The sequence below is a fragment of the Mus musculus genome, chromosome 7 (genome assembly GCF_000001635.26).
Source record: "Mus musculus strain C57BL/6J chromosome 7, GRCm38.p6 C57BL/6J".
NCBI lineage: Eukaryota > Metazoa > Chordata > Mammalia > Rodentia > Muridae > Mus > Mus musculus.
In genome coordinates this window covers 99,380,045-99,663,044 of record NC_000073.6, presented here as the reverse complement: position 1 = coordinate 99,663,044, position 283,000 = coordinate 99,380,045, and the positions used below count along the sequence as shown (strand labels likewise).

The 283,000-nt window shown below is 49.8% G+C and overlaps 6 protein-coding genes, 3 long non-coding RNA genes and 5 other non-coding genes across 43 annotated transcripts in view; 8 read left to right on the top strand and 6 right to left on the bottom strand.

Moving 5' to 3' along the window:
- Slco2b1 (solute carrier organic anion transporter family, member 2b1) overlaps positions 1–5,241 on the top strand; it is a 53,537-nt gene extending 48,296 nt beyond the window's left edge. For 5 of the 8 annotated variants that reach the window (XM_011241641.3, XM_011241640.3, XM_011241638.3 and 2 more), the window contains 4 exons: positions 435–598; positions 1,463–1,527; positions 1,821–1,941; positions 2,869–4,640. In XM_011241641.3, coding sequence (XP_011239943.1) covers positions 435–598; positions 1,463–1,527; positions 1,821–1,941; positions 2,869–3,004 — 486 coding nt within the window. In that variant the 3' untranslated portion in view covers positions 3,005–4,640. Of the gene's footprint in view, positions 1–434; positions 599–1,462; positions 1,528–1,820; positions 1,942–2,868 lie in introns of all 8 variants that reach the window. The other 3 variants (NM_175316.3, NM_001252530.1, NM_001252531.1) reach the window with 1 other exon arrangement.
- Positions 5,242–9,226: 3,985 nt separating this feature from the next.
- Gm25409 lies at positions 9,227–9,357 on the top strand. Its single transcript, XR_003947155.1, has one exon. It is a non-coding gene; the product is annotated as a small nucleolar RNA SNORA41 (small nucleolar RNA).
- Positions 9,358–35,941: 26,584 nt separating this feature from the next.
- Tpbgl (trophoblast glycoprotein-like) lies at positions 35,942–38,978 on the top strand. The gene has a single exon (NM_001195529.1). It carries the CDS (start codon positions 36,397–36,399, stop codon positions 37,549–37,551), a length of 1,155 nt encoding a protein of 384 aa, NP_001182458.1. The 5' UTR covers positions 35,942–36,396; the 3' UTR covers positions 37,552–38,978.
- A 17,294-nt stretch (positions 38,979–56,272) lies between these two features.
- Arrb1 (arrestin, beta 1) lies at positions 56,273–127,898 on the bottom strand. 11 transcript variants are annotated; one of them, XR_003946373.1, is made up of 17 exons: positions 127,247–127,898; positions 80,754–80,784; positions 79,325–79,385; positions 75,786–75,830; positions 74,851–75,047; positions 74,091–74,150; positions 73,327–73,394; positions 71,647–71,782; positions 70,457–70,541; positions 69,983–70,055; positions 68,287–68,424; positions 66,939–67,022; positions 65,986–66,009; positions 64,484–64,554; positions 63,193–63,244; positions 62,690–63,041; positions 61,860–61,947 (listed from the first exon to the last, which is right to left on the bottom strand). XR_003946373.1 is itself a non-coding variant. In XM_006507198.4 (16 exons), the coding sequence occupies exons 1-16, from the start codon at positions 123,294–123,296 to the stop codon at positions 61,836–61,838; spliced, it is 1,368 nt and encodes a 455-aa protein (XP_006507261.1). In that variant the 5' UTR covers positions 123,297–123,455; the 3' UTR covers positions 56,273–61,835. The 11 variants fall into 11 exon arrangements, 6 of the variants coding, with proteins under 6 accessions (XP_006507261.1, XP_006507263.1, XP_011239946.1 ...); XR_378207.4 differs by lacking the exon at positions 127,247–127,898 and adding an exon at positions 123,166–123,461; XR_003946372.1 differs by lacking the exon at positions 127,247–127,898 and adding an exon at positions 83,188–83,462.
- Positions 110,682–110,776, bottom strand: Mir326 (microRNA 326). The gene has a single exon (NR_029760.1). It is a non-coding gene; the product is annotated as a microRNA 326 (primary transcript).
- Positions 119,074–119,145, top strand: n-TEctc3. The gene has a single exon. It is a non-coding gene; the product is annotated as a tRNA-Glu (tRNA).
- A 5,572-nt stretch (positions 127,899–133,470) lies between the features above and the next one.
- Gm34172 lies at positions 133,471–146,516 on the top strand. Its single transcript, XR_869822.2, has 3 exons — positions 133,471–133,646; positions 145,741–145,957; positions 146,318–146,516. It is a non-coding gene; the product is annotated as a predicted gene, 34172 (long non-coding RNA).
- Positions 145,892–150,800, bottom strand: Gm40450. Its single transcript, XR_869823.2, has 3 exons — positions 150,680–150,800; positions 147,144–147,243; positions 145,892–146,445 (listed from the first exon to the last, which is right to left on the bottom strand). It is a non-coding gene; the product is annotated as a predicted gene, 40450 (long non-coding RNA).
- Positions 150,801–157,099: 6,299 nt separating this feature from the next.
- Gm39056 lies at positions 157,100–162,581 on the bottom strand. The gene is made up of 4 exons (XR_869821.1): positions 162,495–162,581; positions 161,745–161,806; positions 159,690–159,752; positions 157,100–157,237 (listed from the first exon to the last, which is right to left on the bottom strand). It is a non-coding gene; the product is annotated as a predicted gene, 39056 (long non-coding RNA).
- A 16,754-nt stretch (positions 162,582–179,335) lies between these two features.
- Positions 179,336–185,149, top strand: Rps3 (ribosomal protein S3). Its single transcript, NM_012052.2, has 7 exons — positions 179,336–179,453; positions 180,345–180,475; positions 180,691–180,784; positions 181,254–181,348; positions 182,982–183,169; positions 183,575–183,771; positions 184,094–185,149. The coding sequence occupies exons 1-6, from the start codon at positions 179,424–179,426 to the stop codon at positions 183,766–183,768; spliced, it is 732 nt and encodes a 243-aa protein (NP_036182.1). The 5' UTR covers positions 179,336–179,423; the 3' UTR covers positions 183,769–183,771; positions 184,094–185,149.
- On the top strand, positions 180,113–180,260 carry Snord15a (small nucleolar RNA, C/D box 15A). Its single transcript, NR_002172.1, has one exon. It is a non-coding gene; the product is annotated as a small nucleolar RNA, C/D box 15A (small nucleolar RNA).
- Positions 183,338–183,482, top strand: Snord15b (small nucleolar RNA, C/D box 14B). The gene has a single exon (NR_002173.1). It is a non-coding gene; the product is annotated as a small nucleolar RNA, C/D box 14B (small nucleolar RNA).
- Positions 185,150–189,022: 3,873 nt separating the features above from the next.
- Klhl35 (kelch-like 35) lies at positions 189,023–199,924 on the bottom strand. 2 transcript variants are annotated; one of them, NM_028145.1, is made up of 7 exons: positions 196,941–197,041; positions 193,941–194,795; positions 192,697–192,881; positions 191,970–192,088; positions 191,172–191,360; positions 190,115–190,303; positions 189,023–189,338 (listed from the first exon to the last, which is right to left on the bottom strand). In NM_028145.1, exons 2-7 carry the CDS (start codon positions 194,792–194,794, stop codon positions 189,150–189,152), a joined length of 1,725 nt encoding a protein of 574 aa, NP_082421.1. In that variant the 5' UTR covers position 194,795; positions 196,941–197,041; the 3' UTR covers positions 189,023–189,149. The 2 variants fall into 2 exon arrangements, with proteins under 2 accessions (NP_082421.1, XP_006508283.1); XM_006508220.4 differs by lacking the exon at positions 189,023–189,338 and adding an exon at positions 189,440–189,849 and having other exon boundaries at positions 196,941–199,924.
- Positions 199,925–201,169: 1,245 nt separating this feature from the next.
- Gdpd5 (glycerophosphodiester phosphodiesterase domain containing 5) lies at positions 201,170–281,582 on the bottom strand. Of its 12 annotated transcripts, XM_011241738.2 has the most exons (21): positions 280,837–281,193; positions 275,857–275,941; positions 258,392–258,541; positions 257,846–257,953; positions 252,554–252,636; positions 238,816–238,992; positions 224,694–224,797; positions 221,780–221,873; positions 221,098–221,157; positions 214,825–214,923; positions 214,479–214,572; positions 213,958–214,103; positions 211,249–211,331; positions 209,902–210,052; positions 209,043–209,261; positions 208,413–208,570; positions 207,986–208,133; positions 206,511–206,593; positions 206,034–206,048; positions 204,159–204,271; positions 202,061–203,086 (listed from the first exon to the last, which is right to left on the bottom strand). In XM_011241738.2, the coding sequence occupies exons 6-21, from the start codon at positions 238,930–238,932 to the stop codon at positions 202,932–202,934; spliced, it is 1,839 nt and encodes a 612-aa protein (XP_011240040.1). In that variant the 5' UTR covers positions 238,933–238,992; positions 252,554–252,636; positions 257,846–257,953; positions 258,392–258,541; positions 275,857–275,941; positions 280,837–281,193; the 3' UTR covers positions 202,061–202,931. The 12 variants fall into 12 exon arrangements, with proteins under 12 accessions (NP_001349095.1, NP_001349096.1, NP_958740.2 ...); XM_006507633.2 differs by lacking the exon at positions 258,392–258,541 and having other exon boundaries at positions 280,837–281,535; XM_006507634.2 differs by lacking the exon at positions 257,846–257,953.
- Between the last annotated feature and the right edge of the window lie 1,418 nt (positions 281,583–283,000).

Genomic DNA, 283,000 nt, shown 5'->3' with positions numbered 1-283,000 from the left:
CACACACACACAAATAAATAAACAAACACATAGACACTTTGAACAATAGGAAAGGGAAAAAAAGCCCAGCTTGCTGGACTCACTCAGGACAGCTACCTAAGGACAGTGGTGGTAAGACCACCTATTAGTTGATCCCTGGCTGGAAGTTCTGCAGGCTACCATCAAACACACTAGTACTGGCAGAGAGACAGTGTCTGCCTCACAGCTGTGCCTCAGTCAGACTGTCTCAGTGTGTGAGCACAGTCAGACTGTCTCCAGGCACCTTACTTGACTCAAATGATCACAGATCAACCAATGGTCAGAGTCTGGGGCTCCAGCCAGCTCTGCCTTACTGGCTGTAGAAACTTGGGAGCTCTCAGGCCTTAGGCCCAGGCCCTTGGCTGGCTACTACCCTTGGAGGCCCCTGAAGGCTCTTCTCCTTTTCCTCACCCCAGGTCTTCTACACCAACTGCAGCTGTGTGGCAGGGAATGGCACTGTTCCTGCAGGTTCCTGTGAGTCAGCCTGCAGCCGCCTGGTGCTGCCCTTCATTGTCCTGTTCAGCCTGGGGGCGGGACTGGCCAGCATCACCCACACACCTTCCTTCATGCTCATCCTGAGGTGACAGCAGAGCAGGCAGGGTGGGTGGGTACAAGGAGCCCCTACCAACAGCCAGGGTGGGACATTCAAGGGAAGAGGTGAAGGAATGAGGTCATTAAAGTGTCCTAGGTCCCCAAGACAGCTGGAACTACACAGAAAGATCTTGTGTCAGGAAAAAAGAAGAAGAAGAAGAAGGAGGAAGAAAAGAAAAGAATAAAATAAAATAAAATAAAATAAAATAAAATAAAAGAGAAAGGAAGAAGGAAAGAATATTAGAAGTTAGAAGATGGCAATCAATAAATCAGGCTGGCATGAGAGAGAATGTGGAAGGAGCAGATGCCTGCAGGGAATTGAGCGTGCGGCTGTCGTGACTTGAGTCCTCAACACTTGCCAGTCCCCTTATCTGCAGAATAGGCCTGGCGACATGCCCACCTCCCAGGCGTGAAGTGAGCTGAGCACAGGACTGACTTACAGGGAGCAACCCCTAAGTGCCAGTCATAGGCACTGTTGAGAAGCCAGTCGTTGCTGGATATCCCAGGTCACAGCGTTACAGTGCTAGGGAAACTGGACCTGGTGCATGCCTCCAGGTCCCAGTGTTGGGCCTCTCCAAGTGTACGACCTAGAGAATTCAGTGGGATTACAGGATGTGGGGCAGGCAGCGTCTGCGACACTAGTAGTTAGTATGTGGGCCTAGGATGCAGGTAACTGGGCTCTGTCGGCTGTGGAGTGACAGATGTAGGCTCTGAGACTTCCCCACGCCCCTGACCTGCAGTCTGGGAGAGATTGGCACAGAGGGTGGAACCCACCTATTGAGACCCTGCTGCTGCTTGGCGCTGGGGCTGAGTCTCTCAGTCCATCCTCATACAACCGTGTCTTTCCTGGCAGAGGTGTGAAGAAAGAAGATAAAACCCTGGCAGTGGGGATGCAGTTCATGCTCCTGAGAGTGCTGGGTAAACTGCTTGCCCAGGGACCTCGGTGGTGGTGGTGGTGGTGGTGGTGATGGGCATCCAGATGTCTTCCGTGTGCCTGGGATACACAGACATGAGTGGGATCTTAGGGCTTCCAAGTGGGTGGGGTAACAAGCCCTAGCCTTGTGTTTGGAGGTGGTGTACCTGCCTAGGCCACCCATGATGCAGGTACCCTCCAAGAGACCCAGCGCCTTGGTGTGGTGGCTTGCATGTGCTGAGGGTGGGGAGTGGGGAGTGGTGACTCTCTGCTATCCCCTGCGCCTCTCCTTCCCTAGCCTGGATGCCCAGCCCTGTGATCCATGGCAGTGCCATCGATACCACCTGTGTTCACTGGGCCCTGACCTGTGGGCGGAGAGCTGTCTGCCGCTACTACGACCATGACCTGCTCCGAAACCGGTAAGCACCAGGGTGGGAAGTTCATGTCAGAGCACACCCATCCTGCAAGTTAGAGACTGCCTCTAGAGAGCTCTCATCTAGCTGGTCTGGAATTCACCGTATAACTGAAGCTGGCCTTGAATTCCCAACCTTCCTGCCTCTGCCTCTCAATCACTGGGATTACAGGCGTGTGCCACTAAACCCTGGATACTTTCTTTTTTTTTTTGAGTCATGACCTCATTTTATGCCCATGCTGTTCTTGATCTCACTAGAGCAGCCAGGCTGACCTTGAACCCACAACAGTCCTCCCACCTCAGCCTTTTAAGTGCTGGGATTTCCCACATACGCATCCATGCTGGATAGCTCCCCAATGAGGAAAATGACAGTTAAAGAAAGAGACCCCAGGCTCTTATAAATGACAGAGCCATATCTCTCCTCTAAGCTATCAGTCAGCAGACAGTCCTTACCCTCCCCCTGGGGCTCAGTCTTCCTATCTGTACAATGGAGAGCTCAGAGGAGCTCAAAGGCAGGAATGGATAACATAGGCTAGGTAGATGTAGAAGGACTTGAAACAAGACAAGAGCCAGCTGGGGAGTGGCTGCCTCTGTCTCTGAGCCACAGGACACAGTTCCTGCAGTCTGGGACTGTCTAGGGAGGCTTCTCTGCAAAGGAAAAGCCAAACAGGGGTCTTCAGGAGTTAGGTGGGAAAGGGGAATCCTGCTTTTAGGATATGTAGGGCTAGCCTGGGTCATCCTTCTGTCAGTGACAAAGTAAGAGGGATGTTTAATCTCTCCCCGACACACCCCAGGGTCCCTGCAGAGCTTCCCCCCTCTCCAGGCCTCAGTACATAGTTGCACCCGGTCTACTGACTCTACCATCCCCACGCTGAGGCTAACAAGTACCTGAGGCGTGGGCTCCTGAGTTCAAGGTTTCTCGTTCTTCCCTCAGATTCATAGGCCTCCAGTTCTTCTTCAAAAGTGGATCCCTGGTGTGCTTTACCTTAGTTTTGGCCATCTTGAGGCAACAGAGCAGAGAGGCCAGCACCAGGACCACTGTAAAGAGCTCGGAACTACAACAGCTATAAGCATCAGGACCAGAGAAGAAGCCTAAGGATTCCAGGAGGTTGACGGTCCCAGCCCCACCCTGACCAGGAGTGGCATCCTCTGAGCGTTTGCCAACAATGGGCAAATCAGCACCCACGGTATCGGAAGCACCACCGTCCAGTGCCTGAGGGTCCTCTACTAAACTGTGAAGTGACTTTGAACACACTTCTGGCCTTGCTTGCTCTTTGGCACCAAGGAGTCACTGTGTTGGCCATTTCTCAAGCAAGAGGGCCATCCCCATTCCTCCCCCAGCCAGATGGCCAACCTGGAACCTAGCTTCAGTGGTGGGGAGGAGCTATACGGCACCTCTCTCCCCTGATTCTAGAACAGGGAGTTAGACAGACTAGACCATGCTGTGCTCCACCCAGTGCCTCAGCCCGGCTCTGCCACTTGTGGAGACCCTCTCCATGCTCTCTCTTAGGCTCCAGCTGTGCACATCTGTGCAGTCAAGGCCTCCTCCCCAAGCCCCAGCGGCCTTCAAGTAGTGTCTATTTGGCGCCCCCTGGAGGCAGAGTTCAGAGATGAGATTAAGGAGATTTCCAAATGCAGGAGGGAGGACACTATTTGATTGACGTGTGTGGGTGGGAATTTTAGCTGGAGCAGGCGAGGGATTCTTTGATTCAGAATGTCGCAGCTTTTGTCATCAGGGAGCCACAGTTGGGAAATGGAGGTTTATCCTTTCTTTCAGAGACCTTTTAACTTCAGAGACCACTTTATATCGGGACCTGCTCCTACTAAATGTATATTGTCAAGATCTCGCACGTTTGACCAGGGACCATCAAAGTCACTGTAGCTTTTGGGAATAGAAACCTAGTCCATATCCCCAGGACTTTGTAACTAATACCTGATACTGTCGTAGCCAAGTCAGGGGTGCCGTCTGGTTCTGTGAGGTCTCTGGACCGATGTGAGGTCTCAGGGCAGAGAAGAGCAAAGCCAAGCTCTGCATCGTGCAGCATCCTTGGATCAGATCCCTGGAACCCCCAATTCTTTTCCAAGTCAGGCCTTGTCCTGCTTTCTGGCTAGGCTCATCTGACCCAGTTGCTTCCAGGCAGTAGAAGAGAAAGCCCTGATCTACTCCCAGCCTGGCCTGGTAATGCTACACGCCCCACCTGTGTGGCTAGGAAGGGAGGTAAGGAGCTACCAGCAGCCTCCCTACCTGTGTGCCAGCTCTTAGCCTTAGCTGGGGTACTTGTTCCCAGTGCAAAAGAAGGGACTATAGAAGTCTCATTCCTGTCAGGCATGGTGGCACGCATCTGTGACCTAGCATTTAGAGACTAGATCAGAAGTTCAATACAATGTATTTTTCACTCAGCTCCATAGTGAGTTTGAGTCTAACCTGGACTACATGTGAATGTCTCAACAAAGAATAGAGAGAAGGAAAGAGGAGAAGAGGAGGAGGACAAAGAGATGAGCCTGGTTGCTGAATTTCCCACAGTTGAGTGTTTAACCAGTGCCTGAGCCTACACTAATCAGTGCCAAGAATTTTGAAGTCACTTTCACCAAGACAAGTCTGTTAGCGGGTTTCCATTCTGTCTATTTTCCTGTTTCCCAGTTTGTACAGGAATAGCCTGGCTGTATACATACAGCTGATTATTAAATTTGTCTCTGCATAATGACTCTTCCACGACAAAAATTTATCCTTCTAAACTGCATTAGAGGTTTGCGTCAGCCACATCGCTTCCAGTTATTTAGACTTCAGCCTCACCGGGTTAATCTACCCTGGCATCCTGCATTGTCTCCTGCCTTTATATTCCAGTCTAATTTTCCCTCTGACTAGCTTATTTCCTCTAGTAATGGTTTCAAAAATGGAATGCAGTCACGGGGCTGTCCGAGTCCTCACCTGTCTTAGTTGTCACTCAGGTTTTACAGAAGAGAAACTGCCTCAGAAAGGTTGAGTGGCTTGCTTGGGACTATGATAATACTATACATAACTATATATGTATACACACATGCACACATACCCACACACTCAATGGTGGGACCAGAGCTGGATCTAGATCTGTGGAAAACGAAGCTAACATATCTCACCAGTTCTCTTTATGAAAAACAAGTAGAGAATATTGAGTGCAGGTTAAATATGTAAACCACTTTCATCAAAATGCCTGAGACCAGAGTATTTTGGACTTGAGATATTTTCATATTTTGAGGTATTTGTATCATAATCATGATTTCTCTCGGGGATGAGACTCTAATCTAAATACAAATTCACCTGGGTTTCATACACACCTTATCCACACAGCCTGAAAGTTACTGCATGCAATGTGTTTAGTGCTCCTGTGTATGCTGAGGTCCTGACACCTGACATCAGGTCTGAAATATCCCATGCATGTTACATTAGCACTCAGGAAGCTTGCGTGTTAGCACCTTTCAGATAGTGGGTTTCTTATTAGGCATAGTCAGCCTTTACAGAATTAAATAAAGTAAACACCTAGAATGAGAAAAACCCACTCCATCTAGAAAAATGGCATATTTTTAAAAATTAAATAATTGCCCTGCATACCTGTAATTCATCCACACACACCTACCTTTATGATTGGAATTTTCCAGACTTGCTTCTGGCTCCGTACACATTCATATTTCTCTACTTCCTCCTCCACTCCCTTTGTTTCCAGGGCCACACGCCACAAACAGAAACCATTACCTTGGTGTTTGGCTCTTGGACGTCATAATGCCAAATGAGGTGGGCTGTGGCTGGGAGGTTCCGGAAGCCATTCTTTACAAGAGATGGCTACAGTGACTTTCCTGTGCTTAGCAGTACATGACGGGGACTCCCAATTCCTCCCTGACCAAGCTCTAGAAGCCAGAAGCCACTTGCTGAGCCACAAAGGAAGCTGCAGAGGGAAGACGTGACTCAAGTGTCTTCCCTTTGCAGACTTCCCACTCAGAACAGGTAACATTTGTGGAGAGCCTCATTTGGGCCCGAGGAGAGGCCAAGATGCCTGCCAAGCACCCACCTCAGTGAGAGCTGGATTCTCAGGGAACTGAGGGAGAAGACAAAGCCTTCACTCCACTCTGAGACCTGGCCCTGGGGGAAGCTGAGAGCTAGAATCCACGCCTTTGTCTGTGAGTGAACGCTTTGCACCAGTCAGGTGAAGAGGCTTAAGCATCCCTGCAAGAGCGATGTACAGCCACACGCCCAGAGCGTAAGAAAGGTTTCTCTAGACTGTGAGAGAAAATGCAAAACACACAAACACATGGTTATAAACACACATGCATGCATACACATGATACAGACATGTATATGCTCACAAATACATGCATACATATTAATACATGCAGGTACATACTTCCTAACACACGTGCATATGTATGCACAGACACATAAAAACTCATACAAGCGCCTTTGCATCCATTTATATGCATGCATAATAATTAACATGATCATGTGCACATAAGCTCACATGCACATTTACATATTCACATATGTCAGACACAGATTCTCACACATATGCATACACTCACAAAACACAAACATGAACATACACAGAAGCTACACATTCTCACACACATGTTTACATGCACACACATGCACTCACATACTCCATACACTCACCTGCACTCTTGCAAACACAGAATCTTGTATATACATACAAACATATTTACACACTCACACCCATGCACACACCAGCTCACACTTAGAGTAAAAATGCATACACATTCACGCACACATGCAGGCACTATGTATAACAGGCACACACAAAAATGTGTACTCACACATTCACATGACCACATACACACATATGCAGGTACACAGGCGTGCATACAAATCCACACACATGTATACACAGGCACACCCACAGACTCATGCACAGAAAAGCAAATAAACACATAAACACACACCTAGTCTCCTGTCAATGAAGAGCCATGAGCATCTGTGTCCGCCAGCCACTGTCTCTACCCTGCACCAGGCTCTACCCTGCATCACCGCTGGTGAGAGCAGCAGCAGATGGGACCAGCACCAGAAATAGCATCTCAGTGTCTGGCCTTCCATTCCTTTTGCTGGAGAAGCTGGAAAGCTCCGGGGTCGCCAGATGCCCCTTGGGACCTGGCTCCAGGAGCCACGGTCAGCACACTACAGGCTCACATTCATGACCTGCACGTGCAGAACATCTCCCCTGATACACCCAGCTGCCTGCCTTGTCCTGTCTCTCCACACCTCTTCTTTAAGTTCCATCTTCTATCAAGGTCCAGTTTAAAAGTCACGGCCTCCAGGAAGCAGAACGACCTACCAAGGGCCTCTCCTCCCATTGATGCCAGATAAGCCTCTACCTCCAGGAAACAAGTTGGGGAAGTTGCTTCATTAAAGACATAGACACCATTTAAATAAAGTTATAAGCCAAGCCAGGCGTGAGGTGCATACCTGTAATGCTATCACTTGGGAGACAGAAGCAGGAAGATGATGAGTTTGAGGGTATCCTGGGCTACATAGCGAAACCTTGTCTCAAAATCCAAAATAAATAAATTAGATTCAACTCCACTCATTTCCTCACACACATACAAAGATACACAGTTGTGTGTGTGTGTGTGTGTGTGTGTGTGTGTGTGTGATTTGGAGATAGGGAGCCCTCTAAAGCACCATACAATCTTCCTAAGAGGCCAACATCTCAGGTCTTTAAAGTCTTCTATATTGGAGCTACAGAGACATCAGACTTAAGTTCAAAATAGAGTCTGCTGTGTATTGACAGTGTGTCCCTGAACATTTGACCATATCCCTCAGCTCCTGGCTCCTTACCTGTAAGGCAGGTAGATTCACCCTGTCTCATCTCCCACGATTGTGGAGACTGGTAAGATAGCACCCTGGGCTCACAGGCTCAGCACCTGATGATCTATAGTTTCCTTCCCTTCTCCTGTCTGAAAGGATTTAATAAGCACCTGGAGCAGAGAGCAGGAGGGGCCGAGGGGACAGACAAGGCTCACCCCTGTGCACTGCCCTGGCTGCAGCTCCCTTGCCTTCTAATCTCTTCCCCCGCTGTCAGCGAGGGTTCAGCTGGCCCAGCCTTATCTCTCCCCACAGCCAGCTTGGGACAGCTTTTCACCTCCAGATTTACATTTTTATTGATTTTCTTCTCCCGTCAGAGCTGCCCTTCCCTTCTGCCTCCTGTTTGGCTATAAAATGGGTCTACTATGGGAAATAACAGTTCTGGGGCCAAGCAGAACTGTGTGATGGCCTCGTTCACCTACTCAAATCACCCACCCACCCAACCAACCAACCAATCTATCCCGCAGGCATCTGGGGACAGGGCCTCAAGTCCAAGGCAGTCTGCTCTCAGGAGAACGCCCCAAAGGCACCATGGGTGCAGGGCAGTCAGAAGGCTTTGGATGCCTTCCTGGAGGGCAAGGATGAGCCCTTGAAACATTGATTGATGGATTATTCCATTGACTGGTTATTTTAAGCAGAGAAAAACAAAATGTATATTTTAGAAAGGGCGGGGGGCTGCACCGTGGGGCTTCAGGATGGGAAAGAGAGAGACGCTAAGGTACAGAGCTCAGGCAAGAGGCTAGAGTTGTAACCAGGAGAAGGCCTCGAGTCACGTCAGAAGCAGCGCTCCAGAAGTGGGACAGCCAGGCTGGGTTTTGAAAGATGAGCAGGGACCGGATAGAGCTGGGAAGGGTGCTGGCCGGAAGAGGCTGCAGAGATAAGAGGAAGGTCGGGAGAAAGCACCTGATGGGCTGAGGAAATTTCCACTCGTTCTGAAGGCTCAGCATGACCTAAAAGGGCACGGTGAGGGGAAGAGGCTGAAAAAGTGGGTCAGGGCCCTCATCCTCTCATGCTCACTGTCCCCTGAGCCCGAACACAGAGGAAGCTGGGCTAGGCTCTTGAGTCTCAAATTGGGGTTTTCCTTCCTCAAAACAAACCTTCCCTGCCCACAACACTGCACATTTTGTAGAAAGGACTGTAGGAATGGGTTGCTCTTTTCATGGAATAGTTAAAGGAACTGAGGCCCCGGGAGGACACTGAGTCGTCAAACCGAGCTCCGTTACACATGCCTGTTTATCCCTGCAAGAAGAAGGTAAAGGCAGGAGGAGCCAAGGTTCAAGATCGCTCTCTGCTATGGAGATTTTTGTGGCCAGCCTGAGCCTAGATGAGATCCTGTCTCCGAATATACAAGCAAGCAAATATACAAGCAAGCAAACAAACAAAACCCACGAGAGGGGCGGGGAGAGAGAGAGAGAGAGAGAGAGATCAGCTGCTTGCTACTTTCTTCCTCAGCTACTGGTCTGCAGCTGTCCTCATGGTAGCAGTTGTAGCATTCCTCTATGGGAAAGAAAATGTTACACCATTTAATGCCTCTTTCTTGGCCACACAAAAGAAGAATATGCTTGACAGACACAAGGTGAACAGAAAGAAAGAAAGAAAGAAAGAAAGAAAGAAAGAAAGAAAGAAAGAAAGAAAGAAAGAAAGAAAGAAAGAAAGAAAAAGAAGGCTTGCTACTCTTCCAGAGGACCCAAGTTCTGTGCCCAACATATACGCTGGGTGGCTCACAACTGCCTTTAAGTCACGCTCCAGGGAATCTGACGCCCTCTTATGGCCTCCTTGGGCACTTACACACACACACACACACACACACACACACATATAAATAAAAATAAAACCAAAAGGTTTTAAAGAAAGGAAGTGGAGTGGTTTGTCCCAGGCCATTCAAGGGCCCGGGCACCCATTTTTAAATACCCATGCATGTTTCTAAATCACCGCACACACAGTAAGTGGGGTGGGAAAGGCAGAGGCAAGAAAACCACATCAAACAGAGTTGGGGGGTTTGTTTTTTTTCATTTCTTAGTTTTGTTTTTATGTCCCCATTTCTTCTTCCACTTTCATAGTGGATAGGAGAAAACATAGCTATGTGACCTCTGTGCTTTGGAGAGCATCTCCCAGCCCTGTCACTAGATGAGCCAAGCCACCACACACAACTGTGTCTTGTTTTCCCCCACCTTGTGAATAATAAACTCCAATCCTCAAAACAATTGAAGAGGGAATGCTAAAGTGTAGCAGTGTAGTGCTTATATCTGTTACCAAGTAATAAGTGGCACCAAAACTTACCAGCTTAAAGCAACAAGTACTTTTTCTTATCCAGTTTTAGACATCAAGATTAGTGAGTTAAGTGGAAGCTGCAGCTCAGGGCCCTCACTGACACTGTAGACAAGTGTCAGTCAGCAAAGACTCACTGAGGGGCAAGCACTTCTGTGCATTCTGTGATCTCAGCCATGAGGAGGCAAAGGCAGAAAGACTACCACAAGTCGGAGGCTACAGAGCCAGAGCCTTCCTCAAAAATAAATATAGAGAACAGGTTTTGGTAGCACACATCTTGGAGAACAGCTCTTAGGAGGCAGAGACACAGGCTAGCCAGAGCTACATAGTGAGAGAGAGAGAGGGGGGGGGGGGGAGGAAGGGAGGGAGGGAGGGAGGGAGGGAGGGAGGGAGGGAGGGAGGGAGGGAGGGAGGGAGAGAGGAAGGAAGGAAGGAAGGAGGGAGGGAGGGAGGGAGAGAGGAAGGAAGGAAGGAAGGAAGGAAGGAAAGAAGCCAGTAAAGTTGCTCAGCAGATAAAGACGCTTGCTGCCATGCCTGATGACGTCAATAGCATCCCTGGGGTCCACGTGGTGGAAGAAGAGAAATTTTTCTGGCAACTCATCCTCTGACCTCTGTATATATGAGCCATGGCAAGTGTGTGCCCACATACATGTGCACACAAGACAAACAAACAGACAGACTCAACTGAGGCTGGACGATTTGTTTTAAACCCAGAAGTTGGCTAAAGGCTTCTGTTCTTTGTAAATGGCCCTCTCTCCTGAAGGTGCTCACCCCACATAAGCCACGTAAGCTGTCCCTAGAACAAATGAGACTGTGTGCTATCAAGGGGGAAGCCTTGGTGCTCTGGATGTGACATACTACAGCCTTTGCCATATTCTTTTGACTGCCAGACTAATCTCACTACAATGTAGGAGGAGAATGCAAAAATATAGGACTACCAGGAGGTGTGTGTAAGCTTCTGGGGCCATTTGAAAGGTGTCACCCAAGTGCCCAGAATGACAGATGGCATGCAGTAGGTGTTTATTCCTTAGAAGCTCCTATTCCTTTCACCGTTGTCACATTTGGACTGAGAGGACAAGCTTGGATGTGAGAAAGGAGAAAGCAGGGGCAGTGGGAAACGCTCTCTAATTAGACCATGCTCAATTGCAGTTAGAAAGAATGTCTAAATGAAGGGGTGCGACTGGGGAGACTCCCCAGCACAGGTAAAGAGCAGTCCTGAGAGAAGACAGGTGAGCATGACAGGTCTGTTGCCACCTGCCATGGCTCAGGTGTGAAACCCTCTCCCACACACAGCCCATGTGTGTGGATTCTTTGTCCTGTATGGTGGCACTGTTTTAAAGAGCCTGTGGAATTTGTGAGGAGTGGGACCTCTTAGAGAATTCAGCCCACTGGAGGCTGAGCTTTGAGCTTTAGAGCCCAGCTCCAGTTCCACATGGAGTTCTCTGCTTCTTGATGGCTGATGTGATGTGGATTTTTAAACTTCCTGCCACAGCTATGAGCCACTTCTGCCTCCATGTCTTCCCCACCATAGTGGACTAGATCCCTTTAAACTGTGAGCCAAACAAATGCTCTCCTCTCTTTAGTTGCTTCTTCTCAGGTCCTTGGTCTCAGTGATGAGGAAAGTGACTGACCCCCCAGTCCACCGTCAGTCTCCTCCTCTTTGGTCCAGTAGCAAGGTGCCCAGCCCCACAGGGATGACCCAGGTCCTCAGTGAACACACCTTCCTCTCTGCCAGAGCGGGAGGTCATGCGACTCACTTTGATGGACAAGATGAAAGAATGGCCTGGTGGGAAGTCTGTGTTCCTGGATGAGAGATTGGGTGGGATAGGAGACTACCTTCCTTACCACCATACTCTTCCTCTGGTTGATGCCACATCAGGCATTTGTGACCACAGGGGATGGGAGCTCCCACACGGGTCAGAAGGGGAAAAGCCTAAGTCATCAGAGAGGTGATTCAATCACCAGGCCAAGCCCAGGACCACTTCCCTCTGGGCTCCTTGTTACATAAACAGGCTTGGGAGGGGGGGGGCGGTCAGGTTCTTCCACTCCTAACTGATCCTGCCTCCCTCTGGGCTTTTCTTTTTCTGGGACAGATAGAGAGAGGAGTGGGGCAGTGAAAAGCCCTGTACCGGGAGACAGAAGTCCTTGGTCTAACCCCAGCTCTGCGTCTGAGGTGCTCTGCAATCCTGAGTAAGTCCCTACCCCCACTGGGCCTCCAATAATTATAGCTAATATTTATCGACTGCCTGCTGTGTGCCAAGCACTCTGCTAAGAGCTCCCCGTGCATTATCCTGCTCACCCCCACCCCTCCATCAGCTCTTACGCTCACATTGCTGTTTATCCCGTGGATAAGGAGACGGGAGGCTGAGACCTGAGGCTGCACAGCAAGCTCATGGCAGGTGTCTGGGTTTCAAATCCAGGTTTGCCTCCCTGAAACATCAGGCTCCCAGCCATACACACTAGGCTTCCTAGCAGCAAAAGGACATCCATGGTCAAGGTGACCTCTGAGGGACTTTCCGGACCAGATATCATTTGCTTCGTTGTGCCATTTGTAGCTAGACAATCAACAACCCCGCTTAGCCTAGCAGAGAGGAGAGAAATAAGGGCTGTCTTTAACCATCCCAACAGCTGTCATATGAGGGGGATTAGATTTGCTCAGTGTGGATCAGAGGACGTGAACAGGGCCAGTGTGGCACAGAGGGTGCAGCTCACATACAGGGAATCTCTCCAGTAGCCCTTTGGCAATGGCTAGAGCTGTACCCAGAGGTAATGGCTCCCCTGTCAAGGAAGTTTTACGAAGCTTTGTCAGAAGTCTAGCATGGCATAGAGATAGAAGTGAATGACTTAGGGTTTATGGGAATTAAGCAGGATAGCATGCTCCCAACACCAAGTATGTAAAGTTAAAAAGGATGGGGTTCAGTGAACTGAGTGGTTTCTTCTTTTGACGCTGAAACTCTTACACTTTAAGATTCTCTAGTATTTTTTTTTTCTGGTTATGGCTCAAACACTCTGTAGTTCTGCGATTTTTTAAATGCCCTAGTTCTTCCCTCTGAGATGCTATGGATTTTAATACTTTAGCCTGCTGTGACTGGGACTCAAAAAGCTGAGAAGCCTGTGATTTTTTGATTTAATAGCCTCTAGCTTTAACGATTCATTAAAGTGCCTCTCGTCAGTTCCAGACACTAGAGGGAATTGCTCCAGATGCTGTGTTTTGGCAGGCTGGACACGGGCTGAGCTGCTCTTCACCACCCACCCTATCACCCCCACCCCAGCCTCAGCTCTCCCTCCCAACCAAGCATTGGGCTCCCCAGTCCCTGCCCCCATCTTTACTCTGCTGCTGTGTCATATTTGACCAGATGGGCACTTCACTCTCTTCATTCTGGATGGCTTGTTAGACAGAACCCTTCACTGAAAACAAGCTTGTTGCTAGTTATTCCAAAGGGGACTAAAGAGAACAAGAAGAGTTAGCACCATAACCCAAATTAGGAGTGTGAAGCTCCATCCTCCTTGAATAGTTGCTGGGCACGCAGGACTTTTGTCTGTCTGTTCTGTCTCCGTGTCTATACATGAGATTTCTCTCTGAGTCCTCGGCTAGGTTGGGAACTTATCTTCCTATCAGAATGGAGCCTCCAGATAGACACAGCTGCACCTCCCTTATATTACGCCTCAACTCTAGTGAATGGTTGAATCCTTTCACTATAGTGAAAGGTTCTTCCCCCAGTTCAATAGATTTCCAAAGGCAAGTTTGTCTCTGTCGTTGAACTGTGTAAAATTAGAAAGCATGGGTCCCTTTAAGACAAGGAAGTCCCCAAGGTCAAGGGCTGTGTCTCCACCCTCATACTGCACCAGAAGTCTAACTGACAACAGGAAATCTAGGCTCTTCCACTCTATATATTCCTTCCATCTCAGCCCAGGACTGGACACAAGAAGGGATGTTTTTCTTAAAGCAAACAGACATAATTTTTTAAAATGAAGATTTAGGAAGTGGTATGGGAACTCCACCCCTTTAGACCCTCTCTAGGGTCTATTCTGCACTCTCTTTTCTAGAAGCTGGGGTAGTCCTCTCCCAACTCCTCCCAGGAACTCAGAGCGAGTGAGATGTCAGCACGTTGGACAGCGCCCAACCCATTCCAGGCCTCTGAGCCAGAGGAAGCAGAGCTCTCCAACTCCCTCCGCCTGTGGGTGATGGATTTCCTCATTCCTCAATTTGATTAAAGCCCAGTAGATAACCAGAGCGCCTTGTTCCTTTCTCTTCTCCCTTCCTGATGAACATAATTAACTCCGTTAGGCTGGGGATACTTGCTCTCAAACACTGCCTCCCAGCCCCCTCCCAGAATGAATCAGTAGGACACAGTCAGGACACTTGAAAGATTCACAGGGTTCTTCTTGGGCAGTCAAAGTGGAAGAGGAAGCTTGCCTGAAGATATACAGAAGCTGCATACAGACACTGGAATGCGGTGATTGGATAAAGGTGCCCCTAAACAGGAGGTCTGAAAATTAGGGGTTTAGCCCTGACTTTATCACAAATCTAGCTAGGGCTAGCCATGTGTCTTTTCTTTCTAAGTCTGGTCTTATATTGACAGGAAGAAGACATTGGGCTAGACAACATGAAATGTTACATTTGATGCTAAGATGCTATGAGAGGAAACCTTTAAAATAGAAAGAAAAGGGCTCGTCCAAGGTCACACTCAAGGCAAAACTGGACTTGAATTCATGGCTTCTGATTTCTTTCTACCTCAACAGAATTTCTCATGAACAGAATTCATCCCTTTATCTGCATCACAGACTTCCTTTCCAGGGAATGGAAGCTTAGGAAGTTGAAGATGGGTAAGATTCTATTAATTAGTGTTGGCAAAAGAAAGCAATATTTAAGATGTATAGAAATGCTAATGTCTCTAAAGAGAACAGAGTATCAACAGATCATTAAGATTGGGAAGAAATGCTCACCTGAGGTTCAGACATTCAACCTTAGGTGCATATCAACCCAGAAGTGTTTGGGATTTGCCAAGATCATCCAGAGAGGCAACTGTAGACTATAGAGTTCTCTCCCTTCTTCTTTCCTCATTCTTCTTCCTCCTCCTCCTCCTCTTCCTCCTTCTTCTATCCCTCCCTCCCTCTTTATCTCCCTCTTTATTTTCTTCTCTCTGTTTTATTCAGGGTCTAACATATCCCAGGCTAGCTGCAAACTGATTCTGTAAACAAAGGATTGAATTTCTGATTCTCCTGCCTCCACCTCCAGCATGCTGGTCTACAGATACACATCATTGCTCCCTGTTTATATAGTGCTGAGGGCCAAAGCCAGGACTTCAAGAATACTAGGAAAGCCCTATCAAGCCAGCCATTTCTCATCCCCCTGTAGAAAGCTCTACAGAAAGTTAAAGAATTATCCTAATCAAGCATCAGGATTCCCCATCAGAAAAAAAAAATGGGAGAAGATATAAGCCAATCTGCAAATACAGTTTAGGGACTGTGCCCAACTCCTTGGCTGACAGGCATAGAAAGGATGATACATAACTCATGCTCTCTAAGGACACATCTTAAATGTGTCTCTTCTGCTTAGAATTATACTCAGTGCACCAATGAATCTAAACTGCTGTCCTATCAAGGCCAAAACCAAACGTCTTCTGCCAGGAAGGAATCCACAGCCTGATTCTGATGGTTCTTCCTCCTCTGATTCTCCAAAGCCCTTTGTTTCTGTTTTACTATTCAGCACCATTTCCATTATCTGCTTCTACCTACTTCAAAAATAGTGATGAGAAGGAGAGAGAGAGAGAGATTAAGAATGCCTTTTATTCAACTTTGAATTCCTCTGAATCCTCAGCACAGTATTTGGCATGTAGTGGGATCTCAATAAGAACAGGATGGAAGGAGAATGGATAGAAAGCTAAAGTATGGGTAGATAGATGATGGGTGGACAGATAGATGATTGATGGATAGATATAATGTATGGGCAATGGATAGATAAACAGAAGGTAATTGTGCACATAGATAATGAATGGATAGGTAATGTATAGGCAGATAGAGGATGAATGATAGATAATGTATGGACAGATAGATGATGGGTGGATGGGCAATGTAAGGGCAATGGATAGATGAACAGAAGGTAATGTGTGGGCAGATAGATGATCAATGTGTGTGCGGCAGATGGATCAGTAGGTAGATGGATGATGAATACACAGGACACTGGAAAGTAGAGACACAGAAGATAAATATGTGGATTGTATGAGTGTGTATTTGAATAGGCTTGTGGGTGAATAGACAGGTAGGTAATTGGACAACATGGAAAATGGATCAAGAGTAAACTGATTGGTAGATGGTTGGTAGAAAGATGACTGACATTTGAGCGAGTCTGTGGATAGACTGAGAGAAGGATATGCATACAGCAGATGGAAAGGCTGCTGTGCTGGTTGGGTTTTGTCAACTTGGCACAAATCTAGACATAGCTAGGACTAGGAAACTTCAGTTAAGGAATTGCCTCTATCAAATTAGCCTGTGGGCAAGTCTGTGATTAATAATTGATGTGAGAGAACCCATCCTAGTATGGATTCTTTTTGTGGTTGGTTGGTTGGTTTGTTTGTTTGTTTGTTTTTCGAGACAGGGTTTCTCTGTATAGCCCTGGCTATCCTGGAGATCACTTTGTAGATCAGGCTGGCCTCGAACTCAGAAATCTGCCTGCCTCTGCCTCCCGGGTGCTGGGATTAAAGGCGTGTGCCACCACACCCGGCCTAGTATGGATTCTTTTCTCTTGGGCTGGTGGTCCTGGGTGGCAAAAGAAAGCAAACTGAGCAAGCCATGGAGAGCAAGCCAGTAAACAGCACTCCCCCATGGTTCCTGCCTCCTCTCCTGCTTTGAGTTCCTGCCCTGTCTTCCCTCAAAGATGGAGTGTGACTGAAATTTATAAGCCAAATAAGTCCTTCCTCCCCCAACTTGGTTTTATCACAATAACAGAAACTTAACTAGGATAGCTATTAAATAGATGGAGTCATATATAGTTGGGTGAGTAAGTAGATATATAATCACATTACTACATAAGAAGATAAATGCCAGGGGAGGTGGAAAGTTTTATCTGGAAAAAAACATATAGATATATTTAATATCACAAAGGTCTTTTATTACATTGAGAGAGAGAGAGAGAGAGAGAGAGAGAGAGAGAGTGTGTTCCTAGAAATCAAACTTAGGTAGTCAGGTTTGGTGGCAATCATTTTGACAACCCACAGGGGCCTTTTTCCTGGAGACTTTCCTTTGGTAGTTTCAGAATAATGACAGGAGTTTCTGACTCTTTGCTGAGTTAGGAGTAGAAAGTGCTCGGGTACCAACGGTCTCAGGCTGTATCAATGGGAATATAATAACAAGATTAAAAAAAAAATCAGATGGTCCTGCCATGCCCTGAACTGTTCACACTGCCCTAGAGTGCTTTGTGACATCCATAGCTTATGCATATAGGAGAGACAGAAGGGAGTAACCAAAAAAGACTACTAACTGGAGAGCTGATGAATGAGCCAGGAGTGTTTATCCCGGGGGGGGGGGGGGGGGGAACAAACTCAGAAGAGACAATGACCTTGACCCAGGCTCTGACTTCCCTAGGACTCATGGGTGTGCCCTGTGTCTTCAGAGGTGGAGTTAATGATGTCTCTGCCATGTATGAGAAAGAACTTTTCCCAGGTGGCGTTCCCACATAGAGAAGGATTGTCCTAGGCGTGAGCTTCCCATCTCTGAAAGCATCCAAGCAGGTCTGAACATCCTCTTTCAAAGAAGCCACAGAGTGCAGATGGTAAATCAAGGTCTCCACCCCTCCCCCGCACCCACTAAATTAAACATCTGTTCATCTCTTCATTCCCTAACAAATTAGGTTTCTCTGTATCCTGTGCTCAGAGTGGAATGCAGGGAGTTTCTGTCCAGGACTGGAGGAGATCTAAGAGGCAGACAAGTGTCTTATGGGATTCACGGCTTCTTTCCATGGAAGCCTGGGACTTGAGGAAAGAGGAGTCATTGAAAATGCCCTTTCGTGCACCCCAGATGACTTGAGAGGAGGATCAGAGCCACTAAGAGCCAATCCATGACCCAGTTTCCCTGTAATGAATGTGCCCACGTCACTGACGTGTTGGCTCCTGATCAGCGCCATCTCTTCCACCCTGGCCTCGCTCTCTGTATGAGGAGATTAAATCAATTAGAAGGAGATCTGGCTGGCTCTGGTTAGGGACAGAGGATAATTCACTTACATAACAGGGGATTGAGGTTTGGACTTGGCACTTGAGGGGAGGGGTGGGGACCTCAGACACCATGCCTTCGCTGGGGCAACTTCTGGACCTGAGAACCAATGCAGATGGGAGAAGACCAGGGAAAGGGGAGTGGTGAGTCCACACCCACCTCCATCTTCCTTCTGGGATGGAACCTTCCATTCCCTGAGTTAGAAGAGAGCCATTGAAAGGCCACTGTCTTGTCCCCACATGAGGGTATCTCAGTCTATGCCATCTACACACGCTTCTCTCTTTAGCCATGTATCAAAGCCCTGTGACCTCTCCAGATGCATCTTCTGCCTCTGTGACTTAGGGTGGACAGAGAAGCAGGCACCATGGCCTGGTACCCTCTGTGTCAAGTGGTGTAATGGAGTTTTTTGTGGGTAGAACACAGAGCAAGCAACAAACCAGGAAGTCTCTGGGGCCAATTCTGGAAGGTTCTCCAGAGGAGGCAGTGAACAAGCTCACTAAGCTGGAAAGAAAAGGTGGATTAGTGAGAGATAACCAGGTTGACCCGGTGGAGAGGGGACTTCCGGTGGAGGAAACAGAATGTATGGTGAATGGAGCCTCAAGCAAGGCAGGAAAGGGGGAGATGAAGCAGGAGGCCTTGCTGGGTCCAGGTCTGACTTGGATAGCATGTCAAGATAAGACTAGGGCAGGGACCCCAGTGTCTCAGATCAGTCACTACTTCTTGAGCACAGACAGCATCCTGGAATCAGGGGTATGAACTGAACAGAGATGAGTCTGACTAGAGTTTTGACTGCAGGAGTTTTGAAAAGGGTTAAACAAGCATATTCCCTTGAACAGAGCTGGTTAACTCTAGTTAACTCAAAGTGAGACTGGGTGCTTCTGTAGCTCCCATTGGCTGGGTCTGCCTGAAGCCCTTTGCCAAAAGCCTGAGATGCCCAACAGTTAGCAGACTTGCTGATCAAGAAGAGCTGACCACCACTGGGAGGAGGTGAACAAGGGGCTCTGAACAGACGAGACAGGCACAGGACAGAGTGGCGCCCTCCCAGTGGGAAGGGAAAGGTGTTTAGGTGTGCACTTACCAGGGTCTACCTATGAGTATGGAAGAGAAAGCCGGGCGGCACCATGGGCGATAGTTGGGGCTTTATCTTGGGTTCTGCTATCCCTAGAAAGCACCACGGGATAGCAAGGATGAGAGATGTTTCTAGCTGTTTGGATCCTGGGATGAATCAGCTGAGGCCTGCAAGCCTGAGTTTAACTAGCCCACCCAGAAGCTGAGACACACTGCTCATCCCCAGGCCCTATTTTACTCCGGAGTCTCTTTCATTCTTTCCTTTGGCTGCTATCTCTGAAACCCTCCCTTCAGGCTAGGTCGGTGGAGCAGGGAGGCAGGCACTTGAGGGCTGTCCTGCTCGTTGTCCAGTGGCCCAGCACCAAACACAGTACATCCGGGGTTCTTCTGCACAAACGCTCGAGCTGGGGACTGAGTCACATGCTTCCAATTTATTCTCTTGTTGAGAAGATTTCAGAACTAACCTTTGTGGCTGCAACGGCTGGCTCCAGAGCTGGGAAGAGACAGGAAGGGGAGGAGAGGGGAGGAGAGGGGAGGGGAGGGGAGGGGAGGGGAGGGGAGGGGAGGGGAGGGGAGGGGAGGGGAGGGGAGGGGAGGGGAGGGGAGGGGAGGGGAGGGGAAGGGTGTGAAACACAGAAAATTGTTCAAGTAACTATTCCAATGTTTTCACATGCTGATTGGTAGGATAAAGAAACAGAGGGTAATATTTCCTTTGTTTTGTCTTATCTTTCTGTACTTTCTCTGTTTGAAACATAAGGCGTAGAAAACAAAGCCAAACAGTTAAAAAAAACAAAACAAAACAAAAAAAGCAGCATTAGCACAATTAAGAGATAAAGACAACTAAGGGAAAAGACTAGACGGAAATTAGACAAACAAATGTGGTTCTATTGCCTTCTAATTCTATTTTTCAAGTTGTTCATGGTGAACATACTCTAAAAACCATATATTTAAAAAAACAAGCGTACAGTGGAACAGACCTTTAGTCCCAGCACTTAGAGAGCAAAGGCAGGGGGATTACTGTGAATCTGTAGCCTGAAGTTGTAAACCAACCAGGGCTACATAATGAGATCCTGTCTCAAAAAAAAAAGAAGAAGAAGAAGAAGGAGGAGGAGGAGGAGGAGGGAAGGAAGGAAGGAAGGAAAGAAAAAAAGAAAGAAAGGAGGGAGGGAGGGAAGGAAGGAAGGAAGGAAGAAAATAAAAAAAACAATAAAATTAACAAGAGGCTTGGTTCTCTGTTTTGCTGGAGCAGTCCTCAGGATGCAAAGGCAACTGGGAGTTTTCTGGGCAGCCTGGCAGCTCTGAGCTGTGGGCCAGAGGCAGAGCTGATGCAGCCTCAGCCCATCCTAGTTACCAACCTTATCTCAGGCCGGTCACTGAGCCTGGGTGGGAACAACCCAGAGCTCCCACATCTTATAAGTATGTGTATATTATCAGCCTGGTCTGCGCTGGGAGGATCCCAGCTCTGAGGAGGGGCTGGACTTCCCGATGCAGGCTTTATCTCCCATTTCCCAGGCTTTGAGACTTAACCTCCCTCTCCAAGTGGGGCAGGGCTGCTCCATTGTCAGATTTGGGCCCCTCTGAGGCTCTTCTGTGTTTCTCTTATCTGAGTTGTAAGCTCCAACCCCTGGCCTCCCACTTACTCTGTTCTGCCAGTCCATTTACTCAGATAGACGGGTGATAGAGATTGGGGCCGACCTGCAGCCTCCCAGGACCCCAGGCTAATGGGAAAGCTATTCCCTATCCTACAGATTCCCTAATCAGATGGAAGAAGGCAGGACTCCTCCATGGCAGGAGGCCTAATATGTACAGAAAAGTCCAACTCAACCAGGTTGGGCTGCCCAAACCAAGCTGGGGACCTCAGGCCTCCCTACTCTCTCTTGTGGCATCCTCAGGACCCTTCTCCTTTCCAACCTTTCCAAAGTACAAGGAGTCCTCTTTGAGTGCTGTGCATCCTCTAGTGATTTGCTTCCCCTCTCTGTGCCTTGGTGTATTTCCTCAGAAAATCTATAAAACTGACTAACCTGGAGGTCTTGCAGCCCAATAAGGACATTCTATGTCTCTTTTGCCTCTTCCCCGACTCCCCTTCCTCCTCCTTCTAAGGATACCACCAATCTGTGTGCCCCTAGACTCTCCTGACTGGACCACTGGATGCCCTAAGGCTGAGAGCTGCAGAGAGCTGCAGCTGAGTGGGGGCTGTCGGGAGGAGGCAGGCCCAGGCCAAGGCTGGGTTGAGGAGGCTGGGCAGGGCAGCCAGCCAGCTTAGCAGTCCATGCCAGCACTACCTCAGCAGCTTCTGCTAAACTCTGGTCCAGCATCTACACTTGGGTGGCAGCCGCAGGGCTGGAGAGGCTGGGTGGGGCTGGTATCCTGCTGAGGTCAGCAGCCTCCGGAATCCTCTCTGCAGGAGGAGGAGGCTGCAGAGAGCCAGGGACCAAGCCTGGACTCAGGAATAGTTAGGAAGAATGCTTCTACTACTCCCTAGGGGTGGGTGACTCAGGTCACCTAAACTCTAGGCATGGGCAGGACCCCAAAGGATATCTAATGAATATAGGCATCTCTAGCAAGCTGAGGATATAGCTCAGTGGTAGGGCTCTTGCTTAGTATGTATGGGGGTCTTGGATTCTTTTCCAGCACTCATTCTCACAAAAAAAGAAGAAGGAGGAGGAGGAGGAGGAGGAGGAGGAGGAGGAGGAGGAGGAGATTTTTTTTCTTGTTTCCCTGGCAGCCTTTCCAAAAGTTCAAGTGTCAGTTGCCAGGGTCTTAAATATCCAGTTACTTAGTATGTCTTGCTTCATCAGGGCCAAGTTAAGTTCACCCTCCCTGTTCACCAGATACTCTCACCTTGTTTCTCCACAAATGTCCTGCCATTCACAAACCAAGAACCAAGGCCGCAGGCTCTGACTTTGTGTGTGCAATCTGTCTCCTATCCCCAGCACACACACCCCATTTCTCTGCATCCCCACACCACTCCCCTGCCCCAGCGTCCCTGTCTTCCATTCCCCCCTGCTTGTCCAAGCTTTGAGTTTGTCTTGCACCTTGTTCCTTCAATCAAGCTGTGAAAGTGGTCTTTACAAAGTGCAATAAACTGGCAGCCCCTCTCAGCCCAAATGCCTTCCTCAGTTCTTTCTCACCTCTGGGATAAGGGTCAACTTCTTTGGGGGGAAGGGGTAAGTTGGGGGAATCAGGGTCTCATGTAGTCTAGGTCGGCCTTGAACCTGATGTGCAGACAAGACTGGTTTGGGACACCTGATCCTCCTGCCTCCCCCTCACATATGCTGAGATTACAAGTTTGTACACACTGTTAGGCCAAGGTCAGCATATTTAAGAAGGCCTTTGTCTGAGCAGGGTATGCGTCAACAACTGCATATAAATGCGCGCACGCACACACACATGCACACAAGCCACCTCTTTCCAGTTTCCAACCCACTGGGCCTTGTCTCCCACCTTAGAAACCTTTGTGGGTGTTTCACCTTTTCTCCCTTGAGGCCCCAAAGCTTGGGCTGGTCTCCTTTTTTGCTCCAAATGACTCCTAGGACATCTGTTCCTCAAATATCCCCTGCCCCTGAACATGAGTCCCCAGCCCACTCCACCTGCAGGAACAGCTGCAGAACTCTGCAGGAGAGTTACAAAGGAAAAGTCTTCCCAGCCAAAGCCCTGAGGCCACCTACTGCACCAAAGGGCACAACCTCCACTGATTCCCAAGGGCCTTCCAGGACTCCCACCACCCACTGCTATCATCTCCCATTTATGAAAAGGGGACAAAGTGGGGGACCTGGCAAGTCTCCTCTCAAGGTCTGCTCCTCCTGGGGCTTTACTGTGAACCTCAGTGCCCCTGAACACTGGGGAGCAGAAGGGAGGTGTCAGGACTGGTCTACCTCTGCCCGCCTGGACTCCTAGCCAAGCCTACGGACATAGGTGCTCAGGCCAAGAACGGCTTCAGGGAGTCTGAAACCCTGGCTTCCTCTAGGTCCCTCAGCATCCTGTGCCCCCTACCCCCGGCACTGTCACATTCATCTCTTGCAGTATGGGGTCAAAGTCGGGGTTGGGTTCTCCTCTCAGACCGGAAGCTCAGCTTGCCCCCAGGGCTTGGAGTTTTTCGTGTCAGCATCCCAAGCTTGGCTCAAAGACAGGCTCAGAAAAGAAGCCAGAAAAGGCTCCTTCTACTCATTCAGGAATTGTAGCACTGACACAAGCTTTCTTGTTTTCTTTTCTAACAAATTGTATTGAGTGCTGTTTCCTATGTCCAGAACTTTCCATGAAGAAATGAAGAATCTGCCCAAGAATATGATGAGCCTATATTTAAAAACACAAACACACACACACCGCCACCACCACCTCCAACAACAACAAAAAAGGACAAACAAAACAAGCAAAACAAATGGGGACATCTCACTATGTCACTCTGGCTGACCTTGAACTCACAGAGATCCACCTGCTTCTGTGTCGAGTGCCAGGGTTAAAGGTGTGCAGCACCACACCCTGCAGAACCTGAATTCTGATATAAGCTCCGTCCATCTTTTGTTTGCTTAGGGTTTTCACAACTAAGCGAGCTATTGAGAATGGTGCTTCCTTCTCATCTCCTCACCCCAACCTCGAGTCCTAATGGAAACTTGAAATTTACCACCATGCCTTTGATCCCGTGGCCATTCCCCATAGACCACTTTGAAAGTCTGTGCTTCCATCCAGTGTCACCACTCTCCCACCACAGGCCCGATGCGTGTGCTTTATTGGACCTTATCCAAATCCCTCAAAATGCATCTGACAGAGAGAGAGAGCATGAGGCTCTGCACCACTGGTCCAGTTGTCACTGGCTCTTGATACTGTCCAAGTGGCAAGGCAGTCCCACGTATCACAGCTTGGTCCAGCATCCGGACTATTTTAAAGGACCGTGTCTGAGATACAAAGGTCTTTTGCAAAGGTTCAAGATTCTATCATCACGGTTGAGGAGAGGCTAGCTTGATTGCATTTTCTTTTCTGAAGATAAGGTCTTTTGCAGCCCAGGTTAGCCCCTAACACCCATTTTGCCAAAAGCAGTCTTAACTTTCTTGGAGAGGAGGTACATGTCTGCATCTAGTGTGGTACATGTGTGTGTATGTGGACACATGCACATACATGTGTGCCTGTGTTTGCACACATGTGTTCTCATGTGATGTCTTTAGCACTCTCCCATTTATTCTCTCAGGACAGGGTCTCTAACTGAGCCTCAAGTTTCCTCATTGGCTAGGCTGGCTCACCAATGATCCTCAGGTATCCACCCATCTCCACTCCCCAACACTGGTGTTATAAGCATGCATAGCTATGCTGAGCTTTTACAGGATGCTGAGGGTTCATACCCAGCTCCTTACGCTTGCCCAAGTGAGCTTACACAGAGAGCCATCTGCCCCAGCCCAACCTTAGTCTTCCTGGCTCTACTTCCCAAGTCCCAAGATCATAAGCACATGCTACCATGCCCAGTTTATGCCTTGTTTTTCTGCAGTCTTTGTTAATGGTACTAAATCTGAAAACTCATCAGTGATCAGTGAAGAGCCACACCCACAAAGGTGGCTGCCAACACACTACTTGCCTACAATTGACAGCCATTGCCTGGAGGCAAGTTAAAACAGGAGTGAACCACTTCCACCACAAGATTGTTTTGTTTTGGTTTTGGTTTTTGATTTTTGGTTTTTGGTTTTTGGTTTTTGGTTTTTTGGTTTTTTAAGGCATGCTTTCTCAGTGTATCCCTGGCTGTCCTGGAACTTGATCTGTAAACTAGGCTGGCCTCAAACTCAGAGATCCACCTGCCTCTGCCTCTTAAGTGCTGGGATAAAAGGTGTGCGCCATCACTACCCAGCTGGGAAATCTACTTTTTAAATGAGCAGATCTTTGAGATCTGTTCTGCTCTGTGTCACTGTGCTTGGGGAGTGGCGAAATTCAAGTAGTTGCTGCCCTGTATTAATAACACTGCATCAGGCATTCACTTGACAATGCTGTGTCTTAATAAAAGCTTGGCTGCCTATTTTTAAGACCTAGAAAATAAACTTAGCTGACCACAGCTCTCTGATTTTCGTATGATTATTGAGAACACAGAAAGCCAGCACAGGAGGAAGCTTAATGGAATCCAGCAGGAGTATTTTGTGATTAGAAACCCCTACGCAACATCTCAGCCAAGGATGGTGGTGATCCATCTTAAGTGTACACGTGTCCCATGCTGGGCGCTGAAGAGTCTAATCAGACACACTTCACTGGCATTTTTCACAATACCAAGGGGCCCCTAATTGCCAGTGGGTGTGGAGACCTGGGCTTCTTGCTGTGACTTTGGAGTGATCATAAGGATGAAGAGGCTGAGTCAACTGCCCGGTGGTGTGACCCCAGCTTCTCGGAACCTCAGTGGCATCTCTACCTCCAGTTCTCCATCTTTATGATGTCTCAGCTTATTTTGACTTTGTAGTCAGGGTCTCATAATATAGCCCAGGGAGGCTTCGAATTCAAAATGACCTTGCCTTTGCCTCTAGTGTGCTGGGATTACAAGACTGCCCTACAACCTGAGTTAGTTTTCTTGTCTTTAACCAGGGTTGACACCTTTCAGGGTAGTGTTGGTTTGATTTTTGTTTTATTTGTTTTGGGTCTCATGCATCTGAGGCTGGTGTCGAATTCACTACATAGTCCACCATGGCTCTGAATTCCTGATCTTCCTGAATCTATGTCCTGACTGCTGGGATTACAGGCATACACTACCACGCTCAGTATCCAAAGAACTGGAAAAGAGAACCCCTAGGCTTTGCAAATTCAAGGCAAGCAGTCTACCTACTGAGCTACATCTCTGGCCTGTGGTATTTGTGAAGATTAAACCAGCTCTGTTCACCAGCCTGGCCCTCAACATGTCTGTCTTATTCCCCCATTGCTACTTCAGGGAGCCCACAGGCAGGGACAGCTGGGGGTCTGCTTTTCTATGCCTTACATCTTTATTGTGGCCATGTTTCTCTGCCAGAAGATCCAGCCTATGTGGAGAGACATGGTGACCACAGTGGCTCTTCCTGGAGCCCAGTATACCCTCTGCTCCTGGTGTCCATCACCCAACCTGAATCACATGTCAACTCTGAGTGCCTGGCCTGCTGGTGATATGCTTAGCTCCGGCTAGGGAGGTTTGTCTCGGCAAGGGTTAAACATTCTTCATTTGGTTTGGTCTTCTGTTGCAATTTAACCATCTTGGAAGATGAGGATTGGTAAAGAGAGGAAGACAAATGATCTATTCCATGTTTATCTCCCCAGCTCCATCTTCCTGCCCTGTGTCTGGGCAATAGCTATGCTCAGGCACTGCTGTGGGCTCCTGGGATTCACTGCATGGCACCCCGTGGGCTGCAGAGACCCCTCTCCATCTGAGCACATCCACCATTTCCCTATCTGCTCCCTCTTTCTGTCCTTTCCTGGTTCAGCGTCTCCCGCCCATGAAACTCAGCAGCTCTTCTCAGTACTCACCACATACCTGACCCTTCCTGGAGTGATCACTGGGGATACTAGGGTGCCACAGGCCACTGTTCTGTCCTCCAAGTGTTCTAATCTCAGCACCCAAAGCAGGTGACAAGCCTGAGCCCCTCTCCTCTGCTGGGCATCTTTCAATCTCCTTGGTCTTAAATCAACCACTTCACCTGAGTGGCCATCTCTAAGTTTAAAAACCCCGGGCACAATCTATGTTTTAGAGGCACTGGGAGATGTAAATTTGATCACATGTAATGTTCTCCGTGCACTGTGGCCGAGCACACACAGTGAATCCATACACAGTGAAGTTAGCCTGCCCTCCTTCTTCCCTTCAGCCAGCTGCCTCCTCTGAAGAAGATTCAGCAGGGTCTGTGGGTGGCTGTGGAGCCCAGAATCCCACATCAGGTGGGCACTGGGGCCAAGGCCTGGGCCAGGCAATGTGAAGAGTGGGGAACAGCTGAGCCCTGCCTGCTAAGTGCTTTCTTTGCAAAGGATCCTCAGCCCTCTGACCTCCTTTTCCTTTCTTGAAGTGGCTAATTAGTGCCCATTGTGGGCTCCTTTTTAGCCTTTCCTTTTCTGAATTTCCAATTGGCCCCTTTTCCTTCCCCTGCCCTCTGAGAAGCAGGGCTGGGATACATTGGTTGAGCCAAGCTAAAGCAGCCCAGGGCCTGGGCTAAGCATGGGGAGAGCTCCTTATCTCCCTGCATCACGGGAACTCTGAGGACTCGAGGAAGAAGGGGTTACCCCACAGGGAGCTCTTTGTCTGCTCTCTACCACCCACCCACCTGTCATCTGGGGCTGTCTGTTCTAAGCCCAGAAATTATATATATATATATATATATATATATATATATATATATATATATATATATATATTATAATTATATATATATATATATATACATATATATATATATATACACACACACACACACACACACACACACACACACACACACACACACACACACACTCACACACACAGGGCAACCAGAATCAATGTTTTGGTCAAAGTTCAAGGTCTTCCTGCCCTTTCACAGCCTTCAGGGTACCATGATCACAGAGAGATCACCAGGGATACCCCAGGGAGGAAAGAGGAACACAATCCAACCTTACCTGGGGGTGACCACTTTCTTTATCACTGTGGGACACAACCCAGGAAGTTCAGGAACCTAGACTCACTGGAGTAAGCAAGCAATAGAGCATGTTGGTGACCGGTGGCCAACACAAGGCAGGGAGGGTAGAAGAGCACCTATCATGAGCTACCCAGTGATGCAGGGAAAGAGGACCTATCATGAGCTACCCAGTGATGCAGGGAGTATAGTGGTGAGTCATGGCGATGAAGATCAGCAGTATCATGAGGTACCGAGACATGCACCCACCCTAACCACTGGGGAGGGACTCCAGCTACTTGCAATGGAACTGGTTCAGCTGAGTGGAGAGAGGAGGGCTGTGAATCCAGGCAAAGCTGCCGATTACAAAGGAGCATGGGTAATAGGTCAGTCTGGCTCACAGAAGCTCTGAGCCTCAGCTGAAAAAGAGCCACCAGGGCCAGTGGAAGCTTCCTAAAGAGGAATGTCACTGGGAAGGCTGGGAGACCTTGTATCGAAGGTTTGGGACAACTGAGGAGGGATCGCCAGTGCTTCAATGATTGGGAGCTCAGGCCTGCACCGTGCTCTGCATTCCTGACTGGAGCTGGGGAAAGACACTGGAGTCGCTCTGAGCCAAGGTGTCCTCAGGCACCACTGCCAGTGAGTGGGGAGACCGCCACATGTTCCCAGCCTGCCTTCTCACCTGGTGCCGGAGCTGCTGCTAATGGCTTCCAGGTGTGTCCTTGGGCCCCTGAGGGGGAGACTTCCTGGAGGACACACCTGCTTCTTTGGTCACCTTTATCCACAGAGCCTGATGCAGTCTCCGGTGCATAGCATGAACTACAGTGTTCATGCAGATGATACCCTGGGGCATCAAAGGTCAGACTTCCTCCTTATTTGGTTGGCTTCTTACCCCAGAGCACTCCACAGCTGTCATTTCTATTTCCAGTGTGTGGGAGGTCACATGAAAGCTGCCCTTTGGAATAAGATGGCTGGGTGGCAGGCCTCCCTAGGGAGCAAGCTTGCCAAGGACATTCTTGTGCAACAAGTGTTGCCTGGCCTGTGGAGTCTGTGACCATGGTCTGCTTCTGCCTGTACCCATAACTCTTTCTGCTCATCTGTCTTTGTAATGATGTCCCTCTATTTCTGAAGTGCCCGTGTGTTTCTCTGAATTTCACAGCAAAGTTTTCCTTGCCCATAACAGCAAATTCCATCTGTGTTTATTATCTAATAAATGTTACTCCAGTGTTGCCCTTCCTGCTTGACCTTTCAAAGGCCCAGAGTCTCCGTTCCTGTGTTATTTGCAGCCTGATTAGGGTTCATCTGACTCACGCTGTTGTTGGGGTGGCCAGTTATTACACATCTCTATCACTGAATATCATTTTGCATTGAGCAGTCCAGGCCAGTGATCTCTCTAAGAAGTCGGGTGGCAGGGACACTAAGATATGGTAGGATCCCACCCATAAGGAGTAGCCTCGTTCTAAACAATCATTAGGAAAATAAATAGTAGAGGATGGTGGTGAGGATGTGGGGAAAGAGGGCTGCCTATTTTCTGCTAACAGGGATGTAAATGGTACACCCACTATGGAAGTGAGTGTGAGGTTCCTCAAAAAACAAGGGAAAGAACTAACATGATCCAATTGTAACAGCCCTGAGGGTCTACCCAGAGGACTCTAAGTCAGAATATCACAGACATATGTGTTCATTCGTGCTCACAGGGAGGCATTCACAGCAGCCAGGTAAAGTATCTAGCCTAGATGTCCATCTACTCATGAACTGATAAGGACCATATAATAAAAATTCACAGTGACATTTATTCAGCTCTAAAGAAGAGTCAATGATGACAGTCACAGAAAACTAGATGTAATTGGAGATCACTGTTAAGTGAAATAAGCCAGATTCAGACAGACAAATATCACATGATCGTTTTTCATATAGGTGTGGGGGTGGGGTGTGCATGTGTGTGCACATGCACTTGTTCAGGTGCCCAAGGAAGCCAAAGGCATTAGCATCCCTGGAACTGGAGTTATAAGAAGCTCTGTGAGCTGTTGGGTGGGGATGCTGGGGACTGAACTCCAGTGTTCTGCTACAGCGGTACTTGTTCCTAAACCTCTGAGCCATCCGTTTCAGCCCCAGAAGTCACATTTAAACACACAAACAAAACTGGACATAGTAGCATCTGCTGGTAACCCCAATGTTGGGGAAGTAGAAACAGGTGGACTCCCAGGGCTGGCTGGCCAGCCAGTTTGGAATCCTTGGTGAGTTCCAGGCCAGCAAGAGACAATGTCTCTAAAAATGAGTGGACAGTGTCTGAGGAATGAAACTTCAAGTTGTTCTCTGGGTTTCACATGCACATGTACACACACACACACAAACACAGAGAGAGACAGTGAGACACAGAGAGACACAGAGAGAGACGGAGAGGGGGGAAGGAGGGAGAAGAGGGAGGGAGAGGGAGATGGAGACAGGCAGTCAAATGCACACAGAGATACAGAGAGAGGAGAGAGAGAGAGAGAGAGAGGTAAGAGAAAGAGAGGTGAGAGAGAGAGAGGAAGAGGGAGAGAGACAGGGAGAGAGAGAATATACCCTTCACATTTGCACGTACACTCACAATAGAGACAGAAAAAAGAGCAATAATCAGGATGAAGGAATTTAGTACCATGGACAGATCAACAGTCTGCGCTGGAGGACAGCTCCTTGAAAGATCCCTTTGAATTACTGCTGGGTAGCGTGTTACAGCTGAGGTCCCGTGAGCATCTGCAGTTGGGTATATTACCTAGGATCTGATTGGTCTCAGGGGATTCAGCTGAGGTGGCTCACTTCTGATCCCAGCTCTGCGTTTTTACACATAGCAAATCCAGGGAAATCAGCGGGCTGGAGGCTAAGCATTTGCTAACTCTCCTGCTTGCACCACAGTTACTGACGTGCCATTATCCCAAAGAAGTAAAGTGGTCAAACCAAAGTCATGTGAGAAGGCACAACATGGGAGCGTAGACCAGAGTGGTAGGATGCATTTGGGGAACTGGGAACGGCCTCCCACAGCCTTGCTGTGGTTAGCTCCCATCATCCCTAACTAACACCACAAAAGTCTGTGCTCTGCTTCCCAGACACTGTACCCTACGGCTCTCCAAGGCTGCGGTTCTAAGAACTCAGCGTTTTGATATCAAGACTCTATGGTTTTGAAAATAGGAAGACAATAGAGCTGAGGAAGCGCGCAAAGGCCGAACAGAGGCTAAGGAAGTCCTGCAAAGGGGGGCCCCACCCAGACCTTTGCCCCATCTCCTGTCTGGATCATGTAAATGGCACCAACAACATGTCTAGAATTAGAAAACCTGGAATGTAGCCCCTGGAGCATGGAAATGTAGTCCTTGGGTCATGACTCGTCTGAGATGACCCCAAGCATAACTTTCAAATAAAAACCATGTATGTGTGGGAAGGGACAGGCACGTGAATGCAGATACTCCAAGAACATCATTTTTATTTGTGATTTTTTTTTCTCAAAGCTGAAAGTTGAATCCAGGTGTGTGCCTGGTGTGTGCCTGGTGTGTGCTAGGCAACACCCACACTCCCAGTCACTCACACAGAGCTCTAAACCAGCCAGTGCTCTCTCACTGACAGCAGTTACCAAGCCCTGCTTTCTGAGTGACACAGATGATCAGCAAAGCCAGAACTGAGCCCACTGGTTTCCGTAACTGGGATCCTGGCCCCCTGTGGCTGAGGAAGAGGGGTTGATGTCAGCTCCTCCAGCTGCACCCATAGCTGCTGAGACCCTGCTTGAGTTCCAATAGAACCAAGGCTCAAATGGACTCCTGCTCTCAGCCTTCACTTTTACCTGGAAAAAAAGAAAAGAAAAGAAAAGAAAAGAAAAGAAAAGAAAAGAAAAGAAAAGAAAAGAGGGTAGAGGAGGGGAAGGAAAAGAAGGGTCTCATCTCTGTACTTCCTCTTTCCCACCCTCTCCTGACTCTGACTCAATGGTGCCCTGCACCAACCACTGCCTGTGCCTGAGGGTCAGTGGTCCTGCCCCCTAGCTCTTCCCAGAAGAGTGATGGAGAAATATGGGGTCTCTACAAGGAAAGGAGGCCTGAAGCAGCACGGAAACCCATGGCATCCTACCGCTGTAGAGGGACTAGTTGCAACCCACTAGCCAAACCACCTTGTAGCACAGGAGAGGAACTGAGAGACAGTGGCCTGCTCAGTCATAGCCCAGCAGTATACCATAACCAAATCCCTACCCTTTGCTAAACATATGGGCTCAAAAGCCAGCCTGAAGTGCCTGTGTAGGCCACCAAATCCCGGACAGAGGGGTAGCAGAATCATCTTTGTCAGTGGAGCACGGGTGGAAGAGGGAGGAGGGAGAAGAGCTCTTCCTCTTCCCCAAGACTCAGCCCACTCATTTATATTAGCCTTCCCCAGAGGCAGGCCACAGAGTGGAGGAGGGTATTAAATATCAGAGAGTTATTTAAAAGCCAATTGCCTGCCCCTCCCAAGCAGAGTATGGATGGCCTCTGCTGACTCAACGGAGAAAATGAATCTCGGGCCTATGGATTTTCCTGTGTCTCCTGGCAGTGGGGGAGGAGGGAGGCTGTGATCACAGAGTGATGGATGGGGGAGGGCCACAGTGAAGTTTCCCATCCAGGGCAGCACAAGGAGAGGACCTGGGCCTCCCCACTGTCATCACACCAGGCTGCTGGGTTGCACCTTCATCTGCCTCAAAGAAAGATAGACAGAGAGTCACCTGAAAAGGACTCCTCCAAACACACACACACACACATACACACACAAATGCACACACGCACACAGAGACAGGGAGACAGAGAGAGAGAGAGAGAGAGAGAGAGAGAGAGAGAGAGAGAGAGAGAGAGAGCAAGAGCATTTATAGTTGCTTTCACTGTATGACTGAGCAAGTTAAGGCCTTAACTGCCATGGAGTCAAGTTCAAGGCCACATATAAAGGTGGCGGCACAGATAGGAATGAGTTATATCTTATTTTCATGCCTAAGTATCTAAAAAGTCTAGGACTAAGAGGCCCTCTATCCATATACACTCTTCTTTCTTTTTTCAGATAGGAAAACTGAGGTCTGAAAACAGAGCCTTGCTCAAGAATTTCAGTGATCTTTAAGCATCTCTGAGGAGCTGGTGCCTGCTGAGTGAGGGGATACTGTTGGGTGACCCCAAAGAAGTTACCAACCTCCCTGTGTGCCAAGGTGCAATGGAGTGTAGAGTAAGCAGGGTCTTTTCAAGAAGAAAAAAGGCCTAAGTGAAAACTCTGAGCACAGGAAGGAGAATCATCTTGCAAGGCTCAGAGAGTGGCCCTGAGATCTAGTAGGATATGAATCTCAAGAACAGAAATCCAAGCTAGGCATAATGGTACTCTCCTTTAATCCTAGAACTTGAGAGGCAGAGACCAGCAGATCTCTGTGGGTTCACGGCCAGCCTGGTCTACATAGTGAGTTCCAGGCCAGCCATAGCTATATAGCAACACCGTGTCTCAAAACAGAAACAAACAAACCAAAACCCTGAAGCATGGTCCAGGCACACAGCAGCCAGTTAGTCTGCCTGGATGTGATGCAGTGCCTGCCTAGCTCTCAGCTCATGGAAAGGGCCAGCTCACCACCCACAGGCTCCCAGTCACACTGCTGAGGGAGGAATCCTGGGGCCCAGAGGACTATTATGGCAAAGAATCTTTGGAAACCTGAGCTCCAAACCTGGCTGGGAGGAAGCACTTAACCATCCAAGTGAGGGGCTCCGGGTACAGTTATAGATGAAGGATCCTCCGCAAGCTGGCCTCAAGCCAGACTTTCAGGGAAGGTTCATTCCCTGGCTCCTTCTCCATGCTGGGCCCTGAGTTGTGTCCTGACAACACAGGCATCAGATTGATCCAGAGTCCCCAGTACTAATGGTTAAAAAGCCCAAGAGAGTTGTAGTACGCTGGTCATTAAACGGAGCTCCAAACAAAGACAGGAAAACACCATTGCAAAGGAGACAAATAGTCAAAGAGCAGATACTTCCATTGACTGAGTCAGGGAGCAAACACAGCCTCAGCATCAAACAGACAGACATTTATTGAAATACCTACTGGACATAATACACTGGCAACTCCCGAAGGGAGAGAGCCCTTCTTCCAGAGAACACAACAATTCCCTCATTCATACAACACAGAGAACACGACTCCCCTTGCCTAATGATGTCCGTTCTTCTTAAGCTTCTCTTCCCCAGCTGAGGTGTTTAACACCAGTCAATGAAAGCTGCCTGCAACTATGTAACCCCTCTCCCTCGGAGAAGGCAGTCAGCAGCAATGAGAAGGCAGCCACCATGAAAACCGGAGAGGGAGTTTTGGCCTTGGCAGTGGTCTACACTTCCGTAGGGACTGGAGGCAGGTCTCCATGCAGTTAAGTGGGGGAAGCAGGCTGTTCTGGTCACTCATGATTTGAGCACTTGTGCTGTATGAGAAAAGGTACCTGTGACCTCCAAAGGCCAAGGACATAGTCCAGAGCAGGAGAGGGCCCCGTCTGTACGCATTCACTTTCACAAGAGTCTGCAAGCTGCCCCTCTAAGGCTGCAGTTGAACCTGTGTTGGCCCAGTGAGTGAACACTCAAGCACTTTGGTATGCTTCTGACTCTATGGACACATACCAGGTTACACTCAAAGCCGCTATGTACACAGGCACGAATGTGCCTGCATGTGTCTATGTGAGACACATTTGTTTGGAACTGCTGTGTGCAAGCCTCCCGTGCACATGCATGCACATCCAAGTAAGAATAAATTTGATAGACCACACATGGGCATGTGTAAGTCTGTTTGTGTAAAGTTTGCCTTTTTGTGTAGAGGCACACGTGTGTAAACTCAGGTGGCCATGTATACAGACATGTCCAGCTCTAAAAGCTACTACTGTCATCTGCTAGCATCTGGAGGTTATCATGGAGACAGGACTAGGTCAATATGAGCTGAGGGAGTCCAGCAAGATCACCAGCCTGGTCCTTAGTGTTGGTATTTGCCTGAGACCCAGGGAATGCAGGATATGCCTCAGAAAGTGGTTTCAATTTGCTGGTCGATCTTCTAAATGCAACTTCAGGGAAGAAACCAACCAGTAGTCTTCAGTTCAGGAGAAAGAGACTGACTGATGCTTATGGGGAGGAGGGGAGCCTCTATCCCAACCAGCTCTGCCAAGTAAGATACTCGAATGGCCTGCAGATCAAATGTCAGCTTCTCCAACCTGAATAATTCATGCCAAGACCAGGAATGCTCCCTCCTCTGGAGTCTGTCTCTTTAAATCAGGTCTTGAGCTTCTCAATTCTGGAGGAAAAAAAAAGTAAATAAGTAAAACCCAGAAAGAAAGAAAAACAAAACAAAACAAAACAAGCCTATTAACAGCTCAGCCCCCACCTCAGCCCTGGATTTTACCACACCCCCACCCTCCACTACAAAATCAGTTCCTGATTTTCCTGCTCCTAGAGCCCTCTCCCCAACCGGCACACCACTCAATATTGACTGGTAGGGCAATTTGGAGGGGAAGGGGCACAGTATCCTGGCAGTACTCAGTGCTGGGGCGGGGTGGGCAAGCAAAGAGCTGAATCACTCCACCCACCGCTCCCTGAGCCTAGGAGGGGCCCAGCCTGAAAGGTGGAACCAATGGGAGTGGTCTTGGCAGAGGCAGAGCAGCCTGAATTAGGGCGCGGGAGATGTGGGGACAGAGGGTGTTTTAGAACATAGAAGAGGGTCGATAAAAGACTGGACACACAGGACCTGCAGAGTTTTAGACACAGCCTAAGGGAACTGGGTTCGCAAAGGAGACATCCAAGGCTAGGGATTTTCCAGGCTCGCTCCCTTAGCACAGCTCCTTTCCTTGACTACAAGAAGAGTAACTTTGTCAGCCCACCCCTCAGCCCTGCCTCCTTTTCTAGGGACAGCTCTAAACTCTCCCACCTTCTCTGGGTGCACAGATCCACCTGCCAGGTCAGCCCTGAGGGCCCCGCCCCACGTGTGCTTCGGAGGGAGGAGGAAAGAAGCTGCCTAAACGAAGGGGGTGGGGAAAGAAGCAAGTCAGAGCTTGGGGAGCCAAACTTCTCAGCAGCTCGTGAACTAGAGAGCAGGGGAGCAAGAGAGCGCAGCGGCCCTAAGCCTGCATCTCCGGAGCCTCCCACCCCGCCTCCCTTGCGAGGAGGTGCGGAGACTCCGCTGGGGGCGGAGGAGGCGGCCAGGAGGCGGGGAGGGGGAGGCAAACCCTGCCCACTCGGCTCGGAGCCCGGAACAGCCGCGGAAGTCGGAGGCCGGAGCGCAGGGCGACGAGGGCAGCGAGGGCGGGGGGCTCCGCTCCCCGCCTGACCCCTGTAGCCCCCAGCCATCAAAGTGAAGGCTCCTCGGACTTTACAAGCTGGAGGACGGACCGGTCGGAACTGTCAGCTGCTCCGGGTCAAGGTCTAGCCCACAGCCACCTTCCCGTGCCACCCCCATCCCATCATCTCCAAACGCTCCCAATTCACTGGTGAGCGCTGCGGGCCGGGGGCTGGATGCGGGGACGGCCGCGATGGCCCCGCGCGCGGGACAGCGGGGGCTCTGGAGCCCGCTGCCAGGGCTGCTGCTCTTGGCGGCGGCGCTGAGCCGGCCCGCCGCGCCCTGTCCCTTCCAGTGTTACTGCTTCGGCAGCCCCCGGTTAATGTTGCGCTGCGCGTCGGGCGCGGAGCTCCGGCAGCCGCCCCGGGACGTGCCACCCGACGCGCGCAACCTCACCATCGTGGGCGCCAACCTGACCGTGCTGCGCGCCGCAGCCTTCGCGGGAGGGGGCGAGGGGGCGACGGACGGCGTGCGCCTACCGCTCCTTACCGCGCTGCGCCTCACACACAACAACATCGAGGTAGTAGAGGACGGTGCCTTCGACGGGTTGCCCAGCCTGGCGGCACTCGACCTAAGCCACAACCCGCTACGCGCCCTGGGCTACCGCGCCTTTCGCGGGCTGCCTGCGCTGCGCTCACTACAGCTCAATCACGCGCTGGCTCGAGGCAGCCCCGGGATGCTGGATGCACTGGACGCCGCTCTGGCCCCCCTGGCCGAGCTTCGCCTGCTGGGCTTGGTAGGCAACGCGCTGAGCCGCCTGCCACTCGCCGCGCTGCGCCTGCCCCGCCTGGAGCAGCTGGATGCGCGTGTCAACGCGCTGGCCGGCCTGGGCCCGGACGAGCTGAGCGCGCTTGAGCGCGATGGCGACCTGCCCCAGCCGCGCCTGCTGCTGGCGGACAACCCACTGAGCTGTGGGTGCACCTCGCGCCCCCTGCTGGCCTGGCTGCACAACGCCACCGAGCGCGTACCCGACGCGCGCCGCCTGCGCTGCGCTTCCCCGCGCGTACTGTTGGACCGGCCTCTGATAGACCTGGACGAGGCGCGACTAGGTTGCTCCGACGGCGATGCACACGAGAGCGGGGAAGGGATAGACGTCGCCGGCCCGGAGTTGGAAGCCTCTTACGTCTTCTTCGGGCTGGTGCTGGCACTCATCGGCCTCATCTTCCTCATGGTGCTCTACCTAAACCGCCGCGGCATCCAACGCTGGATGCACAATTTGCGCGAGGCCTGCAGAGATCAGATGGAGGGCTACCACTACCGCTACGAGCAGGATGCAGACCCACGCCGCGCGCCTGCTCCGGCCGCCCCTGCCGGCTCCCGGGCCACTTCTCCAGGCTCGGGTCTCTGAGCATCACCTCCCTAGTGGGAGGCTGTTCCTATCAGCTGATGACTTTACTTGGGCCATGCAGCCTTTCTCTGCCTGGCCTGGGCCCCGGAGATAACACACTTACGAGTTTGGATCTCTGAGACCTTTGGATCAATCGTAGTATCTCTCCCATACAGAAATTCCAAGGTGTACTCTTTCCCTGGCCTTAGAGTTTCCAGATCAAAAACCCAGAAATCTGTTTTCAGAAACAAATCCTGCCTGCCGGTCCTTACTGGACCATTGAAATTGAAATTCCTTCTCCCTGTCCAGGCTCACCCAAAGATCCTGCTCTTCCATTTTGAAATCTCTAGCACTTTCTCCACCTTTCTATATGCTTTAAGCCAGACACCCTGGCTAGATTGCACTGACCCCTGCTCCAGGGTAGAAGACCTCAGTCCCTTTCTCAGAGTTCTGGGGGGAGGGGGGGTCTACCCTTCTGGTCTCTTTGGAAGGTTTTTATGAAGTTTGAGCTTTTTGTCCCACCTCAGAACTCTGGGCTCTCCATCATGTAACCCAAATCTGAAGGCTTTCAGTGGTCTCCTCTAATCTGATTTGCTTCATACCCTGGTTCTAGCTCAGGCCCTTCCATTCCTTGCTCTTGGCTGGGTTTCAGCTCCGGCCTTGTCTCTTTCATGCCAGGGGCAAGGAAGGCTTGGTGTAGAATCCAAGCCTTAGCCTTTCTGTTGCGGCTCTAATGTCCCAACAGAGTTTGTCCTCCATCTAAAAGTCAGCTCTTCACCCCAGTCACTTTCATGCCCTGGCCCAAGTCTTAGGCTCTCAGTCCCCTTGACATCCATCGCTGGCACTTTTACCATTCATTGACCAGGGGCCAGAGAGGGCTCTTCCCCCATGGTGGGGTGCTACCCACTGCCCTCCTAGGAGATGTTCTCCCATCCTGCAGGACAAGTAAAAGCACCCCCATAGCATATAGGCAGACTTGAGGGAGGAAGGGAGCAGGTGGGGTGAGCAGGGTCTCCAATCCAGGGCCACTGGTCTGTCTGGAAACGTGAGGCTTGGAGCTGCTGCCCATCTGTGCTCTGTGCTTCACCATCCACACGGTCCTCCCCTGGGAACTCCTTGCTACCACCTCTCATGCCTTCTGGAAGGGGATGGAGTCTGACCTCTTGTCTCAGTCTCAGTGGAAAGCTTTCCTGGTCAAGGTCATGGCCTCAGTGCCCTGCCTTCTGCATGATCCCAAAGCACAATGGTGAGTGAGGGGGAACTGCCTCCCTGCCTCTCACCCTAAGTCAGGCAGAATGGCAGGCCTGTGCTGCCTCTGCACAGGAAGGTCTTCCTCCTCTGTATATCGGCTTGAGGCCCGCTGTCCCCATCCTCAACTGAGAAATCTGGACCTCCCTTGGGCTGTTTTCTATAAAGTCTGCAATAATCTCCGATGCTCTCTGCTCTTGTAAGTGGTTCTGTGTTTGTCCTACTGACCTTGGGGCATTGGTGGGCGTGAAAGGTGACAAGAGGTGGCCATTTGGGGCAGTGGCCCTTATGCACTCTCTGGAGATGTGGGAAAAAGAAACAGGCTGTGAGTACACATAGCAAGACTGAGGCTAGACACAGGGGGTGGGGGTGCTCTCCGTCATTCTCCAGCCTGCTTTTTAATGGTCTGAAACGGGCTTATCCACAGCCAGCATGAGATCTTATGCTTGCTTTACACCCTCTATCCTTTATGTGGGGTGGGTCACTGAAAGGGAGAAAGAAAGACTGACGAACCTAGCCTCAGATGAGCCTCTTGGGAAGGAGGACAGCTATAAAGGAGAGGCATTTTATTGGGGTGAAACTGTCTAAGGGGCCATTGGCTGCTGTGGACCTATCTGCTTGCTAGTGCCTCCTGTGCCAGGCTGTGCATTTTTGTTTTGTTTTGTTTGGGTTTTTGTGTTTGTTTGTTTGTTTGTTTTTGCCAGAGTGGGGCAGGGGCAGTGGCCCCCTAATAAAGGTGATTTGGGGAGACAGGCTTTAGGCTGAAGGATGGTGCTCACCTTTGACCTCGGTATTCCTAGTGTTGGTTGCTGAGGGTCTCAGAGCCCTAGAACCATGGGGCAGAATTCCGGCATGTGTTTTAGAAGTTCAGAGTCACATATGTCTAGAATGTGTGGCTTCTAACCACTGAAAGGGCCGTCCTAGTGCCATGGAAAGCCTCTGTTGTCTTCAGTGGGACACAGTGAGCTGTCTCCTTGCCTTCCCCTCCCGAGTAGATGCTGTATCTGTTCTCCACCCCCACCATTTTTCGTGAGCATCTGTCAGTGACCATCAGCATGTACCCTGTCCATCCTCTAGGAGAGAATGGTGATGGTCTTATGCAGGTTAGAAAACTACCTCTCAACAGATCACAGTACTAAAAGAGTAGCCTCTAATTACGTAGTCTCTGACTGCAGTGAATTCTGACAAATAAAACGTGCTGCTGGCTGTGGGGTCACTACCAGCAAACAAGTGGACCTTTTATGTACTGCTACTTTTGATTCTCTGCAAAGTCCTAAGAACTTAGTTTTACTGAGCCACAAAATATCAACAGATTTTTAAAAAAAAATCAATTGAAGGCCTACAGTATATGAAGTGGGGTTTTGCCTTTGTGACTTTTATGGACAGCATTAGAACCTAGCTCTGGTCTGCTATGCAATCTTCCAGTCCATATCCGCAGTCTTCCTCCTCTGCAAATCTAGCCGTTCATTTAGCCTATACTTAATACAGCTCTGCCAGTCCCAAGGAGGCTAATGACCCAGAGCGGAGACATTTGATCAAGGTCTAGGAAAAAAGAGATCGCAGGAAACTTTGAGAGCCAGAGAAAGAGCCCCTGACCTAGCCTAAAAGGATTGCATAGATGAAGTAGCATTTGAGCTGAGTTGGGGTTTATTCTATTTGGTTTCTGCAATCCTGGAGGGTCAAATCCAGATACTTACAATTACTGTACCACTGAGCTACATCCTCAAGCCCTTGGTTTGTGTTTTGTTTGGTTGGTTTTCATACAGGGTCTTGCTATGTAGCCCAAACTGCCCTTGAATTTAAGACCCTACAGTCTTATCCTCCCTAGTACTGTAACTCCAGGAATGGGCCACCTTGACCTGATACCATTCACTGAGCCTAAAGCCTCTCCCAGAAGCTGCTATGAGTGAGGAGTGGGCAGAGGCCCAGGGTATGGGGACAGCACGGATGGAGTGATAGGGAAGAAGCCATCTCTGGGATGTCCCTTTACAGAGTAGGTAGGGCAGTGAGCAGGCAGGGATGGGGGAATGTGGGTGTAACTGTCAGAGTGTGGTAGACATGAACCCGCTGCGCACTTGGAGAGACGTGGCAGCCTTCCCAGGCTGCTGTGACCCGTAAGCAGTGCGAAATTGCCTTTCAAAAAGTTCTCTATGAGAAGCCTTTCGTGTCGGTGACCCTGAGCCTACGGGTGCCCTCAGATCTGGAATGAGAGCCGGAGACGGCCAGGCATGAGCCTGAGGACAGAGTCTGAGGACTCTGAATCCGAACTAAGCACTTCTCTTCCCGGTCACTTGAACCCTTGGACCAAAATATTGGGTGAGTTTTCACTGTGCCGAGAATGCTGCTGACCTGACCGCTCTCTTTCTAGCCCAGGCTGACACTGTCCGGTAGACTCCCTTGCTTCTCTGCAGCTTCATCTTCCTTCCATTGAGGCCGAGCTGGCCTTTGATCTCTGAAGACGTGCACTCACTGAAGCCCATCTCCGTCTTTCATTAAACCAGCCTGGCAGATGCTTAGCCCTAATTTACTGGCCTGGACTTCCCCAGGCCCTGAGAAGTGCGTGGGGGGGGGGGGTGTGGGGGGGAGTTAACAATGCTGTGCTCTGAACTCCTCCTCCCTCCTCCGTGAGTCCACCCGTTTCCTTCAGCATCCTACTGGGCAGCTTTTCCAGGGGGTACTGATAAGTGGCTTGCAACTCTCTCTTCCTTGGATGGGTGTGGAGATGGAAGCTCAGTTTACTCGAGTGGAGCCTAACCCATTCAGGTTCCAGACTACACCACAGCTACCCTGTCGCTGGTCTGCCCTGAGTGTGGGTACTTGCCAGGATCATCATCTCTGAACTCAGCATCCTCTTATTCCTACGATACTGGTTCCGGAAGCCAAGCTGAACCATGAAGGCCTAGAGAGGAAAAAAGAAAGCCCATGGTTGGAGCGGGGGTAGGGCCAGGAGAAGGACGCGGAACACACACACACACCACCTGCAGCAGCTTCAAATAAGTTGCTGGAGTTCTGACCTGGTTTCTTGGAGGTAGCAGCTGTGCTGGGGGCTATGTCTTCCATGAGAGAAGCAGGGGGCTGATTCTGGACGCCTGAGCTCAAGGCCCCGACTTTCCTTCCACCCTCCTGCATCTGCTCTGCTGGCACCCGCTGAGCACAGGGCTCATATGAAAAAACCAAATCTTATTGCTGTCCCAAGTCCAGATGGTGCCATACAGGGTCACTGTGATTGTAGCCATTCGTGCACATAATGTTAGGGAAGGTCCTGAGTTGACCATTTAAACTGGGAAAGTTTGATGTAAAAGGACTCACTATCAAATAATCACAAGGGAGAAATTAAAAATAATAACAGTTATATGGAAATCCAGGCACGGTGGCACACGCCTGTAACCCTGGCTATTGGGAGACAAAGCAAGAGAACTACCACAAGTTTGAGGACATCCTAGGCCAGAATGAGACCTCAAACAACCACAACAGTGGGGGCTGGAGAGGTGGCTCCGTAGCTGAGCTCATTTGCTGCTCTTGTAGAGAACCAGAGTTTGTATCCCAGCACCCAGGGCAGGTGCTCACGACAGTTCCAAGGACCTAGCACCCTTGTGTGACTCCTCAGACACCCACATATTCATGCATATGCATGCAAATGGGCACAGCAGACATATAAATAACATTCAAAAAGTTTTCCAATTAAATCTCAAAGGAAGAGGAGGAAGAGGGAGAGGGAGAGGAGGAGGAAGAGGAGGAAGAGGAGGCTGAAGAAATGACTCGAGGGTTAAGAGCACTTACTGTTCTTCCAGTGATACCAGTTTGGTTCCCAGAACCTACATTGGGGTCACAACTGCCTATAACTCCAGATCCAGGGGATCTGACACCATCTTCTGGTCTCAAAACCTCCTGTACATACACATACAGACAAACACAAAAATAAAAACTTAAAATGTTTATTTCATTTTTTAAATAAGCAGGCTAAATAGGTAGAGTGCTTTTCCTAGCATGCACAAAGCCCTGGCTTTGGTCCCCCAAACTGCATAAGTGGGACAGAGCAGTACATGCCTAGAAGTCCAGTGTTTGAGAGATGGAGGAAAAAAGATCAGAAATTCAAGTAGGAAGTAGGAGGTTCAAGGTCACCCTGGGGTACATGTAACCCTGGTTTTAAAATAGATTATACAGACACAAGTGTGTGTGTGTGTGTGTGTGTGTGTGTGTGTGTGTGTGTGTGTGTGTGTTTGTGTGTGTGTGTGTGTGTGTGTGTGTGTGTGTGTGTGTGTGAGAGAGAGAGAGAGAGAGAGAGAGAGAGAGAGAGAGAGAGAGGACTGTGTAGGCTCAGGCTTCCGACCCAGTGACTTTTGACAAGGTATCAGGAGGGAGGGAAAGTGCTGAGTGCTGGTCTGGACCAGATAGTCTCCAAGAGCTGAATAACCAGTGCCCTCCCTTTCTTGATCTCTGGCCATGACAGCTCCTCCTCACATCTTAGTGATGCTGCCAGTTGTCCCCCTCCAATAGCAAAGCACCATCTTCCCAGCATAGCACTGGGATTGTCCCAGTGATGTGCATCTGGACCCTCACCTGTACTGGCCACTTTTCTTGCCCTTGTCAACATCAGAACAGGGGCAGAACTGTCTGCCTTTCAGGTCTGCATCCTAGTACATAGAAAATATTTTCAAAACTCCCCTGATCTCAGTCCTACCCCCACAGATACACAAATTCAGAGGGAAAGGTATCACACAGGGCACTCTGACCTCCCTTTCTGTGCTTCTCTAGACTCCCAAAACCTCCCACCTCATTAAACTGCAATTGCAGTGATATAAGATGCCTGGGTGGCCGGTTCCTCCCTACTCTTCCTCAAAGTGAATAAACTTGGTGCAGATGCCTGTGGTTCTGGCTCCTAGGAGGCAGAGGTAGGAGGATCAGGAGTTCAAGGCCAACCTCAGCTATTCCAAGACCAACCTGAGCAACAGAAGACCCTGACTCTAAACCAAACTTTTAGAATGTGACCCTGCAAGACATAATTTAGACTTGACTTCTTCATGTCATCTTTTCAGTATGGTTTAGTTTTCTGGCCCTATTTTGAATGCTTTTTCAGGGTCCTGTCTAGACAGAGCCTTCCCTAGCTTTGCAGCGTGAGTTCTTCATTTGGACCTGCCAATGCACCCATTGGCAGAGGTGTAGCAGAGGTACCCGCTTTCTCCTTTCTTTGCATGCAGGCGCCATCTGCTGGTGGAGATAGCACAATTTTTCTTTTCTTTTCTTTTCTTTTCTTTTCTTTTCTTTTCTTTTCTTTTCTTTTCTTTTTCCAGTCCATGTCTATCCATGGGTGTATTGAGGCACCCAGTAAGTGTGGGAAGCTAAGGGTACTCTTTTAAGTAAAACAGAGGAAATAAGATGTGGTGTCCTTTAACCTGTTACCTTGATGGCAGTTCTATGGCACAGATACTATCCCTGCCTCACAGATAGGGAGCCGAGGTCACAAAGAGATGAATAGCATGCCCAAGGTCCTATGGCCAATGAGCTTAGGACCCAGACAGTGAGCTGCCTGGACTGTAATCAAGATGCTTCTTAGGAGAGAAGTAAGGAATAGAGAATGGCATCCTTTGAATGACATAGCCACAGAAGGACCTTCTGAACAACCAGCTGAGAAAGACCAACCCAGGAAGAAGCAGCCAGTGCCAAGGGACCCAGACCAAAATTTCCAGTATCCACTGGAGGCAAATCCTGGCCTAAGCACCTCTCCAGTATGTCCTCTTCACCACCACTGCCCCTAACTTTGCATGGCTCAATGGGATCTTGCCCTGCCTCCCTCCCGACCTCCTGCCTGCAGCGCCCCCTCTGTTCCATGCTTCACACTACAGCCAGACTGATGGGAACACACTAACAGGATCCTTCCCACTCCACTACAGCTAACCAACTCTCTTCTGAATGGAGACCACACTCTTTGGATTGATTGCCTGTAACACTCTAGTCCAATTCTCTGCCAGCTCTCCCAGCTTACAGGTCCAGGTTGTATCACTCTGAGCATCCTCCTGATGTCCCAGGAATACCCACAACCCCTCCACACACATCTACCCACTTCCTATCCTTCAACACTCAGACTTCCCTTCCTCCTGGAAGCCTGTCTGATCCATGTCTCAGCCACCTCAGCAGAGCATGAAAACCTTCCTTAGCTTGGCATGCTTAATAAATGTCAAAGCCAGCAGCAGCAAGTCTAAACTTTGGTCCGATCCCCTGTGAATGTATGAGCAATTGGAGGAGGAAGCCTAGCACAAGCCCAGCAGTTAGTGTAGACCAATAAACTATTGTTTGTAGTAATTAACTACTAATTATTCTGCCTGCCTACCTTTTCTCCTCCTCCTCCTCCTCCTCCTCCTCCTCCTCCTCCTCCTCCTCCTCCTCCTCCTCCTCCTCTATTGTTCTTTTGGAGGCAGGATTTCCCTATGCAACCAAGACTAGACTTTTCTGTCCTGGTCTCCTGAGTACCAAGATTATGAGCGTGTGTACTGCTGTGCCTGGCTTCTTTTATTTTTCTTTCATGTTGAAATTTAGACAGTTAAAAATCCACCCTTTGGGGGCATATGGGTTCTTGAAGAGATATGGAACAGGTCACGATCTACTAAAAGTCACCCTCCTGACACCTCCTCACAGTCAGCTTTCACACAGTTCCAGCAAGCACTGGTCCTGTTTCCCTCTCCACCGAGGCCCATTTACCCACATGCTTAAGCAGAACATAGATAGGCCCTTTTAAACTTACTTTGTCCATAATTCATCAGAGATGCCATTGTTGTGAGCATTGTAGGTAGAAGGTTCATTTATATTAAGAAGTAGTATTCCACTGAGTACGACGGTACTCTCATTTGGTAGCTGAAAAACATACTTCTTTCTAGTTTATATTTCCTTTTTGTTTTATTTTGTGACAAAAATCTCACTATGTAGCCTAGGCTGACCCTAAACTGCAGTCTCCTGTGTCTTCATTCTTGTTTTTGACAACTGTGAACATAGCCCTGTGGACATCTATGCTAAGATCTTTGTGAAACTGCCTGTTTTCATGTCTCTTGTGGAGTGAAAATGCTGAGTTTAAATATAAGAAACTTCCAGAACTGCCCTGTGTACAGTATTTCCAGTCCCCTCCAGCAGTGTGTGAGCATTCAGGTTCCGTATCTTCACCAGCAGTTTGTTGAAATGACTGTTGAATTGTGTGCTGGCTGGTTTTCTGTCAACTTGACACAAGCTAGAATCATCAGAGAGGAAAGAGCCTCAGTTAAGGAAATGCCTCCATGAGATCCAGTTTGTGGTGGTTTGAATATGCTTAGCACATGGGAAATGGTGCTATTTTGGACTAGGTGTGGCCTTGTTGGAAGAAGTGCATCACTGTGAGGGTGGGCTTTGAAGCTCTGCCCAGTGCAGAAGAGAGTTTTTCTCCTGGCTACTTTCAGATCAAGATGTAGCACTCTTGGCTCTTCCAGCACCATGCCTGCCTCGAAATTACTGTGCTTTCTGCCTTGATGATAATGGACTGAATCTCTGAACCTGTAACCTAGTCCCAATCAAATGTTGTCCCTTATAAGAGTTGCCTTGGTTCAGGGCTGAAATCAGCCAAGTAGAAACAAAAAGAACTACCAGGAGCTGGTTCTTTGCGAAAATCAACAAGATAGATAAACCATTAGCCAGACTAACCAGAGGGCACAGAGACAGTATCCAAATTAACAAAATCAGAATGAAAAGGAAGATATAACAACAGAAACCGAGAAAATTTTAAAAACCATCATATCCTACTACAAAAGCGTATATTCAACAAAACTGGAAAATCTGGGTGAAATGGATAATTTTCTAGACAGATACCTAATTTAAATCAGGATCAGATAAACCATCTAAACAGCCCCATAGCCCCTAAAAAAATAGACACAGTCATTAAAAGTCTCCCAACCAAAAGAAGTCCAGGACCAGATGGGTTTAGTGAAGAATTCTCAGACCTTCAAAGAAGATCTAATACCAATACTCTTCAAACTATTCCACAAAATAGAAACAGAAGGACCACTACCCAATTCATCCTATGAAGCCACAGTTATGCTGTGTATTCTCCCTTGGAGACGAAACGGTTTCTGTTTAATCAGGAACTTGTCACAATTTCCTTTCATAGAGGACTTCATAAGAGATTTTTTCTACTTCTATCATGTTGTTTAATGTTCCAAATAGATTTTTAAAAACTGGTTGAATGCATATTACTTTTAGCTTCAGAAGATACCATGTATATTTAAGAGGCATTTAACTATTACAAATTATTTTGATGACTTAAAAAAATGTCAGGGACTGGAGAGATAGCTCAGCAGTTAAGAGCACTGACTGCTCTTTCAAAGGTCCTGAGTTCAATTCCCGGCAACCACATGGTAGCTCACAACCATCTATAATAGGATCTGATGCCCTCTTCAGGTGTGTCTTAAGACAGCTGCAATGTATTCATATAAATAAATAAATCTTTTTAAAATGTTGATACTAAGTTGTATATTTTTAAATAATTTTTATTAGTTTAATTTAAAAAAAAGAAACTTGAAAAAAAAAAGAGTTGCCTTGGTCATGGTGTCTCTTCTCAGCAATGGAAATTCTAACTAAGATAAAGCAGTAAGGCATTTTCTTGATTAGTGACCAATGGGAGACAACCCAGCTCATTGTGGGCAGTGCCATCCTTGGGCTGGTGGCTCTGGGTTCTATAAGAAAGCAGGCTGGGCAAGCCATGGGGAGCAAGCCAGTAAGCAGCACCCCTCCATGGCCTCTGCATCACCTCCTACCTCCAATTTCTTGCCTTGTTTGAGTTCCTGTCCTGACTCCCTTTAGTGATAAACAGCAATGTGGAAGTGTAAGCCTAATAAAGCCTTTCCTCCCAACTTGCTTTTGTCAGGGTGTTTTGTCCCAGCAATAGAAATCCTAAGACAAATTACCCCTCTCATTTGTTTAACATCATATGGTTCTGTATACATACAGCCATTTCTGCATTCCCACTCTGCTCTTAACCTTTCATCGTTGACTGCCACAGTCTCCATTGCTATAGCTTCATAGTGAGTATTAGTGTTAGCTAACAGATGCCGCCAACGTCATTCGTTTGCTTTCCTATTCCATTTTTCCATGTGTGTTGTGTATGTGTGTACACGTTTTTATATGTGTCGTGGTACACATGGGTGTGGAAACCCAAGACTGATGTTGGCAGTCCTCCTGAATCTCAAACCCAGAGCTTGCAGATGTGGCTAGTCTTGCCAGCCAGCTCGCTCTGGGAAACCCTGTATCTGTATCCTAAAGCTGGAATTGCAGGCAGCCGCTGTGCCTACCTAGAATTTATGTGGTTCTGAGGATCTGAACTTTGGGCTTGACCACTGAGCCATCTTCCAACCCCAACCTTCTTAGTTTTTTAATCGCTGTTCTATTTTCATTCCTTCACCTTGCCATATGGATTTTAGAGTTGGTGTGTCTACATGTGCCAAAAAGTCCTTCCAAGGTCTTAATTTGGATTTCGTTGGCTTGTCAGTTTGCAGAGGATTGTTATATAATACTTATGATCTTTTTTATGTCTTGCTGTGTTACTCAGGCTGACCTTGAACTCCCGGGCTCAGTGATCCCCATTTCAGCCTCTGGAGTAATCAGACTTCAGGCAAGCACCCGGTGCTATCAAGTCTTCTGATCTCTAAACAGTTTGGTTCTCATTTTATTTTATTTTTTTTAAAGATTTATTTAAGTACACTGTAGCTGTCTTCAGACACACCAGAAGAGGGCGTCAGATCTCACTATAGATGGTTGTGAGCCACCATGTGGTTGCTGGGATTTGAACTCAGGACCTCTGAAAGGGCAGTCAGTGCTCTTAACCACTGAGTCATCTCTCCAGCCCTCTCATTTTATTTATATCTACTTCAATTTCTTTCATCAATATTTTTTAATTTTCTGCATAGAGTTCACGTACTTATTCTATTGTGTTTTAACTAAGTATTTCAGATTTAAATAATATTATCTTTTAAATTCCGATGTCAGAGACAGCGAGATGGCTTAGCAGAAAAGACGTTTTCTGCACAAGTCTGATGACCTGAATTTTATCTTTGGAGCCCACGTGAATGTGGGAAAGGAGGGAATGGACTCTGCAGAGTTGCCCTTTGACCTCCATGCGCGTGCTACGACATGCCTCCTCTACACACGTCATGCACACATGATAAAATGGATAAATTGAAATTCAAATTCAAATTTCGAGCCCAGAATGCTCTAAGCCCAGCATTCAAGAGGCAGAGTCTCTGTGAGTTAGGGGCCAGCATGGTCTACAGAGCGAGTTCCAAGACAGCCAGAGATACATAGAGAGACTCTGTCTCAAGAAAAAAAAAATAATTTCAATTCAGTTCAGTGTTGAAGTACAAATGCTATAGTGTGCTGACGGTGTTCCTCTACTCGACTAAATCTCCTTAATATCTCTCCCCCTTTTGGTAGGTTTCATGAAGATTTTAATGATATAATCAAGTTGTCTGTGCGTAGTAGCACTTTGTTTTATCCTCTATGAATGGTGGTCCTCTTTATACCTTTTCCTTGCCTTGTTGTACTGACTAGGACCTATGTAAGGATAAGTAGGAGTCGAGAGAACATTTTTCCTTGCCTAGTCCCAATTTTAAAGAACATTTAGTCTCCCAGCATTAAATACACACACACACACACACACACACACACACACACACACACACACAGTTGGTTCTGTCCTTCCACCAAATGGGATCAGAGTGTTGGTCTAAAAGTGCCTTTTCTGAGCCATCTCACTGGCCCAGCTGAGTTCTTATAGATCTCCCTTATTGGTTTTAGATTTTCTAAGTCTGGAAAGATGGCTCAAGGGTAAAGACAAAACACACACACACACACACACACACACACACACACACACACCAGACAAAGAAACAATAAATAAGTGTAATTTTATTCCATAAGTGTGATATTTTACCTGAATAGATGTCTTTGTACCACATCCAGGCCTGGTGTGCAAAGAGGGTGTTGGATCCCCTGGGACTGCCCTTACAGATGGTTGTGAACTGCTGAGGTGGTGTCAGGAACTGAACCCAGGACCTTAACTGCTGAGCCATCTCTCCATCCCGTAGGTATAATTTCTTAAGTTTTTCTAAGAGTTTTTTGGTTTAAAGTCATAAGTGGCAGGGATGTAACTCAGTTGGCAGAGTGCTTGCCAGCACATTTGAAGCCCTGGGCTCAGTCACATAAACACAGCGGTGCGTGCCTGTAATGTCAGCATCTGCAGGTGAAGCAGAGGAATCCGGAGTCCAAGGTCATCTTAGCTCTATCAAGGTCATCTTAGCTCTGTAAGAGAGGCCAGCCCAAGATCACTGAACAAATGAAAAAAAATTAAAAACAGAACAAAACAAATCATAAATGGATATTGTATTTTCAAATGCTTTTTCTGAATCTACTGAGATAATCACATTTTAACTCTATCTCATGAATTTAAATATTTGTTTCTATTTTCATTTTCTGTCCTGAAATTAAAGGGGGTTTTGGTGGTGGTGGTGGTGGTTGTTATTGTTGTTGTTAATTGTTGTCTTGCATTGGGCCATTTCCATGCAAGCATTTGCGTGCAGCCTGAGCACACCTTCGTACTCCGCTACCCTCCCTCTCTCAGTCCTTCTTGTTGAATTCTGTATTTGTTCAGAACAATATTTTCTCTCCTTCCTTGTGGGTTCTTTGTTGAGCCCTTTAGAGGTATTGTTTGATTTCCAAATACCTGCAAATTTCCCAGATACTTTTTTTTTTAGTGTTAATTTCCAGTTTATTCCTGTGATGGTCAGAGAAAATATTTTTATGACATAAAAATTTTAAGTTTATTAAGAATGTCTTTAGACAGAGAAAACATAAACTACGTACTTGGGGAGAATGCACATGTCTTGTTTGGGAGTAAAATATTCTATGATGTCTTTTCCGCCAAGCTAATGGATATTGTTGTTTGGATCTTCTGTGTCCTCACGGTGCCTTCTGCCTCAGTCGGCCACAGAGGGGGGGTATAGGTTCCCACAGCCATCCTTTCTTTTCCCCTTGTTGCCTTGTGTACATGGACACACACTGATCAGGTGCATTGAACATTGAGGATTATCGTGTCTTGATAAGTTGACACTTTTATTACTACACATTTTAACCCCTCCTTAACCCTGCTAACACTTCTTGTTCTGAAGCCTACTTTACCAGTTATTAATATTGTACTTTTTATTATTGTTTGCATGGCATAGCTTTCCCAACCTTTGAGGGACTGTTTTGTTTTCTTTTATTTTGTTTTGAAGTTGGTGTCTCGTGCAGCCCAGGTGGGTCTAGAGCTCACTTCAGAGGTAAAGCTATCCTGATGTTACCGCCTCACTGTCCTTCACATTTGAACATATCACCCAGGTGGTGGCTCACACATTTAATCCCAGCACACAGAGGCAGGTGGATCTCTGTGCATTTGAGGCCAGCCTGGTCTACATAGTGAGTTCCAGGATAGTCAGAGCTGCATAGTGAGACCCTGTCTTGAAACAACAACAAAAATAACTAAAAGAATATAAATTTTAACATGTCTCTCTGTCTTTGTATTTGAAACGAGTTTCTTAAGACAGAATTTAGTTAGATGACAAACCCGGTCTGGCAATCTCTGCCTTTCAGTTGTTGTATTTAGTCCATTTTCATTTATTACAGTATTGGTATGACTGGTTTCAGGCTTCCCACTTTAAATTTTCTCTTTTTTGTGGTTGTTTTACATTTCCTGCCTTCTTTTGTAACATCTGCATGGATTTTTAGTAAATTATCATTTCTACTTTCACTCATGGGCTATTCTATTTCCAGTTGTTGCTTCAGGGGTCATGATATACACACATTTTCTGGTTTATTTGGGGCTTTTCTTTCATCATTTCAAGTATAATACGTATATTTACATCTTTCTTATTACATGTATGTATGTATGTGTGTATGTTCGTGCACATGTGTATGTAGCTATGCATACACAACATACTGTGGTGGCCAGATGACAGCATGTAGGGGTAGATTCCCTCCACCCCATGGTTCTGCAGATCAAATTTGGGTTATCAGAATTGGTGGTAGCACCTTTCCCAACTGAGCCATCTTGACAGCCCTCAAATACAGAAGAGGTGTGGACAGAAGCTTCTTTCTCTTCCTTCACTAATGGACATTGTAGATGTCTAATGTAGTCCAACTGTCAGTGCTGACATATCCATCAGTGATACTGTCTTCTTTCACTGCAGTATTCTTAAAGAACTTAAGTCAACAGAGCCTTACACATTTACCTGAATCATTACCATGCCTGCCTCTTTTAATTCCTGAAAATCTAGGCTTGTCTCTGTTATAATTTTCCTTCAACCTAAATATATTTTTTTCAATAAGTGTGGAGGTAATGTGGGTTTTTAAAAAATCTTATTTACATTAGTATTCTGGCTCCATGTGTGGAAGTATGAGGGTGTCAGATCCCCTGGAACTAGAATTACAGACAGTTGTGAATGGCCATGTGGGTGCTGGGATTTGAATATTGGTCCTTTGGAAGAACAGCCAATGTTCTTAATCACTGAGCCATCCCTTCAGCCCTGTGACGTGTTCTTTTGATCTTTCTTCATCTGAGAATCAGTTTTACAAAGATTCTCAAAGGGTGTTTTCTTGTCAGGTATAAAATTCTGAGTCCACATTTCTGTTAGCCCTTTTAAATCTATTTTGTGCTCTTTTGGCTCCCATGCTTTCTCCTGAAAAAATCTGCGTTCAGACAGTAACTCTTTAAACGGAAGAATATTCCAGAATACATCATGTCTCCAGTGGCTTTCAAAAGGTTTAACTTTAAGTTGCAGTAGTTTGGTGATAAGTGTCTGCGTGTGGATTTTCTTTTACTCGCGATGATGGTGATCTTAATAGCCAACTCCACGGGAGCTAGAATCACCCAGGAGACAGGCCTCTGGGCGGGCATGTCTGTGGCAGTGTTTCCAGAGAGGATGACTGAGAGGTGGAAGGAATCCACCCTCAGCATCTCCTAATATACCACATCCAAGGAGGACCCAGTGCCGCCTGCCTCCATAGTGCCTGCGTAAGTGTCCATCACAGCGGCCGCCTGGATGTTGCTGCCCCCTCGACCCCCACTGACGTCAGACTCCAGTTTCTTCAGTTTTCCAATGTGGCCTGGGTGCTGCCAACACTCTAGGAATCCTCCAGAACTTCTACCAGACTGGAGCTCCTGAGGCATCCAGGTTTGTAGGTAGAATGGCTACGACTTTCTCTGCCTCTCCAGTAAGCAGCCAGCCATTTTGGGCTACCCAACACGTATCAGAATGTAAACACACACACACACACACACACACACACACATACACACACACACACCACACACACACCAAGGTTCCCATCCTGCAGAGATTCCTGCCTAATTCTCTTGGTTATGTTAATGTGTGCTTTTCAACAAACTGAAGTGGGGAGTGTTAGTGGCCATTGTTTCCTCAAATATATATATATATTGTCTGCACCAATGTCTTTCTGTGCTCTGAGACTCAGATGACAGGAATACTCTGTAATCACACCCCACACATTGTGACACACCATGGGACACCAAGGTTCTGTTAGCTTTAAAAACGATTCCCCCCACCTTTTCAGAGAGAATAATGCTGTTTTTATTTTCAAGCTCAGCAACTTTTTTGTCACTTCCCTTATGTGAACCCAGCTAGTGAGCATTTCCCTTGATATATGTTTAATTCTAAAATCTTCATTTTGTTATTTTTCCTATAGTTTCTATATCTCTGCTTTGAACAACTGCCTTTCTGGCCATTTAAATGACAACTGTCACCTCTGATAATAATCTCAGTGTGTAAGTCTTCTTGGAGGTGGCATCTGATTGTATTTTTTAACTTAAGTGTTGGTCAATGTGTGTGTGTTCAGCAGTTTTAGATTGTGCTCCGGATAGTGAGTGTCACCCTGTGTAAACGATGGTTCCGTCTATGGGATGCTAATGTTGTCAGTGTTGTCTCAAGAGACAACCAATGTCTGGTGAGTCTATTCGGTGTGTAAACGCATCTGGTGGCCTCAATTTGAGCCCCCATGCTCACGCAAAAGCAGATGGAGGGAACCAACTCCACAAGGTTGTCTTCCAACTTCCACATGTATGTACAAGTGACCCATGACCCACGACACCCCCCCTCTGGGGTGAGGGTAGGGGTGGGGTTGTTGCTTGCTTGTTTTGTTTATTGAGACAAGGTCTCCTTACAAGGCTGATGCTGGCCTAGAACTTGCAATGGTGTCCTCAATCTTGTAGCAAGCCTCCAGCCTCTGCCTTCTATGTGCTGATATTACAGGTGTAAATAAGTAATTATTTACATTTTGGGGAGATAAGAACTGATCTGGCCTCAACGCTAATCTTCGCCTTCTTGTTCTGTATTACCAGGCGCCTGCAGTAGCAAACTGTTTGCCAAAATTCCTTGGAGGTCGACTTAGAATTGAGTTCAGCCAAGAACAGGCACTGGCATGAAACCAGGGCTCCCAGCAATGGCCGTGGGAGAGCCCATTTTCATTGCTGTTACAAAATGCTTGAATACATAAAGTGGAGGATTTATTGGCTCACGGTTTCAGAGGTGTGGCAGGAGATTGTAGCAGAGGAATTGTGGCAGTCAGAAAAAGAGAAAGAGAGACAGAGAGAGACACAGAGAGAGAGCCTACAGTAGCAGGCTTCTTCCTGCCTTCATTCCATCTAAGCCCCTAGCCTATGTCACCTGTGTCACCACCTTTGGAGCAGATCTTCTTTTATTAAGCCTGTCTGGAGACAGGCTGTCCGGAGAAGCCCTCTCAGAGGCATCCAGAGATGTATCTATTAATCCTGCAGGCCCTTCTTAGCCCAAACAAGCTAACAGTCAAGATTAAGCATCTGGGCTGGGGCACTGGCTCAGGCAGACAATGCTTACCAAATAGGCATGAAGACCTGAGTTCAGATCTTCCCCACATATCCATATGAGATCAGTGGGGCACCTATGATCCAGTGCCCCATGCTGGAAAGGCAGAAACAGGAGGTCCCTTGGGAGTTTGTTGGCCAGTCAATCTAGCCAAATCAGTGAGCTGCAGGTCCAGGGAGAGACCCTGTCTCAGATAGATAGATAGATAGATAGATAGATAGATAGATAGATAGATAGATAGATAGATAGATAGATAGATAGATAATGTGAAGGACTGAGGGAAACATGAGCCTGTGGCATCTTCACTTGTGTGTGCACACGTCATGCACGCATACACTAGAACAAACACAACTCAGAACTTCGGCTGTGACAGCCTGTGCTTCTTCAGTGTTCTTCCTTCTTAGGATGCTTTGTCCCTCCCAGTCCCTTCTGGGTCACCCCAGCTCTTCAGCTGGAGCAGTCCCACCCCCCCCCCTCCCAAACCCTCTACCCTGGAAAGGTGAAGACTTCCTCTCTGACCACTGGGTTTTTCTCACACCCCACTTCCCCTTTCATCTCCAACAATTTAGTATCAAATTTCCTGGGGCTGGAGAGGTGACTCGGGGTTAAGAGCTCTGGCTGCTCTTGCAGAGGACCAGGGATTCAGATCCCAGGACCCACATGGTGGCTCACAGTAGTCTCTAACCCCAGTTCCAGGGCACCTGTAGGGCTTCCTGACTTCCCTGAACACCAGGCATGCACATGGTACATACACACATGCTGGCAAAACACCCCTAAGCATAAAATAGAATAGACTTAAACATCAACAGAAAAAAATCGAAATGCCCGTGTTTTCCTCCTGCCCTGCCTTGTCTGTAAGAGAACAGTGGGACAACCTACCAGTGGCTACCCAGGAGGGCAAAGCTTCAATGCAAATTGGCACAATGTTTGTAGGAATATAAAAAAATAAATCTCCATCACGTAATCAATTTTATAAAAAAAAAATTGATCATATTCATGGGCATCTCTCTTTTTCTTTTTAACGGTCTTACTATGTAGCCCAGGCAGACCCAGAACTTACTATGTAGACCAGGTTAGCCTAAAACTCAGAGATCTGCCTGCCTCTGTCTCGAGAGCTGGGATTAAAGGTGTGCACTACCTTGTCCAGCAGGCCTCTTCTTTTTATTGAAAATAAGACATAATCTATTAGGATGCTGGCTGCTCTATTAGATGTTATCCCAGGAGCAGGTAAAGCTTGGGAAGCTGAAGTCATTTCAGTAAGACCTGGCAGAGCAGGCTATGGAATTTGGACAGAGCCAAAATCAGGGCCAGGCTAAGCTGAGGGGACAGTGACTGGCAGGGGCTCCAACTCAGCTGCAAAGCAGGGCTCATGGAATCCAGACAGTTTTTGAGAGATGAAAGGCTTGGCAGCTTCCCCTGAAGGCCACAAGGCTAGACAGTTGAAAGACAGAACAGAGAAATCCTCAGGGGATCTTCTGGAGGGAGGGCACAGCGGAGGCACAAAACCCATAGCTGGGCAGGGCAGGAGGGCGCTTCAGCTCTCTCTTCCTGTCGGGGTGGGCATGTTAGACAAGAAATGAAAACACAGCCAGTGTCCTCCATCACAAAAGGCCTTTAATGACCTCTCGTTCAAGGTTCTTTTGCTCATTTGTCCTGTTGCAGCTGAATAAACTATAATGACTTCACGGGACAAGGGCAGCCACAGGTACGACAGGTTGACCTGGACGTGGTCCAGGAATGAATGTGCCACACAAATCATCACTTCACAGAGGGTCACAGGCCTGAGGGCGCCCCAGCCACCCCTCGACACCACACCCAGGACACACATCAACTCCCACCGGTCGGAAGAGGCAGCCCCGCAGCACCTATGACTGGACCTAACACTGCGCAGAGATACCCACGTAAGACAGGATATCCTGCACTGTCATTTGTTGTGGGCTATGTGGGTCAGCAACTCAGGCTAAGACCCTATCCCCTCACACAGGCTGCTGCCTCATCCGGCCTCTCTTCACCCTCATATCCCTTTCAGTAGTCCCTGTGATTGGGGCAGAGCCTGGTACTAGCCCTTCACACATGGGGAACCTGAGGCCAGTGGGGTCTCCCAGGCCACACTTGGACTGAATAAAACACTAGTTGGCATTCTTTTCCCCTGTGCCATGATTGACAATGCCCTGAGCTTCAGCTCCTCACCTAGAATGCCCTAGGAGGTGAGCCCAGGCAGGACTTTTTGCCAAAGGCTAGCCCAAATCTCACCAATGAGTTGTCCTGCAAGTGAATGCCCATGGCAGTGCAGGCCAGCAGAGAGAAGCTGTGTGGACTGCAGAAGGGGGATCAGTCTCTCTTTAGGCATAAAAGCCTGCTGTTGTGCACATGGACATCCACAGGGGTGGAAGTGGAATCTTAGGAGATTCACTGGAGGAAGGAAGACTTGCTTCAAATGCCTGAGGAATCCTGCCTCGTAAAAGCCCTCCCTGGTGGTGCATCTCTTACATGACCCTGGCTCCCCACCCCTTAGCTGTGCATAGGGAGCCAGCCCTGGGTTCTCCTCCCATTGCCCTGAGAATGTGTCCCGAGTGGACACTGGGCCTGGCTCCTCACTCCGTGGTCTCCACGAAGCACACGTACTATCGGGACCAAGCCCCGAGCAGCAGACCCAGCCCACATCAAATTCATTCCCAAGGTGCAGGGTGGTCAACTAGAAAACCAGTGTATGTGTGCTCTAATGCTTGGACCAGATGACCTGAGTCCCAACAAGTGTCTCTGTGCCAGGATGCTGGAGTCACCCCAACACATAAAAACCAAAAGAGAACCTGTGCTTGCTGGTCTAAGACCAAACCACAAAATGGTGGTTTGAAGTTATTCTTCAAAGAGTTTAAAAGTGAAACCTCAATAGACAAGAGAGTTAAAAGCAGTTACTCTGGAGAAAGTAGGAATGGGGGGAGGGCTGGAGACTCACCCTCCTCTCCCCTTTCCTCAGTTTCCCCTGGCAGCAGCCCCCAGCCAGGCTGTGTGGAACACTGAGAGGTGTGCCTGGTCTGCAGACAGTGGGTCCCAGGGACCTGTGCTTCAACTTTGACCTCCCTTTAGGGGTAACAAGTTGGTGATATTGAGGGAGGTGCTAGTGTGCATGGATTGGGGTGGCCAAGATGTGGATCTGCCCCCATCACTAGGCTGCTTCAGGCCAGGAGCGGGGAGGGCAGAAGTTATGGAGCTGCCTGGACCAGGCCCAAGACAGGCTGTTCGGATAAAAATCAGAGAAGTCTCATTTGGTCCTTAAGTTTAAAAAGAGTAAATATCAGAAGAGACACAAGTTTGTGTCCTGGGAGATAAAGGCTGGAGACCAGCCCTTCACTGAGGGTTGGGAGCCACACATACAGGCCTTAGCCATTGGTGGGAAGGAGCTGCCCCAGGACATGAAGCGTCTGTGAGTGGGTCAGCTAGGGCTCAGCTCTCAGTGCAAGAGGGCTGGACATTGCCAAAGGTCTCCAAGGAGCTGTGGTGGTTCTTCTGACCCAAGATGGGACCGTATACTTAGAAGAGGCAACAGCTATTTCCTCTTGCCCTCGGATGTCTTGGGTGATCACAGTACTGAGCTCAGCTCCCTGACCTGTGGTCAGAGCCCAGTTTTCCTCACTTCTGTGGGCTTCTGGGAGGTGAGTCGAGGCTCAAATGCTCCTCCCTGCCCCCCAGTCACTGACAACATCCAAGCCTTCCGTGTCCTGGTTGCCACGGGACCCATCCTAGGACAATAGCACCTACACTTCTTCCCCAGTGTGATCAGCAAAGCCACAAAGCCACGATGATAATCATGGCTGATATCTAACCTGGGACACAGGGACAAAGACTGGTAAACAGAGGGCTCATTCCACAGCAAGCTTCCTGTGTGACCTCGGGCCTCCTCCCTGCAGCAACAGGGCCACACCTGTGCAGCCAGTTGGCCTACATCTCACTTCAAACCCACAGCAAGCCCTCAAATAAAGCAGACAAAGGCTATTGTTCCAGTGAGGAGAGACTGAGAGGTGGCCTTGGGGACTTTCAGGACTTTCACTGCATCAGATGGGAATCAGCTACCCTCCAGGGGGATGCCAGTTGCGCTTTGAAGCTGAAGTGGCCATGGGGTCCAGCCAAGCATCTCAATTCTTATGTTTCTAGGAGACAAATTCTTCTCTTGGCTGGGGTACTGGGCAAGTCCAGTCGTCCTCAATTGATGAGCTTTTACAAAGCATGCTCTTCTTGCCCAGATTGGCATTAACATGTGCCCTTTGGTCTACTGGAAAGTCCCAATGTGGGCTGTTTGGTGGCCCAAGTCCCAATCTGTCAGCACAAGAAAACCCAATCTCACTGGATGGTGCCTGGAAACCTCCGCCTCCAGTTTCACTCCCAAGTGCTGCCTGGCCAGGAAAACTCCAGAACAAAAAAGAGCCCTACAGAGAAGTACTGGGTTATGTCATGTGATGGGGGTGGGGCACGACAAGAAAAGAAGAGGCCAAAGAAATACGTGAGCCTGTGTATCTCACCCAGTATGGCAGCATAAGACTGTGGAGTAGGGACAAATGACACCAAATTCCAGCCCCTTACAGTGTCATTTCCAGGGTTTGAATCCACCTAGGAAGGACACTGTATTCAAACTCACATCAAGGCACTGTGTGGACTAGCTGTAGCCAGAACCGTCAATGCGGTCTTCTAGATTTCCCCTGGCCAGAAGGTTTCTAGAGACAGGGATTCTAGGGTGAGATCCATCTTAGTAGTATACAGCATAAAAGAACAAAGCTATCATCAAAGGATGGTTTGGCTAGACTCTAACTTGATCATTGCCCTTATGCAGGCGTAGCTCAAAACACAAAGAGGCAGCCAGGGCTCTGATGCTCCCCTGCAGGTAGATCTGTGGGATAAACGGAAAGAATGTGGATGCTGACGTGTAGGAAGCCTGAGAAACCAGATTGGGAGACCTTTTGCTCGTATCAGTTAAGGATGGGGGACAGGAGAGGTTAGTCCAAATGCTAAAGGGTCTGGTATCAGCTCCAGAGGTTTTAATGGAAGCCAGTTGGAGGGCACATGCTTGCCTTACACTGTTCAAGGTTTTAATCAATTCTATAGGTGCAAAAGTATCCAGCTAGCTCTGGCAGGGGCTAGATGTCAGGGGAGCTTGCAGTTATGATCTGAGCTGGCCAGGCAATGTGGCTGCCCCAAGACGGCTGTCCTAACCTGGGAAGAGGTTCCTTGAGTTGACTGCTTATGAAATGTAGGAGGTTCAGAGCAGTGGGCCTGGACCATCTCACCAGAAGAAATAACAACAAACACTGGGCATGATGGACTAAGAATGGCTGGGATCTAATCTGTACAATAAAGCATGGCGCCAGCAGTGGCAGGGGCATGCCTGCAATCCCAGCACTTGAAACAATAGGATCAGGAATTCAAAGTCATTCGCGGCTATGTAGTGAATTCATGGCTAGCCTACACCTCATGATACGCTGTCTCAAAACCAAACACAAGCTGTGGCCTCCCTTCTCCGGCAAGTGTGGAACTAAGAGAGAGGAACAGAAACGGAGATGAGATCCTCTTGCCCTAACAAGCAATTATGTTTGATAAACCCAAGGTTGTTCCCACACTTCTCATGCAAGTCTCCACACACAGAAGCTCTGGGATAGAGAAGTCCACAAAAGCTCTGGCCACAACCTGATATCAGATAAGCTGACTAGGTCCAAGAGCAGCCCTGCCTCGGCAGGAAGGTACACTCAGTGATCTGCTCTGTCCTGGGTCCTCACCATGAACCTCTTCTGAAGGCAGACGGAGCAGTTAGCAGCCCCAGCTCCAACTGGAAGATCAGAAGCTCTTGAGAGCCACAAACTTACAGAAACTTGAACAAGAAACTCTCGGAATCATCTGGTCGACCTCCTGGCTTTTCCAACAAGAAACTGAGGCCCAAAGAGGGGAAGGAACTGGCCCAAGGTCACACAACAAGCTAGCATCGAAGACCAAACAAGGATATCTTTGAGCATTTTCTGTTTTACCACTTGTATGCCCTGTTACCCTGAGATTCACCCTGGTCAAGTCATACTAACACCACCTGGTGGAAACCGGGTACCCATGACTCTGGGTACTAATAAAACCAACTCCTTTAGGAGAGGAGCTGCCTTCGTCCTGGGAGTACATCTGGATGGATGGATGCCACCTTCTGGGAACGGGATCCCTTAGCAGTGGAAATAATGGCCTCAGGCACCTCTGTCTCTTTCTCTCTCCTACCTTACAGGGCCAGTCACTGGAGAAGAACTAGAGGAAGCTGGGAGATACAGGTGGCTCCAGCTGCCTATGTCCCTCCATCCTTGTTTCCCTAAGGACTATCCACTACAAAAGAGGATGGATGCCTCCCTACCCGGCCCTATCACTTAAACTCCCCTCAGACAACATCCTCAGTAGCTTTGGCTCACTGCTAGGGGCTGGTGTTTGTTAAACACCCACTTCCCCTCTCTGTGCCAGCACACAAAAATGCAATGAAGCTATGATATCTCAGTCTATCAGTTCTGACATATGTGGCCTGCTTCAATCTAGGTGTCATCTGGTTAGAAAGTCAGTCCACTGCTCTTCATTCCTGGGGTCTATGTGCCTCCCCCATGAGACATAGGGGCATGGACCAAGGATGAGGATGGAGGGGGAGGAGTCTCTAGTGGCCCTGGACCACACACACACACAAAAAAGCATTGAGAATCTATTCACAGTCCTGCCCTCTCCCACCTTCAATCTGGTCATCATTTAGCTGCCAAAACTGTCACCTACTGGGACTACAGACATCTTCTTGTGTGTCTTGAGCCATCTTGCCCACCCCCTCCACATCTTCACACCCATCATCATTGTGCCTTCAGGCCCCACCCTCCCCTTTCTGCTCCCCATCTCAAGCCAAATCCCAAGGCCAGGCAGTGTGGCCTTCCTGGGAATGAGCATGAGAAGGAGGTGGGCAGGTGATTGCAGAGAGATGGCTGAGGACGTGGTCCTGCTGGCGTGGTGATGCGAGAGGCCCATCACCGAGACTTGGAAGACCACTGGGGCCCCTTGGTAGAAACTGGAAGAACAAAAGGAAGAACCAGAATGGGAAGGAGACGAGAAAGCATCCGAGTGCGAGAGTGAACCTGGAGCTGCCGGGCTGAGGCCGGCCCTAGTCTATCTGTTGTTGAGGTGCGGAGAGCCGGTGCCGTCATCCTCTTCGTCCTTGTCATCCTTCATGCCTTTCAGCCGCTGGCGAGCAAAGTCCTCAAATACAATGTCGTCATCACTAGTGGGAGAGACAAGGAAAATGCCGTGTGTTTGCAGAGGTAGACGACAGGCAGATCCAGAGGCCTGGCCAAACGATGGGAGGACTCAAGAGAGAACCCCTGATCTCCAGGGTCTCTGGGATGACCTCAGGCAGAAAGGCGTGCCTGGCTGGCCCATTTACAAGCCCACTGATGGCTGTGGGGGTTCTCACAAATAAACTGCAAAAAGCTTGCCTCTCAGTGCATAAGGGCTAGAAAAGCAACCCTGTTCCTGGGGAGATGGAGAAGGTAAGTAGGGGGAGCAATGTGGCTCTGCGTCGGAATCCCCAAAGAACAAGCCCAAGAAACCCTATTTCACCCCTCCAAATCAAACTACCAAGACTGCTTTAGGGAGGGTAACTGTTTCAACCAGGAAGTTGGTGTTGGGTTCTAAGGAAGGAGAACAGGTCTTTCTCCTAGAAGATCTAACCCACATCCCCGGAGTCCTAGGTTGGAGAGGGACTTTGGAACGGGGCTTGGAAGATGGTGAGGATATGAGGACAGAGTGATGGGGAAAGGTGCCTGGTTTAAGGTTGCAGGACTAAGGACTGTTTCTTTCTTTCCACCATGACCCTTTGGCCCAGGCAGAGGCAGAAGTCCCTGGCCCCCATTGAATTCAGTCAGCTGAATGGGTTTCCTCAGGGCAACATCAAACCTCTGTTTCTCAGATCTCACCAAAGAATCAAGGAAAGGAGGTTTGGGAAGCTGGAAGGAGAAAGCCACCTGGCCCCAGAGGCGATTCAAGCCATTGAACCAGGTCCTCTTCCTCTGGCCATTGTTTGGTGCCCCATGGCCTTCCACCGCAGGGGAGTCCGAATCGGTTGGTCCTCAGGCCGCAAGAGTGACAGCACCCAGACACCTTCTCCACCCCACAGGCAGCCTCCAACTGGCTTGGTCGGGTAAGAGAGGGGAGCCCCAGAGTCTGAACCAGCCCCGTGTCAGCCAGCTGGGTGGGTGCTGCAGACGGACGGACTGACTGACTGACGGACGTACAAGGAAGACAGACCCCACCAATGCAGGAGGAAGAGGAACAGGCATGGAGGGTCCTTCAAGTCACATGCAGGCAAGCAGGTTGCTGAAGAGGTGAGCAGAGGTGGCTCTCAGCAGACAGGTTAGACCAGCTGCTCCTCAGAGGTTGATTAACATTTATGCAAATGACCCCTCCACCTCTCCCGTCCCACCTCCAGCCCCTCCCCAGACAGCACAGGCAGGAAGGTTCAGCTTACTTGGTGTCAAGCTCTATGAGATTGGTGTCTACTGGAGTCTCGCTCTCTGGAACTGAAAATATACAAGGCTTGTGAGGTACCCAGGGGTAAGTGGGGTGTGGGATGAGAGGTGAGGGATGGGACAGGGACCACACGCACATACACACACACACACACACACACACACACACACACACACACACTCCTCAGACTCTCTAGATAAGATGGGGAGGGCAAGGAAGGAAGGTGAGTGAGAAGCCTCCCAGGTCAAAAACCAGCAGATGTGGGAGGGAGGCATCCATGCCCAATGAACACCCTGCAGGAAGCAGGTCTCCAACGTGAGACACATTCACTTTTTGCTTCCCTGAGTTCCATTTACCCTAAGATCATTTTGCAGCCCTGGCTGGCCTCAAACGTGATCCTCCTACCTCACACACTTCCCTCTGCTGAGATTATGGGCATGTGTTATCACACTGCCCTGTTTTTGTTTTTGTTTTTTTTTTCACACTGTAACCTCTCTGAATTCAGAGTGCCATCTGCGGCATCTCACCGACTACTCATAGGCAGACTCCATTTGTGAGAGGGACTGTAACATCCCTTGCAATGGAATGTAGTCAATCTGTTACCTCCTTAAAAACTCAACTAATGCCGGGTGTGGTGGTGCACACCTTTAATCCCAGCACTTGGGAGGCAGAGGCAGGCGGATTTCTGAGTTCAAGGCCAGCCTGGTCTACAAAGTGAGTTCCAGGACAGTCAGGGCTATACAGAGAAACCCTGTCTCAACAACAACAACAACAAAAACCAAACCAAAAAAAACCCTCAACTAATATGGGGACTGAGCATGGTTCCGCAGTTAAGAGTACTGGGTCTTCTGGTTGTGGGTTCAGTTCCCAGTACCCACAGGATGTCTAACAACCATCTGTAACTCCAGTCGCAGTGGATCTGACGCCCTCTTCTGGCCTCTGAAGGTACTGCATGTATATAGTACACAGGCATACATGCAGGCAAAATACCCATACACATAAAATAAAAATAAATATTTTTAAATCATAATAATTTTTAAAATTAAAATCCACCAGTGTGGCTTGTCCTCCACTCCGAACCTCCCTGTCCCATGGAGAATAGCAGTCAGGGCTCTCTGCCCCCCTAGTTGGGTCAAAAGCAAATAATAGTTGTGTTGTAGGCCCTGCAGAAGACTGGGAGCTGGGGAAAGGATGACTCTGGGCTGGAGGTTAACCCAGAAAGAAGCAGAGCAGTGGGGTAACAGGGAGGCTGGTAAACCCCACCCCAGTGGCCCACAGGTCCTACTCACCTTCCCGATGTGGGGGCTCCTCCTTAGGCTTGGGGTGCATTAGGGTAAAAGGCAGCTCCACGGCCACATCACTGAAACACACACCCCGTCCAGCGAGCTCGGTGAGTGCCTCAGAGAGAAAGACCTGCTGCCCTGTCCGTCTGAGGCCTGGGGAGACCATGGGCTGGGCACCATGCCCGCTGGGGACTCACACCATGGTCAGTGGGTAACCAAAGTGGCCTGGGGCTCTGCCCATCTCAAATCATCATGGCCTCTTGACACCACCCTTTCCAATTTTCTCCCAGTCCTGCCCACCCGCCTCTCTGCCACCCACAGGTTTCAGGAGCTGTCCACACCATAGGCAGACGCTGACACCTCCTGTGTGTGCCTGTGAAAGAGCTGGTCACCAGTCATTGTTGGTGACCAGGCCTTCCCTGACACTGTCCCTGGTACACAGGTTGAGGACAAGAACGGGCATTTGCATGATACAGAGTGTACCAAGCCCCTCCTTAGAACAACTCCTGCGATCCTCTTCACTACAGCCCTATTATTAAGATGCCCTAGGTTTAGGCACTCAGAGATTAGCCTCTTGCCTCAGGCTGCACAGCTATTGGCAGTAAGTGCAGAAAGACTCTGGCTCAATCACCCATCCCCTTAGCCACTGGATGATAAACAGAATTAAAAGACTGATTAAACGTAGCCCTGAAGGCTCCTCACTGCTAAGGGTGGCATATCTTAGCAGAGCCTCCCTAAAATTATGAGTGTCTCCAGAAAACACAACCACATCTTACTGGTCATGTTGCCAGCTGTGAAGTGGGAAGGGCCTGGGTGTGATGGACTGGTACAAGCCAGATACAGTCAGCCTTCCATGAAGCCATACTGGATGTGGCTGGAAGGACCTGGGACTCAGCCTTGCTAGGCTGTGACTAGTAAGGACACTACTGTCTCCCTGCTGGGACTCCAGTATACTGCACAAGCCTGGCCACAAGTCTGGACTCAAACTCTTTGCTGTTGGACACTGAAGAGATGGAATTGTCTCTTGATTCACTCAGATCTCATAGGATGAGTGACACAGTCATTGTGTGACAACAGGAGATCACACAATCATGTCTGAGACACACCCACCCCTACGTGTGGTCTGGGAGCAAGGGTAATTGACCACAGTTAGCCATGAATTCTCAGTGGAGTAGATGTCTGAAAGTCACGAAGGATGCATCTCTCGAACATCCTAGGACTCAGGTCAGTAATGCCGATGCCCCTACTAGGGGCCACTGCCTGTATCTCTGTTGTCTGCAAAGGTCCTGTCACTTGAGTGGGACGGAAAGCAGTCGAGGTGTTCTGCTAGAAGCCACATCCCCCAGCCTGTCCTGGCAGAGTTCCTGTTGCAACACATCCCCAGACTGAAATCTGAAATAACCCTAGATCCCTCCTTCCCTCTGGGTACCCTGTGGTTCTGATCAGCTGGGTCTATGACCCCAGGGCCTCCAGGAAGGTAGACAAAGCAGACAAAGGAGGGGCTTTACCTGGATGCAAGGTCTCCCAAGAGGCTGAGTGGACCAGAGGAGGCAGAAGAAGCGGTCAGGACAGAGTGCAGAGCGGGAGAAAAGAGAAAGGACATTCATTCACTGCTCCGCCACCCCGCCAAAGGACACGCTCCCAACCCCTGGGCAGCTGCCATCTCTTCTAGGGCACAGAGGGATGGGCTTGCAGAGCCCCTGGACCCCAGGATCTTCATCTGTAAAAACTAGTCTCCCTGCTTCCAGGCTATCTAATAGCAGAAGGAAGACTTTGGGGAGGTCAGTAGAAAGTGAGAAGACTGTGGGTCCTGCAAAGTCACAGAACACAAGACTGTCCACGGGGCTTAGAATTGTTCTGTTATATAAAGTCAGTATTAACACTGCCAGCCGCAGAGACAATATTCTTTGTCAGTCCACCTCAAACTCACTATGCTGCCAAGAATGGCCTTGAATGCCCGCTCTCCTGCCTCTCCCTCCCAAGGGCTATGACCACCTTGCACCATCCTTGGCTTGGAGGCATTGCCCTAACTAACGCTACTTAGTCTGTCAGCAGAACTATTTAGGCTTCATTTTTCCCCATCTATAAAATGGGAAAGTTAGCCAATTAGGAACCCCCCCCCCAATTCAGCTCTGGGTTTTTCGATCTCCGAGAGCCGTGTGTGCACACTGTGTCCTGAGATGTGAGGAAGTCCTTGTAGCCCGAGAGTCACGGCACAGTCTGAGGACACCCAGATTCATATAGGCTGTACCCAGTCCCCAGAGCCAGACTCGGGCCTAGGCTAAGGAGCAGGAGAGAGGGATAGAGATGGAGGAGAGGAGGCGCTCCAGCCAGTGGAGAAGAAATCAGAGGAGGGGAGAGAAAAGCAAGTCCTTAAGTCTCGCCTCCTCAATGAGAAGATGCAGCTAAAGGCCAAGCAAGCAGGTGGGACGAGCAGGGGTTCTGGGACAGCTGGACTTACCCGCCCCGGGACACCACCAGTTTCACCTTGACTTTGTAGGAAACGATGATGCCCAGGATTTCACGGTTGGCACCTTCCCGCAACCTGCAGGAAGACGGGGAAGCTGGACCTTGGGGCTCCTTGGTGGGCGGAATGTGGTAGGCATTGGCATATGTTGGGAGGCACCACTGTCCATCCATCTCCTGAGCCTCCAGGTCCAACAGTTAGGAAAGGGAGCTGAGCCCAGTGCACTGGCACTTGTAGGCCTGGATTCTGTTTATGTCCCTCTTTGTGGTACTGGAGATTAAATCCACAGTCTCATGCCTGATGGGCAAGCGCTCTACCACTGAGCTATGACCCTAGTTCCTTGGGTTCCACATCTAGCGATAAGATGTCCTTGTTCTGTAGCCCTAGTGGACTCTCCTCCCTGCCTCACCAGTGCCACACAGTGCCGTGAGAACAGGCCCTAACCGCCCTCCCACCACTTACTTCTCTCACACTGCTTATGCTCGGTAACCCACAAGCAGAAAGAGCCACACTGAGAGCTGAGAAGCCAAGGGTAGCTGGGAGTCAGGGTAACATGGGAAGGATATGCTAAGTAGATACCTGGTGGTGGGGTGTTGAGGGCAGATCAGGTACAAGTCAGAGTAAAAGGAGGACAAAGAGCTTGTTGGTAAATGGGAGGCCTATGAGGGGTGATAATGTGATTGTCTAGCCTGAGCCAAGTCTGAGAGTGGGGAGCGTGGTCTCGGAATCAACAGACAAAGACCAAATCCCTTGCAGAGAGCCAGATATCATCAGAGGGAATGAAAGTCCCCCCACAACTGTCTGAACTCTTCTAGGGTGGGACAACCCTGAAGGCTCAGTGATGCCCATGGACCAAATGGCCTAATGGTGCCTCATGTGGAAGGACCCCCATATCTATACCCAGTTCCCCTCTTTTCCCCAGCCTCTCCAAGCCCCCATTTATCTCCTTCCAGTACTCTTCTAGAAGCGATTCTCTCCCCTCCAACCCTGACAGCATCAGGGACACACCCCAGTCTGTATTCAGGACTTTGGGCTAAGAGCTGCCAATTCTTAAAGAAAGCTTTTCTGGTTGTGTCCCCCAGAGGCAAATGATGGGACCCGGTAGTCTTTGGCTGGGTGGGTAGGAGTAGAAAGAGATCCTCCCTGGGTAGCCACACTCCAGGGGACTGGCCCTAGTCAAGACTTGGGCAAGAGCCTAAACCTCATCCTCATGGTGGTGGGCCAAGAGGGTGGGGCCCCGTCGTGGAGAGGGCACCGGGGGGCCTGGGACTCACAGCATCTGGGTCTTAGGGGCGGGCTCTCACTCATAGCATCTGGGTCTTAGGGGCGGGCTCTCACTCACAGCGTGCTGGAAGCCAGATTCGTGTCCTCATGCTTGAGCTTCCCGTCGAGGGCGAGTCCCCGCTTCTCTCGGTTGTTGGCCAGGAAGGGAGTCAGCGTATAGACCTTGCAGAATGTTGAGCTGGGTGCCACATTGTCACTGGGAAGTAGAGAGGCAGCATGAAGATGACTCTTATCACAGCCAGCCCTAACCCAGCCAAGACGCCTGGACTGGCCCTGTTCCACAACGCCCTCTGCCAGCAACCCTTATCTCCCAGATGCAGGCAACCACTTGGGCTGAGCCCAGCTCAAGCAGCAAGCCCACTGCCATGGGAAAGAGGAGAGGCCCACCACACACAAGCAGGACTAATCCTAAACTAGGCATGGTCACCATGCACACTTAAATAGCACACTTTTAAAAAAGATTATTTATTTTATGTATATGAGTACACTGTCCCTATCTTCAGACATACAAGAAAAGGGCATTGGATCCCATTCCATGGTCATGAGTCACCATGTGGTTGCTGGGAACTGAAATCAGGACCTCTGGAAGAGCAGTCGGTGTTCTTAACCACTGAGCCATCTCTCTAGCCCACACATTTATTTTTAGTTTTTATTTAATGATTAAGTTTTTAATTTGTGTGTGTGTGTGTGTGTGTGTGTGTGTGCCTCCATGACTGTCTGTGCACCACTCACATGCAAGTGCCCTCATTGGCCAGAAGAGCGCATCATATCCCCTAGAACTAGACTTACAAGCTGCTGTGAGCAGCCTGGTGTGGGTACTGGAAAATGAACCCTGGTCCTTTGGAGGAAGAACAGCACGTGCTCCTAACTGCTCAGCCATCTCTCCAGCCCACGTTTATGTTCAAAAGTGGGCATACAAACCATGAGTAAATGCCTGGAAGCCCCCACCTAGGTTCTACCATTGAAACTTTACTTGCTGCAATGTGTATCTATCAGTCATGCACAGGAACCTCTGTTGTTCCCTTTGGCTGGTGCTATTTTATCCCCCATCTCCCTTCTCAAAGATGAGGCAGATGCGTGCACCTGACACTGGGACAGTCCTGGAATAAGACCTAAATTTGCCTCTTGAAGGGAGCAGAGCCGGCCACATCTCAACCCCAAGCCCAACCCCACAGGAATGCTTACTGGAAGCCCAGGCAGCTACCCTTTCTCCAGACTGCAGATGCAAATATGTGACAGACTATGGCTATGACTATGTTCCACTTGGGGTTAAATGCTCTCCTGGCTCTGGGTCATTCAACGTACCCCCCAACACTCACCAGAAGTCTATGTCTCATGGCTGTAGGTTTTATTCTTAATCAACAGTGAATTTGAGAATATCCAATAATGCAAGAATATTTGGTTTAGTAATAACAGCTCCATCTCTAGAATATTAGAAACCATGTCAAAGTGGCAGGTGCAGTTGCTCACACCTATAACGTCAGCGCTTGGAAGGCTAAAGTAGAAGGATTGCCCTGATTCCAAGTAAGCTCAGGCTCTGAGTTTCAGGCCAGCCTGGTCTCAAAGTGAGACCTGGACTCAAAGACCGAAACAGAAGCCAGTGAGGCTACTCAGCACATAAAGGCACATGCCACATGAGTCCTACCCCAGGACATCTCTCTGCAGGTTGAGAAGAGATGCCTGGGCCTGGACTCAGAGCTCCCCTTTGTCCTGTCTAGTCCCACCTGTCCAAAGTCGGCTTCAGACACACTTACTCAGCCTCCTCCATGGCCACTGGGCACTTGTACTGAGCTGTGTTGAAGAGACAGATGTCTGCATACTGGCGCACTGGGGAAAGAGGGAGCAGGGGAGGTGGGTACATGAGTCAGGGGGTACCTCTCAAGATAGCCCTCAAGTTCCCTGTAGTAGGTGTGCTTGCTTAGATTGAGACAACGACCAGCATTTATCAGAGGCCACCACCCCAGACTCCACCCACACAGAAAACCCCATCAAAACCCAGTCCCTTCCATGACCAAATCTTTCCTCCCAGAACAGCTTGTCCAGGGCCCAGAAAGCCTATGAAGGGGCATGCAAAGCGGTAAACCCACTGCCCCAAGTGCCTACAGCTTTGAAGCCACTGTAGGCTGACAGCAGACCCAAGCTTCCAAAGCTACTAATGGTATCATCTCAGGCTTTTAACAAAGGCCACACCTGCAGCTATCCCAACCCTCGGTAGGATCCCCAGCTACCCGAGATCTTGATCTTCTTCACAGTCTTGTTGGTGTTGTTGGTGACGTGGACATTAACGCTGATGGGTTCTCCGTGGTAATAGATCTGTGAGGCAGATGACAGGAGAGCATGGACAGGGACACTGAACTCTGCCCCCAGCTCACCAGCCACTTCCCACTGAGATAAAAGTGTCACAAAACTACCAAGCATATGGACCTTCAGTACCACTGTGGGACCTTTCAAAGATATCTGTATTAGAAGATGACATTCCTGAACTCGGGGGACTGCTCTGCCAGTCAAGTACTTGTGTTGCAAACACGAGGACCTGAGTTTGATCTTGTAATCCCAGCACTAGGGAGGCAGAGACAAGAGGATCCCTGAGGCTCGGTGCCCACAGAGTCTAGCCGAGTTAGTAAGCTCCAGGCCAATGAGAGACTGCCTCAAAGGAGGGGGATGGCACTCCTGAGAATAATACCTCCAAGGCTGTCCTCCAGATGTACACACACACCCACCCACCCATGCACACTCACACATACACACATAGGAAAATGAAGCTGACATCTTCGGCTCCAGTCTCATTCTGACCACCAGCTAAGACAGCAATAATAGCAATGATGGTGACAACCATTGCATAACCTTGGACAGGTTAAGTGAGATGCTGTTTCTCCTTTATCCTATGTGCAGGCTTGAACAGAGTAAGGTCTCAAGTTCCTGTGGGCTCTGATGGTCTGGGTTCACAGACACATTAAACTCTAGAAGACTCAGAGAAAGAGAGGAAAGGCTAACCAGCTACTGGAGGACCTGCTCGGAATTCTCAGGGACCACCTTGTCCAGGCTCTTGTCTTTAGCTACCCCAAGAAGGAGGGACATACCCATACCCCAGTCAGCTGGCTCAGAGTCACCTGACTTCAAGAACTTTTCACCTTCTAGCTCACTGATAAGGGTAATAGCAAGGAGACCCTGAGTCCTGTTCCCCATCACCACCCTGCTGATTAGCTGGGGTTCTCCCTCCAGTTTGAAACAGGCAATTATAAGAGTGTAAGGAGGAATGGCCAGGACCCTTCCATTGCTCCTGTTCCATAGGTGCACATGCCCACCTCTGCCAGTCCTTTGGACCCCAACAGGATTCCCCAAACCCTCAAGGACAGTCCAGAGACACTGGGACCTGAGGGATAGTAGAGCTGAGGACAGTGGTGTCTGGGCCTCTTACCTCCTTATCCAGTGATGCCTCAAGGTGTAGGGGCTTGTCTGACATAAGGAACTGTCTGGTAGTCTCAGCCGTGGGCTGAGGGCCAGGTCTCTCAGGGGCATACTGAACCTTCCGGATGACTAGCCGCACAGAGTTCCTAAGGAAGATGCATGGGGAGAAAGACAGAGTCACCAGCCTCCACTCTCTTCTCTGTAATACCTAGACCCCTCTCCTGTTCAAGAGTCTACTGTAGCTCCCCATTGCCCACTGATCACAGAGGTTGAGCAGGAGGGTTTGTCACCATGTGACTCAGCCCCAGCCTCCTCAATTCTGTCCCTGAGCCACCCGACAACAGCACTTCATTTGGGTCTGCGTGTCCCAGTCCCCAGCATGATGGTAAGAAAGGGCCTATTTTTTACTTTGTGTTCCCCGTGTCTCCTAATAGTGTAAGCCGCTGGAGGATGGGAACTTCTTGCCCAGCTGGTTCACTACCACGGTCTCAGCACACGGGCCAGTACCTGCTGCCTGGCAGCCTTATCTGCTATGTGGAAGCATGCAGAACTGACAGGCCCTTGTGGGAGGTGGAGGTGGGGGGGTCATTATGGGATGTTGATTCAGCCAAGAGGTGCAGGAGAGTGAAGAGGTGACTCAGTGAGACTCACAAGTGAGAGGGGTTCAGTGGAGGTCACAAGGCTTAGGGTAGAAGCAAAGACGGACTGAGCTGGTGAGTATGACCTGGGGAAATTACCTCCCTGTGCATCAGTTTTCTCATTTGTGAAACAATGACAACAGCACTTAGCCCTCAGGACCCCGGGGAAGGTTAAACCACATCTGTCCATTACTGTGAACATGACCGGAACTAACTAAGCCTTTGAGAACTGACAGCTATTGTATCATTATGACTAGTGAATCTTGGGAGTAGACTTAAGATGCCCCATTGGGAGAGGGTGAGGGTGGTGACTCTCAGTGTTTCCTGCTGTTCATTATTCTGCTCAAAATCCCTCTCATATCCCATAACGCCATTAGGTCTCCTTTGTCACAGATCTTAAGGGGACAGACACAAGAGAGAAGAGTCTTTCTTGTCTCCCCCATACAAGAACAACCACACAACAGATGAAAATGCTTGTGATACTCCTAGTCGCCACCAGGTGGCAAAGTCATCCCTAAAGAGCTGGTGAGCACCCCTCAGCGGCTGACTTAGGATGCAAGGGCATCATAGCCAGGTGAAGGCCAGGAGGCAGGAGGTCTGAATCCCAGGACCCCCAGGAAGGGCAGCCATGAGAAGTCAGGACCAGAAGCTTTGTCCCCCCTGTCTGCCAAGCACTATGGGAAAATGTTGGCTCTCTGAGCCATGCTGAGCACACTCTGAGCCACACTGAGTCCCCTCTATGTTCACCTTCCTCCACTTCTGTCCCCTGTTCAGATCTGTCCACAAACACAGGCTTCACTCCTGCTGAGGGCCTCCCAACTACCCACTGTTGAAAGTTAACTGAAGTTGGGGGTCTTTCTAATATCAACAGGCTGCAGGGGTAAGGCAGAGAGAGGTAGGGATGTGAGAGAAGCCTGGCTCACCTCCTCCAGGAAGCTCGCCATCACCTGACAGACTTCTAGACCCTTCTCACAGCAAAGCCTCTCCTCACTGCGACTCCTTCGACTCCCCTCATTGTCCTTCCTCCCTTCTCCCACCAGTATCCTGCCTACCTTTTGTGGATCTTCTCCTCCAGGTTCTCAGCACAGAAGGCTTTGACTTCATAATCCACACCACAGGCCTGTGGAGAAGGACATGCTGACCCCATGGCATTGGGGAGGCAAGGTCCCCAACCACCCTCCCACCTTACAAATTAGAATTCTGGGTGAAAACACAAGCTTCTCCCACCTGAGGACTCCTTGTCATGAATCTGAAACCCTGGTACCCAATGTTCACTTTGTCTCCACGCTGCCCCTGGCCCAGCTCCTTCCACTGGAGGGCTCCTGTGAGCCCACCAGCCAACCCCAATCCCATTTGAGACTCCAGCTTCAGTCTGGGTGGTTGTTCTCAAGACAGCCACCAGCAACATGACGACCCTGTGCTGAGTGTCACAGAACCCCCCTAACTCTCTAACAACGTGAAGGCGTATGCTCATTGCCTCTGCTTTGCAGATGAGAGAGTGGAGTCTGGGGGCTGGGACCTGCTCCTTCCACCCCTTTCTAAGCTTCAGCTATGCCCTCTGTAAAATTCAAAGTTACCAGGGCCTGTGTGAGGCCATGTGTAGGTGCTCAGAATTTGCTGGTCTTGTGCAGTCAACACCAGAGCCAGAAAAAGTGACTTGAGGGAGCCTGTGAATGATTGCTTATCCAAGGAACATCAGCCAGGCAGCTTCCACAGGAAAGGGAGTTTGAACTGTCCACCACCCCATGGGGGGGAAAACCAGGATTCTGGGGACATGAGAGTCTGGACCCGAGATGGCCTTCTTGGAGTGACCTACCTTTCCTGTGTCCTCAGGCCCAGGCTGCAGAGTGACTGAGCATGGAAGGTTTGGCGGGATCTGTTCAGGAGACAAATAACATGAGCTAACCTTTCACCTCTGCTTTGTCTCTCCCGACACACCTCTGTCGCTACTATACACCCATCAGACCAGACCCCGTGAGGACAGACCATCTCTCCTCCATCAGACCAAGTCCTCTGAAAACAAGCTATATCTTTTCCATCAGACAAGGAGCCCCTGAAAGAGACTGGTTCTCTCCTGGCCAAGCCATATCACACTATGCCCCACAGAAAATCAGGGCAGGCTATGGAAGATGAGAATTCAAATGCTCTTCACCTAGGTTCTCTACTCAGCCTTGTCCTGCGGTCATGGAGCCTCAGAAACAGGAAGATGTGGACTCCAGAAGCATGGGGTCTTGAAATGGTAAGGAGGCATGACAGTGGATGAGCGGGGCATATAAGCAGCCTGTCTGAAGGGACGTACACAGGGATCCAGGGCCAGGCAGGAGTCTTTCCTTCGCTGCAACCATCCCTGGCCCTTCCTTTTTCTAGTAACTTAAATGCAGGAGGGCCAGAGGAGTAACCTAGAGGTTAAGGTGGCATGTCCACAGTGGGCAGAGGTAAGGCACTTAACAGGTAATGTACAGGACAGCGCCTGGGTCCCAGCTGGGTGAGCTAAAGCAGCTGCCCTCCTGGGTTCCCCATGTACCGGCCCTGAGAGCATCCCAGAATGCTCCTGGAATGCAGGAAGGCGTGCTGACCTCAAAGGTGAAGGGGCAGGCATGCTCGCCCAGCTTCTTGATGAGTCGCTCCTGTAGCCGTGTCAGTGGCTTCTTGTCCTCGGGGGCCGGTGGGAAGGACTGCACATTGGCCACAAACAGGTCTTTCCGAAAAGTCAGACCCAAGACATCCAGGTCTTCCCGGCCATACCGGAAGGCGCAGGTCAGTGTCACGTAGACTGTGAGGAGCAGGGGAACTGAGGAGGGGCCTGGGAGGGTAGCATACAAACCCCCTCTCCCAGAGCTCCAGCTGTAGCCCTGGGGTTTGCATACTAGAGGTACAAGCCCATCCCAGGTTTAAATAGAATGAGTACATTGCCTTCTAATGCAAGGTGACTTCAAGGGCAGCCTTGATATGGTCTCTTAGGAAGGAGCCTCATGATGGCCCTCCCTCGCTCACCCCAGTCCAGGAGTATGGAGGAGCAAGAAGGATGGTTAAGCAGTCAGACAGCCATGGTAATTGGATTACATTGGTGGACTGGGGAGCAGGGCAGAGAAACAGCCTAGAGGGAGGCCCACAGAAGGATGGGTCTAAAAGGCGGGGGAACCTCAGCCCAGCCTAACCCTAAGCTTGTACACAGACCTTTCACCTTTACCATCTATAAAATGAGACCCTCTCTCCTGTTCCGCTGTCATCCTCCCTCCCCCAAGCCTTGCTGTGTTATTGATGGGCCTGGGCTTGGGGCGTAAGCTTTCATATGGTGAGCAAGAAGCAGGAGACCTCTGCATCAGAGGAAACCAAAGTTCTTAGTGCGGTAAATGCACTGGTTCATTTAAGGAAACAGGAGAATGGACAGGGAGGTGCCATGGGATTCGCTGAGAGGCTGCTTAAGCATCAAGGCAGCATGCTGATGTCACTGGAGAGCAGAGGATGTGGAGGCTACAGGCATGCTGGGAGTCGGAGGACCACAGCTTACCTCGCCTTTCTTTGAGATACTCAGGATCCACCAGGACCACACCATCTGGGGGAGACAATGAACAGAGTCCCCCTGCGTGACCTTCTCAACCTGAGCCCCGACCATCCACTCAAACCAAATCCCAAAGGCAATCAGGCTCACTGTCCATTGGGGCATGGCCCTCTGCAGGGTGTGTACCTACTATCAGAGCCGTTGACAGCTCTATAGGAAAACACAGCTACAGTCTCAGCCTATAGAACAGGGTTTCAAAGAGTGGTATATATGAGGTGGTCCCCTGAGTGCATACTGCCTAGGGACATCATGGTGATTTTAGATTGTGTAAGCACACTATGTCCTCCACACAGTGACAAAACCACATGAGGACATTTCTCAGAATTGCCATCATTAAATGACTAATCTCGCCAAGAGGCTACTAACTATGGTAAATGGCCTTGAGTCATGTTAGGCCAGCTTTGTAATAAACAGACTCTGCACCAGGCTTAGGATCAGCGAGATTTTCAAAGCTTCCTGAATTGGGGGGGGGGGTGAGAGGGGTCTATGAATCAGGGGTTCTGGTCAGTCTCTCAGGGCTCATGTCACATCCGATGGGCAGCGTGTGCCAACGTGCACATGGGTAAATTCTGTCACACACAGAAGTATTTGGACAGCCCCTGGCATGTGTGAGCCCGAATGTTACGGTTTGCATCTTAAATGTCCTCCAAAGGCTGATGTATTGAAAGCTGGTCTCCAAAGCAACAGTGTCTGCCTTGGGAAATGATGGCTCACAGGGCTCTACCCCAGCAGGGAAGTCACAGCTTAATGGGTTGCTGGGAGGTGGTGGGCACCGTAGGAGATGGGGCCTGGTTGGAGGAAGAATGTCAACACGCCTTGAGGGGTGTGTTTGGTTCTCAGTCCCTTCTTCCTTCTCTGTTTCCCGGTCATTGTGAAGGACACAGCTTGCTTCCTCCACATGCTCCCAGTCATGACGTTCTACCCCACTGCAGTGCCACAACACTGAGCAACTGTGGGCTGAGACCTCTAAAGCCATTGCCCAAATAAGTGAACATCTTGTCACAGCAATAAAAATGACTCACCCACAGTGGAGACAATGCCTCTCACAAGGGCTGTCCTTGGGAGCAGAGCATCTGGCAGGACACAAAGAGTCCCATCTCAGCTGAGCACCCCAGGAGGCAGGAGCACTGTCCCAAGGACCATTGCTGTCACCCACGTGCGCGCGCGCGCACACACACACACATGTCCCCACTCTAACACATAACCCACCCCTACAACTGACTACTCAGAGTATCTTAAGAAACAGACAGTGAGGGGGCTGGAGAGATGGCTCAGCAGTTAAAAACACTGGCTGCTCTTCCAGAGATCATGAGTTCAATTCCCAGCAACCACATGGTGGCTCACAACCATCTGTAATGCGATCGGATGCCCTCTTCTGGTGCGTCTGAAGACAGCTATAGTGTACTCATATACATAAAATAAATAAATAAATCCCAAAGAGGGGGAAAAATGAAAAGAAAAAAACAGACAGTGAGTGTCTTGGCCCAGGTTATAGGGATATTCCAGTCCACCCTCGGGGTCACCCACCCCTCCAGCATGCTTTTCCATTCATGATGGGCATCACCTATATGCCATGTCCTGTACTGACCGGGCACCAGGAGCTCAGCTGAGGGTAAATACAATGTCCCAGTGAAGACACATGACCCTCCAGCAGTGTTTCCTCAATAGGGTCAAAGGGGATGACTTGGAGCCTGGCCCCACAGAACGAGGCAGGGTTAGATGACCAAGAGACATGTCAAGAAAGCTGGAAGGGAAAGTTCAGCTCAGTGGCCAGAGAGGAGGAGAGGATTCCCAGAGCTGGTGCAAATATTCCATCAGCTGGGTGCTGGGCCCTGGGCTAGCACCAGGTCCCTGCCCCAGATGGGATGGCGGAGAGAAGGGAAGACAGGATCAGTTCAGAGAGGCAGTGTCACAGGCAGAAGGCTTCTTACTGAGGCAAATGAGCAAGCCTGGACCATGCCCTAAGAATTCATTGGGTCGGGGCTGGTGAGATGGCTCAGTGGGTAAGAGCACCCAACTGCTCTTCCGAAGGTCAGGAGTTCAAATCCCAGCAACCACATGGTGGCTCACAACCACCCATAACAAGATCTGACTCCCTCTTCTGGAGTGTATGAAGACAGCTACAGTGTACTTACATATAATCAATAAATAAATCTTTAAAAAAAAAAAGAATTCATTGGGTCCTCAGGTCCTGCAGGGAATCTGGCATGGATAAGGACCCTCCAGTGCCAATGTGTGTACTGGAGATCTAGTTCTCTTCTCCTCTCAGCTGTCCACAGCCTCTGCTGTACTCGGGTTATGTTCAACACTGGCCCACAGAGAACTCTCAGAAACCTCTGCCTGAAACCGAACACAGGTGAACCCAGGGCCCAGGGCCTCGGAAAAGTCAGTTCTGGAGAAGATGTAAATAGTGGGACATCAGAAGGCCTACAAGCAAGGCTGGAGAGGTCAACTAGGTGGTTCTGTTCCAGGTCCTAAAGGAAGGGGCCTGGATCTTCAGCTTGTAGCCCTGTCAACACCCGTAGGCTCAGGGCCCGAGGCTTCTGCTTATATTCACAAAGCTCTTTTCTCTATGAGCTGAAATCTGCTGCTATGCTTTGCCTTCTGGACTCTGGCACAGCAAGGGTCCCTCAGCCCAAGGACGGTGCACAAGAGCACAGCATCATCTCTGAGACGATTTCTGAGGCCAGTTTCTTCACCAGGCCTCAGTTTGAATCACTGTGACACCCACCTCCCTTTTTCATGGTCATCTTTTTTTAAAAAATAACAATCTGGGCTCAGTGCTTCCATTTGTAAATCGGATGACTCTGAGCCTCCCCATACAACAAGAAAAGAGCCTGTGAGACCAACGACTTTCTACAGAAGCAGCTGTTGTGAGCATGGGCAATTTACTCCCACGGAGTCATTTAGCACATTGTCCTAACTGTGGTGGTGGTAGGGGTAGTTCTTGTATCTAATGGGCAGGGACCAGGGACGCTGGCAAACATCCTGCAATGTCCAGGCAGACGTATGCTACCAACTGAGAATAATACAAACCAAGATGGCAACATTTCCAAGAGACAGAAACCCTGAACTCAGCCAAGCCCTTGGGAGCCAATCTCAGCTGTGACACAGCATCTCCGGCAGAGTCCCGTCTAGGTAAGAACACTCCCTGTTTCAGAAATCCTAAGAAAGATTTCCCTAGGAGACAGCAGAGACGGAGGCTAGAATTTTGACTCAGCAGCTTTGTGACCTGGAACAAGTTGCTAAGCCTCTCTGTGCCTCATTCTGTCCAGAAAGCAGGAGTTATCACTGCTGCACAGCAGGCCTTATGTAAGATGTGGCTGCTGCTGTTCTGCTCCTAGCCTTGGAGCAGTCAGAGGCCTCTGTCTTGAATAGGGAGGAGCTGTCCAGAAGCCTGCTTCCTGAAGCAGGAAGCCATGCCTACCCATTCTGTGTGTCAGAGCTCTGGAGATAGGGCTCTCCCTAGCCCACCGACCAGCACTCACCCACGGGGTCCACGAGGTCAATGTGGTCCACAAAGTCCCGCTTTCCCAGGTAGACAGTGAGCTAGGGAGGAGAGGCACAAGAGCATTAGTGGCTGTGGAACAGCAGAACACAGGACCCTACCCTGAAGCCAACGCTGGCACCTACACACATTCCTAACCCTTAGTGGAACCACAGCAAGATACGACTCCTTGCCCCAAACCTAATATTAACAATAATAAACCTTTGAAAAGTTTTAAACACCTCTGCCTCCCAAAGCCCTAGGAAAGAGTTGTTATTCTTCCCATTTTAGAGATAAACACATTGAGGCCTAGGGTGTTCTTCAAACCAAACACCACTGAGCAGTTGGGGGCAAAGCTGCAGGGGCAAAGCAGAACACAACAGGAAAGTGAGGTAACCTGGGGAGGTTTGGGGGGACAGGCAGACAAGCCAAGTGCTCCCTGCAAGTGCTGACGCTGTCTCTGGGCTCTTCAGCTATCTCCCTGCACCAGGCAGGATGTTGTCTCTGGGGCACTGAGGAGTTGGGGAGCTAGCTTCCCTAGCCAGTCAGCGGCCAGAGAACAAGGGCTCCGAGCCAGACCTAGCTCCACTGAGCTGGGAGCACCATCCTAAATGTCCCCTGGTCCTCGGCCTTGCCTCAGTCCTGACCCCTGCATTCCGTCCTGTTTCTCAAGGGTGACTGAACCACTCAGCCCTTTTGACATTAGGCAGCCTCCAGCTGGGACTGTTCACACAGTCCTTAGCTTAGCCACCCCAAAATGCAAACCTAACAGCTGTGCCTTCTGAAAACCTTTTAGCCATTCCTCTGTGCCTGGGGGGGGGGGGAGGTAAGGATGACAAATGGATTTCATTCTAAGTACCAAATCTAATTGACTGGGGCCCTGGATTGCCAAGGCATCCAAGATAGGATGGATCTCCGCTCAGCAGGAAAGGCTAAAAGATGATTAGTGATGTCTGCTATGGACACCAAATGGAGACATGGAAGCCCCCATGGCAACCCAGTATGAGTAAGCTGCTATGCCCAGACACAGGACGCTCACTAGCCTGGGATGCCCCGCACTTCCTTGAATTAAAAAAAAAAAAAAAAAAAAAAGAAGTAGAAGCCCAGACCCTGAGAGCCCCTGGAGAAAAAGGAACGAGGTGACACCATGACATCTCGACACCAGGGGACTCAGTGTCATCCCTGTGGCCAGCTTGCCCCTGTTTCTCACACTCACACTAATGTCCAACCCATCTCTCCCCAGCTGGGGCTCCCTGAAGCCCACACAGCAAGTTTCCGGCTCAGCCCTTTCCCTTCCCATTAGGATGGAGGGCTCCTGAGGACAGAGCTGTGTCAGTCAGCCCCAGACAGCTAGCCATTCCCCAGGGAGGTTCCACAGAGGAGCCGGGAACATGGGGACAGTGAGGAGTCCGCACACAGCACAGACTCACCTTTCCATTGGGGCTTGCCTTCTTGAACACTCTATGGAGAGAAAGAGAGGTGAAGCCAGGGTTAATGGAGTCAGCCCAGCCAATCTCCTGCCTTGACTGCCCTACAGGCAACCCAGGGTGCTGCCCGCAGGTCTCCTTCAGTCCTTCAGAGCAGACTGGGGGAATCTCACAAGTCCACCCGGCTCACACACAGGAAAACCCCCGAATGCCTGGAAGGTGCTGGGGATCCAGCCTCACCTTTTCCTGTGTCACCTCCCACCACTCTTCCCTAATCATCTACCTCACTGCTCTTCAGTCCCTCTGTTTCTTGCTGCTCCTTCCTCCACCAGGCAATTCCTACACAAGGCCTTTGCTCTCAAAGTTTTCTTATCCTACTCTCTCCTACCCTGGATGTTCTTCCCAAATAGCCACTGCCTTCAACACCCCCCGCCCCCCGCTACCCCAAGTCCCCAAGTCCTTCTCCTGATTCCTTCTTTTCTTCCCAGCCCTCCCCCACCTGCCTCTAATCTCTACTTCATGCCTCCTCTGCCACCATGCCCACCCCACAGAATGGACGAGTCCCAAACACACCCAAGAGCACACACCTCACTGCTGTAGGTGTTAATAAATAGGTGTTAAATGATAACAGGTGGCAAAGAGCTCAATAAATGTTCGTTGAACAGATAAGTACATTGCACAAGAAAGCTGGGGAAGACACCCCGTGCTCACACAGTGGAGCACTGGGTGTGAGGTCAGATATCAATGGAATCCCTGCATCTTGAAGAGTGCAACTTGCCTTCCACAACAACCATGCTGCCCTCCCAAGAGCTGTATCCGGGTGACTGAGACTCCCTCACCGTCACCCAGCCCGTCCAGGGAAAGATAGAGACCAAGGGATGAGGAAATGTATTGAAAGGAGGAGGGTGAGTGGGAAGAGAGGAGAGGGAGAAACAGGTATAAAAATAAAAGATGAACAAGAGACGGAGGAAAGAGAGCCAGGAAACAGAAAAGATGGGACAGACCTGGAAAGAACAGGCTACTCCAGGGCAGCAGGGTAGCCCCCAATTCTTCCCAGTTGCTCATCTGCAGGCACTGTGACTCGGTGGGATCTCCACAGCCTTGAGCCTGCCTCACCCTCCCTCCTGGGGCCCAGGGAATATAGATGGGTCTGAGCATTGCCTGCAAAGGAGAGCTTGGCCCATCATTCCCTCCAGCTCTCCCCTAGGGGCCCTGGCGCCTCTTCTCCTCATTAATATTTATCAGGGTTGGGAGTATGAAGATGCCACAAATTGGCTGGGGTGTGATCATTGTTAAGGTAGGGGGAACTGCAGACCACCTAGTCTGAAGCAGCAACTCCTCCAAGCTAGGAGCTAGGAGCTCCATGCTTCTCCTGTGGGGTCCGAGCTTTGCTCGCCTCCAGGCCTTGGTGGCCCAGGCTCTGAAGGAGAGGGAAAGCCATTCCAGTGGCTGCTGGAGGATGAGGCACACCTAGGGCCAGGAGGAACACTATCCACCAAGCAGAAAGAGAGGGAAGGAGGAGGGGGAGGGGAAGGTTTAATGAGCAGCTAATGTATCTAGTAGAATAGATACATTCTAACTCCCACTTCCCAGGGCGAAGCTCTTAACTGGGAACTCCTTCTGATGCATTAACTTGCCCAGGAGCACGGCAAACAAGGGGCTAGGTCAGAATCCAGACTGGCTTTTGACTGGGCCCCCCTCCTGGGTCTGGTGCTTTAATCCAACCCACTGTTTCCTATAACCGGCAAGGGCAGGAAGAACAGACAAGAGGGGAGGGGAAGAGGAAAAAAGGAAAGGTGGCTGGGGTAAGAGGCGGGGTTCAGGAAGTACAGCCATCAGTGGGGAACGTCCTGCTACCACCTTAGTCAGCACCAGGGACCACCTCCTTCAGGAAGCCAGGGCTCTTGTCGCTTCCTCAAACAACAGCAGCTGCCCCGCTCTCTGAGTGTTTTGTTATTCCCCACTCATTCCTGTAAGCACATTTCCCAGGGCAGTGCTGCTCCTGGACAATCCCATTTCAAAGATGCAGACACTGAGGCTCGAAGAGGTCACCCTAGTCCACGACGCTCAGCCGGACCATCCCAGTAGCCAAGCACCACCACTCAAAACTCCACCCACTTCTTGCCCCTAACAGTCGGAAAAGAGACTCTGGCATATTTCAGTTTCCAAGACCCCACCTTTGCAACTCCGCACAGACCTCTTCTTGTGGCAGGCATCAATTTAACCTAAGCCCACAATCCCAGCCAGCCTTGCAGGTATGAACAGCTGCATCTGGCTCACCCCCCAGTCTTGCCCGAGCCCCACAACCTGAGTCTCAGTCACACAGCTAGATGCCCCCAAAACAGGAAGGCCAGCAGCGCCTCTTTGAGTTAAGGCTCAGGATAGCTCAAGACAAAGAAGGGGAGGGGGGGTCGTAATAAGGAGGCCAAAATCTCACGGGAAAGATGAGCAGGCAGGATGAGCTGGGGCCGGAGCGGGAAATGGGGACGCCATTGGAGCCTCAAGCTGTAGCTCCCTGTCTCCACCGCTCCTTCTGGGGCTGCAGGTCCTCCTGGCTGCGAGGCTGTCTGTGCGGCTGCTCCATTGTCTCTGTGGACCAGCTCGCTCCGCTTACTCAGGGATTTTTCTGCTCCTCCATCCTTTGGGCTCGCATGTGACTCACACTCCAACCCTGTTTCTACCCTGCCTCTCTCAGCTTCCCGCTGCTAACTGACTGAATGGCCTAATTCCAAATTCCCAGGAGAGGAATCTGATTGGTCAACTTTGATTAGGTATCCCACCCCCTGGTCCAATCACCTATGTCCGGGATGTAACCTGTGGTCCATGAAGCAGAAGCAAAAGAGGCTTGGGTGATAGTTACTGCCCAAGCCAGAGGTTGCAACTCACTAGTTAGTTATTTAGGAAGTCTATTTCAGATAGTATGGGACGGGGAGATGGCCCGGTGGATGGATTTCCTGCCTCACAAGCATAAAGGCTCCAGTTTGGATCCTCAGTACCACATCAAAGATGAATATGACAGCGTGTACCTGTAACCCCAGCACTGGAGAGGAATCCTGGGGGATTCTCTGGCCACACAGTCTGACCTACGTAGAGAGCTCTAGGTTCAGAGAAAGCCCCATGTTGAGCGAGGACCTTGTTTCAAAAAATAAGGTGAGGAATGAAAAGAAAGACACCCACAGTTGACTTCCAGCCTCCACATTCAAACATGCACACACGGGTGCACACATGTGTGCACAAACACACATACACTACACACATGCACAGAGGTCTTGATTTGATTTGTTTTAGTTTTTTGGTTTTGGAGTTTAGGGGGTGTTGTTTTGTTTTGTTTTCTTGAGGCAAGGTATTACTATATAGCCCTGTCTGGGCTGGAACTCACAACGGAGACCAGGCAAACCTTCAAACTCACAATGGTTCTCCTGCCTCTGCTGAGATTAAAGGCATATGCCCCTATGCCTGACTATCTGGGGAATTGGTGGTTTGTTTGTTTGTTTGTTTGTTTGTTTGTTTTTCAAGACAGGGTTTCACTATGTAGCTCTAGCTGTCTTGAAACTCCCTATGTAGATTAGGCTGGCCTTGAACTCACAGAGGTTAGCCTCTCTGTCCTCCAGCACTGTGATTAAAGGCATGTGCCACTACACCTGGCTTTATTTATTTATTTATTTATTTATTTATTTATGGCTTTTAAAGAACTGGAATGGACCAGATCATAGAAAAAATTGCTGCAGGCAACAAAGACATAATAGATAAGTCTTATGGGCACCAGTGTTGATTCCCTGTGGGTACCAAGCATCCTGTAGAGTTAAGCACCCAGGGCTTGTTCTGACGGATAAGATGGGAGTACAAATGACACATGACACATGCACGGAAGAAGCTGCACATGAGTCCCCAAGCTCTTCAGACTCGTTCTCTGTGGCTGCTATTACAGAGTTCCACAAAGCCAATGGCTTCAAACAACACAAATTTATTTATAGTTCAATGCTCCAGAAGTCCAAGGTGGGCCCCCTTGGGCTTAAAATTAAGACCCTTGGCTCCTCCTGCAGGTTCTAGGGTCAAATCTGCTTCCTCCCCTCTCTGGCTTCCAGAAGGTTCCTTCACTGTCTCACAGCCTCCTGACTCCACCTTCAAAGCCAGCAGGAGAAGTCAGACTTCTCACTACAGTGCCTAACTCAGAGTCGCTCTCACCCTCCTTATAAAGACCAGTCAGGTGACACTGGGCCCATCTGCATAATCCACAATGATCTCTCTACTATAAGGTCAGCAGATTAGGAGCTTAAAGTCCACCTATAACCATGATTCACAGGCGCCAAGGGTTAGGGCCCAGACATCCTGGGGAAGCATTGCTTTGCCTACCACTGTCTTGCTTCTGTAGCTAAACTCAGAAGTGATCTAGATTTTCTGCCACATGATAGCAGAGACAGAGAGCCTGAGGTCTTGTCAGATAGACAATTTTAAAATTCGGAATCCTGAGGTGTGTGTTCCTGCAGCAGACCCCGCTGGAACCTAGCAAGGGGATGCCTGCGTTGAGCAGGTCCTGAGACTCACATGGGGGATCTGAGGGGACAGAATGGCCAAAATAACCTTGAAAAGAATAGGACAGAATTGGAAAGCTTGGACTGCCCAATTTCAAAACTTACTGCAAAGATACAGTGATTAAGAGGGCTGGGGAGATGGCTCAGTGGTTAAAAGCACATACTGCTCTTCCAGAGGTCCTGAGTTCAAATCATAGCACCTACATCATGCGGCTCCCAGCTGCCTGTAAGTCCAGCTCCAGGACTATCTGACATGTCTGGCCTCTCCAAGCACCCGTGCACACACACTCAGACAAACACATAATTAAAAACAATAAACCTTGGAAAAGGTAGAGTGATTATGGTTGTATGGTATTGACATATAGACATATAACTCAATAGAAGGTCATTAACAGTACAGAAACAAACCCATTTATTTGTGGTGATTTATATTGATATATATTCAAATTACGGCATTATATTTATGCCTTTTTTGACAAGAGCTAAGACAGGGAAGTGAAGAAAAATAACAATCTTCCTTCCTTCCTTCTTCCCTCCCTTCTTTCCTCCCTCCCTCCCTCCCTTCCTTTTTTCCTTCCTTCCTTCCTTCTTTTCTATGTATCTCAAGCTGGTCTCAAACTCCAGGTCCTCATACCCCGGCCTCTCAAGTTCTTGCATTGTAGGTGTGAGCCAACACACCTGCTAAAATATTCTTTTCAACAAATGACAGAGGGACTAGATATCTACATGCAAGAGAAAGAGGTTAGACCCCTACATCACGCCATACACAAAAGAGACCCAAAATGAACCCAAGACCCAAGCATAAAAGCTACTGCCGTGAAACTATTAAAGAACTATTAAGTGTGTAAATCTTCATGACCTTGAGTTAGGCAATGATTTTTGTTATTGTTGTTTTCTGTTTTTGTTTTTGTTAACTAAGACGGGGTTTCTCTGTGTAGCCCTGGCTGTCCTGGAACTCACTCTGTAGACCAGGCTGCCCTCAAACTCAGAAATCCGCCTGCCTCTGCCTCCTGAGTGCTAGGATTAAAGGCATGGGCCACTGCCACCCAGCAGGCAATGATTTCCTAAATCTGGCACCAAACATACAAGCAACTAAAGGAAGGAAAAATAAAATAAATATCTGCGCTAAAAGAGTTACTATCAAGAAAATGAGTCAGGCAGTGATGGTGCACACCTTTAGTCCCAGCACTTGGGAGGCAGAGGCAGGCGGATCTCTGAGTTCAAGGCCAGCCTGGTCTACAGAGTGAGTTCCAGGACAGCCAGGGCTACACAGAGAAACCCTGTCTCAAAAAAACCAAAAAAAAAAAAAAAAAAAAAAAAAAAAAAAAAAAAAAAAGAAAGAAAGAAAGAAAGAAAGAAAAGAAAAGAAAGAAAAGAAAAGAAAAGGGGAGGGGGAGGGGAGGGGAGGAAAAGGAAAGGGAAGGGAAGGGAAGGGAAGGGAAGGGAAGGGAAGGGAAGGGAAGGGAAGGGAAGGGAAGGGAAGGGAAGGAAAGGAAAGGAAAGGAAAGGAAAGGAAAGGAAAGGAAAGGAAAGGAAAGGAAAGGAAAGGAAAGGAAAGGAAAGGAAAGGAAAGGAAAGGAAAGGAGAGATCAAGAGGTGGATCAGTGGTTAAGAACACTTGCTGATCTTGCATAAGACCTGAATTTGGCCCAAACACCTAGTTTGGCAGCTCGCAATCATCTATAACTTCAACCACAAGGAATCTAATACCCAATTCCAGCCTTCAGGACTACATGTGTGTGCACACATATACCCATACACTCCAGTCAATCCATCAGTCAGCCAATCAATTAACCAATGCTACTCTCATACCCACAAATTTGGCTTTAATAAAGAAGGACAATATAACTTCAGCAACAAGAGCCTGGAGAAAAAGAAAGGGTTGTGTTGTTGGGAACAATGCAGCAGACAGATACAATGGGATATTATTTTGCCACAAAATGGGGAGAAATACTAATCTATGCTACAACATAATGAAGCCTGAAAGCATTATGCTCAGTTGATGAAGAAGCCGCCTACTGTATGATTCCACCTACCTGAAATGTCCAGATTAAGCCAATTTATAGAGGTAGAAAGTAGACTTGTGGGGGCTGGGGGCTGGGTGTCCTGAGCTAAGGATTAGAGAGGAAGGGAGACTGGTGCCCATGGGCTCAGAGTTTCTTCAGGAAGTAATAACAACATTCTAGACTTAGACAGTAGCAAGTGACACAACCCTATGAATACACTAAAAAGGAAACCTTTCTCCCTCATATTTTCCTATGTATGCTGAGCATAAACGAGTTCACTGACGCCTCCCCAGCCCAAATGTTAACCTGTGAATGCTGGCAGATCACAGTCTCTGTGGGGGGCAATCCTGCTCCACACTTCACTGATTCTTCTGAGCCCTTTCTGGCTACAATGTTGCCATTGCAATTGCTGTCTCCAGAAAGCCTTCCCTGACTTGCCAGCTTTCCATCAACAGGTCCCAGCTCACTGCAATCTAACAGTCTGGTGGCTTGACTTTTGTAAGAGAAATAAGAGTGGGACTCCTATGAGTACTATGACCAAGGGGGCCCTCGGCCACAGTGTTTTGCCTAGGGCAGAGCCATGCTCAGTAAATCAATAAGAATGAAGGCTGTTGGATGGATGTCATAGGATGGATAAGGCAAGCACAGGGATGCAGGTGGTACAGCCACTCAGCACAGGGGAGTAGGTTCTATTTGAGCTCTGCCTGTTGCTGGGGCCAATAGACGTTGGACTTAGAAAACACTTCATGGGGCAGGACACAGTCACCAAGGTGAGTCTCAATCACAGCTGATATCCCAAACATGCCTCTAACCAGCTCTAACCAAGAATCTCTCATCTATTACTCGATCACCCAGTCCTTCCCATGCCAGGTTGCAAGCCACTCACACAGCCAGCACATGGTCCCTGCCAATGAGAGACCTACTAAGAACAATGGCCACCATCCACGCTGCTTTCCTGCATGCCCAGGCTGTGCTGAGTAAGACACACAGGAAATGTTATTCCAACTTCAAGAGAGACTCCAGCCTCAGAGACCCCAGAAACATGCCAAAGCCTCCACAAGGCAGTATTAGAAATGTACAGATCCATCTGTGGGAAGTCACTGACACAGAACAGATCTTACTCCATATCCGAAACCCCTTCTCAAAGACTAGTAGTTAACATGGGTCCTCTGTAGGAGTCAGAAAAGCAATAGGAACAATATGTTCCTTTGCGGGTATTGGGGAAAAATTCTACTGACCCAGTGAATGTGAGAAGCCCTTTAGATAGTCATTCTTCTGCTGGTATCAGAACTCTACAACAGAACCCACGTGGTACATCACAAACATCAACAGAACCCACGTGGTACATCACAAACATCAACAGAACCCACGTGGTACATCACAAACATCAACAGAACCCACGTGGTACATCACAAACATCAACTCCTGTGTTCCACCCACAGTCCTGTAGGGAGTAGCACTATATTCTTATTTATACAAGAGGAATCTAAAACAGAGACACAACAATGTCCCACAAGCCACACAATAAGAAATGGCAGACCTAGGGGATGGAGAGATGGCTTACTCTTCTAGGGGACCTGGGATCAATTCCTAGCACCCATATGGTGGCTCACAGTGATCTGTAACTCCAGTTTCAGAGGGTGTGATGCCTCTTCCGGTCTCCTTGGGTATCAGCCACTCATGTGGCTCACAGACAAACATGCAAGCAAATTATGCATACATATAAAATATAATTTTTTAAAAAAAAATTTGATAATGATGTTTAGACATTTCAGGGCAGATCTCATGTAGTGAGAAGGATCCTGATCAAATTTCTGATTCTCCTGCCTCTGCCTCCCAAGGTTTAGGATGACAGACATGTGGCATCAAAAGTCCTGACACCATGATTTTAACTACTCCCAGTACTGGAAGGTTACATTGCTGTCTCAGGTTACATTGGTGTCTCAGGGAAAAGGCTTCAGGAGGGAGATGACAATGTGTGTGTGGTGAGGGAGAAGCCAGGGGTCAGTCTCCAGGCATAAAGATGAAGGTGGGTGAGCTCCCTAGGTTTTTGAAAGATTCAGAGCAGCTGGGTGTAGCTGGAGAGTGTCTGTGGTGCCTGGGAAGACCCCAGAAGGGCAGGCTGAGCTAGAGGACAGTTCATCTCTATATACAATGGAGTCTTAACACAGCAGGTAGATAGCGGTGAAGGGCCTCCAGTGCCCGCCCAAGACACTTGGAACACATCCAGAAGGCAGTGGAGAGTCTCAAGCCACGGGCAGTGAGAGAGTGGGAGGATGGTGAATGAGAGCTGAATTCTGGGCACAGACACACCTTTGAACTCACAGCTTTTCCCCTGACCCCACCCTCACCCCTACCTCTTTCCCCCTCCTCCCCGCAGCCCACCCCCTGCCCCCTGCCCCTGTGGCTCAGATGGGTGGGGTAGGGATCATGCAAGGGGGCATTACTTCTCAGCTGCAGTCGCCCTACATTCTGACCCACTTTCCTGGGTGTGAGAACAGCCATCAGGGAGCAGGGAGGCGTGAGGAGCAGGTGGCAGCGGCAGCGGAGACTCTGAGGACCTTACCATATTCTCCCTGGGCGGAGTTGTTTGTGCTGGGCTTGTCTGCCTGTCTGCTGGGAGGAAGCAGCAGAATGCAATGCCTCACGTGCTCAGCCCACCTGCTTCTCAGGTCGGCCCAGGAGGGGAGACAGGAAATGTCACCTCGACTCACAGACCTCCCCCACTATTGGAGGGTGGGGGCTGCGAGATCACAGTACTGCCCTGGCAGAGAAACCAATGCCTGGGGGAAGAGGCCACTTGCACTGCAGCCAGAAGATCGGCTCAGGCTTGCCACTGTGTCTCAGTCAGCCTGGATTGAGCACCCTGGGCTTCTGCCACCCTGGCTTCTGTCGAGGGCCTTCTTAAAACTTCACAAGAATGCCCTTGGGCCTGACACAGAGTGATGTCCACTAGGCCTGAGGGCTGGGGCCATGGATTCCTGGGATCCTGTAAGACTTCCCTGAGATTATCCAGGCAGACAATCCTCCAGCTCTTCTTTGTCCAAGGGACAGAGTCTAGCCCATCTTCTGGAAATCTATGTCCCTGGAGAATGAAAAACCAAAGACTAAAGCAAATGTTACTAAGCTAGCTGGCATCTGAACACAGTGGCGCCCACAGACAGCCCTGGGCCTGCCCAGCTTTCCCGAAGGTTAGGTAAAGGCAGAACGGAAAGGCGACAAAAGAGAGTCTGGAAATTCAGACAGGTAGAACTCACCTGACTCCTGTGTTTTCCACACTGAGGCTCCTCTCCCTGTATCTAGAGTCCAGAGGACCATTCACCCCACAACTAGGAATAACATGGAGCCTTAACACTTATTATAGAGTCCATAAAAGGAGTGGGCATTGCAGGCAGTATACTTCCTATGTATGGCTGGAATCTTACCCTGGTTGCACCAACACCCTCGGATGAGAAGGTAACCATCCAATCAGGACAGAAGACTATTAGAAGGACTCTTATGCCAGCAGGCCACTGTAACAATGGGCCCCCTTCAGAGAACAAACCCAGGTGCAGTGTTGGGTGTTACCCTAAGTGAAGGAGATCCCCCTCTATGCCAGTGCAGGAAGGTACCAAAACCCAGCAGCTAGAACATAGTCATATGCACAAACTCCAAACTCCAACACACACACACACACACACTCCACTATGTACCTAAACACCTGCCTGCAAACGCTATATATGTGTGCGTATACACATATACATACATACATACATACATACATACATACATACATACACACACACAAACTACAGATGCACCTAACCACCTATAGACACTATACACAAAACACACACACATAACCAGGCGTGGTGGCGCACACCTTTAATCTCAGCACTTGGGAGGCAGAGGCAGGCTGATTTCTGAGTTCGAGGCCAGCCTGGTCTACAAAGTGAGTTCCAGGACAGCCAGGGCTACAGAGAAACCCTGTCTCGAAACCCCCCCCCCCAAAAAAAACCACACACACAAATTGAAATCTCCCCCTAGAACCTTTTTCTTCCAACAGGTCAGTAATCCTTAGGGCAACACTGGGTGTTGGACAATGTTTGTGTGTGTGTGTGCGCGCGTGTGCGTGCAAACAGCAGACACTCCAATGCATCCATACAAGCACACCACATAACACATTAACTATACCAGGCACACATTACAGATTGCTACCACACACATGCCTCACACCACAGGAGCCCCAGACACTTAAGCATAACACAACACATACACACACACACACACACACACACACACACCAGCATAGACAGAAACAAACACTAAGCACCTATGCATAAACACGTACATTACTCACTCACCCATGCCATCCTTCCCATTGAGCATCATTCCATCCACACAACACAGAAGCACACATACACTCCCACAGTGGCCCTCACCCTGCAAAGGAGTGACTGCAACAATGCAACAATGTCAGAGCCCAAAACAGGACAATCCTCTCGATGTCCCTTCCCCTTCTGGATGTCCCTCACATCATCCTTCACGGTCCACCCATCTCCACCCCTCACACCAGCTACCCCATGAAAATTTCTCACCCCCTCCTTCAGGAAGCCTCAATCTCAGCTGTTCCCTCAGTGTCCCTGGAGGCACTGTCCAGGCCATTGGTCAGTGCTGCCTTAACCCAGCTCTGAGGTGCTCTGCAGCTGAACTGACCTCTGCCTTTCCTAGAACCCACAGCCATGAGCAGCCTGCAGAACTCTATCAGCTGGGGCACCTCAGCTGCCACAGACACAACTAATCCCAAGTCTTTCTCTCCAACCAGACCCTCCCACACATGCCCGCAATCCTCCAGTCACTTCTACTAGTGCTCTCGGGCAAGTCTCAAACAACTCCTCCCATGATGCTCTCTCTTCCCCTGTGCACTCTGCCTGCCCTGCCCAGCGCAGCCCAGAAGTGGCACAGAGGACATGCTCTGTGCACCTCTCAGGGATCAAGGAATAGCTGATGCAAATCCACAAAGGAAAACAGCTGCTTCCCGGCCAGGCAGAAGAGAAGAAGTCTTACCCCATTTTGCAGCCACAAGCCTCAGCGGTGCCACAGTGCAAGCCCAGGAAAGAGCAGAACAGAGGCTGGGCCCCTCGGCACGAGCCAGAGTTGGGGGCTGAAGGCAGTAGCAGCCAGGCCAGCCCTGCATCTGCTCTCCCCAGCCCCAAATGAGGGTCAGTTACAAAGAAGAGGAAAAGGCGTTCCTGATATGCGTCCTGTTTCCTCTCCTCCTCTGGGCTTCTTGTGCTAAAGAAGCGGATGTCTCCAGGCTGGCAAGACTTGACCTGCTCGCAGCCAGCCAGGGGTGAGGGTCTCTCCGAGCCTTCCCCCACCTCAGAAGCACAGGCAACTCAGAGATGCGGGGATGCATTTCTTGAATGACCCGTCCTCAGTGCAGGGAGCCTCTGCATTTTAATCCTTTGAGAGAGAAGTCATAGGCAGCACCTGACTCTACCATAAAGGCACCTCCACCAGGAAGCCTTCCATCCCACTCTCGATTGCTGCAGGAATCCCTCTACAGTCTCCTGACTTCGATTCTGTACCCATCTGCCCAATTCAGTCTTTACCTGCTCTCCGTGGGAGCTGGACTCTCTAGGAGTCAGGCAAAGTGGAAATGACAAAGTCAGAGCTCATCTAATGCATGGGGTTTCTTGGATATGAGGACAAACTGTGCCTGCTCTATCGTATAGGAGTCCTTCCTGAGGGAGAAGGTCAGGCTCAAACCAGCATCTCCCTGAGGGGAGTGGCCATGACTCCTCTATCAGACTGGATGCTCCTAAAGGACAAAGGTCATGCGTCTATCCTTGGACAAGAGGACTACTGCACTTGTAGGTAATAGAGAGTTCCAAGGAGCTGAATTGTCCCATCACACCAGAATTCCTCTCCAGACAGACAGGGTGTGCCTCCTCCTCCTCCATCAGACCAACAGCTCTGAGAGGACATGGTCTCCACATATAGCCTCCACAGCAGCTCCAGAACAGACCGGTTCAGACTAAGACAGAGGTAGACTCCCTTCTAGGGAAGAAGTGGAAGGAATCTTGCCCAACTTCACATGGCAACTTCTAACCCGCTCCTCAACTGAACTGAAACTGCCATGTGATACTTAAGACAGCCAGTCAAAAGTCTGGGCAGAGGCTATCAACTGTCAATCAGGATTATCAACTTCTGAGGGGATGGTGGCAGTGGTGGGAGGTGTCCCTGAAAAAAGGGGGTGCCATCCTAGACTCCTCTTTGAAAGCAACACTGGCCTTCCCTGAGTGATGCCCCTGCCTCTGATTCAAACAGCCTTCATGTTCTCTTCCCTAACTCCACCAGTTCCAGGGGTTGCTATGAACCAACATTAGTTCACAGAGTGATTGCAGTACCTCTTATGAACTCAGCCTTGTGTATCCCAAGAGCAAGAGGTAGAAGCAAAGGCCAAGGACCCCAGGCTACGGGTAGACTCGGGAAGCTGAAGGTCTGAAACCAGACCTCAAGATCACGGCCCAAGCAGCCCAGAGGCAGCAGGACTGAATGTCAGCTGAATGCACGTTCAGCAAGGTGGCCGGACTCCGGTGATAATCTGAGCCTTCTCTTGCTCAGAAATTATTACAAACAGATGCCTCACCATTTACTACAAGTTGGCACTATTCTAAATACCACATTAGCTCATCTAACGCGCACCGAGAAGCCTGCACTGTGATTATGACCCTCCTACAAACACCACTTGATATTCTTACTGTCTCCAACTGGAAACTAACACATGGGTTGAAGAGTTCACCCCAAGTAACGGACAACGTAAGTAAATGAACAACGTAAGCAGTTTGAACAAATTCAAAAGTCAAAAGGAGGGCCTAGGAGATGGCTCAGAGGGGCGGGGGTGCTTGTTGCCGAGGCTGGGACCAACGTGGATGAAAGAAAAGCCTGACCCCCCTCCATGTAATTCAATCCCTCCCCCCCCCCATACTAAATAAATGTGAAAGCTGGAAGGTGGTGGATGCTCAGCTCAGCGGCAGAGCTCCTGTCTGGCACATGGATCCCCCGTACCGCTAGCCCAAAACTAAAACCTGATTCAGTGCTTCTGAATAGGACAAGGATTGAATACTTCTAAAAGACACAACTCATCCCATTTCTGTTCCGATCTATACACTTCCTCATGGACACAGAATGGTACAGCTCAGGGTGTGATGGGGTCTCTAAAAGAACAGCACAGAAATGCAAAGCACGATGCTTCCCAGACATCTTAAGCCATGGGTAACCTCTTCAAAGTGTTTGTCTTTTTAACTATGTAGCCCGGGATGACCTTGAAGTTCTCATCTGCCTGGGTCTATCTGTCAAGTGCTTACAGCTGTGGTTCATCACATCCAGTTTATGTGATGCTGGGGACAAACTCAGCTTTGTGCATGCTCAGCCAACAGTCTAACAACTGAGCCACATCCCTGCCTTATCGTTTATTATCTACTTATCTATTTATTTACTTATTAACATGGTCTACTTATAGAGCCCAGGCTGGACTTGAACTCAAGACCCTCCTCCTGTCTCTGCCTTCTGAGTGCTAGGGTTACAGGCTTGAGTCACCACACCCAGCTCTTTGGAAACTTTGAGTGATTTTTATTAAAATTTAAAGAACAAACCCCTTGTGATAATTATTTTAAGAGTTTCTAGTAATTAATGGGTCAGGTGTTGAGTACTTCAAATGGTTTTCAGGTTTCATCTTTTGGAAAACTGAGGAAAATACACTATTCTCATTTTTTATAGAAGGAGAAGCTGGAGCCAGAGATGGGAAGATAAAGCCACCACAGTCCCTCAGGTGGTTGAAGACAGGTCCAGCCTGCCAGACTCCAACCTCTGTTCCTCCCCTTGCTGGCTATACTGTTCACTGTACTCTCAGAAGGAGACTGGGGAGTCCAGAGGACCTGGAGGGGACAGCTTGTCCCTCTGTAGGGAGCATTGACTCCTGGGTGCTTGAGGGCCTCCAAGTGTGGCACATGCCCACACTTCCCTGTAGGCATGATCCCGTTGCCTGGTTACCTCCATCCGTGGGAGCATCTTGAAGCTACATGCTCATCTTATTTGTTTGTTGCTTTGTTTGTTTGTTTGTTGACCACAGTTTCCTTAGGTAGCCCTCCTTTCTCATGATGAGCACAGGTAGGATGTCTAAGAGGGCTATGCCATCAAAGTCCTGCTATTCAGCTGCCCAGAATGTGACATGAGCCTCAAGCTGGGCTCTATAGGTGACCATAAAACCAACAGTTCCATAGCAAACAGACTTGCCAGGTGGTCTTGGGCAGGTCCAAGTTCCTCTTGGCTTCAGCTGGATAGGGTGGAGGTGGGGGCTCTCATGGAGTCACATGACCTCCAAGAAGCATGGGCAAGCTGATGAGATAATAGAAATGATATGTTCTGGGGAGACTATCAAAGGCCCCAGAACCAAAGAACCTAAGGAGAACATGGCTGAATTGCCAAGGCCTTTTAAGAAGTGCTTTCCATTACTGCTAAGAACACAGAGGCCTGGAGTGAGGTGGGTACCACCGAGCTGGACAACAATATGGCTTCATGAGCCCCGTGGGGCAGTGAGCAGGGAGGAGCATTCAGAAACAACCTCCAACGCTTCTCTCCAGACTTGGTAATAAGCATTCCCACATCCTCTGTAAACCTTCAATCTACTCCTCAGTTTTCCTCCTTTGGTCCCCAGAGGGGTGGTGAGAAGCCAGCCAGGAGGAGACACACTGACCCCCCCTCAACCACTAGTCTGTTCAAAGTAGCACCTCCCCACCCCCCCAGAACGAGCTCTACCACCCCAGCCTCAGGACACACCATTTGACTTCAAGACCTCAGAGAGCTGCAGAGGGGTGTTGAGTACTTCAAATGGTTTTCAAATGGTGTCGACGAATGTAGAAGAAACTAGGGGAAAGGCTGAAATCTCTGCCCTGACACTGCCTCACATGGCACCTCACCTCACCAGTCCTCATCTGGGTCACGGGAATAAGTGAACGGATGTCTTCATGTCATGGGCAATAATGCATGGTGGTTCTGTGCACAGAAGAACAAAGCTTTGGGTAACAGGGCCCTCAGGGATGCCAGTCAAGTGGGGGAAACTGATGCAAAGAATCTTACATGAGAACAGCAGCCAGGCAGTGGGTGGTAGTGGCTCCCACCTTTAACACCAGTACTCAGGAGGCAGAGTCGGGCAAAGCTCAGAGTTCAAGGCCGGCCTGGTCTACAGAGTGAGTTTCAGGACAGCCAGGGCTACACAGAGAAACTCTGACTCAAAAAAATAAGCAGGCAAACAAACGACAACAAAAGAATAGCATCCAGGAATACCCACTGTCCCCAGTACTGACTGGGAACTCCTGTGTGTCCAGTTATCCCCTGGCTTGTACTTGTATGCACTGGTTCAGCCCATGGAGGACTGCTTATGGCTAAAGAATAGTCTGCTGCTATGTGGTTTCAATGTCACAGACATTGCCAAACCCCAGGGTCCCAACTCCCCAGTACCTTTGACAAACTTTCTCTGCTCTGCTTCAATTATGTCAGCACTGAGAAGCAGAGGGGTCTTTTAGACACTATCCGTATGTGATGGGGAAGGAAAGTCAGTCCAGCCACTAGCCCCACAAAGGCACCAACGAAGGGTTGCCAAGAGGAAGGCGGTAATTCCAGAGTGACATGGGGATGGACGGGGCTGCCTAAAGTTACAGAGGACAAGCTGCACCTAACCTGGGAGTCATTGCAAGGCAGAGTTGGAAGAGAGGACATTAAGGCAGATGCCTGTGCAATTGACACCCCTGATAGGACAGAAGACATATCCACAACCCATTCAAAGTCCCTCTTGTTCCATTCTCTCTCGACCCATAATGATGTTAATACGCACATGCACACTCATGCATAAACATAGATGAATGAGAGAAATGAGGCTCCGTGACAGCAGATAAGAAGGCCAGCCAGAGCGAGCCAAGAATGGTTTCTAGGCAGAGGGAGGTGAGCTGGAACCCAGCTGAGATTCAGTCTGTTATGGGAGGCAGGGGGTTGTGTGTTCTTCTTTATGCTCCCCACTTTCAGTCCTGCTGGTCTCTGGTCCTCCTCTCCCCCTTTGCCACAACCCATGCACATAAGTACACTCAGCCAGGCCCTGGGGCCTATCAGAAGGGACCCACCCTAGGAGGGCGGCCAGCCGAGCCAAGCTGCACGTCTGTGCAAGAGGCAAGGATGAATCCTCACTCCGGGCCTCTGAGTTCTGATAACCTCGACCTCCTCCCTGTAATGTAAATCTGCTCACCCATCAACTGCGTAGGGCCCCACCAGCCTCTCCCACCTCCTTCCTCTGCCCCTCACCCTCCCCAGGGTGCAGTTAGCTCAGCCTTTCCCATCAGTGGTTCAGGAATGATGGGAAGTGCTTCTGGCCAGGAACTGAGAGGAGGCTGCTCCAGGGAGGAGGGAGAGGGGGCATCCTTGGGGCCAAGGATCAAGTCTGTGTTTCCTGAGTCCCAGGCAGCCAGGAGCACGGAGGCCTGGGCTCAAGACCATGGGAGTGGTGGGCTCTCACTTTACAGATGGAGAGAGAAAAACTCAGAGAGAAGAGAAAAGAGGAGTATCTGGAATTGGCATGTCAGAGGTACAACTACCTTGCAAGATAAGTATAGCAGGCTGAACAAAGTATCATATCTTAATCCCGAGGTGTGATGGAGAGACTCTGCACATGTGGTCTGATTAGTTAAAAATCCTGCATAGGGAAAACCTCTGGAATTATGTGGGTGGCCCTACAGCAATCACTAGGTCAGAGAGAAATGACAGGTTTAGAGTCACTGGAAGATCCTCGGCAGCTGGCAATGAACATGGAGGATAGCCCCAGGAGCCATGTAATGCAGGCAGGGTCTAGAAGCCAGTGAAGACAAGAGATAACATTTTCCCCTGGGGTCTCCAGCAGGGACAAAATCCTGACGACCCATCTTAAGGACTTTGACCTCTAGAACCATAGAAAAGAAGTCTTTGCACTGCTAAAGAGGCTACTCAGTGTGTTTTAGATGAGGCAACACCAAGGCTCAGAGGTCCTTGTGCATTACACACCACACTGGCCTGGGAACTCTTGCCACCACACAGACATTGTCTTTGGGTTAGTGAGGGCCATGCTCCACAGTGGGGAGTCAGCGAGGGAGGGACAGTGCGGGGGTGATCTGAGAGGTGCTGAGTGCTGGGAGCTGGGTGCTGCACACGCTGCTGAAGCAGTAGGCTCTGTCTGCTTTTTCTTTTCTTATCTTGCAAGGTAGTTGTACCTCTGACATGCCAATTTATTCCATATACTTCCCTTTTCTCTTCTCTCTGAGTTTCTGTCTCTCCATCTGTAAAGTGAGACCCCACCACTCCCATGGTCTTGAGCCCAGGTCTCCGTGCTCCTGGCTGCCTGGGACTCAGGAAACACAGACTCTCAGGTCCTGTGCATCACATACCACACTGGCTGCTGGGAATTCTCATTCAGGGCACAAGCTGACCTAGCCATCCTCCGAGCTTCTCCTGGAAGTCTGGATAGAATCCACTTCCCTTCTGGAGCAATGTGGTCAAGGGCATTTGGGAAGGAAGGGACCCAGACCAGGACGGTGAGTCTCTGACCACACCTCAGTCTCCATAGTTCATCTTCCCTTCTCCCAATCCCTTGTCCCACTTCAGCCTCTCTCAAGATTTGTCATCAATGATTGAAAATTACAAAAGAAAAAAGCAGACAGCGAGCCTACTGCTTCAGCAGCGTGTGCAGCACCCAGCTCCCAGCACCCAGCTCTCCCAGCACCCGACTCCCGCCGTCCCATCTTGTACCATTGCTCATTCAGAATCCTCAGGGAGCCACCGGTGACTCCTCAGATCCTACATCCAGGCCCTAGCTATGCCTGTCCTTCCCCTCGGATCACCCCCCCCACTGTCCCTCCCCCACTGTCCCTCCCTCGCTGTCTCCCCAACTGTGAAGCATGGCCCTCACTAACCCAAAGACAATGTCTGTGTGTGTGTGTGGGGTGGGGGGGGGGGGAGTTCCCAGTCACCTCACGCTGGCTTGTGCTAGCTCAATACCAAAGGCTGTACTAGTCGCGTGAACCGGCACACTAGCTTCAGAACCTATGGGCCCCATGCAAATGAAAAGGAGGACTTGACATCCTCGTGAAGGGGCCAAGACATAATCAGCAGGATTAGAGCCCTGGGGAACCCTTCCCACTACAGATCCTGGGCAGCTCCTGATGGAAGTGCCAGAGACTACAGCACAAAAGCCAGAACCCAGCTGAAGAGGCCAATGCCAGTGGCCTTCTGACGGTTCAGGGCGCCATCACCAGGCCGGAGCTGTCTCTGGAGCACATCTAGAGCCCTGAGCCTCCCTCCTGCCGCTGAGGTAGGAATAGTGCAGGCACTATTCCTTGCATAGGCTGCCCGGGCTGTGCTGATGGCATGGGAGCCCCTTCCCACCTGGCCAACTCTTCCGAACCCTTCAAAAGCCATGCTAGCTCTACCTCCACTGGCAAGAGCCCCTGAGGCCCATGGGCCCTCACCAGCTCAGCTTCCCTGGCGGCTTCTCGGCCATATTTACTAAGTAGCTGCACTCCCTTGGCACAGTGCAAGGTGCCGAGGAGCCAAGGCTGAGCCTCGGCTCTATCGGGCCAGGGTGCATGTCTGTTTATCCGTGTGAAGGACTGAACCCAGACAGAGCCAGTGAGGGTCCCCAGGGAGACCTGGGCTGAGAATCAGCCCCTACTCAGGCCGGGAGTAGAGGTGCTGGGTGAGGCATATCCAATCGATTACCAGATAAGAACAAGGCCTTTAGGAGCATTTCCAGAAAACAGAGGCCCCAGAGGGAAAGGATGCACCCGGAGTTCGCCCAGAGCAGCCCTGGAACAATTGGTGGCCTCCTCAGCAGGAGTGGGTTTCATGCTGAAGAGAGAGCAAGCAGGTGGCTTGCCCCACCCCGAGGGACTTGCTCCTTAGGTCCCTCCAAATGGCCAAAGGCATCAAAGTCCACTAGGAAAAGCCACAGCCCACAGAAGCTCCAAGCAAGAGGATGGCTGCTATTGCCTGAGGTGGACTCAGGCTGGAGTGAAGCCAGGCTGGCAGAGGAAACATCTTGAGCGACACTGGGAGGAAGGGGGGAGGAGTGAGAGGGAGGAAAGAGCCAGACACGCAAACTCCTCCACTTTGCCTCCCTCCAACCAAAACAGAATTCCCGGCAAGCCGAGACCTGTGAGCAAGGAGATGGGGGAAGAATCTAGGATCTCAGGGGCCATGGTGAGACAGTAGCCCTGGGGCTGAAGCCTCTGGAAGCCATTAAATCCTATTAAACACCTCACTCATGTACCTAATACTTCTCTAAGCCCCAGACCCAAGGTCTGGGCTGAGCAACAACTCAGTGGAATTAGCACAAGATCAAAAACATCATGGTGCAAAACTATTCTGATCAGGGGGAAATGAAGGCCTAGCCTCTGGGGAAGCCCCAAGCCACTGAAAATCCAAGGAGCCCAAAGGAGGGAGTGCAGGCTGAGACAATTTGGGGCTCCAGACTAGCAGAAACTGGTCTATGCCTCAGGTTAGGGATAAGGCAGGCATGAGGCTGTTACCTAGTGGGACAACAGGCTGGAATTAAGAGACCAGAGGAGGCAGAGGGACTGAGGCAGAGGGGGGCATCATTTTGGCCAATGCCCTTCACACTGATACACACAGAGACACACACACAGAGGCAGAGACACAAGGACATACAGGCGCACAGTCGCTGGGTCTGAAAGGTTTCTTGGGACCAGGTTCTTTGGCACTGTTGGTGAGTTACAGAATGGAGGAGTCCTTGTGCATGCTGTTTATTCTTAGAACCAGATGTCCTAGTTCATCACCATACCAGAACCACCAGCCACCACCACCACCACCACCACCACCACCACCACCACCACCACCACCACCACCACCACAGTAGTTGGCAGGCCTCCCTCTCACAGCCCATGTCTTTAGGAATACCTTGGCACAGATCACAGATGAACTGTGGGAAAGAACCACAATCCCTCTCCTGCAAGCAGGAAGCACAGTCCTGCAGGACTGACACTCAACCAGGGAGCACAGGTGACTTTCGCAACTGTTCCAAAGGGCCGGGAATCTCAGTGGTTAGCCCAGTGAGCCAGGAAAGACTTCCCCAAAGGAGTCATGCACTCCAAAGGGGGACAGAGCTGGGAATGCCTCCTGGTGAGCGTTCAACTCACAGTGAGGCCAGAGAGATGGCTCTGCAGGCAAAGGTGCTTGCCACCAAGCCTGGTGACCTGAGTCTGATAGCTGGACTCCCAAATAGCAGCAGGTGAGAACTGACTCCTATACACCGGCCTCCTCCCACCAGCAATAAGGGAAGCCACTGAACAGGAAATAAGCTCCATCTTACAGTGTCTAATCCCAAGTGTGTTGAGTGCATGGGAACAGGCTAGAGACACAGAACTGAGAGCTCACACCAAGACTCGTAAGCCTTCCTTCTGAATAGTGGGATCATGGGTGACTGTCATTTTCCTTGTCTGAGAAGGGCCGCTGCTGCTGCTGCTGCTGAATTACTGAGTGACCACATTAATGCCTTCAGCTGTGCCCTCAGAACTGGGGCCATGCCACCCCACACCCATGTCTAAGAGAACTCTGTATCAGTGCGCTAGCTTTGGGATAGTATCCCTGAGCCATCTTGTTCACTGTTAGTGCCCTGATGTCAGGACTGCACCCTGCAAATAAAGGCACGCATGGGCACTTGCTGAGTGAATGAATGACAGTGTCAAGTGAAAATGTGGTCTGCCCCATGTTCTCCTGGTACCAAGGTGCTACCAAAGGCCTGTGGATGAAAAAAAAGGCTCAGTAAATGGAGACCCTACCCAAAAAACCCTCCCTGGCCCCAGGATACCAAGTTCCTGAGGCATGGGGTCGATGATAGGAGGGTGTGCACAGGGGAGGGTGTGGTCAGGTGTGCTAGAATACTGAAAGCTTGATCCACCCAGAGCCTGATTCCTGCTTCCTCAGGTCCCTTCTCTTTCCTCTGTGACTCGGTCCATTAGGAGCACCCAAGACCACAGAAGACAACAAGCTCTGGTAGGGCCCAGCTGCTGTCCTCACTCCAGACATAGTTTCCTTGATTTTGTTTGGTTTTATTCTATTTTGTGATGGGCTCTTACTGTGGAGCCCTAAGCAGCCTGGAATTTGCTATATAGACCACTATGGCCTCATACTGGTTATCCTCCTGCCTGTCTCCCAAGTGTTGGAATTAGAGATGTGCATCACCGCACCTAGCTCACTTACCGTTTGCATATTTTTGTTTTGAGACAAGGTCTCAAGTAGCCCAGGCTGACTTTGATCTCCTTACTGCCATGCCTACAACCCCCGAGAGCTCACTCAGGTGATGGCCATACACCCCTAACCCACACCCACTGTGCTACACGGAGCAGGTTTTGGAAGGGGAAGAGCGCAAGCCCTTCTTAGCATGCTTCTTTTGAATGTGGTAAGGACAGTCCCTGGTACCACTGGAAGGAAGCCAGTGGGTGCACCCTGAGGTGGGCAGGAGGCAGGGGAGATACAGGGCCTTAGAACCACTCAGAATCCTGGGTGGGGAGATGTGAGGACACCTGAAGAAGACTTTGCAGCCAGGTGACTCTGTGTCAGTTTTCACCACTGAGGGTAAACAAGGGTTGGCAACTGAAGTTGCAGGAAGAGAAGCCCAAACAGAAATCTTCAGGAGTGGACAGAGCACGGAGCAAGATTGTTCTGTCCTACAGAGCTAATGTCCCACTGAGCCTCAGTGACTGTGGACCAGCATAGGGAAGTGAGACAGGAACAGCCTCACCTGAGGAAGACAGGGACCCTGTTCTCCATCGCTGCTGGCCAGGCAGAAACTACATTCTTCACCCCAATTCTTACCCTGGCTGCCAAAGGGCAGTCCCCAAAGCAGTTCACTTCTTATCAATCAAGTCTCAATAGGCATGAGAGCTCAGGTCTTCCCGGCTCAGGAAATGGAAGCGGTTGACCCTGCAGCCCTGCTAAGGACGGGGGTGGCTGGGTGGCACCCGAGCCCTTCCCCCTCTAAGCTTGCTGCTCTCTTCCTCAACAACATCAAGTGCTTCTCAGGACCTCTAGCGACGACCCCTGACACCCTGTGAACCTCAAGTCTCTGCACTCTCTAGTCAGCCCCGGCCAGGGCTCATAACAGCAGCAAAAGCCCCAGGCCCAACTCCTCTCTGTGCTGTTGCAAGGGCGGGAAGATCGAGAACTGCTGAGACCAGTCTGAACTGTCCATACAAGGCAAAGAAACCAACGCTCAGGTTTTGCTGCAGGCCTCCTCGCGCAGGCCTCCCCCACCCTCCCCCGCCAGGTCCCCAGCTCCCTAGCCTAGTACATTTCAAAGCCATTGAGAAGTCCTGCTGTGTCCCAAGGGAGGCGCCTGCTTAGCCAGAGCTGGAGAAGCAAAGGACAAGGGCTTTTCATCAATAGCCGAAGCTGCAGGTGCAGCGGCTGACTCTTCTCAGGATGCAAGGCGTTCCGAGAGCCGGCTCTGAGTCACGCATGCAGCTGTCTCTCCAGAACCCTGCCTGCCCCAGCCCTGGCTCCCTGTGGGTGCCCAGCAAATGAACAAGCAAATAAAACCATGAATGAGTGATAATAACAGCTCCTGATGTGGCATCCTTTCAAATATTAACTCATTTATTCCTCAGGAAAGTGTTAAGATTCTCATAATAGAAGACTCAAATTTCCATAATAAAAACTATATTATTCCCACTTTCTAGGCAGAGAAACTAAAACAAATACATGATAAGAAACCCAAACCAGGATGACAAGGCTTTGTCTAAAACTATTAAGGTTTTTATTTTTATTTATTGCTTTAAAGACTTATTTATTTTATGGATATGAGTACACTGTAGCTGTCTTCAGACACACCAGAATAGGGCATCGGATCCCATTACAGATGGTTGTGAGCCACCATGTGGTTGCTGGGAATTGAACTCAGTACCTCTGGAAGAGTAGTCGGTGCTCTTAACCGCTGAGCATCCCTCCAGCCCGTGGTTTTTATTTTTAAGATTTAAAAAATCTTATTTATGGCTGGGCAATGGTGGCACATGCCTTTAATCCCAAAACTCAGCAGACAGAGGAAGAGGCAGATCTCTCTGAGCTCGAAACCAGCTTGATCTACAGGGTAAGTTCCAGGACAGCCAAGGCTACACAGAGAAACCCTGTCTCTAAAACAGAACATATCTTGTTTATGTGTCTGTACGTACATGTCTGTGTGAGTGTATTGCGCATGTGTGTGCAGGTGTCCGAGGGGCATCAGATCCCTGGGGGCTAGAGTTACAGAACTCTGTGAGCCAACCAACTCCAGTTCTCATGGCTGAACAGCAAGTACTCTTGACCACTGAGCCATTTTTCCAGCCCCTGAGAATTGTTATGGTTTGGACATGACTTGAGCATTTCCCCCTAGCACCCAGGTCCTGAGGCCTGTTCCTAGTGTGCTGGCATCGAGAGGTGATTGACCTTTAAGAGGTGGAGCTGGCTGGGAGTATAGCTCAGTGGTAGAATATTTGCCTTGCATACATGAAGCCTAGGCTCAAGCAAAAGGAAGGTAGGGAAAGAAAGAAGCCAGCAGAAGTCAGCTAAGCGGCTGGGGGAACTGCCCTCCGGAGGGAATAAGGCAGATATCATAGGTCCGTTCTTGAAAGAGTGAGGTGTGGGCTATGGAGACAGCCCAGTCAGCTGGGAAAGCAGACAGACCCATGTGAAAAAGGTCTGCAGTGGTCCGGCACTGTAGGTTCAGACAGATAGTTCCCTAGAGCTCACTGGTAGCACCCCTGAGCTAGTAGGTAAGCTCTAGGCCAGGAAGAGACTCTATCTCACAAAACAAAACAATCAAACTAAAAAACAAGGTAGGAGGCTCTGAGGAATGCTCAGAATGACAGCTCTGGCCCCCACACACGTGAGCAGGGGCACCCACACTTTCATGTGTACCCACATGAACACGCACACACTATCACAATGAGGGTCAGACGTTAGGATAAGTAAGGCAGACCCGAGAGGCTCTCTGGTTCTCAGGCTCACCTTGAGATCTTGCAGGCACAGATCCACCTGCCATGACGTCATCTGCCATGAGGCCTTCACCAGCACCTAGCCCAGACCAGTGTTACACCGCGGAATCTCCAGAACTGAGAGCTAGCTACGCCTCGGGGATTCTACTACAGCAACAGAAAACACACTGATACCAAGAACTTTGCTCTTAACCACTGCCAAACAGCTCGCCCTGGGCTCTGAACCTACCACGGCCTCTTAGACCTAAGCTTTGCTTTCTTCAACAGCTTCAACCTAAATCCCAGATCTCAACTGTCCCTCCCCTCTAAATGAAACCACTCTTTTTATGATTCTTATCAACTTGAAACACAAACTTACTGAGATGAAATTCACACAGCATGCCATTAACATGTAAAAGGATGACTCCAAGCCAGATCCAGTTGGCACATGCCTGTCATCCTAGGAGGGTAGGTGAAGCAGAAGGATCGAGAGTCTGAGATCAGCCTGGGATACACAGTAAGGCTCTAGCAATCAATCAAATGCCATCCAGAAGGACAACAAATTGCTGTTAAGAAACCAATCAGTTAGGAACCAGGGAGATGAGGGGTCAGTTGGTAAAGCATACACCACACAAACATGAATTTGATCATCCAGAACTTAATCCAAAAAAAGCCAGGTGAGTTCTTCTACCCCAGCACCAGGAAGGCAGAGGTAGAAGGGTCCCTGGAGTTCAGGCAAATCGATGCACTTCAGGTTCAGGGAGTTGACCTTGTCAAGAGATACAGTGGACAGCAACTGATGAAGAGACAGAACACTCACCCCTGGCCTCTACACACACATGTGCACACATACACAAACACACACAATTAGTTGACTAACAGTTAAAATTTGGCCTCTGTGTGAAGTAAAGAAGTCATGGCAGCAGCTATGCAAAACTGCGAGCCCCGCCCCCACCCTTACCCAGTAAGTTTTCCTCCCCATCCCCTCGTGCGGGCTCTCCTTCTCATGGACGCACCTGTTCTAGATACTTCTCGTAAGTTCTCTAATATAATATGTGTCCTTTAGTACCCAGCTTCTATCTCTTAGCGTTCTGCCTTCATGATGATTCACCCAATTACAGCCTGAGTCAGGATGCCATTGCCTTTCAGTTGAATAACACTCTACAGTATGGACGTACCACAGTACCTATCTACACATCTGTGACCAGAATTTGGTCCCCTAGAGATTAACTGTAACTCCCACCCTGACCCCACAAGGAGGGATTATTTTGTTCCAATCCCCAGAAGGCAACACTGGGGTCCCTGGGGTCCAGGTTTTAACTTGAACTAAACCTCTGGCCTCTGAAACCAGATGCCTTCCCACTGTGCTGTCCTCCCAGCATTCCTCACTCCACACACCTCTGTGTCCACACCCCAGGCTCCCAAAGGGGGCTGACCTGCTATGCACAGCTTAAGCTGAGCTCCACTATAGCCCCAAGTCACATGATTGGAGGGCTGCAGCCCCAGCCTTGGGGACCAGCTTTTGCTCAACCAAGGTTTTCCTAGACCCCAAACCAGAGGCCAAACACCCCATGTGCGAGGCAGGAATCTGCAGTAGTGCCCGGAGTTTTCATCTCTCCTGTTGTTTTCCTCGGCACAGAGGAAGGTGGCCCCCAGCAGATGGCCCTAGAGATCCATGAGCAAGACTACAGAGCTGGGCTGGCTGCACAGTGAGCTGGAAAACAGAACCAGCATAGATGGGCACAGAGCAGTCGCTAGTGAGGGTTTCTCTGCTGCCAGTGCCTTCACTTCTCAATCTTAAACATCCTTGGTTTCAATCCCCGCTGCCTCTTCCTGCCATCTAGCCTCGGACCATGCCAAATTGCACCTCCTCTGAGCCACCTAGCCCAACAGCAGGAAGTAGGTTGATGCTCTCTAATTTGAAAGGCCTAAACACTCCCAAATCTGAAACTCTGTGAGCATCAACAGGCCTCAAGGGGAAAACTGCATACCTGACCTCCGGCAAAGGGTCACAGTGAAAACAAAGAGGCATTGAACAGTATAAAACTGGAGCTAAGGTTGTAGTTCAATGTTAGGGCACTTGCCCGGTATACACAGGTCCCTAGGTTCAGTCCTCACCCCCCCCCACACACACACACACACATGTGCACACACACCCCTGCCTGTAAAAATCACCATTACCATGAGGCCACCAGTATAAGGCAAACAAGATGGCCCTCACAGACCATCTCCTTCTTCCTCTGTTTTTGGATAGGGTCTTCAAACTCCCTACCTCTGTAATTGAGGCTGAACCCTAGAACATCTTTCTCTCTCTCTCTCTCTCTCTCTCTCTCTCTCTCTCTCTCTCAAACATTTATCTATTTATTTATCTATTTATTTATTTATTTAATATGAGTACATTGTAGCTGTCTTCAGGCATACTAGAAGAGGGCATCGGATCCTATTACAGATGTTTGTGAGCCACTATATGGTTGCTGGGAATTGAACTCAGGACCTCTGAAAGAGTAGTCAGTGCTCTAGAGTCACTGAACCAGCCTCTAGAACATCTTTTTAAAGATAAGGTCTCACTAACTAGACATGAAGCAAATAAGAACAACAACGACCATGCTGCAGAGCCTGGAATCCCATCAGAGCCCAGCCCTGCACACACAGGTAACTAAGGAGGATGAGAGTGGGAGATGCCATCTTCCCCAAGGATGAGCACACCAATTGGTTATCCAATACAGATGGTCATACCTAAAAAGATACAGACAGTACCACACTGAGCAGGTCACAGTTAGGAACATATATATATGTATAGACATAACAGCAACTAATGAAAAAGTATCCATGAATTTGAAGCAGAGCAAGGAGAGTTGAATGAGGAGGTGTGGAGAGAGGAAAGGGAGACAGGGGAATACTGTAATTACATCATAATCTCAAACAGTAAAAGAAGTAATAATAATAATGTGATAATGATCATTATCATCATCGTCATCACTATCTGTGTAGCTAGAACTGGCTTTTTAGGCCAGGTTTGCCTCAAACTCAGAGATCCACCTGCCTCTGGCTCCTGAGTGCTGGATTCAAGGAATGTGCCAACACGCCCGCCATTCCCTCTAACTTCTGATCCTCTTGCTTCAGGTAGGTGGCCAACCTGACCAGTTTATGTAGCACTAGACTTGAACCCAGGACTTCATGAATGCCAGGAAAGCACACCACCAACTGAGCCACGTGCCTGGGCCCCGAGGCTACCACCTTGTGCCTACAAATTCAGTCAGCTTAGAAAACAACTTCCCATTTGATGAGAGCTTAGTAAATAAATATTTGAATGGGTGGATGGACAGATGGACAGCCCTCCCTGCAAGCTGTGTGGTCTTGGACAAACTGCTTAACTCTCTGCCTGAGTCTCCCTTTACAAGTGGGAACCCTATTCTGGGATACTTTGGAAGACTGAGAGCGAGAACACACATACAAGACCTCCTGGGGTCAGGAGGAAGTGGACCCACCCCATCCTGCCCCTCTGTTCCCAAGGCCAGAGGAAAGTACCCAGCCTCTGGACTGGCATAAATGTTTATGCCGATCCCCAGCCTCCTAGAGACAAGTTATTTGTTTGGCTTATAATTAATTGCAGAAGGCCAGGCTGGGCAATAAATTCTGCTGTGGAAACATAAACAGTTTTGCACAGAGCTCCAAACCCATTGTGAGGCCAGCAATGAGGGTCTGCTAGAAACAGAACGTCTGGGCTGTCACTTCTCCACCCCAGGCAGACAGAGCACGGGTCAGATGGAAGACCCGCTGAAAACACAGCTGACTTCCAGCATTACCTCCTCCAAGACCCAGCAGAACACTTGATTTATCTGTCTACCCAATCTGAACCTGAGGAAAGACTTGCCCCACCTAGAAAATGGCTGGGTAGACCGAGGAAGTAGGCTTGACTTAATGAGAGAGAGAAAAGCAAGCCTCGGCTATGTTCTCAGCATGGAATTTACGCTGCATACCTCTGCTGCCAGGCACTGGAACCTGGAGACACAGATCCCAGGGCGCTGGCATTCCACAGCAGGGAGATGGCAGATGTCAGCGTGTCTCTAACAGCAATATGATTACAGGGCTCTGCACAGTACAAAGTTGCTGGCCTCCAGGAGCCTAGCAACAGTCACAACCACTGGGGCTCTGCAGGGCAAAAACCACACAGAAGCTCCCCGGCGGGGACACACAGTAGGTGCACAGTTTTTACCTAAAAGAATGTTCTTTTCTTCTTACTGGCCCTTTCTGAAGTGCCTCATAGGTGCTGTGTAGAGGCTGAGAAAGGTCACAAGACAAACAAAGAAAGCTCGGGGAGCAAGCACACATTGACACAGGGCACAGGCGGGTGGGTGTGGTGCAGGCAGCATACAAGGTAATAAGGGCTATGGGAATGTGCTGGGCACAATCTGAATACCTACTGTGTGCCAGGTCCTGGGTTTAGTCTTACAGTATCTCTTTTGAGGCTTACCACAATCCCATGGCAGGAAGGATACAGTATTAACCCACTTTTAAGATAAAAACAAAAGTTCAGGAAAATTATGTAACTATTTAACATTTGCTGACCTGACAAGCAGAAGAGGTGAAATTCAATTTTCTTTTCTTTTTTTTTTTTTTTTTTTTTTTTGAGACAAGGTCTCACATAGTCAAAGCTGGCCTTGAACTGATCTCCTGCTCCGTCCGTCCCCCTGGTGCTAGGATTACACGTGTGGACCACCATCCCAGCTAGACATGGGATTTGAAACCTAGCCTAATAACCAGGTCCCTGATTTTTCTCGTAACCCACAACCTGCTCTCCCCAATTTTCTTCCATAAATTGGGTACTGACGTTGGGGAAGGACGGGCAGCCCCCACTGGGACTGCAGAAGAGAACATAGCTGGCTTCCTCACTGAGCTGTCAAGTTCAGCTGAGCTGCTCTGGAAGTGGCTGCAAGCCCTAAAGCAATCAGACTCCTCAACCAGCGACTGGAGTGGAGGCCAGGCCAGGCTTCCTCTAGCCCTTCCCCACGGAGAGCCCCATGTGGGCTCTGATCGTCCCTTTCCAGTCCAGCTGTGCCCCACAGTTGATAATGCCGGTCACCCTCCTAGCGTGTACTGCATTTACCTCCCAAGTGCTGAAATTACAGGCATGCACCACTACACACTGTTTATAGGTGCTGGGCATCTAGCCCAGGGCCATATACATGGGTTACACCCCCATCCCAGATGTCTGCTTTAAAAAACAAAAAACAAAAAAAAACAACCTAATAAATGAACAACACAAATGATCTTTCTTATACAGATTCAGGAAGGCTCTGAGCCCTGGGACACAAAAGATGAGGTCCTGAGAGGAGCCTGGAGCTGGTGTGCAGTTTTGCCTCGAAGTAAATCTGCCTCGGGACTGGAGGAAGGGCCCAGAGGCGATCTGAGCATAACCCGCCTTCACAAAGGCCCTGCCCCCAGCCCAACAGACAGATGAGGCTCGGAAGAGTTCTCCTGGTGCAGAACCGTACCCGCCATGGTCCAGGTCTGTGTGTCTTGTCACAGCTTCTGAAGTAGCCAAGCTCAGCTGAGTTCGGGGCCTGCTGCTCACAAAGGCCACACCAGTGGAGGTCTTGGTGATCCTGATGCATATCCTAGAGAAGATCCTTCCAGCGGGCTGGCAGGATCTGCACCCCCACCCCTACCCCCAGCGGCACGTGCAACCCAGAGTAGCTAAGAACCCCACCTGCCAGCCAGCACATACCATAGTCTCAGTGGCTATGCGGAGTAAGTCATTTCATCTCTGTGGCGGTTTGAATATGCTTGACCCATGGGACATGGCACTATTAGGAGGTGTGGCCTTATTGAAGGAGGTGTGGCCTTGTTGGAGGAAGTATGTCATTGTAGGGGTGGGCTTTGAGGCTCCTAAGCTCAAGCTCCGCCCAGTGAAGAGAGAGTCAGTCTTCTCCTGGATGCTGTCCAATCAAGATGTAGAACTCTCAGCTTCTCCAGTGCCATGCCTGCCTAGATGCTGCCATGCTTCCTGCCTTGGTAATAATAAACTGAACTGCCCAACCTGTAAGCTTTCCCCAACTACATGCTGTTCTTTATAAGACTTGCCTTGGTCACAGTGTCTTTCCACAGCAATGGAAATCCTAAAACAGTCCTCATTTTGCAAAAGGAGACAGTAAGAGCAAACCAACTATGCACTAGACACACCAAGGACTTTCTTACAAGAGCCATGCCTCAGACACTTTCAGAGAAGGACTGTGATCATGTGGAGCAGGTGAGAAATTGACCCCCTTCATTTCTGAAAATGGACCTGAGCGTGGGCCTCCTCTCCCACCTCCTCTGCCACCCTAGCCTAGTCTCCACTCACCCCGGAGGGAAGAAGCGGTCGCAGACACTCAGAGGACAGTGGCCACAGAGTGAAAGGACTTGAGCAGCTGGTCAGAACAGCAGCTTCGGGAAATCATGACAGATCCTCCTGCACAGCAGGAAACAGCCACTGCCCTGCCTTCTCGCCAGACATCCAAGAAAGCACTAGACCCTGGAAGCGCTTCAGAGCAAAAGCCTTGCACACTCAGGGCCTTGTGTCTGTGCACTCCCGCTGAGCACACCTCACTTCCCACTGCCCAACCTCGTCCTCACTGTCCACCTCCTGGGCCTCCCACGTGCTTTTATCACTTCCAGTCCCACATCACAAACCAGGCTTTGCTTTCAGTTGTCCTGTTCCCACTCTGTCCGGCACTCTTGATGACTTCACTGATACAGCTCATCCACAATTCCTTACGGAAAGTACACAGAAAGAAACCATGGTGGTGTGAACGAGAGTGGTCCCCATAGGCTTGTATGTTGGAACGTTTGGTTCCCAGTTGGCAGACTGTTTGAGGAAGGATTAGGAGGTGTGGCCTTGGAGGAGGTGTGGCCTTGGAGGAGGTGTGGCCTCGGAGGTGTGTCACTAGGGGTGGGTTTTGAGGTTTCAAAAGCAAGGCCCAATCTCTCTCTCTCTCTCTCTCTCTCTCTCTCTCTCTCTCTCCTGCCTGAAGATCAGATGTAAGCTCTCAGCTACTGCTCTGGGGCCATGCCTGCCTGCCACCATGCTTCCTGCCATGATGGTCATGAACTCTCCCCCTGAGGCTGTTAGCAAGCTCCTAGTTAAATGCTTCCTTTTATAAGTTGCCTTGCTCATGGTGTCTCTTCACAGCAATAGAACAGTAAGTAAGACAGTAACTTGGTTACTAATGTACCCAGCACTGAGCTGGGAAAAAGGATCCCCTAAAGTGCAAAAATGAGGCAGTCTCAAGAAGCTGGCGTGGCACTGTGTGCCCTGGCCTTAGCCCAGGTGTTGGTCAACTCTCTCAAGAAGTTTCTGACCTGAAAGTAGCTTCCACTCGCCACACAGGTGCTATCAAAGATACCTGCTCAGCCCTTCGCCCACAGAGCGGCACCACCCTATGAGGTAGGTATTATCCTTTCTATGGTATGCAGAAGAAACCAAGGCTCAGAAAGGTGCCGTGACTTGCCCAGAGTTACAGAGCTGCAAGAGCTCTTGCCAAGACTTGAACTCAAACCCAATGAGACAGATAAGAAGATGGTGAGTTCCAGCGTGCATGCGATAGAGCTGTAAAGACAGGACGAGGCCAGGTCAGCTTTGTAGCCTCTGTCTGCATAGCCTGTGTGGGCAGAAGGTGTCCTGTGTACAGGAAAAGGAGAGGACGGAGAGAGGGGCTTGAGAACTGGGACTTTTAAAATCATCTCCAAGCTGGGAGATCTTAGTCCCCAGTTCAAAGTATTTCCTCTTTTCTACTGCTTCTGCCTGCTTTCTTTCAGTACCAGGGCCAGGAAGGAAATGAGACGAAGGAAAGGGTACTTCTCCTTTGGGTCAGCAGCCCAGGCCCACTTCCTCTGAGCCCTCTCTGGCCTCCCTCCCTAACTCCGGCCCAAAGGACAGCCTCCAACAGAGCAGCTCCACACCTGGAAAAGATGTCCAAGGAAGGGAGGCAGGCCAGGGATGCAGTGTGGCTGGCAGGAGGCTTGCTTCACACCAATTCTGTCCCAGAAACACATAAATCCATCCGATAGCACACGCTTGCAATCCCAATATTCAGGACGTGGAGACAGGAGAATCACAAGTTTAAGGGCTTCTTCAAATGCATAGTGTATCTGAGGCCAGCCTGGGGTACAGGAGATCCTGTCTCAGCGTGTGCTGGGTGGAGGAGATGGAAGGTTGCAAGGAAGGAGACAAGTATAAGAGCACACAGTACTAGTACTCAGAAGGCTGAGGCAGGAGGACCACCTTGAGTACAAGGCCAAAGTGGCTTATATATAGTGAATCACATCTTGAAAACAACATATAAAGAAGCTCCTATCAATTAGGGGGTAGGGCTCTTCAGGCCCAAAGCCTGATCTGACAGACACCCAGGTATGGAAAGTCAATGGCCATTGAGGTCAAGCCAGTGTCCACAGTGTGGGGACAGCAGGCAGGAAGTTAGGGACAGGAACTGCAGGGTTCTTGGTACCACCTGAAAACCAGAGATGCTCCTGTAGGGAACAACTGGTGAGCTTTTAAGCTGGGAAGGCCTTGGTCTGGTGTGTTTCCAAACAAAAGGGTTGGTTCCAGGCCATATACTGAGCCACAGACCAGGCAGAAGACCAGTGGGTTGGCCCAGGCCAGAGCTGGTTGCAAGGAGCAGCCTTAGAAGACATGCCCACCTCACCGTTCAGACCGGATGTCTGAGCTGAGCCTGCCCAGGACAGGGAATGGGTTTCTCTACAGCGAGTGTGGATTCAGGTAACCTCTGTCCCAGATACCATCTCATTCATAAAGAAGCTGTGGCTGGAGAAACCCAGGACCGCCTGTGGCCAGGACAGGGCTCACCATAGTCCTCTGAAAATTCCCGGCAACAGGGTTCATTCTGCAAAAGGGTGATTTCAATCATAGCTGCTGAATGGCTGCAGAAAAGGCACCTCGCTGCTGCATGCTAGAAAGAGCAGTGTGCATATTAACTGCTTGATTATAACGTGTCATCAGCTTTGTCCTTTTTAGGATATTGAAAAAAAAAACTTGCCAAAAAAGAAAAAAATCAAAATTCTCCTTACTAAGTCTTTTTTTAAATGCCTTCAGTTTTCTCCCACAGCCCTGGGGCCACACAGACTCATGACAAAAATCTTACCCACCAGATGAGCCCTGTTAGTTCTGGGTGCACTCATTAGCACAGTCACTACAGTGAGAAAGAAGGGGTACCACTTCCCCACAATTTAGCATCTCACCCACAGACAGAGACAGGTATGGTGGGGTGCAAACCCAGCCTGCTGCCCTTTCTCCCACACCGCTTGGCCTCAGTGTCCCTAAAGACGGCACTCTAAACCACACAGACCAGCACACATGCTCTTTCCGGGCCACAGGCCCAAGCAGAGGCTGTGTCTCCTAAAACTAACAACACCCCCCCACACCCCCGCCTTGCACTCTGCTCCAGTGGGCTTCTGCAAGATCTGCTCTGCTGGAGGGAAGCTTGAACCCCTGCTGCCCCCAGTAATCTTGCTTCCGGTGCCATTTGCCCAGTAGCTTTAGATATGTGCAGCTTGCTTGCTTGTTTGTGACAGTTTCCCCCTTGATTTCTTGACCTATTTGTTTTTGTTTTGTTAACTAAAAAAGGTGGGGGAGGGACCCACAATGCCACCCTGGTTGGCCTGGAGCTGACAGTGCAGAGCAGGGTGACCTCATCCTTCTACCATGTGCTTAGATTATAGGCCTGCACTACTATAGCTAGCTTCAACCCAGGTCTCTCTCTCTCTCTCTCTCTCTCTCTCTCTCTCTCTCTCTCTCTCTCTCTCTCTCTCTCTCTCTCCCCACCGTGTGTGTGTGTGTGTGTGTGTGTGTGTGTGTGTGTGTGTGTGTCTGAAGTAGTCTGCATTCCTAAGAAACTCCTTACTGAAAGCTATGAAACTCGAGCCACCATGGGGGGCAGGGTTCCAGTCCCTGCTGAATGCCTGTCCCACAGAGCTCCCACTGCATCTCTGAGTCCTATCAGATGTATCTCCCACAGCGTGCACGAGGGTCCCCTGTTCTGTTAGTGGCTTCTGAGTCTTAATCCTGGATTGCTGTCCAGCTGTAAACTGAAACGCCCTTGCCACTCTCTTAAGAATGTTACAGCCAGCCGGGCAGTGGTAGTGCACACCTTTAATACCAGCATTTGGAAGTTAGAGGCAGGAAGATTTCTGAGTTTGAGGCCAGCCTGGTCTACAGAGTGAGTTCCAGGACAGTCAGGGCTACACAGAGAAATCCTGTCTCAAAATACAAAACCAAAAACAAACAAACAGGATGTTACAGTTGGAGCTAGAGAGATGGCTCAGTGGTTAAGAGCACTGACTGCTCTTCCAAAGGTCCTGAGTTCAATTCCCAGCAACCACATGGTGGCTCACAACCATCGGTAATGGGATCTGATGCCCTCTACTGGCGTGTCTGAAGACAGCTATAGTGTACTCACATATATAAAATAAATAAATCTTTTAAAAAAATAAAATAAAAAGAACGTTACAGACAGCTGGGTGGTGGTGGCAGTAGCTTGACACACACCTTCGATCCCAGCCCTCGGGGGGGGGGCAGAGGCAGGTGGATCTCTGAGTTAAAGGCCAGCCTGGCCTACAGAATTCCAGGATAGCCGGATCTACACAGAAAAATCCTGTCTTTAATAATAATAATAATAATAATAATAATAATAATAATAATAATAAAAACCACCAAAAGGAATGTTCCAGCCACTTACTTTCTTTCTCCCCCAGACATACAAGTGCTACAAGAAGCTGTCCCCACTTCCTATCTCAGACCCCAGGGGCTGGTAAGACAGAGAAACTTCTGCTCGCTCGGGTGGAGGAGTGAAGGGTGACACAGACCAGGAGAAAGGGAATAAGCCGTTTCTGAAAATCCCAACCTAAAAGAGGCTGCTCTTCGTTCATAAGAATTCCAAGAAAGCCAATACTCCAGCTACGGAGAAAGGGTCCACCCTTAGGTGGCACATGAAACCAAACTGCTCCCTAAATGTCCACTGTGGTAGATTGGGCCACTCCAGGGACATGCCTGTAGTAGAGGTCTGGCACCTAGCCAGCACTGGAGAACTGTTTGTGGAACAAACTGAAAAATGCTGGCGATTTGTTCTTCTGGCTGCAGAGGCCAGCTCCCCTCTGGGGGCAGTTTGTAGGCAAATGATCTCAGGTCTGCCGCCTGTTTCCTCTAATGAAGTTTTGCAGCTCTCAGAGTGTGGGAGGAGCCAATGCTCGCTGCCAACCCAGTGGCCTGCACGGAGGCTGCCCATAAGCCTGTCCCGCAGGGTGTGGACAAGGAGACCACTCTTACACACCACTCTGTCCCAGCACAGGATGGTCACCATAACCTGCTGGGCCTAGAGATTCTGAGCAAAGTGGCACCTGCCTCCTGCTTGCAGGGCCTCACTGCAGAGAGAAGGAGGAAGTGAGCAGGGAGTCTTGCTGACTTATATAACCAACTTCCTAGGCCTTGGCCTCCAAGTCAGAGCCCAACTCTGAGGCTGGCAAGCGGCTGGGGAAGCTGAGGCAGCCTCCTGCCATGTGCTGCCAGTCCCCCCACCCCGACTCCCGACCTGAGGACATCTCTCCAGCCCCTCCTGCTGAACACTGGGAACCAGGAAGGGCTGTTGTTTTCCAAGTGTGTGAAAAAGTGGCCCGCCAGCTTCCCTGGCAGCAAACCAGGCTGTGGGCCCTGAACAGGGGGTGAGGGTTAAAGGAGCTAGGACTGGGGTTGGGGCTGGGATGCTCCCAGCTTCCAGCTCGGCAGTCTTTCCCCACTTCCTTTCAGAGAATTTGCTTTGGCAGACAGGGGCCAAAAAGGAGGTGCCCCACCCCAGCACTACAACGCTGGCCCTGGGTAATCTTTCTCCCTTTCCTGTCATGACTGGTCCTTCTCCTTCGGCCCTGGGCAAGCCCACTAAGCCACCAAGCAGCAGTGTGCATGGCACTGGCTGGGAGAAGGCACGGGAAGGGACAGGCAGACAAAAGTCAAAGTCCCTTCCCCAGGCATTCATAACAAGCAACGTTTAGATCACATTTTACCTGTGTGTGTCTGTGTTATGAGAATCAGCTCTCTTTGGCTGCACGGGTTCTAGAGACCAAGCTCAGATCGTCAGTCTTCACAGCAAGCCCCTTCATCAGCTGAGCCAGCTCACTGACCCTTTCATCCCAGAAACTAGTTGGCCTCAAAGTCCAGGCAATCCTCCCGCGTGCTTGAATGGCAGGTGTGTACCACCATTCCTGTCTCTAATAGTGATTTTGTCAAACCCTTACCTCTGGGCCCTTGCCATCCAGAGTGGTAGGAGGGAGCACTGACTTCCCAGATGTGGACACGGAGGCCTACAGAGTCCAAGCCCCTTGACCAGGGTCACAATAGGGAACAAGTGAGAGCGTGCTGGCAAGTACTTGAATTTGTCTGACAGTAAAATTCACACCCCAAAACATAGGGCTCTACTTCTGGGGAGTCCCTCCTCCCTGCTCCCCAACACACACACACCACTGACAGTACTACCTGGAAATGGAAAGGCCAGGGTTTTACCCCTCCCTGGAGAGGGAGAGTAGAGCTTTAAACAGTCCCTCCCTGAGGACACTATTTGGAACTTGGACAGTCCTGGGCAGGACTAAGTCTGGGGATAGGAGGTGCCTGGGGAGAGCCCAGCAAACCTCCCCTTCCAATTAACCGATTACAGCTAGGCCCACGGCTAATCAGACCCCCAGGTTCCAGCAGAGGATGTGGATCTTCCTGAGATACAGGCTGCTGGGGGCTGTGCCTTTGCTCTCAAGCACTGAACAGTATTGCTGGGGCCTCTCTCCCTCCTCATCACAGAACCTGTAAAACAAGGAGAGATCCCAGAGGCCTCAAAGCCTCTCCCACCTCCATTCTGACACATTGAGAAAGTGGGGCTCAAAGAGGAACAGCTTGCCTTCATAGGAGAGTCAGTGAGGAAGTGGGGTTGGGGCTCCCATTTGGTCAGGGCGCTCTCCCCAGATAGCATCCTCTCTGCATCTATCCATTTCCTTACTCTCTAGCTTCTCTCCCTTCTTCCTGCTATGCTTTCTCAGCTCTGCCCAGCAGGCTCAACTCTGGGCCCCCCTCGGACTCCCTCCCAGCCTTACCACCCACCCCCCTGGCCCCCTACACACTCCTCTGGGCCAAACTTGGGAAGTTTAACTGGTTGATTATGACCGCAGCCTGCTGGCTCTGGTGCCCAGAATTCTGTTCCTTATAATGAGGTGGGTTCTGAGCACTTGCCCATTGGGCAGCCAATGGGAGACCTAGGCTCTGCCAGCCGAGGCAGGCTCTTGAACTGCATAAAGAGCTCCTTGATCCGGGCAGATCATGGGAAGCCACGTCCCCCTCCTCAAGCCAGGTCAAACCACAGTGGGTGTACTGTAGGCAGACCCAGATGTCCACCCGCAAGTGGGACTTCTTGCTCTCTCTGTCCAAAGCAAAGAAAGAAAGAAAGAGAGAAAGAAGAGAGAAAGGAAGAAAGAAAGAAAGAAAGAAAGAAAGAAGAGAGAGAGAGAAAGAAAGAAAGAAAGAAAGAAAGAAAGAAAGAAAGAAAGAAAGAAAAAAAGAAAGAAAGAAAGGAAGGAAGGAAAAAAGGAAGGAAGGAAGGAAGGAAGGAAGGAAGGCAGGCAGGCAAACTCGGGGGTGCCTAGGAGTGAGCAGGACAGAGGGAACCCACATTTAAGGTTCAGGGAAAGATGGCTTCACATGGAGGCACTTAAGAAATAGGATTTGGGATGCTCCCTGGTGGTCTAGTGGTTAGGCTTTGGTGCTCTCACCTCCATGGCCCAGGTTTGATTCCTGGTCAGGGAAGCCTCTCTTCTGCTGGGCAGTAGTGGTGTATGCCTTTAATCCCAGCACTTGGGAGGCAGAGGCAGGTGGATTTCTACAGAGTGAGTTCCAGGACAGCCAGGGCTATACAGAGAAACCCTGTCTCGAAAAGAACAAAAACAAAAACCCACAACAACAACAACAAAGCGGGATTTGGGGCTGGGATGTAGTTCATCAGATGAAGTGTTTGAGTGTTCACCTAGTATGCACAAGGCCCTGGGTCCAATCCCAGCAAACATAAACCAAGCACACTGATACAGACCTGTGATGTCAGCACTCTGGAGGTAGAGACAGGAGGATGGGCAGTTCAAGATCAACCTTGGCTATCTAGGGAGGTAAAAGCTACCTGAGCTAGGGACCCTGACTCAAAACAAGAACAGAACTGGGCCTATAGCTCAGCAGTAGAGCATTTGTCTAGCACACGTGGATTCAATCCCTGACACCATGAGGTTTGGATCTGCCCAGACAGTGCTACCAACCATGAGAGAACAGCTACTGTCGGTTCTCTGCCGGAAAGTTCCGGGATCTGAAACTCTCGTTTCACTGAGAGAAAGTTGGTCATCTCACGACCTCTGTCTTCTGGGCCATGAGCCTAATCTAATTCCTATGTCTCTATGATATTCTGAAATGGTTCTCTCCCCTCCTAGGACATCTCCCACTGAAATGCCTGCATCCAGCTTCCTTCACTTAACAAATATAGACAGAGCTCAGTGCCTTGCCACACCTGCACAGATACCAGGGACGAGGCGATCTGGGCCAGGTGCCCTTGCTTGGTTCACGTGAGAATATCACAAGATGTAAGCAGGGAAAGAGGTAAGTGTGTGCGTGAGAAGATGGCAGGGGTCAGGAAGCTTTGGTGATCGATGAGGGCTTCCTGGAGGAACCTGGGCCTGTCAAATGACAAAAGCATTATGTGGGGCCAAGTTACCCCCTGCATACTAAGCATGAAGCCTTTGGGGCCTGAAAATGAATGAGCCAGTTCTCTTCCTGGGGGAGCTCAGCTTGGGAAGGGAGAACATTCAACCCTCACCTCCAGCCCCGTTCTTGTGCCAGGACTCTGAGCTATACCTGTTAGCTCACCTAGCCCTTAAGCCAGTCCCATCCCAGCCTTACAGACAGGGAGCCACAAGCGGCTAAACAACTGGTCAGGCTATCAGCTCCTGAGTGTCAGCACTGGGATTTGAAATCCATTCTACCCAGGTAAACTGATCTATGCCCAATAGATCTGATGGCATCAAGGAAGCCAACCTAGAAGGGGACCCCCAGAGTGCCACCGAGACTCGGGCTGCTTCCTGAAGGAAGTGAACCCCTGAAGGAGTCAGGCACAGTGGCCTTTAATCCCAGCTCTCGGGAGGCAGAGTCAGGCAGATCTGTGAGCTCGAGGACAGTTGGGTACATATTGAAACCCTGAAAGGATGGGGTCTGATGGAGAGAGGAACTGAAGGGAAGAGGAAAACCTGTCCAGGAAGGAATTGCCTGGTCGGAGGGAATTGACCATCAGGGACTTGCCAGTGACTAGTTGATTTGATGTTCCTGGAGTCTGGAGATGAAACCATACAATGAAGACCACCTCTAAAGGAAGACTTGAAGCCACAGAAGCAAGCAGGAGGTACTTCCTTCAGAACCCTGATCACCACGGACTCTACACCCTGGACCTGCTTCCTTGGCAGGCTCTGCCTCACCAATCTCTAAGAGGCCTGAGCTATCCAATTCTCCATTTTTGGCCCCCCAGAGGAAAAGCCAGGAATCAGAATACAAGAGAAGGGCTTCACTCATGCTGGCTGGTTAGACTTCTGTAGAGACACTAGAGCTGGTGAATCACACATCCTCGGTCACACAGTAGTGTGTGAGCCCTCAACAAGTGTTCCTAGAATGGTCCAACCCAGTCTACTTCTCTGGCCCTTTGGCCAAGAACAAGTGCTCCTAGAATGGTCCAACCCAGTCTACTTCTCTGGCCCTTTGCTCAAACCTTTCTACTCCCATTGGTGGCAACATTGGAGGAGCAACTGCAAGACCACCAAGGGAACCCATTGTGAATCCATAGGCCCCACACCAGGGACACTCTGCCTCCCAGCTTAGGAACTGTAGAGTCTTGCCTACTGCCACAGCTCCCCCCAACCCCCACCCCCAACACCACCACCACCCACACCGTGTTGAGGCTTGTAAGTCAACAGTCAATTTTCTCTCCCTGGGACCAAGACAGGGTCCCATCCTTTCAGGGGTCACACAGACCTCCAGGGACCTGTGAGGCCCAGTCCCTGGGGCCTAATCTCCTGGGGCCTCATCTGCCATCAGATCTCCCGAGCAGGAACAAGGAGTTCTTCTGAGGTAGTTCTAGAGATGGGCCAGTCCCAGGAAGGAGGAGGCTGTCTCCTGAGAGATGACCCAGCCAGGGCTCCTCTAAGGAAAGAGGCAGAGAAGGGGCTGGACAACAGAGCCCTTTGTTTCCCTCTCAAAACAGCCACCCAGTTCTACCCCCGTTCTCCACGCCCTTGCTAGGAATCAAGCCACCCACCCCCGGGGACAGGATCCATCCTGCACATGGCAGGGCAGTGCCTGGAATCTGCTAGGAGGACCCTTGTTCTGTCCCAGCACACACACACACACACACACACACACACACACACACACACACACACACACACGGTGATGAGCCTCCCCCTCAGCAGCCCCATGCCCCGTGGAGGGCAAACATTCTCTTCTAGGCAGCCCCCAGTCTGAAAGAGTGCCACAGGTTCTGCCTGGAACCTGCCAGTTTAAATGAGCCATGATCCCCCGCCTCTGAACACCCAGCCCAATGTGAGGAGTAGTGCTTTGGTTCTGAGGGATCCCTAATGGAAGAGATGGAACTTATGTCAGCACTTAGGGGTGGTCCCCCAGGGCTGAGAGCAGAGGCATAAAAGAGGACAGAGTTCAAGCTAGTTCAACAAAGCTCTGCCAGTCTGCCAGGCATCATCCAAGACTGAGATCTGAAGGCTGGTGGGCTCACCAACAAGAAGCAGACTTAGCCAGATCCAAAAAGAGCTCGCCAGCTGGGACACACACTCACACACACACACACACACACTGTACAAGTAAGAATATGCCATGTTACTCTGTTGCTCTAGCACCTAGGGCCAGGGCTGCCACCCCTCTCAGCCTTGCCCTCATAGCCCCAAACTTAAGTCATTGTCAATACCTTGGCATAAGCTCTTCCTTCTGTCACCTAAACCTTCCTTGAAATCCAGCACCCAGCTCAGGTCACCTGATTCAGGCAGCCCTTTCAGACCTCCATCAGAGTCAGAGGACCCTCACTGCAGAAGCATGCCTGCCCTAGCCAGCTTATACACTACACTACACTACACTGTGATTTTTTTCCCATCCTATAAGACCTATATTCCTCCAGGAAGCCCTCAGTGTTGTAAGGGCTCTGTGACTATTTTGCAGAGGAAAGGTCGTGGAGGGACATTAAAAAAAAAAAACAAAAAAAAAAAAAACAAAAAAAAAAACAACCAGAAGCACCCCCTTTACCTCTGCCTACAGTAATCAGCGGCACCCTCACCACCCCACCAGATCCCCAGACTGCCATTTCCACCTTCTGACCACATGTGGGGATCTTCCTGCAGCCCCTCCCCACCCCCATCCTCTGTACTGCTCCCCTGCTCCTGGGACTCCAGGCCCCAGCTGTCCTCAGCTGTCTACTGCTTCTCTCTGTCCAACACACCAGTGCTCTCCAAGGCTCCGCTATCCCCACCATCTTCTCTTCTCTTCTCTCCTTACTCTCCCTACACAAGGTCATCCACATCCTCCAAGGCCCTACATGTCCACCCAGAAGACTTTCAAGTCCCCACCTGCCCCTCTGTCAAAGCTTAAGGTCCTTTGTGAAAGCCTCTTCCATCTTCCTCAGCCCACTCCTGGCTCCCCTGCCACCCACACAGATCTCAGCTGGACTGTCGGCAGTGTCACCCCCCCCCACAAGCAGTAGAGAGGAGAGCCCGGTTGAGGTCACAAGGCCACTCTGACCTTCCCTGTTGCTGTCTTCCATCAACACAGCCCGTGGGAAATGTCCAGGGGGAAGGACCCCTGACCCCATGCCAGCTAGAGGTTTCAGTCTCTCGGGCCAGGAGGTCCAGACTTGAAAGGAAACAAGCCATTCAAGGAGTCTGCAGCCCAGCAGCCAGCTGGGATTCAGGGACACCGGGCCAGGCTCACAGCCACGCCCAGCAGCAAACCAGGAGCAACCCTGCCAAAGCCACAGGACTTCCCCATGTTCTAGCCAAGATGGTTCACCCAAGGCTTAACCACTTCAAGACAGACAGCCAAGGTTCACAGAGAGCCAGTGATTGCCCCATTACAGCACCCTCCCTCCCTCCCTCCCTGGGATGGGGTTGTGGGGAAGAGGGTTCTATGGGGGCGGGGGTGGGGAGTCCATCAACGTCTGCTGCAAAGGAAATTCCACGCCATCCCTCCTGTTGTTTCAAGATGACCTTTCTGGTCACTTTTAGAGTTGGTGGACCAGCTGGGGGCAGTTGAAAGGTCAGCTGTGAATAGGACAAGCCCCTTTCCCTCTGGGTAGACTTATACAGCAACAGAGAGGCCTTGGTGGACAGAGGAACCTCTGTTCAGATGCTAACTGGTGGTGAACACGCTTCCTCTTTCCACACCTTTAAAATGGGAACAGCAATTCCTGTTACTAAATTATGGAAAGAATTCAGTGAGGCTAGTGCATATACTTCTTGTATGTGTGCTTATGTGCATGCACATGTATGTGTGTGTATATATAAAGGCCAAAAGTTACTATCAGCTATTGTCCTCAGACGCTCTCCATCCTATGTTTTGAGATATACTGTTAGTGCTAGACTGGCTGGCCAGAGAGCTCTGGCAACATTCCTGTCTCCACATCTCTTTCCCTCCTGACTCCCCTATCCCCATCCCCAGAACTAGGGTTCAAGCCCACTATGCCCAGCTTTTATGTGGAGTCTGGAGATGCTAATTCAAGACCTCATGCTTAAGCAATGAGCATTTACTGGAGTCATCTCCCAGCCCCTGTGAACGTGACTCTAACCCCAGACAGGCAGCAAAGGTGCATTTAACCATTTAGCTTGCTGACCCCCCCTTCCTTGTTCATATGCTGTTTATTGATCAGCCCCATCCTCCCTGCAGCCTTGGTTCTGAGGCTCCTTCCTAGAGTGTCTCAGCCTGAAGGCCTGCTCCTCCCGTCTCCTGGCCACTGCCTTATGCACCTGGCGGAGAGAAGGACTTGTTCTTGTCCCTGAATTGCTCCACCCTCTCCTTCCAGCTGACCCTGGCAGTGGGAGAAAAATCCTGTTGCTTAGCCAGACATTCCAGAGGCTGGGGATGACTGGCCTGTGTTCCCCTTCACACCTCCAGGCCCTGGGCGCTCCAGTTCCACTTCTCAGCCTCCTCAAGCTTCTAGGTCAATCCTAGCGGCTTGGACAACCCAGGACAGTTTTGGTCCACAAACAGCCCAGAGTGGTGGTGCGAATTCCTCCTCCACCTCCCACAGCGTTTGTGTCCTGCATCACAATCACCTGGGGGATGTATAGTCTGGGGATTTGGCTCTGGGAACTCCTTATCCAGGGTACAGAGAAGCCACTCTCCAATGGCCTATGCTCCCTGTGGGATCCCTGTTAGGGTTCCACCTTGGTGCTCGCCTACTCCACCCTGGGACTCCTCTCAACCCAGGTGTTTCTGCAAGTGAACTGCAGTGACAGTTTTGATTAATGTTTATTACCACTTCCTCCAACCGACAGGGATACAGGTGATGACTCCAGAGCCTAAGAGTATTTTAGTCAGTATTTGCAATGTCCCTTCCAATTCACAAAGCAAAAATCTTATGGCTAATGGAACACAATGAAGAAACTCTCTTCTCGAGCTTACCTTTCATATCCAGATAGATCTAGAAAGAGAAAGGCAGAATTCATGGAGCCCAGGGAGGGGAGGCAAAGATGGACAGGTGGGGGTTATGTAGCTAGTCTGTATTTCCTGGCATAGGCAGCTCCTACCTACTCCTATGTCCAGTGAACTCAGTAAGCTTTGGGGAGCATTGAAACCCAAAGTTCTGATTGCTTCAGTGTACAGGTGGGAACACTGGGTCTGCCCTTGAGTTAGGAGCACAGCAGGGGGAGTCAAGGACAAAGCTCTGGCCTCAGACAGACTCTCCAACAGGTGTCTGGAGGCTCACAAGGTCCTCATCCTATGACAATTCAAGGTATCAGGGAGCTGTGACACTTCTCCCCTAGTTACAGAGAGGCCCAGCAAGGCTGAGTCACCCCGGTCACCAGCAGCACTGGAGAACAAAGAAGAATCCAGTGGCTGCTGACTCCCTGCTGTGCTCTGCAGGGAGCAAAGCTCGACCTTGCAGCGCCAGAGGGTCTCTAAGTGGGGAGGGGGACAGGTGTGGCTGAAGAGAGCCGCATCCTAGCATCCTTCCTCCAATGACTGAGGCCTAGGTCACAGTGTTGACCAACCAGTTACGGTGGCCCTCAAGGTTAATGCAAACACCTCATAGCTCTCTGCAGTCTCCCAAAACTGTGTCTCTGCACCAAGTGGGTCCCTTGCTAGTCCTTACACCCAGGGTGCACACAGTGCAGCTCCAAGGAGAGCCACAGACACAGTGGACCCTGGCCTCTGCCCCCTCCTGACCTTCAGCAAGGCAAGTGACCTTTCTCACCCTTTGGTTCCTCTTTGGGAAACAAGAATAGGAAAATTAACCTCCAGGAAGGGCCATCAGTAGGAAGGCTGGTGGGAGGCAGTTTCTAAACATGAGGTATCTGAGCTACCACTATGCCTCAGTTTCTGCTCCTGGGAAATGGGAATAACCTCTGTAGCTGCTTTCACTCACTGCTGAGGCTCAGCTGTCAGTGGGCAATGAGTCATTTTGTTTAAGGGTCCCAACATGTGACTGCAGGGATGCTTCCTTTCTGATCATCTCTTATGCCCTAGGCTATGCCTAGTATACAACAGGGGCTTAATAAATAAATTAATATCAGAAGAAAGGAGGTAAAGGCAGAGGGAAGGACACAAACAGAAGAGTAATAAGGAAAGCAATGGTAAACGGCAGGTGCAGGGAGGCTAGAGGAGGGGCCAGAGAAGATGGCAAGGAGACTCTCAAGGGCCAGGAAGGTGAACCAGTCTGGTCATAAGGGTTGACCCCACGAGCTTCCCTGCCCCTCCCTAGCCCTCCTACTTTGACCTAGTTTCCATTTCGAGGGCCTAACCTTTCCTCTCAAGGCAAGCTCTACAAAACAGTTCCCGTCACCCTCCCTCAGCTACATGGAGCCCCTAGCTATGTGCTTTGGAGGACAGAGGGGAAGAAAGCCATGTGAATGGGGACCTGCCTTCCAGGTCTCAGAGCCTTCCACTCTGTGACCTGTGTTCCCGGCCCTGCTATGAGGAGTCAGAAGTGAGTGTATCCACTGCTCTGAGGATGTCAGTCCCTGCAGGCATTTTATGCCTTGCATGTGTGTGGTTAGCCTTGATGTGTCACTAAGACCTGTGGCCACATCGTGTCACGTCAGAGAGGGTTGACAGACTGCACGTACTAGCTTAGACCGTGCTTTGCAGCACCCAAGTGCCAGGCTACGTATGTCGGTGTATGCCCGCATGTGTGTAGCAACACGAGGGTGTTGTTAGAGCTGGTGCGTGTTCGAGTGGGACCTGTGTATGCTAACAGGACTGACAGCAAGAATGTGTTGACAGACTGGTGTGTGCGTGAGAGACCGTATGTGACGTCGTCGTGTCACAAATGCGAAGTGTGGCAACGACTGTCAGTGTGTGCCTGCAGAAGGGTGCTCATGTGTTTATGAGCTTGTGTGTTGTGTGTCAGCCTGCCCCAGAGCGTCCTGAAGTCTATCGACCAGGGCTGGGTGTGTGAGCTCGTCTCGGCCAGGAGCCGTGAACCCAATGGGGTGGCCCACCCTGGGTGCCTCGGTACACATGGTTCTGGCCAGAGAACCACACAAGAGACTTGGGAGGACAACAGAGTGCCAGATCCCGGGTGACGCTGACTGGAACCTCCGCCCGTGCCCTCGCCCAGGTCGTCCCCACGCGCGCGTGGGACAGGGCGGCCACCCGCACTCACCGTGTCCCTTTGTCGCCCATGGTCCGCGGCGGCCGCAGGGAGGTCCGCGGCGTCAGCGTCCAGGCTGGAAAATCCCCGGCCGCCAGGAGAAGCGCGGGCCAGCCCGCTCCCGGCTACCCCGCTCCGCCTCCTCCGCTGTCGCCGCCGCCGCCCCCGCCCGGGTCCCCGCCCGTCGCTCGAGCAGCACAGCGCCCAGGCCGCCGCCAGGGGCGTGGAGCGTGCGGGTGTGAGCGCGCGTGTATGCCTCCGTGCGCGGCTCTGCGTGTGCGCGCCCAGAGAGTGAGGGCTGCGTGGCCGGCCGCGGCTGGTCCACGGGAGCGCGTGCACGCAAGCGCGTGCCAGTGCTGGTGCGTGTGCACGGCTGTGCGCGCGAGCCTGTCGGGAGGTGGGGTGTGGAGAGAGAGAGAGAGAGAGAGAGAGAGAGAGAGAGAGTGTGTGTGTGTGTGTGTGTGTGTGTGTGTGTGTGTAGAGGTAGCACGTCTTTGTGCAGTTGTGTATGTGTGCTCACAGTCGTGGGTGCGAGCGCTCTCTCCCGCGCACGCCAGGACTGGCCTTTGTGTCTGCGGATAGAAGCAAGCGGAAAATCCGCAGACTTCAAGGCCCAGCCTCAGAGGCGCCCCTGTGTGAGGACAGCGAAAGATTCCAAAAGCCTAGCCAGGCCTTCGCCCTTTGCTCCACCCTCCCCACCCCCGCCCTTCTGGAGAGATACCACCCAACGACACAACAGGGACAGGAAGAAGGGGTGGGGGCGGGCAGCGGACTGCAATGCTGGAGAGCAGATGAGAGTGGAAAGGGGAGGGGCAGGCAGAAAGAGGAAGCAGTGAGAACAGGAGATAAAGAAGGGACCGAGAGCCAACTAGCTGGTGGCCTGTAGCATCTAGCATCATTGATATAGCACCCAGGCCTAGCTTAGGTGCCTGTAATGACTCTGGACACCACTCAGCCCATTTCAGGTCTATTGGCTGGGTCCTAAGACCAGCAGATGTCCTGTTCAATTGTTGAAGGAATCTGCTTGTTCTTGCGGGCAGACACCTGCACACAGCGGTGTCCAGCAGAGTCTACTGTCTGCAGCTTTCTTGGTATCCTTGGAAACCTTGACTTTCCTTACGTTTCCTACCCCTGGAGAAGTAGCCGGTGTGCAGTGGGAGGGTAGAGTTCAGAGGCTAAGAAGGGGTAGGAAAGGGTTTGAATCCATTTTCTCCTAGAAGGGATCTTGAGGCAGTGGGAGGAATGTAAGGTCCTCAGCCCCTCACTGCTGGAGTTTGACTAATTGGCACTGATAGGTCCCTAATATCGGAGTATTAACGATAGGAAAGGAAGCTATCATTTACTCTGATGCAATTGCGGGGTCTGGAAACATCTCCTGTAATTATGTTCAGAAGCAGTTACCTATGCTGTTTACATAGAGTGTGCTGTTTATAGAATTGGTAATAATATCCCAGGATAATGACTATAATTATGTCCAGATTGGGGAGGGGTGGGTAGAGGCTAATGGACAGGCAGGGTGGTCCACATCTGGGCAATGGTAAGAGCTAAGAGGAAGTGGATTAAGGTCTGTAACTTCACCTGCCCTTTCTTAGCCTCTGGGATCTTCCCTTCCTCCAACCAGGGCAGAGCAGGAAGCCACCTGACCCTTCTGCAGGCCGTTGTGGGGGGCTCTTGAAAGGAGCAGAGTAGGGTTCTCTATTGATAGCAGGAAGCAAACTTTGTGAGCTCAAAATCAAGAGGCCTGGTCTTGTACTCTCCACGGGGGCTTCGTCCAAGCCCGATGAACTCAGGACAGTGCCCAGTGCCGATGCTCAAAGCACATTCGCCATCCTACTTAGTAAGTATCTGCGGTCATGTCACTAAAACAAACAATGTTGTCGATCACTTCTCAGCAAACCAACAGTCCAGAAAGATGCCCCAGATGGCTCCAGGTCGCCCCCACCCCCACGTAGTTCTTTCTAGACCAGCTTTGGAAAGCATGGCTCTAACACTGAGGGACACTGAACAGACTGGTAGCTGGCGGGTGTCAACACGTGGCTCAAGGTGTCAAGAGCATCCTTTCTAGCCTGTAAACCCATGAGGGGTGGGAGGTGTGCCTGGTGCTACTTGGCACTTGCAACTCTATGAGCTAAATGCTTGGTTGCCTTTTCTAAAATGAATGAACAAACTGGTGCTTAGAGAAATTAAATGGCTCACCCAAATCCACAGACTCTTTTTTTTTTAAAGATTTATTTATTTTATGTATATGGGTGATCTATCTGCATATACACCTGCATGCACGAAGAGGGCTTCTGCACTCTCTAGAAATAGCTGTGAGCCACCATGTGGTTCCTGGGAATTGAACTCAGGACCTTTGGAAGAGCAGCTGGTGCTCTTAACCACTGAGCCATCTCCCCAGCCCCCCATAGCCTCCTCTTGATCTTGGCCTCTCTTTTCCCCAGCTTTCCTCAACAGGAATCAAACACAGAACATAGACAGAATTTGGCTGGGTTTTTGGTGTTCTTGTTGTTGTTTTTCTTTTTTGTTTTGTTTTGGTTTTTTGTTTTTTTGTTTGTTTGGTTGGTTGGTTTGTTTTTTTCGAGACAGGGTTTCTCTGTGTAGCCCTGGCTGTCCTGGAACTCACTCTGTAGACCAGGCTGGCCTCAAACTCAGAAATCCTCCTGCCTCTGCCTCCCAAGTGCTGGGATTAAAGGCGTGCGCCACCACAACCCGGCTCTTGTTGTTGTTTTTAATAGTTGTTTCTTGTGCCAGTTGTGGTTCTGGGGAATTTACAGATTGGTGTCAAGCAGGACAGAGCTTTCAATGGAGAGAGGGGTCTAGAATGGGAGGCAAAGGGGGCCGTTAAGAAAACACTTACATCTATCAGGCCTAAGGAAAGCACTGATGTATTCATTCAATAATCAAAATTAGCAAAACTGCAGTAGAGGTCATGAGAACTCCTTGTCAACAACCTAGTTTTAGTAATAAGTATTATGAAGGAAATGAAACATAGTGGCTGGGACCGGCGTGCTTAGAGATAAGACTCTTCAAGGAGGTGACCTTTGGGCAGAAACCTGCACCAAGAAGCCAGGGACATGAAGGGCTGCCAGCTAAAGGACCAGCAAGGAACCAGGAGGGCGTGTCTGGCTTGGTAAACAGGAAGAGTGCTTGCAGGTAAGGCAGGCAGCAGTCAGATGACACAGGTCTCACAGTTAGGAGTGAGGGGCATGGGAAGCCAATTTAAGAAGAGGGTTTAGGGCCTCAATGTGTCTAAAACCTTCACCCGTGGGCTACACACAGCCAAGAATACTCATAAATGTAGCCCAACACAAAAACATAAAGTGCTTTCAAACATTATGAGATATTTTTTGTGTGTGATTAGACAGAGCATTTCTGGTGTGTGAACTTTGTAGATGACGGTATTGGGTCCTGATGTTGAGAGCTCAGACGTACCTGCAGATAATAGCCCCGGCTTTACGTTCTCCAAGGCTGTGCTGCACATCACTGGATGGAGACGAAGGGGAAGAACAGAGGCTGGATGCCCCCTTTGGTGTCCTGGTACCGCAGTGGGTGGGGCTAGAGCTGCGGCCCAGAGATCATAGAGAAGAGATGACTTGTGGCCATACTTGGAGGCTGTATTCCAGTTTCCTGTGTCTGTGATACAGCACTGTGGCCAAGGCAGCTTGAGGAAAAGCTGACTTCTGCTTACGGTTCCAGAGGAATAAGAATCCATGATGGCAGAGCAGAGGCGTGGTAGCTATAACAGGAAGCTGGGTTCACATCTTCAAACAGTAAGCATGAAGCAAAAAGAGCACACTGGCTAGCTGGGCATGGCACACACCTTCAGTCCCAGCACCCAGGAGGCAGAGGCAGGCAGATCCCTGTGAGATGGAGGTCATCTTGGTCTACAGAGTGAGTTCCTCTGTAGAGAGGTCCTGTGTCACACTGGGAATGATGTGACACTTTGAAACCTCAAAACCCATCCACAGTGACCTACTTCCTCTAGCAGGGCCATTCCTCCAGACCTCCTCAAACAGCACCAGCAACTGGGGACAAGGGCTCCAGGAGGACAGGGTCCTGTGGAAGACATTCTCAGTCATACCCCTACGGAGGTAGAGCTCTCTCTCAGCTACTAGCTGTGGGGGTGAAAGATTCAGGATGGCTTGGAGGTACAGGGCCATCCGTTCAACAGCCATGCAGGGCCCTCCTTGTGTATTTCTGCAAAGTCATGGTCCAGAGAACTGGGAAGTTCCACCCTTCCTATCTCAGCCTACTTGATATGCATCCTCCACCCGAACACCAGAGAGATTTTCCTAAAAGGCAAATGGATCCCAGTGCTGCAGCTCCCAGGAAACAGTCACCTCTAGCTACACACCACCTCCAGCCACACACCACCTCCAGCCACACACCACCTCCAGCCACACACCACCTCCAGCCACACACCACCTCCAGCTACACACCATCCAGGCCTCACAAGCCATATGGCCAAAGATGACCCTGCTCTTTTGATCCGCCTGCCTCCACTTCCTCAGTGCTGGGACTACAGGTATGTACCACAGCACTCAGTTTATGTACTCCTAGGGATGGAACTCATGCTAGGCTTTCTACATACTAGGCCTGCATTTTTCCAAGTGGGTTACACCCCCGGCCTCCTAGTAACTTCTTGTATTTAAAGAATGAGCTCGCCGGGTGGTGGTGGCACGCGCCTTTAATCCTAGCACTTGGGAGGCAGAGGCAGGCGAATTTCTGAGTTCGAGGCCAGCCTGGTCTCAAAAGTGAGTTCCAGGACAGCCAGGGTTACACAGAGAAACCCTGTGTAACCTACTTGAAAAAATAAAAACATAATAATAATTTTAAAAATGAGCTCAGTGGAGAAACAGACCTGTCGTTCAAGGCAGGCTCTGCATCTACAGATGATGAACTTGGTTCCCAGCACCTGTAAGTCCAGAGACTTCAATGTCCTCTTCTGGCCTCAGCAGGAAACAGCTCTCATATATATACCCACACCCAGACATGCATGCATATGCATAATTTAAAGTAAAAATAAATCTTTTTTTAAAAAATGAGTCTAGGCTGGCAAGACCGTTAGCAGGTAAGGATGCTTGTTACTAAATCTGAGTTCAGTGCCTGGGACACCCAGATGGAGGAAGTGGAGAACTCCTATAAGGTGTCCTCTGACCTCCACACGCACACTGTGGTGTGTGTACATTGCCCCCTGTTATAGTTCAAACCTGGGAAAAGCGGCTGGGGTGAAGGGTGTCAAAGCCAACCTGGCCTCCAAGTTCTCCCAGCATCTCTCAGTCCCTACCTGTTCCTGGGTAGGGCTGGCATACCCCACCCTCTACCCTGAACTTTCTAGCCCGGGGGCTGGGCAGCCCTTTGCACACAGGCTCTTCTCTATACAAACAAGGCACTTTGGTTACTCGTACCCCCACCCCACCCCCGTTTTTACCTCTGGCCTTCTGGGTGCTGTGCTTGGCTCTGCTCGCTCCTTTCCCTTCCCCCCTCCCTAAGTGGTTTAGGGTTAAGACCCTTCTGGACTCTCCCAGATGTCTGCCTCTGGCTGTGCTCTCCCACAGGTCTATAATAAACTTTCTCCTGCACCTTACCTAGGAGCAGTCATGTCCTTTCCTTTTTGTTTCTCCTGCCCCACCTCCACCCCAAATAATGTAGGGGAAAAAAGTGATGGAGGAAGAGGAAGTATGTGACGCCAACCTCTGGTGTCCAGTGTGCACAGCAGCAGAGAACTGGAATCCCCGCATTTGGGAGGCCAGGGTAGAATTGCCTTACGAATAAGACCAGCCTGAATAAAGTACACACCAAGTACCAGGCCAGCCAGGGCTAGAGTGAGACTCTGTCTCAAAACAAAACAGGCCATGAAAATGATCAACCAGATCCTACCTTGACCAGGACTGCTTAATTATGCAGCCCTCTGCTCTCTGCTACTCCCCACTCTTCTTTGTGCCAGTCCTGGCTAGACCCTCTTATCTGTTCCTCTTCCCAAAACTGCCACTTTAAATAAATCCCCCTCTGATTAAAAAACAAAGTGGGTGAGGGAATGAAGGGGTGAGAATGATTCCTGTTTTCTAGAAGAGAAAGCAAAGTTCTTGAGGGAGGAAATGCTGAGCCAAGGGCCCAGCGAATGAAATGAGCTAGGACTTAGTCTCAAAGCTTGGTCAAGCAGTTGAAAGGCAGAGTGAGGGAGGGCAGGCGTAGGAGGTGTCGTTCTGCGTTTGCAGTTAGCTGCTGTTCCCTGGAGATGCTGGCAACTAGGAGCTCAGAGACTTCTCTGACACAGCTCAACCAGAAAGTTGAGTGTTGTCCTTGACTTGCCTGCTACAGCCCAGGGCAATCCAGTCCAGGGCTTCTGTCTTCTACAGGAGTTCCAGCAGAGCTATCGAAATGGGCAGGAATCAGACCACACCATGCAAAGGTACACATGTGTGCATGCATGTGTGTGTGTGCCTGCATATGTGCACTTGTGTGTATGTGTATGTAGGTGTGTGTGCTTGTGTGTGTATGTGTGTTTGTGTGTGTGTTTATGTGTATATGTGTTTGCATGTATGACCTGTGTGTGTACATGCATCTATGTGTGTTTGTGTGTGTTTATGTGTGTATGCATACATGTTTGTGTGTATTTATATGTATATATATGTGTGTGTATGTGTGTTTATGTGTATATGTGTTTGTATGTATGACTTGTGTGTACATGCATGTATGTGTGTTTGTGTGTGTGTTTATGTGTGTTTGCATGCATGTTTGTGTATGTATGTGTGTATTTATATGTATATATGTGTGTGTGTATGTGTGTTTGTGTGTGTGTTTATGTGTTTATGTGTGTATGCATGCATGTTTGTGTATGTATGTGTGTATTCATATGTGTATGTGTGTGTGTGTGTGTGTGTGTGTGTGTGTGTGTGTGTGTAAGAATTTAGTCTTCATTCAGGGTCCAGCAAAGAGGCTGTAAAGGCTTTAAGCAGAAAGGTGACATGTTCAGATGTTCTTTGAGATCACTCCAGCTGTTATAGGAAGAACAGATTAGGCAGGGACAGAGGAAGTCCAGAGCCAAGAGCAACAAGGAGGAGGTGTGAGCAATTCAAGGGAGGGATGGATAAGCTGCACTCTAGGGGAGGGCACATAGCAGCAACAGAGCCTGAACGAGCACAAGCAAGCAGAAGAAGGAGCCTGCTACTGAGAGGAATCCAGAAAGACCTGGGGCCAACATCTGGAACAGGTGATAGGGAGTGGAAAGAAAGCCCAGGATAGCAGTCTAGCCGGAGGAAGCAGACTGAGACTGGGAGACTCTACAACAAGCAGAGTTAGCTCAGCCTTATTTATGAACTCCAGTCCCACTGAAAACACTGCTGTGGTTTTCCTGGTTGGACATAATGTATTGGCATTGCTGGAGGTAATAGAACTCTCATGATAGACTTCTACAGAGATAGTTTTGAAGACAAATTAGTAAAAAGTAAATAGATAGATAAATATTATAGAGTCTTCAAGATCAGCCAATATTTATTATACAGACAGGTAGACCTAGAATCTTTTTACATATGGGAGAAACATACTAAATAAATATTTGTTCCAGTTTGGAAAGCCTTGATATTAACAATAGCAGATTTTTAATTGAAAGAACCTTGAGAAAAAAAATTTTTTAAGAGAAAGGGTTTCATATAGCCCAGGCTGCCCTTGAGTTCCACTTGTAGTCGAATATGACCTTGAATTCTCCAACCTACTTCCTCCATCTCCCAAGTACTGGGGTTATACACTGCACCACCACAACTGACTTTTCTAAACTGTTAATTTAAAAATAATAATTACAATTGAAACTCACTAAAAGAATAAAAAAAATTCTAGTTCGCAAGTTCAGGATGACGAGCCAGTGATATAACAACCTGTTAGAACAAAAGAAGCGCTCCTCACAAAGGACTGACAAGATGCAGAGCCACCATGGCATGAACTCCGCAGTGTCACAGTAAAGATAAAGATTAAGCCGGGTTGGGCGGTGGTGGCGCATGCCTTTAATCCCAGCACTTGGGAGGCAGAGGCAGGCAGATTTCTGAGTTCGAGGCCAGCCTGGTCTACAAAGTGAGTTCCAGGACAGCCAGGACTACACAGAGAAACCCAGTCTCGAAAAAAAAAAAACCAAAAAACAAAACAAAACAAGATTAAGCCGGGCATGGTGGATCACGCCTGCCACTCCAGAACCCAGAACGCTGTAGATGGAATGAATAAGAATTTGAAGTCAGCCTAGGCAACAAATAAACAAAACATACTCGACTTGGGCTGGAGAGTTGGCTCAGCTGTTAAAAGACCTCTTGCAAAGGCCCTGGGTTTGATTCCTAGCACCCACATGGTGGCTCACAGTCGACTGTGACTCCAGATCCAGGAGCTAACACCCTCTTGTGACCTTAGGCAGCATCAGGCATCTGTGTGGTGCATGAGCGTGTGTGTGCATGTATCCAAGCAACACAGTCAAACATAAACACAATTATTTTTTAAAATTACCAGGCCTGTGACAAGGCAAGGGCAACGGCCAAATGTAGATTATACTTTAAGCAAAGACAAAGTGGACCATAGAAATGGACTTTCAACTGGGTATGGTGGCTCATGCCTGTAACCCCAGCCAGTTATAGACTGCAGCAAGATGGCAGGTTCAGAGCCATAAATAGTAAGTTTGAGACCAACCTGAGCTACACAGATCTGCAGAGAGAGAGAGAGAGAGAGAGAGAGAGAGAGAGAGAGACTCTAAGATTAACCAAGATGTTAAAATTATTAGACACAAGCATTCATATTGTAAATATGCTCAAGGATTTAAAGGGAAATTCACTCATAATGAATAAATAAATATATCTGCAACACAGAAATATTAGGGAGAAGAAAACTCTTAGGAGAACCAAATAAAAACACAGTGTCTGAGATGGGAAATTTTCAGTCTGGGCTTGCTCTCAGATTGATGGAAGTAGAAGAGAGAGAGAGGGACCCTCAGTGTAGATCCAAAGGACTTGACTTGAAGAATAAAGAAAGTGGAACATTACTGACTTGTGGGGGGGTGGGGGGAAGGCTGTTCCAGCCTCTGAGGAAGAAATGAGAAGGAAACAGAAATATTCCCATAAGCACTGGTTAAGACAATCTTATAAATTCTATAAAAGGATCCTTTCGTATGTCTAAAGACTTTGACAAAACACAAACAGGAAAAAATGAAAACAACATTACCCACCCCACCACCACCCCCTCCACTAAAGACTATCCAAGCCCATCATGGCATCGTAGCCCAGCAGCTGTAAAACAGAAAAAGCAAACCCTGAAAGCCACCAGAAGGCTAAGTGGTAAAGAGATTCAGAGAAATGATCCAGTGGGGTGTTCTCCTCAGAAGCCACAGAGTCCAAGACAATGGAAAACCACCATTACAGTATGCAGACAGAAAGCAAAATAAACCCTGAGGACCCACTAGATAAAGGTGTCTGCAGACCGAGGAGGGCAGAGACCCTTCCTTACCCTCAGACCTGCAGTAGGGAGAGAGAGTGCTGGTGAAGTTCTTCAAGGTGAAGAATAGTGACATTAGATAGAAGAAGGCCAGAGCTGTGGGCCTGGAGAGATGGCTCAGCAGTTACGAGCATGTTTTGTTCTTGCCAAGGACCAGAGCCCAGTTCCCAGAATCTACATGGTGGCTCACAAGCATCTGTAACCCCAATTCCAGGGTATCTGATGGTCTCTGAAAGCACCAGGCAGATACATCACGCACATGCAACCATCCAAACAAAACGCTTGCTCATACACACACACACACACACAAATATAATAAAGAAATCTAAACTATTAAAAGACAATAATAGAAAGATGGGATAGTGGTTCATGTACCACGGAGGCAGAGGTAGGTGGATGTCTGTGAGCTTGAGGCCAGCCTGATCTACAAAGCAAATCCAGGCTACCCAGGGCTCTGTTAAACAGAGGGGAAAGAAAAAAAAAAAAGCAGCCAGGCGTGGAGCACTTGGGAGGCAAAGGCAGGCATATTTCTGAGTTCAAGGCCAGCCTGGTCTACAAAGTCAGTTCCAGGGCTATACAGAGAAACCCTGTCTCAAAAAAGCAAACAAACAAACAAAACAAAAACAAAACAAAACAAAAGGATAGAAGTTTAAAAGTGACCAAAGATCTCTGGAAATGATAAATGTACAAACAATCATATGACTTAAATTTCTGCTTTTTTTTTTTTTTTGCTACTTTTTAAATTTTGGGGTGTATATGTACATATGCAAGAGAATGAAGTTGGAGGATAGGCTATAGGATCTGGTTCTTAGAACCCTGAGTCCCTGAGATCATTAGTTTTGTCTTCTGTGTATTTTGTTTTGCAGAATGGGGATTGGACCCAGATTGTCACATGCCAGGCAAGTTTGTTGGGTGTTGGTCTGGTGCTGCTATGTATTCAAATGCTAAATTCTGTACCCCAAGATCTGGTTGTCCCTGATGCAATGATGAGATTCTTACATACACCATGTAAACCCAGCTCCCCAATTTAAAGTTAATTAGGTTTTTTTAGACTTTATTTATTTACTTATTTATTTTTATGTATGAGTACACGGTAGCTGTACAGATAGTTGTGAGCCTTCATGTTGGAATTGAATGTAGGACCTCTTCTCACTCTGGCCCAAAGATTATTATAAATAAATATTATATTATTATAAATAAATACACTGTTGCTGTCTTCAGACACACCAGAAGAGGGCGTCAGGGTGGTGGTGAGCCACCATGTGGTTGCTGGGATTTGAACTCAGGACCTTAGGAAGAGCAGTAAGTGCTCTTACCCGAGGAGTCATCTTGCCAGCCCCTAAAGTTAATTAGTTAATAAAAGGGTAGAGCCTGTGATTGGGCAGTAGGAAGAGAAAGGCGGAACTTGAGGATCCAAGGAGGGACCTGAAGGGAGCTCAGAGAGTAGAAAAGAGATGAAAGGAGGAGGAGGCTGCCAGGAGAGGGACCCATAACAAGGGACAAATGATTGGCATGCAAGTCAGAATAGCTCCAAAACCTGCCCAATTTAGGCTTACAGCTTGGAAATAAAATACCAGGATTTTGTGTCCTTTATGCGGGCTAGCTAGAATATATCTTCTTTTTTTTTTACAGCAAGTGCTCTACCACTGTCTACCTCACCAACTCCAGCTGGCAGGGCTTGCGAGGGAAGTGCCTTTACAGCTAAACGTTACCCACCCGACCATCTTGTCAAGCCTATAAACTTGGAACTGTCACATGCCAAAATAACAACATTTTTGTGGCCTTAACAGTTTGTTTCTATTTTGGTTGGAGTGGGTTTCTTTTGCAGGGGGTTGTTTGTTTTTTTTAGTTAAGTTTTGTTTTTGAGACAAGGCCTTTTGTAGCCAAGGCTGGCCTTGAATCCCTAGCCCTCTTCAACCATCTCCCAAATGCTGGAATAAGAGGCATGGGCACCACGCCTGACCATGAGATTTAAAATATACAGTAGTAGCCTAGAGCAGGCCATAGGCAAGATTACTATGTTGCCATTCATACCGCCAGTTCTGAACATTATAGAAAGACCCCAGATACAAAACATTGGGGCTGGGGTGTAGTTCAGAGTTAAGTGTCTGCCTAACATATGAAATCCTGTGTTTAATTCATGAATGACAAACAACAACAACCCAAGAAGTTGGGGTCCCTGCAAGAAGACTTTAGAGCACCTGCCAAGGTGCACCTGCCAAGGCTGATGACCTGAGTGTCGTCCCCAGAGCCCACAAGGTAGAAGAGGAGAACTGAGTTCCACAAGTTGTACTCTGACCTCTACATGTCCTGTGGCATGCTCACACACCCCCATCCTCCACACACAAACTGGATAAATTAATGTTTATTTAAGAGGCTGCCTCAGCCTCCCAAGCAACTGAGGTCACAGCTACAACTTACTACAGCTGCAACTATTGGATGTAAGTGATCAGAACTTTTCTTAACTTTTCTCTGGAAAACACACATGGAAATATAGCTCCTGGCATTTTAAAAGTAAAGCCATGGGGTTGTGTCACATACTTTTGACCCTAGTATTCAGAAGGCAGAGGCAAGAGATTTTTCTATGAGTTTAAGGCTACCCTGGTCTACATAGCAAGTTCGGGCTAGTCAAGGCTACATAGTGAAACCCCGTCTCAAAAAGAACAACCAAAAGTATTGAACTATTTGCACATTAATGACATTTATGTGTCATGACTATGGCTAAAAGCAGAAAAAAATTAAAGCTGTATTTGTGTTGTTGTTTTAAATAGGATTTGAAACAAGACCCAGGTTGGCCTTGAACTCTGTACTCCCATTAGAAACTCTGAGATGATACTATCCTAGATCTACAAAACAAGAGAGAATTGCTAATAAACAGGATCAATCTGGAAACATAAGGTTTCAGAGAAATGAAAACTAGGAGAGCTCAAACAAAAAGTGTGAGTTCAAAAGTTTAGAAGCGATCGCCAGCGAGCAGGGACTTAGGATAAGGAGTGTCAGCAGGGTTCAGGAGCCAAACGGAACACATTCCCAACAGCCAACAGTGGAAATATTTAAGCAATAAAATGAATAATGTCTTGGGCTAGAACCCAAAATCTAAAGTAAATAAACAGGAACCCATAGTGAGCTAAACGAGTAAATAAATACATAGGGAGTCAGTGCCGAATTCCAGCACTTCGGAGACTGGAGGCAGAGGTACGGGAGTTCAGGCTCTTCCCCAGCCACATTTCAAGTCAGTACCAGCCTTGGCTATGATACACTGTTTCAAAGCCTAGAAAGAAAGCAAGAAGGAAGGCAGGAAGGCAGAAACGAAGGAAGGGAGGGAGGGAGGGAGGGAGGGAGGGAGGGAGGGAGGGAGGGAGGGAGGAAAAGGAAGGAAGAGGAGGGAGGGGGGAGAGAGAGAGAGAGAGAAAGAGAGAGAAGGAAGGGAGGGAGGGAGGGAGGGAGGAAGGAAGGAAGGAAGGAAGGAAGGAAGGAAGAAAGAAAGAAAGAAAGAAAGAAAGAAAGAAAGAAAGAAAGAAAGAAAGAAAGAAAGAAAGAAAGAAAGAAAGAAAGATGGAGATTCTGTAATCAAGTGATGGCTCCTGTCAACAGATAATATCACATGATGAGCTGAGCCCTTCACCTAACCAAGGGGAAATCAAAAGAAAAATTGAAGAGCATTCTACAAAATGCCTGATGGGGGTGGGCAGAGAAGACTCAGCATTTAAGAGTACTGTCTGCTCTCCCAAAGGTCTGGAGTTCTGTTCCCAGAATCAATGCTGGGCAACTCATAAGCACCTCTTAGAACTCCATCTCCTCTGGATCCAGATCCTTCTTTTGAGCTCCTCCTGTGGTCACAGTCACAGATTATATATATGCATTAGAAAGAATTAAAAAAAAAAACCTAACTTGATTAGTACTTTACAAAACTGTTGGGTATTTTATTTACTTAACTCTTTTTTATATAAAGATTTATTTATTATATGTAAGTACACTGTAGCTGTCACCAGACACCCCAGAAGAGGGCATCAGATCTCACTATGAATGGTTGTGAGCCACCATGAGATTACTGGGATTTGAACTCAGGATCTCCAGATAGAGCAGTCAGTGCTCTTAACCACTGAGCCATCTCTCCAGCCCTATTTATTTAACTCTTAACTTTAGTTTTTTATTCCCCATTTATCTATCTATCTATCTATCTATCTATCTATCTATCTATCTATCTATCTATTTATTTGAACAGGATCTCAATATATAAGCCTGGAACTTACTAAACCAAGCTAGCCTCATACTCAGAGAAATCCTCCTGCCTCTATCTTCCAAATACTGAGGTTGAAGGTGCTCAGTTACACTCTTCCCTTAGACTCTGACTGCAAAAGTTATCTTGAGTTTGTAGTCTAGGAAAACAAAGGGAAAGGGAGAGATGGCACTTTGCTGCTAAGCCTGATGATTGTAGACACTAAAGGGCAAGAGAACCGACCTCTCCAGGTTGACCTCTGACCTGTGCAAACCAAGTAAATAAGACCAAGTAAATAAACAGACCAAGTAAATAAACAAACGAGAAAATAATCATTAAAAACCATTAAGCAAAGTAAAGGAATCAGTAAACCCTATTGTTCTCAAATGAAAGTTCTGGGAGCACTTGGGAACATGTTGGAAATACGCATGCTCAAGTCCTGCCCGCTGAGTCAAAAACCATGAAAGTGTGCCCAGCTACCTGCATTTGAGAAAGCCTTCTAAGCTAAGTGTGAGTCAGGTCTAAGCTCTGTGGGTGGGTATGGATGGTACCGGAGATGGCGCTGGTGGATCATTCAGACTCCCTTTGAGCCTAGTTCCCCAAGGCTGGCTACTGTCACTGGCCCTGCCTCTAGGTGGGACAAACCCTAGAATTTCTCATATCATACTGAAGTGTGTCTACAGGAGAAAATATTAGCTCTCTTCTCCGCCTCATCTGCCTTCCCTGTGACCGTGTCCTCAGTGACTCTTATTAGTGTCCCGTCCTAGTGTTTGCATGTGGTTTGAGGGTGTTCCCCAATGGTTCAAGACAAGGAAGTTGGTTGCCTAGTATGGCTATGTTGGGAGAAGATCAGGTTTAGTGGGAGTAGTTGGATCATCACCCTCAGAAAAGTTGAAGAATTTCTTATAGAACCTTAAATTACCAAGATTTCCAAAGAGTGAGTTGTTACATGTAAAGCCAGAGCCAGAGCCCTGAGTTAATCCTTGGCTTTCTGTTTTACAGGTGGTTGCTCTCTCACACATTCCTATCATTGTGACACTATCTGCTGCAAAGTCCTCAGCAGAACTAAGTTTGCAAACAGCACCATGCCCTTGAAGCTCCAGAATTCTGAACTAAATAAACTTCTTTATAAAGTATCCAGCTTCAGGCGTTTTGATACAGCAACAGAAAACAAACTGATACACTGTTGCAGACATTGCCCCTGTGGATTCAGATCTAAGATACACAGTTACCAAAGAACAATGTAACTAACACTGACACAAGGTGAAAGAAACCCTATAGTAGGAGCTGCATTTGATTTAAATAAGAATAAGGAAACAGAAAGCTCCCATAACTACCTCTTTAAGACAAAAAATGTATTTTAGTTAGAAAATAGTGTAAGAAGCCAGAAGCTCTTCCTCTTAGGGTAAAGAAACACCCACTCCTTTTCTCAAAAAGGAATGGAAAAGGTGCCAAGAAACTCCAGGAAAAACATAAAAGTTAATGGGGCATGTTGGCTCATACCTGTAATCCCAGCATCAGGATGCAAAGGCAGGAAGATCCTGCGTTTCAAGCCAGCATGAGCTATACAGTGAATCTGAGGCTGTCCAGGGCCATACAACAAGAACCTTTCTGAAACAAAGTAACGTAAAACTGGACTGCAAGCTTGTTATTAAAATATGATCATATGGCTTCTTTGAAAAATTGATGGCATGTGTAGAAAATGAAGCATTTGATACAAACATCTGAAAACTCCTTTTTCTCTTTTGTTTGACATTATTTTACTTTCATATAAAAATGTAAATATATGCAGAAGTTAAAAAGGAAGGGGGGGAGCAAAACCAAGCATCCACTTGCCTATCACTCAGTTTCAATAGTTATTATAAAGATCACTTGGGTGTATACATGTGAGAATATTTGTGTTGTGCAGTGTGTGTGTGTGTGTGTGTGTGTGTGTGTGTGTGCACATTCACATATTTCTTTTCTTTATGGCAGCAATTCAGATCTAATGAGGTCTGTGGACTGGCCTGAGTTCCTGGCTGCATAGACTCTATGTAGACATCTCCAGGTTAGGAACTGGGAACTACATTTCCTTTTCTACCGCTCTAGTTGCTACCAAACTGCAGATGTGGTAGGTTTGCTCCTGTTAAAGGCCAGACCCTTGCCTCAGCTGTGGCTTCTTCCTGAAGCAACAGTTGCACAGTCTTCAAGTTGAGGAGGCCATTTTGGCTGTTCTCAAACCCTCAGTTTCTTTAGAGTCAACAGCATCTCTAGTTTACTTAGTTCCTAAAGGCCCATTGCTTGGTGGTCCAATCAATGTAGTTCAGGATCCCCACCTGGAGCACAAACATGGGGCATGTGTCCAGCATCCAGAAACCTTCCTTGCTACTCTGTTTATCTAAGTTTACTAAGATCCTGGTTACCCACAGTATGGATACAAGAGTGCCGAGCCAGATTAAAGGCACTTAAACTGTGCTATAATTTATATCTGGGCCTCTCTAAAGTCCAGGAAGTTTATATTAGGATTGAAAAGCTATTTGGAGCTGTAGCCACAAAAGACCCTCAGAAAACAAGCACATAGCCACGGAGTTCAGGCTTTGCCATAGAACCCCTTGGCCCTGGAGATGTAGGAGGTAGCTGGCCTTGAGCCCACAGAGGCTGCTGGAGACTCTCTGGCCTCCTCATCAAACCTGAGTCATGGGTTCTGGACTTTATTCTTTTCTCTTTTTTATTAGGGGAGCAGACTGAGGGGAGGGCAGGCAGGAGCAGAAGATGAAGGAAGTTTTGGTGTGAGTTGCCTAAGACTTCACTGCAACTTAGTTGTTGGGTCAGAATTTGAACCCGGGTCTGCTCAGATCTCTGTGTTAACCTCCTCTTCTTCCTTCCAACTGCCAAGGAATGTAGAAAGTCAAGGGACACCCTGGTGCTGACTGGAGTGTTCCTGGGAAGCCAGACAGAAATGCCTGCTATCCGGAGGGCCAAGTTCCCTGCAGTTATGCAGTTGACTCAGACAAATGTCAACAGCCACACCCAGAAACCTGAAACCAAAAGTTAACCAACCAAGAACAATCCCTTTGAAAAGTGAAAATCAGCAAATTATTTAGGTCACCTCTTGATTGACCGACTTCAATGCCTAGAGGCCTTAAATTCCATTTATTCCCAAATCCTCAGATTACAGGCCTGGGCCACACCAAGTGTGGTTAATCTCCTTAAATATTTATTATTATTATTATTAATTATTATTATTATTATGTTTTTCTTTTTTTTTAAATTAGGTATTTTCCTCATTTACATTTCCCAATGCTATCCCAAAAGTCCCCCATACCCACCCCCCACTCCTCTACCCACCCACTCCCCTTTTTTCTTTTCTAAAAAATTTATGTGCCTGATGTTTTGCTTGTATGTGTGTCTGTGTGAGGGCGTCAGATCCACTGGAACTTGAGTTACAGACAGTTGTGAGCTGCCTTGTGGGTGCTGGGAATTGGACCCAGGTCCTCTGGAAGAGCAACCAATGCTCTTAACCTCTGGGTCATCTCTCCAGCTCCTTGTTTTCTTTTTTCAAGACAGGCTCTCCCTATGTAACTCAGCTGTCCTGAAATTCACTCTGTAGACCAGGCTGGCCTCAGACTCACAGAGATCCTCTTGCTTCTGCTTCTCAAGTACTGGAACTAAAGGTGTGAGCTGCCACACCTGGCTTAACATTTTAAAGATTTTTTTTTATTTTATTTTAAACTGGATATAGTAGCACACACCTTTAATCCAAGCACTTGAGAGGCAAAGGCAGGTGGATCTCTGTGAGTTCCAGGACAGCCTACTTTACAGACTGAGTTCCAGGATAGCCAGAGCTACACAGACAAACCCTGTCTTGAAACCACTGCACTCCCCCTCAAAAAAAAAGTTTATTTATTTAATGTTTTGTGTATAAGTGTTCTGCCTGCCTGTATGCATGTATGCGTGAGTGCGTGCGTACGTACGTGCGTGCGTGAGTGTGTGTGTTAAATGCATGCCTGCTGTCGTGTGTGTGTGTGTGTGTGTGTGTGTGTGTGTGTGTGTGTGTGTGTTACATGCGTGCCTGGTGCCCTGGGAGGTCAGAATAGGGCTCTTGAATCCCCTGGAACTAGAGTTACAAATGGTTATGAACAATCGTTACAAGAGCAGCCAGTACTCTTAACCTCTGAGGCAGCTCTCCAGCCCTGCTTTAAATCTTAACTAACTCATTTTTGAAAATAAGAGTGGGGATAGCAGGTAGATTCTTAAATATGGCTGGTTAAGAACCAAACCCAGGACTCTAAGTTGAGTACATTGACCCCTCCCCAGGCCTCCAGTGTCCTTAAGGAAAGCCCTCTGAATACTCACTTCCTGAGGGGCTGGCATGGGCAAGCCTCTAACCTAACTGACCGCAGAAGGCCTGGCACAGAGTGACTGCTTGCTCCTTCAATATGTTTCTTGGGGTTTTGTTTGTTTTCTTGAAACCGGTTCTCACTGTGGCCTTGGCTAGCTTGAAACTCTCCATGTAGACTAAGCTGGCCTTGAACTCAAAGATATATGCCCACCTCTGCCTCTAAAGAGCTGGGGTTAAAGATATGTGCTACCTATAACGCCCAATGTGTGGTATGTGTGGTGTGGTATGGTGTGTGTGTGTGTGTGTGTGTGTGTGTGTGTGTGTGTGTGTGTGTGTGGTGTGGTATGGTGTGTGTGTGGTATGTGTGGTGTGGTATGGTGTGTGTGTGTGTGTGTGTGGTGTGGTATGGTATGGTGTGTGTGTATGTGTGTGTGTGTGGTGTTATGTGTATATATGTCGCTGGGGAGTAAACCTAGGTGCTCAAGCATCCTCTTGCTGCAGGGTTCTTTGAAGTGACAGCACCCATTTCTCACGTGGCCTTGGCATAGAAAACCAGCATCCCTGGAACTCCTGACTCTGAGCCCATTGCACATTGGTTTATTTTCTCATCATCTTGAAGCATCTTGAAGAAGGTCCAGGAAGGACAGGAAAGTGAGGTAGAACCAAGTTTTAATGATGGTGGGAAGCAGCTCCCTACAACCTGCAAGTGGACTCAAAGGTGAGTCACAGGCCAGACTGTGCCTTTTTAAGCCTAGCACAGAGTCTGGTTGCCTCTGGCCTGTACGTAAATTAGGGATCGAGTTGAGAGGCTGCTGGTTGGCTGAACTGAATGGGTGTGAGGGACTTTGGTTGGGTGGGAGATAAGGTAGGAGAGGCAAGCTCAGGAAAAGATAAACAAGGCAAGAAAATTTTCCAGGGGTGGGGGTGGGCCTGGGAGGTAGGAAAGCAAAGGCTGGCGGTCAACAGCCTGCAGAGCAAGGCTGGTAATCATCTTGGTGAGTCAGAGCCTTTTTAAAAGTCACAGTTTCTGGGGCTGGAGTTAGGGCTCAGAGGCTAACAGGTCCCATTATTCTTGCAGAGCACCCAAGTTTGGAGTCCAGAGCCTTGGTTGGTTGACTTACAGCTGCTTGTTACTCCAGCTCCGGGGTATCTCACGATCTGGCTTCCTCAGATGCCTGCCTGCACTCAAGTGCATATACCTACACACTGAAACACACACACGTACGGTTAAAAAAGGTAAATAACGGGGCTGGAAAGATGGCTCAGTGGTTAAGATCACAGCTATACATTCAGGCAAAACGCCCACAAGTAAAAATTTTTTAAAATGAGTAACTAATTTTTGAAAACTTTAATAATAATAAATATTAAAAATCTAAAATGCCCAGTTCTGAGTTAAATCTCCAGCTTTGGGTCCCACCTCTGTATTCACTCTCTGTGCAGAGTGTGCAGAAGCCAGGCTTGCCACGCTATAGATGTCCCCTCTCTGAGATAAGCTGCTGGCTTCTGCCTGAAGAGAGCTCCCTTGGAAGCTGGCTCTGCTCCATGGCGCCTTCCTATCTAGCTACCTGGAAAAAAACTGCCTTGCTCCTCAGACCCAGCACTAGGCAGGCACTCTGCTACACTCCTAACGCTTGATTGACTGACTGGGACACAGTGTCCCATACATAGCCCAGGCTGCCCACCAGCTTGCTATGCAGTTGAGGAGAATCTTTAACCTCTCTCTCCATCTTCTGAGTACTGAGATTACAGATCTGTGCCACCATGCTTAATTACGTTGTCTGTGTTTCTGATGGTCAAACCTAGGGCCTCCTGCATGTTGCATATCCTACCAACTAAGCTACAAACCCCACCTCTTTTCATGTTTTTATTTTAAAGCAGGGTCTCAGAAAGTCTTTGAGACTGACCTTGAGCTTGTTGGGTAAACCCTGTAGGCCTTGAACTTCTGATCTTCTCCACTGAGCCTCTTGGGTGTCTGGAATAACAGACTTGTGCCACCAGGTACTGCTGTTAAAATAATTTTTAGAATTTTTTTTTTTTTTTTTTGCCCCAGCTCCCGGAATGACGTCTCTGAGACTAGTTATTTAGTATGAAATCCCTAGGCCATAAGCTTTGTCTCATTCCCTGACTAGTTCTTCTCTTACCTTATTTAACCATTTAAACTATTCTATGTCTACCACTTAGTTAGTTACCTCTCTTCAGTCCTGGCCTGCTTCTTTCCTTCTCTTTCTTTCTTTCTTTCTTTCTTTTTTTTTTTTTTTTTTTTTTTTTTTGGGTTCCCCGGGTAGGCCTGGCTGTTCTGGAACTCACTCTGTAGACCAGGCTGGCCTTGAACTCAGAAATCCTCCTGCCTCTGCCTCCCAAGTGCTGGGATTAAAGGCGTGCATCATCACCACCCAGCAGGCCTGCTTCTTTCTTTGTGTCTCCTCAGTATCTCCCTGAATTCATCTACCTACTGTCTTACATCTGTCCTCTTGGTCCATCTCTCCAAAACTCTCTCTCTCTCTTAAATACCTGTGTCTCCCTTTATTCTATCCTGAGTTCAGTTGCTTGGTGATTAACGCCTGGAACTCAGGCTCTCTCTGAGTCCTCTCTCTCCTGGTCTTGCCTAGTGTCTCCTTTTATTCTTTCACTATTACCCAGAATCCTCTCTTCCTGCCAGTGTTCCGCCTCCTATTTCCTGCCTCAGCTCATTGGTCATTGGTCTTTTTTTATTGACAGATGATGCTTATAATAGAGTTTCTCCAGAAGGTACAGCATGAGTTCTTTTCTGAAAACTATCCCACTTTCTCTGTATTGGGTGGTTGTGTAGTTTTATTTGTTTGTTTAAAGAGAGGAAACTGAGGGCTGGAGAGATGGCTCAGTAGTTCAAAGCGTATACTGCTCTTGCAGAGGACTCAAGTTCAGGGCCCAGCACTCACTTTGAGTGGCTCACAAGCACCTGTAACTCCAGTTACTGGAGATCTGATGCTGCTAGCCTCTGCTGGCACCTGTACTCATGTGCACATATGTATACACATAAATAAAAATAATGAAAATCTTAAGAGGGAGTTCCTTCCCATGTAGTCAGGGGAGGGAACAGAGGTGAAATGGGTCAGGTACTTAGTAGACATTTTGCTGAATGTCTTCCGAGGAAATCGAGGGAAGTGACGGGGAGAGAATGAGTGGTCAGAACAACGTCAGAGTGACCCTCCTGACTTTTCTGAAGGCAGGGATGGGACCTGACAGGAATCTGTGAATCTGAGCCTTTCAAGAAGAAGACCAAGCTCATGGCACTGTGAGAAGCCCATCTCCAGAGTCCACTCATTCCTTATCTATTGTTGAGCACCTACTGTGTCCAAGGCTTAATTGAAGTGCTAGGGACACAGCAAGAACAGAAGTTTAAAAATCCTCAAGGATAGTCAGGCTTGGTGGTGCACACCTTTAATCCCAGCACTCGGGAGGCAGAGGCAGGCGGATTTCTGAGTTCGAGGCCAGCCTGGTCTACAGAGTGAGTTCCAGGACAGCCAGGGCTACACAGAGACACCCTGTCTCGAAAAAAAAAAAAAAAAAAAAGTCCTCAAGGCTAGCAAGATGGCTCAGCACTTGTTGGTCTTCCAGAGGACTCATGTTCAGTTCCCAGTACTCCACAATGGGGCAGCTGTTACAGTTGCCTGTAATGCCGGATCCAGTGGATCCATGCTAGGTCTTAAATCTGAGACAAATGGTTAACGGAGGTGTCAAAGCAGATGTTGTCTATAGCCTCTCTCACGCAGGGTGCTAGGCTGCCCTTCCCCCAACTGTTCTTCCTATATATTATAGCCTCAGCCTTCTTGGTTATTGGTCCTTTTTGCCTCTTGGTCTCCTAGTCTCCTCTTGGCTTTTGGAACTCTCCTCTCTTCACATGGCCTGGTTCAGTCTGCTGGGCACGTTCAGTCTGCCTCTGTATGTGCTCTCTCTCACATCTATAATAAAAACTGCAACCCCTTAGGGGCACTATGTCCTCCTTGCAGCTGATGCTGAAACCCTGGAACAAACCAGGTACCCGATGTTCTCTTCTGGCCTCCAGGAACACCTGAACACACAGCAACATAGACAATCCTTTCTCCAGACAATCTGGAAATGTAGTAGGAAGGCTAAAAGTGCACTTTAAGTTTACTGTGCTTAAGAGATCTATAAAACAAAAATGCCTCTAACCTGTAAACCCCACTTGACCGTGGACAGACACCTTCCTGGAATGCCAGGGGCTATAGTTCGTGGAAGATAACAAGTCATGTGTTGTTACTTCAGTGAATAAGGTTGGTGGCCCCATCTGCACAGGGTGTGCTGGCTTACATGTAGGTAAGAGGGACATATATAGGAAATATGTCAGAATGTATGCTTCCCAAAGTGGGCAAAGACAGGAAGCCTTGTGGGTTGCCTTTATAAGTGTCCGACTAACCTAATTCAGCGACCTAATTCCCTAATTCTGAGAATCCTGGGTATGGACCTGGCCCGTGCCCCTCATCCTGGCCAGTATTAAATAAAGCTTGCTTTAATTAGTCACAGATTTGGTCTTTCTCATTGAAAATTTTCAGGTTTAACGGTATCTCAGTTGTTAGTATATTTGCCTAGCATGCATGAAGCCCCAGACACTGTCTGGCACATAGACATAAACCAGGCATGGCGGTCCATGCCTATAACGCCAGCATTTGGAAGACAGAGGCAGGAGGATTAGAAGTTCAAAGTCAACCTCAGATGTTTATCCAGTTCTAAGTGAGCATTGGTTATATGTGACCCTGCCTTTTAAAATCGTAGTCATTTATTTCATATGTATGGGTGTCCTACCTGCATATAAATCTGCACACCATGAGTGTGCCTGTCATCCTCAGAGGCCAGAAAAGGATGTCAGACCCCTAGGGACTAGAGTCACAAATGGTTGTGAGCCACCACGTGAGTGTTGAGATTTGAACCCAGGTCCTATGGAAAAGCAGCCAGTGCTCTTAACTGCCGAGCTCTCTCTTTAATCCAGTAACCCTGCCCTAAAACAAACAATCCAACAAACCCCTTTCTTCTTCATGGAATTGATCAGATAAAATTGAGTGCTCTTACTTTTGGATCCAGCCATTCCATTTGTGAGGCTTCAGCCCAGAGCGTCATCTGTGTGACAAGATAATTCTGAGCAATGTGTCCCCAAGGCCAAGGGCTGAGACACTCTGTCCTGGAGCATAGCTAGAGCCACAGAATCCCCACGATCACCTTCAAACCTTCCCCTCCTTCCCACTCCCAAATCGTTAGAAAGCATCAAAAACCTCCTTGTGGAAAGCTCCTTGTGCACCAGTCAAGGAATGGTCAATGCCACATCAAGACTTTTTGTTTTTTGTTTTGTTTTGCTTTGTTTGAGACAAGCTCGAATGCAGTCCAGATTGTCCTCTGTATGTAGTCGAGGATGAGTGACCTTGAACTCCTGACGTTCTATTCTTACCTTCCAAACACTCGGGATTATGGGACTTTGACACTGCTCCTGGCGCAAGCTAGAAAATTAATGGGAAAGAAACATAGGGAGTTTTGTGTCCTTTCTCAACAGTTCCTTGAATGAAAGTTCCCAAATAGAAACCACACCTGACAGTGAACCTTCTAGAAGGCTGATTAGGACTACAGTGATTGTGGAGAGGTTGAAATGTTGTCAGTATAGAGAATAACTTCACATTCCCTTGGCCTAACATTACCCCCTTTAACAGCCACTTCTTGGTCACTTCTTTGTCTGACCTAACATCCTTGTGACTATCCAAGAAACCTATTGGACAGTCAGCAGGCCATTGGCTTCCTGCAGCCAACCAGCTCAGAATGTCATCAGAAGGCTGGTGGCTCACTCCTTTAGTAACAGCACTTGGGAGGCAGAGACAGGCAAATCACTTTGAGTTCAAGGCCAGCCTGGTCTGTGAAGCACCTGGGGCAGTTACAAAGAGAAACTTTGTCTCCAAAAACAAACAAAAGCCTGTCAGCAGACACCATCCTAAGCCTAAGGCAGAGGTCACTCAGTCCTACTGTAACCTGGTGGCTCCACCATGTATTTGAATCAGTGTCTCAATTTATGATTCTCTTTGTCTGCTGCTGTAAAATTTTATGAAACAATGTCTATGTTGGAACACCAAATCTGAGGGACCCTAAATCTGTGTTCCTGGGCCCTGGTCACTCACACCCAGCTCCAAAATAAACTGTGTCTTTTCTCCTTGGAGGTGAGAGTTGTGTTTTTGCTTCAATAATGTATAGGAGATGCTATACATTTAAACAACGTTATTGAGGCTGGTGAGGTGGGTCAGTAGGTAAAGGCCCTGCTACTAAGTCTAATGACCTGAGCAAAGTCCCCATGACCCACATGGTATAATGAGAGAACTGATCCCAGAAGGTCATCTTCTGACCTCTACCTCTGTGTGTGTGTGTGTGTGTGTGTGTGTGTGTGTGTGTGTGTGTGTGTGTGTATTACTGGGGATATAACTTAGTATCAGAGCATTTGCCTAAAGTGTGAAGCCTTGAGTTCAATCTGTAGTACCAGAAGGAAAAGAATACAATGTCAGAGCCTTGTTTGACGGTTGGAGAGCATTGACTGCTCAGGAATTGAGAGCATTGACTGATCTTCGAGAGGTCCTGAGTTCAATTCTCAGCAATCACTTGGTGGCTCACAACCATCTGTAAATGGGATCTGATGCCCTCTTCTGGTGTGTCTGAAGACAGCTACAGTGTGCTCATATAATTAAATAGATGAATAAATAAATCTTTATTGTTGGTGTTTGATGGACTGTGGCTTTAACCCAACACTTAGGAAGAAAAGGCAGAAAGATAAGGGATTCAAGGTCATCCTCAGATACAGAGCTGTTGGGGGACATTGTATGAAAGTGCGTCTCAATTCTGTAACAACAGAGAGCTAATGTTGGCAAGATCTTAGTACTTTCATCCTTTCTCACTAGCCTAGAGGCAATCTAGAAGTATTTAATTGTCTGTAATAAAGATCTGATGGCCTGGATAGGAAGCAGAGATCAGAACTTCCCAGAGAGGGAAAGAAGGAGAGGGAGGGAAAGGCAGAGACAGAGAGACAGAGACAGAGAAATGCTAAGAGAAGTAATCACAGGTGATTTTCCAGTGGGCAGGGACATGAACAGATAAAGCAAAGCAGAGCAAAGAGGTAGAACTAGCCAAATTGTGGGTTGTAGGCTAGTTAGTCAGGTCAAGCTAGATAGCTTCCTAAGAGAGAGCCCTAGCTAAAAGACCCAAGCTTTAAAACATTTAAAAGCCTCTGTGTCATTCATTACCCCTGGCAGGTCCAAGATAGTCCCTTTATACTTAATACCAGTGTTGGGCACACGAATTTCTAGCTTTGGTAGGAGAGATTCAGGTTTGGGGCCTGAAAAGAGTTCCCAGGCATGGAAGCAGCAGGCAGGGGACAGTTTCCTAGCAACAGTATGCTGCTCTGTGGCTGCAGCAGGGAATGCTCTGTGAGTAGCTAGGCTGAAGCTCTGCTGGCCCGGAGAACTGGCAGGGGTGGGTGGTGGAAACCGTGAAGAAGCCGAGAGGCAGCTACAGCTGAGCCACTGGCACAGCTGGGCAGCTGCTGCCCATGGGCAAACAGAGCTTTAGAGGCTCGGCATTCACAGCATGTGGAAGTACAGCCCTACAGCTGGCCACGTGGGCTAGCAGACAGCAGCTTTGGCCTAGAGCCCGGCAGAAGACAGAGCCAGTGGGAGCATTTCACGTGATTGTGAGCCAAGGGGGCAGAGCCTACCGCCATCTTCACCTGTTAACCTGAGCAACCCCTACCACCACACAGAAAGAGCACCTTCCCGAGCCACAGCGTGACTAATAAGACATCATAACCAATGCTTGGAAATAGCAGTCCCCCCAAAACAGAGTTAGAAAAACTTAGCTACAGAGATAAATATATAAGTTGGGAAATAGAAAAAGATAAAGATGCTTTGACATGTGCTTAGGTGCTGAAGAAAGGAAAGAAACTTGAGTGTATGAAAAAATATTAAGTTTGAAAATAATAAAATGAGGAAGGAGAAAGCAAAATAGGTAGAATTGTTTTATAAGTGTGCATAGACACTGAAAAAGGAAAGAAACTAAGTATAAGCAGTTGCAGGAAGAATATTAAGTTTAAATAATAAAGTAAAACCTCCAAAGGAAGGAGAGAGTTAGAGATGGAAAAAATATTTTCTGTGTTAAAATATGGAAAACACTAGGGCAGAGGGCACTTGGACCCTGTAGAGTTTTGACTATCAACCTTGAAATAATTATAATTTGCTTGGTAACAATTATAGCTTCCTATGTCCTCTCTAAGAAAGATCAGAGTAAAGCACACTTAGAGAAGGAGAAAACTGACAGATGGAGTGTTAACTGTAACCTGGAGGAAGAGAGAAAGGAAAAGGAATTTGATGGCAGCTGGAACTCAGAGCTCTGGCCACAAGATGCCTGTCAGCTCCTTCTGCTAAGGACCAACCAGCATAAAGCAGCAACATCTGAATTTCTGAATTCTAAGGATGATGGGCAGGGCTTTGTTGCTATAGCAAGAGATAACACAACAGACTTAGAATTTCCTTGTTTCTTTGTGTTGGGCCTTGCCTCTGAAGGTAGAAGTCTTCCATGCCTGGATACCTCTCTTGAGCTCAGTGCAAGGTGGAGGACTCCCTTTTCTTAGCAGGAAGTGTGGGGAGTGGGGAGGAGAGGGAAGGGGGACACCTTCCTCTCCTCTGCCTGACCTGGGGAACACAGCCCAATGTCATGTAGCCTTGGTGAAATTACAGGTAACTTCCTTTTGCCCAGTAAGAACCTATCCAGCAAGCATCTGGAATTCCTGAAATGTCTCCTATGCAAATGAGGCTCTCCTCATACCCTAAACTCCAGACAATGGTACATACTCACTCTGGAGACCTCTATGCGCTTCCCAAAAACTATATAGCCCTTGATAGAGCTGCCTCTCTGAAGATGATGCCAGACATCTGTTATTTCTGGTGTACTCACGGGCTGTCTGAACCCTGTTCCCTGCCTCTCCTTCCTTTATCCTCACAGACCAACAGCCCCAGGGAGAAGGGAGGCCTGCATCTCTACTTCACTTTTGTGTGGATGGTTTTTGTTTTTTCCTTATAATGGGAATAACTCAATATTGAAGGTCCCTTCATGGGAGGAAAAATTTAGGATGAGCTAAACTTCTAGAACAAAACCAAACATAATCAAGGAATAAAGTACTAAGCCAACGTTGTTCAAATTTACAAAGGACAACATTTAATTGGGGCTGGCTTACAGGTTCAGAGGTCCAGTCCATTATCATCAAGGCAGGAGCATGACATCATCCAGGCAGACACGAGGCTGCAGGAGCCAAATGTTCTACATCTTGATCTGAAAGCAGACAAGAGAAGACTGGCTCCCACATGGCTAAGAGGAGGGTCTCAAAACGAACCTCCACAGTCACACACTTCCTCCAACAAAGCCACACCTACTCCAACAAGGCCACACCTCCTAACAGTACCTCTCTCTGGGCCAAGCAGATACAAACCACAACATAATTGTAAGAGTTGGTTTGTGGGCTGGAGAGATGGCTCAGTGGTTAAGAGCACTGACTGCTCTTCCAGAGGTCCTGAGTTCAATTCCCAGCAACCACATGGTGGCTCACAAACACCTGCAATGAGATTGGATGCCCTCTTCTGGAGTGTCTGAAGACAGCTACAGTGTACTTATATATAATAAATAAATAAATCTTTAAAAAATAGGTTTAAAAAAAGTTGGTTTGCATATAGAAACTGCTAAATTATAGCAGCCTACATACTTTAAGGATTTATTAATCTCAGAATGGAGGTCAGGGAATGTGTTGCATTGAGGAAGAGGATTTGTTCTCGTTTCAACAGGGAGCAAAAAGCTGTGGATTCCTTCAAAGTTAATAAAGGTTAGATTTCACCAGGGAAGACCTCCCAAAAATCTTGGCTGCTGATGTGGAAGAAGAGACCCAGGAAAACGATGAACAGGTGGCATGAATGCTGAGCCCCTGATCTAAGCAGTAGCCAATGACTATTTTTGGCTACCTAGCCCTCCTGATTTATTATTACATGCCATTCTTTCAGGATGCATGGATGAAGGTTTATATTTACAGTTTGGCTATGTAGTCCAAACAGACTTATAAAAAAAAATTGACAAATGTCTTTCACCTGCTCAAGCAGAGAGCAAAGGCTCATCATTAGCTGATGTGTGCACCACACATTCCATACATGGGTCAATGCAGAAATGTCCCTTAGATACTACCTTTAAAGGTTTGTGTGCTTTCAGAGCAAAAGGACCAGATGCCAATGAAGACAAAGCAAGCAGCCCAGGTGACCCAGCCTCACAAACTGTCTCAATTACTGTTTCTGAAGTGAAAGATTCTGATTGTGCCATGTGAGACAGACTCATGTGGTGGTTTCCTGAGGCAAGACCTGTGGGAAGACACATGATGTTTGGATATAAATAGGACTCAACAGAGAATGATGGGGTACGTGGAGAACTAGTCTTGCAATGCTTCCTTGGTCTTTGCTCATCTTCACTTTATTGAGAGAGACACAGCAGAGAACTTCTCTTGGCATCCTGGCTGGTTCTGGGCTTCCCACTGACTTGTGCTAATTTGGTGGAGGCCTGGTAGTTTCTGCTGGATCATGCTGCGGTTGCTTTGTGTTTGGTGATACTTTTGAACTGGACTGCTGGTATCCTAACAAGCAGAGATTGGAATTGCCCCTAAAGAACTACTCCTAAACATCCCCTTGTCTGTTTATCATCTTCTCTCCCCCACCTTTGGATGGTGGGCTAGAAGCAAGGGACGAAGCATTTGATGACCCTTGGAAAGTAGGTTTTAAAAAAATCTAAGTCAGCCGGGCGTAGTGGCGCACGCCTTTAATCCCAGCACTCGGGAGGCAGAGGCAGGTGGATTTCTGAGTTAGAGGACAGCCTGGTCTACAGAGTGAGTTCCAGGACAGCTAGGGCTATACAAAAAAACCCTGTCTCGAAAAAAAAAAATTTAAATCTACATGTTTCCTCAAAAATTGCATCCAGGACAACGTCAAAGCAGCTAGCTTAGATGATCCAGCCTCACAGACTGCTTCAGTCAGCCCTGCACTTCACTATTCCGCAGAGCCTGGACAGTGAGTGAAACAGCTAGCTCTCCCAGGACCTGGCCATTATCCCAATTTCCTATATGTTCCCAGAAGATGTCTTCACCTTCAGACAGCAGGAAGAAGTCTAAAGAACACAACACCATCATTCCTGAGAGGTGGGGTAGCTGGGGTTTGGTCATTTGATGGATTGTGGGTGTTTGTCATTGTTTAGGGGAATTGGTTGCAAATTGTTAGTCTTGGTGTGGGGGGAGGGCTAAATGAGGCTAGATTCATGGATCTCTTTCTCTCTTTTTCTTTCTTTCTTTCTTTCTTTCTTTCTTTCTTACTTACTTTCTTTCTTCCTTCCTTCCTTCCTTCCTTCCTTCCTTCCTTCCTTTCTTTCTTTCTTTCTTTCTTTCTTTCTTTCTTTCTTTCTTTCTTTTTCTTTTTTTTTTTTTTGGTTTTTCGAGACAGGATTTCTCTGTATAGCCCTGGCTGTCCTGGAACTCACTTTGTAGACCAAGCTGGCCTCGAACTCAGAAATCTGCCTGCCCTTGCCTCCTGAGTGCTGGGATTAAAGGCGTGTGTTACCACACCTGGCTCTCCCTTCCCTTCCCTTCCCTTCTCTTTTCTTTTCTTTTCTTTTCTTTTCTTTTTTTTTTTTTTTTTTTTTTTTTTTTTTTTGGTTCTTCGAGATAAGGTTTCTCTGTATAGCCCTGGCTGTCCTGGAACTCACTCTGTAGGCCAGGTCTATGTTCTTTTCAAGACAGTTCTCCAAGCAGTTCTCTCTTGCGATTCTAATAAATTCTCTGAATAGCTCATCTCTTGTAGATCATAAGCTAAGTCTTTAATTTTACATACCAGTCCAGTCATTACCCCAGGTTCCCTTTTGATTATCATATGAATCAGCATCCCATGACTCAGCCCTTGGATTCCTAGGAGACAGCAACAATTTTTTTTTAACATTGCAAAAGAATTCAGAGATCTGCCTGCCTCTGCTAAGTATTGTAGCAGCTTGTGTTCTCATACTAATTGTGTTATCCCAAAAAACCTGTTTACAATGTTCAGCACATAGGCTAAAGGAAGTCTGCCCCAAGTTGGTGCTGACTGGGAAATAAAATTGCCAATGGCCAATGGCTGGACAGAGTGAAAAAGGCAGGACTTTAAGGATGCTGGGGAAGAAACACAGGGGGAGAGGAAGAAGGAATTCCACCATGAGAGGGGCGTAGGATGGGCCACTCCATGATGGTGAAGCAGAGAGATCAGAATTAAAGGCCCCCTGACATGTAAGATTCCAGGGAAGCAGCCCCAGGGACCACTCCCCCGCTTAGGTCTGGAGAACCAAAGATAAGATTTGGAAAATGTCAACTCAGGAATACTGGAAGAAGGGAGTATACGCTACCTGTGGAGAGGTTTAAGAGTAGCCAGCCGGGCTGGTGAGATGGCTCAGTGGGTAAGAGCACCCGACTGCTCTTCCGAAGGTCGGAAGTTCAAATCCCAGCAACCACATGGTGGCTCACAACCACCCGTAATGAGATCTGATGCCCTCTTCTGGTGCATCTGAAGACAGCTACAGTGTACTTTACATATAATAAATAAATAAATCTTAAAAAAAAAAAAAAAAAAAAGTAGCCAGCCATTTAGCTAGTTAGGCATATTAAAAATTAAGCTGGCCGAGCGTGGTGGCACACACCTTTAATCCCAGCACTCAGGAGGCAGAGGCAGGCAGATTTCTGAGTTTGAGGCCAGCCTGGTCTACAAAGTGAGTTCCAGGACAGCCAGGGCTATACAGAGAAACCCTGTCTTGAAAAAAAAAATTAAGCTAACCTGTGTGTGTGTGTGTGTGTGTGTGTGTGTGTGTGTGTGTGTGTGTGTGTGTATTCATGAATCCAGGGAGCTTTGGCAGGTAGCTAGAAGCTTGGTCAACCTACAGGAGCTCTAAGTAGATTAACCATTCACTGCTACAAAGCACAGAGGATAAACTAGTTGGGTAGGACCTTGCCCTGAAATTACCATTTCTACCATGCCCAGGCCTAACCTTGCTCTGTCCTGAGATGACCCTGAACTCAGGAATCTGCCTGCCTTTGGAAGCATAAACAAAAAATTTAGCTGGGTGGGATCTTCTGCAATTCCCACTTTATCTCCTTTCTTAGTATCTTTCTGACAAACTGGCTCATAGTGCATCTACCCACGCTTCTTTATATCTGAGAAGTTCCTTACACAATTCATGCTGCATCCTTATATTCTGCATAGTTGAGAAACTATGTATTTTTGAACTCAGATTTTTAGAGTTCTTTTCAACAACCTTAAGGGCTGTCCTGAAGGTCCCAGCGTTTACCATTTTGCTGAGACTTTAGCCACACCTATGTCTCTCCAACTCTTGCACTCTTGTGGTCTCTGATTATCATGAAGTCATTAACATTAACCTGGAGGACATTCCCTGAAGGAAGAATGTGAAAATATGTACATTATTATACAAACAAGCCTCATGCCCACAGCAGCCATTATGGAGGCCCATGCTCTTTTTTGCCTTATCCCAGGGGTGGGAGTCATGTCACTCCACCCCCACCAAGGCCGTGCTGGACTTGGCAAAATTTAAGGTCATCTATATGAATATATGTATGTTTCAACTCTTGTATAAGGTATTTTACATATGCAACTCATTTAAAATTTTGTTTGTTTGGTTTGGTTTTTCGAGACAGGGTTTCTCTGTATACCCCTGACTGTCCTGGAACTCACTTTGTAGACCAGGCTGGCCTCGAACTCAGAAATCCGCCTGCCTCTGCCTCCTGAGTGCTAGGATTAAAGGTGTGTGCCACCACACCTGGCTAAAATGTGTAGCCCAGGCTGGCCTCGAACTCGTGAGTGATCCTCCTGCCTCTGCCTCCTTCAGCAAATCCTACCGGCATGTGCCACCACTACCGGCGTCATTTAAAAATTTAATGCAAAGTTCTAGTCCTATAAAAGCTACTATTGTAAATTGTTTAGGTTAATTTAAAAATGAAGTTAGTAGTCAGTCACCTATAAATAATAAGTAGTAGTAGTAGTCCTGTTAAGTACTATTTTAGTTAATTACAAAAATAAGCATTATTTAGCCTCTTGTATATGTTTTCAAAGTTAAGCAGAAAATAAATAGCTACAAATAAGCAACATTTGTCTATTTAGATACACTTTCAACAGACAGATGGTCCTCAAACACTTCAGAGATCCAAAGAATATGGCATTTAAGATGTTTTAATAATAAAAGCCTTTTCTGACAGAGAGACATATCAGTTCCTGGCAGCACTTCCAATCTACTCTGAAGATTATGGGCACTGAAGAACCTCCACCTGGAGTTTGCTTCAATTGTGGTGAAGCAGGACACTGAGGGAAAAAAATTAGCCTTACCTTGACTGCTGACAACAGGCTGTCCAGACCATGGACTAGCAGGACACTGGGAAGTTGATTGACCTGCTTTGCAGAGACAAGGTAGGACAGTCCTTCAAAATTACTGCTTTGCAGATAAGTCTATCAGATCTCCTAAGCCTGAAGGTCAAAGATGGATGCCCCACCGATATAGAGGAATCATGGTTGTCCAGATCGCCAGTAGTTTGCCATTTCTCAGTCTTTTTTTTTAATATTTATTTATTTATTTATTATATGTAAGTACACTGTAGCTGTCTTCAGACACTCCAGAAGAGAGCATCAGATTTCGTTACGGATGGTTGTGAGCCACCATGTGGTTGCTGGGATTTGAACTCAGGACCTTTGGAAGAGCAGTCGGTGCTCTTAACCGCTGAGCCATCTCACCAGCCCCATTTCTCAGTGTTAGACACAGTTTGCTCTGCACTTCCTGCTTACTAAGGTGATTTTTATCATTCTCAGGTCTCTTATGGGGTCGAGGACTAGATAGTTAAAGTCTTACAGTTTTCCTTGTTATTAGATGCAAAAAAGAAAACTCACAAAAGTGTAAGTTTATATAAAGACATAAAAGCTTGAGTTGTGAAGGATCTATTAGAGTTAGAGTTTTAGGGGTTAGGAAGATGTTTTAAAGGTGGTAAATACAAGTTACAAAGGTAGAAGGACATAAAAGTTTAAATTATGAGAAGGTGTTTCAAGGTTGATGAAGGTTGGAAGGTCTAAGAAGGCGTTCTAAGGCTGGCCAATGCCACTGTGAAAGTTAGAGCATGTGAAAGCTTGACTGATGATAGAAAGTGACTCAGGCACAAAAGTTTGTACTCACCTAGTTAGTACAGATAGTAGAGTGCTGTCTCCAAGGTTGCCAAAATACACATGGACTGGACTCTGTGAATGCAACTCTTACCTCATGTGTCTCATAACTATTCTCATTGTGTATGTATAGCTTACTGATGTTAGAGAGAAAGCTATTTCTTGGACTAAAAGAGGAAGATGTTGGGGTACATTGTATGAAGGTGTGTCCCTACATATTAAATTATGAATTCTGTAACAACAGAGAGCTAAATGCTGACAAAACCTTGGTATAGCCTAGAGGCAATCTAGAATTGTATCTGATTGTGATGAGGAAGTGGAGTGTGTGTGTGTGTGTATGAGAAAGAGAGAGAGAGAGAGAGAGAGAGAGAGAGAGAGAGAGATTCACACTAGCAGACACAGAGGTGAGCAAATGGACCAGACCAGACCAGACCAGAGAGGTAGAGCTAGCCAGGTGGTGGGCTGTAGGTTAGTCAGAAAGATATAACCTCCATGACATCATTTATATTGATGGCAGATCTGAGATAGTTCCACTATCCTTATCAAGGTCAAGACCTTCTTGTGTTGTAGGACCCCTGTTCCGAGCAAACAAACAAGCCCAACAGAGCTAGGAATGGTGGCATATATCTGGAACCCTGATGCACAGGAGACTAAGGCAGGAGGCACCTGATCTTGAGGCCTGAGCTACATGCAGTGATGCCACGGTAGATACATTTTCCTAGTTTCCCTACTCCCCCTCCCTTCCCTTTTCCCTCTTGCTCTGTCCCCGCTCACTCCAGCTCCCGCACACTCTGGCCCCATAGGGTTTTTTGTTTGTTTGTTTGTTTGTTTCTCATTAGGGATGGCTGTGAGCCACCATGTGGTTACTGGGATTTGAACTCATGGCCTCCAGAAGAGCAGCCGGTATTCTTAATCACTGACCCATCTCACCAGCCTGTTTCCCTACTTTTTTTCCCCTATATTTTCTAAGAACCTGTTTTTAAATACATCTATATTTGCAAGTGCTTAAGTATACAAGCAATAAATGCCTGTGTTTGTGTAGTGTAACTAATAAGTGAGGTTTTAAAAGTTAAAGAGCATGGAAATGAGAGACCAAAGCCAATATTCTAGCACTCCCATTTCTGTTGAATATAGTCTGGCCCATCACTCAGACTCCCAGAGATCCACCCACCTGTGCCTCCCAAGTACTGTGATAAGAAGGCTTGTACCACTATGCCCAGTTGTTATATTTACCTCAGTATCTTCTGGGGAGACTCTTGGAATCCTCACAAGACCCCTCTCCACAGCAAAAACACCTAATAGATTAGATTAAATTAACTACCCATACACACAAAAAATCCTATAAATACAAAATACACGTTGGATTTCAGTATTAATACTAAAAAATGTTAATAACAATGCAAGATGACTAAAACTTTATATTAATAACAGTTTAGAAATATGGGATTAAACTAAAATATTAAAATTCTTTTCTTTTTCTTACTTTTGTTGAAAGGGACTTTTTAAAGGAGAATAGAAATAAGAAAGACCTGACTGCTCTTAGGTATAGTCGAGGAGAATGTTTACTGTAGATAAAGGGAGAACTAGCAGAGGCAGAGGCAAGGACATCTGGGAGAGTCCAGAGTGAGCAAGACCCTGAGGAGAGGGGAGGAGCCGCTGACTGAGAGGGTCAGCCTCGTCCAAGAGATTGGTCAAGAGACTGGCATAGCTAAAATATCTGAGTTATGGGGTCCAGAGGAGCTGGGGCAGGAGAAGTTCTGTTAGGGGCGGGGTGTGCTAGCCAAGAGGGCCTTGTAACAGGTAGAGATCGAGGGGAGCTGGGAGAACCTGGCAGCCAGCTTTGATATGTTGATGAACACCACAATTAGCCATTTATTCAGGGTTTGAGACCTAATAAAAAGAGTACTAGAAAACTTGAAAATAAACCAACATTTTATTTAGGAAAAAAAAAAAAGGAAAAAGCAGGAAAGCTAAATTACATACGTTGCTCACATTGTGTTCCTATTGGATAGTTCTTGCTCACTTCCCACCTCCGGGCTCCAGGCCTTCCTTCCTCTGCATTCACAGCTGTGGCTCCAAAGAGACAGCCTCAGCCAGGCTTTTAAGCCTGTTTTCTCCTGCTTTCAGGACAGCGCTGAGGCTTCTGCCCTGTGTTCTGCTGCCCCCAAGCGGCTGCTCTTCTACGCAACCCTCCAATGACAGCTACCCTTAGTAGTGGGGTTGTATCTAATTCTTGAAACACTTTTGAGGTCCCAAACCAAGGATCCTAACTCTTTCCAATCCTTTGATTTTGCTGGATTCGGAGTGTGGAGATGAGACGGTCTTTCCCGCCTGCCATCTCAGCACGTCCGAGGTGGAAGTAAGAAACTGAGGCGTTCAAAGACATCCTCTGCTACACCAAGAGTTTGAAGCCAAAACAGAACAAAAATCCAGTCTACAAAAGGAACCTCGGTTATTTCTTGGTCCCTATTGACTGTCCTTTTGCTTATTGCTAGCATGATTAAAATGCATACACTTTTTTTTGGTCTCTCACTACAGATGGTTGTGAGCTACCAGCTAGGATTTGAACTCATGACAGAACAGTCAGTGCTCTTAACCGCTGAGCCATCTCACCAGCCCTGCATGCACCTTTTAATTGTGGCTACTTGTTGGTGGAAAGTTATTGTTTACATCTGAGAAAGATGCAACTCACCCCTTGATGTTAAAAAATGCCTGAATTTATGGAGCTAGAACTTGTGTCCTAGAAGGTAATTTTCTGTTATTGGCAATGTTATGTTATTACTGTGTTATGTTCATAGCATGGCAACAGGCTTGATCTCACCACGAAGTCATAATGGAGGTTGTATATGAGAATTATATAGTGTGCCTCATTCTTTTTGCCAGATCAAGCCTTCATCCTCACAGGTTAGTGCTCTACCACTGAGTTACATCCACGGCTCTTAGCATTATAGAATGTCTACCACACATTTAGCACAGGGCCCAGTACATTGCAAACTCCTGGTAACTGTAGCCACTAATGTGTGAAACTGTTACTTGAGTAGGCATGATTTGAGGGTGTTCTTTGTTGCATGCTAGGACTCTATGTCAGAAGCATCATGTCAGTCAACAAAGGGAGTGGAAATGAACTACATTTCAATCTGACAGTAGACTGGGAAAATGCCCAGCTGCTTGGGATCTTTCTGGAATTTTGCCAGTCCTGGGTGAACTCAGCCAACCAGGGCAATGGGAGCAGATGGGAGAGGTCATGGATCAACTCTACAGGGACCTCTGAGTTTCCAAGAATACATGAAGATATCCCAGGGCTGCGTGGAACTATAGATGAGCTGACATAAAATGGGCAGCTCTTTAAGGAAAATGGATCTGTATATTTTAAGTAGATTATGGTCAGTATCAAATTCCAATAGCATTCCTATTTCTGTGAATACAGGGTATTTAAAAGAGTGTCTAACTGCTCTGTTTTAAGGCATTAGCATTGTGATAAATAATGCTACAAATTATAGTCTTTGCAGATGTATTCAAACTTAATGAGGGAAAGCTGTCTGTAGCTTGGGTACAAAAGTTGAAAGTTCTCTCTGGGCACTATGGCGCACATCTTTAGTCTCAGCACTCATGAGACAGAGGCAGGTGGATTTCTGAGTTTGAGGCCAGCCTGGTCTACATAGAGAGTTCTAGGCCAGTGAGGGCCACCTAGTAAGACCTTGTTGCCAGAAAAGGAAATAATAATAATAATAATAATAATAATAATAATAATAATAACAACAATAATAGTAAATTTTCTAGCCCTCAGCTTTTTTTTTTTTTTTTTTTTTTTTTTTTTTTTTTGGGTTTTCGAGACAGGGTTTCTCTGTATAGCCCTGGCTGTCCTGGAGCTCACTTTGTAGACCAGGCTGGCCTCGAACTCAGAAATACGCCTGCCTCTGCCTCCCGAGTGCTGGGATTAAAGGCGTGCGCCACCACGCCCGGCGCCCTCAGCTTTTTGTAGGGAGAATGTGAACAGAACTTTTTGGAGATAGAACTACGTGCTATCTCCCCAAGAGGGGAATTGGTGGGCTGCAGGTACAACCACCATTCCTCCAAAGTAACAAGCTTTCCATGGCCAGTGAAACAGCTCAGCAAGAAAAGATGCCTACCACTGTAGTTCCAAGGAAGTGTACGTGAACCCCAAAAGACCACACCAGGGTCTTTATTCGAGCTAGCTTGGGCTTCACCACCAACCTGAAGGACGGTTCCAGTGGAGGAAACGTCCTGAACATTTATTGAGACAGGTTTTAGAGAAAACTTCAAGCAAGGGGTGATTATTTCTAGCCTGGCAAGCATCTAATCAGAGTGCTACTGTGGCCTTTAGCATAATTGGCTGGTGCTGGGAGCCCAACCATAAACTTCTGATTTCTTCCTAATCGGTGGCTGTTAGGCAGGGGCAGGCTTGTAACCTGGAGATGCAGATTTGTTGGGGGAAATAACCTGGAGACTGGTGCTAGACGCAGGTTTGTTGGGGGAGATTAAACTGGAAACACAGGTTTTGTTGGGGTTAGCCTAGGAACTGGAGCTACGCTCGGGTTTTGTTGGGGAATAACTTGGAAACTAATGGTAGGTGCCGGCCTTGAGTTCAAACTAGATCAGGTTCTCTAAGCTGGAGTCTGAACCCAAAATGTGGTCTCTCACCACCAAGCCTCACGACCTGAGTTCAATCTCATGAAACCACGTGGTAGAAATGAAGAACCGATTCCCAGGCGGTCTCCCATCCAAGTACTAACCAGGCCCGATCCTGCTTAGCTTCCGAGATCAGACGAGATCGGGCGCGTTCACGTTGGCCTTAGCATGAAGCTGGTATGTGCATGCATGTGTGCACACACAATGATAATAGATAAGTAAATAGTATTTTTAAAAGCTTTCCAAGGCACCTGTGTCACCTTACAATCTCTCCCAAGTGAGTGGGGATTGTTGCAGTGCATTTGCAAAGGAGTGATGAAACTTCATTCAAAGCAAAGTGATGGAACATGTCAGGCACAGGGTCAAGAGTGACAGTTGTTCCATGAATGAGAACACTCATGGGCCCAAGTCATTATCTGACTTATTCATTCTTTTAATGAAGTCTAAAGAAGGTGTGGTGGTGGCAGTCTGCTGTTTCACAAGAACAACTTACCCATCATCCATTGAGTTCCTCGATCAGAGCCAGGACTTTCTTTCTTTTCTTTTTTCTTTTTCTTTTTTTATTTTTAGCCAATCAGATTTATGTATCAATAATATCACAGTTTACAAGATGCCAATACAGTAATTTAAGAGCCAGTTGATAATGATAAAAGCTTTATCCCAATATTTCTAATCTCGTGAAGTCATAACTACTTGTGGCTAGAATTCACCACGCAGGTATACGCCAGCAGCCATCTTCCTTTTCCTTCTTTGAGATGCTCTCTCAAAGCCAGGACTTTCAAGACCTGGAGAATCAAACTCTGTAGTCCTAATGGCATGTCTCTAAGAAGGAGCCCTCCGCCTGTACCAAGCCTGCACCTATCCTTCCTGTGACTTGGTTCCCTTTGGAGTCCCAAGTCTCTGACCTACTTATTTTTTGTTCCATCTTTTTCTTTCCAAGGAATGGCCCCTGCTGTGTATATCATGTCTATGTGGGCCATTTTGCCTGTATGGGACACAGTGTTCCACGTATGGGAGATGGTGGTAACTAATGTCTTATGCTTTTGTAAGAGATGAACCATGTCTTGCTGTTGGGTGACATTACGTGTGAGATCAACCAGCATAGGAGATGTTAGCAACCTGAGACTCCACTTGGCTTGAGCCCCTTCCTACAATGTCCTTAGTGATCTCTGTTGGCAACCTAGGATCTCACACCTATATCAACCTGTACCCTCCCATACATACACAACTCCAAACAGTGGGATTATTTCCCTTAATGATCCTTCAAGTCAGATTCTACTTAATCACATTCTAGTTATGTCTTAGCTATAAAGGGTCCAGTCTGCTTTGAACTGTTTTGGAATCTGTCTAAAGTTTCTATTGCTCTGATGAAGTATCATTTCCAAAGGTAACTTGTGGAGGAAAGAATTCATTTCTATTACACTTTCAGGTAACAGTCCATCACAGAGGGAAGTCAGGGAAGGAACCTAGAGTCAGGAGCTGTTGCAGAGGGCATGGAAGATAGCTGCTCCTTATGACTTACTCAGTCTGCTTTCTAATAGCATTTGAAACCAATAGCTCAGGGTTGGGCCCCACTCATGAAAGGCTGAACCCTCACACATTAATCACTAAGTCCCACAGACTTGCCTACAGCCTGATCTTATAGAGGCATGTTCTCAATTGAGGTTCCCTCTTCTCTGAATACTATAGCTGTGTCCAGCTGACATGAAATTAGCCAGCACAGGATGCATGGTCAATAAGACGATCCATGTCTCCTAAGAGAACATTTAGGAAGAATTCCCTGTTACTATCTTGTGTCTATGCATCAATGGGCATGCACGTGATTAAAATCAGGTGCATTATGGGAAGAGACAAGCACAGTAATCACTGGTGTCTTAGTTAGGGTTTTACTGCTGTGAACAGACACCATGACCAATGCAAGTCTTATGAAGGACAACATTTAATTGGGGCTGGTTTACAGGTTCAGAGGTTCAGTCCATTATCATCAAGGTGGGAACACGGCAGCATCCAGGCAGGCATTGAGCAGGAGGTGCTGAAAGTTCTACTTCTTCATCTGAAGGCTGCTAGCAGAATACTAGCTTCCAGGGAATTAGGAAGAAGAAGAATTGGCTGAGCAGTGGTGGCACACACCTTTAATCCCAGCACTTGGGAGGCAGAGGCAGGCAGATTTCTGAGTTCGAGGACAGCCTGGTCTATAAAGTGGGTTCCAGGACAGCCAGGCCAGGGCTATACAGAGAAACCCTGTCTCGAAAAACCAAAAAAAAAAAAAAAAAAAAAAAAAAAGGAAAGAAAGGAAGGAAGGAAGAAAGAGTAGGATAATCTGTCCCATCTAACAAGGACTCCTCATGTACAAGATGAGACACCAAAAGCTTTTCAGATGTGACCATGCGACTGAAGCACAGCAACCCTACAGGGTTCGTGTTAATTTCCTGGTTTTCAAGGGGACTAGAGGCCTGGTCAGATCACAAGGCTTGCTGGTGGCAGCACTGGGGTGTGAGGCAGATCGAGCTGGCTGCAGATTTCCACCCTGTGCTGTCTCCAGCTGAACAGCCACGACTGCTCCTCCTTCACAGGATGTGCCTTCTCAACTCCTGCATCTCAGTTTTTCAGGTCCATAGCATCACAGGGGAAGTTCTGCTCCTCACAATGGATACCCACAGATAGAGAAAGATATGGAGACTCCTGTCTCTAAAGCTTACACTAACCATCCATTCTCATTTTTCTTTCCCTGGGACTTTTTTTTTTTTAAATAAAATGTGTGTGTGTGTGTATGTCTGTGTGTATGTGTGTGCGTGTATGTATGTGTGTGCGTGTGTGTATGCATGTGTGTGTGTATGTGTGTGTATGCATATGTGTGTGTGCGGTGTGTATGCATGTGTGTGTATGTGTATGCATATGTATGTGTGCGTGTGTATGCATATGTGTGTGTGTGTGCCTGCTCATCTGTATGTGCACCACACCACATGTGTGGAGACCTCTATAGAGGCCAGAAGAGGGTCTCTGATCCCCCGAAGCTAGAGTTACACAAGGTTGAGTGACTTGACAGGGGTGCTGGGAACTGAACCTTGGTTCTCTGCAAGAGCAGCAAGTGCCTGTAACCACTGAGGTGTCACCGAGGCCCCTGTTCTTTTTTATGTATCTCGAGCTTTTGTCCCCGCCGGCAAGAACACACTCAGGACAACCGGAATCTTCTGCGGCAAAGCTTTTATTGCTTACTTATCAGGAGGGAAGACCACGAACCGGGAAAATGGCGCTGCTTATATAGCCCACAGCGTGACGTTTCAGCACCTGATGTGGCGTGACAGCTCCTGATTCGTTGCTCGCCCATCACCCCATTACTACCCTGCGAGATGGGCAGTGACTAGGCGTGAGTTCACTCTTGCACTTGCGCATAAGGCTTGTTTACTAGTTAGGCGCAGTGGAAGCCAGCGCCATCTTATAATGGCGATTGCTCACGGCATGCACGTGATTGCTCGCGGCACGGCTCTCCACATTTATGGGCATATTTTATTGTTTTGAATCAGAGAAGGAAAGCTATTGCACTGCATGGAATGTCTGTCCCTTGCTCTCCTTCATCCTGCTCACTCTGCCCATGTTCCCTGACTGTGTTCCCACACACATGTCTCTTCTGAGGTTCAACTGAAGGGTAGATCCTGTGATATTTTTAGCTTATGTACTGGCTAGTTTTGTATCAACTTGACACAGGCTGGAGTTATCATAGAGAAAGGAGCTTCAGTTGGGTAAATGCCTCCACAAGATCTAGCTGTAGGGCTTTTTCTCAATTAGTGATCAAGGGAGGAGGTCCCCTTGTGGGTGGTGCCATCTCTGGGCTGGTAGTATTGGTTCTATAAGAGAGCAAGCTGAGCAAGCCAAGGGAAGCAAGCCAGTAAAGAACATCCCTCCATGGCCTCTGCATCAGCTCCTGCTTCCTGACCTGCTTGAGTTCCAGTCCTGACTTCCTTGGTGATGAGCAGCAGTATGGAAGTGTAAGCTGAATAAACCCTTTCCTCCCCAACTTGCTTCTTGGTCATGATGTTTGTGCAGGAATAGAAACTCTGACTAAGCCGGGCGTGGTGGCGCACGCCTTTAATCCTAGCACTTGGGAAACAGAGGCAGGTGGATCTCTGAGTTCGAGGCCAGCCTGGTCTACAAAGTGAGTTCCAGGACAGCCAGGGCTATACAGAGAAACCCTGTCTTGAAAACCCAAAAAAAAAAAAAAAAAAAAAAAAAAAAAGAAACCCTGACTAAGACAGTTTATTATTTTGTTTGTTTGTTTGTTTTTGGGACAAGGTTTCTCTGTGTAACAGCCCTGGCTATTCTGGAACTCCTTTTGTAGACCAGGCTGGCCTTGAACTCACAGAGATCCACCTGCCTCCTCTGCCCATGCCTCCTGAGTGCTGGGATTAAAGGTGTGTGCCACTGTGCCTGGCTTTAAAGGTTTATTTTGGAGTGTGTGTATGTGCGTGCGAGCATACCAAGGACCAGCCTCTGCTTGGAGAAGAGTTCCTGAGAGGAGTGTTTGAGAGCTTTGAAAAAGCAACTGTTAGGATACCCAAGATACAAGATACAATTTGCAAAACACATGAAACTCAAGAAGAACGAAGACCAAAGTGTGGACACTTTGTCCCTTCTTAGAATTAGGAACAAAACACCCATGGAAGGAGTTACAGAGACAAAGTTTGGAGCTGAGACAAAAGGATGGACCATCTAGAGACTGCCACATCTGGGGATCCATCCCATAGTCAGCCTCCAAATGCTGACACCATTGCATACGCTAGCAAGATTTTGCTGAAAGGACCCTGACATAGTTGTCTCTTGTGAGGCTATACTGGTGCCTGGCAAACACAGAAGTGGATGCTCACAGTCAGCTATTGGATGGAACACAGGGCCCCCAATGGAGGAGCTAGAGAAAGTACCCAAGGAGCTGAAGGGGTCTGCAAATGTATAGGTGGAACAACAATATGAACTAACCAGTACCCCCAGAGCTCGTGTCTCTAGCTGCATATGTAGCAGAAGATGGCCTAGTCGGCCATTATTGGGAAGAGAGGCCCCTTCTTGGTCTTTCGAACTTTATATGCCTCAGTACAGGGGAACGCCAGGGCCAAGAAGTGGGAGTGGGTGGGTAGGGGAGTGGGGTGGGGAGGGTATGGGGGACTTTTAGGATAGCATTTGAAATGTAAATGAAGAAAATGCCTAATTAAAAAAAAAACCAAACCAAAAAAAAAAAAAGCAACTGTAAGTCAATTATGGGTACAAGCTGTATTCTGCTTGAGACAGCTTTCTCTGGAGATCTTCAGACAGCTCATCCAAATAGCTCAGCTCTGGCAGACTGGTTCTTAGAAAGAGACAGCAAGCACAGCTTTTAACGTTGCAAATGAATTCAGATATCTGCTTGCCTTTGTAAGCACAAACAATAAGCTAACTGGGTGAGATCCTGTCCTGAGATTATCATTCCCACCATACCTGGGCCCAAATTAGCTCTGTCCTTGGCTGACCTTGAACTCAGGACTCTGCCTACCTTTGTATCTTTCTAACAAGCTGGCTCTTTAGTATAGCTGCCTCTGTTCTTTTAGGTCCATGAAGCCCTTCATACAATTCACATTGCATCCTTGTATTTTGCACAGTTGAGAAATTACTTTTAAAAAATTAATTTATGATATGTGAGTACTCTGTAGCTGTCTTCAGCCGTACAAGAAGAGGGCATCAGATCTCATTACAGATGGTTGTGAGCCACCATGTGGTTGCTGGCAATTGAATTCAGGATATCCAGAAGAGCAGTCAGTGCTCTTAACTGCGGAGCCATCTCTAGCCCGAAATTACATATTTTTGAACTCATGTTTTCAGAGTTATTCCTCACAGCTTTAAGGTCTGTCCTGAAGGTCATAACATTTACCATTTTTCCTAAGGACATAGACATACCCTTGGTTCCTAGACTCAGGTTGTCTCTGATTATCATGAAGCCATTAATTAACCTGGGCAGAGAGGACATTCCCAATAACCTTGGCTTGCAGGGAGAATATTTCCCTAAGGAGAAACAGAATAGAAGTGTGTGTGTGTGTGTACATACATATATGTATATGTATGTGTATGTGTATGTGTATGTGTATGTGTATGTGCATGTGTATGTGTATATGTATAGATAGATAGATAGATAGATAGATAGATAGATAGATAGATAGATGCCTTATACAATATATATTACACAAATGAGCCTCATCCCCAGCAAACATCAACACTTGTAGAGACTCATGCCCTGCTGGCTCTGCCCCAGGGGCAGGAAACCTTATTATGCCATTTCGTCCAGGTCATGCAGGACTTGGAATATGTGGGTATATGTACCCTCTGAGGCCAGAAGAGGGTGGGGGTTGGGTTTGCTCAAGCTGGAGTTAAGGCAGTTGTGGGCCACCTGATATAAGCATACTATCGGGATGTTCTTCTAGAAGAACAGTATGAGTCCTTAACTGCTGAGGCTGGGCTGCCATTCCAGACCCTGTAACAACTTTTTACATGTACCCTTAAGAGTCCCATTGTCTCTATGGTATCACTTTGGATGCTTACCACATTTATTTACGTATCTCCGCAGCAATAGATCCTGGGAGGCAGAAGCTGTGTCAGGTTTATTATTATTCCTGGTTACAGTGACCCCAGTATCTACCTCAAATAGGAATAATAATTCCAACTAATGCCCTATACTATTACTACATTCCATATACTAAGCACTTCGCTTGTATTAATTCATGTAACTTCACAATGATGTGTGATATCACATTAACACTGTTATCTGATTTTCTGGATGTGGAGACTGAGACAGAGATAACTCATGTCACAGAACTGGAGCCAGAAGTACGCAACTGAGCACTGTGTCACACCAAATCTATGCCTGTTAGCAAAAGAAGCTAGAACTTCTCCAAAGTCCTTCTCTCTCTCTCTCTCTCTCTCTCTCTCTCTCTCTCTCTCTCTCTCCCTCCCCTCCCCTCCCTCCCCCCTCCCGCTTCCCCTCCCCCTCCCTCTTCCTCTCTCTCCCAGCCAATCTCTGTTGTTCAATTCTCTTGGGCATATGGCTGGCTTATATAAGAAAGAGCCTCTGGGGGAAGGGCAGCCCAGCCCCAGGGCTAGAGTTTAGGATAGGTGTTGAGGTATGCCAGCCATACCCTGTAACAGGTAAGTTACAGGTAACTGAGGGATGCTGGGAAAGCCTTGCTACCAGGGCTGCTTTGATATGTTAAATAGGCACCCTAGCCATTTGCCCTAGAATTTGAGATCTAACAGTTTCCTGGTAGTCAGTCACCCATCACCTCCAGTACACCTCACCCACACCTCATTCACATATATGTATGTGTGTGTGTGTGTGTGTGTGTGTGTGTGTACACATATGTGTATATATATATGTAATATATATATATGTACATATACACACATGGTCTCACTAAATTGAGGCTGTTCTTTTTTTTTTTCTTTCTTTCTTTTGGTTTTTCAAGGCAGGGTTTCTCTGTGTAGCCCTGGCTGTCCTGGAACTCACTTTGTAGACCAGGCTGGCCTCGAACTCAGAAATTCGCCTGCCTCTGCCTCCCAAGTGCTGGGATCAAAGGCATGCGCCACCACGCTCTTTTTTTTTTAAGATTTATTTTTTATTTATATGAGTATACTTTAGCTGTCTTCAGACACACCAGAACAGGGCATCAAATCCCATTACAGATGGTTGTGACTCAGGACCTTAGGAAAAGCAGCCAGTGCTCTTAACCACTGAGCCATCTCTCCAGTCGTCGTCCCCCCCCCCCCTTTTTTTGAGGCTGTTCTTAAACTCACTGCATAGCCCAGAATGACCTTGAGCTCCTAATCGACCTGTCCCAGGGTTTATCGCCATGTTCCACCTAGCCCTTTGGAAGGCATTCCTGATGGCCCCAGGCAAGGTTTAAATCCATATCTATTAAACCAAATCCATTTAAATCCAAGGATATAAATTGACTGTGTGCCCTGGCTTCCTGCCAATTTGGTTCTGGAAAACTGAATAAGGCCAAGGGGCTGACATCACTGAATTTACCTTTATTCATTCTCTGAGCTAGCCAAACATTGATTCATAAGAGAAAAGAGGAGTGGGGAAGGGCTCGGGCGGTCTCATCTCTCCAGCTCCAGGACTCAGCGGACAGTCCCAGATTCCCCTTGGTCATATTCCTTGGTTCTTCTATAGTGGCTTGTCTAGACCAAGAAGAGATCCCAGGAATTCAACCAAGTAAAAAACTCAGTTTCTCACATGTTGTAAACAAAATTGATATTTTTAACTTTATTGTGGTTGTTGTTGGTGGTAGTGTGTGTGTGTGTGTGTGTGTGTGTGTGTGTGTGTGTGTGTGTTTGTAAGATAGAGAAAGAGAGGGAGGGAGAGAGGGAGGGAGGAGGAGGAGGAGAAATAGTAGTAGTTGTAATCCTTGCCATACCCATCAGAGGACAATCGTGTTGAGTCAGTTCTTCCCTCCCACGTTTATGTAGGTTCCAGGGTTTGAACCCAGGTTGTAAGGACTGGGCTGTAAGTGCCTTTACTAGCTGAGCCAGCTTGCCAACTGCACAGGACTGGCTTTGTTGTTGTTCTGTTCTGTTTTGTTTTGATGCTCCTTAGAGTCAAGCTTGGTGGTGCTTGCCAATAATCCCTGCACTGGAGAAATGGAAGCAAAAGAATTATGAGAGAGAAAACCAGAATATATTTATTTAGTTGGGCTAAAAGGTGTCTAAGGGTTACATTTTTGTGGAAACTCTCAATCTACCCTGCAAAAAAGGCAATGCAGATTTATACTCCACTGACAGTGTGAGGACATTCCTTCCCTCACCCTTGCACACCCCAGAGCTTATTTTTACCTTAAGTAAGGAACTCAGAAGTGCCAGTTCTGGACTGGAGAAATGGCTCAGGGGTTAGGAACACTGACTGCTCTTCCAAAGGACCTGAGTTCAAATCCCAGCAACCACATGGTGGCTCACAACCATCTGTAATGAGATCCAATGCCCTCTTCTGGTGTGTCTGTCTGAAGACAGCTACAGTGTATTTATAATAATAAATAAATCTTTGGCCAGAGTGAACAGGGCTGGAGCAAGTGGGGCTGACAGGAGTGAGCAGAGGTCCTAAATTCAATTCCCAGCAACCACATTATGGTTCACAAGCATCTATTCAGCTACAGTGTACTCACATACATTAAATAAATAAATAAATAAATAAATAAATAAATAAATAAATCTCTAGAAGTGTCAGCCCTTCAGCCATGAAGCAAAACCAGCAAAGCAATATCTTGGTGTTCTTTTTTTCATGTGAGAGATTCAAGTTGAGGCTCTGAGTGAGTGCTGATCAATTTTAGTGTAATCAATGATTATCTATGATGCCGTGGCTTCTGGTCATGGTTATTAGGTGCTCTCCTAGGGACAGATAATCCTTCCATGGTGCAGGTCTTCCTCCAGTTTAGGCAAGCACCCCTGGTTCTTTAGTTGAACCTCAGATAAAATAGTGTATTTATTACTCAGGATTCTGTAGAGTCACAGAACTTATGGAATGTCTCATATATTAAGGGAATTTATTGTAGTGACTTACAGTCTGCTGTCCAACTAACCCAACAATGGGCAGCTGTCAACGAGACGTCTAAGAATCCAGTAGTTTCTCAGTTCCATAAAGCTAGGTGTTTGATCTGGTCTTCTGCATAAGCTGGAATCCTGAAGAAGTAGGTCCAACAGATGTGCTGGCAAGTAAGTGCAAGCAGGAGAAGAAGAGAGAGCCTTCCTTCTTCCATTATCCTATGTAGGCCTCCAGCATAAGGTATGGTCCAGATTAAACGTGTGTACCACCATGCCTGAATTTAGAACTTACTCTGTTCCTGGCTGCCCTTGAACTCAGAGATCTCCTGGGATTAAAGGCGTGTACTACCTTGCCTGGGCCTAAACTTTTCATGGCCGCTATGCCTCAAGATCTGGATCAGAATGTCAATGTCAATATCCAGGTCAGAAGCCTGTGTCTTCCAACTTCAAGATCTGGATCACAGGTGTGCCCTACATTTCTAGATTGTAGTTCCTTCCAGATATACTCAAGTTGACAACCAGGAATAGCCAACACAAGTAGTTTGCTTATTCAGGAGTCTCACACAAAGCAATGCAGAAGCAAAACATATTTGAACAGTGTCCCGGCTGGTCTTATGTCAACTAGGCACACAAACTAGAGATATCTGAAAGGAGGGAACCTCAACTGAGAAAAATGTCTCCATGCTGGGCAATGGTGGCGCACGCCTTTGATCCCAGCACTCAGGAGGCAGAGGCAGGCAGATTCCTGAGTTCGAGGTTAGCCTGGTCTACAGAGTGAGTTCCAGAACAGCCAGGGCTATACAGAGAAACCCTGTCTCAAAAAAGGAGAGAGAGAGAGAGAGAGAGAGGGAGAGAGAGAGAGAGAGAGAGCTCTATAAGATCCAGTCTGTAAAACATTTTCTTAGAAGGTGATTGATGTGGGGGTGCTATCCCTGGGCTGGTGGTCCTTGGTTCTATAGGAGAGGAGGCTGATCAATCCATGAGGAGCAAGTGTCATGGCCTCTGCATCAGCTCTAGGTTCCTGCCCTGTTGAGTTCCAGTCCTGGAAATGTAAGCAAATAAACCTCCTCCCCCCAACTTGCCTTTGGTCACAGTGTTTCATCACGGCAATAGAAACCCTCAGACAAACTTAGCTCTGCTCTGGCCACCCCATGAAAGCTCCAGGGGTGTGATGGGGGCACACAGGATGCTGCGGAAACATCTAGAAGAGGCACAAACTAGAAGGGAGTGCCATGTTGATCTGGGAGCAAAGAGCCAGAATGAGGGGAGATCACCAAAAGGATGGCAGAGAATAAGTGGAGGGGAGGTTATTAAGCTGGTAGGGAAGAAAAGGGGTGCAGGGTTATAGGATGGGAACAGTTCTTGCCTGGATCATCATCTATTTGGGAAGGGGACAAGGGACTAACTAAAAAGGAGACTGGCTGCTAAGAATAAGGAGTGAGTATTTGGGTTAAAGTCTCTCTCTGTCTTTCTCTCTCTCTGTTGCTCTCTCTGTCTCTGTCTCTAACACAGAGGGGGGAGGGAGAGGGAGAGAGACAGAGAGGGAGGGAGAGAGAGACAGGGTCTCACTATGTAACTTTGCTGTCCTGAAATTCACTATGTAGTCCCAAATGGCCTTGAACTCACCAGATCCCATTTCTGCCACCCAAGTACTGGGATTAAAGGCATTTGCCACCATGCATATCTCTCTCTCTCTCCCCCTCTCTCTCATTATTTATTTAGTGTACATGAGTACACTGTATCTATCTTCAGACACACCAGAAGAGGGTATCAGATCCCATTACAGATGGTTGTGAACCACCATGTGGTTGCTGGGAATTGAACTCAGGACCTCTGAAAGTTCAGTCAGTTCTCTTAACCACTGAGCCACCTCTCCTATTGTTTTGTTTTATTTTTGTAGCAATGTCTGGTGCAGCCCTGCCTGGCCTTGACATTCCACCTGTAGCCAAGGACAATCTTGAACTCCTGATCCTCCTGGCTCCACCTCCCAAATGTTAGATTATTGTGGGAATTGTTCTGGAATAAGCCCTCTGATACCAACGAGAGTGGAAGAGAGATGCCACCAGATAGACAGAAGCCAGGAGAGACCCTGAAAAGCTTTGATTCCCTGGTCTACTTTGCATTCTCATTTTATACCCTAAAACACAAGGTGGGGCAGGAATGCAAGCAGGATTCCACAGAAGCATACTTGACAGTTAGCAAGTTAAGCACAGTAACCCATTGGCCCAGCGATTTCTCCACATCATTTTATTCCAGGTAGCAAATGACGTCATGCTTGCTAGACAGGCAGTACAAGCAGTGCTTTGAGTAAGTCACTAAGTGAGTCTCTAGACAAATAGCTAATAACTGTTTTCCTACCTTATTCTACTTCAAGCTTACAGGCATGAGCCACCTTGCTCAGTTCAGAGGTTCCTGCTTCACTTTGCCTCTCACATTCTCCTGCCACTATAGTGTCCTGCTCAAATACATGGAGCCCTCATGTAAAGTGGGGTAATGGTCACACAAGCCTGTTAGTTACCTCAGCCTTGGAGGTGGAGACAGGAAGATTTTAGGAGCTTGATGGCCAGCAGGCCTAACTGGAATGGAGAGTCCCGGGTTCAGTAAGAGGCCCTACTTCAAAAATTAAGGTAGAAGCCAGGCGTGGTGGTGCACGCCTTTAATCCCAGCATTCGGGAGGCAGAGACAGGCAGATTTCTGAGTTCAAGGCCAGCCTGGTCTACAGAGTGAGTTTCAGGACAGCCAGGGCTACAGAGAGAAACCCTGTCTCAAAAAAAAAAAAAAAGAAAAGAAAAGAAAAAAGAAAGAAAGAAAGAAAGAAAGAAAGAAAGAAAGAAAGAAAGAAAGAAAGAGAGAAAGTGTATAAGACTGTGAACCCCTGGAATTTACCTAGGGCAGAGACTGGCCGCTGTGACTTCAGCACTCAAGGTCAGGTGCCCTCCATCAGTATTGACATCCTGAGTATAAACAGCAGAGTCATTTTTAAAAAGGTATTTACTTTTATTTCATGCGTGCTGGTGTTTTGCTTGCATGCATATCTGTGTAAGGGTATCAGAGCACCTGAAACTGGAGTCACAGTTGTAAGCTGCCATGTAGGACTGGGAGTTGAACATGGGTCTTCTGGTAGGCAAGCCAGTGTTTCTAACCACTGAGCCATCTCTCCAGCCCTGAGTCATGATTTTAGTGTGAGAGGCATCATTGAATTTTCTGAGCACGGCCATCAGGGTAGCTGGCACAGGTCTTCAGATACAAGGAGATAGTTATAAGAAGGCAGCCATGGCTGTGGTGCACTAGAAATGGAGAAACAGCTTCATCAGGTGACAGACCAGTCTGACTCTGTCCCATGATTAGAAGCCATCTTGTTACAAGGTCAAAATAAGTTCATTCCTGTTTTCTGTAACACTTGGGTTTGATCCTGTCGTCAACCCATTTTCTGGAATTTGACATGTTCCATACTCCATTATACCCTGACTTCCACCCTGATAAGATGTTCTGCCAAGTTCCTGTGTAGCCAACATTCCCCTGGAAATCTCTCTTCCCTTGGAAACCACCTAGTCTTAGAAATTTTGAGTTATATAAATTCCACTTCTATGTTTGATGCTATTCTTTAAAACTCCACTTTAGGGAGATAGCCCTGTCTGATAGAAAATAAAACTTGCTTAATTTGTCTAAAAGAGTTTAAGTAATAGTTTTTACTTTTGTTCCGTGGGATTAATACAGGGTGAAACAGACTCCCGTGTTTCCAGTGTGAAGTGAGCCACACACTGCAGTACAAGTTATATCAGCAGGTTCTGCCTCTGGGCAATGAACTTTTGCTTGTGTGGACATCAGGGTCTGTGTGAAGGGAAGGTCCTATGGCCTAGATTTATACTATTCAACAGTCTGTCCCCGAAGCCCTGGTGCTTTATTATTTTGACAAGCCCCTGCTGCTGGTATTCCACCCTGCTGCGAGTCAAAAAAGTTCCTGTCTCGGAAAAACAAAACAAAACAAAACAACCAAAAAATAAAATTTTTTTTTCCCACAGGTTCTAGTGGAGGTGCTCACTACCAGAAATCCTACAAATAAGCCCATCTCATGGATCAGGGTTTACCTTTGTAATAATATTAAATCTGTGTGCATGTGCGCACGCATGTGTTTTATGCTTGCATATATGTATACGCAGCCATGGTTTTCTACTGTCCCACTCACTCTGTAACTTACTGAGCCATCCAGCTGGTCCTCTAAATACATTTCAATGAAAGTTTTCATTAGCGTGAACGTGAAGGTGGTAAAATCTGTTAGTGTGTGCTTATGCCTGTGGTTTGCACCTCTAGTCTGAAGGTTGCTCTTTTCAAATTTTTTATTTATTTACGTTTTTACTTTTGAGTCAGAAACTCATAAAGGCCAAGCTGGCCTCGAATTCGCTATGTAGTCAATGATGACCTTAAACTTGTGACCCTCTACTTCGTTAGTGCTGGAACCCCAAGCTTGCTGAGTACAGAGCACTTTCAGACCGGAACTAGATGTCTACTTCCTGTTCCGCCTACATTACAGGTTGCTAGGTTACACCCCCCCTACGCCGTTTTAGACGCAAAACTTCATTTCCCATGCAAAACTTCATTTCCCATGAACACTTGCAAGGGTCGCCGCGCTGCGCGGCGTCATTGCTCCCGCCCTATATACCTACTTCCGCCCGCGAGCCACTTCCTTTCCTTTCAGCGGCGCGCGGCTGCAAGATGGCGGTGCAGATTTCCAAGAAGAGGAAGGTAAGCGTCTGGGCCCGGTTCGGGAGTCCGCCGCGGGTTCTACAAGTGCCAGGGAGGCCTGTGGCTCCGTGATCAGTCCTGTGGAGCGTCTGGGGCCGCCTGCCGTCTCTTCGAGCCTCGGATGGCCGTAGATTGTGTATTGGGCCGGAGCCGGGCGAGTGCTGTGTGCCTGGGCAAGGGAGGGACAAACTCCTCGAGTTCTGGACCGACTCGAACACCGGGCGCCTCCAGTTCCGGACTAGACACCTTTGAGCGTTTCTTGGTCTCCATAATAGTAATCCTGTGGCACAGTTAGAGGGCGTGTGCCATCAGATCTAGTCCAGTTTCTTTAGTAAGTGAAGTTTAGCAGTCCCTTCTCTTAGTCGCGTGATCCTGCAAGTGGCCATAGTTGAAAGCCTACTTACTGACTGCTGCCGTGTTCACTCGGGACCCGGAGCTGCAGCGTCCCTGTGGTTATCATTTCATGGGGGAAAAGTGTGCAGGTTGCCAGGTTTAGAAATAGATGGTCTGTCGTTTGTGCTTATGCACACAGATGATAAACCTGTTTTGAGTCAGGATTCCTCTCCTATCCGAGGTACAACTTACAGTCCCAGCTGTACATGTGCTACTTGGAGACAGATTTTTCTTTGTCTCTTGGGTGTAGATTATGCCGTAGAGCCCTTCGATGAAGAGGTGATGACGAGTCTGAGTAGGAAGTGTTGTCTTTGTCCAAGATGCCTCACTATGCTGCGTTCTGTGGCACAGCTGAAAGCACTGTGGTCAAAAGAAACTTCCTAAAGATGACCAAGAGGCATTTGTCTGAGAAGGGTTGCTGCTTTTCTGTAGGGCCATTGGGCTTGCTCTGACTAACCCTGTCTTCACCTCAGAGGTAACTTGTTTCCTTTGGTTCAGTTTGTAGCTGATGGCATCTTCAAAGCTGAGCTGAATGAATTTCTCACTCGGGAGCTGGCTGAAGATGGCTACTCTGGAGTTGAAGTCCGAGTTACACCAACCAGGACAGAAATCATTATTTTAGCCACCAGGTAGAAATACCATTGATTGTCACCTGTAAATACTGTGTGTACTGAGATGCTGTGTAAACTTGGGCCAACCAAGCAGTAAATCTGGCCTCAGTGGGTGTAACTGCTTTGTTAGAACTGCATTTGGGAAGAACTTACCTTCCATTTAACGTGTGTGCTGGCGTTGTGGTGGGCGGCAGGTGGGATCTTGAGTAAATGGTTGCGCTTCCCCTCTACAGGACACAGAATGTTCTTGGGGAGAAGGGTCGTCGGATCAGAGAGTTGACCGCAGTTGTCCAGAAGCGCTTTGGCTTCCCTGAAGGCAGCGTAGAGGTGAGTTCCTCTGCTTTATCTCCCGGGGGTTTTAGACTGAGTTGGGATGTGGCTTCTGCTATAGAATTGTACTTCTGAAAACCTGACATGGCCAGTGACAGTCACAGGTACTTGATGCTCTGCCAAAATTTCCTTAAAAGCAGAGCGATTGCCATGCATGGCGGGGGCCCATATTCTTGTCCTGGCACGCAGAAGGCAGGATGACGGCGGGGCAGAGCTAGTCAGGGCTGCTGTAGTGAGACCCTGTCTTAAACCACAAACAGTATGATATTCTGGTGGTCGAATGTAGAAATAATGCATGGGTGACTGGCTATCCTTAGTGTGGTTGTGAGGAACCAGAGTAGAAGGGCGATTCAGCCTTCATCGCTGCCTTGTGTGGGTAGTCGTGGTACTTGAGTATCTAAGGGATATTACAATGGCTTAATTGAAGATGGGTGAGTGACAGGAATGTACTTTGCTTTCTTTAAAGCTTTATGCAGAGAAAGTGGCCACAAGAGGTCTGTGTGCCATTGCCCAGGCAGAGTCTCTACGCTACAAACTCCTTGGAGGGCTTGCGGTTCGAAGGTGAGTGTCCTGAGACTTGATGGTCATGCCCTCCTGTGGATTAGTGTGTGCTAGCATTTTTGTTAGCAAATAACTTGATTGACAGAATCATCTAGTCTCTGGTGGTGTAGCCCATCCCCCCACTGAACCTAGTTAGGCTAACTAGGCTAGTAGTAGGCTGGTGGATGAAGGACCTATTGTTGGTGACACATGCCTGTATGCCAGCACTGGGAGGACCAGCCTGGGCTGTGGGATGAGCCCCGAAAAAATGGTCAGTGCTCTGACGAGGGAATGCTGTGGGTATGTTGAGAATGAAACGAGTAGATAGAATCATAACAGGGAGGGGCATCCGCTTTGTGAGGTTTAGCAAGGACCCTTGATAGGTGAGCAGGAAAGCATCCTGCCTGTTACTGTACCTGGGAGGAGTATCTGGTTGGGAGTTGTAGCTTTGGCAGTGCAGGTTTCAAAACAAGCTAGAAGTCATGCAGCTCTACTAACTAATGCATTCACTGTGTGGATATAGAGATAGCAGTTCTAAAGGGAAAGACATTTACACTAGCAATTGGCCAGGGTTCATAATGCCTACCCCCCAATCTTCGCACTGGAGGTAGAAAATCAGCAATGCAAAGCTCCAAAGCCAGCCTTAGCCTCAAAACAGAGGCTAGTCTCAGGGGAGGCCCTCTCAAAAACCCAACGTTTCCTGTAAATTTTATGGCACTGAGAAGTGATGTAACGATCAGGTAAGGGGCCTGACATTGTTTCAGGAGTTGTACAACCTTGCCTTTGTTATAAGGATTAGATGTTGAGAAGGCCAATTTGGTTCTTTGTTGAGAGTCAGGGTCTCACTGTATAGCCTAGCTGACCTCCAAGTCAGGTTGCTTGCTGAAATTAAGGTGTGTGCCACTACACCTGGCTTTAACCGGATTTTGTTTCTCTGTGACCTTAGGCCAGGCTGGCCTCGAACTCAGATCCTCCTTCCTCTGCCTCCCTAGTGCTGGGATTAAAGGTGTGGGCCACCACTCCTAGCTTTCTAGTGTTGTATAGGCAAAAGGGTTTTTTGGTGCTATTAATGCTTAGGTTTCCTGGTGGGGTGGATTCTGGAGGTGGAGGGGCCTCCCATGGCCTGCACTTACGAGAGTTTTGTGTACTTCTCAAAAAATGCATATTCCTGCCAGGTGTGGCTTGTGGTATTGCACACCTTTAATCCATAGCTCTCAAGACAGTGTGGTGGATCTTCTGCAACCTTGTCCTGACAGCAAAGGTCCTTGGCCACCAGACAAAGTTGAGCCTGACAGCCTGGGTTTGGTGTCTAAAGGAAGGAAACTGACTCTAGTTGTCTCCTGGCCTCCATGCAGTCACGTCATGTGCATGCTGCATGGTAATAGTTTAACTAGTAAGAGATGTAAAAACATGCCTCTCTTTGAGTTTGGCCAGCCCAGATAACTGGCTTAGAGAAGGACCTGGGCATGGGGGTATAAAATTTTCTAGAGGTGATTCTAGTATGCAGGCCAAGGCTGGAAAGCATTTGGTCAGTGAATGGCTGTTCTGGTATAACTGGTTGTTTCTTCTGTCTACCATTGGAGAGTTGTTAATGTGAAAACCAAATAGGCAGGTTGTGTCTTTGGTAATACCAGATGAATCTTGTCTTCCAAAGGGCCTGCTATGGTGTGCTTCGGTTCATTATGGAGAGTGGGGCCAAGGGCTGCGAGGTTGTGGTGTCTGGGAAGCTCCGAGGACAGAGGGCCAAGTCCATGAAGTTTGTGGATGGTCTGATGATTCACAGTGGAGACCCTGTTAACTACTATGTCGACACAGCTGTGCGCCATGTGCTCCTCAGACAGGGTAAGTAGCTGAGTCCCTTTAAGAACTGGGTAGCTAGGAATGCCTAGGGCAGAGAGTGGCATTTCTATAGACTTATGTTCAGGAGGAGTTGTGGATTCACTTCAGGGGCTGGGAAAAGTAGCATTGTTGAAATGGTCATATCAGTTGTTAGACATAGCCTTCTGTGCCCTTCAGTGATGACACGATGACGAGTCAGAATGGCCACGTCTTGCTCTTGGTCCCTGTCAGTGCCATGTTCTGTGGTGCTGTACATGGTTCCCTTGGCAAAAGTGTCCTGCGCACTGATTGATTTAGAGGCATTTGTCTGAGAAGGGAACAGCGCTCAGTGCTTTTGGATAGATGCTTTCCCCGACATCCTCTGTGGTGGAGAAATGCCAGCTCACTCCTAACCCTGGCGTCTTCTAGGTGTGCTGGGCATCAAAGTGAAGATCATGCTGCCCTGGGACCCAAGTGGTAAGATTGGTCCCAAGAAGCCTCTGCCTGATCATGTGAGCATCGTGGAACCTAAAGATGAAATCCTGCCCACGACCCCCATCTCCGAACAGAAGGGTGGGAAGCCAGAGCCACCAGCCATGCCCCAGCCAGTGCCTACAGCATAACAGGTATGTCTGCAGTGACCTTCCCAGGTCAAACTGCTTTTACTGGTCTTTCCTCTGATGTTTCAGTTTGTGAATAGGGTTATTTTAGCTTAATGTGGGAGAATACAAGTTGGGATGTGGTGTCCGATTGACAAGTCGGTCAGTGGGTGAATACCCACTTAGTTCGATGTCTTTGCTCAAGAGTTTCCAGCTCCTCTTGTGGGCATTGGTGAAGGTAGTATCAAGCCTTTGTACTGGGTTGTATTAAGGCAGGCTGAGTGGGAGTGGAGTAAATGAAGGCACGCAGGTGCATTTCTCTTACCATTGTTATTTTATTTGGTTTCAGGGTCTTGGCAGCTGCATCTGGAGGCATTTAATAAAATAAAGACATTTAATAAAATCTTGAACAAAGACAAGGCCTGACTGGATTGTGTCCAGTATTCAACTGAGTTATGTTGTCTATGGAGCCATGCTTATTCTGTTGGTTTAAGCTGGAGGGCATGAGCAGAGCTGACCAGAGAAGTCATGAAGTTGGTGACCCTGTGTTGAACAATTGAGGGTTAGAAGAGCAGTTTGGTTTTGGTGCTCTTGATGGAACCCAGGTGCTTGGACATAGTAAGCACACATAAGACAGAGTAAGACTGCTGTGTCTCTGGCCTGGAGTAGTCTTTCTTGCTTTTTTTTTTTTTTTTTTTTTTCTCTAGAATGAAAGCAGATGGCCCAGCGAGTTAGGTGCTTCCTATGAAAGCATGTGTGCTGGTTTGTCATGCACACAGCCCTGCAGGAGAGAGTATGGCAACACAGCCGCTCAGCATCCCAAGATAAAAAGGGAGTTTCTACTGCCATTTTGAGCTTGGGAGTTTGAAATGTAAAGCCTGTCCATATGTTTTAAGGATCCATGTATTTCTGTTTTGTTTGTTTTTCAAAACAGGGTTTCTCTGTAGCCCTGGCTGTCCTGGAACCCACTCTGTATGTAGACCAGGCTGGCCTTGAACTCAGAAATCCACCTGCCTCTGGCGATCCATATATTTCTAAGTCCTGTACTTAGACGCTGTTTTGGAAAATTCATTTTGGAAGCATTTACTGTTGGTGTGTTTTGTGGGGAATGAATGATAGCTTGGGAATTCTTTTCTGTTTGGTGAGAGTGAAGCTGTCAGCCCGGTTGTAGCCTGGCTGGTGCTCAAAGGCTTTCTCTCATTGTCTTCACCTACGTAGCTTTACGTGGGGTAAGGACTTAAGTTACTTAAGTTGGGTGCACACTGACCATGTCCACAACCTGTTAACCAACTCTACATGATGAGTACAGATGTACCTTTTTAGAAAGTGTTAATGTGTAGCCCTGGCTGGCCTCTGCCTCAGGGTATTATGAATAAAGTGTGCAACCTTCATCTGGTTGATTAAACTCATGAGTATGCAATTATTTGACATCTGAGGTTTCTAGACACTGGCACAGCTAATTATTTACTGGACTCTGGTAGAGTGTGCTTTATGAGACCTCATGAAAAAAAATTGGTTCCTCTTCCAGAGAACCCAAAGTTAGATCCCTAGCACCTGTCTAATTGATGTTCACACACAACTGAAACCCTACCTTTTTGGGGCCACAAAAGCAAGGCCTTTGAGCATGCTTAGTTAAGTCTGGTCTGGCACATCAGTTGTATATATTCTATTAGATATTTAAAAGTTCAGCCTGGCAGGGCGGTGGTGGCACACACCTTTAATCCCAGCACTTGGGAGGCAGAGGTAGGCGGATTTCTGAGTTTGAGGCTAGCCTGGTCTACACACAAATCCTGTATGAAAACCAAAAAAAAAGTCAGCCTGTGAGATGGTGTTTGCTTCTTTCCCAGGAGGTGTCACTGTATCACAGCATTGCTATAGAGGACCAAGTAGGGAATCTTACCCCTCTAAGCCAGCAGGAATCTCAGGGCTGGGAAGGGAAAACCAAAATACAGGACTTGAACTTGGAACATGTTGGCAGCGTGAGATCAGTACTGAAGTGTTGTAGGTACTTTGGGGCGGTGGGGTGGGGGTGCGTGACTGGCCAGCAACTCAGGTCCACCTACCTGTGATCATTTTTTTTTCAATACATTTTTTTCTTCCTTGGGGCTATTACCTTTTGATGCTAAAATCATCTTTGTTTTGAGGTGACTTTAACCCCCTAGGCCACTAGTAACATTGAGCATCTTCACTGTCTAAGGGAGCTTGTCTATTTCTCTGAGGGTTTACCTTAACATCAGACCCAAAGCTGGGAATGTCAACTGTTCTCAAGCCCTCTAATTACAAATAAAACTGCAGTCCTGGGGATCTATGATAGACTCAGGCTGGGCAGTTGTCCACGGAGGGTGTCACTGCTATGTTAGATGATACATCCTGGTGGCTGATAAGCTACCCATGTAGATAGGCTATGGCTGTCACCTGGGACACCTTGAACTTGCCATCCTCTCCCTCCTGACTGAGATGGGTTGTTCTTGATACAAATGATACACTGTTACAATGATCAACCCCCAATCCCCTACTGTTGTCTTTTGAGACAAGCTCTCCATCCAAGTTTTACTGGGATTCACTACAGAGTCTGGAACTAATGTCCTAAGTGACCACTCCCTCAAATAAAAATGCTCCCGAGCTGAGCTGGGATGGAAGTGAATACCAGTTCCAGACTTCAAGTCTGCAATAGGCTCTTAGCCCCGTGGCTCTCAGGCTGTGGGTCACAACCTCCTTAGGAACAAAGGACCCTCTCATGGGGTTGCATATCAGACATCTACGTTAGGGTTCATAGGGTAGAAACAATATAAAGTTGCAATGGAGTAATTCAATGGATGGGGTCATCACCACAATGAGGTGGGGGCATTAGGAAGGTTGAGAACCTTCTAGCCGCCTGCACTGATTGGTACTCAGTAGTTGTGGAAAACACTGGTAGCTCCTACTTTTGTTAAAGACTTTGTTCCACAATTGAACATCAGTTACAATGACCGATGTGTGGCACCTCAGTGATAAAGCACTTTTCCTGGCATCCTTGGGGTCCTGGCCTCTCTCTAGTAAAAATTATGCCAGCAGCCTAGTTCCTGCTGGGGCTGGGGCTGAGCTCAGGTTGGTTTTTTTTGTTTTGTTTTTTTGTTTTTGTTTGGTTGGTTGGTTTTTTTTTTTTTTTTTTTTTTTTGGGTTTTTGAGACAGGGTTTCTCTGTGTAGCCCTGGCTGTCCTGGAACTCACTTTGTAGACCAGGCTGGCCTGCCTCTGCCTCCTAAGTGCTGGGATTAAAGGCGTGCGCCACCATGTCCGGCTTGGGCTCAGGTTGTTAGGGTGGCAGTGCACCCTTACCCGCTGAGCCATCTTGGCTTTTTATTTTATTTTATTTTATTTTATTTTATTTTATATTTTGTCTTAATTGCTCATATCTACTGAAGACCTTGCCAGTGTGATGATTAGTGTCACTAACATCTTGGGGCTGAAGTGAATGTAGTGTGTGTCCCTACATTCGTCTCATCTGTCAGATGAGTGAGATTCCCTGTCAGTTTGCCTGCCATGATGAGTAAGAAGAGAAATTGTGAGTCTCACCTTCATTTCCAGATGAAGGATGGTGCAATACCAAGAAATGCACGGAGGAAGTGGAAGGGTGCTGTGATGGCCTCTATTCCATTGTTCATGTCCTAGGCTGTCCCATTCTTACATGTTCTTTTTTTTTTAAGGATTTTTTTTTTCAATTTATTTATTATTATACATAGGTACACTGTAGCTGTCTTCAGATACCAGAAGAGGGCGTTAGATCTCATTACGGATGGTTGTGAGCCACCATGTGGTTGCTGGGATTTGAACTCAGGACCTTTGGAAGAGCAGTCAGTGCTCTTACCCGCTGAGCCATCTCGCCAGCCCTCTTACATGTTCTTAATTGTCTCACTTGCCTGTGTCCAGCCAGATACAGCATGCAGAGAATAAAGGAGTCTGAATGGGGAATTTGGGGTGACTGCCTGGCCCTCAGGAGGTGTCTTTCCAGGGAAGGCATCCACATCCTTTAGAAAAAGAGCTTGCCCTGGATGGGCTCCTATTGTTCTTGGGTAGACATGTGATAGGTGCTAGTGCTTTGTCCTGTGTCCTCTTGGGGTGAGGACAGGCAGGATCCGTGGGTCTGTCCTGCCCGCCCGCCCCCACCTGCCCGCCCGCCCACTCACTGTCATTATCAGCGGTGTCCAGATGGCCACAGTTCCCTAATCTCTGCTATTGGAGCTCAGCTGGGACTGCAGCCTTTGTGCCTGGCTGTGATGGGGCAGCCCCAGCTGGAGAGACCCTGCAGACATGACCCTCGGGCACTGAGGATGGGAGAGATGGGAAAACAAACAGGCTTGTCTTCAAAAGGCAATCTGAGTGCAAATGAGTGTCTGCAGCTGGGGCTGGCCAGTACCCAGGACTGCATCGTCAGCCTCTCTGGTGTGTTATCCTTTCTCCCATCCAGGAGTTCTCTCAGTGTCCTGGATCCCTGAGCCATACTGAGTGTATTGTGGCATCAGAGTTGTGCCTCTTATTGATGTTGGGGATGTGGCCAGTCCAGGTACATCCTGGCCTGTGGCTGTGGTGTCTTCTGCCCTGAAACAAAACTGCTGAGCCTGGAGCGGTGGCTCAGTGGGCAAAGGCTCTTGCTGCTAATCCCGATGATTTGACTTCAGTCCCTTGAACCTACACGTTAGGAAAGAACTGACTACAGTTTGTTCTCTGACCTCCCCACAGGTACCATGACTCAGAAGTTGTAATATCTACAGTAAGCAAAGTAAATGGGGTAATGGGTATGCTAAAGGTTGAATGTAAGTGTTCCTCCAAAATCAATGTTAGGACCTAATATCTAATGTCAGCATACAAGTGGGGGTGGTGACATGGCTCAACTGGGAGTGTTTGCCATGCCAGCCTGATGCCCAGAACTCAGGTGGAAGGAGAACACAGAACCAGACAGAATCTGATGGATGGCACCTTGCCCCTAGCCTCTCATGGCCAGACCTGAGTAATTTATCTGTTCATACACTCCTGCAGTGGTCTAAGGAGTGGCTTGCTTCGGCACAGGAGTCCTGGCAAGCTGCAAAAGCAGGAGTGGAGGCTAGGGATCCTTCTCTAGCTAAGCAGGCATGAGCTGGAACACACCCAACTCCCCACCCCCGACAGGGTTTCTCTGTATAGCCCTGGCTGTCCTGGAGCTCTGTAGACCAGGCTGACCTCAAACTCAGAAATCCGCCTGCCTCTGCCTCCCTAGTGCTGGGATTAAAGGTGTGCGCCACCATTGCCCGGCCACACCCAACTTTTGAAAAAGGTTTTATTTCTGTAAGAAGAGGGGAAATAAGTTAAAGGACTGTTCACATGGAGGTTCCAGGAGGGAGCCAAGTGCCATGCCCAAATGTTCTCCTGGCTAAGACTGCCCCTTCTGAGTCATCGGCTCAGGCTCTGCACGATGGTGACACAGCCATGAGAGCTGGTGCAGCGCTGCAGGGATGGCTGGGCCTCCACCTGCCCAGTGCCAGGGTCAAAGGTGAAGACACTGCTGGTGCTCTCCCCGTGTTCGTCCCGCCCACCAAGGATGTGGACCTTCCCATCACACACCGTCACGCCACAGCTCTCCTGAGTGGGGACAGACAGACAAACAGTTAACTGGGATGCAGCCAGGGACTGCTATGTGGTCGAGCCTTGCCCTACAGCCTGACCAGGCAGTCCAGATGACATCGAGACAAGTCACATGCTTTATGTCTTAGGTCTCATAGCACAGTTCAAAGAATAACCATCCTCTACATTGAATATGGCATAGCCTTCATTTGATCTTAGCCAGAAAGCTAAAGATATGCTTAGAAGATTGTGCTCAGGCCTGGAAGATTGTACACACGGGAACAGTGACACCATCCTACAGTCGTATTCAGAGAAGTTGGAAGCCTCAGCCTTGAGTCATCCAGGACCCAAATGGACAGGAACCACCAATTATACCTGATACATAGTTTCTTTGGAGTTTTGGGGTGACAGGTGGGTGCAGGGGGAGCAAGGGGCTGTGGGAGTCAGAACTTGCGCCTCTGGTCACTGATGCCACTGGAATAGGGAACTTAGCAGGTAGGTCTCTTGTCCATTCTTTGCTAGTTGATACCTTTGGGACAGACCAACTCCCTTACTCAGTCCCAGAACTTGAATTCTATGTCCTACCTTACATTTTGGCCCTAGACCAACCTCTCTAAGGCCTTTCTCATCTGAAATGAGAGGTGATTTGTCACTGGGAGGACAAGCAAGGGGACCAAGTGAAACCATTTACAGTGGGATCATGCAAGACCTCTAGCCTGGGGCTCCAGAGCCTTGGGAGTGGGTCTCTACCCCGAATGGGCCAGTGCAGGAGCTTGCCAGGGAGCCCCACTTACCACAGGGCTGGGCAGGTCAGCTGCCTCTCTCCAGACATCTGAGCCAGGGTCATAGGTGAAAATTTTGCTCATGAGGCCTCCCACCACATAAATGGTGTCTTCCAGGGAGACAGCCTCAAGACACCGCTGCAAGAAGGGTGCTGGGGACCGCAGGCTCCACTGGTCCTCCTTGGGGTCAAAGCACTGCACCTGTAGGAGGAAGACAGTGGTAAAAGAGCCTCACCCTGAACTGCTCTGCTACTTGGCAGCTTTTAATAGATCATCATCATCATCTTTTGAATAGAGGAAAAGCATTTTAACCAGTTCTACCTCTCCTAATTTTTGTTTGTTTGTTTGTTTGTTTGTTCGTTTGTTTTCGAGACAGGGTTTCTCTGTATAGCCCTGACTGTCCTGAAACTTACTCTGTAGACCAGGCTGGCCCCAAACTCAGGAATTCGCCTGCCTCTGCCTCCCAAGTGCTGGGATTAAAGGCGTGCGCCACCACTGCCCAACTCCTAATTTTTAAAAACATTGTTTTTATGTGTTTCTGTGTATCAATGGGTTCTTGCAGAAGCCAGACAAACCTGGAGCTAGAGTGAGAGGCAGTTGTGAGCCACTTAACACAGGAGTGCTGGGAACCAAACTCTGGTCCTTTGCAAGAGCAGCCAGTGCTCTTGAATACTGGGCCAGACCTCCAGCCCCGATCTTTTCATTTTTAAAATCTATGAAAGCCACATGGGCCATCGGAAGAGTTCAGGTGTTCTGCTGACTGAGTAACCTTTGAGGAGTGCCCCCTCCCTCTCCGGGATTTTCGAGACAGGGTTTCTCTGTGTAGTGGCTGCTCTGAAACTTGCTCTGTAGACAAGATTGGCCTAGAACTCCCAGAGATTGACCTACCTCTGCCTCCCCAGTGCTAGGATTAAAGGCGTGTGCTTGGCTGAGGTCAAGATTCCCTGAGTGCTGACGGGATTTAGGAAATAGACTGGCTCACACCAGTGCCCAGATCTAGCCTGCACATAGTAGGCTATACTGTTTCCTGTAGTCTCTACAGTCCCCTAACCATAAAGCCTGAGCCCACCTTGTCAGTGTTGACACCGTCCTGTCCTGCGCCCCCAATCACGTATAGCTGGCCAGCGCAGGGCGCCACGGCTGCAGAGCTCACGGCCTCCGGCAGGGGCGCTATGGCTGCCCAGGTGTTGGAGAACGGGTCATAGCGCTCCACGCTGCGCAGGCGTCTCAGGCCATCGAAGCCACCTACTGCAAAGAGCTGAGGGCAAGAACAGAGGCCAGGGCCCCTGGATTCAGAGCTACAGGCGACTCCAGAGCCCCACTGCTTCACTCTCTGAGCCCATCAGGGACGTCGCAGCACAGCTATTGCCTGGCCAACTTCCTCTCTTCCTAGTTCAGGAACCCTTCCCTATTCAATGCAGGTGACAGGGGCTGGTGTCTGCTGCAAATGATGCTTAGTAATAACCCAAGTGGTTACTAAGGGTTTACAACCCACCTACCACTTCCTGTCTTTGACTGCTGAACGATGTTTACAAATATAACTGGCAATATTTTGTTTATATGTGGGAGAGTCAAGACTCAATCCCTGGTCTGTTTGGTACCAAAGCCTAAACCTTTCACCACTGTATTCCTCAGTGTTGGCTATTTATCTGGTAGGGGTGGTGATGTTGAGACAGTCTTGCTATGTAGCCCTGGCTGGCCTCAAACTCATGACCCTCTTGCCTCAGCTTCCCAAGTACCCAGCTGCAATGATGACTGTTAACACTATTATGGGATCTTCAGCAAGTCCTTATCTTTTGGGGGCCTCAGATCCCTCCCCCTTTGCCCCTCTGACCATCTCTGCCTTGGATCCATAGCATGTGCCTACCTGTCCCTGCAGGGCCACCATCTTGTGCCTCCACCTGCCCTTGTGCATTGAGGCAACCTTGATCCAGGTGTTCAGATGGGAGCTAAACATCCAGACGTCACGGCTGTTGATGTGACCTCCTATGGAAAAAGAGGCAGCTGTCCTTTTATAGCCCTCTTACTAACCCCCAATGCCCCCAAAGAGCCATAAACACTCCTAAATCCAAAGGAGGGCTTAAGACGGTATGGACAGGCCTAAGAGATCCAGAGAGGGGACGGTAATGCTCACCGGATGCCTGTGGTGTGACACATCTTGTGCTCAGGGAAGCAAAGCAGGAGTGTCCCCAAGTGTCACTGAGAATGTGTGTTGGGCCAAGGGAAAGCAGAGTGTCTGCACAGTGGTGGAGTGGACGGGGCACAGTCATCTCTCTTTACTAAAGCTTTGCCTTCATTTCCATCCTCATTCTCTGAGGTATTAGGATTATTACAGGGTCTCCATATAGGAAATGAGGATGGAGTTTAGGGACCAGGAATGGCCGACTGAATACCAGGTAGCCTCTTGTCAGAGCAAAGACTAACACCAAGGCTTAAAGCCTTCGGCCCAAACCCCAGCATCAGCACTCCCATTTTGACTAGGCTTTGCTGGACCACACAGTTTTAGTCACTAACCAGCCCCCATCTCCTCACTGGAGGAAAATATAAGGGGGTGGGTGGGAAACTAGAGGCTCCTATTTTACTTGTACCCTCACCAGAAACGTAAATGTCATTTCGAAGTGCACAGGAGGCAAATTCAGAGCGTGTATAACCAGGCAGGCTAGGCAGTGGGGTCCAGCGCTGACTTTCTGGGTGGTAAGCATCCGCAAAAGGCAGCTTCAGGAGCCCCTTTCGGTCACACCCGCCAATGACCACGATCACTTCAGCTAAGTCCATGAACCTGGGGTGGGGATAAATTCAAGACCTCTAGATCCACACCTACACTGCTGTTCTTCTCACGCTGTGCGCCCCCGCCCCCCAAACGGTGCTGGGGATTACTGAACCAGAGCGCTGTGTGCTCTTCTCTAAACTATATCCTCAGCACATGGGTTTGTTTTTTCTACAGCCTCTGTTCTCGAACTCCCTATCCTGTTTCTGCTTACTCGGCACTGGCACTGGATTTACAGGCTTCCAACTCAGGTCCTTTCTGTTTTGATCACACCAGACAATGCCGCTGGCTTTCTGCCTACCCTGGCAGCTGCCCCTGGAAGCCACCACTTCCATCCTGACCTCTGGTTACAGACAGGAAGAAGTCACTAACTCTTACCCCAGTCTGCTGGCCTCTAAGTTACAGGGGGAAAAAGCCTTTCTTCCCCTTTTGTTGTTTAGTCCTTCAGATGGTTGTTAGGACTATTGCGCCTTCTACAGAGGAGAAAACTGAGGCTTATGGATTACGGGCTCTCAGAGTCACGCTTAGTTTTGAATATGACTCTTCTGTCACCAACAGCTAATGTACTGTACCCTTCCTTCCCCTAGCCACCTCCTAATAGGGAATTGCAATGAGCAAGCTAACTCAGGCTTTCCGCAAAGCTCTCCACCACCCTTTGGCCTCATCAGGTTATCCAAACTCTCTGGCTAGTGCTTTCCTAACCCACTGTGTCATACTCTTACTCAGCATTAGAGACAGCATGAATCCCTGCCTTCAGTCCCTTGGGTATGAAGGGCCGTTGAAGACTATAGTCTCTGGGTCTGGCATATCACGGGTGGAGTGGGTGTTTTGCATGCTTTTGTATGTTTAGTTGTCTTACTAGCCTGTGGGTCCCCAGAGAGCAGATCCCTACGGGACCTGTTTGTGAGAATGACAGATGGGGCATGGAATAGAATGCATTCCTCCTTCACAGACGCCAGGTACCAAGCTTATGAAGCGGCGACATTTCAAGATGGGCAGTGTAGGAACAGAGCTGGGGAAGACACTAGGTCTCGCTGGAGCTCAAGGTAAGCAAGCCGGAGGCCATCATACCTCCGCGGCCTGGCCCGCAGCGCGCCCGCTTCCCGGCCCAGGATGAAGCAGGCGCGGGCTTCGAGCAGCAGAGGGCGGCAGTCGCCGCACGCCTGCAGCAGCTCGTCCGCCTCCACCTTCTCCAGGAAGTAGGCGGGCGCCAGCAGCGGCAGGCGCACGTGCTCCAGGAGGCGACGCAGCTGCCCGCGGCGAGCCGGCGCGTCGTGGCGCACCCAGCGCATGGCCGCCTCGAACACGGCCTCCTCGCGCGCCACGCGCAGCGCGGGATCGGCCAGCAGCGCCGCCACCTCGTCGGGCGCGAGCTCCAGGAAGTCGGCGTGGCGCGTCACCTCCACGAAGGCCTGGCGCAGCACGCGGCCGCAGCGCTCGGCCAGGGAGGCGAGCGAGAAGGCGGCGGCGACGCGTCGCAGCGCCAGACTGTTGGCGGCGCGCAGGCGGCCCTCGAGGAAGCGCGCGCAGGCCTCCCGCAGCCCGGCCACGCCCAGCCGCTCGGCCAGCGCCAGCACGGCGGCCGCCTCGTCCTCGGCGCGCAGCCGCACGCCCGCGCCGTACACGTAGTCGAGCACCACGGCCAGGGCCGCCGCCGTCCCCGGCGTCTCGGGTCCTACCGGGACCACCGCCGCCGCGCGCTCTGGACGACCGGCCGCGAACAGGCCGCGGAAGTGGGCGCTGGCCGCGCTCAGCGCCGCGCGGTGGCACGGGAAGTCGCGGCCTCCGGCGCGCAGCACCACGTCGGTGAGGGTGCCGCTCCGGCGGTACGCGTTGAGCGTCTGCAGGATGCGCTGCGCGTGGCAGGACGCGGCGCACGGGGCCTCTGTGCCCGGCTCCTCCTCGCGCTCCGGGGTCTCCCTCATCCTGCAGGGAGAGGACACGGACCGCGTCGGAGATGGGCCTGCTGGTGGACTTCCCGAACATTTAGGCTTCCCTTCACTAGTTCATTCACCACTCACTTCCCGTGCACTCACACCATGCACCTACTGACCCCATCACCCCATCTTGACTCCTGATGGCTGTGAGCCAGCCATGCCTTCTGTGTCCACTCTTCCTCTCCAGTGGGAGCCATATTGCCCTTTCCTGTTCAGATTTGGTAAGCTTTTCCTGCCAGGCTCTGCAGGAAACAGATGGCAGACTCAAATAAGATAATTTGAGGAGCGTTTAAAAAAAGGGGGTGGTGGTGGAACGATTCATAGGAGTCTAGACTATGCAGTGTTTAAGGGATTTCAACTAGGATTGAGTGGTGTTCCATGGCTACCACTGACAGGAAGACCACTCCCAAGTTCTAAAGAGGGACCTTCAGGGAGTTTGCAGAAACTTGGACAAAATGTCTGTATAGGGATGGTCTCTTTGCACGAGCTGTAGTCTCTGGTAAAAGGGTTAAGGCTACCCTACTAGACATGTGTGTGTGTGTGCGTGTGCGTGCATGTGCGCGTGTGTGTGTGCGTGCATGTGCGCGTGTGTGTGTGCGTGCATGTGCGCGTGTGTGTGTTCGTGTCTTCTTTAGATCTCTTGTAGGTACTTTCCCTTGACCAAACTCTCCTCTATAGTAGTGTACTAGGAACTCAGTACTTAGCTCAAGGTCAAGTTCATGTATTATTTAAACTGGTGTTTATTAGAATGTGTGCGCGCGCGCATGTGCTGAACAGTCATAATTCCTGCCTTTCTGGATCTCAGAGCGAGGGCAGAGGTCCTTTGAGAGATCTCAGGAGAATTGGGGGAGCTCAGAAAGGATAATAAACACAGTTGGGGCAGAGATAGGAAAGAGATTCCTGAGATGGGCAGAATTAGCTGTGTAAAAGCAAGAGTGAGAGATGTTTCTAGTCTCCAGTGGGAAGATCCAGGTTCTAGGGACCACATGGAGCTATCATCCTCCTTTAGTCTGGTGTGATCTCACCTAGGCAAGCCACTGGCACCGTTTATGAAACAGAATAGTTAGAGTTCCTAGCCACAGAACTGTAACTATTGGATGAAGTATATAAAATTGCTGCATTTGTAGTATGCCCCAGTCATCGGCTTACCTTTTTACAGCATGGGGTGTGGGTAAGTTGACCCTTAGAGGAGTTGTGAGGAAGCAGCCATATGGAGGGAGCCTGCCCTTGAGAGGATTGCTGTGAGGGTCAGTGAAGGGGTGTGTATGAAAACGCACCACAGATTGCAGGCCGTTCACCCTGGTTAGGACTTGGTCCTTAAGAACACACAGTCAGTACTTGGCCTGGTCTGTAAATGGACCGAGGTCTCCTTTCTGTGGGAACTTACTCCATGGCTCATCTCTGCTTCTTATCTGCCTCTCCCTACCTACATTGTCCCATCTGCAGATCAGCCTGCCTCTCCTAGCCTATGCAGGACCATGTAGGTGGATCCCTTGCCTCAGAGTCATAAGAAATAAGTTCCTGGTGGACAAGGACTGTAGCCCAGATAGAGGCTGCCAGCCCAAGTCCACCATGTACCTGGAAGCCCTTGCCAGGGGGGAGGTGAGTCCTCAAGGAACGACCAGGCGTACACAGAGGGAAATGAGACAGGTTGTCAGAGTGCAGCAGGGCTGTCCTTAGCTAGCCTAGGACACAGCTACTCTCTAGGCTGAGACCCAGGAAGGCAGGTCTCAGCAAAAGGAGTCTGCCTGCTAGTGTGGTGGACTGTGCCAATACTTACGCATTCTACTGCCACCTCTGTCCTAGGCTGAGGGAACTGTAGGGACACGATAGTGGGAGACTCAGTTTCCACCATGGAGTCTATCGTCTGGGAGTCCAAGGATGCATGAGAAGTTAGGGATTCTGTCAGCATTCTTCCATCTCAGAGTCTCAGCCTGTGAAACTGGCTCAGTGAGCCACTATCCTGCTCTTACCCCGGATACACACACACACACACACACACACACACACACACACACACACCTCCACCCCCACATACACTCTTACACACCACACAGGCTCACACTTTGGGTGGACGCCCCTCAGAACAAGACACCACTTTAGCCAACTGCTAACCCAGGTACTTGGCTCTTACCTGGCCACGCCCTCTTCCTGGGACTGCTTCTCTGGCAGAGCTGCTCCTGTCTGTGCCTGCCGCTTGCCAGCTCTGCCTGCTTGCCTTGCAGCCTGAGCTGATTTTATTCTCGCTTTGCCTAGACTCCCACTTGGGCTCAGCTGCGGGAGGACAAAGGGTCTGTCTGGGCGCCAGGGGGGGAGGGGAGGAGAGGGAGCCGGTAGGAATGGGCACTGGGCTTTTGTTCCACTCTTGGGCCAGTTTTGGAAGGGAGGAGTGTAGATAAGCGTGGAATTGGTTGTGTGTTATGGTGGGCTGCGGTGTTTTGAAGGTTGGGGTGTCTGCTTCAGGTAGATGGGTGGTTATCAGTGTGTAGGTGTTTCTAGAACTTGTATGTGTGTGAGTGCATACACACAGTGACTGTAGTACTGGGGTGCTTGGGCTCTGGGGACATGTGACTACATAGCTTTGGATGTAACCAAGAATGTGGCTGCCTTTGTTGTGGATCCTGGTTTCCCTTCTGCCTCTTTGTCACCAACTCACACAGGTTCCTCCCTCACAGCGTTCCTGTCACTGTATTTGTGACTGGTCATTTGCATGTCGGGTTTGTGTGTGTAAGGAATGAGTATAAGGTGTCTGTGTGGACAGATGCTCATGCAGGTGTGACCAGGATCTTCTGGGTTGTGTGTATTGTGTGGTGTCCAAGTGGAAAGGACACAGTGGGAGCACGTGTTGGCACTGAGCACATTGAAGTGGATGGAGAGAGAATGGGATGGCTCTGAGTCCACCTGACCTCCCGGAGCCAGACAGTGTGGGTTTAGAGGGTGGTGTGGGACCTCTTGCTGCCTCTGTGAAGGACTGCAGGGCTTGTCACAGGAGCACAGCAATCCAGGGAGGAGGTGGCCTCCAATAGCGTCTGTCCTGTTGTGTCAGGACACTGTCACAGTTGTCATACTGTCACTGTCACAGTGTTGTCACTGGACAACACTGACTACATCGATGCCTGCCCCTCGGCCTGACGTCGCTCATCAGCAGGAGGGTAATGGTGACTCTGCCCTTTGTGTGGAGTTACCTCTGTGTGTTAGAGCCCGATACTGCCTGGCTCAGGTAGGCTTAGAGATCGTGGAAGATGGGAGATATTATGGTTTGGTATGAGTATAGAGTGTCCCCTGGAAGGCTTTATGGCGCCAGAGAGATGGCTCAGAGATAAAGGCACCTGCTTCTATGCCTGAGGATATCTGAAATCCACAAGGTGGAAGGAGAGAACCCATTCACATACATACTTGTAGCACACAGGTACCCATGCACATTCACACATCCGCACATAACAAATAAAAATGAGAAAAATTTAGATCAGGTGTAGTGTGGTACATGCTATTTATTTCAATACTCAGGATCTCTGCAAGTTCTGGGACAGCCTGGTCTACTTAGTGAATTCTGGGATAGCTCAGGGCTATATAGTGAGTCCCTGTCTCCAAAAAAAATTATTTTTAAAGCTCTACAAGTTGGTACCTTGGTCCCTAGGCTGGTGGTACTATGGAGAAGTCTTTGAGCACCTTTCTAATGGGCTCATCCATTAATGGACTAATAATTTGATGGTATTACTGTGAAGTGGCAGAGAGTTCAAGTTGGGGTATAGTTGGTTGGCCCTGTATTTTCTTGCTTTCTGGCTCCTGCCCACCATGGAGTATGTCATTTGTTCTGACACATGCTCCCTGACACCATGATACTCTTCCTAGTAGCAATAGTTAAGTTACCAAGTATTGAAAAATAAATCCTACTTCTTACTATGTTGTTTTACTCTGGTTTTTTGTTCTGGTGGTAAAAATCTAGCGCAGAGCGTGCATTCTCAAGTCCAGCTGAGGTTGTCAGTGGACGCAGCTTGTGCTGACTTTTTTTTTTTAAGACTTATTTATTTATTATATGTAAGTACACTGTAGCTGTCTTCAGACACTCCAGAAGAGGGCATCAGACTTCATTACGGATGGTTGTGAGCCACCATGTGGTTGCTGGGATTTGAACTCAGGCCCTTCAGAAGAACAGTCAGCACTCTTAACCACTGAGCCATCTCGCCAGCCCAGTGTGTTGACTAATTTTATGTCAACTTGACACAAGCAAAAGTCACTGGGGAAGAGAGACACTTAACCGAGAAAACATCTCCACCTAAGTGGCCTGTGGACAAGCCTGAGGCTCATTTTCTAAGTCGGTGATTGATGTGGGACGTCCCATCCCTCGGGTTGGGGGAAGGGTAGGCGGTCCTGGGTTGTATAAGAAATCAAACTGAGCAAGCCATGAGGAACCAGCCAGTAAGCCTTGTTCCTCCATGGTCTCTGCTTCAGTTCCTGCCTTCTGGTTCCTGCTTTGACTTCCTGCCCTGACTTACCTCAGTGACCTGAGAGATGTAAAATGGAATAAACCCATTCCTCCCCAAGTTGTGATGTTTTAGCATAAGAATAGAAAAGTAACCAAGACCTCCGCTCCAGGAAGTGGTAAGCTGCCTGAATGAACTTCTCAGTATAGCGGAGACAGGGCATCATGGGGGCAGGGAGATGGCTTGGCAGGGAAAGGCACAAGCTGCCAAATCTGATAACTTAAGGTCAGTCTCTGGGACCCCGTCATAGGTCCAGTTATTAACCTGACACAAACCCATAGTCACCTGGGAAGGAGCCTCAACTGAAGGATTGCCTTGTAACTGGTTTGTGGCCATGTCTGGGTTTTTGTGTTTTTTGTTTCCTTTTTTTAATTGCTAATTGATGTAAGAGGATTCAACTGTGATGGGAGGTGCCATACTAGCCAGGTGGTCCTGGGCTTCATAAAAGGCATGTGAGCAAGCCACAGGGAGGCGAACCAGCAAGGAGTGTTCCTCCTTGGTCTCTGCTTCAGTTCCTGCCTCAAGCTCCTGCTCTGGAAGACCTGACTCTCACAAGTTTCCCTCTGACCTTCACATCTGTACTGTGACACACACACACACACACACACACACACACACACACACACACACTGTAAAAGGAAGTGAGTGGCTTGAAGACCTTTAGACTTGGGAAGGAGCTGAGGGTTCAAAGAGGCCTGCAGGAGATAGAGGTTCATCTGGACAGAGAAGGCACTAGAGAGGAAGAAGTGAGGCACAGGAGTGTCCAGAAGGTGAAGAGGCTCTTTTGTTTCTCTGTAAGGTGGGCAGTGAGGTGTCCTCTGTAGTCAAGGGGATCTCCTGGGGGCTTTAGCAGGGCAGGGTTTTCAGTAACCCCTAAGTTAGGGAAGGGAAGCCAAGGTGCAGCGCAGGCTGAAGGCCTTGGAGGATGGAGATAGGACTGCCATTCATTGTTTGGTGACAGGGAGGTGGCCTGGTCATCCTTGGGCAGGAGAGGATTTTGGAATCAGGTTCTGATGAGGGTGGGATGCAGCTAGCGATTCTGAGTGGGACTCTAAGTTCTGTACCCTTCTTTATCCCTCACCCCCAACCTAAGATTGCAAGGTGTCTCATGTGCACCAGCATGGCCAGGAGCCTTGGGTACCCTGTCCAGATGGCCCAGGGGAGTTGACTGGACAGGGAGAGGATTTCATGAAAATGTGTCATCTTTTCCGAATGGCTTTCCATAGGCTAGACAGTTGCCGTGACATCATATGGGTAAGACTGTACACATTTCCCAGCCTCACAGATCAGGTTTGATTCTACCTGTGTCCTGGGACAGGCAGAGATTATCTCTGCCACAGAAGGAGATCTCGCTAGATGTGCAGTGGTGAGGAAAATGGTGGATAAATCCCCCCAGACACCCAAGGGACTGTGTAGAGAGGCATTGACCTAGTGCAAGCTGGGGCAGGGCTTCAGCTTTCTTCCCTTCAGGATGCACTCAAGACATGCAGATTTGGGCAGAGCCCCAAGACTTAAAGGCTTTCCCTATTTTCCATGGCTGACCCTTACTAAGGGCAGAGGGCAGAGCTGGGAACACTGAGAGGTAGGAGGGGACATGGACACCTGTGTTCCCTGGGCTGTGTTAGACTTCCAGCCCAGGTGCCCTCTCTCATGCTAAGTAAGGGTATGAGCCTGTCTCAGTCAGACCCACAGCCAAACCTCTGCAAGGTGAGGATGCATCCTGGCACTCAGGACTTGTCCTCCATGTCACCACAAAGGACCCCCTGACCCAGGCTCTGCAGACACTTCACTCTGCTGCACCATTCCTAGATGGTTACAAAGGGTGCATGCAGGCCCTGCTGTCCCCCTCCCTCTCAAGAGAATTGAAGGTTGTTTTTTGTTTCGTTTTGTTGTTTTGCTTTTTATTAAGAGCCAGTTTTGATGGAGCACACCTTTAATCTCAGCACTAGGGAGACAGAGAAAGGTAGATCTCTGTTCAAGGCTAGTCTGGTCTACATAATGAATTCCAGGACAGCCTGGGCTACATAGAGAGACCCTGACTCAAAAAAATAAATGACTTTATGTAGATGAGTGTTCCACCTATACCACGTGTGTACAATAAGGGCCAGTCACAGATAGCTGTGAGTGTTCTGGCGCTAGGTATTGGTTCTTAACTGCTGAGCCATCTCCCCAGCCCACTGGAGTTTATTTTTTTAGAAAGACATTTTGGGGGCTGGAGGGATGGCTCAGTGGTTAAGAGCTCTGGCTGCTATTCTAGAGGACCCAAGTTTAGTTCCCAGCACCTCTATCAAGTGGCTCACCACTGCTTGCAACTCCAGCTCCGGGAGAGCCAACATACTATTCTAGACTCTGAGGGTGCCCCCATGCAAGTGGCATGAATGCATGCACACAAATGCAAACTTTTTAAAATTAAAAAAGGTAAGTTCTTAAAAAGCATGTGCCACCCTCCCCCCAAAGACAGTTTTTAAGCATAAGAGTTAAGGGTGTGGATGTAGGCTTCTCAAAGAGTAGCCCTGGCTTTGCCTATGTGACTTTGGATGGTCACTTTAGCATCCTGCTCCACATAACTGAAGGGTGTTCACTGGGTGTACAATTCAGGGGCTGCTGAAGTCCTGGCATCATGGCTGATCAAGGGAGGGACTCAGATATCCAGTAGTCTTCACTTTCATCTGCAAAATGGCTCTTCATCAAAACCCGGGGCCAACACCTAATCCCAACCCCAGCATGCTGGGTCCCCAAACTGCCACTGACAATTCAGAGACAACACACATCAAGATGGCAGCTTTAATTGTCTTTGCCCTTGGGTTCCTTCTACTGTAGGCAACTTTGGCCAGAGGCCCATGCTTGACTGAGCCCAATGTGCTTCGCCCAGGTGGCCCATTGCCCTGTGGCCGCTGCTGTGGGAACCTGAGGTCAGATCAGTCTGTCGTTCACCTGGTCCTCAAGGCTTCTTCTGCCCCAGAGGCCTGCTGGACAGTTGGGTGTGAGGCAGGACAGCCCTGAGCCTGTGATTCCGGTCCTCTCCAGCTGCTTCTCAGGGACAGAGAGGTCAGTGGTAGAAGGGAGCTGGTTGGGAGGAACGCATCTCCACCACAGCCACTGCTTTCTTCTCCTGAGATGAACTTCCTTGTGCTTTGAGATGGGTGCAGAGCGTAGAAACACCCCCCCCCCCCCAAGAGGGAGGCCCAGCCAACGTCCTCAAGGCAGGGGTGAGAACATTAGTCATCTCACAGCACAGACAGATAAATAGAGAGGTGTGGGCATAGGGAGACATCCACGTCCTCCACTTGCTTGTGGCACACGGCACAGCCCAGTGACTCACCAACCCTTCCAGGCTGGGAGGCCAAGGATGACTATGAGAGTGGACCAGGAGATCAGGCCTTCGCTTCCTGGATGAAAAGCCCCAGGCCTGCAGGGGCATCTAGAGGCTGGAGTCCTGGTCCAGCTGAGCCTCAGCGGAGAGGGCCCCTTTGGTCACCCCCCCACTCATGCAAGAGAGACTGGAACAGACAAAGGAGCTTGGAGCACATAAGTAGGCTGAGGAGCCAGCTCCCGGGCCCTCTAGGTGCAGCTTCTTTTCATCAGACCTTCCTCTCTTCTAGGTTCTACCTTGGGTACAAGTTGGGCAGACAGATCTTCAGCTAATGCCCACTCTGCTCTGTGACGGTCTTGGCACGGCTGCCAGCATTTCGAGGGCCCACGGGGGTGGCTGTGCTGTTGGCATTAGCATAGGTGTCGTAACTGCTGTCTGAACATACGGAGAGCTCATCGGAGACTTCCACACCATCACTGATCTCTGTTTGACCAGAGGAGACAGAATGTGAGCGAGGAAGATTGGCTCTGAGGACAGGGGGACAGGCAGAGGGAAAGGAAGGCACTCGGAGACAGATGTAATCACTGGTTCCAGTCAGCATGGAGCCTGTGGGCACTGAGCCTGGCGTTCAGGGGCCTCCTCAGTCCCTCCTAGGCCCTTAGTCCTCTGCCCCCTGGAACTCCTGTTGCAGAAACCTAATGCACCCTCGGGGGCTTGTTACCCAGTGTTTACTTTGCTCCGGGCATTTGCACACGTTGCCTTCTCTCTGTCCAGTGTCTTCTCTCCCCAGCAACAGCTCTTTTCCTAAAATCTAGCTCAAGCTTCCCATCCCTGGTATGGGATGCCTACTAGACATCTCCTTGATTCCCCAAGCTGGGCTGGGACTTCATATTTCAAGCCAGCCCAGTTCATCCAGCCCTCTCACGATCTACAATCGCCCGTGTCCTGGTGTTGGGAGGTGACTGGGCAGAGCCGAGGTTCTGGAAGGTGGCTCTGTGGAATGCTGCTTGGTTCTTTACGCCCAGACAAGCAGCACCTTGGGGCACACCCGTGTCCACAGAAGCACTCCTCCTAGTGTCTGATCAAGCCGTTACCCAGGCACCTCCAGTCTCCTTCACACCCAGCCACATCACCACCTCAAACCTTTCTTGCTGCCCCAGGGAGCCCTGAGCACACTTTCTGACTCAGTTCTTCTCTGAGGAGCCTCAGTGACACCCAGTTCCGCACAGGTCTTTACAGCTGCCTTCATAGACCAGGAATGCCAGCAGGGACGGAAAAGAACGCTGTTGTCACTTGTGGAAGTCATGTGTGAACCAAGGAAAGGCCTTGGGCCTTCACACAAACACCCACCCCCACACTCCAGCTTGTCACATTTGTTCACCAACCCACGGCTCATACTAAGCCTCAAGATCTGGGGTTGTGTGATGAGGACACACATGTGTTTCTGTCTCTTGGTACGTGCGTGGGTGTGGACCTGGAAAGAGGGATATGCCATCCACCTGTCCTGATGTATTACATGTGTGCCACCTAATCCAGGGCCCGCACAGGCTGTCACCTGAGAAGATGAGTTTTTCTTTCATGATGCTGACGTCCCGGCTGGTCCGGCGTACAGCGGCGCTCAGCATGATCTGCTCTGGGTTGTAACTCCGTATACCACCCAGGCGCCACCTGCAGAGACGGCCCAGTGAGCATCAGGTCCTCCCCCAGCCTCCCAGGAGCAGAGACCCTGCCCAGAGCCTCTCCTCATGTGGCCTGAGAGACCCATGATCCAAATGGGGAAGCTGAGGCCCAGAGAGGGGTAGTGTACTGATTTCCAGCCAGGGCCCTCCTGCCTCTCTCCCACCTCCTTTATCAGCCACCCTGACCCGGAAAGGCAGTTTTATATGTTATACCCTGGCTCTCGTTGGATGCGACAGTCTTGGGAGGAAGGAGCTTAGCAGATAGGACACTGATGACCTCCTATAAACCAACTAACACAACAGGCTGAGCAAAACCAGAAGGGGCCAAAGAGGACAGTGACAGTGAGGTTTTGCTTAGGACTAGCCCTCACAGGTCCCCGGACAAAGATGCTAGAGGAACATGGTCTGGAGTTATCTGCTTAGAAATAAGCACCCCTGACTCCCCAGGAGATGGACCCCTGCTGGGTGGTTGGAGGCAGCTAAGACTCCATATAAAACTCACTGTGGGGTTATAGATGGGGCCGACACAGCAGAAACGGACAGACAGGGTAGTAGGACAGACAGAGGGGAAGCAGGAGGCTGGAGGGGAAGGCACTGCGCCTCGGTGGGCCAGTGCTTGTTCCTCTGGCTCCTTGGCCGGCCCCGAGTGCCAGCCTCGATGCCGGGCACGCTGTGAGGCTAGGCAAGTGTTTGTTGAATCAATGAATGAACAGGTGAGGCCCACAGTAAGTATCTCTCTCCAGATTCATCTCCCATGGCTCCCTGTCCTCTCTCTGGCTATTCCTGACCCACAGGAGACAATGACCCTGCTGGGGCTGTGCCTGTCTGCTGGGCTCAGAACCACACAGGCAGCGCCTGTGTACTCTACAAGTGGAATGAGAATGCGCGAGTAGACTTCTTGTCAAGGGCTCAGTCCCATAGCCAGGGTCGAGGTTCTCTTAGCCTCAGACCTAGAAGCTGGTCAACAAAGCAGCCTGACCCAGCAAGTCTTAAGGTCCCTGACCACCCCTAATACTAAGGTCTCATCTTAGAAATTAATGTTAGAACCCACGGGGGGGGGGGAGTATCAGGCTAGGGTCTCTACAGCTAGGCACATCCGGGTCAGGAAAGCCACCAGGGGTTGAGGGGTGAAATCGGTCTCCCCGGGGGGGAAGGAGAAAGGAATGAGGGTGTGGATCACAGCAAAAAAGAAAAGGTTGTGGGAGAGATACAGAGAAACAGCATGAACCACTGGAAAGGAAGTCCCAAGAGTCAAAAGCCATTGGAGCAGGAGAGAAACAGAAACTTGGGCTTTGCATTGGGCAGGTGGCAAAGGGCCCCCTGAGTGCTGGACTTGGGGAGGTGAGAACCCTCTCTCCAGGGGAGACAGTCTGGTGGAGGGAAACTGGGTCAACACCTACCAAGAAAACACTGGTCTACACCTGCAGACACTGCAGTAGGGACCAGAAAGTGCAGCACACATAGCCAGACAGGAAGAAGACATCCCAGCACTCAGGAGGCTGAGGCAGGAGGATCAAAGGTTGGAGGACACCCTGGGCTACACAGTGAGACTTTGTCTCAAAGGGAAAAAAAAAAGGAAAAGAAAGAGCAGAAAGGAGGGGATGGGAAGGCAGAGAAGGGCCCGTGCTTCAGGCAGAGACGGGCAAAGGTGACCCAGCTCAGGGCTTGGTGCACATCGGCTTTCAGACAGACCTGGAAAGGGAGTGGCCAGAAGGGGAGAGAGGAGCAGGAGGGGAGCACACCAGAATTACCTGATCAAGTGATAGCTGTGAGATGCCAGAGTGCAGCAGAGAGGGGGAGGGGAGAAAGGAGGGACGTGCGCCATCAGAGCAGGATGGGACAGAGAGAGAACGTCAGTCAAGAGCCAACCCCAGCCCCTAGGTTCCTGGTTGCCTAGGGCCCCAGGCTGGCCCAGCATCTTCCCCTTCCCAGACCACCCATTCCACCATGGCAGCCTCATGCCAGCTGTCTTAAGGGGTGCAAGGGGCTTCAGCTGGCAGAGTAGCACTTGGTCCTACTAGGAGTGAGCCCGTGCACTGGCTCACAGTGGGCAGAATGGCCACAGAGGGGGCAACAGCCACCAGATAGATACCACACAGCAGATCAGAGCAAGGTTTGGCTCTGAGTCCTGAGCTGGGAGCCCATTCTAGAGACCATCTGGCTTCTGCTGAGGGTGGAGCTGGGCCTGATGGGGTAGGCAGGCTATGGAGGGGTTGGGGTCTACTCACTTCTGGAGCACGAAGATGCCGATGATGAGGCTGAAGGAGATCAGGTCGGCAGTGACCCACATGAGGCAGTACTCGTCTGGGGGCTGTGGAGAGATGAACCAAGATTAGCTTATGAGTGTATGTACAGCTCATCTATAACGAGGGGCCACAGACTGGGGGACCTCTTACAAGGATGGGCAAGGAAGGAGCTTGAGGCTTCTCACTGTTTTATTTTGCAGGAATGAACTCGGGGTGTGGTGGGCTGCGTGCACGTGTGCGTGCGTGTGTGTGTGTGTGTGTGTGTGTGTGTGTGTGTGTGTGTGTATGCAAACATGTATGCATGCATGAGTGTATGGCACCAGGCGTGGTGGCACATGCCTTTAATCCCAGCACTTGGGAGACAGAGGCAGGCAGATCTCCGAGTTTGAGGCCAGCCTAGTCTGCAGAGTGAGTTCCAGGACAGCCAGGGCTACACAGAGAAAAAACAAAACAAAACAACAACAACAACAAAAATCAAGGTAGAGGTAGTATGTTGAAATTCAAGTGTATATAAGCTACAGGAGCTCAAGGCAAGTGACAAATGATAATGCATGTGAGATACCATGGGCCAAGCAGACAGACATATGACCCTACAAATAGGTATGGGGCACCCATGTCAGACAGTAGGACATTGATCACAAGCCCCATATATGTGTCCTCAGTACCCTTGGTTAATGGGGGGCACTTTTCTGTCCATCAACTCCCAGGCCTGAACACTACAATATGTGTGCTTCTGCTGCCTGCCTAGTACTTATTTCATGTCACCTTAGAGGAGGTGTTTAAGGACCGTGGGCAGATGGAAGCTGAAAAGCAGGGTCTTTCAGGACTGGCAGGGGTCATGATAAGTTGTATGAGTCTAAAGCTCATGACCCAGGCCTCCATAGCCCCCTCTCCATGACTGAGGCCCTCCTCTGGCCTTGCCCACACCTTTCTTCCATGAAACCATCGGTAACTTAGCTCTGACTTGCCACCTCTGCCACCCTTAGCTACGGAGCCTTCTCCTATCTTTGTGGCCTCAGGGACATGGCAAGGGGCCTCTGCCTCATCCCCAGGGTTATCTCAGGGGCAGGAACAGGGGCTCAGCTGGTCTCAGGTGCTCCAAGACTGATCTCCTCACAGTCCTCTGTGTAGACCTGCCCTGCCCTCCAGCCTCGTTCTGGAACAACTTTTCCTTTAAAACTAAATCTAAGGAGTAGCACCCATGACCCAGGAAAGTGTTAGCTTCTTGAGTTATCACTAAGCCGTGTGATCTTTCATATGGGTCAGGCCCAGGGTCCCCAGAATTTCAATGCAGACCTAGAAGCTATGATAATTCCATTCTGTCTAAGCCTACACATACCTCCCACCCCCAACCCCATACACCATGGATGCTACCATCCCTGGATGTCCTGCATCCCCTCCAGGGAGAGCCCTTACAGGAAGATGGATGTCCTCGGGCCTCATAGTCTCCAACTCACCATGATCCAGAGTGGAGAAGGCACCCGAGAAAGGGTATGGGAGTTGTCGGAAGTGACGGAGGGGACCCCAGCACACCACAGCAGGGAGAAGAGCCACGGTGCATTGACAGTGTACAGGTTCACACTCAGGTTCCACGATGCATAGTCCCTGGGCAGGGGACAGAGGTCTTTAGCTGCTTTGCTGTGGGGAGCTGGAGAAGCACCCCTCTGATAGCCAGACACTTTCTCAGCCACCCCAGGAGGAAAGTGTTTGTGTCCAGGGGCACCAGCACTGCTCAGTGGTTCCCATCTCACTCCCAAACCCTGTGTGCCAAGGCTCCCTGTGTATTCTGCACTGTGCCCACATGTGCTAAGTGGAGGGTTGAACTGGGGGGATACACAGTCCCTCACTCCTCCAGGGCCACCTTGGGTGGCACAGGGCAGGCACCTGAGCTCCTGGTGGGACACCTGAGTGTAGCGGAGGTTCAGCTTCTGGATGTGACCTTTCCGTAAGTTAGCGATGGCTTCTTTGGATCCAGATGTTTGCTGGAAGCCAGGAGCCATCTTCCGTACCAAAGGCCTCTGCCTGTTAAATAGCCACATGACCTGCCGGCAGGAGACAGGGTGGTCAGGCTGGTCAGACCTCTCACCTCCAGATTCGGGGAGAGGGTCTGAGACTTCCTAGACCCTTCAAGGGTCAAAGTGGGGCCTGTCCGAAGCAGTAGAGCCCACAGTGAACAATTTGGGCAGCTTGCCTGGTCAAGACAAGATGGACAAGCCCACCCTCCCCTCCTCTGACCACAGTCAAGAGCATCTAGAGAAACTGTGTTGTCAGAGTGGTATCAGGTTCCCAAACGGTCACACCACAGTGATTTGGGCCAGGTTCCACTCAAGTAACCAGAGAATGTGGGCCACCACCCTCCTCTGAGAGATTCAAAGGATCTGTTGTCCCCACAATGGGCCAGTCAGGAAAATAAGGTGCACACAGCCCTGTTTCGCCAACAGGGAAACTGAAGTCTGGAGAAGGGAACAGGTCTTGATGCAGGGGGCTAAGCAGGGGTCACCCACTGGGCTCCACCTGGTGCTGGGGGAAGCCTGAACGCAGCACGGCCTCCAGTGTGACGTTGAGGAAGCTGCCACGGTAGGGGTGATCACGGGGCGGGTCCCGAAGGTTGAGCAGCAGCGAGGCATTGCCCTTGGCCAGCTCCAGCAGCTCTGCCAGGCTGCAGATGGACTGGTTCTGAACCTCCCTGTGGTCGGAGGGTGACAGGGAGCTGGCCGTCCAGAAGGGGTCGGTCTGGTAGAAACAGGGACATGCATGCTATCATTAGGTCTTTGGAGCTTTCAAACGCCTTCCTTCCTGGCCATGGGGCATGGAGACCCGGGGCTGCCAGTGGCTGTGGATATGTTGAGCAATTGACTGTGGCCCAGTAGGGGTCTTAGGAGTGCCTGACATTTGCCTCTATGTTCCCCGCCCTATCTCCCCCACCCTCGCTTTCCAAGTGAATCCTTTGCTTAGAGCCTGTCCAGCGTGACCGTGAGTCCACTCTGTAGTCAAAGATGACCTTGAGCTCCTGTTCCGCTTTACCCTCATCTCTATTGCTGGGATTGCCCTACCCCATCAGGGTTCTGTGGTGCTAGGGAAGGATCCAGGGCTTGGTACACGCTAGGTGAGCACTCTGCCAACGGAGCTACATCCCCAGCCCTGCATCTGCAGCTTCAGCAAGTCTACTAAAGATCAGCATCCATGAGAGGGAAAGCCAATCAACAGAGACCCCACACAAGCAGTGACAGCTATGGGGTCCAGATGCAAGGGACCAGAGGGGGGGGTCACTGGCTAGCCTGGTCAGGAGCATCTGAGCTGAAGGCCACCTGCCTCCTTCTTTAGGAGCCTTCCATGTCTCCCATGCCTAAGGCAGGCCCAGGTACAGGCAAACCTTGAGGAACCACTGGCCGGCATTGAGCCTCTGCAGGACAGTCCAGTTGAGCATGGCAGCAGGCCTGCGGGCAAGCTCCGGGAACAGGTGCTCCACATTGGTGGTCCGCCTCAGGGTAGTGTCATGCATGAGAAAGGGCACACCATCCAGGCTGCAGGAGAGGATCACTGTCACCGCCCACTCAGAGATATCATCTGTTCCCATCACCACCCTCCCTACTCCCCGCCCTCAAACGACATAGCTGTTCTGTGTCCATCTCAGCTGCAGATCCCCCCCTAGGCCAGTGAGGACCTCAAAGGGTTCAAGGGACAAGTCCTTGGCTCTCTACGAAGGTCAAGTGGGGAAGACAGCTGGGGAGGGGAGGGCTGGGGAAAGTGGGTCTGTGCACTTAGCAACGATAGAAGGGAAGTACTGCCTCGCTTGATAATGGGGAAAACGGAGGCTAAGCAGGAAGCGTTTAGCTCAAGGTCCATGGCTACTAAATGGTGGAACCTGGCCTCAAACCAAGTCCTTGAAATGTCATATTGATAGCAGTGCCTGCACAGGTCCCTTAGACAACGTCCACATACTTCCCGCATCCTCATAACCCACCAGGACTGGCCACAGCTCACAGAGTTCCTTAGTGTAGAATAATAATAAAGGGCTCCCTCGCTCCCTGTTCCTCAAGAAATTTTATCCACTCCTATGGAGAGGCGTGGGGCGTATAATCTATGTGGTCTACACCAGGAGTGGTAACCTCACATATGTGGTGTAGCTGTATATTGTACACCCCGTGGGGCAGTAATTGGTGGCCCTGCCTTCTCTCCGCCTCAGGGGTATCCTTTGAGTTACCCCTGAGGTTGGGATGGGTTTCCCCGTTGGTTGACATTCGTGTTAACACAAATGCTGCATCTAGAGATGGAAATGTTCACATCACTTCCATATGATCTGTTTGTTTGTTTGTTTGTTTGTTTGTTTGTTTGTTTGTTTGTTTGTTTTGAGATGGGGTTTCTCTGTGTAGCCTTGGCTGTCCTGGAACTCGGTTTGTAGACAAGGCTGGCCTCAAACTCACAGAGATCTGCCTGCCTCTGTCTCCAGAGTGCTGGGATGAAAGGCGTGAGACTCACAGGTGTCATTTTTTTCCCAACAGGTCTGTGTCCCCACACCTAAACCCTGACTGGACAGTAGTCTGTTCTTTCTATTCTGGAGTCTAGCACAAACCTCTAAAAGGATGCCTGGCTTGTTGTGATCATCCAAGTCTTCATCCCCCCTCCTATCACCAGGGGCAGGAGGTTTTTATGAGGAGACCCAGATGCAGAGGTGGGGGTGGGGTGAAGAATGGCCACCACCCTTCTCTGCCATACTAACCTGATGGTGATGTCAGCTTGCAGCCCATACAGCCTCTGCTCCAGCGCCTTCCGGAAGGACATCACTGTGTGTTCTGGAGCCAGCTGGAGAGGAAGGACTGGTGACGGCAGAGCTAGGGTCCAGTTGGTGACCCTTCCCCAGCCAGTGGGAGGTGCCCCCTGCTAGGTCTGCCTCTCATTCTGGCTCCTTTGTGGAGTTGCTATGGGAACCCGGGCACCCACACAGCTGCTTCAAGGTTCCATGTTTTCATTTGTTATAATATGTATACCTCATGGAGGTTTGGGGGGAAGGGACAGGCAGTGTGCTGGGTATGGACTCGTATGAATATGAATGCCTGACACAGCCATAATAACAGAGTTAGCAAATAATCACTCTGATCACATTGTCCTTGCTGTATTACAGGCACTGAACAAGACTCTAGAAGCAAATGGCCTTCCCCACAGGCCTGTGGGCCTACAGTAGCTTTGGGCAGAGACTGAGTGCTTGGTCCCTTCTGGCTTAATCTCAAAGCCCAGTCTGGGGGGAGATTCTGGAGGGGGAAGGAGAGAGGATGGGGTTGCTGTGGTGTGATGAGTTTCTTCATCTATACAGCAATAATAATAATCTCTCCATCGCTACACTGGCACATGGACTCAAATTCATGCTTGACACCTAACAATAAGTTTGCAACCCTAGGGCAGATCATCACCCAGAAGGTTGACTCCAGCCATTGAGCTACATGACCCTGCCTTGCAACCCTGGGTGAATCCTCCCTCCTAAGGACCCACCCTCTCTTCAGACCTTTGGGGATATGGGAATCACTGTTCTCTGTGGGTATCTAGCTGGGCAGTGAGTCTCCTTTGGTCCTGTGCAGAGTAAATTGCCATACCTCTTCCTACCACTAGAGGTCAGCACCAAACCAGAGATTGGATTTAGACCTGGCAACTCAAAAGGCTGGCAATCATTTGTGAAGCCTTCACAGGAACACACTCGTGGTGACTCTGGCTGGACACAGTCATTCACAGTGACATGGAGAGAGCACTGGCTATCCGTGCCTCCACACCCCCCCCCGCCCCCCAAAAAACAGCACTAAAGTGTCTGCAAAATGGCTTAGTAGGTATAGATTCTTGTTGCTAAACCTGACAACCTGAGTTTAATTCCCAGGACTGCTTGGTAGGAGGGAACCGTCACCTGCAAATTGTTGGCTGAATCTCCACACGTGTCCTGAGGCATCACAATGCCACATTTTTTTGTAAAAAAAAAAGGTGTTTTGAGGGTTTTTTGTTTGTTTGTTGTTGTTTTAAAGTTGACCTTACAGAAGTAAAGAGCAGAATAATGATCAATAGAAGGTAGGAGGGGGAGGGGAGGCCGGTCACCAGGTGGAAATGATGGGCCATGTGAATGGGTTCTAGCATTCTACTGCAATAGGGTGGCAGTGGTAAATGCTAACTCCCTGTGTCTTTTCAAACAGGCAAAGGAGAGGATTCTGGACGCTCCTAACACAATGAAACAGGGTGTGATGTGACAGGTGGATCACTGCGGTGTGAGGATAATGCATTGTACAATTGAGAACCACACCGTGACTTGCAAATATGCATCACTAATTATCCTGTGTCAGGGTAAAAACCAAACAAGCATAAAATGAACGCCACACCCAGGCACGGGGCACACACCTGTAACCTTAACACTCAGGATGGGGATTCAGGTGGTTTGTGAGTTCCAGGCTATTCTGGGCTGCACACCGAGACCCTATCTCAGAAATGGGACAACAGATATAATGAGCAAGTCACCACCGCAGGATGGAGCAGCCAAATGCACAGCTTGGGAGGCTGTCTAGAGACAGCTTCATCAACAGATAAATAGCACAAAGGAGACTGGGGGAGGGGCTGTCACAGATGAAAAGGCACTCGGGGGACATGTGTCAAGCAGATGGGCTGCATGATGTCATTTGGATCATGATTTTAAAAGTCTGCACTACAGAAAGATATTTTTGGAGACAAAGGAAAAATAACTATGATATTAGGTCATGTTAAATAATTGTTAATTTGGGGGCTGGAGAGATGGTTCTGGCTGCTCTTTCAGAAGACCTGGGTTTGATTCCCAGTGCCCACATGGCAGCTCACAACTGTCTGTAATTCCATCCAGTCTCAGGGGATCCAACACCCCTTTCTGGCTTCCACGGTGTCAGGCAAAGCAACCATACACATAAAAGTGAAAATAAATACTTTTAAACATTGTCAGTGTGGTGTTATAGTCATTATCATTATGTATGTATATACATGTGTGTGTGTGTGAGAGAGAGAGAAAGAGAGAGAGGGAGAGAGAGAGAGAGAGAGAGAGAGAGAGAGAGAGCATGTGCACACATGCTTCAGTGCACACGAAGAACATCCTCTCCTTTATCTTTATGTGGGTGGCAGGGATTAAACTCAGTGTGCCGGGCTTTTACAGCAAGTGCTTTCCCCTGCAGAGCCATCTCCCCAGCCTGTTGTTTGCTTTTAAGTCCTTATGTTTTGGGCGTGCTGGCATATGCCTGTAACCCCAGCACTCAGGAGGCAGAGGCAGGAAGGCTGGCGGTAGTTTAAACCCCAGCTTGTCTCAAGCAGATCAAACCAAAACCAGGAAGTCCTTCTATGCTGGCGATACATCTGCTACCACAGACATGACATTTATTTCCCACATGCTCCTCTCCTGCAACAGCTGTTGCCCCGGTCCACCCTCTGGGGTGCTTACCATGGGAGCCCCTCGGTGGCCGATGAGGGCAGGTTTGGGGCCCAGGTCTTTTTTCTCCATGATGCAGGGAGAGGAGATGGTGAGAGGGATCAGGTAGAAGGTGAAGACCACGGCGAAGAAGGTACAAAGAATGGTGAGCTGAGAGGCTGCAGACACGGGCAGTAGGAACGTCCCATGAGCCACTGTGCATCTCTCACCAGGCCCAACCATGCCTAGCCAGCCAGACTGGAGTCAGAACGTGGTGTTCTGTGGAGTGGCCTTTGCTCTGACAGGAAGTGAACCCCACACTTAGGCACACATGTACAGGAAGACATGGACACCCAGAGCATTCTTTTTTTTTTTTTTTCCACCCAGAGCATTCTTTGGTAGCATCTATGACTAGCCTGGAGCCAGCCCCTGATGCTGAGCACAAGGGCCCCACCTCATTCCCAGACCACCCAGGTAGAGTCCCTGGACAGTCTAAGCTGGCATTTGTATTCATGGAGGTCAGGATGGGTGGGCCCTCTCTAAGGGGTACTCACAGGACCGCTCTGCACGGGCAAACTGTCCAGCGACGATCCAGGAGAGTGCAGTGATGGCCACCAGGGCCCCTATATGCAGGAATGGTGCCGTGCCCTGGGTGTGAAGAGAGGCAGGAGGGACCAGGGACTCAAAGGCAGGTCCAGACCCTCAGGTCACCAGCATGCTGCTGACCGTCTCTACCTACAAGACAGGCAATCCTGTCTCCATCTGCCCACTGAGGATGCTGGGAAGCCTGCTGTGCAGACCCCTCCCTGTTCCTCTCTGCGCCTTGGAGAAACAGGAGTGATAAAGGGTTGCAAGGGTCCTGGGGTGGCAGTGTCCCTGTCCCTAGCCCGCCTCACTCACCTGCAGGGAAATCAGCAGCACCTCCCACTCATCCTCCCAGAGCTGGGCCACTGCAGACATGGCCACCACCGTGGAGGCCAGGATGACCACCAGCCCCATCTGGAGAGGAAAGTACCAGACAGAGGGTCAGGGCAAGAATGAGGGGACCTCTGTCTGGGAAAGGAGGAGGAGAAAGAAAGCAGACGTGCCCACAGGCTGGGCAGGGGCAGTGCAGTGCAGTGCTTTTAATCCTAGCACTTGGGAGGCAGAGGCTGGTGGATCTCTGTGAGTTCAAGGCCAGCCTGGTCTATAGAGTGAGTTCCAGGACAGCCAGGGTTATATAGAGAAATCCTGTCTCAAAATAAAACAAAACAAAAGCAAAAACAAAAACAAAAAAACAAACAAACAAACAAAAAAAGATAAGGAGGAGGAGGAAGAAGAGGAGGAAGAACATAGTGCAAGAAGAGGAGGGAAGGAGAGAGCCAGGGATGAGCTGAAGGCTGTATGGACAGTAAGAGGCCAACCAGAGGCAGAGGCAGGAAAGGCAGGCAGATCCCAGGGAAAGAGACGTGGAGAAAGAGAAGGGAAGATGAAGACAAGATGAGGACAAAGTGGAAAACAAGGGCCTCTCTGGCATCAGGCCTCTACCAGGGCAGTAGCCTGTGAACTGTGCAGTGAGAGGGGGCTGGGCTCACACTAGGGGGTACTTGGCTCACAATGTCGTCTGTCGGACTGGCAGCCTAGGTCTCCTACATTTGGCTGCTTTTCTCTTGACATCAGGTCTCATGTAGCTTGAACTCCTGATCCCTCTGCTGCCTCCCTAGTGCTAGGATTACAGATGGGCACCAGCATGCTCAGCTTACGCTAGGCTGGGGACTGAACCCAGGGTCTTGACTGTGCGAGGCAGACACTACCAACTGAACTATATCCCCAGCCCAGCTTCTAGTATGTTCCATGGGAAGTGTGGGGCACAGCTGTAATGAGCATTGAGGTACCTTCAGGGACAGAGATCTGTGCCAACCGGCACCGGAAACCCCAAACTAAGTAAGACTAAGCTGGGGTTCCCTGCTTCAGTCTTCTCTGGAGCCCTAGAATCCTTCCTGGTCTGGGCTCCTCCCTCATTCATAAAAGCCCCTGTCTGTGGTGGAATGAGACAGCGGTGGGTGGGTGGAGGAGGGACTCTGAGGAGCCCTTTCTGAAGACATCTTATTACAATAGGAGGCCAACCTCGGAAGTCCTTGCAATAAAACTGATTCCCCATAATCCTAATACAATTAAAATTTCATCACAGTTTTACAATTGCTGCAGTGGTACCCATCATGCCTGGTAGCATTATCGAAATGTTTGGGAAAGGGTTTTTCCCCATGGTGTCATTCAGACACAGGAATAGCACAGGCTTGCAACCTTGTGGCTCCCAGGATCTACCCAGAGGCCTGGGGTAGACCTGCCTTGGCACTTCTGTCCTTCTGGGCTATGACTCATGATGGCAAGGGAGGGATCCACTCATTCATTCGTTTGCTCATTCATTCATTCATTCATTTTTGCCTGTGTGCTGAGACCCAAGGAGAGTTGGAATCCAGGCTTGTAGATTGGTTAGCTTCTTGGCAGATGCCTGGAGTCTCTACACCTGGGTCAACCCCTGTTGCACTGGAGGAGGCTAGCACCTTCCTTCAGGGAACAGCTCTGAGCAGGGACAGAGGGATGATGATGAGTGCCTTTCAGGGAGGGGTTTGACACATAAATAAGGACATGCATGTAAGGTGCTCTGCACAGAAGCTGCCACCAAAAGGAAATGAATATTAGATGTGAGTGCTGCCATTTTGAACAATTATAACTGAAAGGGATAACAGAGAGAAAAGGACGTGTCGCATACAGCAAGTACTCAATAAATGCTGCTTGATGCTGTTATGACAAACATGGTGTCCGGCATACTGGAAGTTCTCAAATGTGCTTCTCTCTCTCTCTCTCTCTCTCTCTCTCTCTCTCTCTCTCTCCAGGACTTCTCTGTGTAGCCCTGGCCATCCACCTGCCCTTTCCTTCTGAGTGCTGGAAGTAAAGGTGTGAGCTGCAGGTCAAATGTGCCAGCTGGAAAGACAGAAGCTAGCACCAGAAAGAACTGTCATGCGCACCAGCAGCCTGAGAACAGGCTGAACTCACAGTCAGTGCTGCTGAACTGTCCATGGGGCCCAGCAGGCCTCAGGCCAGCTCAGCAGCACCTCCTGTGGTCAGGCAGAGTCTGGCTTCTCTCTGGGCTTCAGCCCTCCTGGGTACAAGCCTTGAAGCCCAGCTGCTGCCTCCTGGGGTGGGGGAGTTAGGGGCACAGCACAGGGGCAGAGGGAGTGCTCGGAGCACAGCATCCCTCTGAAGAGGCCTTTGAGATGGCTCTGGTGGTGGCTGGGCCTTCTGTTTGTCACAAAGCAGCTCTCTGAAGTGCCTTGACTTCCCCACTTCCCAGGCCCCTCGCAGGCCAGAGCCCTAGGCCACAGTGCTGCCCTCCTTGCCCATTCCCAAGCCTTTTGGCCCTCCCCTGCTTGGGACTCAGCGGAACCAGGGAGTCTAAACACAGACCAGGATTAAAATGTCCCTTAAAACTGACATCTTCAAAGCAATATGACCCTGGCACAAGGCCAAAGGGATAAATGAAAGCCATGTTCAGAAAGAGATCGAAGCATCGAAGGTATAAAGACATCTCCGATGCGGAGGGGGGACAGCTGGGGACAACGGGAAGCATCTTCAGCGAGCCTGGGAAGATTGTACCAGGCCCCAAGATAACTTCCAAGAAATTAAGGAACACTTTATTGTTATACAACTACCAAATGATATCCTAAAACATCCCCATATCATCTTGGAGTGGGAAGGACCCCTCTAAGTCTGATCCCAACTCGAGGGCCACAAGAAGAGATGATAGATTCAAGGGTTGTTTATGTCTCCTCCCCCCTCCCCACAAGACAGGGTTTCTCTGTGTATCCTTGGCTGTCCTGAAACTCGTTTTGTAGACCAGGCTGGCCTCAAACACATGGCGATCCACCTGCCTCTGCCTCCTGAGTGCTGACGTTAAAGGAGTGTATATATAACTATCTATACCCAGCCAGACTTAAGCTTTGTCTTTATGAATTAAAAAAAAAAATCCGGTGGCACAAATGCAATAAACAAAGTCAAAAGATGAAGGACAGACTGGGCAGAAGTATCCGCCGTTCATCAGACAAAGGGCCAACCTCCCAAATTTACAAAGAGCGCCTGCAAATTAATAAGCAGCTCCCACAGCAAAAGGACAGAAGACACAAAGACAATCCTCCGGTGACTGAAAACTGAGCAGAGGGGACATGCAGCCCGGGTGTGCTCCGGGGAACCTCTGACCTCTCAGGCAGGCCTTTCCCAAGGGTTCAGCTCCCACCCGAGGGCAAGAGGATCCCACTGGCACAACCACACACTGCCTAGGGAGCATGTGTTGGCGCTGTGTGGCTGTGTGCCAAAGGGCATTTGTCAAGATCAAGACTGTGCATACCTTCTCGTTGGACATGGTGGCTCAGGTCTGTAATGCATGCTCTCAGGAGGCTGAGGCAGGAGGATGATGAGCTTAGAAAAAGCTGAGAGTAGTGATGTACACCTTTAATCCCAGTATTCAGGAGGCAGAGGCAGATGGATCTCTTTGAGTTCAAGGCCAGCCTGTTCTGTAGAGTGAGTTCTAAGAGGCTACGTAGTGAGACCCTGCCTCAAAAAAACACTGAAAGAAGAGAACAAGGAAGACACACAGTGTTCTTTTCTCCTGGATCACAGCTATGCTGCCCCAGCAAAGGACTGAAAACTAGCACATGCTAATGGGCTGGGCAGATGACTTGGGAATGAGGGGGCGACCAGAGCAAGCACCAAGCATCGATGGCCATGGCCTTACTGTGTCCAAGAAGGCACTCCTGGCACTTTTTAAAAAGGAGGGCACAGGTGAGGGAACTGTGTGGACAAAGAAAGGGAGAGGGCAGGAGGCATCCCTCAGCAGTTATGAGCACCACTGCCCTTGCAGGGGGCCTCACAACTGCAATTCCAGTTCCAGAGAACATTACGCCCTCTTCTGGCTGCTAGAGGCATTGCATACATGTGTTATGTTTATTTAAACGCAGGCAAAACACCTGTGCTCGTAAAATAAATTTAAAGGGAAGGGGAGAGCAATGAGGTGGCTTAGCAGGTAAAAGTGCTTGTCGCCAAGCCTGAGATCTGAGTTTGATCCCCAGGACCCACACAGTGGGAGAAAAGAAACTGACTCAAAAAGGTATGTTTCGACCTCCATGTATGGGCTGTGGTGTGTGCTCATGCACGCATGCGCGGACACACACACACACACACACACACACACACACACACGCACACAGAGACACACACACAGAGACACACACACACACACAAACACACACACACACACACACACACACACACAAGTAATTAAAATAGAAAGGGAGTGTATGCAGAAAAAACCTCACAGAGTATGATTTCTCATGTCTGGATTTTTGGTCACGTAAAAAATGGATGAAGATAAAGTGAGCAGGCAGAAAGGACCAGGATTCCTTAAATACTTCTGTAGAATCTCCAGGCCCTGTACTAATACCCAGAGCCTGGGCAGCCAAGCCAGCCAGGCCAGCCTGGAAACAGCTCCAGCTGGGATCGTCTCTGCCTGGCAGGCCCTGCTGCCTCTGAGATCCCGCAGGATGGTGTGGAAGGAAGGGAAAGGGCCTGGAGCAGGACACAGGGCACCTGAGGGACCCCTCGGGGACCCTTCTGATCTGGCTGGCTCTGTAGAACTGCAAGCTTCTCCCTTAGGATCAAGCATGTGTGACCTGACCTGCTGAGAGCCAGGCACAGCCCCGGGAGGTCACCACAGCATGTGTGCCCGGTCCCCAGATGCCAGCTGATAGATATCCTCTTTCAAGTGTTAGCCATGCAGCTGAGAGAAGAAAGCACCTCCCAGAGTGGGCTGAGGAAGTCCCAGAGCAGTCCTCAGTATGGAGTCATCAGCAGGGACTGCTCTCTTCATCCCAGCAAGACTTCAGTCACCCAGGCCTGGCTCCCAAGGTGCTCCCCTCCCGCTCCGCTCTAACTCAAGTTTGCCTGTGCTCCCTCTCCTTCCTTCTGTCTCCCTGCTAGCTGGGGCAGTCTCCTAGGTCCTGTTTGTTTCCAGACATTTCTGCCTCTTCTTAGAATGTGTGCCTACTTCTAGCCATGCTGTGGTGAAAGAGATGACTCCTCCCCACTCCACTACCACAGCCCCTGGAGCCCCCACCTTCCCATCTCCACCCCTCAGAGCTCCTCATAGGGGATGGCTCTATTTTGGCCAGGACTAGCCCAGGCCTATGACCCTGATCAAGCATAGCAGGTATCAACAACCTATACTCAGCATAGGTGTGTGTGTGTGTTTGTGTGTGTGTGTGTGTATGTGTGTGTGTCAGAGACAGAGAGGGACAGAGAGAGGCAGAGAGAGACAGAGGGGAGGGAAAGGAAGAGGGAGAGGGAGAGAGAGAGGGAAAGGGAGAGAGAGAGAGGGAGAGAGAAGGTTTGGACCAGTTAGTCTGGAATGAACACTGGGGACAGCAGAAGAAGCCACCAGTGCCAGTTTAGTCTTCAAGGGTCACCAAATTAGAGTGGGTTGGGATCAGGCACCTGATGGAATTGATAACACAAATGTTGTAAAATGTATCTGGGAGGGGAGGCTGCCGGAGCTGAGGAGAACCCCTGCCTTGGGATACAGGCTGCAAAGAGAGGGTTCAAATACAGAAAAGGGCTCAAAGAGAGAGAACAAATGAAGGCCAGAGCAAGGGGGTAAAAGCCAAGGAAGGGTGGGCATGCCAAGGGTAGGAATGATGTCTCCCACAGTAGAAGCTGAGGTGACTGTCCCATGGTGGTAGCAGAGAGTCATCAGGACCAGACTGGGACAGTCTGGGCTATCCCAGACACCATCACCAGAACTCAGGGATACAGTAGAGAAGGCGGAGCGAAGGCAGAGCGGGTGCTGTTGAGTGCCTGGCCGCAGGGCAGAACACTAGGCCTCCCATTCACCCTGTGAGACCTTACACATGTTGTCTAACCTCTGGGTTTTGCCCCTGCAGCGCAGGATGGTGGCCATGCGTACTCTGCAGGGCTGTAAGGGTTAAGGGAGTGAATGCAAACTGGGCAGGCCGTGCCTGGCCCAGTAAGAGTTCAGTGGAATAGCAGAGCAGATACAGAGGCGAGCCAGGGGGAGGGACCACCCAGGCTACCCTGTGCTTCCAGGCCTCTGTTCCCCTCCCCCTTAGAGCAGCCTTCCATTACCTTGTGTATCCAGTGCAGGTTCAACTGCTGCCCCACAGCGATGTGACATAGTGCCAGGACCTGAAGAGAGGCCCAGGGGGCCAGTCAAGCCACCACGTGTGCCTAGAAAGCTTGCCAGCTCTCCAAACACCCTGCCCCACACTCCTGCCCTTGGTGTGACCCTAGGCAGGCAACACACCCTCCCCACAGGCACCAGGAATGCCCGGGCCAGCCCTGTCCAGGCCTGGCTTCCTTCCAGATTACTCCAGGCCTCAAGCCTCCTCCTTTGGGAATTCCCCTGTGAAAGGTCCCTGGGTTCGGCTGCAGGAAGACTGCCCTGCATAACACTTCAGCTTGTTGGGAGATTCAGAGGCAGATCTGAGCCCTGCCCCCAAGGAGCTGCCAGTGCTGAGTGTGCTCAACCCGAGTCTCTCAGTGTGGAGGGCACTGTGGGTAGGCAGCCCAAGCAGTTTCTGGAAGACGTCTGTAGTAGATGCTGAAAGCCAGAATGGCTCCTCTGCCTGGATGGCAGGGAGGGGCTTTCAGAGGGACAGCCGAAGGAGACTAGGAAAATGAGACCTCCTCCTGCCAAGCAACACCGAAGGAGTCCGGGTGGACAATAGCCCTATACCCCTGTAGACCGCCAAGCCTGCTCCTCCTGGGAGCAGAGCCACCAAGGGACCCTCCCCCAACCCCTCCATACCAGGAGGCCTGCGATGTATGTGAAAGCAGCAGCCGAGGTCACCAGGATGGGCACGGACCAGTCGCTCCAGTAGCCCATGCGGTTGTAGAGGTACCTGGTGGGAGAAGGACAGAAGTCAGACAGACCTCCACTGAGCCATGGCCCAGCCAAGGATCTAGGACAGTCTCAGCTCTCAGGAAGCTGCAGTCGGAGAACCACAAACGGGCCCTTCCCGCCCTCTATCGGCAATCAGTGTTTCCTTTATTGACAGTCATGCCTACTTCTGGTGGGCACTCAGAAAGCAAGAAGCAGAATCGGCCAGAGTCACCATTCTGAAGGCCACTACACTTCCTTCCCATGGGCCCCTGCACTGCACCTTTATTCGCGCATGAACAGCGGATCCGGGATAACCACCCCAGGGCTGTTCCACACACCTGTGCCCGCCACCCTCAGGAGCATGGCCAGCACAACCCTGAGGGATGAACACACTCTGAGATCTAATCCCCACACTGCCTCTTGCTGGCTCTTAGGACCTTGTGGCAATGACAGGTGTTACAGAGCCCAAGATGCCCTTGACTGTGCCATTCACCTCAAGTTCAATGGCAAAACGTGAAAATGTGGAGCCTTAGAGGTGGAGATCTGTACCACTCCAGTTTGCTCACCTGGAGGATGGAGATGGTGGAACGCCCATCATAGGGCTTCAGGGAGTGAAGGGAGGGAGGCTTGTGGCAAGGACATAACAAACTCTTCCTAACATGAGCATTCACTGAAACCAGAAAAAGTGCTGAGAAAATGTGATTTAAAAAAAAAAAAAACCAAAAAAACCAGCACGTGGTCTTCTTGAACTCATGGGCTGAATATAGGCAGCTTCCCATTAATGAAACTTCCTAGTTTGCATTGATTCGCTGTATAAGCTAACACAGAGATGAGAAAATGGCCACATCTCTTTGAATTTCTTTTTTTTTTTTTTTTTTGGTTTTTCTTTTGGTTTTTCGAGACAGGGTTTCTCTGTGTAGCCCTGGCTGTCCTGGAATTCACTATGTAGACCAGGTTGGCCTCGAACTCAGAAATCCGCCTGCCTCTGCCTCCCGAGTGCTGGGATTAAAGGCGTGCGCCACCACGCCCGGTTTCTCTTTGAATTTCTATTTCCTTGATTGTGTTGCTATAAACAGAATGACAGGGCAGAGGGAGCAAACTTCTCCCCAGTCCTGGAGGCTGCAGCTTAGCTACAGAAAGACAGCTCACTCACTCTCACTCAACCTCCTTGTGTTAGTGAGGAGAGAGAGGCTCGGACAGCGAATGCACTCACTTGGTGTATTGCAGAATCTGAGCCACTGCCAGGACCCTGCTTGTAGCTGGGAGGTGACATCGGGAAGACTCCACTCCACGGGGCATCTTCCTCCCCTATCCCTTCCCAGAGCCTTGCTCTGAGTCTGTGGGGAGCCTGCTACTCAGAAGGTCACAGAGAAGGCTCACCTACTGTACAGCTTAGGAAACTGAAGCCCAAGGAAGGCAGGGGATTGGCCCTGGAGCTACTGTGAAAAGATCTTCTGGTCACGCTAGCCACATTGGGCAGGGACACCTCCAGGACAAACACAGAGTAGCCTACCAGGTGTGACCAACCTGCAGCCCATGGGCCGCATCCATGAACTTTTGTAAAACATCGTCTAAAGTTTGCTTGGGTGTTTTTATGATTTTGTTTGCAACCCCAGTGTATTCTCCTGTGTGAACTCTGCAGATGCTAATGTTGTCTCAATGGCAAATGGCTGGATGCTCCAGGCCCCATGTCTATCCCCATTCAGTGCCAACTCCTGGATCTTGATTACAACCTCTCTCTCTCTCTCTCTCTCTCTCTCTCTCTCTCTCTCTCTCTCTCTCTCTCTCTCTCCCTCTGTGTGTGTGTGTGTGTGTGTGTGTGTGTGTCGCACAGGAAATAATGTGCGACATACCATAAGCAGCTGCCTCAAGTTCCTGTCTCCATGATGGTGACAGGTTGTACTCTGGAACGGGAGCCGAAATAAGCCCTTCCTTTCAGAAGTTCCTCACATCAAGTATTTTGTCACAGCAATGGGAAAGTATGTAACATGCCGGTAGGTCACAGCAGACTTCATGTCCCCTTAATAGAGTCCCGGGATCCTAGCAGAATCCTTGAACGCAGCACGCAGTCCACCAGAAGCTGTGACTCAGAGGTTCCCTCTGCTGGAGACTTAGCCTCCCAGGAAGCAGCTCTGTGACCCGTCCCCACCCTGCCCCTTCTCTTGTCCCAGTAAGGACCTGATGAGGCAGGAGTTATCCTACTTCACAGAGGGAGAAAGAAATCCAAAGCACACCAGAGGTTCAATCCCTAGCCCTGACTCCCCACGCTGGATCGTCTCCAAAATCTGGAGAAGTCAGCGGAGGACACACGGGGTCTCCCTCCCTGGCCAGGCCTTCCACTGGTCAGCAAAAGCTGACAATGGAGGACGTGAGGGAGGGCCCTGCCCTTGGACCTGCAGTGCCCCTAAAGGGGGCACAGCTGAATTAGACAGTGACAGTTGCTTACTGTGACAGTCCCGCCACAATGAGTCAGAGAGCCTAGGCTAGGAACCGCCTCTTCTGCCCAGGCCTTGGTCTTTCTGGGCCTTGGAGCTCTTGTCTACAAAGGGGGCTCATGGCCTTCCTCCTCAGGCTGATGCCTTCTGCTTCTACTCCTCACAGCCTGGACCTACAGGGAATCCGAGAGCCAGCTCAGGCTAGTTCCCACGTCTCCTCCTCCAGAAAGCCTTCCTGAAATCCCAGGGGCACAGAGCTCTCCCTGTCTTACCAGACTGTGACAGGACCTGCAGATGGGCAAGAGCAGGCCTCCCAGTATGGGCCTTACTCAAGGCCATGGGGTAGAGCTCTCAGGGCCGAACTGAGGCTCCATGCCGAGCCCCGAGGTGTCCCCTCCACTCACCAGTTGAACTCATCGTAGTCGTTGTGGACACCCCACCAAAAGTAGAGCCAGGTGAGTGTGAGGCTGAAGGTGCAGACCAGGAGCAGGAACCACAGGCGCTCCCACTGCAAGAGCAGAGTAGAGGGTGGAGTCACATCCCAGGGCAGGGGACTTTCCTGCCCTCCCTTCCTGAAGCCTCAACTGCCAGGAGCTGAGGCTCAAAGAGGACCAAACCTGTCCAGTGCCACAGAGCCAGGTTACAAGAGAGTGGACAGCCAGGAGCAGGGCTAGGGGTCCACGGGGGAGCTGCAGCCTAAGGTCTTTCTGCCGCATCTGGAGGCCTGCCCATTGTGTCTTAGCCCCTTGTCTGGGGCTAAAGTCCTCTCACAGAGTCGCCTGCAGCCCAGGCCAGCCTTGAACTCCTGGTGTAGTTGAAAGTGGCCTCGAATTCTGGTCCCTTTGACCTCTACTTTCTATGTGCTGGGATTATAGACATGTACCCCTAGGCCTGGTTGTTTTTAAGGTTTATTTTATGACTGTGTGTGTGTGTGTGTGTGTGTGTGTGTGTGTGTGTGTGTGTGTATGTATGTGTGAGAGTGTGTGCATGTATGTATGCGTGAGAGTATGTGCATGTATGTATGAGAGTGTGTGCATGTATGTGTGTGTATGAGTGTGTGCATGTATGTGTGTGTGCGCATGTGTGTGCGTGTGTATGTATGTGACTGTGTGTGCATGTGTATGTATGTGAGTGTGTGTGCATGTGTATGTGTGTGAGTGTGTGTGCTTGTGTGTGTGTGTGTACATGTGCTTGTGTGTGAATGTATGTGTGCATGTGCTTGTGTATATGTGTGTACACGCGTGTGTGTATGTGTATGCGTGTATATGTATGTGTGTGTGTGAGTGTGTGTGGGTGTGGCTGTGAAAGCCATAGGCATTGGATTCTTCTGGAGCTGGAGTTATAGGAATCTGTGAGATGCCCAACGTGGACCCTGGCAATCAAACTCAGGTCCTCTGCAAGAGCAATGTGTGCTCTTTACCACTTCTCCAACTCTCCTGCCAGCCAAGTAGCCTTTGAGGCCATGCTGAGTATTGAACTCAGGGCTCTGTGCGTACTAGGCAAGCACGATCAAGAGAGGAACACACACACACCTCGCCCCGCCCTACCCCTTTCCTCTCCTGCTCTCCATCCTCATAGGCCCACAGCAGGCACAGCTTACCACTTCTACCCCATGCTACTGACAGAAACACTGACGTCCATAAGAGCAGCCAGTCTGCCAGGACCACATAGCTAGTTAGTAGGTTAGGACCAGTGAGCTCCCTGACTGGAAGAGGTGTAGCAACTGCCTTCTCCCTATGGTGCTGGGGCTGGGGCAGAGCTGTGGAGGATCACACTTTTGTGACTCCCACTGGCTGAAGCAAGTGAACACAGACCTGGCCAAGCATCTTCTGGGAGCCTGAGCTCAGAAGCCTGCAAGTGCATTCTCTGGCCAAGCCCCAGGTGCCCCCTCCCCACCCCCAGCTTCCATCTCTCTGTTGATCTCAGCAGCACAAACTGGGGCAGATCATCTTGTTATGCCCCAGAGAAGCTGCTGAGGTCAACAGAGACGATCCGCAAATGAGAAGAGAGGATGCAAATTAGTCAGCCTTGGAGCCCCGAAAACCCAGGGTGGCCAGCCTGGCAAAAGGATAAAGAATTCCAGTTCACCTCTTCCCGGCTCCTCACTGCTCAGCCCCTCCTCCTGTGTGTGACCCCCTGACCCCAGCTTCATCTCTTCAGCTGGGAAGGGTTCTGATTTCCTATGGAGTTGGGTCACATACCACCCACTCTGAAAGCCTTCCTGGATGAAGTTCCACTCCCTCAGCCTACTGTACTCCTCAGCACCAATGCTTGTCTTTTCTAAATCTACTTTGTGCCCCTAGATGGTGTGGGGTCTGTTAGTATTGATGACTAGGAAAGAGGGTGTCAGGGGAGAAAAACATGCTCTAGCTTCACAGAATCATTTTACCCCATATCAGGAACTAAATGTGTTTGGAACCAGACTGCATGGAAATCTCAAATCCCCACCTTCCACTGACAGGCTGTGCATCCCTGGACAGTTGACTTAACCTCTGTGCTTTCTGTGTGTGTGTGAGTGACATGCAATAATAGCATTCACAGCACAGGGGTGAAATGAATGGCCCCTTGCCACCATGCAGAAGAGGTTCTCAACCCAGAAAAACCATGGCTCGGTGCACACTGGCACCTTCCTGCCAGGGTGAGTCACTCACGTTGGTGACCCGTGTTTAAGTGAGCAGTTGCCACCACTCACAGTCATATGCAGAGCCAGGCTGCTTGGCCTAACCCCACTCTGCCTGTAAACAAGGATGTGACAGTTTTTAAAAGTCTGGTCCGCTGCAGGTTCATGGGTGGGATAGCCTGGTCTACTGCAGGTTCAGGGGTGGGATAGCCTGGTCTGCTGCAGGTTCAGGGGTGGGATAGCCTGGTCTGCTGCAGCTTCAGGGATGGGATAGCATCTAAGGGAAAAGTCTGCCTGTGTCTGCCCAACCTGGGCATGAGCCAGCATAGCCCCAGACTAGGAGAGAGAGAGAGAGAGCGCCCTGGCTAAGACCAAGGCAGGACACTTGTCTTCCTGAGGGGACTGGCTCTCAAGGCCTCTGTCCAGATGGCTGTCTTAGTAAAGAAGCAGAGTGACTGGTACTCAGTCCTCCTTCCCACATCGTGGACCACACTGCTGCATGAGAGCCTGCGCCTCCTCCATCCCCCAACAGGCCCAGGTCCAGTCCTGCTGAGGGTTTCGCCTAATTGATCCTGGAAGACTTGTTTCTCGCAGCCTCACTGCCAGCTCTCAGGTCAGCTTTAACACCTGGCTCCCACTCAGTATGGCGTACCCCCACCTCCATCATGTTTTCTAGCACGGACTCTCACTGGCCTCAGCTCCGAGGTCTCCAATGAATACCCACAGCTGGGCCACTGGGGCAGAGGAGGCTCTGGTGAGGGGGAGACTGAACCTACTGAGGTCTGTCTTAGGTAAACAGCCTGGGTGTGGAGAAGCAGGGCATCTGCCACAGGTGTGACCCAACCCCCAGGGCATTGCTAATAAGAGGCCAGGAGAGCATTGGGCAGGGTCCTGGGGTCACTTGGCCATATCCTTATGGGGTGCTGAGGCAGGGCAAGGAACCTATGAGGGCTTGCAGGCTCTTGGCAGCTGAGAGCTGGCAAGGTTAGAGCCGATTATAGGCAGGCAAGACGCCTGGGCATAGTGGGAGGGGCATGACCTCAGAAACCAGGAAGTAGGAACCTCATTTTCAGAAGCTAGTGGCCGGGGAAACCTAGTGATTAAGGTCCTTTGGAAGCTGGAAGTCACTAAGCCACAGGCAGCCACTGGCTGGGGAAGGACAGAGGCACACGGTTGTACCAAGAACAATGAGGAAGAAACTGAAAAGCAGGGATTAGGAGAGAGAGGACGGGGAAGGAAGGCGAGGAGCGGGAGAGGAAGTAGCCTTCCACTGATAATGAGGTTCCCAGGGGCACTAATGGGCTTCGTCAGGGAGAATTACCAAGGAGAAAGGCCGGGCCATGCTCTGCCCATTAGCGAGTGGGGCTGGCTAGGCTCCTGCCATGTGCAGAGGGCTCCCTGTCTCGCCAACCTCGGAGGCCACAGCAGTGGACCCTGAGGCCCTGGCCTTCTGTCTCCCCACATTTATAGGAATGTGCCACAGCATGTGATGTTCAGAAAGGGAAGGACCATCGCACCACCTACGGGGCAGCTACTACTGAGCCCTAGCATTCGAGGCAGTTACCATGCAGTGTAGTTTATCATGACAGCCTTCTGGCAGAGAGCAGTAAAGGGTACAGCATGGGCAAGTGGAGGCCAGAGGGGTCACCAAGTAGGGGAGGACTGTGAAACCCAGAGATCTGAGATGCTCCCCTGAACCTGTCCTACCCCACCTGGGACTCTGCATGGCAACACCAGCGAAAGCTTCGTTCACCCTTCCATTTCTGCAGACTGTACCTCCAGGACTAACCTCTGGCTCCTCTTGGGGACACCTTAGTGTCCCTGTAGCGCCCAGTAGCCTCCTACCTCTGAACAGCCTGTGCTGGCTCTTGGCATCCAGCAACCTGCCCTCCGACTACATGCAGCTGCAGAGATAGGGAGGGTGTCTGATCTCCGGCTCTGCAGTTTAGGCTGGGGGGGGGGGGGAGTTGCCCACGGAGCCTGGAGTCCCTCTCACCTATAGGATGGGAACACTAAGCTCTACCTTGGAAGGGTGCTGTCGAGTCAGCCAAGCTGCTTCCAGTGGCCCACAGTAGGTGTAAGATAAAGGAAGGCTCACAGACAACGTTGTGCATTTCTTGGGGAGTGGTGGAGAGAAGTGGGACCTGGGTCCCCAGGGCCTACCTGCACGCCGGGACACAAGGTGACACTCAGATATGGTGTGAGGAGCCAGGAAAGGATAGAGTCCAGACTGAGAATGGAGGAGGCTGGGTTCAGATTAGCAGACTACTCTGGGGGTAGCAGATTAGCCCCAGGCCCAGGGGCCCACTGAAGGAAAGAAACCATGTTTCCTTCTGAGCCCAGGGAAGCTGGGGGCTTCACTGAGGGAGGCCCCTTTGTTGAGTGGCAGTTCAGACGATCACAGATGATCACACAGTGGCAGGTAGCGGGAGGTTGGGGATGGAGGCATCTGGGTTGGGAGAGAGCCTTGGCCTGGTCAAGCAGTATCTCCTATCCCTGCTCTGTGGGATGGAGGCTGATGGTGGATAACTGACAGAGGATCCCTAAGGCTCCAGTCCCACAGCCCTGTCTCATCTCCTCCCAATCTTGCCCCGGCCTTCCAGGAGCTGAGAGTCTTTGTGACAGTCAGGGCCACAGGGAGCTAATTTCACCAAAGGCTATGCATGGTCCCTCCTACCTACCTCCTGCTGATGAACGCCTCCTTGCCTGAGTCCCACTCCCACACCAGAGCACTCTCACACCAAGACCTTGCTCACAGAGCTCCTTAGCAGCTGAGCTCTGATAGTCCCCAAGCCCAATAGGACCCAGCAAGCATGGGCACCAGATGAGATGGGGCGACTCTGCTACTGCTGGCTTCCACTCTGCACCCCGACTGCCGCCAGGATGCATGCAGCTGCCCATCCTTGCTGGTGTGGTCACCTCTACCCTCCCCGCTTCTGAACTCTACTATCTCACGGTGCTTGACAGGAGCTGTGGGCCCTACACTGGTAACATGGAAGACTCAGATTCATAGGCACTAGAGCCTGAGACATCTCACTCAGCTCTTGCTTCCTGTATTCTGCACCCCGCCCCCACCCCAGACCAGGGCAGGGTAGGAGGCCAACCTACTTCAGCTCCGGCAGCCTCAGGGAGAGCCCCCAAAGCTCTTCTGTCTTAGACCCTCAGCCTGACCAGCAACTGGGCTCAGCCATGCTGGGTTGGAGCCCTGGGATGCCTTTGGAGACATCCAACCTCTTTGAACGCCAGCTTCCTGCTCTTAGAATGAGGGCAGGTATGGTGTGGCACACGGGACACTGAGAGCTCTCCTGCAGTGTGGTACTGGCCAGGCAGGAGAACTGTTCCCTTAGGCCCCTTCCCTCCTGCCTTCCTACCTCCCTCCAGTGGAACTTAAACCTCCACTTAGATGGACACCGTGAGACCAATCCAGCCAAAGGCGTCAAACAATACTGGCCAAATGGCAAGAGAAAAAGCGAGCGAGCGAGCGAGCAAGCGAGTGAGAGAGCGATCACTGCTGGGCTTTAATTCCAGCCTTTCTACCCACGGGCTGTGTGGCTGTGAGGCTGCGGGCCAGGCATTCAGCACCTCAACCCTCAGCTTCCTCCCTTGTCATAGAGATGACATCATCACCAGCTCACAGGAAAGCTGCCAGGCCCCAGCGATTACACATGTAAGCTCTAAGTCTCCAGATCCACCATGGTTCCTATAATTACCATGCGCGTCTGACAGCCCTTTAATTATGTGAAGACAGCGATGAAGTCTTCGCCCTCCCGAGCTCGACACCGAGCCTGCCTCTAGCTGCTGAGGACAGCAAGCCCATCGCCTGCACCTGGCCCAGGGTGGGCACCCATAGGCAGCCAGACAAAGAGATGAGGCCTGGCTCGGCAGGCAGAAGGGCTGGAGGCGGACCATGACAAAAGCCTGGAAGGCCATGATTCAGTCCCTGCCTCACACACAGGCTGCAGCCCTTACGCTGGGGAACAGAGGTCTGGAGGGACTCTTCATAGCATTGGGGATTTGGCTCTCTACCTCCTTCTCCCACAGTTCCGCAGAGCAGGTGGGGTCATCTCAGGAAACTGAGGCTCAGACAGGGAGAGTGGCAGAACAAATACCACTGGTCAGCCAGAACTGGCCACCAGGCCTGGGTCCTTTGTGGTCCTCAACAGTCTTAAGGAAACAAGGGCCAGGACGTGTGATTATCCTTGTCTGGCCACAGAAGAAACAGGTGAAAAGCATTTCAGATTTCACCATCTCACCCCATCCACTAAAGAAGTGGAGAAAGGGGGCTGGTGAGATGGCTCAGTGGGTAAGAGCACCCGACTGCTCTTCTGAAGGTCCGGAGTTCAAATCCCAGCAACCACATGGTGGCTCACAACCATCCGTAATGTGATCTGACTCCCTCTTCTGGAGTGTCTGAAGACAGCTACAGTGTACTTACATAAAATAAATAAATAAATAAATAAATAAATAAATAAATCTGTTTGTTTAAAAAAAAAAAAAAAAAAAAAAAAAGAAGTGGAGAAACTAAGAGCCAAGATAAAGGTGGCCCAGAAGCAGGGCCACGGGCCTAGGACTCCAGCAAGGGACTTCAAAACACAGAGAAGACAGCACATGGGGTTGGGACGCATGGACATCCACTCTGTAAAGCTCCCTACCTCACACCCCACACCAAACCCCACCCTCGCCACGGCTCTCTCTCTTCCTGTCACTCCTCTCAGAGCTGTGGAGACCCGGCAGCAGTGAGCAGGCAGCAGATGGGACACTCCAGTCCTGGGCATACACGAGAGCAAGAACTGCCTAAAAGCACAGAGGACAGTGGGTTTACTATCTGCTATGGGAGAGGGACACAGAAGGCTTCCTGGAGGAGGAAGGGGGGCTAGAAGGAAAGGGCTTGCTGTGAGGAAGGCTGGGGAGCCTCCATCTTGGCAGGAAGCAGCAGAGGGTGCAGGCATGGAGTAGTCAGGTCTCATTCAGGGAAGTGGTGTCTCCTCTTAATGGCCTTTTAAAATTATTATTTTTATTTTAAAAAAATATTGCTGTGCAGTGGTGGCACACGCCTTTAATCCCAACACTTGGGAGGCCGAGGCAGGTGGATCTCTGAGTTCTAGAACAGCATTGGCTATACAGAGAAATCCCATCTCAAAAAAACCAACACACATGCACGCACGCATACACACACACACACACATACACACAAACACACACACACACACACACACACACACAAACACACACACACACACACACACACACACACACGAAGCTGCCATGATGCATTCATGGAAGTCAGAGGATAATTTTGTCAGTGGCTTTCTCCTCGGATTCAAGGTTGCCAGGCTCGGATGACAAGTGCTTGTACCTGGCGGGTGTCTGTCTCATCCACCTCCTGTCATCTTTTTAAGCTAAGGCTGATTCTGAACCCCTGGTCCTCCTGACTCTACCTCCCACGTGCTGGGACTCCATGGTGTTAGAAGTCTCATCATCAAGTTCGTCAGGCTGGCACATCACATGCCAGGCAAGCACTCTGCCTACGGAGCTACACCTCAGACCCCCAATTTAAACTTTCCCATCGTCGGGTCTCTCCCCTTTAACTTTCTTTAGCGCCGCCTCTGTGCTTGAGGAAAGCGGCTGAGCGCAGACACTACACTTAAGTCGTTGTTACAGTGGGGAATGCATAGCCTCACCTTCAGCTCTGAGTCCCACCCATCCTTCTGCACAGCAGTACCCCGCCCAAGAGGGTCTCCAGAGCCTGCCCAGAGCACAGCGCCCTGAGCACCTTTCAATTTACATCTTTCCAGACTGCCTGACTTCTTCAACAAATTTCTCCATGCTTTCTAAACAGAAGAAACGTTTAAGAATAGGCAAAGTACATTTCAATCTATCTGAAATTCTTTCCCGTGTGTGACTCTGCCTTGAACAGGCTTTCTTTCGGCTTTGCTGCCCCAGTGCCTCGTGTGCTTCAGCTCTGCTTGGGAGTCCCAGAGCCATGCGCATCCAGTGACACTCCTGTCCCATGCTCAACTCACTGGCCCATGCTCAATTCCTGTCCCATGCTCAACTCCAAATAAGGGAGGTGGGAGGAGTGTAGGCTGGGAAGGGGGCAGGAGTTCCTGGGAGGCAGAGATGGGCATGCCCTGGCAGGATTACCTGGCTCTGGCCCAGGAGATTTGGGGGAGGGGCAACCGGGCAGGGCTGAGATAGATGGTAGCATTAGGCCGAGTTGGGAGGGGATTATTAGAATCCCACAGCCAGCCAGTTCCTGGCAGCCTAAGCGGATGGATTTATTTCTCCAGGCTACAGAAGGCTGGGCAATTAGGCCTCTGTCTGTCCTCGCTTCTGCCAGGGCACCCGCAGAGCAGCTCATTAGGTGGGAGTAAGGGATCAGGCCCAACTCGAAACTCCTCTTTTCTCAGCCACCCTTCAGGCACAGCCGAGCTGGACAACCCTGGGGATGACCCACTGAGCACCCCTTAGGCCGTGCTGGGATACTTCACATACCATCCCTAAGGGATGGTCCAGCCTCTACCTACTCAGGCCCAGGAGCTGCCAGCTCTGTTCCCAAAGGAGATGAAAGATGTCAGGAGGTCCTCTCCTGGTCTCTTCCTCACTCCACACTACTGTGGAAGTAAAGGATGAGGCCCAGGGGACCATTCCTAACCCTCCAGGGTCTGTCCCTGGAGCCACCGAAAGGTGCATGCCATTTTGGGACGTCTGTAGGAAGGGGACACTTTTTTCAAGGTTGGAGCAGGGTCTCTTCTTACATGAACAGGAGGCGCATGGGTACCTACCACCTAATATCCCATTTAACTGGCAAGCAAGCCGAGGCTGAGAGGCCTGGAGCTTGCCTGAGAGCCTGGGCAGTATCAAAAGTAGAGTTAGAGATACAGAGGCCTGGCCAGCACTGCCCGTTTGTGTGTAGCTGAGTCTAACCATATCCTGGAATCTGCTTTAAGGGGCTTCATCACCAAGCCAACCCTGCGGTCTTTCTTCCCCTACAAAAACCCATCCAAGACTCAAACCACAGGCTGCCAGGACAGGAAGCCGGGAAATCCCCCTTCTTGTCCACCTGTAGAACAAGCCAATCTCAGCTTCAAGGGTGGCCTGGGAAGACCCGAGGGTTGAGTCAGCATCCTCTCTTGCTAACCACAGCCAGAACCCTGAGAGACAGGACCGGAATACAGCAGGCCCTTTATCACATAGGTTCATCTTCCTTCTCCAGACCCCAACACTCAAGAGTTTAGAGGTCCCACCCCAGCAGTGGTCAGCAAGATGCTAGACAGACACACCCCCAGGCAACTTCTTCAGTCACTGTGCACTCTCCACGCCATTGTCCGTCCTGCATTCCTCTTAGCACACCTTGCCAAGCCTGAGCCAGGCCTTGAGTCCACTGGGAGGCCCAGAAAATCCCAGTCCTTAAGGCTAGCACTAGGCCAAAGTGTTGTGGTTGTGAGAACCACAGGACAAGGAAGGAGAGTGATGCCTCGTTTGGTGGAAAGACCTGAGTTAGGTGAAGAGAGAGAGGCGGGGGTTGGACAATGGGAGCCATACCTCTGTGGTGAGAGGATGAGGTGCCCAGGATACGGAGAAGCCAATTGGCTTGGCATGGTCAGCATGGCTTGTGTGGAAGGGAGGGGAGGGAGAGAGGCAGCAGACACTCATGGCAAGAGAAGCACTCATCCACCCCAGGAGGGAGGCCCCTGGGGCTGAGGACACAGACTTGTCTGTCTATCCCAAAGCCTCCCTCATGCCCTTACAGCACAGTCTGCCATCTCTAGAGTGGCCTCCAGCTTCCCAGACTTTGGCTTGAGAGGGACTCTTTCCAGGGCTCTGCCCGAGTCAGCCTATGATTGGACCTTCTCGGTGTCTGTGACATCCCTCCCCTGACCTACACCTTTGCACATGTGCATGTGTGTATGAGCACACATGTGTGTACACGTCACCTCCCCAAACTCTTCTGGCTGTCTAGCTTTCCTTTCAAGGGCTGTTGGGGTACTCTGCATAATTTAACATCTGGGGCCTTTGCATAGCTTGGCCCAAGGCTAAGGCCTAGGTTGCTCAGTACAGCTGCAGGCTCAGGCCTCCCAGGTAGCCTATTTTTTCTTCCCCAGATGAAGTGCAATGATTTTTAGCTCCCAGATACAAGTCAGTAGCAACAGGCACCCTGCTCCATACACTTACTACCCACTCCCACCCAGCATTCCCTGGGCCTGGCTTTGATTTCCCTGGGTGTCTATTCATATCTGTCCCCTGATCTTTACCAGCCTGGGTTCTCTTTCAAGGGAGGAGAGAACCAGGTCAGACACAACTGTGATCTGTGAGCATGTACCAGAATAGGTTTGTTGATTGAATACATAAGTGCCTGGCACATTGGAGGGTGGAAGGGGAGAAGACACAGGCTGGAGGCGTGATTGGGACAGGGGTGGGGGGCGCACACACTGTGCCAATGGCCCCTCAGTATGAATCAATCACTCTTCTTGGAGCCCCATTTACAAGCTAGGAGGATCAATTAAGGTCCTAACAAGCTTTTAAAAGCAAGTATAGTACAGGCGTGCAAGACAGCTGATTAACATACTCGGCTTGTTGCTGTCTGGCTGGGAAGTTCCTCCAGGCCTCTGACCTAAATCCCTCTCAGTATGGAAGTTGGTTTTGACACTGCTGCCTTCAGGGGACCTAGGGACTTGTTGGGGGGGGGGGTGGCGGTGTTGCCAGAGGTAGGAGAGCTAGGGACAACCAGAACAGTACTGTGTCACTGAGTCCTTAATTGGCAGTATTAAAGTAATGACTCAAAAACAACAGCCAATTAATTATCCCCAGTTATAAAAAGCTCTGCTTCCCTTCCTTGCTGTCGGGTGAGACTCCCTCAGCCTTGCTGCGCCACACCCTCAGCCAGGGGCAGGAGAAGCCAGTCCATCTCCGAGCTTCCAGCTTCCCGCTTCCATATGCTGCGCCCTGTGAACAAAAGCTTTAGGAATGGTACCGAGGCCGCCGTGGGTGGGCAGAGCGTGGCCTACATGGAAGAGTCCTTTTCCAAGCTCTGTGATCTTGCTCATCCCCAGGGCCTGCTTGGAAGCCAGCCTGGCCTGACGAGACTGCCACTGGGGATCCCTGCCTGGCATCAGAGGACAACCCTGCCTCGCCCCAGACCCCACTCCTCAGTCACAACTTCCTGACTCTGCTCCTGGCCCCATTCTCCTTGAGCTCCTATTAGTTATCCATGCACCAATGTAAGCCATCTTGCTGCAGCCTCCAGCCCCCAGCAACTGTGGCTGCAGACCTGTCCTGACCTCCTGCACAGCTGCCCTGCATCTGAATGTCTCCGTCTGTGAAATGGGTGCACAGTTAAATGTGTGCACAGCAGGGGTTGTTGGAACAATTAACCAAGCATTGTTTGTAAATAATTTGCTCCCTGCATACAGTGGGTGCTCAATAATGTTACCTCTTGCCATGACTATCTGCCTTAACTCCTAGCTCCAGGATGAGAGGGGCACGGCTCATCCATGCACTGCCTCCCATTGCACAGGTGAGATACGGAGTGGGGGGAACCCTTGTAGAGGCCTCTCTGCCCTATTCCTGAGTTAGTGATAGCCTCTACTTGCCCTGCAGATTGTACCTGTAGCCCCAGTAGCCCCCGTTCCTCACAGGCTGCTTTTGGTTTGTTTTGAGGCCAGGCCTCCAGTAACTCAGGCTAGTTGGAACTCTCCTAGTGACTGAGGGTGACCTTGAACTTCTGATCCTCCCGCTTCTACTCCCAAGTAGTAGGAGCACGCACACAAGCTGTGTACCCCTATGCCTGGCTTATCCGATGCTGGGAAGCAAACCCAGGGCAAGCACCCTACCAACTGAACCCCAATGCCTAACCTGCGCCAGCCGTCTGAGTCCACAGACCTCTGTACCCTTGACTATGCCTGGTAAGGGCACTCAGCAGAGCCTCGTCACCACTGCTGTGGCAGGAGGGGATCGGGAGAGCGGAGAACGGAGAGAAAGAACATTCGCTCGAATAGGAGAAGAAGCAGGCTATGAGCCTCAGAGGCTCAACATCAGCTGACTTTGGGGTCCCCTGAGGTGAGCTCAGCCATCTGCAGAGACAGAACAGACTGAAGTCTCTGTCACTTCTTCAGCCTCAGTTCCATACCCAGCACCCCAGACTCTGGTGTCCCCACAGCCTGAATCACCGAGGCTCCTGGTCACTGCCTGGGCACACCTTCTCCACCCCTCAGCTCCTCACAGTCAAAGTCCCTTTTCCTCCCTCTCCCTCCTGACTCATGGCCTGGGAAGGCTGCCTGGCTGGTGGCCTTTCTATTAGGAGCTTGGTCACCCCTCAACTGCTTTCCATCCCCAGTTCTGCTCGTTACCATTGGATGATCTTGCCCTAGTCCCTGGCTTCTGCTTCTCCATGATCCATGGGTCACTACGTGCAACAGGAGCGGAGCCTGTCAGCACAGCACTGACCCACAGTGCAGACAGGGTGCCAGCCAGAGGGAGGCCTGCTGCCTGCCCCAGGCCTGCGGGGTGGGGGTGGGGGGTGGACTGTTATGGAACAAAGCAGAGTACCCATGATGCTGAAATCACTGATCTGACCGCTTCCCACTCAGTGATGTAGCAGCTGAGGCTCGGCACCTGGAATGACTTGGCCTAATGTCTTCTCAGAGGTGGTACCATGCTGACCACTCAACAACCCTGTCTCACATGTTGGCCCATGAGAGGGTATGCTACTACCTCTCCCTCTCATGTGCACAGCTTACAGCCACTGACTACTACTGGAAGAGGCACCTGAGACCCTTCATCTGTCAGCTCTCGTCTGTGTCTCTCCCTGGCAGACAAATCCTGCCTACCCAAGAGAGAATAGCCACAGCACATAGTGCCCAGGATGCCAGCCCATGCTGTGGCTACGGTGGCCTTGGCCATGTCCCTTCCTCTTCCTCAGCCTTGCTTTGTTTAGCAGGTTTGTGTTTCCTCCTCTGTGCTGGGAGCGGGGGCACCGTGAGGAATCTGCTCTGGATTCACTCTGATAGTCCATGCTTCTCAGGGGGGTCATAGCCTGGGCTCCTGCCTCCTGTCTTGCACTCCCTCTGTCAGGAGGAGAGAACTGGGTAGGCCAGTACCCTGCCCCTCCCCATGCCTGGCTGAGCCTCCTCCTACCTCAGCTCAGCGGCTGTATCCTTGACCCTACGGCCTGCTTGGGGCTGGTGAATTCAGAGGCTAGCTTCTTTGTTCAGACAAGCAGGAGGGAGGAGAAAAGCTGTTCTCCAGGCAGCAAAGCTTTTAGATAAACACCACAGAGGAATTGGGTTCCTTCAGAGAAGAAACCAGATCCACTGGCTGATAGCGCCCGGGGGACAGGAGTGCAGTTCGGTCTGGCCGGGAAGCCAGCACTAAGGCCTCTTTATCCAGCTTAGCACCTGCTGCCGGCCCTGGCAAGCAGGCAGCTCAGGTGACTGGGCCCTGGTCCCAGGCGAAGGCCCCATCAGCTCCCAGGCTCCAGGATGGCCAGACCCCACCCCCTCTCCCTCCTGACATCCCTTCCTAGTCTTTTAGACCTGTGGGAACTGTGAACTGTTTTTCTTGAGGTGACCCCTCTTAGATCACACACACACACACACACACACACACACACACACACACACACACTCCTTCCTTCTCAGGCCCTTGGAGTATCTGTCCCCACCACTACCGTAAGACAGTTAATAGCTATCTATATCCACATAGACAAGCCCCTTCCTACCCATTCCACCTGGCCAGGGGTCTCAGGAATCACTATGGCCCAGCTTTTCTGAGGAAGAAACTGAACCCTGGAAGGGTAATGGGCCCATGCAGAACAACACAGAGACAGCTGAGCCCCGATTCCCCTCAGCTCCAGGGCCCATCACTGGGCTTTTGGATGCCCCTGACTCCATCCCAGGGAAGCTCACCGGCGTGGTGTCATCGTGCGAGCGTTGGTAGCGCTTCCAGCGGCAGCCATAGATGCCTGTGAGGCATGAGAGGCACAGTTGGGGCTCGTAGTATTGCAGGGGCTGGTGTCTCACCATGCTCGTGCCCGCAGCCCTGCTGCCTGGCCCTTAAGCTCCCATGGAGGCCCCTGGCTGGTGCTAGAGGAGAAAGCACAGGGTGTGAGTCAGGGCAAGCGTGAGGAGTTATTCCTGCAGGAGTCACCCCAACCTAGAGCAGGGAGGTTATCCTCTCTGGAGCCCTTCTGGAAGTCCTAGGTCCCTGGGACGTGTCCCTGCGACTCGTCCTCTGACTTCTTCCCCGTCGGACATACTGACGTCTTCAGCGTTTGCCACCCATACCTAGTACGGTTCCGTTTTCACTTTCATTGGAAACCTTCATGGCCCCTCTTTCCTTCTCTCTCAGCTCATCGTCTAGCCTAGGCTAGCCCTGGACTTTTGATATTCCTACCCCAGCCTCGAGAGCTGACATCCCTTCCTAGTCTTTTAGACCTGTGGGAACTGTGAACTGTTTTTCTTGAGGTGACCCCTCAAGATGGCATGCACCATCGTCCCCGGGTTCCTTAGACTTTTCCAGATGGCCTTCTGCAGACCTGGAGCCCCTCCCCCCCCTCCCCAAGCTCCCTTCTCTGATCTCAGCTTTATTCTCTCAGCAGCATTGTTAGATATAACATATCTGCTTATTCAGTTTGTCTGCCCACCCCCACTGTAAGTTCCATGAAGGCAATGAGTTTTGTCTTTTTAATGCTCTGCTGTCTCCCCCATAACTGGAACAGAGCCTGGCAATAGCACACTTTCAAAATAAACATTCTACAAAATCCATTATCATAAACACTAACAGGCACCGAGGGATTGAGACAGGGCTGGCACCGGGAAGTGCCACACTCGTTCATGCTTCCCTAAAGTGGCATCAAAACCCCCTAAAGTGGCGGGCACCCTCTCCTAAAGCCGTCTGACAGTTGAGCAAACCAAGGCTCAGAGGGAGAACAGGTAGTGCCTGGCCTGTAAGCACACCATGTGAGGGTCTGGAACAGTCAAGCACCCCCAAGACAGCCAGGCCCAGGCGGCACTCAGCATACGGGGAACTGTAGAGACCTAGGACAGTGGGAGGCACCGTGAGGGTTGAATTGCCTCTTCCAAATGCAGCTTGTCAATCTGGACCCCACTCTCCTCCCCAGGACTCGGCCTCCCAGGGCTGGTGCTGGTCAGATGTGACCAGGGGACCCCAGCATCATTCAGTCTTCAGACCAGCTCTTTGGGTGTCACCAGTATGGTGAATCCGGTGTGTGGATGAGGAACCTGCCCTGCTCTGAGGCCTCTAAGACTCAAAGCTGTAAGTCCCCACCAGATCCTGAGATGATGGGGCCCAAACTCACGCTTCCCTTGCACTGTGCTACCAGCGTCTGCGGGAAGGAAGCAGTGTCCCACTCTTTATCAAAAACCACTTTGCATCTGTAAAATTCACCCTGGCACAGAACGCACTGTGGTGTTCAATGTGCATATGCTGAGTGTATTTGAGAAGCTATGCTTAGCCCCTAACCTGCTACTCAATACCACAGCATTTCTGCCATGCCAACAATGACCCTGAAGCCCACCAGCAATGGTGCCCTCATTCCTCCTCATCCGCCCCTCAGGATTGGAGCTACCACGCCGCTCTCTGTGACTATCTGTTTCGCAGTTCTAGAGATTGTCCATCTTGGAATCCATGGCCTTTTGAATGATGCCACTTTTATTTAGCAAAATGTCTCCAAGGTTTAGCCATGTCATAGCATGCATCAAAGGTCATTTTCTTCTTTTCTGAGACAAGGCCTCATGTAGCCCAGGTTGCTCTTGAACTTAATAAGTATCCTAGGCTGGCCTTGGACTCCTGACCAGTTTCTCAAGTGCTGGAATTACAGGCACAAACCACCACTCCCAGCTAACTTTTTAAATATAAAGGTAACTAATATTCAATCCTATGGCTGTTTCCCATCCTGCCCACCACACATTGGCTGTAGGACACTTTAGGTTATTACTGGTTTTTGCTTGTTTTTGTGTGGTCATGCATTTTCATGTCCTTTCAATACAAACTTTGGAGATAGATTTGTAGATACAGTAACTCTTGTGACTGACATTTGGTACTTACTTGGAATAAATACTAAACTTATTTTTTTTTCCAAAGTTGCTTTCTCTTTTACATTCCCAGTGCATTGTCTTCACCCTCCCCATTTTATATATTAGAAATCTCAAGTTCAGAAAGACTCAGGCCCTCACAAAAGTCACAAAGCAAAGCTAAAAATCATACCCAGGCAGTCTGGCTCCAGGGAACCTTATTCAAACCCACGGCTTGGCAACCAACTATAGCCACTGGTTTGCCAAATCTGACCTGTTTCCTACCTTTTTTTTTTTTTTTTTTTTTTTTTTTGGACAGCTTGAAATCTAAGAATGTTTTTTATATTTTTAAACCACTGGGGGAATGAACTTAAAACAAGAATATCTTGTGACACATAAAAATTCTATTAAAGTCAAATTCCAGCATCCATAAATAAAGCTTTATTGGACAGAGTCACACTTGGCCCCTCTGCACGAACAGTTCGTGGTTGCTTTAACTAGAACTGTAGGCCAAGTGGGCTGCTACAGGGGCCATACGAGTTCAAAATACTTCCTGTCTGGCTCTCTAGAGGGAGGGCATGTGTAGAGATTCCCTCTGCCACTCGGCTGCTTCTGCTGCCCCCAAGCTGGGGGTATGAGTGAAGCCCATGATGGAGGGAGATGGGGGTGGCAGGGGTGTTTAGCCAAGGACAGGAGGACCCAAGACTGCTTCCTAGAGACAGTGTCTGACTGATTCCTCAGATGCCAGTCTCCATGCGAAGGTGTCTTAGGGTTTCTGTTGCTCTGATAACCGAGAGCTGCTTGGGAAGGAAAGGGCTAATTCCAGTTTACAGCGCCTGGGTCATGCTCCATCATTGAAGGAAGTCACAGCAGGAATAATTAACCCAAGCAGGAATGATCAGGGTAGTCACAGGCAAACCCAAGCAAAACCAAAGTCCAACAGTGTAAATAACTCCGTCCCCAGTGTCTGGGCATCGATCACTCTCCTCTGGGCGCTAAAGGGCCACTTCTCCAAGTCTGACATCCACAGCACACATGGCTTGTCTCCCAGGCCCAGCCTAGTTCTGTTCCATAACTGCTGTTGTCCTTGGTGGTAATCCCATGACCCCAGCTCCTCTGAAATTCTGGGGATGCCAGTGTAACAAGGCTGTATCCTCACCAGTAACTCTCCTAGACTCTCTTCCTGGACTCTAATCCGGCTAAATGGTACCAGACCTCAACTTTTCTCCACGGCCCCTTCTCTCACAGCCCCAAATCCCAGGGCTTTGATTGCGACTGAGGCTGTACCTTCACTAATGGCCTCTCTCCAGGGACTCCAGGCCTGCTACCCAGTGCCAAGCCCAGCTGCTTGTCACAACTCCTTCATGACTTCAAAACCTGTACCACCTGAAGACTTTTACCCAAGTTCACCTCCCAATACAAATCACAGTGCTCGGTTTTCTAGAGATGGTGGGAATGGAAGCCACAGCCAGGCAGTCAGAGCTCAGTCATGCAATCCCCAGCTATCACATCTGCCCTTGCCTCCCATCAGGGAAGAGGCAACTACAGTGTCGAAAGAAGTCCTGGTTGTTGACTTACTCCATGGCAGGGCCACTCTGGGCTCTTCTCTGGGCTTCAGTCTCTGGATATGCAAAAGTGGGTGACAGGCTTTGCTTTGGAGATTATGGGGCTGGCTCCATGAACTGCTGGCTGGGAGCAGAGGAGGGGCACCTCTTTGCAAAGCCGAGCAGGTGTACTAGCAGCGCGGCCAGAACTCCCTGACCCTTGCCTGCTGGCCTCCCAGTCACCTCACTCCAATCCACATAAGAAAGGAAATGAGAGCTCCATCTGAAAAGGCTGCAGGGAAGGCGGTGTCCCACCTAGATATGATTCTATGCTGGGCTTCTTCCCGGCTTCAGGTAAATGTTTATCCTATCCATGGCTGCAAGATCCCTTCTATTCCCCCTGTGCATCCCCAACAGGGGTCATCTCATCCCCTCCCAGTTTCAGTAACCAGGAGACCTAAGCCTGTGACCAAGGCCACCTTGTCTCTGCCTCTGGTTATGACTGCCAGTGGCTCCTGACTTTCTGCAGGGGGATTATCCCAGGCCCTGCAAACCCAACTCTATCACACTGCCTGCTTCTCTGGCCTTCTTCACGCCATGCTTCCCACCCCCTAGCCAGGTCTCCTCTCTCTAACATCCCAGCTATCCTGGGCTCAAAACCCCACTAAAGCTAGGGTGCACTTTCACCAGCCCAGTGACCAGGGTCTGCCCTGCCAACCCAGCCTGCCCTCTGTCCCTTCTGGTTTACTCCTCTTAGCCCTGGTAGTCTCCAGAGAGCCTGAACCCTGGCTTAGTTAGAGGTCTCTTGGACCTATTCTAGCCTACAGGTCCTGCCAGTCTCTCTTGGGCCGTTCTGTTATGTGTGTACTGCTGACATGTGTGCCTCCCCCGTGTGGCAACTGACTATCCCCTTATCCCTCCACCTCCCTAGAGACCAGCACCGAGCAGTGAGAAGAGAATGTTCCAGAAGCTTGCTGGACTGAGGAGCTCCAGTTCTGCTCACAGAGTTGTGGCTCAGAAACTGGGCAGCTGATACTTGGGTCAGCTCTCACAAGCAAGGTTCTTTCCACCTGTCCCTCTTCTTCAAGCCATCTCCTCAGACTGGTCATACCAGCCAAGTGCCTGAGAAATGCCCTGCCAAGAGCTTCTGCCAGTTGGGGAACAAGAGAGGCTTCTCTCCAGCCCAAAGTCCTGTGTTGTCTCAGCACCTGACTCAACTTCTACAGCCTCCTGGTCTCACAGGGAATATCCCCGCCTCCATGGAGAAAGTACCTGCTGTGGAGTCCCAGCAGGATAGTGCTTACGGGGTAGGCATGCCCACCCTAACCTCCTGGAAGGTGCCAGACATAAGTCCCCACTCCTCCTCCCATCTATGACGACTAGCTGTCAAGCCAACCAGGCCTCAGACTGTGATATCCAGTCTCTTTTCTGAGATGTGAGGGCCTGGGTCTTTGTGTGGTCTCCCTCAGTAGACTTGCTATGTGACTTTGCAAGCCATTCTCTCTCTCTCTTGGCCTTGTTTTAGTGTCACAGAACTGGGGGTAGCCAAACACCAGAGGAAAGTGTTCGTGTCTGCAATAAAAAGCAAGGGGGCAGTGATAGCTCAGTAGATAAAGTGCTTGCCACATAAGCACAAGGACTTGAGTTTGATCCCCAGAACCTACATAAAAAAGCTGGGCACATGAGCCAGAGAGATCACTCAGTGGGTAAAGGTGTTTGCCTCTGAGCCCGAGGATCTGAGTTTGACCATCGGAACTCACGTGGTAAAAGGGAGAGAATTGACTCCCACCAATTTTCCTCTGACCTCACAGGTGCACCGAGAATCTCTCATTGTAAGGTTGGCTGAACTACAGCGAAAATTCAAGTCTCAGCCTCAGAGTGTGTCAACAGTTAAAGTAAGGGCTCTAATTGGCAAAGAATGGGATCCTACAACATGGGACGGGGATGTGTGGGAAGACCATGTTGAAGCTGAGAATTTTGAATCTTCAGATTCTCAAGGGTTTGCCCCACCTGAGGAAGTAGTACCCTCAGCCCCACCCCTTGAAATAATGCCTTCCCCACATGAGGAAATTAATTTTGCAGAGTCTGATAAACCAGCAATGACTTTCACTACTGATGTTTCTCAAGGCCCACCAATAGTTTCTTCTAGACCTGTAACCAGACTCAAAGCAAAACAGGCTCCTAGAGGGGAGGTAGAAAGTGTAGTCCATGAGGAAATTCGCTACACTACTAAGGAGCTTAATGAGTTTGCTAATTCATTCAAGCAGAAACCTGGTGAATATGTGTGGGAATGGATTTTAAGGGTGTGGGATAAGGGTGGAAGGAACATAAAACTAGAGCAGGCTGAGTTTATTGACATGGGTCCTCTGAGTAGAGATTCTAGGTTTAATACGGAAGCTCGCATAGTTAAAAAAGGTGTCAAAAGTTTGTTTGAATGGTTGGCTGAGGTGTTTATCAAAAGATGGCCTACTGGAAATGACTTGGAGATGCCTGATATTCCGTGGCTTAGTGTTGATGAAGGGATTTTAAGACTTAGGGAAATTGCAATGCTAGAGTGGATATATTGTGTAAAGCATAATTGTCCACAATGGGAAGGTCCAGAAGATATGCCCTTCACCAGCTCTATAAGACGCAAATTGGTGAGAGGGGCACCAGCACATTTGAAGGGTTTTGTTCTTTCCCTTTTCCTTTCATACATGCGCGAGTTCGTGTGTACACATACACACACACACACACACACACACACACACATCATATCACAAACACACCACATCACACATATCACACACAAACATACATACCATATCACAAACATACCACATTATACACACACACACACACAGAGAGAGAGAGAGAGGGAGAGAGAGAGAACCCGTCAGTGTTGTATGCATTTACAATCTCAGCTCTGGGTGGTGAAGACACATAGAAGCCTGTGGTTCCATGGCCAGTCAATCTAACCTAATTGGTCTAATTGGTGATTTTCTGGCCAAGTGAGAGACCCTGTTTCAAAAACAGGATGTTGGTACCTAAAACAGAACATACACACACCCACAAGGGAGTAAAACATGGATGCTTGATACAGAAATGAATCTTGAGAACTGACCCTAAATATAGGAAGCCAGTTTTAAAAGACTACTTGTTATGTGACTCTATTTATAAGGCTGGCTGAGGCGAACAGACAAATAGCAGATTAATGAATTCCAGGGCTGGGGGCGGGGGGCGGTGAGAGAGGGACAGAGCATCTGACTGTGGGTCTGGAGCTGCTTCTGGAAGTGATGAAAATGTTCAAGAATTAATGGTAATATCTGTGTGATTATGAATACACAAAACCCACTGAATTGTGCTCCTTAAATGGGCAAGTTGTAGCCAGGTATAATGGCGCAAGCCTTTAATTCCAGTGCTCAGAAAGCTGAGTCAGGAGGATCTCTGAGTTTGAGGCCAGCCTGGGCTACATAGTAAGTTCCAGGATAGCCAGAGCTACATAGTGAGGCCTTGTCTCAAAAAACAAAACAAAACAAAACAAAACAAAACAAAACAAAAAAAAACAAGCAAGCAAGCAAGCAAGCAAAAAGCAGGTTGTGCCAGGCACAGTGGCACATGCCTGTAATCACACCACTTAGGAGACTGGGGCAGGAGGATCACCTGAGTTCAAGGTCACCCTGGTCTACAAATTTCCAGGCAAAAATAAAAAAAGGCTGAACATTTTTAATGCATTTTTTAAACCCCAGCACTAGGGAGCCCAACGCAAATAGCCTGATCTACATTCGAAATTCCAGGCCAGCCAGAGATTCATGGTGGGACCCTGTCTCAAAGGAACAAACAAACAAACCAAAAAACAAACAAATGAAAAACCAACAACAACAATGAAGTAGACAATTTATATCTTATACCATAAAACTGTTTCCTTTTTGTTAGCCCAGGTCTGAAAATCACTGTTACAGAAGGGACAGTGGCCTTGGGTTCTTGCTGTACCTGGGCCCCTCTATTCCTGCCCAGGCTGGGATCTCTGGGACACGCCAGTTCTGTGCACTGTCCTATCTCCTTCACGAAGCTCTTCTGCTCAGATTGACTGAATTGTTTCTATGGTTTGCAACCCAAACCCTTTATTAGGGCACAGGTGTTCACTGTGACCCCAACTCTTAACAGGTTTTAAGCAATGAATGAATGTGCCGTGGGAATGGCAAGACAGGCCAGGGACAACTTAACTGCTAGTCACAAAAATAACTGTCCATCATGCTGTCATTGCCTGATGTACGATATGGCAGGCTCCTGGGATGAGGATTAGTGGTGTGTGGTGGGCATCCTGGACACAAGGGGCCTGTGACAACATCACAGAGAAGGTCCCTGTTAGTGACATGATGGGTACCATGAGGTAAGAGCTTGCTGGGTGCTATGCTTAGTGCTGCCCATGGAACTTCCAGACAACAACCCTACCAAGGGAGACCATGTCTACAAACTGCCCGAGAGAAGTGGGTTACCAATGGTGCATCACACAATGGAATATTGAATATTTATCTAACAATAAAAAGAAAAGAGCAACCTGGGTGTGCTGGCAGAGACCTGCAATCCCAGCCCTGGAGAACTACACAGTGAGACTCTGTCTCCAAGAAAGAACCAGCACGCCACAGAAGGACAAGAGGAAACTTGGAAGTATAGTGGTGGGTGACAGAAGGCTTCTCTCTGAGACATTCTAGAACAGGCAAAAAATAGAGACAACAGAAAGATCAGTCCTCGCCCCAGGGCTCAGGGGAAGGGAGAACCAGGTGGAACACAAGGATATTAGAGCAGCCACCCTATTCTGTATAACCCAGGCATACCCCACTTGTCAAACCCTGGAGGACGGACCATGCAAACCCTCACTCTGATCAGTAACAATGTAGCAACACTCACTCACCAACTGTCCCAAATGTAACACAGTAACAGAATATACAAAATAGAGAGTGCGAGGAGAGGAGGGCAGAGGAAAGGTGTCTGGGAACTAGGCTTTACAACCAACCAACCAACCAACCACACACACACACACACACACACACACACACACACACAGAGAGAGAGAGAGAGAGAGAGAGAGAGAGTCTATGAAGCGTATACAGATAATCTCAGAAGAGTCCATCTGAAATCAAGGTGCTAATACAATCCAGGCTACATTTCCAGTAGCCCCCATATCCAGGCTACCTCTGCAGTGGCCCCCAGGGTGGGCCAGTCCTCAGTCTAGTCCTGTCTACATCCCTGTCGCCACAGGAGACAGCAGCCAGTGCCTCCCAGTGCAGTGCTCTGTGTTTTGGTTGGCATCAGGGACGCCCAGGCCAGGAACTGGAAGAGGAAACCCTCGAGAGTGCCAGGGCTGGGGGTGGGGCCTGGCCTTCTCCATGGGCTGCCAGGCCCCAGGGAAGGAAGGACACACTGGGAAACATCTCCTCAGTCTTGGCTGCATCTACTACAGCTCAACCCCAACCAGCCCCAAGCGCTGGTGGTGGTCTGTGGTTAAGCTTGGCCACCTCCATTTTCTGTGTGACCACATCTCTAACCTCTCTTGCTTACTGAGATCACGAGGGCAGAGACTCTCTCAGACAGTCTCCAGAGGCATCTTCAGCATGCAGTTCCTATCGCTCTTTACTTACCAGCTTTCTCTTCATCCCTGAAGAGGTGGGGGGGGGGGAGGTGGGATGGGGGGCAAGAAGAGCTGTGACAGTTCAGGGAGGACCTTCCTGTGAATGGAGAAAGAGCCTCTCTATTCCCAGGGCTAGCCTTGAACATGAAGAACTCCGGAAGTTCTCATGCCTGGAGGCTTTGAAAAGCCCAACTACAGCAACATGAAGCTAACCAATGCCTACCAGCCTTGCTGTCTGCCTGAGGTGGCCCTAGGTTCCCATGGCCTGGCTTCATCAGGTGGCCTGCTTGGAGAGCAGTGAGCTGTCACCATCTTCCTGTGTTATCTTGAGTGAGGAGCTCTGCCTCTCTGGATCTCAGAGACAGCCTTAAGCTCTGGTGAATGAATAGTGAAGTAACTAGGCCTAGGGCACGGAGGAAATCTAAGTCTCCAGGCAGTGGCAGCGGGAGAACCTGGCAGGCAGCCGGAAGCAGGGAAGCACTCAGGAGGCCTTCCGGGTTTAAAAAAAAAAAAAGCCCAGTAGGCTCCACCCATCACGCTGCTCACTGATGGGGGTGGGGGGAGTATCTGAGTTGGGGAGGTCTGCAAACCAGAGCCCTCAAAGAAGCAATCATGCCATAATTAGGGTCATTAAGAATCTTCTGCATGGTAATGCTAGGACCTCTTGTTTACCCAACTCTTCTGTCACAGGAGACTGCTGGCTCTTCTGGGAAAGAACTGGAGGCCAAGGAAGGCCAGGCCTTCCTAGATGTGTGAGCCCCAGGCCCTGGAAGTCCAGGCCTTCCTATGCGTGTGTGCCTCCAGGTGATCCAGTCTTCCCAGGTCCTGCCCATTTTGTCACAGCTAAGGGTGGCTTTCTCCTGAGGCCTCAGCCTGTCCTTCCCTCAGGTTCTGGGCTCTGTCACTGGAATTTTAGAGGTTCCCACTGGGGTCAGGAGTGACTTCTAGACAGCTAGCGTTTCACCACTAAGGCCCTCCTTCCCTCAAGATGACCTCAATGTAGCAAAAGCAGCTCCAATGGCAAATACAGGCACAGCGCTTTACAGTTTACAAAGAGCTTCCATGTGCGTCATCCCGGGAAGGTGTCTCACTGACTTCCCAGGTCTTACCACGATCTGCATTTCACAGACACCATCTGTGAGAGGAACAGGAAGTCACCTGAGGCCTCCTCAGATGCTGGGAATCACAGATTCTGAGCTTTGGCGGTGGGCAGAGGACCACATGTCTTCAGAGCCTTCTTCCTCAGGCAAGGGCTTGAGAGATAAAACTGTGCTTGGGAGACAGTCAAGGCAATGGGTTTGACAGGCCCAAGTACTTGCCTAGAGGCCTTGGATTCTCTCAGGACTCAAAGACTGTAGAGACCTGTTCTTCTAGGTTATCAGTTCTTAACCTGTGAGTCACAACCCCTCTGACAAACCCAAAAAATCCAAAAATAATTATATCATCATTTCTAACAGTAATAAAATAACAGCTATGAAATAGCAATGAAAATAGTTTCTTACATTGGGGTCACCACAATATGAGGAACTGTATTACAGGGTTTCAGCATTAAGAACACTGCTACAAGTCACAAGCACAGGACTGAAGAGTCAACAGGAGTGGCCAGCCCAGCCAGGCACAGTGTGACACATGCCTTTAGTCCCAGCACTTGGGAAGCAGAAGCAGAGACAGGTAGATCTATGTGAGTCCATAACTAGCCTGGTCTGCATAGTGAGTTCCAGGCCAGCCAGCCACCTAGTGAGATACTATCTCAATAAAAGAATGACTAGTCCTACCCAGAGAACAGAGCTTTTCTTCACAAAACCATAGACTTCAGGCCTTTTATATGTCCCAAACCAATCTCAACATCAGCTCACACAGCCGAGCATATCCCGAGCACTCAGTAAGGCAGGAAAGTAAGAACATGAGTTTAAGGCCAGCCTTAACGACATAACAAGCCCTGTCTTAAAATAAATGAATGAATAAGTAAATGTCTTTAAAAATCAGTTCTCCCAAGATGCCCACAACCATAGAATTCTAGAGCAAGCAGACTAGGATTTCAGAATCAGGAAGTTACAAATTTTGGACCAATGAAGTCATAGTGTTACTCTCTCATCTCTCCTCCAGGCAGACGGCCTTGTGCAGCAATAGTGCCTATGCTGTCTCCTTAGACAGGCTCGTATGGTGGTCCTAACTCTCTGGAAACTTGGGCAGCCTCTCCAGGCCATCAAGACTGCTGGAAGGTTGTCCTGGGAGGAGTTCCTGCCCCTGTCTTGGCTCTCTGCTCTCAGGAGCACTGTCAGGTTCTCCCTGAACAATCAGAACCTGTAAGCATCCTGAAGACCTTTGGTTGAGTCTTGAGGACTATCGTGTGTGTGTGTGTGTGTGTGTGTGTGTGTGTGTGAGTGAGTGAGTGAGTGTTAGAATGGTCTGACTCACCACCCTCTCATCTACTCTCAGTGTTCAGGGCTTTGCTCAACAGCCTAGAGTTTCAGTCACAGGGCTCAGCTGGCTTTCTCTCATGCCTCCCTCTGGGACTCTGAGGAGAAAGGGGGTTACTTTCCCTCTTGTTTACCAACCTGGAAGTCTCCATTCCCTCCTCCTTCCTCACCAGGCAGGAGGCAAGTCACTGACCACTTTATTGCCCCTGTCCCTAGCTCCCATTCACACTAACACAGAGGCCTGGTGCAAGCCCTGGGCTGAGACGCCCTGTCCCATAGCCTCTGCTTCTGCCTCTGCCTCTGCCTCTGCCTCTGCCTCTGCCTCTGCCTCTGCCTCTGCCTCTGCCTCTGCCTCTGCCTCTGCCTCTGCCTCTGCCTCTGCCTCTGCCTCTGCCTCTGCCTCTGCCTCTGCCTCTGCCTCTGCCTCTGCCTCTGCCTCTGCCTCTGCCTCTGCCTCTGCCTCTGCCTCTGCCTCTGCCTCTGCCTCTGCCTCTGCCTCTGCCTCTGCCTCTGCCTCTGCCTCTGCCTCTGCCTCTGCCTCTGCCTCTGCCTCTGCCTCTGCCTCTGCCTCTGCCTCTGCCTCTGGGCTCACATGGACTGGCCAAGCCCTGAGAGGCATTACCGATCTCAGTACTTGATCATCAGCTACTTCTGTCCTGACTCCAGCCTCTTGTGGCTACTTATCTGAAGCCCCAAGTATCTGCCACCCTGAACCCCGTGATAGGGACACAAGACACCACAGACCTCTCCCTGCCAAGGAGTCACTGTAACAGGGGACCTGGGTATCACACACTGGGTTAGACATTAAGCAGACGGCTATGTGTTTTCCAGTGGGAAAAACTGGTTAAATGTGCAAAACAAGGAAAGAGAAACCAATCAGTTGTTAAAATCACACGACTAGCAGGTGCACACATGCCTAACCTCAGCTAAGGCAGGACAGAGTTCAAGGCCAGACTACACAACAAGGTTCTGTCTCTAAATCAATCAACCCCACAGCTACAGAGCTATTCCTGAGTCTAAGCTGAACTCTGCCTTTGAGTAATAATCATTAGTTGTTTCCTGACTTATAGGAAAAGAACTACACTGCTTAAAACAACAACAACAACAAGAAAAGAACTCCTCAAATTAGGCACTTTTCTCCTGAAATTGTTTTCTTAAGCTCCTGATGCAGGTTCGCATGCTTTTATCCCGGGTCCGGTGAGGGTGACCTCAGGCAGTGTGCAGGATCTCCTCCCCTGTCTTCCCCTCCCCCATCATCTCCTCCCTGCCCCTCCCCCATCCTCCTCCCATTATTACTGCCTCTCTCTTCCCCACTGCATTCTGCAAAGAGAAGCAGTCTCTCTCTGCCTAGGCATGTCTCAGAACACGAGGCCTAAACCTGTCTTCACCTTGTTCAAAGGTCCAACCATCCTTTCTGGTGATTAGAGAAAGCCTTGATTGGCTGTTGAGGAAGAATTTCTCAGGAGTCAGCAGGCCCACCTTGGGGCTCAGGGCAGTTCCATAGCGCAGGCCTCCAGGTCCACCATTTGCCATTCCTTCCCTTGACTGAAGCACGGCTTTCTCTAGGCTCTCCTCTCTGAGGCTGTGAGCTCATTAAAAGCCCCAAAGTGGAGTTCAAAGGACCAGCTAATATGAGCTATTGAGGCTGCAGACAAGACTACACTGCTTAGGTTCAAACCCCAGATTTCCTACTTAGTTAACTGGGCAAGTGACCAAATGCTTCAGTTTCCTGATTTATAACATGGGGATAAGACATCAACTTCACGGGCTGTTACAGGTGAGCTACGACATCAGACAAGACCTAGAATGTAGACCCCGTACCTAGCAAGGAGCCCCTGTTCTTGGCGCTGCACTTTCCTTATCTCTATATAAATGGGACAACCTTCCTGTTTCTCCTCGTTCTCTTCCTAAGTTGTAGAGTTCTTCCCCAAGGGAGAAGCAGACATTGTTTCAGAAGCAGACAGGGGGCCTGTTCTCTGTAGCCTGTTTCGACTTCCTTTCCCTCACCCCACTTCCTCCCATTCTTCTTTCTTTACCTGGAAGAAGGTCCAGGCGGCTATGGGCTGCACTCCAGGGGTGTCCTGTCCACGGAGACGGTGATGTCACTTCACTCGAAGAGCTGAGGAGACAAGGCAACAAACTTTAACTCCCACCCAGCGTCTTCCACACCTAGCTTTAATGAGCCATGCCCTGGTACTGTCCCCCCAGTAATGCTGCCCACCCCCTGCTGGAGGTGGGCCTGCTGATGGGTAGGTAACCCCTAGTCCCAGGCGAATTAGGGAAGCCATAAAGTTGGTAGCTGATCATATCCTGGGCCCTGAGATCAGGACACATAGTCCCATTTCCATTCCTGCAGGCCAAGGCCAGAGAACCTGTTCCTTGAACACCCATGCCCCTTGCAAGGCCCCAAGAGAAGAGGCTGCAGGTGCTGCTGTGCTGGGACATAAATCTTCATGCTTCCTCGGGAGCTGTGAGACCAGCTGTTCTTCCAAGGAAGCTGCCAGGGGAGGGCTGGTGGGATCTGGGGCACCACAATTATGTGCCTGGGTCTGACTCATGCATTGTCTCCCTGAAGCTCCCACAGCCAGCAGGACAGTCCCCCAACACCCCACACCTAGGCGCTATGAGGAGAGACCGGCTATACAAGTGGAAGGTAGAGGAAGGGGCCTCAGGCCAGCATTTCAAGCTTTAGAGGACATTGCCACCTTGCCTATTCAGGGAAGCCAAGCCTGGCAGGGCCAGGGCCTTTCTGTGTCACAAAGAGCAGCAATGGCTGAGGTCTGGGCCCTTGTCAGTTTGACAGCTCTCCCCAACCCACTCAGATCTTGGAGCCAGCATGAAGTACATACCAGCTTCAGAGTGGGCAGGAGGGGTTGGGTCCAGAGACAGCATGTAGACACAGACGCAAACACCCGCCCCCGCCACCCCATGCCTGCCCCTTCAATCCTAGGGATGTGACGTACTTTATAGTTTACAAAGCACGCTTATTGACACAGGCTTGTTAATGCAAGTCTGTAAACCTAGATAATCAGGAGACCAAGGCAGAAGGATCAAAAAGTTCAAGGCCTTGGGCTTACAGAATGACTGAAGGACAGTTGGGACAACTTATGGGATATCTCAAATATTTTATAAGTTAAAAGAAGGCTTGTGTTACAGCACTCACCAAGGCCCTGGGTTCAAGCCCCCACCTCTAGAAAAAAATGGAACAAATAAAGAAAAACACTTCTTTCCTTTATCTACATCAGGGATGGATCCTCAGGCTTGTGGCAGAGGGATGTAAACAGAGCAGGGTGGCTCAGACTTGAGAATGCCCCCCCACAACATCACACACACACACACACACACACACACACACACACACACACCACACATATGCACACACACATTAAAATGCAACAGTTTCCTAAAAAATAAAGCAGAGGCCCTAGGAAGTGGGCACACCCAGCAAGGTGGCAAAGTTCAAATTAACCCCCAATCCCTGCCCACCTCCTCTTTTCATCTACTGAGACAGAGTCAGGCCCAGAATGCTCTCAAACTTGAAGCAGTCCCTCTGCCTTGGCCTTAAGGGTTAGGATTATAGCAGAGACTCACCCAGATGTCTTTTCCATTTCTCCTTTAATGTTTTTTTTTTCCCACTGTGTAGTTTTGCTGTGTGGAGTTTTAAATTTTTTCTCATGAATATGTGTGTGTGTGTGTGTGTATGTGTGTGTGTGTGTGTGTGTGTGTAACATATGTGTGTATGGATGTTCATGTGTGTAGGCACACATTTGTGCATGTACATGTACACACCTAAAGTTAACATGAGGCACAGTCTCTTATTTGAATCCAAACTTGCTGATATGGACAGTTTGGCTAGCGAGCTTGCTCCAGAGGTTCTTCATCTCTGCCTCCTGAGCCCTAGAATTACAGGCAGACCTCCATGCTCGCCCGCCAGGTTCACACAGGTCCTGGGGATTTGAACTCCAGGCCTCACACTTGCACAGCAAGCACTTTCCCCTGAGCCACGGACCCAGTCCTTAAACTTGCTCTTACTCCAGAGTATGTTGTTTGCCTGTTTAGAGACTGGGTCTCACACAGCCCAGCTGACCCCAGGCTCCCTGTGGAGCTCCAGATGATCTTGGACTTCTGTCCTCCTGCCTCCACCTGTCAAGTGCTCAGATGGCCGGTGTGTGCCACCACGCACAGTGATGCGGTGCCCAGGATTCGAACCCGGGACTTTGTGTGTGCTAGGAAAGCACTCTACCAACTGAGTCCCATAATCCATGATCTCTTGGGATAAACCCTTCAATACTGAGTTGTATAAAACATCACTGTCAGCAGGAGACATTGGACACACTTGGGTATGGAGGCACAGAGAGGGGGCAGGGAAGCCATATGGTCACCAGAGATGCAAGCATGGAAGAGGAAATGTGATGGACCCACACCGAGGTGACACAGCTGTCTCATAACCTCCACCTGGGCTCGTGGCTCCCAGTGAAAACAGATGAGGGATGGCTGGATTGGGAGGCTGCCCCCATGTCTACTCTGGTCTCACTGAAGCCCGTGCCCACCAGGCAGACCAAGATAGAACAGTCTTGCACCTGAAATAAACCAAGATAGTCCATCTCCCACCTCTGACTGAGCCATTGGCTTAGTCTCTGGGTGTGGGGGCCAGGCTACGGGTGACATGCCCAGGCCTGACTCCAGCCCTACCTTCACTTCCCAGCACAGGGACAGTGAGAGCCAGTGAGTCACTTGAAGGAAGTGCTGGGCCCCAAACAGGAAGTGGCTCTTCAGTCCAAGGCCCCTCCAGGACTAAAGCAGTGGGGGAGGCTAATGACTGAAGGGGAACAGGTGGGACCCAGCAACACTTGCTAAGACTTCACCCAAGCTTCTCCTCCTTCACCAACACCACTCAGGCCCCTGGCAAACCTGAAGAACCAAAGGTGTGTCTGCCCAGATGCCTGTCTGTCATACATGCTGCTACTGCTGGTGTGTATGCATGTGAATGTGTGCTCACCTGTGCATGTGTCTCTGTGTGTGTGCGATCATGTGTGCTCATGTGTGCATGTGTTTGTGTGTATGCGAGTGTGTGTCTGTGTGTGTTTTCTTCTACTCATGTGGTAAAAAGTGCATGGTACCCAAGGGACATCTTACAATATTTGACAATTTTCACTGTGCTCATATAACAGGAAATGAGATCCTCACTCTATAAAAAAATATATATTTATTTTATATATTGATTTTGTGTGTGTGCAACAGTGTAAATGCAGTAGTCAGAGGACAGCTTGTGGGAGTTAGTCCTTACCTCCCACCTTGTGGGTCCCACCACTCTTGTCTACTTAGTTAGTTTTAGGGGTGTTAGATATTAAACCTAGACAAGCAGTCTCCCACTGAGATATATCCTCATCCCGTACCTTTTTGTGTGTGTTTAAATTTTGAGTCAGGGTTGCTCGTTACCCAGGCGTTCATTGGCTGGCCATGTGACCTTGGTCTTCAGCCTCTCAAGGAGTTGAGATTGCAAGAGCTAGCCAGGCTAGGAATCTAATTTTATAATCTTGTACTAATTAGGATGTAGGTGGTTTAATTATAATAAATGTATAATGACAACTTCTGCAAAGATAAAATAAAGTTTCCTGTTTTCACATTCACCCTAGTTTACATTTTTGACAGAAATATATTCAAACTTCACATACTGTGTATGTGAATGTGGCACTAGTGGTGGTGACCAAAGCCTTGTGCATGACAGGCAAGTGTTCTGCCACTGTGCCACACCCCAGGGCTCAAACTCTGTTGCCTTTGCAAGATAACTGCATCTTGTTTTTAATCCTTTAAATCACCGCTGCCAAAAGAACAGAAATCCTATGAAACCCTTGCTGAAGTGAAGAGTAATATGTTTGGTGAAACAAATAGAAGTGAAGGGTGAATCTCAGCCCTCACCTTAACCTCAGCAGGCCATCGGCAAAACGGAATTTAAACACTCTCAGTGACTGAGGACTGGCTCCATGGGTAAAGTGCTTGCCTTGCAAGTGTGTGGACCTGAGTTCGGTCCCCAGGACCTCCATAAAGCCAGGTGCGGTAGCCAGCATCTGTAATTATGGCTCTCCTGCAGTGAGGGGGAGGTGGGGTCGAGAGTATCCCCAGAGAAGAATGCCCAGAGGCTCAAAGGCCAGCTGTGCTGGTTGTACAACAGAGAACTACAAAAAGAGACAAAATGACAAAAAAACGACAAGGCACTGCTTGAAGTTGAGGACCAGTATCCATGGTGTCCCCAGACCTCTGTGCATGCACGTGCTTGCACGTGCATGCGCACACACTCACACGTGCGCGCACACACATTGAAAATAAATGAATACAGACACTCAATATTTTGACACTATAAGTCGTGAAACTGTCACTTTACACACGTAGTTCTGTTCTACAAGGAAGGCATGCTTACCACAGTGGGAAGGCTGACTGTTTAACACCCCTGATGGGTCAGGCGGCGACACCTACACACAGTTTCACCCCACTGCAGAAGGGATCCTAGTGACAGTAGGTGACGCTGCAACAGACAAGCCTCAGTGGCTCACCACAAATCAGTGGCCGACACACACTAGCGGAGCTTTCCTGAGTGTCCCGAGAACTTACAGCACAGACTGGAGGAGCCTGTGCTAGCCAAGGGCAAGGCTTTTGTGTGAAGCAGGAGGCATGCTGAGGGGAGGGAGGGAGAGGCATGCTGAGGGGAGGGAGGGAGAGGCATGCTGAGGGGAGGGAGGGAGAGGCATGCTGAGGGGAGGGAGGGAGAGGCATGCTGAGGGGAGGGAGGGAGAGGCATGCTGAGGGGAGGGAGGGAGAGGCATGCTGAGGGGAGGGAGGGAGAGGTCTTCTTGGGGGGGGGGGAGGGAGGCAAAGCTATCCTCCATTCTCAGCTCCTGCAGAGCACAGGGCTAGACCCACTGTGAATCAGCAGGCTTACTCCCCCGGGAATCCCAGTGCAGCTCTTCCCACTGGCCTCTGGGGGCTCTAGACAGTTTAGATTGTTTTCTCCTTGAGGCCACTACCCTAGGTATACACACACACATACACACACACACACACACACACACACACACACACACACACACACAGAGGTAGGGTGGGTCCCAGCTTTGCCTCAAACTGAACATGAACCCTGGTGATAGGTGACAGCAGGGCCAGATCCATGTGATCATAGATTCTCTGACACAGAAGACAGAGGTCCTCTACAGCAGGTGTGAGCCCACCTAACAAGCACAGAGCAGTAGGGGCACAGGGCTCAGTCTATCCTCACTTTCCCAAGCAAAGAGGGGCCATGGCTGGGGCCAGAGCAGAGCTGGGAAGGTACACACCAGGTGCCCGGTGTACTGGCCAAAGAGCTGAAGCAGGTCTTGGTGTTCTCCCCTCTAGTCTTCTGCTGTGTGACCCCAGGCCAGTCACTTCGAGTCTCTGGGCATCAGCTGTGACAAACAGGAATAATTAGTACCATACTAAAATCATCTGACTTTAGATAAACATCTGAACAAGTTCGGTTAGGAACCTGAGGCACTGAGGTTCGGAGAAGGAAGGAAACTTGGCCAAGGTCACACAGCAGGTGATAGAGTCTGGCTGGACTAGAACTCAAGCCCGTGCTCTTCAGGGTCAGCCTCTCAGCGGCCTGAGTCGGAAGGCAAAATTGTGGGTGACATCACTTGTGATGTCATGGAGGATAGGAGCGGAGTTAGGGTGGGGACCATCGAGACCAACCCAGGCTGACCTCAGCAGTCTGAAATCAGATTCTGGGGTTTTAGTCAGAACAGGACGAAAGGACAACTTTCTGTTTGTTCCTTCCTGAGACACGCTGGCCAATATGAGTTCCCCAAGGAGGAAAAGCCGAGTGTAACTGAGGAGAGACCAACCAATGTCCTCCATGGCCCTGACATGGGCCAGCGTCCATGTTGTCACTGATGTCCTCTAGGCTGGAAGGGAGTGCCACAGCCAGACTGACAGGCTCCAAAGCTGCTGGGTTGCAGACTCGCTGTTGTTGGTCCAGAGGAACACGGGGACACCTGGAGGCGGAGTTCAAGGAGAGCCAGGCTGGAGGAGTAGCAGGTGTGGTGATGGTCCTGCTGCCTGTGTGACCCTGGAGCTCCCTTCCTGCACTGGCTTAGGAGCTGTCACTCACCACGATGAGACCTGGGCACTCAGCACCCACAGACCTTATCGCCTAGTCCTGTCTGGTCTCAGAAGTCAATGCTCCCTTCTTCCCCCCGAACGAACCCCTTACTCTTGTGGGACACACTGGACCATGTCAACCTCCTGATGGCAGGCACCTGGCTTTGGGGGCCCAAATTACCCAGAACTGATGGAATCCCTGTACCCCAGGGCACAACCATCCTCCAAGGCAGTCCTTTACCAACACTGCCCTTGGTCCTGGAGGGTTAACACTGGGTCTGTCATTGTCTTCCAATCGCCTGCTGGACTGAGCCAGAGTCCCCGCACAGGGCTGACTGAGACCACCTCTCCTCCTCCCCTTCCTTCCCTTGGCAGTTTCTGTTTCACTAAAATTCCTGAAAACCATTCTCATGTGGCTCCTGCATCTGGACCATGTGACCTCAGACACCTAGGGGTCCGAACCATTGCAGAGCCGAGGGGACTTGAGGCACAGAGGTCGCCATCAGCTGGGCAACAGAATGTGAACTCTATCTGAGGTCTTCCCGAATGACAGCCCAGGCCTTGGCCCCTCCGCTCCTCTCTGCCCGTGGCTCACATCATTGGGCTGTGTAGGTGTCCTCACATTGCCACTGCTGTCCCTCCTGGTCCTCTGAGCTCACCTCCCTACATTTCTCCCATCGCTAGGGGGAAAAGGAAAGAATCTATGGGAGGTCCAAGGAGAATGATTCAGTCCTCAGACTCCTAGCTGGCTCTGACCCTGTTTTTTGGGTCAATCTTTGTGAATCAGGGCGGGCCTGACATTCTGGGAATGCAGGGAGACTTCAAACCAACTCCATGAAAACAAGTTGTAAAAACACTGGCCGCGGCTCCAAGCGCTTGGTCGGATGATAGGTTTGGCTCCAAGGCCAGGGTTGAACAAGTTCATCAGGAGGGAACACACAGCAGGAGAGACATAGGCTAGACTCAAAGGAAGAACTTCCTAGTAATTGAGACCTAGGACCAGGGTTGGGTCTGGGCGTGGTCTCTTTGCAAACAGGCAAATCAGCATTCTCACCCTTCCAGGACCTTCTGGTCTGAAACATCCAAAAAACACTCTCAAGCACTGAAGGGGTCAGCCGCACCCATTCCCAGGCTCCTAGCCTCCCTTGCCTGGTTCAGGAAGATCCTGGGCTTCTCGTAGCCTGTTGGATGCTGCTCTATAGACCTGAAGGCAGATGGGAAGCTGGAAGTGGGCAGTTAGGGCAGGATAAAGGCTCCCACCACAATCCTTCTTGGGTTTTTATATACCACATTGTCCCTACAAAAAAGGAACACCCCCTCCAGGCACCCTCCAAGCCTGCCACTGAAGACCACAACAGGTCCTTAGGGTACCTGGACACCCCACTCATAACCTGCAAACAAGTTCCTAGTTGGGAATATACAGGCCTGAGTCTGTTCCAGACACTAGGCTCTGCCTCTGTCCCCGGATCCCTTCCCAGCCGTGTTCTCTAGAGTCGTGGCTCAAGTTCTTATAGGAAGCTCTGATTGCCCCTACACTCTTCAGTATGCCTTCAGCTGTTTGCAGACAGCTTCTCCATGCCCTACCAACCTCCGAGTTCAGAATCACCCAAAGCAAGCAGCACGTCGGAGATCCAGGCTGGCTCCTGTAGGGAGCCATCTCTCTGTGCCTGCTCTGACCCTCAGCCCCCAAGGTCGGATGCCTCCCTCTGTTTCTTCAGGAGCCCTTATGAGTCACACCACTTTATTGCTACTTCACAGAGCTTTCCCAAGTGCCCAGAGAGCACAGAAGGTGCCCTTTACACATTCATGCACAGCCACACGGACAGACACACAGACAGACAGACAGACAGACAGACAGACAAAATGCTCAAGGCATGCATGCAGGTGAATGTTCCTACCGAGGAGACACACTGGCACCAGGACATAGGCTTATGGAACACAGAGATGGGCTTATGGGACATGGTCATCCTGGGGACAGAAGAGACCTGGATCATGGTTGTTCTGAAGCCACCAGTTAGGGGGACAGCAGATCTGACCAGCTAGCTCATCAGCCACCCCTGAAGGGCCACCTGGTCTGACTGTCCCCTGAAGCTGTAGAAGGGTGAGGGAGAATCTATGAGGAGGAGAAGGCAAGGGCTGAAGTCAAGTTGGGACAAAGTAGGGCTACTCGGTGACTTCTGGCCCCACTGGCCCTTCTGCCAAAGCAGGTCTCATCCCCTACAGTGGAGCCAAACTGAACAGAGAAGGGGTCTGATCTATTGGAAGGTGGGAAAGAACCAGGGTACACACATCACACACAAAGCTGACAGGAACAAACCTGACATGGGCCCTATCTGCCTCCCCCACACCCCCACCCCACCCCCTCCGCTAACCTGGAACCTCCCAAATCCTCCTGAGTTCACTTTACAAGGAGCCCCTCCCCCCCCACCATACTGTAGGACTTTACACCTCCTTCTGGGACCTATTGATCAAGACTGAACACCACAGGCAAAGCTTTTCTTGTCCTGCTCTCAATTCACCTTTCTAGTCCTGCCCTCTGCACCCGAGGGAGCCCCCCCACACACACACACCTAGAGCTGTGTCTGTCTCCAGGGACTCTACTTAGCTCTGAATCTCCTTCCCGTGGAACATGTGTCCACTTGACAAACTCCTATAGATCCCTCAGTACCCACAGGAAATGCTGCTGTTCCCAGGACTAGCGTCAGTACTGGCAGCCAGGTTCCACGGTCAGCACCGCACGAGTAAATTGCATATGGTCAAAATCACGCCGGGCTATATATAGCTCTAGCTTATATGTGATGCCTAGGCACTGTCCTAGACATTTCCTGTTTTGACTCATGGAGCCCTTATGACAGGGGCAGATTGGATTTCCAGAGACATCTGCAGCAGCACAGCCCATCCCCCACAACCCCGAAGCGTCCTTCTGACATTTTCACTTAGAGAACTGAGGTCTGTGTACCCATGCTCAAGGGTGGGAGAGCCTGGAAGTGGTGGCTGAGGGGACACTTGGACCCTCTCAAGGCCATGCCTCCTAAGGGAGCACAGATGTTTTTTCCCTCACTCCTGAGCATGCTCCTGCCGTAACCCTGAACCCCTTGGTAGTTACTTCGACTACATTGGAACCAGCCTGCTATGGGAGGGCTCAACCAGGTATTTTTGTTTGATTGTAGACAGAGTCTAATTGTATGGCCCTGGCTGGCCCAGAACTCATTAGTTAGACCAGGCTGGCCTCAAACTCACAATGATCTGCCTGCCTCTGCCTCCCGAGTGCTGAAATTAAAGGTATGCACCACCACGCTCAGCTCTCAACCAGGCGTTTGGACAAAGGAGACCCTGAAACTGTGTGAGGGCAAAGAGAAGCCCCAGTCCCAGTGATCCAGCTTCTTGCTGTTCAAGCCACATGCACCAAGCCAGGAGCTGCTGGCCTGAGCCCATCTTGAACCTCCAATTTATAAAATGAAAGGCAGATGTTTGCTTTGTTTTGGTTTGTTTATTTATTTGTTTGTTTTGTTTTTTGGACAGTCTCACGCATTCCAAGCTGGAATTCACTACGTAGGTGAGGATGACTTTGAACCTCTGGTCCTCTTGCTCCCACCTCCTGGGACCTCAAATCTGTACCAGCATGGTTGGTTTTAGGAGGTAAAGAATCAAACACAGAGCTCTAGGTAGACTTGGCAAATACTCTCCAGCTAAGCTATATCCCTCTAAAATGGTGGCTTTTGTGTGAAATCACAAAGTTTGGTGGTGATCAATGTGTAAAGTAGAACGTCTCTCTGCTTTAAAGAAGAACGACGTAAGGCACAGAGAGCTTAAGCGACTTGCTGGAGGTCACACAGGCAGTAAGCAGCAGAGGCAGAATTTGAACCCAGGCAGTTTCAACCCAGAGTCCACACTCTTCCTGCCATGACTATACTAAGTGCCTCCAGATTTGACTGGTCTCCCACCTGCACCGAGGAGCTCAGGGGAGTGTTTACTGAGTGAAGAAATTATGGGAGGGAAAGGTCGGGCCACAGGCTGCTGATACACCAAGGCAATTCTCAAACTAAGGGTCACGACCCCTGCAGGGCGTAGAGGGTGTTGAAATGACCCCTTAAACAGATTTTCCAAGACACAGATATTTATCTTATGATTCGCAACAGTAACAAAATTACAGTTATAAAGCAGCCACCAAGATAATTTTATGGTTGTGGGTCACCACTACATGAGGCACTGTATTCAAGGGTCACAGCATTAGGAAGGATGAGAAGCACTGCTCTGAGGCTGTGGGCCCTAGGCATCACTAGAGACTTGGATTGGATCACGGCATGGCCATTGACTGGCTGTGTGAACTGGACAAGCCTCTGACTTTTTCTGAGCTCAACTGACAGATGCACAACCACTCCTCTGGCTTCAGGGGGGTACAGGTAACATATGCATATGTGGGTCCTATAACCCACAGACAAAAGGACATGCATCCAAAAGGAAACTAGGCACTAGGAATGACTTCTGCCCCCCACTCAGTGTGAGCTTCTGTGTGCCAGGCCTTTCCATGGGCAAGTTTCTGCTCTACCACTGAGCAGAGTCGTCGATGGGGAAAGACGCAGGCTCATAACAAAAGTGACCCTGAACATGGGGTCCAACCAAGGCCTGTCTGTTCAGAGAAGTCCCAGTCCTGTCACAACAGTCACGATCTAGAGCCAACCCAATTATCCATGAATGGGTGAGTGGGCAAAAATGTGGTATGTCCACACAATGGAATAATACTTTGCCTGTAAAAGGAAAGCCCGACACTTGCTATACAACATGGACGAGCCAAGAGGGCATTACCCCAAGTGAGATAAGTTACTTACAAAGTGAGATAGTGGAGGGCTCCATTTAATAAAGCAACTGAAGGTGTCAGGTTCATAGAAACAGGTAGAGCGATGGTTACTAGGAACTGGGGTCAGGGGACGGGAGGAGTGAGGGAAGGGAAGGGGAGGTGAGGGTTGTGAGTTTACGTATACAGCACCAGTTTTACCTGATGATAAGATGAATTCTGGAGATGGAGCTCAGGGGCAAACACTTTCCTCTGTGTATTAATACAAGGTCCTGGGTCCTAAAACAACCACTCTAGGGTCTCGCTGTACAACAATGTAAATGTAGTTACTACCATGCAGTTGTGGGTCAAAATAGCACAGATGGTATGGTATGTAATGTGTTTCTTTTGGTTTTTAAAGACAGGGTCTCTAGCCCAGACTGGTGTCAACTCTCTATGTAGCCGAGATGACCCTGAACTTCTGATCCTCCTGTCTCCAGTGCTGGAATTACAGGCCTATGTCCACCACGCCAGGTTTTTAATGTTGTACCAGAAATCAAACCCATGGCTTCACCCATGTGTGGCAAACATTCTACTAAACGAGTTACACCCCCCTGCTCGGTGTTATGAGTTTTTGATTTGTTTTTTTCAAGACAGGGTTTCTCTGTATAGTCCTGGCTGTCCTGGAACTCACTTTGTAGACCAGGCTGGTCTCGAACTCAGAAATCCACCTGCCTCTACCTCCCAAGTGCTGGGATTAAAGGCGTGTGCCACCACCGCCCGGCTTCGAGTTTTAAATATAAAATAAAATTTAATGAAATGCTCTCAGATTGGGGGCAGACAGAGCTGAGGAAGGGTACAGGGGAGGAACATTCAGGAAGGCCTCACATTTGGCACAGGGATATTTCAGTGGGCAGGATCTGGGCAAACACACATGGGCCTGGGGCCCACCAGGCTAAGGCTGCACCTCCAGCTGACTCCAGCCCTGACTTTCCAGGTCCCCAAGGTCTGCCCCTAAAGTGATGCTCTTGACGAGAGCAGACCTTGGTCTTCAAGGAATAAGGGATTCCTTGAGTACCTACTGCATGCTGCTCAGCCCACTTACCGTATGTCCTGGGCCTCCTTCTGTCCTAGGGCCCCTGTCTTCCCCAGTGACTCATGATCTCAGAGTACCCTTATGGTTCTCATAGTGGAAATCAGTTCTGTAGAGTGATCACTAGAGGCCTGCAGAGGGGAGAGTCTAGGACACAGCCTAGAGAGGACAGCAGGGACCTGGTACTTTGGTCTCATGGCCCTCCCCAGGCAGCCTCTGCCCACTTTGTGAAAGGGACACTGACCCAAGAGGGTTTGATTTAATTCAAACCAAACAGGCCTATGCCTGGACCTGGTGTGTGTGTGCCTGGACCTGGTATGTGTGTGCCATGGCCTCAATCCCCAGCCCCATGCCAGTAGTTCTGCCCAGAATGACAATGGTAGAAAAGTCTCAGATATATAGCAAATCATGATTTCCTATAATCATAAGGATAAAAATCTTCCCATCCAGTAGCTCTCTCAAAGAGATCCAACTCTGGTCCCCTCCCCCAGTTCTCAGCAACCCCCCCCCCACACACACACACAAACACAAAAGCACAGGGTAGGTAAGACCTTGGTTCCCGGCCCCAACTCTGCAGGGTCATATCAGGGCACTATACCAAGGATCCTCTCCACAGTCATTGGGTAGGGTATGAAGCCAGGACACCACATTCTGAGGCCAGGTTTGGCATACAGTAGGCGCTCAATAACAGCCACTACCCTCTGTTCTCTTCTTTCCAACAAAAAGACATTTTTATTGATTGGTTTGTTCCACTCAAAGGCTGGTTTGTTTGCCTGAATCGTCCCAGAAGACATTTCCCCAGGACACTGGGAGACCAGAGGCCCAGGGGAGAGGGAGGTGGGAGGAGCAGCCATACTTCACAGAAAAAGGAAAAATGTCATTCATCCCCTGGGACCAGACCGTGAAACTCTTGTCAGCTGCCCCTCCACCCAGGAGAGCCCAGGGTGGCCCCAGATCCTGCTTAATAAGCTCCCTGGTGCCAGCCGGGAGCTGATGTACTCTGCCGCGCTTAGATCACCTATAACCTTCTATTCTTAGCCAAACAGAACCTGCCTGGCGCCTGTCCCGCACTGTCCAGGAGAACCTGCCAATCCCAGGTGGCCACTCACAGCAGTGGGGCTTAAGTGGCAGCTCTGTGGCCTGAATTGAGCCAGGTCTCAGGAGGGCCTCAAGGTGGCCCAGGAACCCATGGAGGGGCCTCCCGGGGCTGGGTCCAGGTTTGGATTCTATGACTCCTAAGGCCACTTCTACATTACAACTTTATATGGCCAAGGCTCTAAGGTCCCACGAGCCAGTAATCTCAAGATCTGAGGATAAAGAATATATGGTTCTAGAAGTGCAAAGGTCTCGGAGGGCTAGGAAGACAGGCCCTCTTGCCATACACATCTGCCCTTCCCCAGTCAGCCGTGGAGGCAGAGGCTGTCACAGGTCCTGATCCTGGGCCCCCTCCAGCAGTATGACACAGCTGGTAGACTCTCTCCCCCACCCTCCAATCACCCCAACCTGCCAATGAACTTTTCCATGACCCCCCGCACTAGCCATTACTGGGCAGGGTCAGGGTAACACTCAGTGTCCATCCCGTGCCTGTAGGGTCAGCATACCCCATCATAAACAGCAGTGAATGACCTGTCGCAGTCCCAAAGTGGAGAAGTGGGGTGGGCGGCCCCGCTGCCTTTAGAGACCATAGTTCCCTGACTCTATCTCACTTCTGCTGACAGCTTCCTGGGACCACCTCTTCAAACACCCTGCTTAAGATGGGGAAACTCGGGCAGAGAGAGAAAGATGGATGTGGTGTTCAAGGTCACATCGAAAGCTGGAAGCAGAGCCCAGCAGAATTCTCCCCGGGTGTCCTAGGGGTTGCCAGTGGACAACCTTTGGCCTACTGCCTACCACTGATTCTTCTCTGGGCCCTTCCTCTCCATCTGCCCCAAACTGGGGCCTCCTGGGGCATGGCTGTCTTCTGTTCTCTAAGTCCCCAACACGGTCTCTGTGGGACAAACTGGGAGCAGGGGATGGGGCAGTGAGTGGGCCATGGCCTCATGCCCAAGGCTAGCTGCTGAGCGCACACATGATCTGTTGAGTACTGACCCTGACACGTGTAGGGGACACTTGTCAAGCACACCAGCAGCTAATTAACCAGCTGCTCCATCAAAGGAAGCAAATGAGGCTTACACAGCCCGTCCTCACAGCCTGGCTGTCACCAGGACCAGGATGCCAGTCATAGTTGCTGGAGCCCCTGCGCTGTACCCCGGGGCTACGCCCCCAGGGCCCCACAGCCCAGTGGCTTCTACTTTTCCTTCAGTACAGCATATGGAGAACGTAGCATGTGGTTCCCTGTGACACCGGAACAAGGACGAAAGGGACTCCTTAGATCACCTGGTTAGCCTGCAGGGCTGCCTGGTGCCCCTGAAAGTGACAGATGCTGGGGTGATTTGAAGTGACAGGTGCTAGCATACCTTTGCTGTTGCTCTGCCCCAGGGCCTGTGGAAATGGCCTCTTTCTTGCTGAGGGAGACCAGATCAAGTATCTAAAGCTCTCTGTTTCTATGCTGCAGCCCGGAATTGGCCCTTCCCTCCTAATAGGCAGCCTACCATGCACCCTGCTTGCCTTGACAGCTCAGCCTGTGAGACAAGCCGTTTCAGTGGCCCTTTCCAAACACGATCAGAAAGGCAAGCTGCAAACCCAAGGGTCTGCAGGCACAAGTATGGAACCCGGGACAGAACCCACTGTTTGGCTCCTCTAAGCCAGAAGGTGGATTAGAGATGTGACTCAATGGTAGAGTGCTGACCTAGTATGCCCAAAGTCTTGAATGCATAAGGCCCTGATCCCATGCACAGGACTGGGGAGGGGAATGTGTCTCTTCTCTGTAACCAGCTTAAGTTACATTGCTATGCTATTATGTCCTTTCAACTGCTGCCACCCCTAGGCCTCTCCTACCCACCAACCCACGCATAGGGAACATCTGGACTGTCTCTGAGGGCCAGCCTTGCCAGCTGTCTGCTCTCCATTCTGCTCTGACAGGGCCAGGACACCATTTGGGAACCGAAAAGGCATTAGGAAGGACCCTCAGGATTCAAGAGGATGGGATGCCGGGTAGACCCGGCTCTATCCCTTGAGATCCCATCCTGGCTGGGGTGCTCTGACTAAGCACACTGTGTTGCCAGGCTGCTGGTGCCTGAAGTGGGTGCCCTGGGCTTTAATGAAATAAAAGGAATAATAGGACTCTGTGAATTATGCACAGGTTGCTCACACGAGCAAGTACTGTCTTTTCGAGTGCACAGAGCAGGGACAGATTCCTTGTCTCTTGGATTCAGGGACCAGACACCACTCTTCTCAGCTCCATCCCAGGACTGTGAGGGCCTGGCCTCTGGAACAGGCAGGAGACACATGTCAGAAACTCTCCTCAACCTGTCAGCACTGCTGTAGGCTGGGCCCAACAGGACCTGCCTGCATATAGCAGGTAGTGTCCCTGGGCAGTGATGAAGGATTGGGGCTTCTAATCCACTTTCTCTCTTTCTCTACCCACTGAGCTACACCCCAGTCCCTAAGACAGTTTATAAAATGTCTACATGCTATCTCCGTAGATCAGCACAAATGGCTGGTGTGGGAGTTATTATTACTATCCTTGTTCAACAGAGGAAGAAACTGAAGATGGCAGACTGGGGAATCTTCTGTAGTTCCTACCCCGGACCAATTGGCACACACCAACCCTCCTTCCAGCCTGGCTCAACTCGATTCTCCAGCTCCTCCCTGCTTTGTCATGAGATCTGACACCTTAGGGGAGCAATTAGAGAGGTGACCAGGGCTACCAACTGTGGAAGCAAGGAAAAAGGAAGGGTGTAGTTCACTGGTAAAGGTGAGGCCTCTGGTTCCTCCAAGCCCAGCTGGGGCAACCTGGAGGACCTCAAGACTGGAGGGAAAGCCTGAGAGCCTTTAGCCATTGGAAGGATCTGCCAGTGGCCTTGCCTAGCCACAATAAGAGGACTCACAGAGGAGAAAGACCCGCTTAAAGATCCAGTCAGTCCACACAGGTCAACTGGGCACTGGCCAAGAGCTGGGGGGCACTGGGATGAGTTTACTTGGCCCTGACCCTCAGGACCCTCTTGGTCAGCTAGGCACCCACTCAGCTGATCCTTAGACACCCTTATCTACCCAGCAGCTGTTCCAGATGTTGCTTCCCTGAGAACACGGGATCCTACCCCAAGCACCCCACATCTCCCCTCCATGGCACCTCAGTATACATCCTCGATGCCAAGTCCAGGCCGATGGGCCCCAGGAGGCAGCATCCTGGGCTCTCTGCCCCACTCCTTCTGAGCCTCCCTTGCTCCACTTGACTCCTCAGACTTCCTGCAGCAGCTGTGAACCCTGCCCTGGGGTGATTGGTCCTCAGTAGCTCCTAGGAGATCTGACACTAAGCAGGGCCTAGGTACAGTTCCACGGCACAGAATAAATGTGTCACCCGCCCACCCACTACCACGACCTGGAACAATTAAAAACTTGCTTCTTCCTTTTAAGGCTTGTATTTGTCTTTCTTTAAAAACCCTTAGTGGGCTGGGAAATGAAATGGAAGATTCTTAGTCAGACGTGTCTTGGCATTTCCCGGGGGCTGGCTGTGTGCCTGGCCCACAGTCGGTGCCTGAGACAGGTCTGTTTGGCGGATAAAGAATCCAAACATCTCTACCTTCCACGTGTTCTGCAGCCTGAAGCTCTACCGTTGTAGCCAAGCCTTGTCTTGCACCAGTGTCCCCAAGATAGTCTTCAGAACACAAACCGTTCTAAGCCTCTCCCTGTGGCTTCTCGTGCCAGGTAACCTGATGCCAACTTGCCAAGCATCTTGCCCCAGGTTCCAGGCCTGCAAACAAGCTTGGGTGCCTGGCATGACAGTGCACACCTGAAATCACAGCACTTAGGAGAGAGACACGGGTAGACCTGCAGTTCAAGGCCAGCCCTGATTATATGAGACTTTGACTCAAAAACAAAGCACGCCACAGCAGCTCACAAGTTTGGGAAGGGCTCACTGTACACTGTAACACAGGCAAAGCCTCAGGAAGGTTCTGAGTTACATGGTATATGTGGCTCTATGGCTCTCTAGAGCATTGTGGGGATTAATTCAAGTCCCTGGCAGGACAGTGTGTCTGTTTCTGTGTGTGATTTCTATGTCTGTGTGTCTCTCTGTGTGAGTGTCTGTGTATGTGTGTGTCTGTGTATGTCTGTGTGTCTGTGTGTGGTCTCTGTGGCTATATGTCTCTGTGTGTCTCTTTCTCTCTGAGTCTGTGTATGGTCAGTGTGCCTGTGTTTTTTTGTACATGTGTCTGTGCCTATGTGTCTTGTGTATGTCTGTTTGTGTTTGCATGTGTGTGTGTCTGGGTGTATTTTCAACCTCAGCCACCAACCCTTGGTGTCAGAGAGAAAAAGAAGATGACACTGTATAGCCTGCAAATAGAGGACAGAGGAAGGATATGGTCAAGGATGGGCAGAGGTGTGAGCTGGCTCTGGGGCAGGGACTTTGCCTGCTGGGCCAGGCATCCATTGTTAGCAAAATGGGGCTGAGATTCCTCCCTAGAGTGTTATGGAGATTCAAGGTGGTGAGACAAGCAGGAGGCAGAAGTCGGGTGCCAGTATTTACTCTGTGCATCACGATTTCCCTGTCTTCTGCCAGAAGGGTGTGGCCATGCCCTGACCAAGCATAGCTGCTGCAGAGGTCCTCCTGCAGGATGGATGGACTCTCCAGAAAGGCCCAGGGTACCAGAGGCTGGCTGGCTAGGAGTGAGTGAAGGAAGGCTAATAACAGCAGCCACTTAGAAAAGACACTCAGGCAAGCACAAGGGGGAAGACAGGGGAGCAGGAGGCAGCAGGAGGCAGCTTTGTGGACATCAGGATGAAGGGATGGGAAGACTAGAGTCAAAACGTAGAGCTGAGCAGGTACAGTCATAGGAGCGGGCACTTGGAAAGGGGGCAACTTCTGTACAGCCCATCCTTACAAGATGACCAGCCCACTTTGCACAGGAAGCAAACCATTTCCCTATCCCAGGCTTCATGCTCTTTCCTGAAGGTTCCATATAAGCGACACAAATGGTTTCACAGGTGTAAGAGGCAGAGGAAACTTCTGAGCATGGCTCGGGCCTTCACCCTCCAGAAGACATCTTCATGCACACCCACCACTTGGCATGCACAGGACATTTTGGAAGTGCCTACTATGTTCCAGGCAAGTGCTGTTTGGCACTCTAGACAAGAGGCCACAGCAAGCAGCTGCGCCACACAGAGAAGGTTCTGAGTAAAGGAGGCAGCAGGTCACTTGAGGGTAAAAGCAAGGTTTTGTAGGAAAAATAAACAAGTCCCCACAGACTGGAAGCCTGGAGGACGAAACCACACCACTGCGTGGCCTCAGGCGGTCGATCACCTTTCTTTGACTCTCCACCCTTTCGTCTGTAAAGTGAGGCCGTCCTCGGTAAAAACCACAAAAACTGCACCAGGCGCAGGACAAACATCCTCTCCCTCGCTCCCTCAGCCCGCACAAGGTCTCCAGCTGGGTGTGTGAGTGAAGACTGCCTCTTCCTCAGATGACGAATCTGGGATCCACCAGGAGATGGGAGTCAAGGTGGAGTCCTGGGCAGGTCGGCTTCCAGAACTTACCCTCGTCACCTCTCTCACAAATGTTCCTCTCAGACTGTGGGGAATTCAGAGACATGGAGATCCTAGTGCTTTGCAAGGCTACACTGGTGTGTGTCCAAGGCAACAGGAAGGAATCGTGAGTCCCCTGTGATAGCAAAATGCTTACGTTCCCAAGGCTTGCGGAACTGGCCTGGTTTACAATACCTGCAATTCTTGGCTAGGTGCCTCCCAGGAAAAGTAAGCTATACTCCTAGGGTCCCTGTAGACCCTCCCCCATTGCCCACAGAACAGGGTTCTGCCTAATGTCCAACTCCCCTAGATGGGGCCATGTGGTCTCCAACCACCTGCCTATCCTGGGCTCCACCCCTGTCAATCACCTGGAGGCTCCTGCTTGGTCTGAGTGGTGAGGGATCCTCTCCAGGGTTCCTCCCCAAACTCCCTGACAGATTGTGAGATCTCTAGCCAATCCTTGTACTAGCGTCTCTGAGCCTCTCTCTGGCTTCCCACTTGCAGGGATTGAAGAGACTGTAGATAGTGTGGTTCTCCCAACCGGAAAGTATACACACACTCCAGAGCCTCTGTGAGAAGTTAGCTGGGTAGGCCCAAGAGCACCATGCTCGCCATTGCCTGGTCTGAGGAGGGAAGCATCACCCCACCAGAATCCCACCAGAAACCCCCGCCTGACCTTAAATGCAAGGCCATTCCTTGGAGCTTCAGCCTGACTAGTGATTTATTCAGTTCCCACCACCCCTAGCTACTGGAGAACCTTTACCTACTCTATGCTCAGGCTGTCTGGGGCCCAACAATAAGAAAATGGCCATGAAGCCAAATTGCATGGCTTCACTAGGAAGACCTAATGCAGATACCTTCTAGGTCCTCTGTGGGTGAAGGAGGTTGCTAAGTAGCCTCAGGCTGCCCTCACGGTAAGATAGGCAGCCACCAGCATGCAGGCTTCTAGCTTTAGCCCAAGGCCCTCTCCTTTGCCCCAGAACTATACCTTTTAGTGTGAGTGTGAGTAGCTAGGGCAATTCACACACAAACTCCCCATCCTGGCTCTGCTATCGACTGCTGGGACCCCAAGCTCCAGGGTGGAAACGGGCAGGCCCAGTTCCCTGCTTGTCTGCTCAGTTCCCTGCCTCGCTGTAGTTACTGTTGGGCACATGGGGATGGGGGATGGGCTCACTCTGCCTCTGCACAGTCTCCAGACAAGATGAGAAAAAGACCGGTTGCAGAACAATGGACTTCAGTTAGATGCATGAAAGAACTTCCTGGAGAGGTATTAAGGATGACACAGAGAAGGAGCTGGGTGAGGGTGGCTGTAGAACTTCCTGTGAAATATAAGACACTGTCTTTATCCATTATGTCATTGCCTTTGGACAGCCTGGACAGTACACGTTGCTACACCAGACTCACGGGCATGCCGTTAACGCTCAGCCTGGCTTCCTGAGGAGCTCAGAGTCTTTCAGTTCTGCTCAGAGAGACAGAGGTGGGACTAAAAGTGAGGACAGACACTGCAGTCCACATTCCTCCCTCTGCAAGATCACCCCTGAGCACTGAGGCACTACTCCTGTCTCTGATGCTCAGGTGTGAGATTTGGGGGGGGGGGGGGAGGTGGAGGCAGGAGGCAGAGCAGGGGCAGGGCAGGATGCGGGTGCTCGCTGGTGACTGGCTGCAAGGGCTCTGTGTTCTAGGCCTGCCAGGCTCCTCCGTAGACACCATCACTGTCTCATGGGCCCTCCTGGCATTTCCATGCCAGGTACCCAGCCACATCTCCTGTACTGTTGCTTAACTAGGCTCCTCCCACTTGAGAGTCAGACTTTTACACCATAACACCCGCTCTCTGCTTGGAAATAGCCCCACATGCTTCCCACTGCCTCCATCACCAGTGATAACTCTCTACCATAGTCTGTAGGGTCCATATTCCCTTATTGGCCTTCAGGAGACTGGGAGCTCCTGAGCCCAGGGAAGCAAGGCCTGAGTAAGGGTCAGAGACTAGTGGTGGCACTTATCAGCTCTAGGGAACACTGAACAAAGCCAACCAGAGGGCTGGCTTTGAGCGTGCAGAGGTCTCTATGTGCCTGCCACCAGTATCTTCATAAATGTCACTCACAGAGAGATAAGGCAAGGCCTCTCTGGAACCCATTCATCCCAACTTGCTGGGAGAGGCAAAGATGGAGAGGAGGTGGCCCCAGAACCCTTTGAGAAGAATGTAGCAGTCAAGGTGCTTTGGCATGGTGTGGGGGGGGGGGGGAAGGCAGCTTACTTGTCAGGCTTTGCTTGACTGCCCAACAGTCTCGTTCACGTAGAAAGAATCCTGCTCAAAGACAAAATTACTCTCCCGTTGTCACATCACAGTGAGTGACAAAGCTGAGACTAAAAGTGCAGACTTTGGTGTCCCTAAACCCATTGGCTCCTCTGCACTACAAACTGGATTGATTCTGCCACCAACATAAGGGGTTGACTCCAGTGGGGTCACCTGCTGGTGAGGGCTTGCACAGAGGCCTCTGATGTCCCCTCCCCTCACTGAAAACAAAACACCCCTCTGACATTCTCCAGTTCTCCCAGGTGGGACCAGGGCCTGGTGGGTGGGGCAGTGGGGTGCCGGACTTTGAAAACAAGCAGGCTCAGACAAGGCTCCATTGTTACAGGGAGCCTGACACTTTGACCACTAAAACAAAACCAAGCAAATGGAGAGCTGACTGCCACGGAAAAAGGGAGATGGTGGGGTGCTGGAGAGATGGCTCAGTGATTAAGAACACTGGCTGCTCTTCCAGAGGACCAGGGCTCGATTCCCAGCCCCCACATGGCAGCTCAAAGCCATCTACAACTCCAGGCCCAGGGGACCTGACATCCTCTTCTGACCTCTGTAGGGACTAGGCGTGCATAGACATACAAGCAGATAAAACACACACATACAAAGTAAATACAATTTGAAACAATGAGCAGAAGCCCAAGCCTAGGGACTCCAACCCAGCCCCCACACCTAGAAACCTGGTACAAGCAGGTGGCTGGGCCAGGGACTACAGGGACTGAGTCCAGCCAGGCTCTGCTGCTGCTGCAGCTGTGACCTTTCACTGCACACTGGTGCTGTGACGTGTCAGGCACACACATTCCATGCATGGCCTCATCTTAGACATAGATTATTTCTACCTCCACCCATTCTTCAGATGAGGAAACTGAGGCTGGAAAAAGACACCAGGGGAGCACTGTCTGTCAGACTGAGGGTCTTCCCACCTGTCACTTCTCTGCTCAGGAAGTCCCAGGCCCGACAGTGTGGCCAGGAGCTGCTCCTCAAATGGGGAGCCCGTGAAATGCTCCAGGCGGCGTGTGAAGGCCACAGGCAAGTCTCAGTCAGGTGCCCCACACTGAAACCTCCCAAAGCTCTGATTACGGAGTTCAGCCTTTGCCTCAAGAACAATGAGCCCAGACTTTCCCAAGCTGCAGAGAGTTTCTCAGAAGGCCAGGAGCTACTGCAGCCAAACCCATCTCCGGGAACCTCATTAGGAAACGAAGGGACTTAATACCCTAATCTCATGTTCAAGGGGGCAGAGTGTCCTTAACCTTTAGAGCCAATCCTAAACGAAGACAAGCACAAGGGTGCCCTGACCTCAAGGTGCCTCTGGGTGAACGTCTTTAGGATTCTTGGGGGTACAGAGGACCTGACTCCCTTTAGGTAAGAAAGAACTTTCTCTTTGAGCCTCTTGGGAAGGGTGGGATGCTTTGAGGGCATGACACTCTTCTTCTTCTACCTCTTTCTTCTTTTGTTTTTGATGTTTGTTGTTTGTTTGTTTGTTTGTTTGTTTGTTGAGACGGGTTCTCTCCACAGAGCACTGGTTGTCCTGGAACTCAACTATGCTGATCAGACTGGTCTTGAGCTCACAGGGATCTGCCTGACTCCGCCCCTCGAGTGCCGTGATTAGACTCATGCACCCCAGGCCTCAATAGGGCATTTTTTTTCAGAGTCTACTCATTCGCAAGCTGGACAGCTACAGGGGAAAAGCCAGGGACCCTCACTGCTTCTCTGTGAGCCAGAAGATAAAACAGCTCCAAGGAAGCCTGCCCCCGGCTTGGGAAAGGCTAGGCCTCTTGGGCGAGTGGCCTATACTTCCTCTTCACATGCCTTTGGGCACTCCTGTTGTGGAGGGAGGGAGGACAGTCTACAGAGGTTAAAGGTCCTGGCTACCCTTAGGAAGGAAGACAGAAGCCCAGCTCTGAAGCACTGCCTCTAAGAAGCCTCTCCTAATAATGTCTGGGCAGCCCGGCCCTGGCCTACCTAGTGACATTCTGCACTGTCATTGCTTCTGTGCCCTCCTCTCCCCCCCCAAGCTGTTCATTCATACTGCAGAGCAACTGTCCTTTGCCTGGGACCTACTCCAGCATCCCTGAGCACCTGTTTCCTCCCAGCCACCTGCACGGTGCCAGTGACACGGACAACACCGGTTTACCATTCAGATTGCTCACTGTGTGCCTGGGCTTTGTGCGTGCATGTATGGTGCTAGTGACTGAACCCAGGGCCTTATGTAGATTTGGTAGGTTCTCCACCTCTGAGCCAGACTGTGTTGGGCCTTTTGAGTTCCTTACGTGTAGCATCTATGTCATCCTCACAAGATCCCTGGGAAAGAGATGATGTAGTGTGTGCGTCCCATTTTACAGATGAGGTGACTTTTCCTAGCCGCATGGGTGGGATCAGCCCAGCCTGAGGCACCCACTTTCAGCACCCACATGTTTACCTGTGCTCCGTGTGTTTCTTCCACAGCCCACGGTCTCCAGTGGTGTCACCTGTCGGTGGATGAAGAATGTGGTAATGCTACCTCCCTGTTTAAAAAAAAAAAAGATCAGTGCTTGTTCTGTGTCCATTGGCTGGATCCCAACAGCTTGTCCCAATTGGGTCACTGCTGCTGCAGTGTTTGAGAGGAGGCACCTCGGTCCCCAGACATCTCAGTCCTACTCCCTACCCCAATCCCAGCTCAAGGCCCCTCCCAGGCCAAAAACCCTGCTCATGCTTACACATGGCTGTGCCCTGGAAAGGGACTGGGGGCAGCATCTTCCATCTAAATCCACTCAAGAGCCTCCTCCAGGAAGTCCTCCCTGCCACACCCTAGCTCCAGTTACTGGGCTCTTCAGTTTGCTTCTTACAGAGCCATTCGTTCACGAGGCCAAAGAGGGAAAGGCAAGAGGGTTCACTGAGAGAGTGCCGGTCTGTGTGCCAGACCTCAGCAGGTACCCGCTCTGCATCTCACTAAGCCTCATACCTTGCTATTATCAGCTCATCTTATAGATAAGAAAATAGGCGCCAGCGATGAAAGACTTGTGCCAGGGGCCACTTGTCTCCTCTGTCCTAGGACAGCTTCCTTGTGCCAAGCACAATGATAGGCATTCAGGGGAGGGGTTCTGCAGGTTTGCCAGCAAGCAGACAGATCTATCCTCTCCCTAGGCTAGTCAGTGAACAGGGGCCAGGGGCCAGTAACAGAGGAGGGCAGGGCTCTACCTGTTTGAGAGGAATCCCAAGGACCTATGGGAAGAAGCACCTCCAGGGTTAGGAGTCTACCAATCCTCCCCTAACCACAACAGAACAGCAGGCGAGCCATGGCCCACAAAGACCTGGCGCCCTACAGGCAGCAAAGCAAGGAGAAGCCAGCTGCCCTGCTAATGACCCCATCGTGGCCGGGCCAGCTGGCCTCTAGTCCTGCCAACCTGGCCTAGCCCCGCCAGCTCTCAATCATGGCTAATGACCATGCAGCCTGCAGTCTAGGCCACCACCCTCCTTGAAATGACCACAGTGCTCCTGGCCCAGATATCAGCTAGGCCAAAATCACAGCTGTCTGTCCCACCACATCCTTCAGCCCTGTGCTGTGGCCTCTTCTTCTTGCCAGGGTCATGAAGGACACTGCAGAAGACCTGAGACATGGGATGCTGGGACACTGACAAGAGGGGCTGACTCACTGAAAGCAATATACCTGCCAGCCAGCACAGCCCAGGGCCAGGGTTCCTTCCTGGGCTCTTCACTCGGTCCAGCACAGCCATTCCCTGGCCTAGGGAAGAAGACTTGAGGCTAGGCTTGTCACATGCAAAGAATGCTTTCGAGGTACAGGGTGGAGTTGAGGACAGAAAACATCTCCTAAAAGCTGGCTAAGCGTCAGCTTTCATTCAGAGAGGAGCACAGATTCCCAGTTCAAATGGATGCAGGCCTGATTCTCGGTTCCCTGATGTTTAGCTGTTAAGAATTTGGGCAAGACAGAGAGTACCTCCATGCTCTCCAGTTTCCCGGAAAAACCAGCTGTTTTGTAGAGTTACCATGATGACAGTGTCTAAAGTGCTTGACACATTGTGTCGCTCGTCCTAAGTAGTAAGGGTATCAGCTATTACCTACATCGCCATGACAATAGAAGTAAAAGTATGGGCATTTCCCAAACGGTAAAATATTATTACTTTTATCAGTAGATGTTTACTGTGATATGGTAAACATTCATAGATGCCACCCTAGAGGGGTGGGCAATCCAGGAATATTTGAGGGTGGGATCGGTGACCCAATTGGGCCAAAGCAGAGAAAGTGAGAAGAGAGGAGGCAGGGATGTGGCTCGGATTGTCCCACAAGCAAAAGGGTAGATGGGTGTCCACATGTGGTGTGTTAAGTAGACAGTGATGACCAAGGAGCCTGAAGCCCCATTAGTGGCTGACTATGGCTGCCAAGGCCACACCCAAGGCCTGGTCTGGTCTCACTGTCACAGAGGGGCTCTAAACAGAGCCTCCATTTCTCTCCCACCCAATTGCTCAGCCCTCTCTGCATACGAATCACTACCCAGTATTACTGTTCCAGAATTCTCCTCCCTGCTCCACCTACCACACCATTTCATTCCCTAGCACACACTGACTCCCCTGTGTGCTCACACTGAAGCAGTCCTTTACTGTCCACCATGCATGCCTGACATTTTGCTTAGGTGACCCTATGGTCACCCATGGTGAACTTGAGAAACAAGCCTCACTATGCTATGGTCAGGTGTCTTGGCCTCCAGCCTCACTGTGAGCAGGTGGAACAAGCAAAATTCCCTAAAGACTCCCTGGCTGCCCCCACCCCCTCGCCCTTCCCCAACACCGCTGGAATCAGAGACCTGCAGCTTGATCCTAGCTGAGCTACTTTGGCTATTTTGGTTGCCTGTAGGTACCCCTGCCCCGACCCCCAACAGCACAGAGCTAGTGGATAATAGGTCCTTCTCTCCTTGTCCTGTTCCACATCACACACACACACACACACACACACACACACACACACACACACGCAGAGCACAACCCAGACTGAGGCACACACAGGAGCCCCTGGCCTCCTCTGGAGGGGCGGAAGCACAGCAGAGTGCTGCTATTTCCCTAGCCTGCCTCCCAGCGAGGGGAATGATAAATTATTCACTGTACCCTGTGCTGAGGGAGGCCAGACAATGGGCCACAGGGAATGGACACCAGCTCCTGCCCCACAGGAAGCCACAGTGGGTGTGAGGACTGTTAGAATCCAGGGCCCCTTCCCAGTGTCTCCAAGTAGATTAGAGAAGGCTTTGTAACTAGGAGAGGAAGCACAGGGAGCCTTATCTGCCCAGGAACCGAGATGGACAAAGCTGTTGAAGTCTCTCAGCCTGTGACTGCCACCTGTGTGTGTTCTAACCTCAAACAAGTTTGAGGATTTCCCAGACTTCCTGGTCAAAACTCCAGTTTCCTTTCTCCGTAGGGAAGGAACTGGATGGTAGCCAGGCACTGTGTATCTTTAGCTCAGTTAATCTTGGTGGGAGAGCCATTCCACTCTCCTAGAAAAGCAGAGGGCTCAGAGGGTAACATGGCTGCCCGTGACCCCGGAGGCCGAGTAGCTTCTTTACCACACAGCACTGACCACTGGCCACTTAGGCTCCAGTCTGCCGCTTAGCCCACCTGCATCACTTCTACAACACTTCACAGTTGACACTTAAATAGTCCCTGAAGCAAACTCAGCAGGCCTGAGTCAAAGATTTCACCTCTCTGAGCCTCAGCTTCCCACACAAGATAGCCTAAAATAGCAAGCCCATATTGGACAAGCTCCACAACTCCTTAGCACTCAACAGTTTGCCTGTGGGACCCTCTCTTTCCGAGTAGGTAGCACCGTGCTCTGACCCCCATCTTGCAGGTGAGACTTCAGAAGGAGGCTTCCCCTAGTCTCCTGCTCTGCCTCACCGGAGGTTCCCAGCTCTTTCCAGCACGCAGTGAAATGAGATCACAGGTGTGAAATTAGTTCATCAAAAAGGGAGCTCTGTTTAGATGCAAGGATTATTATGAGATCTGAATCCTCAGGCAGAGGTGGGGGAGGGGGAATCCCAAGCCCCTTAGACACCTTCTAGGCTGCTCGAACCCCTCCAACCCCAGGAACAGGCTTCTCGTCTTTAAGACCCTGCTCCATCTCCCAGGGGCTTTCCAAGGTAATTTCCCCACACTCCAGGGAGTCCAGCCCAACAAAGGTTAACCAGTTCCAGCCAGGGCCATAGTGCCCAGACCAAGGCCATATGCCACCCCAGCCCCACCCAGAACAAGAGCCCACAGAGTCCGTGCCAAATGCTCTTTCACAATACCCTCTCCTACAAAGATCCCAGGGCAGCGAGCAGGAGGAACTTCTGCCTGGGAATCAAGCACCTGGACTGTGTGTCCCCAGATCCGGCAGCCCTAACCTTAAGACCTGGAGAAGGTCTGCCCTGGGCCATTTTGCACATAGAGACTGGAGTCAGGCTTCTTTGAGCCCCAGTTCCAACCACACACACTCTCTGCAGTCTCATACACGCTTACCTCAACTGCATATTGGGGCTGGGGAAACCCTAGCCACAGACCGAAAAGGTGTGAACTAGGAAGGGGAGCAGACCCCTTGATGGATGTTTGGAAATCTTTCAGGTCTACTTCTCTCTCAACCACTCACTGGCTTTAGGACCTGGGGTCACTGTGCCCCCCACAAGTCTTCAGTGTCCTCATTAATAATGCCAAAGGAAGGTGGCTGAGTTCTGAGGGACCACAGCTCCAGCTTCCACATGGCTGTGTCTTGGGGACCAATATGGTGAGTCCTTTAACAGATAAAGAGTACTTCAGTAACTTGGGGACATTAACTATGGGAAGCAGGTTGTCCCTCCAGCCCGGACCCCGGGAAGAGATCTTTTGGAACAGGGAAGCCCTGCCTTCAACGCAGGTTCACCTTTCCTGGGAGGTGGCATGCCCATGACCCAAGAGTGGCTGGTAAGAAGGACCTCTTCGGCTTCAGGACCAGTGCCTGGATTTCGATGCCCCAGAGGCCCCCACCCTGCCAAGCTCTCACGTGCATGCAGGCTATCCACTTCTTTTCTTCTCCCCTCCCTCTTTGCTCTTTCTCTCTTTATCTTCTCCCTTCTCCCCAGTCTAATCCTCAACATGGAAGGCAGAGGACCTCAACCCTGCCACGCCTCAGTTTCCCCAACTGTCTGCGCCCATAACAATACACAATAGCTTTTATCTCGGGGTTGCTATGAGCTTTGGATAAGGAACGACTTGTGCAAGGGCGGGGCTCGGACCTGCACACAATGGGCACTCAATAAGTGCGGGCTTCTCTCTACTATCTTTCGCGCGCCCTCTCCTAAACAGTTCACTCTCTGCCCGTGTCCCCTCCACGCCCTCCGCTGACCCGGGCCCTGCCTCTAAGGCTCCCGGGACTGCTCCCGCCGCGCATCCGGGGCTCTCACCTGCAACCTCCGCTCGCTGGAGACTGTGGCAGGAGAAGCCCCTGTGTTCCCCTGGGAGCAAGCACCCCAAGATCCTTAACCTAGGGCGGAGAAAGGTGGCAGCTTCGACTCGCCCAGGGGTTCGGTCCGACTGTTCTGCCTGCTTGGGACCCCTCACGGTGCGCTGGACCCGGGCGGTGCCAGTACAGTTTCAAGTCCGGAGCAGTTCGGTCCAAGGCAGCTGAAGATTTGGTTCTCCAGGAGCTGGAGGCCGGTGGGCGTCCCGGCTCCTCTACACTCAAGTCCCAGAGCTGGGGCCACCTTGCGCCGACCAGGGGGCGGAGGACACTCCAGCAGAGATGGGTCAGTATGATGGGGCCGAGAACGTCCCGTCTCGGAACTCCGGATCAAGGCCGGGGCTCGAACGTCCCAGCAGCTCCAGACCACGGGGCTAGGAAAGTCCAGGCGCGGAATGCGGGGCTCGGACAAGCAGGGCAGGGCAGGGCAGGGCAGGCGGAGCGCCAGCGGCCGGAGCAAGGCGAAGAAGTCTGCCCAGGTCCCGACGCCGCTCACTCTGCAAATCTGGGCGGACCTGTGCCGGCAGCGGACTCCAGAGCTCCGGGCCGCCGCTCCACTTCCTCCTCTTACCGGCTCCCCGCTCACCGCTTGCTCAGCCTCGCGCCGCAGCCTCTGCTACTGCCGCTGTCACCCTAGCCGCCCACCCCCACCCGAGCTGCAAACCGAGCCGAGCCGAGCCGAGCCGAGCCGAGCCCTGCCGAGACAGCTCCGGAGCGCCTGCGAGCTTGGCCCCTCCCCTAAAGGGTGGGACCAACAGAAACCCCGCCCCTGGCCGGGCCGGGAGCAAAGGCGGGGCGTGAGAGACACTGCTAGGCCGGTCCCCGGCGCAGTTGGGCAGCAAGAGCCAATGGGAGAGTGGAAGAGGGGTGGAACTCTGCTGAGCGTGGTCTGGTGCCGCTGGAGAAGGACAATGAAAGCTGCGCGTAGCAAGCGAGCCAGCCGCCTGGAGATCAAGATGGTGGGCTCGGGGGCCTGGGTTGACTGTGACTGAGCACGAGGCCAGCAGTGGGAAAGGGCGAAGCATGGAGGAGGCGAGGTTAGGACTGGGATGTCCCTGGATGGCGGAACCTGGGGCGTAGCGTGATACAGCCAGCCTCTTGCTCCTCCCCGCTGCTAGGGCTCCTTGCACTGAGTAGCATTTGGGAGCAGTGCAAGGCTCTGATTTTAGGAAGCGATGCAAAAAAGTTTGTAAAAATAAAAAGCAGATCTGTTTCCCACACTTCCCCTTTCCCAGAGTTCTGCGGCTCAGGGAGGAACGTCGTTATCAGTTTCAAAAATATGAGCGGAGGTGTGTGAGGACAGCTCACTTCGAATCGTGACTTCTGTCGGCTGTGCACCTTCCCCACCCCTCCCTGTCTTTGAAGTATCCAGCGTCCTGTGTGAGGCACCGAACAGGAGTGAAGGGTTTGATATATGAATGAGTGTTGCGAGTGCGCGTGGGCAGGGCTTAAGTCACTAATTGGCTTGGGGAGCCCTAGGATGAGGCAGCCCAGCCCAGGTTCATCTGCAAGCCTCAAATCAATTTTCTGCGTGAAACCCCTTTGTCACTGCTGTGGACCAAGACTGTAGGGGGCGCATGGTGTTTTCCAGATTGCTGTTGCTGGTATAGGATTCTATCCACCAACTCTGTGACATTCCTGGACTAGACTGGCTCTGGAAGATGGCTTTAGCCTCCTAAGGCGATGCCAAGGTCATCCTTGACTACACAGTGAATGGAAGCCAGTGTGAGCCTGTCTCACAAGACATAATAATACCACCTTAAAGAAACTCAAGACACTGCAACTTGACAGTCGAATGAGTGAGGAACCACATGGGCTTAGAAGACCAAAGGAATGGCTTTCCTGACAGAAACAACAGCACTTACAAAGGACACCTCCAGAGATCTCTGCCTCGTATTGGTTAGCAGAGGCTTCCCTGAGCAGGTTACAGGCAAACTGAGGTCAAAAAAAGCTAGCAAGGTTAGTAGGAGTTGACCGTGCTCCTGAGAAATCCTGGCAGCAGTAGAGCAAAAGTCAAAGTGGGAGATTCCAGCGAGGCAGGTAGAAGGGAGTTCAGACTTATCCAAAGGACCAAAGATCTCTTAAGATCCTCCTGAGCCCACAGCCCA

What these genes read in the sequence shown, in the direction of transcription:
- Rps3 (NM_012052.2), top strand. Translation starts at nt 179,424, where the DNA reads ATGGCGGTGCAGATTTCCAAGAAGAGGAAG. An exon ending in GGAGGGCTTGCGGTTCGAAG is followed by an intron (nt 181,349 to 182,981) that starts GTGAGTGTCCTG and finishes TGTCTTCCAAAG; the next exon opens with GGCCTGCTATGGTGTGCTTC. An exon ending in CCATGTGCTCCTCAGACAGG is followed by an intron (nt 183,170 to 183,574) that starts GTAAGTAGCTGA and finishes GGCGTCTTCTAG; the next exon opens with GTGTGCTGGGCATCAAAGTG.
- Tpbgl (NM_001195529.1), top strand. Translation starts at nt 36,397, where the DNA reads ATGGCCCCGCGCGCGGGACAGCGGGGGCTCTGGAGCCCGCTGCCAGGG.
- Klhl35 (XM_006508220.4), bottom strand. Translation starts at nt 194,794, where the DNA reads ATGAGGGAGACCCCGGAGCGCGAGGAGGAGCCGGGCACAGAGGCCCCG. An exon ending in AAATGACATTTACGTTTCTG is followed by an intron (nt 192,089 to 192,696) that starts GTGAGGGTACAA and finishes CTTTTTCCATAG; the next exon opens with GAGGTCACATCAACAGCCGT. An exon ending in ACGGTGTCAACACTGACAAG is followed by an intron (nt 190,304 to 191,171) that starts GTGGGCTCAGGC and finishes TTCCTCCTACAG; the next exon opens with GTGCAGTGCTTTGACCCCAA.
- Arrb1 (XM_006507198.4), bottom strand. Translation starts at nt 123,296, where the DNA reads ATGGCTTGTTTCCTTTCAAGTCTGGACCTCCTGGCCCGAGAGACTGAA. An exon ending in GAAGAAGATCAAGATCTCGG is followed by an intron (nt 70,056 to 70,456) that starts GTAGCTGGGGAT and finishes CTCTTTCCCCAG; the next exon opens with TGCGCCAGTATGCAGACATC. An exon ending in TTGGGAGACCTTGCATCCAG is followed by an intron (nt 64,555 to 65,985) that starts GTAAAGCCCCTC and finishes TGTGTGTTTCAG; the next exon opens with TGATGTGGCCGTGGAGCTGC.
- Gdpd5 (XM_006507633.2), bottom strand. Translation starts at nt 238,932, where the DNA reads ATGGTGAGACACCAGCCCCTGCAATACTACGAGCCCCAACTGTGCCTC. An exon ending in CGCACGATGACACCACGCCG is followed by an intron (nt 224,798 to 238,815) that starts GTGAGCTTCCCT and finishes CTGCTCTTGCAG; the next exon opens with TGGGAGCGCCTGTGGTTCCT. An exon ending in TGCCCGTGCAGAGCGGTCCT is followed by an intron (nt 214,104 to 214,478) that starts GTGAGTACCCCT and finishes CCGTGTCTGCAG; the next exon opens with CCTCTCAGCTCACCATTCTT.